This window comes from Danio rerio, chromosome 9 (genome assembly GCF_049306965.1).
Source record: "Danio rerio strain Tuebingen ecotype United States chromosome 9, GRCz12tu, whole genome shotgun sequence".
Classification (NCBI taxonomy): Eukaryota; Metazoa; Chordata; class Actinopteri; order Cypriniformes; family Danionidae; genus Danio; species Danio rerio.
The window spans coordinates 20,316,351-20,604,708 of NC_133184.1; the positions used below are offsets into that span (position 1 = coordinate 20,316,351).

Below are 288,358 nucleotides of genomic sequence, written 5' to 3' on the forward strand. Positions count from 1 at the left end.
ATTCAAAATGGACTATGTTATATTTGCTAGCGCACATTCTTATTCTTCAGGTGAATAATTAATCTACTGAAAAAAAAGTTATTTCTGGTAATCTTCAATCAAAGTTCAATCCTTTGCTTCTGCGTTTGGAGTGGTCCTTCTGTTGACGTGAGTTTGACAGCCACAATATTCTTAACCAACAGCCCTGTACTGTAAGTCTGCTATGAGGGAGTGATGCACAAAAAGAAAGCTCCGCCCCCTACTCAGTATTCAGCTTTTATCCATGTAATATAGATCGGCTATGAAGCGTGCGATTGTATCATTTATAATTAAGAGTGCTGGTGAATTGGATATAAAAAAGACGGAATGGAGAAGTAATTTAATTTAAAAAAATAACAATGTCAATGCGTTATAGCGTAAATAAACTTCATAACGCAAAAACAACATTGCTTGCGCATATTAATAATTGACTGTTGAAATTCAACATTTTTAACCCAACTGGTTGAGTTCTTAAATAAATAACCCAATAAAGCTTAAAAATAATCCAACATAGCACCAAGTATTTAACCCAACTAGTTAAGTTATTAATAAATAAACCAATAAAGGTTAAAAATAATAATTTAATATCATATCAAATATTTTTAACTCAACCATTTGGTTAAATAAATAACTCAACATTTTTTTTGGTGTTGGAAATACATCAACATACTAAAATAAAAGTCTCTGCAACTTCTGGTTCACGTGGACTTGGTTGACAAAGTTTGGAGCTTGATAGCTATTGGATGTTTAAGGTCAGCAAAAACTAGCTAGTCGTCCCCAAATCAAATTATTTTTGCAACATGGCAATGTCAGAACACTAATAGTCATGTTTATATTGATTTTTTCATTTATTTTTTTTCGTCTTATTCTATTGTTGTCAGTGGTCACCTGAGTGGAATGAACCGCCAACTATTTATATATTTTAAACAGCGGGAGCCTTTTTTTAGCCATTACCAGTAAATTCATGCTTAAAGCAATCTTTAATTCAACACTTCGTTATGACCATCTTGAAACAGCCAGAGTCATCTTGAACCTGCAAATAACCATATTGGACAAACGGCTTGGACAAGCTAGTGACCATCTTGTATCAACTAATGGTCCTTCTGTGACAGATCTTATCTTGAACTGTTATTAACCTGCTCGGAAAAGTTAGGGACCATCTTGCACCAGCTAATGACAATTCTGAAACAGCTTACGTTGTCAGGTTGGAACCAGCTATGACCATTCTGGAACTGCTCAGACCAATGGAGCCAGCTTGCATCTTGTAATATTAAGTAAAGTTTATTTATAAACTAATTTTATGAGGATCATGTGCTTAAGATTGATCACGGCTGGACCTGCATTAGCTAACAAATAATTCCCCAACTATCAATTCACCTAAGTCTCTAAAAATAATCATAGTCTTCATACCGTCTTCATCTTGAAGAGTCCCCTCGTCCTCCCAAATTCCTCCCACTATTTTCCTAGATTGGGTGGCTGGGTGGCCCAGTGATTAGCACTGTTGCCTCACAGCAAAAACGTCACTGGTTTCTGTCCTTCCCGGGCCAATTGGCGTTTCTGTGCAGAGTTTGCATGTGTTCGCATGGGTTTCCCCTGGGTCCCCCGGTTTCCTCCCACAAAGACATGAATCGTAAGTAAACTAACTAAACAAAATTGGCACCATAGTCAAGTTCCAAGCAGAAGTATTTTTTCTCATGAAGCAATTTGTTATTAGCCACAAATAAGTGAGGAAGTTCTTGAGATCTACCAGAGCTCAATCTCCTCTCTCGCCATGCAAACAGGAGGAAGCCCAAGGGTTAAGGATCTTTTGAGCTCAGGGCTCTCTCCTGGAACAGCATGCCAAACAAGCTCATAATCAATCATCAGCTACGTGTGAACTTTTGAAATGAAAATTCTGAAATGTTTATGTCTAGTTTAGGTCAGCCAGTGATATTGAACCAGCTAATAAGCCTTGGATTTTTCAGCCACCCTGCTGAAAAAAAAGCATGCTGGTTAGGTAAGTTTTGATGCTGATTTAATGGTTTAAGCTTTTTGGTTCTTGCTTCTTTGCTGGTCATGTGTTGGTTCTTGTCTCGCATAAAAACACAACTATTTTAAATTTTGTTCTTATGAATATGAATATGATTTCATTCATGTACTTTTTTTTAAAGGAGGTGTACCTCCAAACACCACCACTAACCCTTAATTGGAACAAGTAAATCATACTAAAATGTACAAATGAGATTAAATAAATTAATGTGAATTAGTTACTCAATTTACTAAATCAAAAAGTTATGAATTACTGTGAGATTGTTTTGTTCTTGCTGGATCTTTGCTGGTCAAATAATAATAACACTTGACCAGCAACCCAGCAGACACTCAGCGTCATCAGACATGAACATCAGGTTAGATTTAGTTCGCCAGCATCTTGACGTCCTATAATGCCGTTGATATTTGGTTGATTTTATGTTGTGTTGAAAAGTGATCAAAATCCAACGTTAAATCAACATCTTAAACCAATGACGTATTGACATCAAATACGGACATTTATTCATCAGGTATGGCAACCAAATTCCAATGTATGATAGACGTCATATTGGTAATGTTTACGCAACGGCTAGCCGTAACATCATTACATTGGTTGCTTTTAGGTTGCATTGGAAAGTGATCAAATGCAACAACTGTCTGAAGTTAGACATTGATGTCAGCCTTATGTTGGGTTCTGACACTAACCCGATTTTTATTTCCAAACAAAATGCAACGTCCCACAACGTTTGAGTACAACTTTAATCATGATGACATCCTGTGCCTCCTGGGAAAAACCAGGTTAAACAGCATCAAAACATACCTTCCCAGCATATATGTCTGGTTTTTCCATCAGGGCAGCAAGTGCCCATTGCCAATTTTAAGTTAATGACAAGACTGGATGAGCTAATAAACAACTAGATGGAATTACAATGTTCCAAAACAACTACTTCTGTGAGCCGGATTTCCCAACAGGGAATAACATGTTTACTTTGGTAATACTAATTAATTATTTCATTAATATTTGAAGTGATTTTCTATATTTAATATTAGCCATCAGAAAGCCACAAATCTAATCTAAAATCCCTTTGTGACTAAAAACATAAAGGAAAAATAAAAACACAGGCAGTTTAATGGAGCATGGTGATGAAGCTGAGCTAAATAGGGAGCGCGTCCCTCCAGACGTTGTCAGGCTACATGGAGGCGCACTTCCGTCCCGCATAATTCGGTTTAGGGGAGCAGGTGCAGGAAAAAGGACTCAAGCATAACCTCAGTTAAAGCAATAGATTTGATTCACAGTAGCGATTAATTCATACACACACACGCGGAGTCGGAAGATGGTAGCAAAACAAAGAATCCGAATGGCAAACGAGAAGCACAGCAAAAACATCACTCAGAGGGGGAACGTGGCGAAGACCCTGGTAAGACTGCTGTCTGTCGTCTTAATGATGATCTTAGGTTTGCGTTTCTGAATAGATTTCGGTTTTAGGTGCATAATTAGGGGTTTCAGCTCATTTTAAGGTCATCGCCGGTTTGTTGTTTTATTTATAACATCATATGAGGCGAGTGTAAGTGTAATTATTCAGCCAATTGTTTTACTATCGGGACGATCTTAAATGAGGCTTAATTCGCACGGACTGTAAACACGCTATTGTTTTGCATGATCACAATCTGCCCGATAAGCTGTTCGAGTGATGTAAACCAGATTTAGGTAACGTTGACGCCTATGTTGTTGCCATGGTCACGGTTGTAGGAACTGATGACAGACGCTCATAACTAATCTGACCACTGCTGACCCTCCCTTGTAAAGGTGCGGTTTAACTGGGTCACAACATCTGTCATAGGCGTCTATCAACTCATTCTGACCAGATATGACAGGCTGTAATTGTGTTTGTTTGGCACTATAAGCATGTGATGTGGCAATTGGGGTAAATGCATGATTAGGATCCTGTGATGAAGCATGTTAATTTGTACATGTTTTTAATAGAATCAATGTGTAATATGTGAGTAAAAGTCTATATGGGCAATTTTATGATAGAGTCACGGGGCATTTGACTAGAAATAAACTGCTTTTGCTGCAATTTAAAATATCATGTTTCAGCATATTTGAGTACAGCCCATTTTGACAATAAATACTTTTTTCCATTTCTCAGTGAATATAGGCAATGTATTTTCGTGCATTTAAACAAAACAGATATATTTATTAAAATAATATTTAGTCACCAAACATAATTAGAAAACTTAAGATAAAACAATTAAATGCAAACATTGCAATATGGCGAGGCAGTGGCGCAGTTGGCGTTTCTGTGTGGAGTTTGCATGTTCTCCCTGCCTTCGCGTGGGTTTCCTCCGGGTGCTCCGGTTTCCCCCACAGTCCAAAGACATGTGTTACAGGTGAATTGGGTAGGCTAAATTGTCTGTAGTGTATGAGTGTGTGTGTGGATGTTTCCCAGAGATGGGTTGCGGCTGGAAGGGAATCCACTGCGTAAAAACTTGCTGGATAAGTTGGCGGTTCATTCTGCTGTGGTGACCCCGGATTAATAAAGGGACTAAGCCGACAAGAAAATGAATGAATGAATGACATTGCTATATATATATATATATATATATATATATATATATTGCAATGTCATTCATTCATTCGTTTTACAATCTACAAAAATTACAAAAAAATTCCATTAATTTTTTTTTTTTTTTTGGCTTCTCTTGATTTTTCCTCTTTAAATTTATATTTATTATTTTATATAACATAAATTTGGGTGTACTGGTTTTTGGACCGTTATTATAAGTTATTTTGTTGGATAAGCTCCAGATATGACTTCAGTATTGACTAATCTAATGTATATGCACAAATATAATATTGTATAGCTTCCTATTAAAATATGAATTTAAAAGAGAGATTTGTGAGGGGTGTACTTATATATGCTGACCACTGTGTGTGTGTGTGTGTGTGTGTGTGTGTGTGTGTGTGTGTATGTATGTATATATATATATATATATATATATATATATATATATATATATATATATATATATATATATATATATATATATATATATACACACACTCACACAGTTTTTTGTTACAGCTTTATTCCAAAATGGATTAAATTCATTTATTTCCTTAAAAATCTACACACAATAGCTCATAATGTCAATGTGGAAAAGATTTTTTGAAATTGTTGCAAATTTATAAAAACAAAAAAAAAAAAAACACTGAAAAATCACATGTACAGAAGTATTCACGGCCTTTGCTCAATACTTTGTTGATGCAATTACAATTACAGCCTCAAGTCTTTTTGAATATGATGCCATAAGCTTGGCACACCTGTCTTTGGGAATTTTTGCCCATTCCTCTTTGAAGTACCTCTCAAGCTCTATCAGGTTGGATGTGAGGCGACGGTGTACAACACATTTTTTTTTCAGATTTCTCCAGAGATGTTCAATAGGATTTAGGTCTGGACTCTGGCTTGGCCACTCAAGGGCATTTACTGAGTTGTTGTGGAGCCACTTCATTGATATTTTGGTGGTTTGCTTTGGGTCATTGTCCTGCTGGAAGATGAAATGTAATGCCTGGCATTCACTCCAAAGTAAAATTTTACTCTCATCAGACTAGAAAATTTAGTTTCTTGTGGTCTGAGAGTCCTTCAGATGCTTTTTGGCAAATTCAAGGTGGGGAGTGACTTCCGTCTGGCCAATCTACCATACAGGCCTGATTGGTGGATTGCTGCACAGATGGTTGTCCTTCTGTAAGATTCTCCTCTCTTTACAGAAGAACGCTGGATCTCAGACAGAGTAACCATCGAGTTATTGATCACCTCCCTGACTCAGCCCCTTCTTCCCCAATCACTCAGCTTAGATGGCCGACCAGCTCTAGGAAGAGTCCAGGTGGTTCCAAACATCTTCCACTTACGGATGATGGAGGCCACTGTGCTCATTGGAACTTTCAAAGCAGCAGACATATTTTTGTAACCTTCCCCAGCCTTGTGTCTCGAGACAATCCTGTCTTGGAGGTATACCGACAATTCCTTTGTCTTCATGCTTGGTTTGTGCTTTGACATGCACTGTCAACTTTGGGACCTTATATAGACAGGTGTCTGCCTTTTCAAATCATGTCAAATCAACTGAATTTACCGCAGATGAACTTCAGTTAAGCTGCTGAAACATCTCAAGAATGATCAGAGGAAACAGAATGTACCTGAGCTCAACTTAGAGAGCACGCCAAAGGCTGTGAATACTTCTGTACATGTGATTTTTCAGGTGGCGAGGCAGTAGCGCAGTAGGTAGTGCTGTCGCCTCACAGCAAAAAGGTCGCTGGTTCGAACTTCGGCTCAGTTGGTGTTTCTATGAGGAGTTTGCATGTTCTCCCTGCCTTCGTGTGGGTTTCCTCCGGGTGCTCCGGTTTCCCCACAGTCCAAATAGATGCGGTACAGGTGAATTGGGTGAGGTTAATTGTCTGTAGTGTACGAGTGTGTGTGTGAATGTGTGTGGATGTTTCCCAGAGATGGGTTGCGGCTGGAAGGGCATCTGCTGCGTAAAAACTTGCTGGATAAGTTGGCGGTTCATTCCGCTGTGGCGATTCCGGATTAATAAAGAGACTAACTAAGCCGACAAAAAATGAATGATTTTTCAGGTTTTTTATTTTTAATAAATTTGCAACAATTTCAAAAAATCATTTTCCACATTGTCATTATGGGGTATTGTGTGTAGAATTTTGAGGAAATAAATTTGTTTAATCCATTTTGGAATAAGACTGTAAAAAATGTGGAAAAATTGAAGCGCTATGAATACTTTCCAGATGCACTGTATTATATTCAAACAGACATGTATATACTAACAAACAAACAAACACATATTTACATAAAATTATTTGTACACAATGAGTTAGGATTTGCATTATGGGATCTTGATTTCTGCTCTATTTTGTTGTAGTTTGAAATTATACATTTATTTATTTGGTCATATAAAGTAAGCTTTAAAAAATGTTTTTTTGTGTATTTTTTAGATATATATTTAATCATGAAATATATCGTTTTTTTTTTCTATTACTAATTACTAAATACATCAGTAAAAGTCACTGTTTTAAAGTTATTTTTTTGAATACTGAACAATTGAACAATGAAAGTGGTCAGGACACAGATCAAGCAATTTGTACTATATAGAAGAAAAATAAGCACTAATGTGATATTGATACTGCTTATCATATGATATGAATACGAGACAAACAGGGGCATTCATGTCTTGATACATTGACTTTTATTGCATATTACTCAACCGTGTTCAGCATAAATATGAAATGTAATATAGGTATGTAGGGTCATTCACATAACACATCGACTCCACAGCCCTCATACATATACAAAGTGCACAACAATGATTTAGTGTACAGACAAACACAACAGTCTCAAAAAGTCTTCAGGTGTTTGTTTCCCTTTTGTTACTGTGACAATAATGTGTCCTGTGGAAACATTTACTCTAGATATTGTGCTGTTTATGAAATATATATTCTGTTGACGAGACACTTTCACCCTCACCATTTCAGCGACCGCAGGAGGAGAAGTATCCGGTAGGGCCGTGGCTTTTGGCACTCTTTGTATTTGTCGTTTGCGGCTCAGGTTTGTCATTTTTTTACATTTCTATTTCAACCAATAAGCTTTTTTAGCCTGAGTAATAATAACCCTCTGAATATGCATTTCAGCCATCTTTCAGATAATTCAGAGCATCCGCATGGGAATGTGAGTCGCGGAGTGTCCCCCACTCACCCTGCCCTGCATCTGAATGAGATTTTTCGGGAGTGGCTGAACACCATCCGCTGGAGGTCTGAAAGACGGACGTCCGTTTCGTGGGTCAGAGGCTTGTATGCTGAGCTGGATCTAGTGTACAAAAACTACATGACATTGTCACACATGTTTACAGTGTCCCTGGATGAAGGGAACGTGCGCTTTTTTCTACACAACCATTGTTGTTGACACGTCTGTATCATTTTTACCCTCATATTTATTTGTGATTGATGATCGCCGTGATCTATTTCTCTATCGAACCGTGTTTACGTGAGGCTTTTTCAAATAAACGTCAAACACATTTGGATAATGCCTGGTGTGTTTTGGTTTTTTGACACTTATTTTGGTTAATGTTAAGTTATGGTTCAACCCAAAAATGAAGATTCTGTCGCTATTTACTCACTTGTTCCAAACCTGTACGAGTTTCTTCTGTTGAGCAAGATATTTTGAAGAGCCAACATAACATAAAGTTTGTCGAAGTATGAAGTGCGTTGTTAGAGCAGCCGACTGTAGTATTGGTAACCTAGCAACAAGGCATCTGCCAGTATAAATTTTTCTTGTTATGATTAAAAGCTTTGATCACAGTGTCTTTAATGGTGCAGAAGGTTTCATCGACATGATGTGGTGAATACTTACAAACATACAGTATAACACTGCTGCTAGCGAATAAAGATTTATTTCAATTTGGCAAGCTGTAGTCAATATGGCCCAGTCGAAATTGATTAACAATGGTCTACAGCCAGTCAGAATGCAAAACACAATGCATTAATCAGGATGCAGAACACAATGCGCTGTAGAAATAAAGCATGTCACATTGCACGAAAAATTGTGAAAATGCAAGGCCGCGAAAAGTGAACCACTTAATAGTGAGAGACCACTGTATATGGTATTATTACGATGTTGATATAAGCTGCATAAAAAATTACTTTAGCAAGTTAAATAGCTAAAAATGGTGTATTGCTTTATTGTATATACGTTTAGAGTAAATAAATGCTTTAAACTAAAATATAAAAGGATGATAAAGAACTATATGTTACACTTTACAAAAAGGTATCATTAGTAAATGTTGGTTAATGCATTCAAATATACATATGTATATAAAGTAAAATATGAATAATGGATATTAGTTATTAACTGTTTAATTCTGTTACGATTATGACTTTCTTAATGTGTTTTAGCCAATAGCTAAGAACTTAACGTACGCTAACATTGATAAATGCTTTTCTGAGTTTTTATTATATTTACTTTAGTCACTGATAAGTAGTCACTGAATTTTCAATGATGTAGAGTACACCAGATTATGGCAAAAATGTTTGGCAAAAATAATTTGGCTATTCAGTTTTTAAGCATTTTCCACACAATTGTAACAGCAATTCATAACTTTTTGAAATGATGGCTAATTTCGTATCAATTCGTACAATCTCATTCATATAATTTCGCATGATTTGCTTATCCCCTAGTGAAGGTTAGATATAGGGATGGGGTTTGGTGCCATACGTTTCGTATGACTAAACTCGTACAAATTCATACGAATTAAGACTGGTTTGTACTTCTGCATCGAGCGATTGCCGTGACCCACAGTGCATTTATACTTCCACATGCAGTTTTCTGTTGCTCTGCAATAACACTTCCGAAATGCTAGTTGGCAATAGGTTATGTTATGTTCCTCTATATCAAGTTTCTTGATGTTTTCTGAATGCTACCTTAATGTACAAGCAGCTAAAACTTGCTCATTTAGACACGGAAACTAGCAGACATGCAACAACTTTAATCATAAGGTGAACACGAAACAAAAATTTCCATCTGGAGGTCCTTTACGGTGCTTGACGCTTGTAAACAATTGCTCCATTGGGCTTACGGCTCTCAGCACCGCTCACACGTATCACAGCTACCAACCCAACCAGTCACAGAGCTTGTATTACGCATCATTCCGACGTGTACATTTTTTGAGAGGTGCGCGTCAGCCACGGCAAGGGCTATGCGACTGCGCAAAGGCTACACGCGCGCTTGATGCACAAGTATGAATCAGCCTTTAGACACTAAACTAATTACTAAAAGACATAATAGTTACGTTTTCTCTTGAGATTAGACTGTGATGAACAAGCACTAATACAACAATCTGAATATTCCTAAAAAGGCACTTTAAACATTTAAAAAAATTAATAATCATTCACGCTATTAAAAAGCGTCAACAATATCAATATTGTGCATGTTCGTTAACATGTTATACGGAATTATTGACCATCGACATATCTACTAATGATCAAAAGTAAACATCTTCTACACTAAAAAAATCTGTTAATTAACAGTTTCCGTATTTTGTGTTTTCTGCCTATTTTCTCATAATATGACTCAAAAGCATAAATAATAAAAACATGAATCACAAAATATGGAAAACTTAATTTATGGATATTTTTAGTGTAGGGTCTACTAGTAATCAACAGTAAAAAAGGTCTGTAAGTATAATGGAGACAGCGGATTAGTCACGCGGGTATAATGCTAGCTACATGAGTTCGTTTTTTCAACAGTTGTGCACGGTTTATGAGCGGACTAGAGAGTACATGTTCATAGTTTTCAAGTCAAGCTTCTGTTTGTGTCAAACTATAGTCAGCTATTTTACCATAGCGTTGATCAACTGCTAACGGTTTCCATCACTCTTCAAAAAATCGTCTTTTGTGCTCAACAGAAAAGAGAAGCTCAAACAGGTTTGGAAGCACTTGAATGAAAGTCAGATTTCATTTTTGAACTATCGCTTTAATATTTTATTGTCTTTTTCCAAAGTGAACATTCATGAATGTTGCAATAGATTATGTAACAGAATGTCATTTAAAATTAACAGACAACACAGTGTACAGACAATCCCACTGGAGCTGGAGGATGATGATGACAATCTCTGAGTTTTGATCCTTTTTCCTTTAACATCTGAGGTCTTCTATCTAGCTTTGTGGACCTTAAAATCCACATGAAATCATAATTGACAGTATTTATTCTAGTTGTGCATGCTGGGTTGTCTGGCACAGATAATTGTTTTATCCCTAACAGAGGAAAAAAAAAGTTTTAGTAATCCTTTGGCAAATCTGACCATTTGCTTCCGCTCTGGAATGGCAGTCCTCCTCTGAAGATATCATTTTGACAAATTGGGTAAGATATTCTTAGCCATGCCCCTCCAAGTTGGACCCGCTGCACCCTGTGGTGGACATCCAGCCCTGCACACATCCAAGTGCCACATCAGACATTATAAAGCGCATGCTTAACAGTGAGGGTTGGGTTTAGGGGTGGAGTAGGTGTAGACGTTAACAACTGATGGTTGGATTTAGGGTAGGTGTAGACCTTAACAACTGTGATGGTTGGGTTTAGGATTGGGGTAGTTGTAGATGTTAATAACTGTGAGGCCTGTGTTTAGCAGTGGAGTAGGTGTAGATGTTAATAACTGATGGTAGGGTTTAGGGTAGGTGTAGGTGTAGACATTAATAACTGTGATGGTTGGGTTTAGGATTGGGGTAGGTGTAGACGTTAATAACTGAGGGTTGGGTTTAGCGGTAGAGTTGGTGTAGACGTTAATTGTGAAGGTTGGGTTAAACGGTGGAGTGAGTGTAGAGGTTAATAACTGATGGTTGGGTTTAGGGTAGGTGTAGGTGTAGACGTTAACTGTGAGGGTTGGGTTTAGGAATGGGGTAGGTGTAGACGTTAATAACTGAGGGTGGGTTTTAGCAGTGGAGTAGGTGTAGATGTTAATACCTGATGGTTGGGTTTAGGATTGGAGTAGGTGTAGACGTTAATTGTGAGGGCTGGGTTTAGCGGTGGAGTAGGTTTAGATGTTAATAACTGTGATAGTTGGATTTGAGGTTGGGGAAGGTGTAGACATTACTAACTGTGATAGTTGGGTTTAGGGTTGGGGAAGGTGTAGACATTAATAACTATGATGGTTGGGTTTAGGATTGGGGTGTGTGTAGACGTTAATAACTGTGAAGTTTGGGTTTAGCGGTGGAGTAGGTGTAGATGTTAATAACTGTAAGGGTTGGGTTTGAGGTAGGGGAAGGATTAAATACACCTGATCAAACTAATAGAGTCCTTCAGGTTTGTTTGAAACATGCAGGTAAGCATGTGCTAGTTTGACCCCCGGTGTAGAAATTAAAATTTAGAATTGGGGTAGGTGTAGACATCAATAACTGTAATGGTTGGGTTCAAGGTTGGGGTAGGTGTAGGTGTAGACAGTATAACTGTGTGGGATAGGTGTAGGGTTGGGGTAGGTGTAGATGTTAATAACGGACGTTAACTGACTAGGTGTAGACAATAACTGAAGTTAACTGACTAGGTGTAGGCAATAGCCCCTTTCACACATACAGGCCTTTCCGGAAAATTACCGCCAATTTTCCGGAAAGGTATTTATGTGTGAACAGGCCCTTTTTGAAAATACCTTTAAATTCGTTCTGGCTATTTTCCGGAAAGAGAAGTTCTAACATTACCGTTAATTTGCCAGAATGCTGCTGTGTGAACGCAGAAGGAAGATTGCCGGAAGAAGCGCGTGCATGTCTAGAACGTGCTAATGTGAGACGTCTGCTTTAGCCAATCAGAACAGTCAGACGCATTCACATCCGCTCAGTTTAGAGAATAAAAGCCTTTGAATATTTTTCCAGACATTTAGCTGCTAGAAATTAGTCAGATAACTTTTATATGTTCATCTCAATGCCAACCGTGCAAATAATTATCGATAAGATGATAAACCATTGTTTGTTTACCTTCAAGCGTTGCAAGTGCCCATGAAACAGCCCATGAGCGCCAGCATACACACATGTACATCTCGACATGCGAAATTGTTTCTCTATATGTTTTCATTGAAGTTGTTCACAATACTGATCCATCCACAGAGTTTGTGATGTAGTCAAATGTTTACAAATACAAGCGCAGCAGTTTAGATGTCATTTCTGGTTAATGATGTCGGAATTTACAGGTATTTTTGAATAGATGTGTCAATGCTATTTTCCGGAAAAATTCCGTAACGTCCTCACCTGTGTGAACAGAGCTTTTTTAAATTTACCAGTAAAGTCGTTCCGGAAATTTTCAATATATATACCGGTATCGCTGTGTGAAAGGGGCTAAAAACTGACTTTAAATGACTAAGTGTAGACAATAATAACTGATGGGGTAGGTGTAGGGTTGGGGTAGGTGGATGGGCATATAACTGATGTTACCTGATTAAGTGTAGATGATAATAACTGAGGGGTTGGTGTGGGTTGAGGTAGGTGTAGACGTTAATGACTAAGGGGTAGGTGCTAGGTTGGAGTAGGTGTAGACGTTATTAACGGAAGAGTAGGTGTAGGGTTTCAGTAGGTGTAGACGTTAATAACTGAGGGGTAGGTGTAGGGTTGGGATAGGTGTAGACGTTAATAACTGAGGGTTGAAGTAGGTGTAGATGATAATAACGAAGGGGTAGGTGTACGGTTTGGGTAGGTGTAGACGTTAATTGACAAGGTGTAGACATTAATAACTGAGGGGTAGGTGTAGCGTTGGGGTAGGTGGTGATCAGGCATATGCACACATAGGGCACAACCTGTGCAGTGCGCGACAATACCGCTGATCAGAACACGCGCGACAACAACACCACCCAACCCCCTAACGTCTGTTACAGCGTCAGCAGCACGTGAGCAGAGCGTGAGCAGCGCGTGTTTTTTTGACGTTAATGTTAACAGTTAACAGTCTAGAGCTTTCATATCACATAGAGCAGCAGCGCGTCAGCGCGAGGCGTGAGCATCGCTGAAGCAGCAGTGCAGCGATAGTTTCGACTCTGGGTCTATTTTTGACGCGCTGCTCACACTCAATTAAAGTGACAGTGCATTGATAATGACCAAAAAACAATAAATAACAGTAAAAAGTAGCAATTGTACCCAATAAATGCGTTAATAATGTCAACTGATTTATATATAGTCAATCAAATGAACTTAAACGATTAAAAACAGCAACAAACATTTATTTAGGCCCGAACTACAAAACCAAATGTAAAACTATTTTATTATCAGTTTTGCTTAAGTTGCACGCTAGTGTTTCAGGAGAGGGGAAATAGAATATTTTGAGAAGTTGTAGTCCATAGCAAAGTGTATTGTGGGTAGTGTAGTTCGACACGCATGCTGGATTATGTGAACTCGCTGTGTGCTGTGCAGCTCAAGCAGAGGAAGAAAGTTTTAATCGGCTTTGTTTTATGTTCACTTAAGTTATTCCTACTGGGAGCTGTTTGCACTGTGAACCTGACAACACTAAAATAAGTAAAAGAAGGGCATACATTAATTACTTTCGTCCGTCTCATCCTCTGCACAAGCATGAATTAACGAGCTGTAATTCTGCCGCTGGACATCACTGAAGCGGAGAAAGTAATACTAGTTTTATCATGTATAAATATCATTATAACTATATTGTATAATAATTATTATTACTAGGCCCAAAGCAACCTGACAATCAAAAACCAAATGACATGTTATCACAGGCGATTGTCTTCTGAGTGTAGACACTCCTCATAGAGCTTAAGAAGCATATAGTACTATTTGATTTTTAAAATTTGAAAAATAAACATTTGCAGGTTAAAGAAACAGCATAGGAGGAAGTTGCCGTGGGCCTTGGTGCAGATGAAAAGTTTAAAAAGTGTATTTGTATATTAGAGAGACATAGGTAACTACATAGAATAGACAGAGATCGATTGATCTCTGCAGCAGCTGCCGAAGAGCTGCGCGCTGCTGACGCAGCTGGTGTGAAAGGCAAACGCCTGTGTGCTGCTTCTGCTCGACATACGCGATGCGCACGCTCTGCTCACGCACTGCTTTCGCTTGCGGTGTAAAACAGGCGTAAGCCCGAAACTGAAAGAGAGACGTGAGTTTTAAGGGACTGTTTCATATGGACATATTAATCAATTTTACTGTTCAATGAACGCAAACTGCCATAGTTTAAGAAATACTCAAACCCCTCACTGCACGGCAGCTGTGCACCTTCAGCAAATCTCCTCATCCCTGCAGCACGAAAGCTTTATGATTGTTTATGAGCGTCAAAATTGGCGGATCAGTTTGGCTAAATATCTGACTGCGTCACCGCATCTCTAAGGACTGATGGCGAAATATTTGACTACATGTAACTGCATATCAAACGACTGAACCGATATAACTAGAGAAGTCTCCACTGTGCTGAGCAAGAGTGCTTACTGAACAGCACAGCATCAATGACGTAAGCGTGCCGAGGCCCGATTGTAATGCGAGTGCGGGCCATCGGTGGAGACGGGAGGGGGGACAAGCGTGCTTTGGCCCGGTTCGAGACAACTGTACATAGTGTGAGTATGGCCTGAGTGCAAATAGCGCACCTCGTTGGAATAAGCTAGTCGAGTGCTTCTCGCCATCGCCGTTTCATCAACAGAGAAAAGGAAAGAGCACTACTGACAGCAGAGTGAGCGAGTGGCCATCGATCATGAACTCTGTTTGAATCCAGCATCTGACGAACAAGATTTTCTTTTTCCCCACTACATACATCAGATTGGACATACATACCTATTTGTATAAATCTCAACGATTTGGAACAACCTGACGGTGAGGAAATGAGGAGAAAATGTTTGTTTTTTGTTGAACTATCCTTTTAAATTTTTAAGTTAGTGTTTTTACTTTATCGGTAACAGCTCTATATAGTTTCTTACTTTAGTGATTTTGAAGTTGAATTAATAGAAGACATTTCTCAGACAGTAAACGTGGATCCTTTAGATCAGTGGTTCTCAAACGCGGGCCTCTTAGTGGTACTCGAGGAATACTGAATAATGGAGAAAAAAAAAAAAAAACTTAACCCTTTGACTCAATTACACTGATGTGATCAGCTCGGCTGTTCCCTGAAGCGTACGTTCACATCGGTGTGTTTAGAATGTTTACTTTAGTTCATCACGTTATCAGATATCAGAAAAAGAGGTGCGCGGCCACAGTGCTTGCGGAGCAGATACGTGCTAGAGACGCGCTTTTGCAGAACAGTGCTGTTGTGTTGGCATTTCGGTTTCTGCAAACTCAAGAATCTCCCCATGCTGCATCCTTGGTAAAATAATGACCACAAATGTGTTTTTAAAAAACTTCTGTTCGTAGTTGTGTAAAATATTGTTTTTAATATGTAAAGTTATTTGTGTTGTAAAGCAGCGTGGCTTTCAATTGATTTGTTACCTCAGATTTAGACTAATTTATCTGGATGTGATTCACGGAACACAGAACATAGACTTAAGCAACTTTGCCATGATTGAAGCTTGGAGCTAGAATATGGCCTAATTAAAGTTAGTCCGTGTGCGGTTGAGACAAACTCCAAGATCCACTTAAGATCTCAAATCACGGAAAATTTATGTAAATGGATAAATCACGTATGAATTGGTCAAGCAGTGTATTTATGCATGTATTCGCTCACTTTTCTGACACACGTACTGTAAAAGATGTGCAGTATAAGCAATTTCTAATTTCTAATTTCTAATTTAAATATGTAAATCCAAATCATTTAAAATACAAGTTAAAGTTTCGATTTCAAACATATACAAATCATATCTGTCAACCCTCCCGTTTTTCCTGGGATTCTCCCATATTTTACAGTTCAATCCTGCTATCATCCCATAAAAGTATTTTCCCGTATTTCTCCCGTATTTCCAGTCTTTCTCTATAGGGTGGCAAATAAACATTAAAAAGCCGAGCCTCCTTATACGCAACCCATACCGCTGAACCACCAGGGGCCACCCCTTGATCTTAAATGCGAGTCTGTTCTGTGCTTTCGCTTTGTTGCATGAAAACACTTTAAAATAAATACAAAAACGTTGGGGAGGTTGGATGGGGGGGTCCCTTATTATGGTGGGCATCCCTTACTTTTACATCCCAATGTTGACAAGTATGATACAAATATGTCATGCGTATATGCAACACATATTGGGCAATTTATAAAAAATAGTTTATATATGAATATGATGACATATAGCCTATGTTTATGAGGTCCAAGCAACATTTCCAGGCTTTGATAAATAGGCTACTATTTGTAAATACTTTACATTTACAAGTATAGCAAATGTACCAGTTTTCTTTTTACTTTAGGAACAGTAGCCTTCCATTTTTGTTGAACTTTTAAAAGTACATTTTAAACATTTACTTTTTATTTATTTATTTTTTACTTATAAACAGTACAGTGTTAATGTTCAAACAATTTATAATGTTTAAAGTGGCTGACAATAATGAATATTCTTATTAATAGGAATTAATCTGCCTAGTCATTATGGTGGTTCTTGGAGAGACAAATTTTTTTTCTGAGGTGGTACTTGATGAAAACAGTTTAAGAACCACTGCTTTAGATGAAATGGTCTCAGATACTATTGGTTTATTTTGTCTAAACTGCAACACTGATGATTAGGGCTGGGTGATATGGCAAAAATGATATTAATAATTAATAATTATATTCCATATTGAACAATAACAATATATATTTTGATATAAGTTGTTAATTCTTGCAGAGTAAAAAAGTAACCCAACAATGACTAAAGTCCATTAAATAGCATAACACATTTTCAAATTTTCAGTGGTTAAAAATTTTGTTTATCTCTAATATCAACACACTTTTAGATTCCCATTGTTGTACATTTCTGTTGTGTGATTGGCTCTTAGATCAATATAGAGGGGAAAAAAATCAAGAGCTTATCATGGTTACTGACAAATTTTATCGCAATTTGATATATCGATTATCTGCCCAGCCCTACTGACCAAAGCAAAAAAGATCCAAAAAAAAAAAAGACTTTTAAAAACGTCCTAAAAATTGGTCTTGATCAGTAGATTCATGAGAACTTTGATGAAAGGTTTTAATTCATTAGTCGATAATCAGCTTCATTAATATCTTAAGCAATTAAATTGATTTAGATATCATCTGAAACACGGCTGCACACTATAAACAATTCTTATTTCAATACCAGCATATGAACCATTACTAGCATCTCAGCGATATATGATGAATGAAATTTATTATATGTGCCAAGCAATCCAAATATTTCTAGTCAGATGAAGGCTTATATTGGCTAGACTGGTTCAAAGGTAAACCTACAGCTTAAAAGGAAAGAGTTGTATAATAATAATAATAATAATAATAATAATAATAATAATAATGCTGGGATTAGAGATAAGAGGAAAAATAGCTGTTTTCTATCCAAAAAAAGAAAAAGAAAATGTGAATAAAACAAATATTGCTTTAAATGTTGGCAAATAAAAGAAAATCATCACTTCCTGATAAAAACGCGCAAAATATCAAAAGGAAATATGGAATTTTCTGCAGTAGAAGCCACTGTGAGCCTTTTTTTCTTATGTAATAAATTACTTCCGCCTCAGATGACGAAACACAATGAACGCACAGTGGCTTTAGGAGGCGAGAGATGCTCAGCAATTCTGGAGTTGCAATGCGGTCAGTAAGCTGGTTTGTCCGTTAATGCCATCCCATTGCACCCATTTTGTATCTCTTTAAACAAAATCACATGTACTAACAAACATTTAGAAAGTGATGTAATATTTTCGGAAATTACCATCACAATATATATAACCATGCCACATATAGATAGCCAGAAAGTCTTGCATGTTTTATGAATTGTTAAAATATTGGTGTCTGTGATGCAGCAAGTCAAGAGACTGATGTGCACACCAATCAAATTCACTTTAATGTGTGATAGGACTAAAAAGGGGTCCTAAGCAAATATTTTCTCAATTCAAATGAGCAGCGGCTTGCACCTGGAAACAGAATTTCACACATCACGACTTAACAAGTGGAATGACAACAGATAATAATAATCATAATATCAGCAAAGATACATTCACAGTGTTTTAAAGACTAAATGTTTGCTCCTTGACACTTTTTAAATCCTGAGATGGATTCAATCAGACTAGAAAATTAATATGACCTGTTTATTTTAGTACAGGGGTCACCAATCCTGGTCCTGGAGGGCCGGTGTCCCTGCAGGGTTTAGCTCCAACTTGCCTCAACACACCTGCCTGGATGTTTCAAGTATACCTAATAAGACCTTGATTAGCTTGTTCAGGTGTGTTTAATTAGGGTTGGAGCTAAAATCTGCAGGACACCGGCCCCCCAGGAACAAGTTTGGTGACCACTGTTTTAGTATGATCATTTTTTTTTAAACTAGCATTTTTCTAGTCAAATGGTAAATCAAAATGAATATTAAAATAGCAAAACGTACACAACGTTGCATAATTTCGAATTATTGTGCAGCCAAGCTGAATAAACAACCACAAATCAAGATAAATAAACATCATATTTTTAGGAAAAGTGTACAAACACAAACCCTAACTAGCACACCTACGATTCATTCAACCAGAACAAACGAAATACCCATCGTGGTCACGCAAGCGAAAGTATCTGAAGGATCGTTCTCAGCAGCTTTCACAAACATGACTTTATTGAGAGTTGTGAATTTCAACTGGCAAGTGCAATTACAGTATATTACAACTTATCTCCTGGTTCGAGAACATGCACAGAACATAAGCATACAAGTTGTACACAATGCAAATCCATGTCAGCTATATGATAGTCAAGAGAGTAACTGTAAGTGAGAAGATTGAGCCAGAATACTTCACTGTCCAAACTGAAAACAGAAATCACATGGGCGTAATACTTCAAAAAAATCATCTCAAGTGACCAAAAAGTAGTGTACAGTAGGTGTTAGAGGAGTAGTTCTTCCATTTATCAGATAAATATTGTAAGACTGATCCTGCTTAACAGCGTTTAAAAAAAAAAGATTGACGTCTCCTGGATAAGCAAACTGCCTCGCCATCCCTTAAATCTGTACAACCTATATAGTGTCTCTGTAATCGCTTCGCATGATATCGCTATTTTACAAAATACTTACACTAATCATACAATAATATACAGCCTGTCCACCTCGCAATACGTCATTCTCACCGCAGAGAACGAGTGAGGATTATACGCGTCACGCCTCCTCGTTTTCTTCATTTGAAAAAAGTATCATGATTACACCAACGGAAGTCCTCAAAGCGTCTGCCTTCCCCATGCCAGCTGGGGCACAGATTGACAGATCTTTCAATTTCATCACATTCGTCACCATAAAAGTGCTTGCTTTAATAGAAGCTCGCCGTCTAAAAAAGACCGCAGTCAGCATTGTACACTACAAAGGGAAGGGAGACATGGAAAAACAGCCTTGAGTGAAAACCAACACGACTTTAGACACAGGCACAGTGATTCTTAATATCGCTTCCTCCGATTGTTCGCTTCCACAAATCACATTCCGTGGATTTTGGCAATGTCCCACCTCGGGCCAACAGGGATTGTCATTGGTGCGTAAATCACCTCGGTTTGTCAAGTTTTGAAAGGTGTGCAAAATTCGTCAGTCTAACAATGTGAGTGAGGCGTGTTTGTTCATACGCTTCAGAGCAGCTCGTGGTTCCTCGTGGGGTGCTACGCCGATGGGCCAGAGTTTTGTGCTGCGAGCTGGGCCGATGGGGTGGGCGGCTGCTGCGCTCCCTGAGCGGACGACGGAGGCGACGAACCGCTCTGCACCTGCGCCTGAAACTGTGCCAGCTGCTCCGGGCTGGCCAGGTTCTTCAGCAGGTTGTTTTCCTGCTCCAGCTGAGAATTCCTCTCGAGCAGTTCTTTAATCTGTTCCTTCAGCACCTCCACCTCCTCCCGAACAGCGTACATCAGGTGACTCTTCACCAGATCCTGAAAGCGCATCACAAACGGTTATTTTTCACAGCTTTGTTTATTTTATTAATCTCTGTATTGGATTATTTTATGACATAGTCACACATCAATACTGAGAATATAGCAGAAAAGCTGGACCCTACTCTTTACCCACAAGCCCTCCCTCCCTTGGTTTATGGCACTGCTTGGCGTCACCAAACTGACAAAATGGCCGTCCCACATCGCGTCAGTCCAATGAGAGGCCGAGATATTTATAACTACGTGTAAAAGCTTTGAGGTTTGCCTAGCAACAGTAACAAGGTGCACAGATCGCGTGAGTGGAGGCGAAACCCCAGGCAAGTCAGCAAACAAACACTAAAGATTTCTTATCTGCTAAATAACTGAAACTAAGCGATGACTGCAGGGAATTATCTTCAAACTGTGCACCGTTTAATGTAATGTAGGCCGTCACGATGACAGAGCGTTTGATAATGATTACATAATTCATTTCAGTGACACTGATGCAACTCGACAGCCTGCTTACGGCATGTAAACAACATATATGCTCAAATATGCAGTATTTGAGGAGAAAAGTAGGATGACTTACCATGGCTTGTTCAATTTTGTTGTCTATGGCCACAACACTGGCACCCGAAGAGCTGTAGAGGAAAAGGGGATAATCGTTAACGTTACTCGACTGCTCTAACACAACAGCAGTGATACATTAACAGATACTATGGCAACGGTAACACAAAATTACCATAAACACATACAATGTCGATGATCGTCGTTTCAAGATTATATAATATTACACTTAATGTTTTTCTTAAGAAATCTTTCTATTCTACCTATTTTGCGTATTTAGAGAGATCTATACATTCAGATGAGCTTTCAGCATCATCTTTCACTGACTGAGAGCAGGCTTACAGCTTAATGTTGTTACCACAGCACACACGCACATACACAAACACACACACAAAATGACAATAATGAAACTCAGCTAAAACGAAAGCAACCCGAATTCGCCAAAAACACCAAGTAGGTCGGAATTTTTCCCTTCATTTTCGCCGTTCGTGTTTTGCACTGGCTCACGCAGCACATAATAAGCTTTAGCCTTTGTCACGAAAATATCAAATCTGCCATATTTTGTTTTACCTATTGTCGAGCTTGACGGACGAGGTCTCGGTCCCCAACAACGACGAGAGGAAAGATATTGAGAAATTTCTAAGCTGACAAACACCAAGATCCATCGCCACGGAATAGCATGGAGAATTCATGCTATTGCGTCCATGTAAAATCGAGCAGGAAAGCGAACGCGTGTCCTTCCTTACAGCCTTTTGAGCATTACATCCTTTGTGTGCCGCGACCCTCCAGCAGAAAAGCTCGCTTTATCAAGAGACCGTACATCCAGTGCCGCAGCACAAAGAAACTCCAAGGTCAGCTCATCTCTGCGCTGGTGAATATCTGCAGCCTGCGCTATTTGCATAATTTATTTCACACCAGCGCTGCTCGGCGCGCTATTGGCGGAGAGCGAGCGCTATTTGGCTAATTTATGCAGCGACTCCCCCATTTGGGGCTCTTCCGACTGGCTCCGGATAATTTATTCAGACGAGCCTTGCCTTATAAAGACGATCCGGTTGGAGCGGGTTGATGTTATTCCATAAAAAAGTCTCAAGGCACCAGCAGCTCTTAACAGCACAACTTTATTACTCAGCATCTATAATTCACCGCTGAATCCAGGCAGAAATATTAATTGCTTTTTCGTGATGCCATGTTACTGCACCAGCCTCATGGAGAAAAATTTGAACCATTATTTGGCCAAAAATGTTTAGTTTTATTGAATACACGGTTAAAAACACCTGATGAGGAAAGCCTCAGCTCTGAGCAGTGTTTACATGTCGCCACATGTTGGCGAAAGGTGGAACTGCAGGATCAGTTCAGACCTACACAGATGCCAAGACCTCCAAATATAAAACCTTTCCTCATAAAAACCCCATAGCTTTCATTAACCCCATTATATATCAATTAATGTTAAAAGTCCCCATGAAATTAAATGCAAGGGTTTGTTATCTGTTAGTATCAATATGTTGATATTGAGTAATGTATAATCTAATGTGATCCAAAAGAGCGACAAAATTTGTATTAAGGTACAAACTTTAACATCTTTGGGTTAGTCACTTCCGGCAACGAATTTACGATTTTTCTGACATCACCTCATGCTTTATTACTACATATTACATTCACATAAAAATTCAGAGAAAATGCCTGATTTTTGAATTTAGGTGAAATATAAGTTTAACCCTTTACGTGTTTAGTAAAATCATTTGAAGTATTCAAATTATTTTGCACAAACAAGACACTTTTACTATTTATATACAGAAAATCTGGCATGTTATAATTCACACCAAGCATGTTTACCAGGTTTTCCTATTAAATCCAAATACAGAGTCTATGGTTTGACAATAATGGTAACACTGTAAATACATTTCAATAAGGTAGTGTAAGTTAATATATTCACTAACATTAGTACAGTGTAGTTCAACATATAATAGTTTATAATTAAAATCCCAAGTTTTGGTTGTCAACATTGACAAGCAGAACTATCAAAGAAAGTATGCTTTCATTAACTAAACTAGACAACACATTTACTACAGTATATATTCATCTTTGTTAATGCTAGTAAATACATTATCTGACTAATGGAAGCTTGTTGTAATTGGAGTTGTTGTGAAAATATGGTTAATAATTAATATTGTGATTGTTTCCTTGTGATTTGAAGGAAAGTGGTAATGTTCAATGATTTCAAATAACATTTAATTACTGTTTTGGGGTTCATCGAGATTCTATAATCACCAAATTATTATTATTTTTTTTTTTGGTATTAAAACTACAGTTACACTCCCAGTCATAATTTTGCTCACACAAAAAAATAAGAAAGTTTTGTTTCTTAAAAAAATGGTTGTTTACACATCTACTAGTTGAGCTCCAGGGTTATGACGGAAAGCTCAAAGCACCTCCAGCAATGTTTAGATGAAGCTCAGTCCCCTATGCTTTAGGTGCAGCTAACTAATCTCGTGTGAGCGTTAATTAAAGTGTTTAACTCCACATCAGCGTGCTTCATATTATCTGAACATGCGCATATGCTTGGCTTGCAGAGCTCAGAATCAAACCCCTGGATTCACGACGAGTAACACAGCAAAGAAACGGATATATCTTCAATTTGAAGCTTTTATCTGTATAAGTCGTAACAAGCATGATGTGAAGTTCATTCCAAGGATGTAACGTGTATATGCACCCCTTTCATACAAATCGACTGCAAGCTCACACTCAGATCTGCCTCCTTAAATCCACAATATATACACACACACACACACACACACACACACACACACACACACACACACACACACACACACACACACACACACACACACACACACACACACACACACACAATTTTTTGAATGCATTATTTAAACAAAAACTTTTTATGTTTATTTTTTTTATTATTATCATCATTTTGGCATTATGATGCATGTTAAGCGGATGCATATAACATTTTAGTGCATGTTAAAGATGACTTTGTGGTTCAGCAATGCATGTTAAATTTCATTTGTGTCAGTGTTGACCACATAATTTTATTAAATATCATAACTCCAAATGAAAATAAAAAAACGTTCAATTTCCGGTATAAATGAAAGATTTCCTCTGGTGATGTGTGCTGGATTTGTTCAATCATTTAGGCAGCTTTAGTGCGCCCCTTTCATACAAATCAACTGCAAGCTCACATTCTGATCTGTCACCTCAAATCCACAACTGATGGATGGAACTAAATCTCTCTCTCACTTTTTTCCTTTCCATAATCCGTTTCACAGGGACTTACGGCACAACATGGAAATGCTCCATCACTACTTCCATCACAAAGCAGTATTTACAAACATAAACTAATACATGAATCGAGGGAAAATGAAAATCTACAACCACCTTCACCACTACAGAATTTAATACCACAATATGAGGATATAAATTTAAATTTCAAACCACAAACCCTGATGACACCTTTCTGTAATAAACTCTATGACAGTATGTTGCACTATAATAAGCAGGATAATATACAAAGTAAATAACCAGACAAACATGATCTCAGCATTATGCATGTAACAGTAAAAAAAAATGTATATGTTAACAGTATACTAATAATATACCTGTTTATATTTTTCAAAACAACTAACCAGCAAGGTTTAGAAAAATATGAATCTCTAAATGTGTTTTATATTATAAATCAGAGAAATAAACATGTCATGATGCGAGTTTACAGTAAACATCATTTGTAGAAATTCTGTGAATTAAAGTGTACAACACAAAATAAAGTATACTAAACAAAAGGATAAGTGTTGCTCACTATAGAATAAAAATTATGTATTTTATTTAACATTTATGCATTTCAGGCTGATTTAAACTTCTGTGTCAAGTGCATGATCCGGCCTAGCTGACACGCACCTCTCAAAAAAAGATGCATAGTGCAAGCTCTGTGATTGGTTGGATTGGTAGCAGCGACAAGTGTTGAAGGTGCTGAGAGCTTTGAGCCCGATGGAGTGAGTGTTTACAAGTGTTGAGTCCCGTGAAGGAGCTCCAGATGGAAACTTTTTTTTTCGTGTTTACCTTATGATTAAAGTTGCACATTCACGCAATCCCGCCTCTGAATGAGCGAGTTTTAGCCACTTGTACATTAAGGTAGGGTTTAAAAAAGCAAAACACAGAGGAACATAAAAACATACCGCCAACACGCATTTCGGAAGTGTTGTTGCAGCACGCAGAAGTATAAATGCACGAGTACGCACAAATCTTGCACCATGGGTCTCGGCGATCACGATGCAGAAGTATAAATTAGCCTTTATGAGATAAAAAGCCTAGTTATGGATGTGACAGATGTAAAATTGACACTTGTGTGTCTTTGGTAAATTAAATTAAAAAGTTGACAAACACTGTTTTTCGTGTTTTTACACTATTGTGAAATTCAAGCCTACACAACTGACTTGGAAAGGGTTTCACTATTTTCATGCTATGTTTTAAATTTGCTCGAAATATTAATTTGGGCTAAAAATGACAAAAACAAATTGTTTAGTTGAATAAAAAAAATCTTAAAATTAATTATTTTAGTAGTAATGATGCAAAAATATGATTATGTATTAGAGCTGCACAATATTGGAAAAATCTGACATTGAGATACGTTTCTCTTGGATATATATCGCCATATGAATACAATAGCGTATATGCACAGCTAGTGTATTTGAGCTAGTGATAAACTTCCAGTAAAAGCTTAATGTGACTTCTTTCAATGTCATAAGGTTCCCTTTACAGCATCGATGTAGTAATTTAATTACAATTACTTCTGTTAAATAGACTTAAGCATTCATTTAGTTGTTCGAGTGCAAATTGAGATGAAAGACAGCGTCTGGATCAGTAGGTAGTAGAAAATACTGGGGTAAAATAAACTGTCATATTTTAAAGACATGGCGGGGGAAAATGGAGTTTAATGCAGTGCTTCTTGTCTGGTCTGAGACCCACTTTGTATTAATCAACCAGGCAGTGAAGATCACTGAGTTTTGAAGAAATCCGACCTTAAATGTGGCTTCACCGGAAGCGATGAGACTGGCTGGCTGTAATTAAGTCCATTTGCCTATACCCCATTTTACCAGTAAAAAAAAATCATTGATTTAGATTAATCAGGGTGATTTTGTAAGGGTGTGGATCATGTATAAAAAAAATAAACAAATAGCAAGCAAATATTATCATAATAGAGAAATGCAAAAAGTTAAATCCACAGTGCTTTATGGTTTTCCATCGAGTCAAACAGTATTCAGGTACTGAAATTGAATAATGAAATATAAAATAACACTATATAGCCTTCATTGTAATAGTTCAATAAAATGATTCTTCAAAAAAAGTTACAAATGTTCTTTTTATGCCTAAACGCTTTGAACTCGCTTGAAATATCTTTAAGACACATGCATATGAGAATCTTTCACTCTGTTATGGTTATTCTTTGCAATGACTGCACAAATCACATGTTTTCTTAACTGTTGAGCTGATCAACTACAGTCCAAACTCAATATTGCATATCCTGCGATGTCACTATTGCCGACACACACATTGTGATGCTGAAATTATATACCGTGCATCGTGTGTGCAATATCAACTTGTATATAAAGATGTGGATATTACACTGTACAGAGTTTCAACACCTTTGTCTTGAGTCACGAATGTGGTTGCTTGGCTTCCACATAATTTCAGTCCTGTTGTAAAGGTGTGTATCCACGTTGATGGAAAGCTGTAATAATAAATGTGGTGAAACACCCTGTTGGTAAGCTTGGAGGAATGCTTCATAAGACTCACAGCATCACCTCCAGACAAATGACTACTAGACAATCCTTGGTTCTTCAGAAAGCTTTCTCAAGAGCCCGCCAAGCAAGACACAACCTTTCAAATACACCAGTGTTGAAATCAAGTGCACACTTGCGTCCCTGTAAAAATAGATCACTTATCCTAATTAAGTGCTGCGGCAGCACACCAAATCGAGCCCAAACGTAAGCAGCTCAGGATGCTGTTAGCTGTTCCCGGCTCTTTGACTGGAAGTGGATTTAAGCAATTACGGAGTCCAAATATACCCCTGCTGTCCATGACCTGCCCTCACACTACCACCATTGAGAGCCGTTAACTAAACACAACCTACTTATTCATTGACGTATTCTTGCGCCAATCTCACTCCTGAAGCCATCACAAACTCAGGAGTGGTTGCATAATAAACATCAAGAAACCAATCTCAGCTTCGGTCTAGAAAGCTTGGTGTGAAGATGAACAGGAAAATGAGTATATCTAACGTCTTATTTGGCGTTTAGCTCAAAACTAGAGAAATGCACTACAGATGGTTTTATTATTTTCCCCTATTTTCTTTTTCTTTCCCCATTCAAATTGTTCTGGATTCATTGTGCATTCTGGACCTGGCTTTGAATTGTTAAAATTATTGTTAGTAATTCATTTTAAAAGTAAAAATCCAATTAAAGGGATGAAATTTTACTCACTATTTATATACCCTTGAGCGTTTTTAAACCTTTATGCTTTTCGTTTTTTTATGTTGAACACAAAAGATGATATTTTGAAGAAAACTACAAGCCTTTAACCACTGACTTCCACAATTGGAACAAAAAATATTATGGAGGTTATAATGGTTACAGGTTTTCAGCTTTTGTCAAAATATCATCCATTGTGATTGACAAACATAGGAAAGTCTGTGAATAGTAAGTGAATAAATGATGACAAAATTTTCGTTTTTGGGTGAACTATCACCAAGTTCTTCACTAAAGATATTATTACAAACATGCTGTCACAAAAATAAATGGTTATAATCAACTTCAGCAAGAGCTGAATGACTGGACATTGAGACCATTGTTCAGAATATTCAGAGAATGGCTTTCTTTAAAACTACGCATGTGTATTTAAAACTCCTGGGAAAATCTATAGTGTATATGACCTTATGTAATGACCACTTTATGACCTAACATTTGTATCTGCCAATATGATTTGCAGAGGTGACTATAAAGGAATAACTAAGAATCAAAACTGAGTGAACTATGAATTAGGTTTTTTTATGTTCAGTTTAAGTTGAACGTTTTGAATTACAATTATTACATAATGATGTAGTACATCTGCCACCATTTATCCCATTTTAACCAAACATTTTTTTTATGAAGTCTTTTGAATTATTCCTAACAGAGTATAAAATGGGGTGAACTGAAGCAGAGTAGTATGGGAAACAGGATTTCATCACTGCCTTATAGAGAGATAAGTAGACGTCATTCATTTACATACGTGGAACAGTCATTTTGTGGTTTAAAATTCAATGTACGACACTACTTTTGATTTATTAATCAAAACACATGACATTACAACTAATTTAGTTTCGATGGCCAGAATCACAGGGCCCAAGCCAACTTAAGATTAATTCCCACGGAATCCACCCACTAATAATAAACATACACTAAGCAATTGGATGCTGCTTTGGACATCCAAATGACATCCAACATAGGTCAAATGACATCTGAAAGTAAAAATAATAAAATACTGGAGACATCTGACATTTAACACAATCTAGAAGTAAACCACCAAATATTATTAGGATCTAAAACACTCTCTAAAATCAAAACATACTTCGATTCCATCAAATTTCTGGCATAACGAATAGGCCATACATGAGTTCCTCATTAAATTGAGCAAATTACTCTGGCACACATATGATGCTCAGAGGAACAAAGACCCCCTGAGACTCACCAACAAACAGAGCCATGCAATTCATACATAACGTCCAATGCACGTTTCAATCATCCCACATTTAGCGCCTCTACCCAATTAAGTTTATTGGAACCACAGCCTTAAAAATGGAAGATCAGGCAGTGTATCAAACACTTTACCTTTTCAAATGCTGCTCTAACTCCCAGAACAATAGCTTCATGGCCATTTCGTCTCGGCCGTGAACTCGGAGGACTGTTTCTCTCATTGAGGAGGCAATCAGAGGGTCATCCAAAAAAAAAAAGAAAAAAAAAAAAGAAAAAACAGAACTGGCTTCCTCGCACGTCTCAAACACACACACGTGCACATGCACAAAGAGGCATGGCCACAGATTCTCTCCTTTTATCCTCTCCAGCAGATGCTAAAGCAGCACAAGGCCTTGTAAATGCTCCCGTTGGTCTCCACTCTGCAGCCTTTGTGCATCTTACGAGGAGATTCGTGAACGATAGAGTGAAAACAAGAGTAGGGCAAGCTGTGATGTCACGTCATTGACAGGGTCACGTGACTGTTACATAAACCAGAGATTAAAATATTCCCAATGATCGCCTCTCGCATGCATCCGTGCGCTCGGGCAGCCTGCCGCTCTTACAACTCTTCAACGGCTATCCAAACCCGATGTTTTTTCTTTTCCTCCCTTTCCCGACACAGAAGCGTGTATTTCTCCCCTGTGGAGAGAAGAGACGGGCCCCTGCACTTGAGCCAGGACTTATCTTGTCACTTCTCATCAGTATCGTAGCCTAAACGCAGGCTTACAGTGTGCGCGGCTGGTGAAACACGCACACACGCCTCTCTCGCTTAGGCTGCTTGCGGTAAATACAACAATATGGATCTCCACAATGGTGAGGGATTTTACCTGTTCAAACAACACTCGGCGAGAGCTCTGAATGGCACTGGGAGGCTCCTGTACTTAAATGTGCTTTTGTGGGCTGATCACAACACAGCCGTTGAACTTTGACTTCAACTTGACTGACAAAAGCTTTGAGATGATGATTTGAACAATTTTGTGTCTAGCAAGATGGTTTAGTGCCGCCACATTACACCATGAATAAAACAGCAGCTAAGCAGGCCTGTGGCTATTATTACATAATACGCAGATCACATAGTGGACAATCCTGATCATTGTGCTGATTAAATAATTCATCTAAAATATTTCAATTTAACTGATATTTAAGAACCCTTTCATATTAGAAGAAAATTAATAGGTTGAAAAAAAAAATGCTATGACATACAGGCATGTTTGTTTTTCTGGTGCACTCCACATGACCTCAAAGCAGGCGTTTTAAATACAGTTCACTTGAAGTCCACAACGCAGCTCGCATTAAGACAATTCATTACACACATGAATGAACAGGTTTCACAAGATTTGTAGCCATTTTTAAGCATTGTTAATTGACTTAACGGTGGTCATCTAAAAGTAGTTATTGTCAAACATTTAAATTTGTTGTTAAAAATTATAATTATGCAAAACAAATGGTTAATAACAATATGAATTTAATACATCTTTACCATCAATTAATTGTTATACATGACCCTGGAACACAAAACCATAAGTATAGTCATAAGTAGTGTTGGGGGAAACGCATTAGAAGTCACGTGAGTTAACAAGTAAAGTAGCGCATTATTTTTCAAAATTAAGTAATAATATTCGAGCTACTTTTTGGTTTAGTTAATTAACGTAATCATGTTGAAATCACTCAATGAGAGATTTTTGTCATTATTTGAACGCATGAAAGAAAAAGAAAAGATTCAGTGTTTCCTTTAGGATTTTTTCCAGCTGTGGTGGCAGGACTTTTACCCAGATCTACCAACTACCCATGGCGTTATTTCAATGACAAAAGTCGTGGGCGCAGTATTAAAAGTCGAGACTGCATTTATGTAATACAAACATGTGAAACTCTTTGCTTGTGCGCTGATTTCCTGTTCGTGCACAAAACTTCTTGCACACCCTCAAATATATGCTGCCCAAGTGCAGATTTTCTTGTGTGCTCTCAAATAAACACTGCTAAAGTGTGGTTTAGTGCATTTGTGTACTGAGTATGTCTACAAAATTTATTTGATTGGCTAGGAATATTTATAAATGTCTCCAATAGACCTACAGAGTGGCATTAATGCATCCTGAAGTAAAGTAAAATGGCTATAAACTCTAGCAAGATAAAGTCGTTGTATACAGAGCCATAGACCTTTTTCTTTAAAATATAATTAAGGAAACCTTGTTCATCTTAACTGTAAGCTACGTCATGTTTGCTCATGTTAGCCTCACGCGTCACACACCTGTCAGTCAGTCAGTCAGTCTGTAAGCATGTCACCTTAAAGGGTTAAACAAATACACCTACACAGCACTACTATGATTACAGAAAAGTTGTTATAATTCACTCATGTTTTGGTGCGATTATAACCCGCTATATTAAAAAAAATACTGAATGATTTGAATGAGAAGCTGTAATGTAGCTGTGGTGGGATGAATTTTGTTGTGGCGCCCCGCCATGGAAGAATGAATGAAGTGGAAACCATGGGATTATAGTCTCAATGGACAGTGATTTTACTTAAGACAGATACTACAAAAGTAGCAAACGCACTGCTTTACACTTTCAATAATCTGTACTGTATGTACAGATGTAGAGCTCTGGAGTCAGGAAGTTGTCAGATAGCATTGTCTTTAAATATGATATATGTGTTTTTTTAAATATAATTGAAGGTTAAACGGTGTGTTGTTAATTGCAGAGCTCCTCTATTTAAAAAAAAGAAAGAAAAAAAGTTCTGAAAAAGATCAAGCCTCAGCCAGGTAATAATAAGTAATGCAACATAACTAAAAAGTGCTGTAACACAACTACTTACTTTTTTAGGTAGTAACTCGATATTGTAATGTATTAGGTATGTAACAATTTACATCGAGTCGGTTGAAAATGAAATCAAATGTGACGATTCAAATCAATACAAATGTGGAATGAATCTGAATAAATAAGCTTTCCATTGCGGTTCACTTAACTGTACATCAGCCACTTTATTATCATTTATAATAATTTGTATATCTGGGAAACAAAAAAACAAACAAAAAAAAAAACTAAATACTGAGAAAAATTGGCTATAAAGTTGTTTAAATTAAGTTCTTAGCAATGCATATTATTACCAACAAATGATAAGCTTTGACATATTTACAGTAAGAAATGTACCGAATCTTTTTATGAAACACGATCTTAACCTAATATTACAAAGAATTTTGACATCAAAGAACATTTATTTATATGAACTAGGGCGGCACGGTATTGAAAAAATCTAATATTGGAATGTTTTTCTTTTTTCTTTCTGCAATATATATTATGAAACGATCACAAATTCACCAAATGGCTTGCAAAGCTCTATTTGGTAAAAAAAAAAATGGTACAGAAATTCAATGATCAAATGTAAAATAGCACTACATAGCATCTTCATTGTATAAATAAAGGTACAAATGGTACAATTCATTGTGCCTGAATGCTTTAAATTCTCTTGATGTGCTCATACAGTGACAGCCCTTAAAACATGTGAATGATAAACATTTGCTCCAAAATGGTAAAAATCTCCAATGACTCCATGTTCTGACCTGTGGCTAATATAATCCCAAATCAACACTGCAGACCCTGCAATGTGACTATTGCGGATGCACACTAGGCATGGGACAATAACCGGTTTCAAGGTTTAGTGCTGTTTAAAAAAGTCAAGAACATTTTCTGTTATATCGTTCCTAAGGTACATGTAAAGTTTTTTAATGTGTTTTTTTATCTTTTGTAAAAAAAAAATAAAAAAAGCCTGTTTTTGCAACTAACATAGTCAATGATTTAAAAAAAAATTAGCCTAACATCTATACTGTTCCAAAATATTATAAATATATTGTTCAATGTGAAAAAAAGTTTTTTTTTTTTTCTAAGACATTTAAAAAGAACTTACTTTAGAGCAGTAATCACAATCCAAGGTTATCAAATCATTAGCAACTTATGTCAATGCCAAAACGATATAATGTGCAGCCCTAATATGAACAAGATTGGTTTCGTGATCCAGGGTCACATTTAGGCCATACTCACACTATGTACAGTTGCCTCGAACCGGGCCAAAGCACGCTTGTCCCCCCTCCCGTCTCCCCCGACGGCCCGCACTCACACCACAATCGGGCCTCAGCACGCTTACGTCATTGCTGCTGCGCTGTTCAGTGAAAAGCGCTCTCACTCAGAAGCACAGTGGAGATTTCTCTAGTTATATCGTTTCAGTCGTTTGATATGCAGTCAAATATTTTGCCAAACAGTCCTTAGGGATGCGGTGACACGCAGTCAGATATTTCGCCACACAGATCCGCCACTTTTGGTGCTTATAAACAGTCATAAAGCTCTCGTGCTGCAGGAATGAGGAGGTCTGCTGAAGGTGCACAGCTGTCGTGCAGTTAAGGGGTTTGCGTCTTTAATAAACTATGGCAGTTTGCGTTCACTGAACAGTATGAATGATTAATTAATCCATATGAAACAGTCCCTTAAAAGTCACGTCTCGCTTTCAGTTTCGGGTTTTGGCGTGTTTTGCACTCACATTACAAACGTACCGTGTCAAAGCCCAAGTGAACCGCGCTCAGGCTCACCTCTTCCAACCGGGCCAGGGCCGGCCAAGTGAACCGTGCTTAAGCCCAATTCAGCGCACTTACACTTCTCAAACGATCTGGGAAATGGGCCTGGGCACGGTACGGATGGCATAGTGTGAGTAGGCCCTTAGTCCTTAAAACAGTAATACCTTACTAGTAGTATCTATCAAAGTTCCTACAAAATTAGTCAAGGCTGGCCATTAGTAAAGAAACAAATATTTACAAAGCTTTGAACAAAATAATACAACTTGTGCCTTCAGTTCCTCTGTAAATAAATGACTACCTGTGTGTGAAAGGTATACTAATCTGACGCTTGTGCGGCAAGTGACATAAGCGTCCATTAACTAAGCCACAACTTACATAATCGTGACAGCCCTAGTCTGTGAACTAGCCTGACCCAATATTTACATGCAAAACAGAAGAACGTGATTTGAATAAGAGCCTAGAGAGTTTTATAGAGAGACGGGTCAGTAATGGAGATGTTTAAACAGCTGTGCAGGATCTGCTGCTATGGATGAAGACTGCTGTTTCAGAAGCCTTGCAGTCCGTGGCTCCTGAGACTCGCCAGTGTCTTCAGTGACACAAAATATATAGAAAGGTTACAGGTTTCAAATAGCGTATTTTGCACAGGCAGAACTGTCCCTAGGCAACTGGCCACCCGCAGCGTCCGTGCAGATGCCATTCTCCACATAGTCTTCAACCTGACCCTAGTTACAATTCGGCCTTAGTTACAATAGTGCAACACAATGACATCTGAATTTATGTATACCCTTATACATTTTTTATACATAAATAAAAATATTAGTAACACTTAAGTTAAAGTCAAGTTAGGGCTTACTGCATGACAATTGTTAATAAATTAACAGTTTATTAGCATTTATAAAAGTGTCTTTTATAAGATATTTTTTAACATCTTATGCTATATCGCTAATTCTACCCAATACCTAAACTCAACTACTACCTTACTAACTTTTAATAAGCAGGTCCAGACAGAATCTTTGGACATTTTTTGCTGTCTATGCAAAGAATTTTGTTTAAAAATATATAATATATATATATATATATATATATATATATATATATATATATATATATATATATATATATATATATACATACATATATATATATATATAAAATATATATTTAAAAAATCTGCGGTTTTAAGCCAAATGATTTTGAGAGCATCAAATTTAAAAACTTAATCCATTTAAAAATAATAATAATAATTAAAAAAGTTTTTTAACTTCAATATTTGAAAATCCAATTAGTCTCTTAAATAGTTTATCTACTAAAAAGACAGAAAAGATGACTTTACAAACTGTATTGTATATTAATCATATGAACAAATCATTCAATAGTAATACTGAAATAATTAAAAACCTCAATTAATATAAATTTATGCACATTTACAATGGGGAAATCTATTTACATTGGGAAATCCTAAAATATTCTTGTAATCCCAGGCTAAAATCGGTGATCTTTGATTGTTGGTTTGACATGTTCATCAACAGCAGCTTATTAGTTGTTGTGGTCATTTTTTCCAGCTATATATATATATATATATATATATATATATATATATATATATATATATATATATATATATATATATATATATATATATATACACACAATATGAACATCAATTTTGAAAATGCACATCATTTTTCAACCGAGTAAGATAAACTTTTTATGCGATAAGAATTATGCGAAGATTAGGTGAAACAAATTTGGCAGAAAATGGCAGGTTTTTTTTGTGAACGATGGCGTCCGAACATTTGTAAATGTTAAATACAAGAAATAAGTGACAACCATGCTTGATAAAAAAAAAAAAAAAAACGCCCAAGAAGTGCGAGTAGAAAATGATTCTAAAAGGATATGCCAAAACCATGGACCGGTAGATGACATGGCTGTGCAGTAGGGTTGCCACAACACTGGAATTCAAAACAAATAACTACTGATATCAAGAATGTCAATTTCCCGCGATCATTTGAGCACTTTCTTAAACCCAGCTGATTTGCTATCGTCTTCACGTTTGACAGAAATGACTGTGATTGGCCATGAAGGTCATCAGTTCACCAAACTCCCCACTGTTTACTGAGTGTAGCCACAGATACAGGACATTGGAACATTTTAAAAGGCGCGATTCATCAGCAGATCATTCATATTGCAGCTTATAGACAAACTAGCTGATTGACGTGACTTTGAAATGCTCCAGTTGCGTTGTTCAATGTTCAAAGACGCAAATAAGCTATTTTAAAAGAAAAGGACCTTCTCATATCACATTATTATTAATTGTTTATGTTTGGTGTGAGGAATTATTTAGAATGCGGGTAAGTGAAAGTGTCACTGATGGCAACTTAATTAATTAATAAATTTGCTAAAACTAACAAGTTAACTCAATACCTTCATGTTGCCTCAACACAAATTTTGTGGATCGTGTGGAAGTGGAACCCAAAAATTTTAGTGTTGTTTGTCTGCGTTTGGTCTTTATTGTGGTTCAGTATGACATTATGATAACTAAGTTCTTACAGAATGACATAGGGATCATGTTCATGTAGTCTCACAGGCTCTAAGCATTTAGGATGGTTTGTTAATAGCATGAACTGGGACTTAAAAGTATTACCAAAGTCTTTATTATCTACGAGCGTCGGAAATGGCATGAAACTGTGCTCCAGCAGGAAGATCAGTGAGATCACATTGTGGGAATTTTTAACATGAACAAATGAAGGCTACCTTGCCACTTTGCATGAGAGAAAGTGCCATTTTGCCAATTGGGCTGACAGCAGCAGGTTGCACAACAGAGCTTCATCCTGTATTCTCCAGCTCAAACTCTGACAGTGCAGCGCGCACAGAATAGACTGGACAACCTCAGCAAGTTTTGTTCCATGAGCAAGAAAAGAAGCTTGTGTGAGAACTGCCTCAGCGAGCATGCTGTATTTATTTACTGCTCACACGCCAACTTCACACGCCAACACTTCAGGATGAACTGACCTTTGAAAGTGCACCTTTGAAAAATGTTACACTTCACTCATGACAACATCATTTTGTATAGACGGAAATAGCCATAAGAGTTGATTGCTCTCGCTGATTGCATCTTATAAGAAGTTTTGCTAGTCCGTGTCTTCTAATTCACATACTATTCAATGTCATTTTGTAGTATAAATAGTCAAGGTACTGCAGACACTGAAAGTACACTTTAAAATGCACAGGTGATGCATTTCATTAACAAAAATAAATATTGGACACCAGACTTAATGTTTCAAGACTAATCAGTCATAGGCTATGTGCATACATGTGCATTTAACATAAGAATGATCCATCCATACTGGGGTTTCAGGAAAGATATTGGTCCACACTACACAACTAAAAGCACATCACATGAAGCACCAATGTAAAATGCATGTGCAGCATGGGCTTTTAAAAGTTCCATTCCAAGTCCAACAACTTCATTGATACACATGTCCCAAGTCTAAAACTTATGGTCCAAGACCAGCATTGATGTAGGCTTTATGCTACTTTAAATCAGATTTGCTTCAGAATCCTCTAATTCAAGCTTATCTCTTCTGCATATTGACAACTGCTATATTATAAAATGTAGTTTAAGTGGACAACGGCTGCTAAAAAAGTCAGCAAAGCTCCCAGTGTTGTGTACATGTTACTGTTTATACAGCTGTGGATGCTGCTCTATTATTGCCGCGTTCTGCTAGTGTAATGGTCATATTACTGAGGCTTGAAGAATCAAGGATACGCAAATGTAAAGGAGTGAATAAAGTGATAAAGAAAAATGCAATCTCAATAATCATCTTCCATATTGAACGATAACGATATTTATTTCGATTTAAATTGAAAAATGCATCCAAATTTAAGAGTACCCCAACAATGACATAAATTTTATCGTGATTCAATTTGATATAGTTTATCGGCCCAGCCCTATTTCAACCAATCCATCCATCCATCTAAAGTAATGAATACTTGATACCTGTCTATCTATCTGTCTGTCCGTCCATCTATCTATCTGTCTGTCTATCTGTCTGTCAGTCTATAGATTGATATGAACACTAATGAATACTTTACAATCATCAATCCATCCGTCTGTCTGTCCATCCAATGATAACGATATTAAAATGATAAGAATATATATTTTTATATAAATTATTACACTTCCATATTTAAAAGAGTACCCCAACAATGACTAAAGCCACAAAAATTAGAGGATCAATAAAATGGCTGACACTTTTGACTGAAAATTACATCTCTAATATCAACACACTTTTAGATTAGATATAGATTTAGATTCCAATTGTTGCACATTTCTGCTGTGATATTGGCTCTTGGAACAAAATAGAGTAAAAAAAAAAAAAAAAAAAAAGTCCAGAGGGTAAACATTTTGAAGGAATTAGGGCACTGGGATGAACCCTTCTAAATGTAACACAGTGTTAGATGTAAAATTTTATTTCAGTTTTTGTCCAAAAGAAGTTTTGATTCGTGAAAGTAGAGCTGGCTACTGAAACCCACTGTACCTACTCTACATGACCTGCAAGCTGGTCTTTAACATACAAAGTAACTGCTGTTGATATTAGTACCATAACTGTACAAAGTGTATATAACCGTAACTTACCCTTTAGAGGTAAATAATAGTAGTTCTGTAAGGTGGCTTGGGTTTCGTGAATTTGTCATGTAAATATGTAGTTTTGCGTTTACTTAACAGTTTTTCTAAATATTTTTTGTCAATAAAAGAGTCATTCGTTATTGCAAACAAATTGCCTTGAGTAGCCGTGTTTCCACTGTCGCACCTAAAGTTGAATGCGGATTTTGGATAGCTGCTGTGACACAAGCGTAACGGTATAGGCTAGCCTATATTTTACTTAACAATTTCCTTTACTTAATATAACCTAATAACATGCAATACCCTTCCATTAATCTCTTAAATAAGAGGCAATTACCTATTAGGTTTTATAAAGCCTAGGGAAAAAAAAATATGTTTAATGTCAGTATGTAGGCTGAATGTGTGATGATGACATTCAACTCAACTGGAAAATTCTTTGCTTTTTGGGGACCCTTTAGACTTAAATCCTGCTCAATCCAAACCCAGCATTCCTCATAAGAACCGATTGGCAGTGGCACACTAACTTTTAGTACTTTAATGACCCCGTATGTATGCTAGGTGACATTATAACTACCTATAAGATGTGTATATTTAGAGACAATGTTCTTTGTTTGTTCTGTTATACTTCATCTTTAAAATACAATGAAAAAATAAATGATATCCAACCCTAGTCAACAATAGTCAATGAAGGCCAGGCGTTACCTTACCAAACTTTGTGTTTAAAATGAAAACGTACTAGTGTGAACACCACCTAAAAAATTTATGCTGCACAGTGCGCAGCATAAGTGCAAGAGCATGGTGTATCATTTGGGACACAGCGACAGGTTCGTGAGCAGAGCGGTTTTATTTTCTGCAGAGAATGGGGTGTCTTCAGCATTTAGAGAAGTGTGAATGGTCGCTGTGTGGCTTCTTTGCACATCTGAGGTTATGTAACTGTGCTAGTAGTGTGCACGCAGGTATAAGTAATAGGGAATGAAACCTGGAATTAGCTGGATTAGCCAAAAGCAAAACAGCCATGGAAAAGACCCAGGACGAGTCATTGAAGCGGTTTCCACAACAGAAAGCATCAAGGCCTCCGGCAAGAATAGTAGAAGTCTTCTTGCCTTGCCGCTGTTATACGCACCAAATCTTTACGGGTCCGCCCACTCCCTTTGTCTGGAAGCACTGTAGGCTTTATGTAAAGTGACAGACGAGGCACTGTCGAGACGTTAGACTCTGGGAATTCAGGCACCCATTTTATTTAGCATTGTGTGAACCTTTTAGGCCCTTTGCACGCAATATATTAAAGCATTAATGGATTCACTTTTTTTTTTTTTTTTTAAGCGAACACTTCAGAAACAGGACACTGAAGACCGCTGGAGACAAACAGTCATTGACGGTGTGTTTAAGCTCTAGTTGGTTGGGGCTGATGGAGTGAGACAATAGCTAGGATGTAGGCAAATTGAGGGGGGATCGAAGAGGGGGGGTTGGCTGTTTACATAGTACACGATGTTCTTGATGCAGACGACCAGTCAAGCACGAGTATTACTTCCACTCGAGCTCCTAAGGCGATTTGTGGACTTTTTTTCGGTATGTTTGCAGACACTGTCAAGACGTGGCACTACTATGTTGGACCGAAACCATAAATGAAAACTTAAGTGTGTCCAAGTTGGTCAGCGTAACACTTTTACGGTTGTCAAAAGCAAGCAATTAAAACAGAAGAGAAAAAAAATGGAAGAAAACTAATAGCTTATAAAATCTAGCATATTGTCAGCTGTAGTTGTGCAATATGATAACGTTGTATGAACAAAAAAGATTTTTGTTTCATATTATGTTTTATCCCTTATTTTGTGGCGTCACAAAGCACATTAAGGTAATATATCTTTAGAAATTGTATGAGAAAAATATGTCATGACATTGAGGATGCAGACAGAAACATGAATAACAAGATCGTGAGGAAGTTGCAATCTTGAAAATTGAAAAAATGTTTAAGCTTTGCATTTTATTTAGTGATTTTTTTTATTTCTATGATGGACACGGAAGTGTTATACTTTAATATTTGATTAAATTAACATTTTATTCAAACATTTGTCCTGAAGTTCTAAATAAAATAACAAATATGCTGATCCCATATGACATAAAAAAGTCCTTTATTTAATGCTATTATTTAATACTATACACACATACACACACACAAACTTGAAGTCATAATTATTAGCCCTCCTTTGAACTTTATTTATTTTTATTTATTTATTTTTTTTTAAATATTTCCCAAATGATGTTTAACAGAGCAAGGAACTTTTCACAGTATATGTCTGATCATATTTTTTTCTTCTGGAGAAAGTTTCGGCTAGAATAAAAGCAGGTTTTAATAAAAAAAAAAAAAAAATTAAGCAAAATTATTAGCCCCTTTAAGCTGCATTTTTTCGCTAGTTTACAAAACAAATCATTGTTATACAATAACTTGCCTAATTACCCTAACCTGCCTAGTTAACCTAAATAACCAAGTTAAGCCTTTAAATGTCACTTTAAGCTGTGTGGAAGTGTCTTGAAAAGTAGTCAAATATTTTTTATTGTCATCAAGATCAAATAAATCAGTTATTAGAAATGGGGGGAAGGATCAATGGGGCTAATAATTCAGAGGGTTTAACAACTAAATAATTAGTTTAATAATAAACAGTATTAGGGCTGTAGCTATATATAATTTCAGCTTTAATATCGCAATGTAATCGTTCGCAATAGTCAGCCATCACAGAACATGCAATGTTGAGTTTGCATTATAATTTATTGATTGAATTTACAAAAATACTTTTATCATATGAGAATTGTCATATCGTCCTGTCCTGTTTCCAGCCCTAATCTGAGCGGCTTCAATTTTTATATCCAAAATAAACTAAGGTAAAACAGAATTAAGTAGCACCTCATTCTTTTACAGGGTATTTGATTTTCAATTCTTACTTAAATGTAAAATCACACTATGCATAATTAAAGCAATGTAGCAAAATAAAAGCACATTAAATAAATGAAATACATTTTGAAGCTTCAACAAATAAAAAAGCTCCCAACTTTTAATAGAGTGTTGAAGCTCCTATGAACATTGTTTGGTCTGAACCAGTGAGATGTTGCACAGCATGCAGATAAATCAGTGAGGCTGATGCTTATCTAATTTAAACCGCAACATGAACAATGTGATAATAATCCGGAATAGAAGTATCTCATTCTATCTTATTGCGCCTAAAAAGGAAGAGGCATCTCCCCAATTGACTGCACTTGGGAAAAGAGCATTCCTACTGCAACTCTATAGGACAGGTAGTGTGTGAACAGCACGAGACAGAAAGCACACGGTTCTCAGGTGAAGCAGGGTTCATGTTCACAGCCTGAGATAAAGGCTGCCCTCAGCTCAGGAATACTTTTGTTAAAAAAGTCAATCATTCCAGTTTTATGAGCAGCTCTACCCCAAACAAATAACAACAAGCAAAAGTTTTTAAAAACAAAAAGTTTGATTTTCTTAACCAGATTGTATAGATTTTTTTTTTTAAATACAAAGCTTAGGTAAATTTAATTTCAGATCCTTCACTGACACATTTGCACAAGGCCACAGTCTGCAGAATATGCATCATAGATGCTGAGTTTACACCAAAAGCAAAAGTTAAGTATCCAGGTAAGTAGATTACATTCAAAGTCAAGGCAACAACACAAATTTAGGTGAATTTCTGCCACGAATTACGTGGAATGTGTAATGCATTTGCAACAAACACAAACTAAATTCGCCTCAGTGCATTTTCCGATTGAAATTCAGTGCGAATTGAACATCATTCGATATGATAAAATTAACCTCAAGTGGAACATTAGCTTGAAGTAAAAAAAACAGCCTGCGAGTAGGCTAGAGCTAGTGATGCATTGCTCTGTGTTGGGTGTGAACCCAGCATTAGGCCCATTCCAGTGTTCGCATTGGTTGAGATTAGAGGCTGCACAATATTGGAAAATTCTGATATTGCAATATTTTATTTTTCTGTGATAAATATTGCAATATGAATACAGTTTCTGAAGAGAGTTTGAATACCACTATTTGGCATGCATGTTTTGGGAAGTCTAACACTTTTCAGGAAGAGAAATTTAATAACAACAATGCAAAAAAAAAAGTTTTTTACTTTGTTTTGTCTCATTTCTAGTCCGAATATAAAAACTTTTTAGACCAAGTAAAAGTATTGTTTATATTTAAACGTCAGAAGAAATAGGTAAAAATTAAGAGATTTTTTTGCTTGTTTTAAGGAAAGTATCTGCCAGCAGGGTCAGTGAAATAATCTTGTTTTGTCTTTGAAAGGTAGATATTGGGAAGAGAAACAAGACAAAAAAATTGAGTAAGAATTTATTTATTTATTTTTTTTGCAAAAAAATCTCATGTAAATGCAATGATTAAATACAATTTTGTATTCAATCAAAATAGTATTCAATTCAATGCTTCTGGTCAACTATAATTCAGACTGGACATTGCATATCTTAGCAATGTGCCTACTGCGAATGCACAAATTGCAATATATTGTGCAGCCCTAGTTGAAATGCGTGATGTCCATCCAAAGCCAGCGTTCCACCCCTCATGTGACCCCATTGTTTGTCTGTGCGAGTATTCAGTCAGTGAGCAATAAACTTTGAAATAAAAAAATAATAATAAAAACCTGCATTAAAAAATGATAAAATAATTGTTTGCTTTTATTCAGTAATAACGTGTTATTTTGCCCAGCCCTAATCTTTACTAATACTAAAAATGGTTGCATGCAAAGATGTAACATTTGTAGGTTTTCCACACCGTAAGGTGCACCGGATTATAAGGTGCATGCTAAAACATACGATCACAAAAGCAAAACAGTTTAGTTTAAAAGTTTAGTTGAAGTTTATTTTAGCGAGACCATTCAATGTATGATGCCAACAGTCGGTCAACAGATGTTTTACACTGTATGACATTTAGTGAGGAAAACTTTATTATTATCTTTTGTTTGGGATTTCTTAACCTGAAATAATATAACATTTCTTTGTGTCTTTGAGCCATAAAATTTTAATTCAATTATGCAAAAATGTACACAATGTCAAGACAAATAAATACCTAACGCAATAGGGCCAACATGAAGAAGTGTATTTGTATACAACTATAAAGTGCATTAATACAACCCCTCTCACACTCTCTAGTCATTAATATGCGCTCCAATCATTAAAAAATGCCAACGTTATGCCCACTAATCCCAAATATTTCCATGTTAGACACCTAGGGAAATGTTTATGTAAATGTGTGAACAACACTGGGGCCACACAGTGAATTTGCCCAATAATTTACGTCTCTTTTTTTTCTCTCTCTTTCTCTGAACTGCTCTGCCTGTTTTTCCAGATTCACTGAGCCGAGACCCCCGCCTGCTCCCTCTCTCCATCTGTCATGTCAGCCTGTGTGTGACGAGCACTCCTCTCTCTCTGTTCTGCCCTAATTCTGAGAAGAATATATACGCTCGGCAGCAACCGGCAGAATCCAGTTTGCTTATGGAAAAGAGCCCGCAATGAGAGCGAGCCGTCCAGGGCAATGAAATGGGAAGGGTTCCAAGCCCTTCCTCCCATTCTGAGCGCTTAAAAACATCAAGCGCATCTCTGCAGTCGTGTGCTGGCCTGTGTGAGCCATCGCACCTGCATCAGCACTGGAGCTGCTCTATACGCTTGGCAAAAACACAAGCGTGACTCATGATATGGTGACGCTGAGTAAGCAAACATACTGTCTTTCAGCCTCAGTGACATTTCGAAATGATGGCTCCCAATTATTATTAAACATTTTCAGTAAATGTTTAAGTTTTTTTTTTTTGCATTTTATCTGCAAATTGGTCCTTTGGTAGGTTTTAAAAGTTGAATGCATCATGTTAAGCTGTGAGCCTCAGGCTGCTTCTTAACTAACAACTAAGCGTGAGAGCGGCATGGAGTTATCATCAAATTGTGCAAGTAAAAATGTTTCAAATTTAAAGAAATATGGCTAGACAATCACAGTACGGTATTCCAATCTGCAGTGCAAAGAGTAAATTTTGTAATTATTCCATATATTTACAACAAACAAGCATATGTTTTAATACATTAATAATGGCGGTTTTTTTTTTTTTTTTTTAATATTGCAATTCGTTATAATATCATCAATCGGCACAGCCCTATTTGAAGGAATATCTTATTAGGCATTAACTAAGAAATGACATCACTCAAGATTAATAAAAGCTTTGTAGTTTTCATCATTGTATGTGCATTGCCATAGAAATACACAAACAACATGCCACAACAAATTAGCAGCTCATGCTTTAATATTTAACGTAGATTTGTTTGCACTTTAATATTTTGTTTACACTTTATCTGAACTATATACAGATTTTCATGATGTTACACTTTGTGTTATGTTATTGTAACCCAGGTTACTAGTGGGTAGTACACAGCAATAGACCAAATAGAAATACCCTTATAAATATAAGAAAGAAAAAAAAAACATTGGCAGAATACTCATTTAAATAATATATATAAAATTATTTATTTATATAACTAATTTATAATAGTGTATTGTACAGCATCCAAGGAAATAGCGCTTTGGAATGACATAATCGTGCTTTCCGCTATAGCAGCAGATCAACTTTACAAACAAAGTACAAATGAAATAAAAATTGAAATAAAACATTCACTTAAAACATTTCAAATGTCTCAAAAGTCCAGTACAGGTGATGAACATTCAAAATGATTCCTTTGCAAAACAACTAGATTTCAAATTCAGTTCCAGAAATCCAGGATGTTGAACTTGTGAGTGTGTTGTAAATTTATACTCCCATGACGCTGAATAAGTTTTACTTTAATGCTGTTTTGTTTGCATTTTACCATTTTGTTTACACTTTATCAGAACTATGTTCATAATTTCATGATGTTACACTGTGTCATGCTAAAATTTTCACTGTTTACAATGACAGGAATTGTCAGCTCACCTTCTTGGCGTGTTTCTAATTGCACTTTAACCCCAAGATGGAAATTCTTTGTGTGAAACATTGGGGCAGCCCAGCCCTATTTCATCATAAGTTAAGTTTAACTAATCATAACTATAGGAGCATTTTTGCAAAGTGTTGTCATACAATAGCCCTATGAACAGTCACAGAATTTTCAATCAATATTTCAGCATGTAGTAGACCTGATTAAGGCGAGTTTCACGACCATGTAATCTGCCCCCCAACACATGGAAATGTTTGAACTATTAGGATCAATTTAGCCACTAATGTTATCAATGTCACTGCAAATACAGTGTGAATACTCTTAGGAGCCGATCACACCGAACAAGCTTTTTGCGTTGAGGCGCATTTTTTGAATGATTTACTAATGGCTGTGAGAGTTTTGTGTGCTGCTTATGCAACCTGTGCGGCTCGCATTTTAACCACCTGCTGCGCCTTGTGTTTTTGCTGTTGTGCGCTCGCAGTTGAAAAAAGCAGAAAAAGCATGTTACATCAGTCACGTCTTTTTCTTTCTTCAATCAAATGAAAGCAGAGGCGGTTTCCGTTAAGGTGACAGCAGTGTTTGTGTTGTCACGACAACAACGGAGACTTGTGAAGCTGGAGAGATTTGTGGTTGCTGTTTTGAGTTATCCGGTGCTGTATGATTTCACATATCTTGAATATTACAATATTATTAAATATTAAAATTATACCAATATCAACAGAAACACTTCTGCACAATACTCGGCCACTTAAAAAGCTATCTAAAAAAGTAAATATTTACCAACATCATCTCAAAGTGTCCAATACAAATATTGTGCATTTTATTTATCATAATATACTGAATTATGAATATATCCAGCATAAATAGATACAAAAATGTACCTCTATAAGATACAAATTAGAAAAAAAGAAATAAGACAAACACAAGTATTGCATAGCTGTTACACCGTATCACACCGCTCAGACCGAGTGCTCATGTGGGTGATGCAAGTTTAAGCTCTGCTAGTGTCATCTCCCTCTCTCCCTCTCCACTCTGCAGCTCCATAACTTCTGTCCTCTCTATACGGTTCCCATAAATCACAAAAATGTCAAAAATCTTTCAGTTAAAACAAGTAAATGGCAAAACAGCTGTGTTGAATCGTCTCAATCATCTAAACCCACACAGACAAATATCCTGTATGTAATTCAGTTATCAAACATCTGCAGTGGAATGCAGTGCGTGAGTAGGAGTGGAGGCTCTCCATCCCTGCGGACACTACAGGAATCTTTCTCTCTCTCCTGTAACCCCCTTTCTCCATTCAGGCGGAAGAGAACCTGAGGGAGCCTCGAGCCTGGCCTGTCCTCATTGCGCGTTACATAACCGCTGGTTCATCGGGCGAGGGGAGCCCCACTCACACTAATCACTGAGCGGGGAAAAAGCGCCTCTGCTCCCTCTGCCAGTCCTCTTCCTTTGTGCCTACTTGTTTAGACAGGAAGGGGGCACAGGCGCAGGGCAAATGGACACACACCGCCTCCTTCCGAAGAGCTGGCACTGCAACAGACGTGTGCTGTGTGCCGGAGAGCAGAGGAGAGGAAATAAACCATCAAAGAATGAAGTTTCAGCCACTGACCTAGAATCGGTTAGCAGACCTAAGCATAGTTATTTTCAATAATCGTGCTTGTTTTGAAATGTATTTAAATTAGGGATTTTACCTTTATACTAGCACTCCAAAACAAAACATGTTTTATTTTGCAGTGCTGTACAAGCATCTAATATGGGTTCATTCTAGCAGGTGACATATTTAAAGCAAAATATTGGACATGCAGCGTATTGACCTTATTCTTGAACGCGGAAGCATGCTCGTTTTGGCGATTGATGTATAACTTCCGATTTAGATTCCTATGAGTGAAATGACTAAGAATAATAAGTGGCAGAAAACGATCAAACGACTTGCTCAGTAAACAAGTGTGTCTATGACTCTACAGACAAAGCAGAATAATATAATAAGAAAATATGAGTTTGCAACATTAAGCAGCGTAACAAGCTGTTTTTAACGTCTAAAAATCAACGGAAGTGAATGAGGCCGGAGGTCTCGACTCATTCAAATGGCTGTGCCCACTCGTACACAAAGAATAAGGTCAATAATATGCCTTGGTCTCCTTCTAAAACGTATTAATTAATTTGGTTTTGTTTACTACATGATGACAGGGTTAGGTGTAGGACTGCACGATATTGGAAAAAAACAGACATTGCTATATTTTCTTTTCTGCGATATACATATACATATATGCGATATAAATTAGTATACAATACTAATATAAGTATTGTATATCAATATAAGTATTGGTATACAACACTTATATTGAATATAATTGGACGAAAGATGATCTAAATATGTCTACTTGTAAAGAATTACAAATCTGCATTAAACAGCATAGATGAATACAATAGAAAACAGATTTTTAAAAAATGTTGTGTTTTATTGTTTTCTGTAGTCTAAGAACATAAATTCAACGTAATCAAATATATTATCTTCATTGTATAAATAATTTAATACAATTTAGTGATTGTTAAATTAAATTTCTTTGTTTAAATTCACTTGATTACCCCCTAATCCTAATGAGTAGTGTGAACTAAATCCATTTGAGTGAACGGAGCAAAACTAACTCATTTCATTAGATAAAGTTGACGCACATTGTGATATTGATGCTAAAACGATATATTGTGCCATCGTAGTTAAGTGCATTATTTATTTCTTTATTTATTTAATATTTAAGTTAATGTTGTGACCCATTTAGACCTGATTTTGAAACAATTGAATCACTAAAATATTTAATTTTAAACATTAAAAGAAGCAGTAAAACATTTTTAATGGAAGCAAGCACATCTGAGCTTTTGATTTAGTTTGAACATTTAGCATGTGAACAATAGCCTAACATCAGATGCTCTTTAAAATACTCACTTTATAGGGATTACATTATAGAGATTTAGGAGAAACAAAAACCCAGGGTATTATTAAAGCCCCTTCTTGTGGGTTTTAAAGACGAATTAAAGCTTTGAGGGTGAACAAATAATATAAGAAAATATACTGTGTGAACCAGTTCTTTTAAACTAGAACTACAGAGGCAGTCATTTTAAACATATCATATTCACCCATACAAGGTGATTCAAAAAGAAAATCTGTATTTGATCAAAGAAACATGATGGAACCTTGGGTAATTAATCAATGTAAAGAGTACTTAAAGTTAGTTTGTTTTTTTCAGTAGAAAACAAGTGCATAGATGTTTAATGTCGCCCCTCCAGACACTTGAGAGACATTAGCCTGAAAGTTGTGGTATTCTTTTTAAATCACCCTGTATAACTATAATATCCTGACTTTCTCTAAATGTGCATACACATTCCTTCTAGCATTGCTATTTTATTACAATTACAAAACACAAAATATATAGTTACAAAGTGAGATACACACCTTAGAATGTTTGAATTACCAAAAAGATTGTATTTTTACAGTAATGACTTTATAAAATATGATGACAGAATTCTGAAGCCAATTCTGAAATCTCAAAAAAGATTTGAATGTAAATATGACGATATGACATCTTATATGAGAATGGTTATGAGCACTATGGCCATTCTAGAAGTTCTGGTAGTTCCAGTGTTGAAAATGTCGCAGAAAACAGCAGTACAGGACTGACAAAGTATCACCAGAGAAAACACTCCAGTCCATACCTGATGATGTCCGAGTCACATCAGACATTAGTTGCAAAGTATATGCAATAAAGTATTTGCACTAGACGGCTGCGTCCTAACTATTACAATGCCCTAACATGTTGCAATTTCTACATTTTCAATGAAAATAAAATCTGAAAATCCCAAATAAATTCTGAAAACCTTAATAAATGTCTACAGATCATAAACTGAAGGTGTTTTTGCTTCAAGCTTTAATGAATACACTACTCCACTGTGGTTTAAACTGTCACGGATGAGTTTTGTTTAGGGTTAAAAGGGTTAGGAATTTTTAAATATTAAATGTTTTATTTTAATCAATTGAATAAAGTAAATATATTAATTTCAAGTTCTGTTTTCCACGATATGAGCATATAATTACATATATTTGCCATTTCCAACCAGTTTTTATATGTAAATAAAAAATAAATAAATGAAAATGGTTATACATGAGGAAGAAGAAAAACAACACCTTAAATTTTAAAGAAAACATCCTGCAAAGACAAATCGTCTTGTTTGTGTCATGCTTGCATAATTCACGGTCCGAATATGAATAGACTAATCAAGATTTCAGTGCTGAAGTTTAGAGACACTCTCAGAGTTTCCCTCTGTGGAGTTAAGAGACATTTATCAGCAATCACATTAGGAGACTGCTGATCTGGCAGACAGGCTGTCATTCTTGGTATTTATGATTTAGAGCATGTCTGCTCTCTGAAAGGAGCCGGCTTCATTACTCTGTGCTCCAATAATGACAAGCGGAGCTCAGTCGAGCGACACGGCTAATGCTTAACATTTTACTACTGGGAATTCGGTTTAGCTCTCACGCTAGCGATGCCACGCAAACTGCGTCAGTTAATGAAGGCGACCTTCAACCCGAACACGATGAACCATGCCGTTTTAAGAAGAGTCTTTTAAAGCCGTTGTGTGTGTGGTGACTTCTTAACCCCGGCAATGTGTTGTGTAGCGCTCCATCCTGGCTATATTTACCCTGCTCCCTCCATCTCGTTAAACGTTCACTCGCAGAAACCAATATCCCAGATTACTGGCAGTCAACGTCACGCGTAAATCCATGACGCCCACGTCTTGGCTGTAATAGGAGTTAATCTCAGGGTGCTGTTTTGGCTGTGTGATTGTACATTGTCAAATCAAGTCTGTCCACATCTCTCTGCAATTTGAAATCTGATATGTTTTGAAAAGTCAAGCTGGAAGTAAAACTGCAGAATATATCACTTCAGCACTGTCATCACCATATCCAATAGTCACATTGTAGGATGTGTATGTTGAGTTGGGGTTGTAGTTAAACGGGCATCAACAGGGAATTTTTTTTTCTTTGAAAGTTTATCTGTAATTGACTTTGTTTTTTGAGTTTCAAACACAGTTTCATACACTTTTTTTCCAAAATTTAAATAAAGCACTTTTGAAGTACATTCCAGGTGTTTTTTCAAAAGTTTCTAGCACTTAACAAGTGAAGCTGACACATACTTCATCACATTATATTACAAGCTAATTACATGAGTTTATTAACAAGATTTTATGACTCCGTAACAGGAAAAAAATCATGAATCTTTTGCTTAGAATATTTTAGTAAAATCCAAATATAGGCAATTTTTCTTCTAGTAAATAGTACACTTCTGAAAGACAAGCAAATTTGACTTGTGACTCAAATTAGGCCTGCATGATATTGGAAAAAAATTACAGATTATTATATTTTATTATATATATTGCGATATGAATACAATTTCACTAGAGTTGAAAAACTGTTTGGAAATAATTCATCATTTTAGATGTTCTTCTGTAGGCGAGTGAATAAAATATAATAAACAAGCATAGATAAATTCAATAAAAAAATAGGCTAATTAAATAAACAACTTTTTTTGTTCATTTTACAAATCTGGAAAAATAATTATTTTAGGTATTTTCTACAAACAATAAACATTGGAGGATTTTTAAAATATTATTTATAAAGTATTTAGATACAATGATTTTAATCAAATCATGCAAACAGAGCCATTTTGGCATTTTTGCTTTACAAACAGATAACATGTAAAATTGCACATAAACAATGCGTTCTATGACCTCAAACAAATGTTATATAAATGCACGATATATTGTGCAGCCCCAACTCAAAGTAATATCTACACAATTAATGGAGTACTTGATTTCTTTTTTTTTTTTTTTTTGTGCTTCATGTAAAACTTCCATCCTCGATCCACCTCTTAATTCTTTAACCTTGAAAAGTTTAGTGTATTCTTGGGTTAGATTTACATGTTGACGTTAGCTAGCCATGTCAATTCACATTATAGGCTTGCAATTTAAAAGGTTTCATTTTCACATAAATAAATCTAAAAAGTGTTTTCAGTGTTTTTAATGTCATCGAACATGGATGTTTATCACTGTTGAAATGGTTTACATACTCCAGTGTTCAATCATCATCCAAAAGCAAATATATTCTTAAATTGTATTATTACCTATAGTTAGGGCTGGGCGATTTTTTTTAATAATTCGAATTTACGTTTTGACGACGATTTAATTTTATATTAAATCAAGATATCTCAATTTTTAATATATATATATATATATATATATATATATATATATATATAAGCGCCGCGCAGCGCCATAGAATTTAGAATTCTAAACAGGTTTAGAACACACACCGGCGCCGCCCAGCCGCCGTGTCGCGCCGCTTCTGGTGTGCGACCTGCTTGACTGTCTGTTAAAGCGTGAAGTCATGTAGGATTTTGCTTGTTGCATTGGTCTGAGTCACGTCTGGATTGTCAAGACATATTCCCTCATCAAGTCAATAAACTCGATCTCAACATGTAAGAAGGACGTAAAAACCTGCCATTTGAAAAATCGCGCCGATTTGAACACGAGCAGTAGTGAGCAGCAGCTCAGCTGCTGTAGCAATGAAAATGAAAGTACCCGCCACCATGACGTCATTTAGCGGACCTAGTTGAAAACCAGACAGATCAGCCAGCATAATACAGAGAGTGGTGCAAAGCGCATGAAATGATCAATATTTAAAAGGGGTAAAAAGAAAAATAGATTAAATATATTATTTTATATTAGACACACATCTGGTGCTTTTATTTGCTCCTGCTATATGTCCACAACTTCACACACTGGGTTAAATTAGGCTTTACAGTTTCCATGTTCAGTCCTTTACTTTCACTGATTCTTTTTAAGAAAAAAGGCAGCAGCATTACAACCTGTCATTCAATCAGAAGAAGACAAAGTCAAAGCCGAGCTGATAGCCAATCTTTCCTAGGCTCAGCAAAACTTGCAAAAAAAAACCCTCTGTATTCCTGCAACTGCAATATTTACACAAATATTTTTTATTCAAATCTTATGCAACGTTATTTAACTCGTGAATTTGTTTTACATTTCTTTACACCTTGTTGACCAATTTGGCATGGCATGGCTATTAAAAATACAATGTTCCTTAACCAGATGGTTTTTTAAGTCATGTATAAAGAGAATGTTACTTCAGTCATGTAGTTGTAATGTTTTAAGTTGACTAGTTACACAATAAAAATAATAATAAATTCGAAATCGTGAATCGGTCAAACTTTATAAAAAAAAAATCTAGATTTTTTTTTTTTTTTTTTTTTGCCAAATCACCCAGCCCTACCTATAGTAATTCGAATTTCTAAATCTAAGCACTTTTCAATCCTTAAAAACACTAGATTAAACCTCAAAATCAAAACACTTACCTTTAAACCTTTGCTCTACTGTATTTATTTATACATGAAATTGATTCCACTCCACTAAAAAATAAAAAATCCCAATAATTAAACATATATAAATAAACACTCACACACACACACACACACACACACACACACACACACACACACACACACACACACACACACACACACATATGTATATTTATTGTAAATGACAATGTATTTTAATTTTTGGATGAATCTCCAAAATATATTACTCCAAATATATACAACATAATCTAAATTTGTGCTACAGAAAGCCAAAATACTGCAATGTTGTTTCCCCAACATACTGCAGCCCATAGCTGGAAGTAAGTAGTAATGCATGTTTTGAGGACAAAAACATGCTAGCTGGAGAAAGAAAGAGACGGTGATATGGAGGGGGGAGTGCCAGAGCCCAGCCGGTTATAACCGGTCCTCCTGACTCGGAGGAGCTCATGGTCCCTATAGTACAGTTACAAAAAGACAGCTGGGTTTTCCTGTTCAAATCTATCCCTCAGTTTTCTATTCATCTTTGTCATTCGCACCCAGCTCTAGTGGCTTCATTTCATGACTACAAGGTCTCAAAGGCCAAACAAAGGTCATACAAATAGCAGTGCATAGATGATGACAGCAACACTAAAGCTAAAGCCAACAAACAAAAGAACAAAGGCGCTTCAGAGCCTGAATGATGGTATAATGCAGCATGACAGTGGAAATGTATCAAGCGATAGAGATTTTGATGCATCGTTTACAAAAGAATATGCTTGTGTGGATATTTGGAGGCAAACACTTTACGTAATTTGCATGTGAGGGCGATGAAAAAAAAACAAGGTAGTATTTGTGCAACATTAAGTGTTGACAAGAGATGTCGCAACTAATGTTGTTAATATGATAATATTGTCAACATTGCGCAGATGATATTTTTCACTGCGGCTCATCCAGTTAGTCTTTGGAAACGGGAACTGTTGTGCAATAATTTTATTACAGTTTTGTTTTTGACTTGAGTATTACACAATGGATTTGTTGTATATGCACTGATGCCACACTTAATCAGAAAAAAATTAACTCCACTTTATTCTTATTGTAAACAGAAATAAACATTCTAATATCCAGTCAGGAAAAAACATCTGCAGAGGTGTTCTGAAATACACTGAAATGGGAAGATTTTTTTTGACAGAGTGTAAAAAAATATGGTAAAATAAATCATTATCAAGAAAAAGCAGTCCATGATCATTGGAAACACTTCCCTCTGCTTTGATTACGGAATGTATAATACATTGCTCCAGGTACGTTTCATTGCACGTTTGAGGTGATAAATTTACTAGAGGGCGCTGTTTACATGTTTGCCAATCTGTAATGCGTTACTTGAGGTATATTTTGTTGCCTTTCAGACACATTTCTATCTTGTACACATTCCACTAGAAGGCAGCGCATGTCATACAGATCACCTAGCGAACCACTGACCTAAACCCAACCAATAGTGTTTTCAAAAGCAAACGCAAGAAGAAAAAAGCACACCTCAAAAATGTAGTGGTTTTAAGATCCTGTAAATACCATTAGTGTGAGAAAGAACAGAAGTTGGTGTCGTCATCCCACTTTAAACTGTTTTGTATTAGTGACTACTAGGGATGTAACGGTATCAGAATTTCACGGTACGGTAATACCTCGGTATGAATGTCACGGTACGGTATTTATTGAATCATTTACAGGAAAAAACAAAACTTATGAAAATACTCCAAAAAAGTGCCAAAAGTGTCAATGACATACAAATTAGTCATCTATCTGTAAGCTTTGAAACAGGAACTTCAATTTTAATAACAAAAAATTATTAAACCATGTAAAAAAAAAGTTTCAATTTAGTATTGTTGAAAACTCATCACAATCAACATTTAATCACACTCAGCCCATCTACCCAGATGAGAGCTCTGCTAGTCGGACTTCTCATCAAGCATCTCCCGCTGAATCTAATCTCACTATATTTATTAAACGGGATATTTCATTTATCTTGTTGTCTTTATCTAACGACATATTCCCTGACTTTGGGCATTGGAATCTATTACTTGTTCTCAGGTAACGTGTTTTGGCTGAGCGCAAAGATAAGTTAATGATTAATGTAACCACGTACATTCTGTATATTGACTGATCGCTTGCCTTTATTTCCTATAATGTATAAACTTATTGTATGTTACACTTTTAAAATGGCCATTATCGATTCTTAAAACTGATACTCAGCAAAAGAGAGGGTGTGTTTCGTATTTTCACTGAAATTGAAAGGAGGCAGTTGTTATCGGCTCCGTTTTGTTATAAATGTCCACACAGTGAAGATGACGCTCATATATGCAGCACGGCGCCTCAACATGTCTGCTGTCTAAGTTGCTAATATTAAAATGAAAATAGGCAGTTCCTTAAATCATGTTTACATTTTATTGTTGAGAAAGTGAAACAACGAAGCCAGGGTGATGTGAATTAAGTTATAAAGTACACTGTTCCCTTTGAAGATTTACCCGTGTCCTCGGTATAGTCTGCTTTTCCATATCAAACTGAGAAGAAGAGACTGCAGCCTTGATCAAACTTGCGAAGTCTGAACTTACACGGAAAGAATGCAGCACTGAACTGTGCGTGTTAGGCTACTTAATATTCAGGAAAAGCCCCAATCAGAGGCGAACGTCTGCAGCCCCGCCTCCGTTTTCAGACGTCTCCGTTTTCCATCATCCACAATGAGACGGAGCAGCAGCGTTTCAGAATGAAAACAACCTCTCCTGCGTTTTCGAAACGCTCCGTTTTCGGCGCTCGAGAACTCCGGCGTAGTGTGGACGGTTGGCGTAACCGTAGCAAAACTTATGTAAACGGGGCCTTAGAGTTTTCCAGCTCTTTTCATCCCCGCTTCTAGCAGCACACTCCATTTCCGCATTACTGGATCTGTAGCGACAACAGACCGCAAGGGATGATGGTCAAGCATGGGCTGATGGGAACAGTAGTTTTCGTTACCTCCCGTTCGCTTCAATCGCCTGAGCAAATTTTCTCAGAAGACCTATAGTTTTACCGAGTCATGCGACTTCGGTAATATCGAAAAAAATTAATATTGCGGTATGACGGTATTTACAATACCGTTACATCCCTAGTGACTACAGATTGAGTAAATAAAACGTAAATTAAAACAAAGTTTTGTTGTAATTACAATGTTATTTTCTCACTTGAACACATTTTAAAAAACTGATTGAATTGTTATTGCTGTTGATGAAAGTGTTTGTTTTAATGCTAAAATTGGTATCAATATAAAAAAAAAGCAAAAAGCAAGAACTTATAGTAGGGCTGCGCAATTAATTAAAATTAAATTAAGATTAACTAGTTAAATTAAAGAACAGACACAAGATATCAAAGAGAGCAGAGGTTTTAACTACTTTTATTAATTTATTGATCGTGACTAATAAACACACAACTATGGAATCGTTTAATTCAAAAACTCGACTGAAGTTATGAGGTTATATAGAATTAAATATGTTATTAAATGTAGTATTTCAGATATGATTTCATATCAGAAGCAACACAGATCCATATAATCACTGATGCAACAAATGAAACAGGTGTCAAAATCGCATAATGATTCACTTCGCTAATTAAACGTCTGCTATTTATTTAAATCTAAGTTTGTGTCAGTGAACTATAGTACTGTGTAGTAAACTCTGCTCCATCTAAAAGATTTACAGTAAACAACAGTCAGATTTATTCAAAAATTGGCTTGAAAATCACCTTTGATTAATTGTGCAGCCCAACTAACAACCTAGTTTTACATTTATTCTGTAAAAAAAAAAGTCGGAAAAGATGTGGAAAGCAATGAATACATGCTCCAATAATGGTAAAATAAAAAATAAATTTACAGTATGCATACTAGGGTTGGGTTGATAGACGATGCCATCCTCCATCACCGATGGCCAATAGACAAAACAATGCTGTACCAGCATAGCCGATCTTAGGCCCCGCCCCCATCGCAAACCCACTCGCGTAAAAAAAATACTTACTTGGGCCCTGTTTACACTAATACATCTTATTATAAAATAGCCTTTTAGAATGAAAACGATCCACACCGTGTTTTACCTAGCATTTCTGAACAGCCCTCCGTCCGCTGAATCATGTGAAAAAGTCTATATTCTGTGCGTTCATCATGGTTGAATAAATGAATGAATACTAGAAACTCAGACCGCTAAAATATTAGAGGGAATGTGGAAAAACATAAAAAAAATTAACGTTTATTACTTTATTAATTAAATTTATGAATATAAATATTTTTTTTGTTTAAATATAGACATTTTCTGATTTAAAAAATAACCAAATAAACTACTATTTCTCACCTCGCACACATGAACCTGCTTGGACAACACTGGAATACGTCACATACGGTCTAGTTGCAGGAGTTTGCAATATTTTAAGGATCTGCAGCTCAAAAAGGGTCCGAATTTTCCACATACGGAGATGATCGGAACTCCACGCAGCCCCCGCACTTATCTCAATTGGAAATGAATGACTTCCGGTCTGTCGCTTGTCGTTTGTTGTGTGCAGTGGAAAGGAGGCTTAATGTATACCACATAATATAGTGGAACATTTTTTCTAGAATGAGCTAAAAATCCTTTTTGCTTAAACTGCATTGCATGTATATTGTGTTACCTAGTTATGTCAAACCCAATGCACTCTGCCCCTCAAAAACTGAAACTAATTATGGCTAAACAGCAAGTTTGTATGCCAAAAATCCAATAAGCATGCAGTATGGGCGGTAGTTCTAGGAACTCTAGTCTAGTGAGGTGTCTCTACAAGGAAGATGCTTTCCCTGAAGACAACCCTGGAATGAATGGCACATGACTTCGAGGAACGGATCCAGGCAGGTACACACTAGTAAAACACAGATAAAGTCGGCAGTAAAAATGGTTCATACAGTAAAAGCAGCATGAAGAGCTGACGCTGTTTTGCAGGAGTAACCTTTCACTTTGTAATTCAACTCTCACAAACATCTACATGAGCTAAAGCTGGAAGAAAGGAGCTCTAAAACGACAATTGAGATGACCTTAGAGATGTAATAGGGCAGATGTTATTTTATCCATGTGATTATGTGAAGAATAGTTCATTTCAATGGACTTTCCAAATGGCACTGACGTATAACCCCCCCAAAACAAGTAGAGATTTGTCTTTGGGTAAAAGAACACGTCATTAGTAATTTCACCCAAATAATGTTTTGTTCGAGACAAATGTAGGTGTATTTGTACAACAGAAGAAAGTGTGTAGCTCACTCAATTTCCCATTAAGAAATTAATGAGCCTGTCATCGATGAGTAAACAAGTGCTCCTACAGCACAGCATGAGGTCAAATCAAGACAACGAAACGCTGGAAAACAAGCGCACTTTTTCATACACATATGACATCAGCTGAGCTTTATCCAAACTATACATCAAATGTGACAGTCAGACAAAAAAGTGAGAAGACCACAGAAAGCCTGATGGCTCTTTTTAGTCTCACCTGATTTATTGATATGAATCTGACTTGCTAAAATCTATGATTCTTCTAGAAGAGTGTCAATTCATATTTCTTTTACAAAAGCTGTATATCATGAATCACTCATGCTTTTGTTTCCTGATGCATCCTCTATATATCTGCTATCCCCTGACATACAGAAAAGGAAACAAATAGTTTAAGAAAAGACTCTGCAGCACTAATTTAACAAATGTTGGGTTTTCAAGATCTTGCAGGCCTAGCAAGACATGTGTATAGATAGATTGTATATCATTACATCAGTTTGGATGGTCACATTTGCCCTCTAGTGTTCACTTGGAGTAACTGCAAAAAACAAGTCGACGAGGGGAACTTCCTAGAGGGGTCTAAAAGTGAATTAAAATTATAATAATATGGCTGATAGTAGTACCAACAACAAAAATAAATCAATAAAAAGTGTAATAAAGAAAACTAAGAATCAAATGAGACATACAATGAAATGTGAATCTTAAAAAAAACAACAACAAAAAATAATAATATTTTTATTTGGTCATCTCACTTTAACTATTAAACAGCAGTTATGAGTTAAAAAATCTATTTGTTTATTCATATACGTTAAACAATGTGCCTGAGATATATTAATATCACATGATGTCATCAACGTCTCTTGCATATAATATAAAAAAGACCACAATTGTCAAATATAATTTACACATATTTAAAAATAAAAAACATCCAAACATATGCCTCTAAAAATATAATTACTAGTCATTTATTGCATCTAGAAAGTAAGCCAACAAGCAATATTGTTATTAACCTGCAAGTAATAAACATCACTGTCACTTGATTTTGGTAAATTTCTTTTTTGGAATGAACGAAATCTGGTCCAAAAAGACAATATTATTCTAATAAATAAGTACAGAGTTAAAACAAATCATAAATTACCCGAAACAACCAACCAACAAACAAACAAACTTAATATAAATAGAGAGGGTTTTTAAAAAGTGAAGCAAAAGGCTTTGTGCTTTTCTCAGTCGGATTAAAAAGATTGGCCTCTAAACAAGCTGACCTAGAATACAAAGTAGACCAAGTACATTAAAAGTTTAGGATAAAAACTATTGTACTATGACTAATCTATAGCTGACATCTGGGTCATGTTGGATTTATATGTCTAGGTGTTATGTTAATATATTTTAAACTGTTAAAACATCCATTTTGATCATTTTTTTCTAAACTATTATATTTCGATTTGCTTTTGCCAAATTGCAACAACAATAAAATGTCTTGAAAGACATTTTATCAGCATTTATTTTTCTTTCTTATAGGTTGGCTTAACATTAGATTGTTATTTTAAAGTTAAACTGAAGTTATTGTTTTAAGTCATCACTAGATGGTGCCATAATACACAACATGCCTCGCTTGAGCCCTTTAAGGCTTCTCTGGCACAGCACTCTTCATCAGCATCAGCTGTTAAACATCAGTGACTAAAGCTTACAATATGCAGGGTGTTGTCCTGCTCCTTCAAATGCAGCTAGAACCGTATACACTGCAAAAGATGCAGGGTTTTATACAATTCATGTCAACACAAATCGGTTAACTGATTCGTTTTTTTTTTTTGTTTTACTAATTTAAGTGAATCAAACATAAAACAATTAAGTTGTTCCCACCAAAAATCTTAAGAATTGTGACGTTTCGGCACATTGTTTGAAAATGAACATTTTTTTTTTTTTTTTTGGTTTTATATACACAATTTGTACAAGCATGCAGCAAACATATTTATTTTAATTGCACATTTGACAAGAGCTGACAATTTAATCTGACAAGAGTTGGACTTATAGGCTAGTTTGTAGAATCCAGCCTAGCCTTTAGACATTAAGGTATACTTCAAACAAAGTATAGCCTATTTAGGACTTTATACACTGAAGAGACATAGTTAAAATTAGGTTTTCACAGTCAAGTTAATTATGAAAACCTATGATACACATTAAAAAAAGACAAGCAATACACTTGCTTTAATGTCTAATTTAACAATAATTAGCAATAAAATCAAACAATAAAATAAATCCAAGCGTAAATTATTTAAATACCATCACTAGAGGATGAGATGGATTGATTTTAGGCCTTCACATAATATTGTTTTATCATCAATATCCCAATGTGTGCATCAGCAATAGTCACATTGCAGGATTAAATTATTTGTTAATGATTAAAAAGATAAAGACATTAAATATCATTATTATTATTATTTTTAAATCAGTTATACAATGATGACCTTGTTATTTTATGCGTTTCATTTCCTCACCTGCACTGTTAGATTCTCCAGAATACCATAAAGCACAGTTTATTTAACTTTTATCTTTGCTCCTTTGCATTTAAATATGCTCGTAATTTATTATAATTTATGCAAACATACTGCATAGAATAAAATTTGATCATCCCAGTCGACCTAAACAAATGAATTCTTTCCAAAAAGAGCTATTGAATGTATATGGTGAAATTACATTCATAAATTGCGGAAAATAATATATATATATATATATATATATATATATATATATATATATATATAGCAGTGTCAGATTTTTCCAATACTGTACAGCCCGGGGGGCTAAAGCAGCAAGTAGGTGGGAGTAAGTCCATCTCGAGAGTATCAGCTTACTAAGAATTATATTTAAGACCTTTTTAGTACCAAAGAGAATGAAATTTAAGACCCATTGTATAGTTAATTTTATTTTAGCATATTTTTTATAGTACCAGATTTGCAAAAAAGCAAAATACCACTAATCAATTACTATTATTTATGGAGCTGACTAATAATAATTGGGATGCAAGAGAATCACCCGTCAGCCTGGTTATATGCAAAAAATCCTCCTGATTTCGGTCCCCGGTCAGTTAATTAATGCATAGTTCTTTTTTTGCTAATATACAGTTTATTAGAGTGAAATCTCCACAAAATTTGTTTGCGTAAGCGAAATCCCCACGAGCGTTTACTTTATTTGGTTCCGCCTCTTTTGTTCCAGGTACAAAATAGACAGAGAAAAAAAGAAACAAAATTCTTCATGGGGTCGGTTCAATAGCATTTTTAACACCTTTGAAATGCAGATGCAAGACATAAGACTAATCAAGGCTTTTAAGTTTTCATCAAGCAGGGAATGACTTCAAGGACTTTCAAGATGTGTTTGACATGTTTAACACAAAATGAGTGACATGCCTCCACAACAGTTATCATATCACAGTTGAGTATACAAATATTGTGTTATTGAGTTTATCATCATAATATACAGTGTTATGCATGTATTATACAACTTTTCTGTCATTAATTGAAACACTGAAGGTGCCGATTCTCATTTTGAAATCACAACTTGGAAATATTCCAGTAAACATTAAAAGTGTATTAATTAAAAGTGAAAAATAGGGCTGAAACAATCAGTTTGGCTTACAAAAAAAAATTCAATTAATTTTCTTGTTGAGTAGTTGTCGATCATGTTACCTAATGCAAGGGCTTGCAATGTCATGATTTGACCACTATGGTTAATTAAAAGATTGAGATAAGTGATTTGAAAAAGAAAACGGAAACCAGGGTACAACTGCATTGTGTGTTGTCGTTTTTATATAAATAGTGTAAAAACAAACAAACTAATAAAACATTTTGCCGTTGCAAAATTCTCACCAAAAAAAGAAACAAGAAAAAAGAAAAAAAGCAAGACAGAAAATATACAGCTGATCAAACCGGTAAAAACGGATCACTACAAGATACTTGAATCCTGATGGGATCTTTTATTGCACCACTGCTAAATAAACTAAAAGACAAATAAGAATTTCAATTAGAATTTAAATTAAAATTCAATCGATAACAAAAAACAGATAAAAAAAAGAATGAAGCATTTAATAAAGAATAAACTTTAATAAAAAAATATAATTAAATAAACACACTGAAAATTTTTTATAAGAATAACTTTAAACTTTTAAGGTAACTGGTCGCGAAGAATTTATATGGGTTGAATTTAAACAAATGAAATGTAGTATGTTCAACTTAATTTGTTTAAACAGGCCATATAAACCAGTTATCTTAAAAACATTAACGGAGTAAATCAATGAGTCATTTTATTTAGTGCAGTTGTACACTATAAAAAAAAAATGAGCTAGCTTGTTAGTTTTTACAAATTTAAGTGGATTGAACATAATTAAGTTACTCAAGAGTCGTGTTGTTCGAGTTCATATGAACAAACAGCAAACAGTTTGAGTATCCCCAAACCATCTTTTTTTGCTTCTCTGTTTCCTCTATGTAATCTAAACCTGCTTAGCTTTGACATTGTGCAAAATGGCCATCAGAGGGCAATATAATCCACCATTGTAAAAGCAAACACTCGTTCATCTCAGTGTTGCCACATCCCCAAACTGAGACGCTGCTGACCTCTCCTGCCAAAACTCTCATCCATCAAAAGCCAAAATCATTGTGTCCAGCATTTCCAATAAAGCCTCACTCTCCTCTATTACATAAACCGAGGGAGTGGCAGCTCTCAAAAGGGTTCATTCCAGGTAATGAGAAACAACCAACCTCAAAACAAACAAAGCTCCTACGTTTGGGTTCGGCTGCAAAACAAACCCCAAAAAAGCAGAAGAAACCCAGGAAGGCTTTTAATCAGAATGCTGCATTTTTTGATTAAGTTCATGTGACCTTGGTGTGATACAACGACGCTCTGATAAAACTTCTTTCATGACCTCAGCATTGAAAGATATGAGTCAGTCTCTGTCATACGAGAACTATGCGGTCTGCCAAGTGACTAGTGAGCACATTTAAAGGGATACAGCTCACTTAAATAAAAGTATAGCGTCATTTTTTCATCCTCATAAGTAACGCTTTTACAACATGAAACATCTGGACCTCATTGACTATTACTGTGTGGGACAAGACATGTCAAAATATATATTGTATTCATCTGATTCAAGACTTAAGGGGCCTATGTCCTATGACCTATTATGCAAAAATCAATTTTAGAAGTGGTTTTAAAAGCCCCTACTTCGCATTAAAAAGTGTTTGTTTTTATTTTGGGGGTTTTAAACAACAGGCTGATATGCATGCAAGGTCAAAAACCCTTTCATTGTCTTATAATATGCATTTATTTTGACCTAATTATACCAATGACTTGACATGATTTGATCAGCAATTCATTTTTTTCCAAACCCCTCCTTAGCGCGATGCTAATCTGTGCTGATTGGTGCGATTACCTAGTCAGAGGTGATTGGTTGACTGCATTCAGCGTAAGACAGAGAGAAAAGGCCACCATGGATTATCAGTAGGGCCAGACGGAATCTGCAGACGTTTTTTGCTATTTCTGCGGAGTGATTTAGGTAAAAATCTGCGAATTTCTGCGGAATTATTTTGGGAGTATCCAGCGGAGTATCATAACTAAAACCTTAATATATTAAATAAAAAGTAATAAATTACTGAATAAAAACTGAATGAAATCAGATTTACACATTTGCTCAAGTAAATAAACAGAATTAATGATGGGCTAAAAATCTGCAGAAATCTGCGGAATTCTGCGGAAAATCTGTGGAAAATCTGCGGAATTCTGCACGCGCAGATTCCGTGTGGGCCTACTTATCAGCATTGTTGAAGTAGTCAGAGTGCAGAGTGTATGTGTGAGCCCAAGCAGGAGTGCAATGCAGTTAAACAGCAGCATATTACTCTACTCTTAATCATAAGTAAAAACAATGACACACATTCAGTATTAATCCACACAGTGGCAAAAGCTAAACTATTTTGAAACTTGACCACCGCATGTGTGTAAAAACAGCTGATTGAGGCCAAAGCAACGACAAACGGCAAAGGACAGCGAGCTCACAAACGCATTTAAATCTGTAAAGAAAGCGATATACATCGCGTTTTTAACATGGTTTTCGATTGCGATATATAAATATAAAGAGTTAACCAGATACTGTTCAAGCCATGGGGAGTGATTACAAGTAACAAAAAACAATTAAATACATATTTTGCAAGTTAGAAAAAAAAAAACAAGGAGACAACCTTATTAATCAAGCTTGTGAAATGGAGGAAGATACTGGTCCATAAACTGTGTACTAATAGCGTTTCTGTCAAGCTTTGACGAAGTCCCATACATCAGGTCTTTTTTAATCCTTCTTTCAACAAACGACCAACAAATTCCCGAGTTACAGGGTAGATTATTGCATTAATCACCAGAACGTTCACTTATTAATGTTGAATCATCTTCAGTCATGATCAGTTTCCCACATGCTACTGTCTGAAGGGAAAGGCACGTTCACGTTTTACCGGATCTGGCACTTCATCTTTGGTACTGTTCCGTGTTGATGTCGATACATCAGACAAAGGATTCAGATGAACAACAAATCATTTAAATGACTTAGAGTCAACTCTTTATAAAAAAAAATCTATATTTAAACAAGGTGTACTTAGGGATTTAAACATCAGCTGGAGGATTTTGTTCACCTAAATGTCCTTTAAAAAAAAAAAAATTATAAACACAGTTGTTTAGCAACAGTGTGTGAATAGATCCAACCTCTAATGGTATAAAAAATTAGTTCTTTTTTTATAATCACACTTCATAAAGACAACCGGCAGAAACTCTTCGATTAACATTCTGCCATTGTACACGTCATGGGAAAGGTAAAGTCCCGCACATCAGTGACGATGTCTTTTTCATTAGCATAGTCAGCCCTGAGTGACAAGCAGACATTACATTACATAGCTTTCACCATACCTGCCAAAATAGTCACCAAAATGGCACGATTTGGATCAAAGACTAAAAGGGGCCGTTTCAAAGAATTACAAAAACAATATGTGGGGTATTTTTAGCTGAAACTCCACATACACTCTCTATGGACACCAGAGACTTTTTACATCTTGAAAAAGGAGCATAATAAGTGCCCTTTAAAAGTTTAAAACAACATGAGGCTGAAAAACATATTATGTTTATTTTTTGGGCAAGCATCCGGTGTGCATTATCACCTATTTTTGCTGAAGCTTTCCAAACAAATAATCAGCGTTTCCAGGTGTCGAAATTAATTCCCAAGCAAATCTAGCTCTGTTAATGAACTAAATACCCACATGACCTAATAAAACTGCTTAAAATCAAGCATTAACACCGCAGAATGTATAAAATAGAATTCAATTAATGTAATATATAGGATTTATTAAACATACACATAACCAATACTCTTAGGAGTTAGCACTCGTTTTAAACAACTATTTATTTCACCATCACACAAATCCTATAGATTTATTCCAATAATAAAATATAATGTTTATAAAAAATTATAAAATAAAACAAGTATTAAAGTATTCAAATGAATGATAAATGCATCTTTTAGGGGTAGAAAATTACTCTGATTACAGCCAGAACTGAACATGAGCAGCTTAAAGTCAAAACCAGGCACAAACAACAAATATATAAAGATCTATTTAGAGTTGAAGTAGCTTGACCTGGGCACCACTGTGGCCTGAAAGAGCCAGACTGTCACATCTAGTCCTCATTAGCACGCTTATGCAATACTGTCTGTCCAGGAGCCACAGTCTGTGTGTGCGAGTCTCGACCACAGGCTCTCCTGCAGATGCTAAAGGCACAGGAGGTAGACCAGGACACACGCTTAACCAACAGAAACTTTCTATTTAAAGCCTTACGCACTCCAGGCTAAATATTTGAGGCAAGAAAATGTCATTTCTATGAACTCTGCAGAGAGTTTAAATATTATTCAAACACTTGATTCATTTAGATAATCAGATAACTAATAATTCTTTCAATATAAACTTAGCATATCCGCACTTTTAAAGCACATTTTAGTATAAATATTTACATTTCAAATCCAGAATGATCGTTCTTTTACTTACTAGCCTAAATCACATTTCTTACTTCACACTCCAATTCTTTGTTTTGCAAATTGGACTTGGAATACATTGTACTGGCCATAGTAAATGTGCACCCTGACAATCATATTTACAGGAGTTTTTTGGGGGCACAAATGAGAGTTTAGAGCTTCATATGATTATAGTTTAACCAATAAAATGACTTGGATTGATTTGTTCCGAAGATGACCTAGGTTCTGGAAGGTTTGGAATGACATGAGGGTGAAACTAATGCTTAGTTATGGCATTGCACATCAAGTTCATATTGAATTGTTTCTTTCCAATATTGTACTGCCCTACTTGGGTTATACATAGAAATAATGTTAGGCTACACTGGCAAATCATGTACAGTTGAAATCAGAATTATTAGCCCTTCATTTTATTATTGTTTCTTTTTTAAATTTTTCTCAAATTTTGTTTAACAGAGCAAGGAAATTTTAACAGTATGTCTGATAATATTTTTTTCTCCTGGAAAAAGTCTTACTTGTTTTATTTAGGCTAGAATAAAAGCAGTTTTACATTTTTAAAAACTATTTTAAGGAAAAAATTATTTGCCCCTTTAGGCAATTTTTTTTTCCATAGTCTACAGAACAAACCATCGTTATAAAATAACTTGCCTAATTACCTTAACCTGCCTAGTTAACTTAATTAACCTAGTTGAGCCTTTAAATGTCACTTTAAGCTGTATAGAAGTGTCTTGAAAAACATCTAGTAAAATATTATTTTATGTCATCATGGCAAAGATAAAATAAATCAGTTATTAGAAATGAGTTATTAAAGCTATTATATTTAGAAATGTGTTGAAAAAAATCTTCTCTCCGTTACACGGAAATTGGGGGAAAAATAAACAGGGGGGCTAATAATTTAGGGGGCTAATAATTCTGACTTTCAGCTTTATTGGTGCACAAAAGTGTTCTTGCAGCTTCTTACAGTAACATTTGAATAATTTAAGTCACATAGAATGTTTTACATTGTTTTTGGTTCCATTTTCTGCACTTTTTTTCACAACAGTCACTCCCTATAGAGGGTCAGAGATCTTTCGAATTGAATTGAAAATATTCTTATTTGTGTTCTGAAGATGAAGGAAGGTCTCAGGGTATTGGAATTTAGATTCTCAGGGTAACTAACCCCTTTAACTTGCAGTACGTTTGAGCTCTTATACTTTTCACATTCTACAGACATTCCTTAATGTTAGCACTGGCCAAAGAATATTCATGATTTAGATGTATTCAAAATAAAAGTTTGCGTGTGTATTATGTTTTTTATGTAAATGTGATAAACAGAACTACTTGTTACGGAGACATCTATATTTATATATAATTAGTATCATTAACCCACACATTTAATTTCTAAATGTAAATAAAAATTTTCTTATATTTATGAAAGTTTTTATAACACATTATAAATATACACAGTACATACACTTAAATTATGTCAAAACAAAAAGTGCTCTTGCATCTTTGTATGATAACCGTTGAATCATTGAAGTCACATGGAATGTTTTGACAAAATTATTAGTCCTATTTTCTGCACTCTGAACATTTTACAACTGTCGCTATCTATAGAGGACATCCCGAATTTGATTGAAAATATTTTTAATTGTGTTCTGAAAATGAACGAAGGTCTCAAGGTATTGGAATTTAGCTTTTTGGGGGTAACTAACTCCTCTAACTTGCAGTGCTCTCTTAAATTCTCTTAAATGCTTTCTCAGCTTTATTGTATACTGTAACTATTTTGTTGTTATTGCAATATTAAAATTGGTCTATTGATTATTTTCTGGCACAAATGTTGAGCATTTTTGTGACTTGCATATTGTAGAACAGTTAATGACGCTACTACTGTTCACAAACTACGGTGGCACCGTCACTATTTTTTTTGTTAGAGAATCGCGGTGCAAACGAAGTACCGGTAAACCGCGCAAGCCTAAGTGCTAAGTGGTTCGATCCCAGCTCAGACCAGGTTGGGTGCAGTAAGACCAGTGGGTTACACATGGGGGCTCGTCAAAATTGGAAGTGAGGTTTAGGGGTTGAGTGTAATGGGGTCCAGCTAGCAAAGTGCTATGTAGGTAATCCTCATTCCTCTGACCTCTAAAGATGCTCTTCTGACAGACAGTAGAGGCCATAGTCTTTAGCCTCCTTGTTAGAGCAACCGACTCCCATGGAAAAAAAAAAAAAAAAAGTTAAAATAAAAAATATCTCTAACAGTATGTTGCATATGGTTTATACGCAGCTAAAAATAACGGCAGAACAGATACGTAGATGAAAACTAAAACCTATATAAGTGTCCAGCACAGTAAAGCATTGACAGCTGAGGACATGGTGATTCATCAGAACAGCCACAGGGGTCGATCAGTCAGTAGGGCCAAAAGCCATCAACACAGTCATTAAAACATCCACCGGCACCTTCTATGCTGACTTGCAAGACTGTGGGCTTAAATCACAAGCCTGCTCCCATCATGAACCACCAATGGGGAAGGAGCTGACGGTTTTGCATAAAAGCTCATGATATGAGCTTGTTTAATGGTACAGGGAAGAACTGGACAGTTCTGTCTATTGTCATTGAGTGCTGCTTGTGGCACACATACACTCGAGTGAGGAAACACAAGTGAGAGAAATGTGAGAGCAGACCCCATCACGTGTGTGCGTCCGACTCACTCTCTCTTATTCACACACGCTCTCGCATTACTCAATGAAAGGCCTGTGTGTGTGGGCTTAAAGGAAAGTTCTCCATCAATACTGCATGGCTGTCACTGGATCCATGGCCTTCAGTGTGTTCATGCTCCTCTGAGAAGGCCCGACACACTTGAGAGTGTGTGTGGCCTGTAAACAAAATAACTTGAGGCTATAAACCCAATTCATGTCCAATTGCACATTAATTTGTAGATTTAGGGCTGCTGGAGAACGTCTTTATGTGGAATTATTGTCTTTAAAAAACGATAAACAAATAAGCAAAAAAAATAAAAAATTCTGCACAACTGTAATATGGTGTAAAAGATTTACACGATCTGACAAAAGTCTTGACGTCCATTCCAGTTGTAAGAGCAACACATTATAACTTGACTTCTAGTTGATCATTTGGAAAAGTGGCAGAAGGTAGATTTTTCTGCATCTCAGTCTTTTTCTTGTATAAAGAATTATAAACTTGTGTCTCAGAAGACGATGTCAACACTCAATGAAAACCACACGGCTTTTTAAATGTGCATACTGGAATTTATTCGGTAACAGTGTATCGCAGTTTATGCATATTTTGTATTGTATCACTATTAAACTCATATTAAAATCAATTTATGCCACTGATACTAGAAAAGTATATTAACTATTATTATCAAAAATAGCCGGTTCGGTACAAAAACGGTACTGAAATAAAAAAATTCCTGCAAAACATTTGATCACCATTGAAAGTGGCCTAAAACACAATACTGTAGAGTTGCTAGAAGCTACAATTACTTTGCAACTACCAGTATTTAGTAAGGATGCTCAACTGTTTCTATAGATTTTATTAGGGATAGAAACAACGGATCAATTAATTAATTAATTTAAAATATTCCTTTTAAATCAGCACCTTTTTGATGGTCAATTAAACATGGGCGTCATTGAGGTGTTCAGTTTCGAGGTACACGTGATTTCCATGCAGACCACGTAGAGCAGGATTGGTGGGAGATTTTAAGTGGGCACGCATGAGTTTAATAATAATTAAATGACATAATCCTTTACCAAATCACAAAAATATGGCGCAAATATTGGTTTTCCATAGTGGCTGAGAGCTCAAATGCACTGCAAGTTAAGCAAAAAAAAATGCTAATAGAAAAACACAACACACACAAAATACACAATACTGTCATCCAGGTGACAATGTGCCACTTGTGCATGCATGTTGCATCACTAATGTTATGGACGAATCAATTAATTGATTGGTCATTTAAATAACGACTGATTTTGAGATTTTGTGGAAACTGACATCCCTATTGGTGACATTTTTATCCAAAACAGGCAGCAATTACTCAATCACCGAAAACTAGACAATAAGTCAATATGGTAATTATCGAAACAGGCCTTGACTAGATCAGATTAGACTAGACCAAGGCTTCATTTGAAGTAGGGTTTGTCAACAGCAATAATATTAAATGTCTATCGTTGATGTATAGGCTACATTGCTATATATAATATGTATTCATATAGACAAATGACGGGGAAAAATAAAAAGTAGGACATACTTCATGCTTTATAAAAAAAAAAGAATAAAAAAAAAAAGGTTGCAATAAGCTGTTGGTGGGAAAAGTCAACAATGTATTTATGCCAACAGAAAAGCCAGAAATCTCTCTAGACAGAATGCTTAACTGAATTAGTTTATCTTTGCTCTCGAATGGTCAAATACGTTCACAATTATGTAAAGATGTCATGTAGACAGACGGTTATGTCTTAAGTAACCATAAACAGATGGGAAAAACATTGTTGTCAGTTCATTAGATCCATTACACAAACATTTACATGCCAATGAAATGTTTAACTCGCATTAAAAAAATAAACAAAATCTAACCCCTGATTTTAATGAACAGACTTTGTTGTGTCTTCAATATTAATCTTATTTATTTTGATACATCTGATAATAAAGTTTAAAAAGTATATATATATATATATATATATATATATATATATATATATATATATATATATATATATATATATATATAATCTGAAATGAATGCATAGCAAATTACAAACAATATTATTTAGCAAAGATGATACATTAAAAAAAAAAAAAATATATATATATATATATATATATATATATATATATATATATATATATATATATATATATATATATATATATATTATGTATCATCTTTGCTAAATAATATTGTTTGTAATTTGCTATGCATTCATTTCAGATTGACCCTCATTCTGTTGCACACCATTCTATCTGAGCAGAAGTCAATCTTAAACAAGATCTACACACAAGAAAAGTGATGTTTTACACTATTTACTCTACTATTCACAGTGATTACACACAGCCTACCTGATCCACCAGGACACATACTCTCACAGCAGCTATTTCAGTCCATTTCAGCACTGAGGGCTTCAAATACAGTGCAATTTAACCAGTAATTCAAAGCATCAGCTTCACCAAAGCCTAGATGATAACCACAGCCATTAAGAGCTTTAGAAGCAAATAGTCAACAAAAAACCATGATGACAGATTCCAATATAAAGAGTAATCTCTGCATCAGCTCCACCATGTGTGGTGCTGCAGACAACAAAACACCTGTCAACAGTAGAGCAACTGGATAAGACACTGTTAATTATCTGTCAACGAACATTTTTTGGTTTATTTACACTTTTGATTTGCATTATACGTTGATTTTTGGTATTGAAAATGCTCTGTAGCGTGGCCTTTATTGACATTTTGAAAGTTTGAAACAATATATTGTATAAAAGAAATAAAATAAAAATAAATTACTCCTTAAAATAACAGAAAAAGGCACAGGCGGTTTATTACCAGGTATTTCTATCATAATTTACAACACCAACCGAGACAATATACCACTATAGGCCATAAAAAAATAAAAATTCAATAGAAGTCACCTTTTCTAGCTTTTCAACATCAAAAGTTGTTGGATTAAAGATCAAGACCCCATAATGCAATTCAAAATCATAAATAAAATGAAAGTACAAAATAAAACATTTTAGAATATTACAGGGCTCGAAATTGCGACCATTTTGGTCGCATATGCGCCCGAAAATTAATCTATGCGACCTCATAATATATTTGGGCGCATTAGTGCGACTGCTGATAATAGTTGTAGTGCGACCTGTCTTGATTTTTTGTAAAAACATGCTGAATCGCTCTTCACTGCCGCTATATTGGTTCATATTAGCTGTCAATCACTCAAGGTATTCCGCTGTCAGATGACAGGGAAGGAGCTTTTATGACCACGGTAAATGCAAACGGCAGAAGAGTAAAACCTTAAAGCACACAGGTTTGCAAACCCCACCTAAAATTGAGGTGCAGATGAGAGCGATTATGACACGTCACGTGGTGAATAATGATCCGCCAGCTGAGATCAATCGAGTACGCGCTTCATGGAGTAGGCGCCCGAATCTCCATGCGTTGCATTCACTGCGTGTTCAGCGCAAATGTCCGCTAAAAGTCAAATCTAATACTGTACATATCATTGCCAAAGAAGCTCGCCTTTACTAAATTTACACTGAAACTGCGTCTCATAACAAACAGCGGTATTCCGCCGGTGGTCATTGCAAGAATCGTGCGCTGCCTGCTCATAAATTGGGTCGGCTGACTCGCCAGCTTTTCCACTAACACAGAAACATGAAGATCAGCTCAGACTGAACCTTTAAATTGACACAAACTGAAACCAAAACTTCTAAAGAGTGATAGAAGTGAGACTTTACTTTCTTTCTTTTGTCTATTCTTTTTTGAGGTGTATATTATTTTTATTTTTTTATTTATTTACTGATGACTGCTTTGCAGCTTTCATCATTGAATTGAATGATTTATTATAATCTTTTGTTTGTTTTGGAGCAGAAATATTATTTATTAAATTGACATGCATATAAAAACAGCAGTACAAAATAAATATTTCTTACTGCAATGCTTCATTTTTTTTTGATGCAAACTATACAATTATTTTTCATAAAGTAACAGACTTTTTATAGCAGATAACCTACATTCATGCACATTCAAGGCAGTATCATAATGAGAAATGTAATTCATTCTTACTATTATTGTCATTTTCATCATCATTAATATTCTATAATTATTAGACATTCATTTTGGAATTATTGCACACAAATATCAATGTCTTCGCAGCATTAGTTAGATCGTTTTTTCTGGTTTTTGTCAGTCCTATTGACGTTGTTTTAAAATACAATAAATCCCTTAAAAAACAATTTGCAGCGGTGCTCAATCATTTTTGGTGGATGCTCCTTAATTTTTTCTGATGCTCCTAAATTTATTTTGGTGCTCCTAAATATTTGAAGTTGGGAGCACCGGTGCTACCAAGTAAAAAAGTTAATTTCGAGCCCTGTATTAGATATTCATATTCTATGAACATTACCAGGCAACCTTCTCTATTTGCAAATAATGAAAGAATTAATAAATTAATGGATGAATGAATGAATAAATGAGCAAATTGATAAATTATTTAAAAAATAATAAAGAAAAACTAACTCAAGCCTTAAGTAGAAGCAAGAGCGTCATGGACTTTAAAAGGATAGTTCACCCAAAAATGAAAATTCTGCCCTTATTTACTCACCCTCAGCTTTCTTTTTTAGTCCTGTATAAATTAGTTTGATCTGCTTAACACAAGGGAAAATATCTGGAAGAATGTCAGTACCCAAACAGATCTCAGCACTCATTTACCGCTACAGATTTTTTTTCCAACTATGACAGTAAATGTGTGTCGAGATCTGTTTGCTTGCTGATTGTCTTCCAAATATTGTCCTTTATGTTAAAAAAATGCATACAGAATAAAAACCTGAGAGTGAGCAAATGGGGCAGAAGTATGTCTTTGGCTCGTCTTTGTGTATTCGTGCTCAAAATCTGTTGTAGACACAGTGAATGTCGGATTAACGCTGTACAAGACTCCTTCAGAAGTCTGCGTTTGTGTCTGGTCTAATAAAGGCTGTGTACACAGCGCTTCAGGTTTGCAGTATGTGAAAAGGCAGGATTCTTGATGCATGTGGGTGGGTTGCCTGAGGGGACGTGGCTCTAATTTACGAGAGCCAAACCCAGCGCAGTCAGAGAGCTCCTGGCGCTTCACTGCCAAACAAGTTAAGACACAAAACCCCTGTCATCCGGGGCCATCAGAGAGGAAGGAGATGGTTGCAATGTCAGCATGTGCAGATTGTAGAACACTGTCCTGCCACCTTACTGTAAAAATTAGGAGCTATGAAAAAACTTTTTTCTTTTTTAAATTCTGTTTTATTATTTACTAAATGACACTTCTTTTTTTTTTTTTGGGGGGGGTTGTTTAAAGGCGTTTTGTTTTTATTATTTTTATAGACCTTTTTCTTGAATGCTGCATGGAGGGTGCCATAGCGACCAGCGTATTCCGTAAGAATGTTTAGAACTTCCGTTTACAGCATTTACAATAGTTAATTTGCAATCTGAAAATAGGTTTCAGTAGCGTTTTGAGTAAGGGTGTCACGATCCTCCAAATCCTCGATTCGATTACATTTTCAATTCTAAAGGCACGATTCGATTCATTTTCGATTATGAATAACTAATTAATTAATGACAAATTAATTATTTGTAGCCTACCGTTTAAACTACCTGACCTGGATGGTCTTTGTTTAACCCATAAACAAATCATACAGTAAATGAATAAAGGCAACATACACACATAATTACCACCTGTCAATCACTTTTTCTGCGGAACTCGTGAATAGGCAGTGATCTGTGGCGTTATAATGGCGTCGGTAAAAAAGATGCACAACCAACAGGAACCAGCCAACAGTATCAGACAGTGTAAACAAGGCCTGAGTGTTTACTTTTCATGAGTGGATTTGCAACGGGGGCAGGCGGAGGATCGCTATGCCGTTGTTGTCTATCGGTCGAACCGTACGTAATAACGTACATAGCAGAGCTTGCAAAACTGTGTTTTTTTTGTCGACAACACGAACGTTGTCAACATAACTCACTGGAAATCCAAAATGCTTACAAACCGGCGACTTCATTGAAAGAGGAGAGGATTTAAGTTCTGTCGACGGGTCTCCTGCTTCTGCAGTTTAACAAGCACTTCAACAAGCCTGTTATTTTCCCGCTTGGCAAGCCAAGCTGACGTCACATGGGGGCGTGGCAGCATCGACGATTCAATTTTTGGATTCGATAATCGAAATTGAGCATAAATTTCAATCGATATTGATTAAAAATCGAAATCGTGACACCCCTAGTTTTGAGTGGATTGCGGAGTATTTTTGTGACACACAACTTTGAAAGGTGTGTTAAAGCCGTTATAATCTGTTAGATGTGGTTTAAGCGCAAGAGAAAAACGTTCTCTTAGCTCATGTTTCTCACACACACACACACACACACACACACACACACACACACACACACACACACACACACACACACACACACACACACACACACACACACACACACACACACACAAACTCCACTGCATTATAGAGCAACCAGATTACTGGCATGAAACAGGTATCCAAGTCTACATGCAATTTAAAAAATTTACAATAAAAGTCCATTACTGACACTCTGCTGGCTGATTTGCATGTTGATGCTAAAGTCTGGTTTATACTTCTGTGTCAAGTCATCGGTATGCCTTGCGCGTTGCTGTAACAACACTTTCGAAACGATGTGGCAGTGAGGCGTTTATGTGCCTGTGTGTCGAGTTTCTTCACTGGTGTTTTTTTTTTTTTTTTTCTGAATGCTTCTTTAAATGTACAAGTGGTTCAAACTTGCTCATTTTGAGGCAGGAACCGGCGGAAGCGCAACAACTTTAATCATAGGGTAAACACAAAACAAAACTTTCCATCTAAAGTTCCTTCATGGGACTCAACACTTGTAAACACTCGCTCCAACGGACTTGCTCTCGGTCCCACCCACACTCGTTAGCGCTACCAAGCAGACCAATCACAGAGCTTGCGCTACACGTTGTTGCGACAAGTAGTTACATTTTTTGAGACGTGCTTGTCAGCAAAGCCGCAGAAGTATAAATCAGCCTTAATTAGGAGCCGTTTCATTGACTTAGTTTGTGTTGTGTAGTATTTACTAGGGTATGTGTTTTTCTGTCATTTCAAAACGCCACTTTATTTTCACTTTGTGACCCTTAATCAATGTGTTAGTGGGACAGTACAGGCTGTGTGTGTGTGTGTGTGTGTGTGTGTGTGTGTGTGTGTGTGTGTGTGTCCACCATTTTGGTGAATTACATTTGTTTGGGCTGGTTATGTTTAAAAGAAAAAGAGAATGCTGACTTTAGTGATAATAACAAGTCTCCATTCAAACGGCACAAGATTCCGTCTGACAACGAGGGGAAAATGCCTCACAGCAGTTGTTTTCCATCCCATTGGATCACATTTTTTTTTTTAAATGACTAGTACAGGAGGTGGTGCTAATCGACATCAGTATTAGTTCAAAGATGTTAAAAGCAAATAAAATAGATTAATACTACAGTTTCAAAGCTGTCCAAATGTGACTGTTTATGCACATCAGCTGCCGACCGGAAGTTCTTAAAAGTTCAAGAAAACCGAGTACTTTTTTTTGAGACGTTAACAGATTTGTGTGTTGAGCATCAGTTAAGACAATGTTAGCACATGTTAGCTTTAATTGTGGAGAAAACTGGATAATTTTAAGCTTTTGTCAGCTAATTTCAGCTTACGGGTTTAAAAATATTTTTGGGGCAGGATCAAAATCAGCGACGTCGCACAAACTGCATGTGCAAAGATGACACGTTGTGTTTTCATTGTTCATATCAGAGTTTTTCTTATTCTATGAGAAGAGCCTGCTTCTTAATTATTCATCACTACATGTGCTTTCCGAAACCAAGAAACAGACCTGCCAGTGCCGAGCTGTGAGATCCTACCTTGATGACTAAATGAGACCACGTCCACGGACCCATGGCACACATTATTTAGTCGTTCATGAAAGGTCGGATATGTTTGTTTCCGTGTTCCATGTTTTTCCCCGCAATGCTGTCAGGGCCAATACAGCAAAGCTGTAAGTGTCCAGCAAGCATTTTCGCCTGGAGACCAGTACAAGAATTGGAGAATGGTGGACGTTGTCTTTTATCAGGAGTTCGTTCACATTTAGACACATCGCTGTGCTGCTGTATTTGCCTAAATCATATAGATTACCAGCAGGGCTAATGGTTAAAATAGACAGGGCAAGAGACCTGCTGCACTGAGTCTGCATTCAGACCTATGATTCAGACCCGAGGATTGAGGGAAAAGTCCTCATTTAGTGTTTATATGAACACAATTATCTTTAAAATGATATAAATTGTGGTTGTGTATGAAATTACGAATAACAAATTTAGCATGGCATTAAATTACTGTTTATTTCTTTGCATTTTAAGTTTATAAACTATAAAATCATAGGTCTCCTCACGGTTTTGTGTCTCCTTTTGTGAGCTAACTGACAGTTGTTCGCTCCCCTCCTTCTTGCCCTTTGCTCGCGGAGCTCCATGCCCATTATGATGCATCTTTTGAAAATATTCTGAGGTAGACCTGAACCAAAAGTGGGGGGTGTCATGGCCATTTAACATTCTCCTTGCGCATACACGCAAAGCATAATGGGCAATTTTACGTTCTAGGAAAAAGTTCTATATGTCAAGCCTCTCTTAGACTGCTGTTGAAAATGAGCAAGTCTGCTATTTAAACAAATGCATATGGTTTGTCCAGGGTAATCGTGATTTCCATGTCAATCAAATCAAATGAATTCAATGAGAAATCAAAAAAAATGTCAGTTTATTTTACTAGAGCACATTGTTATTCTTTAAGTGAAGAATTAATCTGTTAATACACTGAAAAAGGGGGTTGTTTTTAATCAAAGTTTAAACACTTTCTTCTGTGTTTAGAGTGACGGTCCTTCTCCATTTCAGTCACAATATTCTTAAGCACATCCCCTCGCAAAAAAGCCCCACCCCCTACTCAATATTCCATTTCAATTCAAAGTCTTAGCAGCTATTCAGCCACAAGTAGCTTTTGATACACATATTTAAAATGTATTTTAGTAATCTAAAAGCATGTCTATTTAATTGAAATAATTTAGCAACTATATATAAAAGATTTAACACAATTGAAATTAAGAACCCTATAGAATGGAGCTCAAAAATCTCAAATTAAACCAAACCAAAAACTATTTATTTAAAATTTTAATAAAATTTAACAAAAAACTTTTATTTTGACAAGCTGTTCTGGAGATGCTGAGTTTCCATGTGTGCATGATATGACAGGATTTTTTTTAATAAAACAGTCACTTCATCAGCATTTTGCTGTTTATGACTTGTCAACCAGCACTTTGACCAGTAAACCAACTTGCACAACAGGTTTGTAAAAGCAGCGCAGAATGTGTAGACCTCAAAACTAAATGGTTTCTTTCAGTTTGAAACTCAGAAAAAGCACTTCATGTCACAATTTGATAAGTTGTACAGAACTACTTCTTAATTATTCATTTACTAATGTTTTACAATCATACATCCATTTTTATTTCTTTTTTGAGAGGATCCCACAATCCGCTCCATGTTTTCTGCATTTTCAGACATCAAAGAATCATATTTAGTAACATAGGTGAAATCAAAAAGTAAAACGAAATTCACAATATGTATTGGCTATTATACAGTATATCAGAAATACTAAAAGATAATCTGAGACACGATTTATAAACGATTTCCAGTCCAAAATTAATCAAAAAGTCAAAAGATTACAATATAATGCTAACATGTATGCAATTAACAAACTTTAAGTCGCCTAAAAGAAGCTCCACACAATTCTGATTTTGACCAATCATATTTCTTTCACCTAGAACAGAACTGAAAAAAAAAAACATCCACAATAGCTTCCCTAATTTGTTTAAGGATCCTGAAAAGTCTTTATTTGAGACTTGTTTTACTAACACAGATGGCCCGAGGGCCCATGGGACAGTGCAGCAGGAGTAGGAGCTTGTCTGAGAACACAAGCGCATGGTTATGGTTTCCAACAATGTCACTGCCCACTGACTACCCTGCCATATCCAAGACTGGTTGCACACTGAAGCCAAGCAGAGTTGAGCATGGTTAGCACCTGGATGATAGATCACATGAGAAAACTCAGAAAGCAGGGGGTGCTCAACCTGGGGTCAGTGTGAGTTCTAATGCCACAGTATAGTGAAGGGGACACTATAATGTCAGTGAGCACTGTCTTTAGGATGAGACGTAAATCAAAGTCATGACTCTCTGTGATAGTATTGCCTGAGGCAGCAAGTAAATATAAATATTGAAACACTACTGACTCCTGATGTTGAGAGAAAATTGTACTCAAATTAAACAGAAAAGCAATACTGTACAATTACAAAGTATTTTTAACTTGGTATCTGAATTTGACAGTGTTGCCAAGAACGCTAATACCTCAAACATAAACAGCAATAAGATGACCGTGTTTTTTGACTGGCATTGCTTGTGTGTGAGCATGTATGTTTGCCAAAATGTTGCGCTGAATGCTAAAAAGATTAAAGCCAAGAACCCGGCATGTTTGGTAGCATTCAGGAAAATAACTGTCTATATCTGCATATATCCATCATCTATATATAGAGCTGGGTGATATGGCCAAAAACATATTCCTGATAAAACTTTCAAAAAGCACTGATATTGATAATTTTAATACATTTTTAATGTTAAGGAGTTTAAAAAAAGATGTTGACTCCTGAGAGAAAGCTGCAGATATATAATTAGGGTTTATCACTATCATTAGATTACTCATCATTAGATCATTAGAACAGGACAAGCATTTGCCACAATATCCCCGATAGGCATTATGGTTGTCACGATACTGGAATTCGATAGCGATTGGTACTGGAATTTGAATAACCGCGCTCAATAGAAATGACTGTGAATGGCTATTAAGGTCATCAGTTCACCAAACTCACTGCTGTTAACTAAGTGTTTCAAAGTCATGTCATTAAGCTGGTTTGTCTATAAGCTGACATAAAAGCTATCCGCTGATGAATCGTGCCTTTAAAATGCTCCATCAGTGTTGTTGCTGAATTTTAGCGTGGTTTCATCAAATTAACACTGGAACTACCAGAATTCTATAACTACTAGAATGGCCATAACAGCTTTTCTGATCATTGTCATAATTAACATCATATTACATCACATTTACATTCAAAAGTCTGAGACATTAGAATTAAATGTTGAACCTCTATCATATTATTTCATGGAGTAATTAGATTAAAATACAATATTTTTAATAAAACGGTCTATAAATGTTTGAGTTACCCGTTACTCCAGCAAACTGAAGAGCAAGGTTTTTTCACGGCACTGAGTATGTTGTTTTAAAGGACATGTTTAAAGTAAAGTTATGTTTCTGCTATCAGAAAGTTATGATTTTGTTAGCAGGAAGTTGCTAAGGAACAGAGGCACACATATTTAAAGGCAAAGAAATAAGCTGCAGATGCTGAAATGCATGTTGTCAACTATGGTAATTCTAGATAGAAATTTTAGAACTTCTTTTGCGTTTTGTCATTTTAGTAAAATAAAGTAGGAAATGAATTTACATATTTAGGAAAAATCAGGGTGTCATAGATATATAGTTTTTAATTTAAGGTTATTCAATTACAAAACCCAGTTCTAATATTAAACTAGTGTTGTGGTTTGTTTCAGAAAGAAGCAATCCCTAAGCACAAGTTCTATTGAGATCAGTAAGAGACAGTCAATTAATTCCTTTTTTTGGGACTGAAGTGCAAAATTGAAGTGTTGTTTGCATCCAAATTTGTTTTTAAAAACACTCTTTTTTTAATAATATGTGTTAATAACTGTACTGCTTTACCAACATTTTGCCAATTACCTCTAGAGCTGAGCGATAATGATTGAGTCCCAAAAACAGACATGTCCTTAAAGATCCCTGGATGAGAAAGTGACCAAGAAGCCTCTGTAGGGATCTGTTCTTTATTCATACTTCCTTGAAAACAACCATGACAGAGCACAGCGCTACATTCTGCCCGGCGCCAAACTAAGGCTAAGCATAAATTTGCATGCATTCCACAGCTAATCCGCAAACGACTAAGCAAACAATAATTGTAATGTCCTTTCAATCAGATTTCCAGCATAAAGAAGCGTGGCATGGTTTTAAAGCGAGAACTCGTAGCCCTTTGCTGAATGGTAGTCGTTTCTCCAGAGCCAGCGAGAGTGATGAAGACACAATTGGCTGTAGATGGGCTATGATGTGGCGGGGGGGTTTGGGCAACCGGTTGCTATAGCAGCTCAGTGGCAGCTCAGACGAGAGAGCCGACCGGTGCAAAGGACAGAGATGGGCAAGTGAACGGGGGTCTGCTCTAAACAGAAAGAGCGAGATGGCCGGCGGCCAGGCGACACTGGCAGTGTGGCTGAAACAATGACTCAGTGCTAATGGCTCACAGCGGCATGCTGTATGCTAAATACAGAGGGCGGCACTCATTCAGCCTCCTCACATAAGAGAAGGGTATTACTCTGGCCAAAGTGTCAGGAGAAGGACGGTAAATTGCACCATCACCAAATCAAACTTTACCTTCGGAGAGGTTCAAATCAAATTGAGAATACTTAATAGCCCCTTTCACACAATAGCGGTAAATTCTGACATCATTAACCAGAAATGAGCTCTAAACGGCTGCGCTTGTATTTGTAAACATTTGACTACATTACAAACTTTGTGGATGGATAAGTATTGTAAACAACTTTGATGAAATCATATAGAGAAACACTTTCGCACGTCAAGATGTACATAATGTGTGTGTGTGCTGGCGCTCACTCCTTCACGGGCACACGCGACAAGTCAAGCAACTGAAGGAAGCAGAGCTTGAAGGTAAACAAACAACGGCTTATCATTAGCATCTTATCGATAATTATTTACACAGTTGTCATTAGAAAGAAACAAATAAACATTGTCTGACTTACAACTAGCAGCTAAATGTGTGTGGAAAAAAAATTCAAAGGCTTTTATTTTCATAAACCGTGCGGACGTGAATGCCCCTGACTGTTCTGATTGGCTAAAGTTGACGTCTCACATCAGCACGTTCTAGACGTGCACGCGCTCTATGCGGCAATCTTCCGTCTACGAACAAATTTATCTGTATTTTCAAAAAGGTCCTGTTCACACATACGGACCTTTCCGGAAAATTGCTGGTAATTTTCCGGAAAGGTCCATATGTGTAAATGGGGCTAATAAGACATAGGGCTGAATAATGACATTTTTTGTTGTTTTTGAAATAGTTTGTTGTTTATTTTTGATCATGATTCACTTTGACTGTACATAAATTTGGCCAAATATGGGAATTTGTTATATATAAATAAACTCAATTAATACTGTAAAGTTACTCAGGGAATATTGCCATTTCATACATTACAAAAGTGTTACATAATAATAATTAGTAACAAATAAAACCTAATGCGCATCGATCCAATGCAATTATTTTAAAATAAACATTAAAAGACAAGTTATAAACTTTAATGCTACAATTAAGCATCTACACCAATATATTTTAAATAACTTAAATCGTGCCAGTTATAAAAACTCGTTTGTGTTGCGGATTTACTCAAACATATTAAACACTAAAGATGGTTGAGATTAAAAGGAAAGTTCACCCAAAAATTTAAATTTACATATTATTTACTCACCCTTAAGAGGTTCTAAAGCAGTATGAGTTATTTTTTTTTAACATTAAATAAGATATTTTGAGAAAAAAAGCTGGAAACCAGCAACTATTGACTTCCACAGTGGGAAAAATAAATCCTTTATTGTTTTCTCAAATATATCTTCTTTTGTGTTCAACAGAAGATAAAGGTTTGGAACAAGTAAAGAGTGAGTAAATGCTGAAGGCATTTTCAGTTTTAGGTGAATTATAACCGAGTAAAAGCATAATATGTATGGTGCATTTATTAGCAAGATGCTTCTCTCAGGAGTTAATTGCTAGCTTTTGAGCTATGCTTACAGAATTACTTTTTTCCTAAGCATAAGATTACAAAAATGTCAAGTATCGTCATGTACGTTCATTTTACACTGGTATTTTATTTTCAACAGTAGTAGAGTGAAAAAAAACTGAGATAAGTTCAACTTTGCCAAGGCAGCTACAGCAATGGGTTTCTCTGCAATAAGAGCCAAAACAGCCTAGTTTGAATTTCTTCAATTCTAAATAACTTGGAAATGAGTTTAATTTTCAAGTATCATCACCAGGAACTCAGATATGAAGCAACCCAGCCAACAACAACAACATCAACCACTGAGTTCAACTAAATCAACAACTAGATGACAGTAGACCCCATAATTGCATTTTTATTCATTGTGTAAAGGGTCGTGAAACCCTCCTTTTTTCAGTAGTAGCCTATCTCAATTACTAGTTTGTTTGTCTCCTACTCATCTATTTTTAACTCTTTAACTACACCACCAAGAAAAAAAAAGTTTGGATTGCATTTCTCAACTCCTAATGTTGCTACTTAACACTCAATAGATTTTTTTCAACATCACATAATTTCTAAGACATCAGCCTCTACCAAATGGTTTGACAGTTGGTTTATGGTAAAAGCACCAGACTTAATACATATACTATAATAAATCAAAAATATGAAGTGTAAGACTAATTTAATTTATTTATAAAAAAAAAAAAATTAAAAACTATAACTATATAAACTATAGAGGGGCAGTCAAAAGGTTAATGCAACTTAAACGAGTTTGGAAAGTTTATTAGTGCATGGTCTTACAGCTTGACTTAATTGTTCAGAAGCTGATCTTCTCATAGGATGAGAAACTCACAGTTTCCTAATGCCTAGTTCACACTAGAGGATTTTAAGTTCTCATATAAAACTCTTTACTGTCACAACAGATTTACATTTAAAGCTATTATTGAGATATTAAAATTAAGCTTTGAATGTCTGGCATCATATTTAATGACACCATTACCCTAAAAATATAATCTTTTTTTGGTAATACAGCCTATAAATATGTAGTTAAGATACTAAAACACTTAAAGGTCTTGGCTTTCATTTTCATTTTCAAACAGGAGCTATTTCACAGCACATAATATGCTGTTTTGAAAGATATCTGAAGTAAATTGATGTTTTTGCCATCAGAAAGTTTTGTTTATGTTAGCAGGAAGTTGCTAGGCAAGAAAATGCACACATATTTAAAGTCACAGTGAAAAGTATCAGACATGCATGCAGTCATTTTGACCAATATGGTAATTTAAGGCAGAAATGCTCAGTTCTTTACTGTTTTGTAATAAAAATAATAACAATGTCAGAAAGAAATACACTGATAGTTAGAAAACGGCAGGGTGTTATAAATGTTAGTTTTATTTCAAAGAGTTATACAATTACAAAAATTAAAAACTCTCTGTGTATCTATCCACTGGAACCTTGCAGATGAGTGATTAATCCGCTGATAAATCAGTTGATTTGACGATGTTTTTAAATGCTTTCTCCAAAGCTTGAAACGCTGTCAGTGATGTCATCAGCACACAAGCAGCCAATAGTGTTCAGCTTTTTCTGACGACTCCTCCCTCAAAATTTCATTGGCTGTGGTTTGGTAGCTTGAATGAGCTGATGGGGAATGAGTTGTTGTCAAATCATGTAGTGTGTGACCCCCCTATTGTGGAGCATTCACAGAGTGTTGATTAGTGTGAACACCACAGAGATTAAAAGACACAAAGTCAAGTCATGTAGTGTGAACGGCACAGCGATCTGCTGATGTTTAAAATCCTGTAGTGTGAACTAGGCTTAACTCGCAACCAAACGCTACCAAAACACATGAAAAAAGGTATATTTTTGATGTTGAGTTTGAGTCGTAACCATCTGTTACAGCGACACACGAAATTTCTATTTTAGAACGAGATTCCATTCCCATGACCCGCAAAAAAAAAAAAACAACAGCATAAACTACCATGACAAAATCTCCTCAGTTACTGATTATGTGCAACATTCGGTGTAAAACGCTACCAATGTGAGTTTGAATGCTATTTTCCGTGACATTTATTTTCATACTACAATAAGACAGTTCACCTTAGATCTTGAAAATAAATAGCTAGCAAAATCAGTTGGCTTAATGCAAACCAAATTGCTGGTTGTGTCGGATGTTGGCATGGGACGATAACCGTTTAAGGTATACCATGGTTTAAAAAGTCAAGGTTTTAAAACAGTCAGACCTTTCCTAAGGTGTAAGTATTTATTTATTTGTTAGAAACAAAAAAAACATTGTTTTTGAAACAAAGACAGCACAAGCCTGACATGTTTACTCTTCCAAAATATTTAAAATGTTTCTCAAAATAAAATATATTGTGTTGAAAACACTAAAAAAAAAATTTTAGTTTTTTTTTTTATCCAGGCATTTAAAAGGAACATATCTTAAAGCAGTAATCACAATACCGTAAAACCGTGATATTTTTATTCAAGGTTATCATACCGCCAGAATATAACAGCCCATGCCTAGTCGAATGAAGTTAGTTAATGATCAAAAAAAAGGCACCTCGTCGTAGAACTCAACAAAACTGCTACATTAACAAAAATGACGGCACTTAAAATTTATTTCAAACCAGGAAGACGAAAATAGGGGATAAAAGCTCAAAATTAGTGAGTTATTCCCTACAATTAAAGTGAACAAGTGCTAATGTTGACTTCATTGATGAGTAACCCACTTAAAAATACTATACATAAAAAAAGTGTAAGGTTCCCTGACCTTTTAAAGTGGAGATGGAACACAGATGTAAAAGTTTCAGGATACAAACAATAAAAACAAAAACAAAATAGTTGTTTTTTTTATCAAAATGAAGACAAATGAAGAATGTAACTATTTTCAACAAGCCTAATAAAAAACATTGGTGAACGACAAGCAAATGTGGGATGATCAAGACTCAGGTGGCTGTGGATTGCAGAGATTATTAATTTATGTGCAAGCACAAGCTGTTTGCTTGTTATCTGGCATTAGGAGTTCAGAATTGTGCAGAGGTGAGAACTTGACTGGCAGATAATCTGTGGCACACATGGCGTTTGCAGCAGGGATGAGGAGGAAGTGGAGATAAGACACTGCACAGATGGAGCAATCCCTCAGGGAGCAAACAAGGTGCATGGTGGGTAAAATTTCCAGCTGTCAAAGATGATCAACGGTTCACTTGACAGGCCATTAATACAGTCATGTTAAGCAATAAAACGCAACCAAATAACTGTCAGCTGAAAAGACAGCTCCGCATTTATCAGAGAGGAATAAATCCTATTTGAATCAGACATTGTCCAATTAAAAAGAGCCGAGGAAACTTGTGTTGTGCAGCGGCCGCCATGTTTTCCACAGTGACCTCATTTCACTCCGTCCAGGCTGGTGATACAAGAAGAGGAAATCTCATTGTACATGTTTAACAGAGCAAGAGTGCGGCATGGGCACTTGCTCAAGGCTGCACGCGAGATTTCCTGCCCGCACTGAAAAAAACCACAGCGAGAGGCAGCTTTCCAAACTCTGCTGACTCACGTGCCGACTGCTCTTAGAAAGCCAAAATAGGAATGGATCAAACTGTCTACAGGCTGTAGCTCAGGCATAAATAAACCACCAGGGCTGGGGTGCGCTTTCATTTCACAGCAGATATCTGGGTTTCTATTAATCAGGTGACACAGGCTTGACCTATAACTAAAAAACAAACAAGCTTCACATTTATCATTACTTTTCACATTAAAAGAGCACTGAAGATTGGAAAACTAAATGCATCACAATTAGGGTTGGATGATGTTCCAACCACGTAATATTACATAAAAAGTCACCTTGTATCCTGATAATGGTACATATCACGTTATAGTAGAATTTCTGTAAATTTAGTTTCATGTATACTGACTACATGTAAAAGACTATTTATTTTTTTACATTTTTTGGTATGTACTTAGAAATTTACTCTGTCATGTGAATAAATTTCTTATTTATTTAGAACTTTAGAGCAAACGATTGATTAAAAATGTAGAAATATAAAATAAATATTCATAAAAAAATAAAATAAAATAAAATGTAAAAAAAATAAAGAAATCACTTAATAAAATGCTAAATATAAACACTGCAGCTTTCTCATGATGTTGTTATTTGAGTTTACGTTTGCAAGGCAAATATTTGATTAGAAATGTGGAAATATAAAACAAAAATATTAATAAAATAGGTGGGCAGCACAATGGCCTCACAGCAAGAAGGTCGCTGGTTCGAGCCTCGGCTGGGCCAGTTGGCATTTCTGTGTGGAGTTTGCATGTTCTCCTCGTGTTCGTGTGGGTTTTATCCATGCTTGTGTTGAAAAATTTTGGGGCAAAAAAATAAACAGGACTAAAAATTCTGATTTTAATTGTGTGTGTGTGTGTGTGTGTGTGTGTGTGTGTGTGTGTGTGTGTGTGTGTGTGTGTCTTTGTGTATTTTATATATAATATATATTATATATTCGTATTTATATATATTCGTATCTATACCCATCTATCAATTTATTCATCCATCCATCCATTTATCATCCATCCATCTAGATCAATTTCTATCCATCTCTATCCATATCTATTCATCCATCCATATCTACACATATATATATATATATATATATATATATATATATATATATATATATATATATATATATATATATATATATATATATATATCTTCATCCATCTCTATCTATCGATCTATCCATATCTAACCATCCATCCATCTATCCATCCATATATCAATCCATCTATATAATTTATCTATCTATCTATCCATTCATCTAACTGTAAATCCATCTATCCATCCATCTATATATCTGTCTATCCAACCATCCATACATCCATCTATATATGCATCCATCCATCTCTATCTATCAATATATCCATTTCTATATACCCATAACTATATATCCATCCATACATCGCTATCTATCAATCCATATGGCCATCCATCTATATATCCATCCATATATATCCATCCAACCATCCATCCATCCATCCATCCATCAATCCATCAATCCATGTCTCGCTAGCGCTAAATAAAACGTAAACACTAAAGACTGCTTTCACTATTGTTTATGTTTCTGTCTGCATCCTCAATGGTATATACTATATTACACTAAAATACATTTTGAAAAGCATTACAATGTATTCTGAGACACCACAAAAATTACAGAGCATAATATGAAAGAACAGACTTTTATATTGTCCATACAATAAAACAAAAATGGCTTTTAAATCATTGTTTATTAATTTAGTTTATTTCAGAATAATTTCTGATAACAACAAAAAGCAAACAAACACACAAAAAAGCCTGTGGCATGATTATGCAAATGCCTCATGCATGCAAAAACACAGATCTGCTCAAGAGAAGAATAAAATGATATTCATCCCTGGGGATTTCTGAATGTAAACGGCTAATTCCTCTCATGGCTGAACAAACATTATTAAAGCAATGAAAATAAAATTAGGGAGGCCATGCACCGCAATCATTGTACACGGCAGATCAAAGAAGGGTGTTAATTGTCCACTAAAACAAGACAATGCAACAGCCAGGAGGTTGTTTTGCTTGGTCTCCATTCTGCTGTTCAGAGAGCACTTAAATAGAGCTGGCTAAATGGGCCAGATGAAAATATCCACTTGGCAAATATGCTTTTTAAGTAATAAAATGTGTTGCTACGCCCTGGCCATTCACTTTATGCTTTGTTGTAGAGGCTTTAAAAATAATGAAATGTTTACATGTGAATGTGTTGCGTAGCAGCCGACTGTCCAGATGAGATTTTGCCTGGGCAAATGAACACAGCCGAACTGGATAAAGAAACATTGCACAGTTTTAGCTAGGGATGCACTGATATGGTATTTTTTGAAAGATAACTCTTTAATTTTTTTTTGCCATTTCAGCGCACGATTTTGTAATAAAAATAAATAAATAAAAATCTGTGGAATTATTCAGAATGATTTTTAAAGTGTGAGAGATGAAAAAGATTTTTATCTAATTATGATTCTGAAAATAGCAAAATAGCATGGTCAACTATCGCATGAAAAAAATATTAAAAAGCGCAACCTAACATACAAATTAAAATTAAACAATTAGAACCAGCTGCTTGGCAAACTAAGAATTTTTTGGCAGACAACTCTTTAGAGTCAGACTCTAGAAAGAATCTGATGGCTTTTTTGTTGCAATTTTGGTGCACAATTTTGTAGAAAAAAAAAAGTAAGAACAAACAAAAAACAGTGGATTTGTACGAAATTATTTTAAAATTGTAGGAGAAGATGGTTTATTAATTTCTTTGTTTATTATTCTGTCAAAAAAGCATCATCAACTAATGCATTGAATAAAAAAATAAATACAATCAAAATCCTAAAAGAACCAGTTACTTGGTAAACATTATGCAGTTTTAGCTAGGGATACCCCAACAGGGCATTTTTTGAGAAATAACTCTATAGATTCAGACTCCAGAAAGAGTCTGCTGAATTTCTTGTAATTTCGGCGCACAGTTTTGTAGAAAAAAATGAATAAATAAAAATCTGTGCATTTGTACGAAATGTTTTAAAAGTTTAGGAGATGGAGAATTATTATAATTTTTTTTTGTTATTCTATGTTAAAACAGCACAATGTATTAAATTAAAAAAAAAAAACAACAAACAAAAATACAATCAAAATACAATTAGAATCAGTTACTTGGTAAACAAACATTACAGTTTTAGCTAGGGATGCACTAATATGGCATTTTTTGACAGAATCTTTTTTGCCATTTCCTCTATTTGTACAAAATGATTTTAAAAGTTTAGGTATTCTTTATCAAAATAGCATCTGCCAACTAACGCATAAAATTAAAACTTAAAAATAACAAAACAAAAAATACATTCAAAATCCAAGTTGTTGTTTGGTAAACAAAGCTACAACTGTCTCTCATATAATATATATTTACAAATAGTATTGTACATAATTTATTAAAACATTTGCATTTTATTCAATAATGTTACTGAAATTTAGATAAAAACTGAATGAATATTTACACACATTTGCAAAAGTAAATAAACACACTGTAAAGAAATCGATTTGTGTTGGGACAACATGAAGGAATTAAGTTATTAGTTTTTATTTAAGTAGACTGAAGATAAAACAATTACGTTGTCACTAAAAAACTCAGCTCATTTTAAATGAGTAGTTTGAACAAACCTGATTTTGTTTTAATAATAATAACATCAATAATAATAATAATTCCTTACATTTTTATAGCGTTTTTCTAGACACCCAAAGCGCTTTACATATTGGGGGGAATCTCCTCATCCACCACCAGTGTGCAGCATCCACCTGGATAACAAGACGGCAGCTATATTGCGCCAGACCACACACCACACACCAGCTGATTGGTAAGACAGAGTGATAAAGCCAATTATGATATGGGGATGCTTAGGAGGCTATGAAGGACAAAGGCCAGTGGGCAAATTTGGCCAGGAGGCCGGGGTTAAACTCTTACTCTTTTCGAAGGACATTCTGGGATTTTTCACGACCACAGAGAGTCAGGACCTCAGTTTAACATCTCATCCGAAAGACAGTGCTCACTGACCAGTATAGAGTTCTCTTCACTGTACTGGGGCGGTAGGAACCCACACAGACCACAGGTTGATATAGGGGCAAGAGCTGCTGGTTTTAAAACCTTAACTGATCTCTAAACTTAATATTAACCAGCTATTCATTTATATGCTTTCATTTCTATATATTTTGTATATACAATAATTTACTGACTGACGAAAAAAAAATCTGTATACATACAGCAACCAAACAACCTAACATTAACCAAAATAAAAACACAGCTAAAATAATAAAAAAGTGGCAGGTAGAAAGAATTTGAAATCATTAAAATAGGGGATATAATAATATAATTTATCAGCAAGATATTGGCCTTATTTTGTTATCCAACCAATAATAATTACATAAAAAAAAGCATTTATCAACCAATATCGATACAGTCGTATATATCGGCCATCCTTAGCTTTAGCAAATGCAATTATGCCGTTTTTAACGTGAGATTTATTTTAAACTTTAATATTTAATAAAACAATATCTGTCAGGCGATTGTAAGCAGCAGCAAAGCATTTGTTATCACCTACAGAAACAATATGAAAGTTTAGCAGATTTGAAACCTAAAAAGAGTCGAGGTAAGCGCAAATGCCTGTTGTCAATGTGTTTGAGAAACCAGTTCAGCTGAGCTCATGAGGTCTCTGCCCCTATTAGCTTTCAGTCCCTAAAGTACTTTGCTGTGCTTTTCTGCTCTCAGGTTTGGAAAGACAGGTTCTAATCCAAATGACATCATCCTAAAAGAGAGAGAGACATGTGTACAAAGAGTCTCGTCTTTAAAAAAAAAAAAAAAATCCTTCAAAAGTACAGGATCTGTTCTTGGATTACATCAGCAGAGTGACCCTTCTGATGCCGGGTAATAATATGGCAAAAAAACACATTAAAGGGAAAGCTGGCCTTAAGATTTAAATTGACATTTACATTATACCCAATGAGTGATTTCAACCCATATTATTATTACCTATCCTTGAAAAAAAAAAATGTCTTGTTTATTAAAAAAAGAGAGAGAAATGCTTTAAATAATCAAGCAAGCAAGTAAATAAGTACAAATAAAATAAGTAAACTATTAAAATAATAACAAAACAAGCAAAAAAATAAATAAAGTCAATTTTAAATAAGAAAAAAATAAATAAAATAAGCAGGAAATGAAAAGTAAAAAAATAAATACATACAAATAATACAACAGTCAAAATAATGTAAGCAATAAATAAAAAATATATAAATAAAACAAACATAAAAATAAAATAAGGAGGAAAAGAAAATGTAAAACATTAAATAAGTAAAAATAAAGTAAAAAAATAAAAGTAAAATAAAAAAAATTTTAAAATGTAAAAAATTTAAGCAAAAATTCTAATAAATTAAATAAGCAAAAGAAAATAAGTAAAACAAAAATAAGTACAAAAATTAAAGTAAAAAAGTAAAAATAAAAAGTACAATGAATAAATGATTTTAAAATAATAATAATAATCAAAAACAAAATAATGGCAAAAATAGTAAAACAAACGAGTAAAAGTAAAATAAGTAAAAACTTTAATAAAATAATTTAAAAAGCTAGTAGTTAACAAAATAAGTACAAATATTAAAAAATATAAATATGTTAATGGTTTAGGCTCTGCACTCCAAATCTCCTGCTTCAAGTTCAGCCCCGTTATCTGCTCTGGCCCGATCAGGCCGAGTGAAAGCATTTCCTCTTCTCTCCCATTCCACAGGGTCATTAATTGGAGAGATAATCTACTTGATCTCTACACAATGAGTGATTCATTGAGACTCTCATGTGTAGCTTTTATCACTGCCAAGAGCAGATTACAATGAAGAAAAAAGAAAAAGTAAACGGAAGCGTATAATTTTATATACGAGGCTGCTAGTCAACACTGTGAGCTAAGAACAGTATATAAAAAAAACAAATAATTTGCACTGACTTAATCTGTTATTGAGCAAGAGCAATAATAGGAAAATACATGATCTCATCCTGTGTAAGTGGCATTACAGCAAAACAGCAGCAGCTGACAGCGTTTCACAACAGAGAAATCAAACTAAACAGGTTAATATCAAATTGTTTTCTCATTGAGCTTTTTTATCGGTTTTATTTTCAAATGGTCACCTCTCCTGCAGGTAGTCCTTCATCCAAACACAATCAAACCAAATATAAAACCAGTCAATATGGACAGCAAGGATATGCACAACACGACTAGAAGGCCATAAAATCCCCATAAGACAACTAACAGAGGAAGATGGACATCAACAGATGTGCAACTCTGCCACACGATCACGACCCAACTCAAAAAGGACAGTGTCAAGCTGCTAATAATTACATTCAAGAGAAAAACATAACAACTGATTACTTAAATATATATTTATATAGAGTGTCAATCTTTTGCCTTAAGATTAAATTGACTTTAAATTAGAAAAAAAAAAAAAAAATGTTTTAACTGTACCTGTTGTAACTTCTAACTGTTAAATTGATTTAGTTTTAATTAAGGTTGTCTTGATACTGGGATTCAGTACCGAGCAGTACTGAAGTTTTAAAATAGTCCATTTCCAGGAAATATTTGAACGCTGTTAAGCACATTTTTAAACACATGAACACAATGGCCAACCAGCAGTGAAGGTCATCAGTTCACCTGACTTACTGCTGTTTACTGAGTCACAAAGCGAAGTTTCAAAGTCACATCAATCAGCTGGTTTGTCTATAAGCTGGCATGCAAACGATCCGCCGATGAATTGCAGCTTTAAAACACTCTCTGTATCTGTGTTTACACTTGGTAAACAGCTGTGATTTTGGTGAACTGATGATCTTCATGGCCAATCACAGTCATTTCTGTTGAGCACATGAACACGATGGCAAATCAGTGGTGTTCAACAGCAAATATTAGCGAAAAACGGGCGTTTTTAAATTCCAGTATCGATTGGTTCTGAATTCCAGTATCATAACAACATAATCATTTAATAATTATGTATAGTGCTGCACATTTACTTGATTAAGGCAACAGATTTACTCCCTTTTACCTTTAAGTAAAGTCAAATAATTGTTTTAAAATAAATGGTGTTACTCCCTTTCATTAACTAAAGTCAACTAATCACTTTTTTACACTTAAAAAGATCGTTCACACTGTAAATAAACAAACTCAACTTAAAATTAAGGCAACTTGCAGCACAGCTTTTTTTAGTTGATTCAACTTAAAAAAAAGTCAACTACAGTATTTTGGTTGAAAGATGAATCAATTCAAAAAAGCTGTGCAAGCAAGTTGCCTTACAACTTTAAGTAGAGTTTTTTTTTTTTTTACAGAGCACCCAAAAATTAACTTCTGTCATCATTTACTCTTCATTTGTTCCAATTAGGGCCATGCAATTAATTGAAATCGAATCGCAATCACGATTTGCTAATGGCAAGATGCAGCAATATGAAATATATATATTATTTTATTTCCCCCTCCCAGAGCAAATGCGTGCTGCCATCTGTGTGTGTCTTATTAGGCAAACGAGTGAGCACACTTTCGTTCTGCCCAATCAGAAATGTACAACCGAACTATGCGGAACAATAAGAAACTAATTTTAATGGCATATTATATAGATGTAACAATTACTTTATCATATCTGTGAACACATTTGAACTTTCTCAGAAAGATACATGAGCTATCAAAAGGGCAGTGTCATTTCAGAAGTTCAGAAAGGGACCACATTGATACTTTAAACATACATATTAGTTCCTAAAGAGTACTAAAGTGTATTTTTAAAAAGGTAACTTGACCCTTCAGACGAAGGCTGTTTAATTAACAAAGTCTATAATAGGAGTGACTGAATCCTTCATTCAAACAGAACTTTTAGAAAAACATTTAACTTAACATTTAACTTAACATTTAAATGAGACATCTTTTTTTATGGACTACAGCAATTGTTAGCAGAATCTAGAATAAATTATGCTATTTTGCTGTTGTTTTTTCATTGTGCTATAATTTAAGAAAATGTATTATATTCATAATTGATTATGGTACTGTCTGCATTCGTTCTGAAAGCCATGAGAAACTAAACATACACTGAGCATAACTAGAAGTCAACCAACGCTTTTTGGCCAACAATAAGTGATGATTCACAATTTATAAGACCATCAAATGCACCAAGACAGATCCAATAACCTCAGACACTCTATGGTTGAGCATAGAGCGGCACAAAATATCATTTCAGCATCGATATCACAATGTGCACATCTACAAGTCACATCGGAGGAAGTGTAAAGTTGAGTTTATATGTTGGGATTATAGTTTACCAGAAGCCACAGCTCAGAACACAGAAGATTTTTAGAAGAGTCACTAAAGAGTTTAACCATATTGAAGTAAAAATGTGTAATTTGCTTGTGTTTTAAGGCCAGTGACTGTGTAAGTGTTCAGGCACAAGAGTTTAAGGGTGCTTTCACACCTGTAGATCGATTCTTTAGTTCCAAAACAGGGATTAAAATAGTTATAATGCTGCACTTTGCTGTGTGAAAGAGAACCGCACCAAGAACTAGGCATGGGACGACAACGGTGTTCAAGGTATGCCGCAGTTTGGAAAAGTCAAGGTTTTAAAACAATAAAAATTTTCTGCTATATCGTTCCTAAGGTACAAGTAAGATTTTTTTATTTACATTTTTTTTTTGATTTTAAGGATAACAGTATCTCTAGCAGAAAATATATCAAAAGATGCCATTTTAAATTGTAAAAAGAAAATCTGTGTTTTTGAAACCTATAAAGACAGCAGAAGTCAATGATCAATTCACATGATTTAGTCTGACATGTTTACTGCTCTAAAACATTTTAAATAAATTAAATGTAATATAAATTAAAATATATTGTGTACAAAGGGGGAAAAAATAGTTTTTTACTCAGACATTTAAAAATAATTTATTTTAGAGCAGTAATCTCAATACTGTGATACTGGGAAACCGTGATATTTATGTCCAAGCTCATCATAGCGTCAGAATCTTATACCGGCCCATGCCTACCAAAAACAAAGTTTCTAAACTGACCAAAAGAGCTAATACAAGTTACGTGCAAGAAAACTCTCCCCACATTGGTCAAAGTTTAAGGGTTTATTTTGCAGAGTCTCGCTCAGCTGTCATGCGTCCTGACGATGAGCAGTAAGACATTATAAGCGAAAAGCTGAGCTTTAATTTTGAATGGTGACACCCACAGACATCGTCACCAAATATAAATCAGAGAGGTAAGACTTCATACATAACCGTTAGCTAGAATTATGCAAAATAAGCTTTACATTATGGGGAGAAATAACAGATAAACCAAGACTGCTGTTCGGTCAATTTTGATTACTGATAAACAGCTCTCCATAATAATTCAGTCGCATTTAACAGCATGGTTCATTAGTTTGTTGAATCTTTTTCACACTGCAATCGATCCGCTTCAGAGTTTGTTTCAATCGAGCCGAGACCACCTCATTCAGGCAATCTCAGACCGATTTCTTTGGCATGGATCCGAGCACGATTGCTGGATTCACATCTGCCAAACGAATCATGCAAACTGGTGGAAACACGCAAGATTCCGAAACAAAAGTCCAGGTATGAAAGTATTGAGGCACATGAAATCCTATCGTTTGTAACTTTAATAAAGATGTATTTATTAAATATTTTGTACAGTGAATACTATACAGTCTTATTTCACATTTGATTATTCAATTTAAGTAACTGAATACTGTGATAAAGAAAATGTCACTTCGTCTAGAATAATGCAGAATAATCCCAGACTCAATAATCAGTCTAAATTAATGAATTCTTTCCAGCTATCAATTAAAACGGTATATTGCAGCAAAACAAAGTATCATGCAGCCATAGCTGAGCAGACAGACAACATTTTAGAGACTATAAAAAAAGACGATAAAAATCTTCAAGTAAAATCATGACTAACACCTGAGAGAAACAAGCAGTGCCACATTAATGCACGCAGTGTGACAAATCTGTTTCATTAAGGAGTGTTAGATTACAGAGTAACTCTGTCATCTCTAGGACATCTGTTAGACAAGCTCCGTCAAGCACAGAAAACTTTACTTTTGATCGACTCATAAACAAAGTGCGCATCAGCATGCTGCATGACTATGAACAGCTTTAGATAAATGCAAACATATGTCACACTGTCTTAGTTACCAGAAGTATGTTTGACAGTGTGTATATATTCATTCCAACCTGCATGACTAGCTATGACATTATAATTAGAGCTTGCCTTGTTGGTAAAATATTAGGCCTTGCAATGAAATGCAAAAGAAATGTACACGATTGAAGCTTACTACAGCTTTTGACTTTTTAAAAGGCTCTGAAAAACTATTGATGAAGTGAGAAAATATTTACAGGTATTTTAATCAGCTGAGGTTGAATAAAAAGCTAACATTGCTGTATGTCTGCACTAAACGTAGACATCTTAAGAGTTTAAACAGACACAGATCTTTTGAGTGTAACTGCTACAGCTTTCAGCAAACACGTCAGAAGTAATAATCATTCAAAGAAAGCATCTGCTGCAAGCTCAATAATATCCAGGATTAAAATCCAAAATTTAAGTCCAAGCAACTTCATCTTGATTGTCACCTTAATTCTAGTGCTCATAAAATCATAAGATTCAGTTTTAGCTGACACACATTTACATTTAGACAGTTAACTATCTAGGGCTGCACAATACTAGAAATAAACTAACTTGGGCTGCACAATATAGGAAACATTTTGCATTGCAATACATTTATTCTCTCTGCGATATATATTGCGATAGAAATAAAAATTCACCAGATGACTTGAATAGCTCTATAAGTAAAGTCATCAATTTAGATTGATTGGGATGATTTTGTAGGGGAGAAAAATTTAAATATACCTTATGTAATTTATTATATATGAATGATAAACAAACTAGAGTCAGAAATAAACACAAATGGAGCTAATGTTAAAGTGAAAAATAGTGCTGGTTTTCTGGGGAGAGTCTAACAGCATTCGGGAACAGAAATTGAATAATCAAAGGTAAAATAATATTGCATAGTCTTTATTACATGAATTTATTCATTAATTTTCTTTTCGGCTTAGTCCCTTTATTAATCCGGGGTCGCCGCAGCGAAATGAACCCCCAACTTATCCAGCACATGTTTTATGCTGCGGATGCCCTTCCAGCTGCAACCCATCACTGGGAAACACCCATCCACACTCATTTTCATCATATAAATTATTCAACACAATTAATCTTCATTAAACTTCTTTATGCACTATTAAAAATCTCTTCAATGCCACAAGCCTTAAAAAGAGAAGCAGAAGATAAGCCTTCACTCTATTATTGTTAAATTCTGCAGTGTCAAATTGTGCAGCTCTAAAACTGACATTGTGATATTTCATTTCTCTGCGATATAAATAGAATTTTTCACTGGATGATTCAAACAGCTATTTGGAAATAATTCAGAACCTTACATTGACTAAGGCCCCGTTTACACTAATGCGTTTTTGTTTTAAAACGCATAAGTTTTGCTACGGTTACGCCATCCGTCCACACTACGCCGGAGTTCTCGAGCGCCGAAAACGGAGCGTTTTAAAAACGCTGAAGACCGTTTTCATTCTGAAACGCTGCTGCTCCGTCTTAGTGTGGATGAGGAAAAACGGAGACATCTGAAAACGGAGGCGGGACTGCTGAGATTTACTACCTGATTGGGGCTTTTGTGTCATTGCCTTCGTCACTGTATCCTTCCCATAATCGTCAAGCCTCATCACATGACTATAACACATGGCTTTAAGCGGAAGACAGTACTGTAAACAACAACATGGGCACAAAAATAGGAACGTTGTTTGCACTATTGTCTGTTTTAGGCGCCATTGTGCAGTTATTCATTTGTTACGTTTAGTAACAACTCGACATTGTCGTCTGTCCACAAAAATACCTCTCTTGCTTTCTTTGCCATCACGTTTAATGTTCAAGCGGCATTTGTTGACTAACAATAACCAAATGCCGAGCGAGACGCATGATTTCTGTTTATACTAGAAAGCGCATGCCTAGAGTGCGCGAATGATCACGTGATATAAGTTTTGGGTGGTGTGGTGTGGACGGAGATATGTCCAGAGACGCTAGGTAAAACGGTAAAGTGGACGCGGATCGTTATTGATCTAAAACGCTGTTTTAAAACTAAAACGCACTAGTGTAAACGGGGCCTAAGATGATTTTGTCGGAAAGCATATCTACATAACAGGGCTGCACAATATATCAGTGTTGAAGGTAATGATTAATTAAATATCTCATTACTTCATCGTAAATGGAGTAAGTTCACAGTACTCATATAGATTAGTTTAACTCGATTGATTTGTAGCAATCGGTTTCCTCAAATGCTTTAAGTTGCCTTAACTTATTGAATTTTAAAGTGTATGTAAAATGCATTTGGCATTCAAGTTTGCTTTGAACTTGAAAGAGAGCGAGAAAAAGATTTTACCCTGTCAGCGTGTGCACATGGCTCCTGAATAGCAAAAAAGTAAGCTAAATAGTAGATTTTTTTTCCAACAGTCTTTCTTATTTTAACCAATTTAAAAAAAAAAAAGTGTAAAATAATCTCATAAATAAAATTATTGTTAAAAATTTAATTATGTTTTGTTTGTCACTCATTAAATATTTATTTGATGTGGGTAAAAGGTGTGTTTCAATCCGGTGACCAGCGCAAGTATATTTCAAACCTGTGGGAAGCACTGTATACAATTAATGTTTAAGCTACAAATAACTACCTGATTTACTGTCACAAGCCTGAAAAACACACACAAATAAAAACTCACTCTAAGTTTAAACTTTGCATTGACTCCACTGTAGTGTCTGGTCAACTATAATCCCAGTTCAACATTGCACATCCTGCAGTGTGAATATTGCAGAGTCACATGTTGCAAAATCTATGCTGAAACAATATATTGTACAGGCCAACTTTCTAGAATGAAAAAGTCCCTATCAGTAACACCCACACACACACACACACACACACACACACACACACACACACACACACACACACACACACACACACACACATCCGACTAGCATTAAAAAAAAGTCTGAGGCTGTGAGGTAAACAAAAGACTACAGGCTCAACTTCCTGTCTCAATAGGAAATGTCAAGTTCATAAATACTGCACTATCAAGTGATTTCATGTGTGCCTTTTTCCCCCCAAGCAGACCGAAATTCTTGTTAGGTGAAAGCATAATCTTTCTGTCTGTAATACCAAAGATACAGTCTAGCAGTCTACAGTTTTAGGTTACAAAAAAAGCTATGCTTGCGATTTTAGCTATGCTGTGGAAAGCCATCGCCCTGCTGTGATATTCACTGCACACTACAATTTGTTGATAGCAGTTGATTAAAGCATAATGCTGATCACCATGCTGAGCTGCATGTGTGATTTTTTTAATAAAGCTGAAATAATTACAAACTAAATTGAACTGAAATAAGCAATGCAATTAAAAAAAACAAGCAGTGGAACTTACCCATCCTCCTCTCCATCAACAGGTAAACTCTTCAGCAGGCTGGCCGAGGCGGATAAGGCATTGACTCCACTGCTTCCCTCTGGACCACGAGAGGTACCGGTTTGGGAGGCACTTTCACCACCGGCTGGCTTGGTTTGTGCGAGCAGAGCCTGGTGCTGTAACAGAAGTAGCTGGGCATCCTCCAGCGGCATCACCGAGGGCCGGGTGCTAACAGCAGGTTGCGGCCCAGTCTCCTTTGAGCCGTTCTGAAACAAACTGGACTGGGGATCACTTTGAATGTTAGGAGGCACGCTTGATGAGGTCACGGCTGGGACGAACTGGGTGCCACGGGCTTGACTGCCGAGCTGTGACTGCTGCTGCTGCTCCATGGAGGGTTGTGAGGTGAGCTGCTGGCCTGGTGTCTGCTGTATAAGAGTGGTGCCAGTGGACTGCACCAGCTGCGGCACAACCTGGACCATCTGCGGGGCGGGTGTCTGTTGTGGCTGCAGGAGCCCTTGCGGAAGTGGCTGAGCAGTAGGGGGCTGCGAGGAGGGTGTGATCATCTGACCATTACCAGCGAGAGCCACAGGAGGGATGGAGGCGGACAGGTGGGGCAGAGTTTTTGTTGACCCAGGTGGCACAGTGCTCAGGATCTGCTTGGATTGGGAGAAGTCAGATGGCAGGCTGCCTCCCTGGCTTAAGGGGTTAACATGTGTTGGTGCTACCTGGGCTGGTGCAGCTGGCTGCTGTGCGGGCGGATAGCCCATCTGCTGCTGGGTCACCACAGGCAGAGCTTGAGCAGGAGGGGATTGGGCTGCTTGGGCATATGTCAGTTTGGGCATATGAGAGGGTAGAGGTGCAGACGATTGAACAATCGTGGTCTGCAATCCTCCGATAGATGCAGGCGGTTGCTGCTGAATGTTTGCTGTTGCCGGCATCGGAGCTGCTGCATTCGTTTTAAGATGCACTTGAACTAAGTCTTGGGGTTGCATCTGAGACATGGGCTGCTGGAAGGTCTGCTTCACAGTAGAGGGGCCGCCCGTTTCACCGCTGCCCAGACTTTCAGTGTAATGGCTAGCTGAGCTGCTGACAGAGCTCCCGCTGACTGTGTCTCGGTCCTGTCCCGCCACACTTTCAGGCACACACTGACGGATACTTTCCACTGTTCGGGTGCTAGGGGCATTTTCAGAGGATGCCACATTTGGGGCTTCCTTATCATAGTACTCTGTACAAGTCCATCTACCCTTCTTAAAAGGCTCAGAGGTAGAGTCCAATTTGACCACTCTGAAACGTGAACTGGTGGAGGCAGGAGTAGGCACTTGGGCCTGCTGAGGCTGAGCGCTCATCACTGGGACAGAGGGTGCAGGCATTGCATGCTGCCCCATGACAGCTGGCCCCATTTGCCCTCCACCTGTTGACGCAACACTACCGGAAACCGTGGCAGCAGCGGTGATGCCCATGCCGATTATTCCACTGGGAACGTGGGTCAAGTTTGGGGTTTGGTTACTAATACTATTCAAAGCAGAGGAGTAGTTTACACTGCTACTATTGGTAGTCTTGCCACCCACAACAGGCACACTGGCAGAGTTTAACACGGAAACATTATTAGTTAAAGTATTACCAGTACTAATCGTGGCACCTGAAGTCACAGAAATCACTCCAGTTCCAGAGGCGAGAGTAGCCAAAGGCTGTCCGATGGCACTAGTTGTGCCAACAGAGGCATTCTCAATCAATCCCACCACATTTGAAGGCATTTTCTGGCCTGTGCTAGCCGAACTTGAGGTCACCACAGATGTGACCGGGGCACCCAAAGGTACCCCAATCAGTGTCCCTCCAGCAGGATGGGTTTTTCCAGAGGAAACAGGATTATGATGGTGATGATGGTGGTGGTGGTGATGGTGGTGGTGAACAGTTCCGTTAACCATGGTGCCATGCAGGTGTGCTTGGGTTATAATGGGTGGCTGGTTGGGTGACAGGGCACCAGGGGTCTCCGCCTCATGAAAATTATTCAGCGTCTCCTCAGAGGAGCTTCTTTCAGGACCTCCTGAATTGTTGGCCCGTGGAAGAGACACATCCATGATTTCAGAGGATGACAAGTCCTCTGTGTGGGACTCATCCAGGTCGTCACAACTCTCTGTGTCTTCTGTAATGCTGTTGTTGGTGCTCACAGATGTCTGCGCCGGGGTGACGCTGGTGATCTGGAAGCCACTCTTCTTCTTCATCTGTGCAACTGCAGTGGGCAACGTTTGGGGTAACATGGGTGTCTGCAAGGGGATACTCAGGCTATGCGGAGGGTTCTGGGGCCCGAGCGAGGACGCAGTCTGCGTTTGAGACTGAATCAGCACTGGTGGGGAATATTCATCCGCCAGCATCAAGTTGTTGCTATTAAGGCTGGTGCTTGCTGAAGTTGTCAATGTAGAGGAACCACCTACTGTGCTGCTGCTGTTCTCCCGTCTGGGTAAACTCATGGGGTAAACCATTTTTCGGGCGCTGCCGGAGTCTCCGGATCGTTCGTGGTGATTCATTGCTGGAGTATAGTCTCTGACAAAGTTATAAACGCAGCTCAAGAGAACAAGCTCTTTTGGGAAAGCAACTTCAAGCCGTTCGAGTAATTTCCACATAAAACCAACACGTTCTTCTAACTGCCACAATAATTCCACTTGAGGTGTATTTAAATGTCCACCATGAGGAGCAGGCTAATGCCAATGCTAAGTTAACAGTCGCTAGCGAGCTAGCCGACACGGATTCGCTTCGGCTGTTGTTTTCAAAGGTATATCCTCACTAAATCACTCAGCACACCATATCGGTGAAGTTTAAGCGTGCAGGAGTCGACACAGACGGCCGAGGCGATTAATATCCAACCTTATAACGACACGGTTTCTCCCCATCACAGTTCAAACTGCCAGGCGCATTTTCAATTGTTGTATCGCAGTCACCAGAGCACGAAATCACACGAAACTAAGTCCTCCAGCCGGCGTCAGATGACAGAGAGAAAGCGAGCAACTCAGCGCTGTCCTGCTTTATTCCATCCCGTGCTTTCTTTTGTTTTATTCCTGTGTTAGCGCAATGTCTCTCTCCCACTCTGCTCCTATTCACCAGCTGCCTCCTTGTAATGTAGCCTGTGCTAGTGCTATGAGCCTGTGACGAGTCCCCGAAAAGGGGAGGAGAGCGCGATAACATGGCGACCGCGCATGGCAGTTCACGTCCACCCGGCCAGACATAAAGCCCAGAGAGTCTGGCGAGGATGGGCGGAGGCGAGGAGGGAGGGGGGTTTCCAGGAGACGGTCGACGAAGAGTTCCGAAGAGGCCCGAGTGGAGCCGAGTGCGACCAACTGTGTTGGTTGAGGGGTGTTTCTTATTATAGCCTTCGGTAACTGTGGCAGCAAACACTCAGAATAACATCTTTTGTCCGCCGTGGTTATTATTATTTGACATTGAAGGAGAGACGAAAAAGGCAGGGCATAGATTTCTGGTTCCCAGTTTTAAATGTATAAAATTTTATATTTATAAAAATCGACTTCAGATTTAATTTTGAACATAAATTAATTATAAAATATAACCTACTACAGATTAAACATATGAACGATTAAGCAAAACGCTATTTTAAGTTAGCTGCTATTGTGTGTGTTGGCCTATACAGGCCAGCTACATCAACAAGATGCAAACAGACCTTGTGACAACAATGTTGTCAACATAGTCCAGAGATTTGTTCTGTTTTTACAAAACAACTCGTCTGAAAGAGAACCCAGATATTTCCACAGACAGAAAAGAGCAACCAAACACATCTGCACTGACACAGTTTTTTTTTTTCACACAATCTGATTGTTGCTGTTTGGGGAGCAGAGAACTAAAGTTCTAGGTGCAGCAGACACAAAAAAAAAACATTCAGCTGTTTTACTTTAACATGAATAATATCCAAAATGTGAACTCAAAATATATGCTTTGTTTCAGACAAGCTACACTATAATACAACAGGAATTTATTACATGTGTGCTGATCCAACTATATTTAGCTTTCAGCTGTGATTGTGAGAATACCATCTTTGTTGTCTGGAACAAGTTTCGCATTATAAACCTCAGATATTTATACCCACACTGATTATTTATACATTCTACCAGAAACTTATACAATCTGTCTCTGAAATAAAAAGATAAATGCAGTGAATAAAAACTTCTTCATCCCAACAATTTCTAAAATGGATTGATAGTGGATTTTTGTGAGTTGTTCAGGAAAGGAATTTGTCTGACAAATCATTTGGTTCTTAGATTTTTGTTCTCAGATTTTTTTATTTTTGTTTACAAACCCAGTCATTGTGTCATATGTGAAAATGTAATAGAATATGTGAAAATTTAATATATAATACATTTTCTAAATGACAATATTCTTATTTGTAATTCTGAAAACACCTTATCAGAGTACTATTTTTTCTTCTACAACACAAATGAACATTTAACACAAACGGACCTACTAATGGCAAATCCAGAGAACAGATAATGATTTTAAAGACTCTTGTTAATTTTTTGAGCATCTATGTGTAAAAATGCTTGTTATATGTAAAAATATTCTGTTTTGTGGGCTAAGCTCAGGCCCACAGCAAGCCTGGTGAAAGTGGTGGTTCTCAAAAAGTGAACCTTTTTATAGTTGTACATCTACATTTTCTTTCCCAGAGGTGAGTTGCAGCTGAAAGGGCATCCGCTGCGTAAAAACTTGCTGGATAAGTTGGCGGTTAATTCCGCTGTGGCGACTCCGGATTAATAAAGGGACTAAGCTGACAAGAAAATGAATGAATAAATGAATCTACATTTTCTATTTAATTATGAGATTTAAATACATTTTAAGCATTCATTTAGCTGGATTGGCTAGTCGGATTAGCTTGAAATATGAAAAAAATACTTATTTTTTAAAATACAAATTTATTACATTTATATATCATTATGGAAAAAATAATCTGTTTTAAATTAAAAACAAGCCTATTGTCATTTATTTGGCAAAATATAAATAACAAACTGTTCAGCACATTTAACGTTCCTCTTTAAAAAATTTGACCATTTGAATAATAATAATAATAATAATAATAATAATAATAATAATAATAATAATAATAATAATAATAATAATAATAATGATAATAATAACAACAATAATATAGAGCTTCACAATGTTTCTAGTCTCTCTTGTAAAACATGTAATTTGATGGGTTTTTCGATAGGTTATTTTCACTATTTATGATGGCATATGAGTAAAAATAGGACAAATGAGCTAATGTATGAAAAAAAATTCTGGACCTTTGTCAGTGAGGGATGGGTCTTTGAACGACCTGAAGCCCCTCTCTGGCTATGGTCCTGTGGCTAATAGTATGCAGATCTCATAAACAGACAGCTCTCAAAATGACAGGGCACCAAATGTCTTACACATATCTTGTGAATTATTACATCAAACTGGCAATTTTTGAGTTGCTTTTATAAAGAACTGACAACATGCGCCTAAATGTAAAATGACCCAAGTGCAGTGATCATGTATACATTTTATATATATATATATATATATATATATATATATATATATATATATATATATATATATATATATATATATATATATATATATATATATATATATATATATATATGTGTGTATACATGATCACTGCACTTGGGTCATTTTACATTTAGGCGCATATATATATATATATATAAAACAGATTAAAATGATAGTTCATAAAAAATGAAAATTCGGTCATCATTTACTCACCCTTTACTTGTTTCAAATCAGTTTGAGTTTCATTCTTCTTTCTTTAAAATAGGATATTTTGAAGAAAGCTGGAAACCTGTAACCATTTACTTCCATAGTATTTATTTTACCCACTATTGACCGATTTTCAGCTTTCTTCAAAATATCTTATTTTGTGTTCAACAGTAGAAAGAAACTCAGGTCTGAAACCTGTTAAGCGTAAGTAAATAGTAATTGTCCATTTTTATGTGAACTACCCCTTTAAGTATGAAGAAATGTGGTCCCAAAATGAGCATGTGCCCTGATGTCCAGACCAAGCAGACAGGCTATGCCCGTCCATACAAATTTGAGAGGGAGAGAGCCAGCGAGAGCTGATTGCAATGTAAGCGTCTGGTGCTGTCAGCAGCTTTAAATCACACTGGCACTCCACAACAAAAAACACAGAGAGCTATTGTGCTCGTGGACAATAATGGTCAATTTATACACAGGAGTCTGCTTTCATTTTGTAAACACTTATTAAAACGGGTATCTTTGGTGATATGGTGAAAAAAAATAGAGATCCTGTATGAGAATTGCCATTGTTCTGTGTAATTTAACTCCGAAATGAAAGCTTATCCCTCTGGAGTATATGCCAGTGTTGGGAAAGGGTGACCGAGGTTTACTTTACCAAGCCTGCTGATCGTTTCAGTACAACTTTAGTAGTTTGGGTGGTAGAAAATGGCCCATTTTAAATGACACTGTGTAAGATTAAAAAAACAAAACAATGTAATGCATGTTTTGTACTGAATTGAGTGGTTATAAATACGAGAGTTGACCGCAAACCAAAAAGAGTATTTTATGTGCCCAAAGAAGGTTTTTTAAAAATTAATAAAAATATTTTTTTATTAAATCATATGAATGTAAACTTCAATATTTAAAAGGTATTTTCTCCCCATACCCTCATCTGAAGAAGCTTTGCTTACTTACTTTTACCTTTGGCTTACTTAGGTAAGCTTCAAAAGACAATAAATATTCAATAATATTATTGATTTTACTGTACGGATGTATCGATGAGGACAAAACTGGAACTAAATTGATTTGGATAATGACACTATTGTCTTCTGTTAAGATGGCTTAGAATTTGTTTTAAAATGTTGAACTTTACAACAATGAGTATATGTTTACATAGACACCAATACTCCGATTTGAATACAATTAAGACAATACTCTGATTAAGAGTCTACCATGTATACAGGGATGTTTGATGTCCTTAATCCAACTATTAAAATCATTCATTTATTCATTTTCTTGTTGGCTTAGTCCCTTTATTAATCCGGGGTCGCCACAGCGGAATGAACCGCCAACTTATCCAGCAAGTTTTTACGCAGCGGATGCCCTTTCGGCCGCAACATCCACACACACATTTACACACACATTCATACACTACAGACAATTTAGCCTGCCCAATTCACCTGTACCACATGTCTTTGGACTGTGGGGGAAACCGGAGCACCCGGAGGAAACCCACGCGAACGCAGGAGAACATGCTAACTCCACACAGAAACACCAACTGAGCCGAGGCTCGAACCAGCGACCCAGAGACCTTCTTGCTGTGAGGCAACAGCACTACCTACTGCGCCACTGCTTTGCCCCTATTAAAATCAAATTAAACAAAATTAAATTAAGGCTAAGGAGTATGTATGTAAAGAATTTTAGTCAGATTAGGGTAATCACAAATCGCTGTTCACATGGTACACTCTTAATCAGAGTATTGTCTTAATCATATTAAAATTGAAATTACAATTACTATATTGAGGTACTTTTCACTTTATTTTGCGACAGGATGCATACACGGCAGTTGTCAGGCATTTGACGATAAACAAATAAGAATGATGTCAATCAAGAGAACACAGTTTTGGTACGAGCGGGAAATGATGATATGCTCTCATCCAGTACCTCTGAGTTTGTCGCAAGGGCTTGAATAAAAAGTTAATGAAGGAAATGGCAGAGGTGCTTGAGATTTTGTATCCACTGTCATATGTCATATGCAAACTGCAAAAATATAAACTGCTGAAGTTATAAACAAAATGGCCAAAATCACATATGGTACCATGACGAACACAGACTATTGATGCGTGAAACACCGGAGCGTTGAATGGTGACGTAATTGAACTATGTACTATAACATGTAAACTGGGAACATGAAAGGAACATTCAAAAACTAACTCATGTAAACACCTTAATCCTATTTTTGTCTTTCAGATTAAGGCGTATAATTAGATTACTAATCTCCATATAAGCATTTGACTGTTATTGAAATGAACTGAATCAACATGGACCAAAACCATTAGGTGGATATTATACTATGTTGTCTTTTGTAGAGCTGCTTTTGAAATGGACAAACTTTGCAGCATAGACACTTTCAGTAAACTGAATTAAATTTAAACTGACTTCAGCTGAAAAAAACAACATTTTCTGTAAAGTGCTGCTTGAGGGTGAACTGAAATGATTTTATACTTGACTGTAACATAGTTGAACCAAACTAAATCAACACTAAACTATTAATTAAAGGGATAGTTCAACAAAAAAAATTAAATGTACTCTTAAGTTTCCATAGGTTTTCAATAAGTAACCCTTAAAAGTTTAAAGTGAAAATTGTCAATAATAACTCACTGAATTTTCATTGCAAACCTCAGAGACCTTTAATGAATATTTTTGTTATGTGAATCTGAGACTCCCTCGTCCTCCGTAGACAGCAATGAGACCTGAAATATACAAAAAAATATCCTCAAAACAGACCATATGCCTTCAGTGGTTCAATTGAAATATTATTAAGCTAGAATACTTTTTTGGGCATAAAACAAAAATAACAACTGTATTCAATGGTTTAATCTCCTCAGTGTCAGTATATTAACTTTTACAAGCACATTTGCAAGCACTGTGCAATGTGTGCAAAATACTGACACTGAGGAGATCAAACTGTTGAATAAAGTCACATAAAAGTAGCTTGATTAAACCACTGAATACATAATTGACTTTTTTGAGACCAACACTGGATGAGCTAACCCTTCAAGTGTTTACAACCTGTTGAACACACAAAGGAAGATATTTTAAGGAATGTTGGAAACCCCAGTGTAAAATAACTCTTGCTGCCTTACATTTTTAGTTGAATCAAATTAACTCATCTAGTCATCCTGCCTGATCTCACGAGGAAACGTAAGTATTTAACGTATTGTCAGTTAAGTGGCTAATTCATGCGAATTCATACGAGTTCAGTCGTACGAAAATGAACAATTTTAAAAAGGAGGCATGGCACCTTACCCCACCCCTAACCTCAACCGTCAATGGGTGATGAGCAAATCGTACAAAATTGCACAAATTAAATCGTATGAATACATATGAATTAGCCACTAAATCAAAAAGTTACGATTTGCCGTGAGACTGCATTGTCATCTCAACTTTAATAAAGCTGAATAAAAATATTAAGTTAAACTTTGCATAACTTAAGCAGTTTAGTTAAAACCCGATTAGCTTATTAAAATAAGTTAAAGCAATATAAAAATGTTTGTTTTCTTGACTTTTTGTCATTCTATTAAATATATCAAGTTTCAAAGCAATTGGGATTTATAATTTTTTTTTAAAATCATTTTTTGAATAATGGCCCCATTATTATCTGTATTAGTCCAATTCATCAAATTAGTTTTGAAATGAACAAATTTTGCTACATCGACAGTTTCAGTTAACCGAATTCAGTTCACTTTAAGCTGAATAATGACAGTATTGCCTTCTGTGGGACTTTGTTACAGCTGAATTGAAGTTGTTTGTCAATTTCAAATGAATTTAATAATTTACTGATTTGATTTAAGCTGAATACTATTTCATTCTGTTGAGTTGATCTATAGCTAATGTAACTTGACTATAAAATATTTTTTCTCTAATGCTGACAAATAGCCTATCAAACTGGACTAAATTATCATTAAAACACAATAAGCTAAAAAAGATGGTAATTGTCTTCTGTACAGAGCTCCTTCATTAATTTTCTTTTCTGCTTAGTCCCTTTATAAATCTGGGGTCGCCACAGCGGAATGAACCGCCAACTTATTCAGCATATGTTTTACGCAGCGGATGCCATTCCAGCTGCAACATAATCCTGGGAAACACCCATACACTCTCATTCACTCACACATACACTATAGACAATTTATTTTTTATTTTTTTAGCTCACCCAATTCACCTGTACCACCGTGAATGAGAGGAGAACATGCAAACTCCACAGAGAAATGCTAACTGACCCAGCCGAGGCTCAAACCAGCGACCTTCTTGCTGTGAGGCAACAGAAGTACCTACTGCGCCACTGCGTCACTGTATAGAGCTCCTTTACACCTAAAAATTGAATGTTTATTGCTGAAGAGTTGCACATTAACATTTGTTTGAAAGAATCTGCATTGTGCACTGAAGTAACACTGTACTAAATATATACGGTAAAACTTATTTACTTTAAAAGCTGTGCAGTGTCAAATTCTAAATAAAGAACTAAAAAAATAAACTAAATAAAATAATCTATAGTATAAATAAAATAATATAATAAAATAGAATGAATGGCAGCAGGTAATCAGTAACTTTACTGTAAATCATTTACAGCAAAAATACTGTATTTACAATTACAGATTATCTTGCTCTATACTGGATGTATTTACAGTATTGTATATATTTCCTTTAAAATATTAGTAAATTTTACAATGCACCTTCAAAATACAGTAACATACTCTATAACTGTCCTACAGTAAAATAGTTCCTATTACAGTTAAACACTGTATAGCTTACAAAATTCATTAACAGCATGAGTTATTAAACTGAAAACTCAGCAAAGAATAAAAACATTGTTGACATACTCAACCATGTATAAACCACTAAAGAAGTCATTAACACTTGGCTTGTTTTGACTGGTGTTTTAATAAATGAAACCACTCATGGGGCACCTAAAGGGTCAGCAAACAAAACTGCAGTATATGAGTAAGAGGAAATTCTTTGCTGACTTATTGACAGTCAGGCGTGATAAGCCCATTCATCTCTGCTTTTCAGTGTTCATCATTAATCCTGGACACTTCTGGACTCTATATGAGGAAATGTTTTAAATAGAAGTAGAAAGCATCTTATACACACAAAATCATCAACAGTACAGTTGATAGAGGCCAAGAAATCTGGAAGCATAAGCAAACTTAAAAAAGGACAATTATGAAAATGATCATTGAGGAATTGCACCCCCCCCCCCCTTAAAATTAAAATATACTTATTATTTACTCTCAGCTGGGTATAAAACTTAAGGACTTCCTTTCTGCTGTTTAACAATAAAAGGAGTTATTTCAACAGAATCTCATGACAATTAGTAACATTTTGATTTAGTGGCTAATTCGTATGATTTCTGATGATCAAATTTGAACAATTTAGTACGAGTTGCTCATCCCCCAATGACGGTTGGGTTTAGGGGTGGGGTTAGGTACCACGCCTCCTTTTTAAAATTGTACAATTTTGTACGGCTGAAGTCGTACTGAATTAGCCACTAAACTGGCAAAATATAAAATACTCACGTTTTCTCGTGAGATCAGGCTGGTTATTTTGAAGAAAGCTGGAAACCTGTAACCATCGACATCCATAGTAGGAAAAACAAATGTAAGTCAATGGTTACAAGTTTCTAGCATTCTACAAAATATCTTCTATTGAATCTAACAAAAGAAAGAAACTAGTTTGGAAGATGTGAAAGATATGAAGTGTAAATAAACGATGACAGATTTTTCATTTTTGTGTGAACTGTCCCTTTAAGGGCATGGAAAGTTACTGATAAATATTCAGCGCACTCAAGCAGGTTTTGCAAGTTTACAGACTTGAGCCAGTTTATTTATAGGACACGTGAACAGGCAAGGCAAGTGATGGATTAGAGGTATTAAATGACATTATCCCTCTTTTTTTGCTTGAAACCTGATAAATTCCGCTCCTGTACTCTGAGGCCTTTTTTTAAGAGGATATTCAAACATATTTTTTTCTGTACTATTTATTCACGTTTTCTAAATCAAAACCTTGCTTGTGCAACATCTTAAAATGTTGAGTCTGCAATCTTTAATATGCATGAATAAATTATACTCATTCTGGTTTCCTGTACTCGTGTGATGATGATGATATCCTTGACAGTGGCAGCATAGGACGGCCTTCCCTTCATTTCAGCACTATCTAATAAATGAATAATCTTCACAAAACTACTTGGTTAGAAAAGGCTTAAATTCACACGAAATATGAACATGTGGTGAAAGAAAAGCATTTTACCTTTGACAGATGATTTTTGTGTAAATTACGTGACAATTTGAACCAGATAAAATATGTGACAAAAGTGTTTGATAGAGCTTTGGATGAGATTTAAAGCTTCTCTTTATAGTTTAGTTTTATTTTATGGATTGATATGAAGTAGAGCTGTCAAACGAGTAATGGTAAATAATAAAGTTTGCATTTACATAATTACGCATGTATACTGTGTGTATATTTACGTAAAAATGTACACAGCCTGACAAAAGTCTTGTTGTTGATCCCAGTTCTAAGAGCAACAAATAATAACTTGACTTTTATCATTTGGATAAGTGGCAGAAGGTAGATTTTTCTGATGAATAATGTTGAACTGCATCCCAATTATCACAAATACAGCAGAAGACCTATTGGAACCCACATGGACTCAAGAATCTCATAGAAATATTATATATATTCAGTATGGGGGGCGTGTCGGAGATCTACAGAGTGGATGGCAACATTAACAGCCTGAGGTATCAAGACATTTGTGCTGCCCATTACATTACAAACCAAAGGAAAGGGCAAATTCTTCAGCAGGATAGCACTCCTCATACTTCAGCCTCCACATCAAAGTTCCTGAAAGCAAAGAAGGTCAAGGTGCTCCAGGATTGGCCAGCCCAGACACCAGACATGAACATTATTGAGCGTGTCTGGGGTAAGTTAGAGGAGGTCGAATCCAAAGAATCTTGATGAACTCTGGCAGTCCTGCAAAAATGCTTTCTTTGCATTCCAGATGACTTTATTAATAAGATATTTGAGTCATTGCAGAGATGTGGGGATGCAGTCTTTAGGGCTCATGGGGGTCATAGACAATATTAATTCTTTTTCCTCCATGACTTTATACTGTACATCATTTCTGTGGAGTGACAAGATTTTTGTTTCAGTCAGACCTTACTGTTGCTACATCCTATTTTATTTTGGTAAAATAAGCATAATCTAGAGGCCTTTGTCTTTCATGTAAGCCTTTTCTGATACCAAATAATCAATTAGAAGTCGTTATTAAAACTTCCTAAAACTTGGATAGGCAACACAACTTCTGTCAGGTCATATATAAATATATATAGTTTTTCAATATTAACTTTTATTTTGAATCGTGAGTAATCATTTGACAGCACTAATTTGAATTAATAATTTTATCTTACACTCTCAAATGTTGTCACAGTTAAAAATGTACTCTTTTTGTTCTTTTTGCATACTAATATGTACACTTTAGAACTTGTAGTACCTTCAAGAGACCGCTATGGACCCTTTAAGTATGTGTGGAAGCTTCGTACACATGATAAATTCAAGAGATATTATAATGTGAATGTTTTCAAGAGATATTGTCTTGATATTTCTGATATTGAAGTAATATCAAGTCATGATCAGGGTAGGGAAAATACATTAAAATGTCTTTTAAAATAAAATACCAATTACCTTAATTCTGAGCGCATCAAAATTTACTTGCAAAATACAGCAGCCACACCACTTTTCAAAATGAAATACTGTATTTTTGTGTTTTAAAAATACAAATAAATTGACATTTCTTTGCAAATCTTCCATTAATAGGATATGACTCTTTTCCTAATCTTTTGTCATTACACTGAAGTAAACAATGATCGATAGCAACAGCTTATCTCTGTCCAAATCATGCAAATCCATATAAGATCAAATATTCACATGTGATCTCCCAGAAAATTAGTTTTAAAGTAACCAGCAGATTAGTTTGCCAATGATGCATAATTGTGTCCTAATTTAGTTCAACTTACACAAGGGCCATCAAACACTGTCGCAGAGACACAGTTTATTGATAAGAATAAAAGTGATGGCTCCTAAACTTACAGCAACTAACTAATTGATCAATAAATATAAATAAATATAAAATATATTCTAATGCAGTCAGACTTCTTATGCAAACAAAAATCTCACTGGATTACTATTAATAGTAAAGAGGAACTGCAAAATCTGAGAGCAAAATTTCCATCCATACTCTAAATGATTTTGCCAAGTAGCCTGCAATGCGATCCTGGATTGACATGTTGATCCTGGAACTTCATTTTCGCTCAAAAACAAAATGCTTATTCCCTATCCCTAAGCCCAATAATAACTGTAATTTATTCCCAAAATCAGAGGGGAATCAGTGTAACCAGGGATGTGACATTGACAACAGGGGTGCGGATCCAAATCCAGGTTTATTAGAATGGTCAGGCAAGCAATGGCCAAGCAATGGAGCAAACAGATGTCTACAGGCAATCCAGAATCATAGTCAATATAACAGACAGATGGTCGCAAGGCAAGGATCAAAAACACAGCAAAGCAAGACAAAGGAAAATGCATTGTAATGTCACTTAACAGATAACAAGACTCAGCAACAACTGTGTGTTTGAGAGGTGTATATATAGTCTGTGTAATCAGTCCAAAAGCAGCTTCAGCTGTGAGTTTCTAATCAATGGTGACTTGGAGCAGGTGAGTGTTGTGTGTGTTGCATGACTGGGATCTGTATTCCATAAACTGGCAGATTTATAGTTGGTGTGACTGAATATTCTCCAGCAATCTCTGGTGGTTAGATCGCTGGTGATCATGACAAACAGAGAGGAATAATAGTTGGATACCAATCATGTAGAAGTCCATAAACCTCATTGTAAGCCTGAACATCACATAAACTGTAAACGTATCTCTTAAATCTGATTGGCTGATTGGAATGTTGTGCTAGCGTAATCCAGGAACATGTCCTATTTGGTGAAATCAGGTTGGCGTAATCCAAACACTATCTTCAATATAAATCAATTTTCTGTTCTGATCTTTAGCATATATCCAAACTACTGAGAAAGCAAGAAAGCTAGACTCCTTACAAAGTATTTTACAGTATTTTAAAACTGGTGTAACCCACCAGTCCTACTGCACCCTATCCTGTCTGAGCTGCTATCAAACCAACGATTTTTGTATGAGAGTTGCTTGCTCTAACAAGGAGGCTAAAGACCATGGCCTCTAGCGTCTGTTGCTACCTTTAGAGGTCACAGGAGTGAGTTTTACCTGCATAGCACTTTATACTATATTTAAGATATTTTCGTAGTCACTCATGTAGCCGTTCTCTCTTCTGGCTAAGACCTTTTAGCCATTCCCAGAACTCGTCTTAAGACTAAAGGTGACCATGCCTTCTGAGTTGTGGCCCCAGGGTTCTGAAACTCTCTCCCTATAGCACTGAGTACTCTAGGATCAGTTGAACTTTTTAAAAAGCATTATACACATTTTTTTGGTCAAGCTTTTAATTAACAGTATTAGTTTTTCTGTACTTGGATTTTTTCTTCTTTTTAACATGTTTATATGGTTAATATGTAAAGCACTTCGTGACTTAATGTCTGTGAGAGGTGATATATAAATAAACCTTTACTTCACTAGCTGGGCTGTTACACTCACCCCCCTAAACCTTACTCCTATCCCGGACGAGCCCCCACATGTAACTCATCGGTCCTACTACAACCAACCAGGCCTGAGCCTGTATTAACCCGAGCATTCTTTGCATAGGAGTCGCTTGCCCTAACAAGGAGGCTAAAGACCATGGCCTCTATTGTCTCTTGCTGGAGCACCTTTAGAAGTCAGAGGAGTGAGAGGGGAAGCATGAGCTCTCGCTCCTTCTCCTGTAAGCTGTTTTAATGCGTACACCAACTCCACCCCTACTCCCCTACCCCCAGTGACATCATTTGTAGAAGAAGTGCAAAAAAGGTGGAGCTCAAGCTCAAGCTCCCCCTCGCTGGAGCTCAGCTCGCCCAAATGGCTCTGCAGCGAGCACCACTTGGAGGTTTACCTGCATAGCACTTCACTAGCTGGCCTGTTTTACACTAGAAAAATTCAAAACAATAAAATATCTTGATACTAAATGCTTCACTTTCATCAATCATATCAAACACAAAATACAAAAAGGATATTTTGTGTTTAAAATACATTTTTGATGTTTCATATATACTATTCCTTGTTACCATACACTTCACTTGAAAGTTGAGAACAAACTTTTAAAGGCTTTAAACAAAAGAGTCAAACAGCTTCATCTAGTGGCGGCTTCAGGACATTTCAAAACAGCTTATTGGAAAGTAATTGAATTTAGAAGAATTCTACTTATAGACGAGGGTTTTCATTTACAATGTGAATGAATATCACATGTATATAATATGTGATGCTTTGATAGGTTGTTGAGGAGGGCATCACCGAAAAAAATGATTCATTGGATCTAAATTGTTTTCAGGTAAGTGGTTGCAAATCTGGACTTAATTTATACAAACAAATCAAGTTGAACTAGTTGTTTAAATTAAGCCCATAAATGTATGCAACACTATTGCAAAAAACATTTTTTGTTTAGATCACATTTGCGTCCTTGTGTAGGCCATTGAGAATTATACAACATAGAGTTAATTTAATTTCACTATAAAATACATCAATTAGCTAGAGCTAATTAGTGTTTTCTATAGTGTAATACACTATATAATAGCTAAAAACCGTTGTTTGGAAATCTTTAGGCCTAATAAAACTGTAAATAATGTCAGCTAGGACATTCTACAACAGAAATATATTTGTTCTCTTTCCAGACAGGATACTGCACTAGAAAAACCCTTTATGTTTACATCTTTACAATTAAAAAAAAAAACAATATGTTATCTAAATTGCTCTTTTGATTAATCAGAGTAGTCGTGTTCTAATCAAATTCACTTCAAATATTATAAGTCTGAAGAGTTTTTGATTGCTAATAGTGAATCAATAGTGAATTTGTTATCTTCTCATTGCCACAAGATGGCGGTACGTAGATATATAAACTCTCGGCTATTAGGCATGTTTATAAGCTAATGTTCACATTCAGAGCAATTTGCCTTTCAATAATCTAAGGTACAAACTGTAGTTCAGTAAAACCATTTCAGTAAACGTCCTTCAGTTATGTCAGATAAAGGACACGACGTCGATTTAACCAGAGCCAAACAAAACACGGGAGTCTGGCTGGTGAAGGTTGGTGATTATCTGTCAGAATAATTTAAGAACATTTAAGAAACTCTGTTTGGGCACAAAACTCTGACTTAAATGATAGAAGGTAGAGCAGAATGACAAAACTAAATTATAATTTGATTTAATCCCTTTTCTTATTAGCTAAAAGTTGTTTGGAAATCTGTAATATCCCCAAAACGGTGTAAATTAATGTCAGCTGCGACATTCTAGTACAGAAATCTCAGTTATTCTGTGCATAGTCAGGAATATTAATTGCACTTGTGAAACTCGTTATGTTTACATCTATTAATTTGAAACCAAAACAGTATGTTATTTGAACAATTATGCTCTTTTGAGTCATCAAAGTAGCAATCATTGTGTTTTAATTAGTGTAAAATTCCAAAGAGCAGATTCCCACAGCTGTGTACAGAGAAAAGGGTCTTTATTTTGAGGTCAGTACAGATTTGTCTGTCATTTAAAATACAACAATGTATTCATAACAAATATATGATGTAAATTACATAAAACAAAGAAAATTACAAATAAATAGAAATCAAAAATTAAGAATTGTGTTGTTTGAACTCATTTTATATTAGTAGAACAAACAACATTTTTTGAGTGTATAAAATACATAATAAAAGTGGTGGTCCTCTGAAGTTGTGCCACTGGTGTTACCGTTTAACAAAAATGGGATTATTTTGAAATAAAAATCACTCTGTTGACCTAACGTGACTTCCTCCTTCTTATTCTTTTAGGATTAAACGAAGAAAAGCTCATTGTAACTCCACTGGCATTTCTCAGTTATCAGACATTTGTCATATCTCATGATTTCATATGATGCTTTTAGTTGGAGTCACTGATGAACTCTTTAATTATTAGGAAACAGTAAAAAAACTACAATATAAATAGATTACTTATTCAGTGACTATACCATGATTTTGAACAAGTGGCTATATACCTTTTGTAAAATGCATTTTTTATAAAAATTGTCATGTGTTACAGTCACTGGTGTTATTTTTCTTCTGGGTAACAACACCACTAAAGACCATTTCTCACTGATGATTCATTTGTGTTACTGTGTTTTTCACCGTCACATTTATAAAAATGTGTCAAGATATGTAATAATTAAAAAAAATATTAATTTAACATGTATTGAATTCTGCTTCACTCAAGATTCACTCAATTATTGTATCGTTTATAAATATTTCTTGTTAGATTTTCATTGTTATAGCAAATATATGGTTGTGGAAATGAACTAAAATCATAACAAACCAGATAAAAAAATACCTAAATATATAGTATTTTATTCTGTTTCTCTCAAAACCCTTGTTCCCTGTAATGCACTAAATGAACTGAGACTCATCATAGCTTACATATTGTTCTAATTTTCTATTGTTGATTGAGCTTCTACTACCATATTATTTCTTTTTTGTTGATTTTGATTGCTTCCATTGTGTGATTTCTCTGCTGAGTTCTATTTTTTCCCTATAAAAAACTAAAAAATCTGACATAGCATTCAAACTATCTCTGACTTTACATAAATGCATGTATATATTTATTTGTTTTTGCTGCTATCAACTTTTTTTTCTGTGTTTTATAACAGTATTCGGTATGGTCAGTATATTGAGCTGCCAAATAGATTACTTTAACAGGTATAATAACCCAAAAACACTCAGTGTATTGCTTTATTGTATATACTTGTTTAGAGAGAGAGAGAGAGAAAAAAAGTTTTTATAGGTTACACTGCAATAAAGTCTCATTCTAAATGTTAATAGATTAAAAAAATCATTATAGTTCTATGTTAAAGTTATTTTTAGTAAACAATGAATTTTATTAGTTGTTACCTTCATTTATTTAAATGATTAAGTTAATCTTACATTTAAGATTACATTTTATACATATTCAACAGGAACTGTCAAGTTGACTTATTTTTTTGGCAATAATATAATCAAATAGACTATTAATTACAAATTTCATTTACTTAATAATTTGAGTGTCTAAATAGTTAGAATTTTTGTGTCATAGGCCAGACTATTGTGAAAATGTTAATGTTTAAAATAAGTTATCTTCAGGCATTTGTGATGTGATGAACATCCACTGCCAATATAACAATCTAAATATGAAAATAAATTTTAATATATATTTATTATAATTTAATATATATTTTTAAAGAAATTTGTTATTAAAAAATATTTATTATTATTATTATTTACACTCAAGACATTCGCTGTAACTACTTATTTGAAATGCGCTGAAACAACACAATTCTTAAGGTTTTTTTTGCAACAACCCAATTGTTTTATGTTCGATCCAGTTAAACAGACCTGAAACTTGCCTTTAGTACTTATTCATTGTTGCTCTTAGTTGTGTAAATTGCTTCCTTGTCCTCATTTGTAAGTCGCTTTGGATAAAAGCGTCTGGTAATGACTAAATGTAAATGTAAATGTAAATGTTAAACTTGTAAAAACAAATAAGTTAACTTATCTTAATTTTTGCTTAACATTTTCCCGTGTTCACTGCACTGAATTAACTAGAAATTCAAATACTTTGCATATTTTTGTTATATTTGTTTTGATTAGTATAAAATTTTCTTTATAACTCGCTTTGTATAAAGTGTCTGCCAAATGATTCATGTAAATGTCACCCCACATCATTCTGTTCTACACACACACACACACACACACACACACACACACACACACACACACACACACACACACACACATATATATATAAATATACACAAACTTTACTGGTCAAAAATGGGGTCAGTAGGATTTTTAAATGTTTTAAAATAAGCTTCTCCTGCTCACCAAAGCTGCATTTATTTGATCAAAAATACAGTTTAAATTGGGAAATTGGGAAATGTTATTGCACTATAAAATAACTGTTCAAAAGCAGTTTATGATTTAATTTAGTAATTTATTCCATTGATTTAAATATGAATTTTCAGCTTTATTACTCCTTTTTTTCAGAGTCACTTAATCCATCAGAAATCACTGTAATATTAATTATTATTACTATTAATGATAATAATAATTAAAAAAATTGACCGGAGTAATAATTAAATTTGAAATTATATACAATATGCCGCCTTGATGACCTTAATCATTGACTTAAAAAAAAATGACGCTAAACTTTATGAATGTATGTGTATATATATATGTGTGTGTGTGTGTGTGTGTGTGTGTGTGTGTGTGTGTGTGTATGTGTATATTATGTGTGTGTGTGTGTGTGTGTGTGTGTGTGTGTGTGTGTATATCTTTTTTTTTGCAAATGATAGATAGATAGATAGATAGATAGATAGATAGATAGATAGATAGATAGATAGGTAATTGTAATTATTATTATTGTTTAAATATAGTTCATATTAATAGCAGTACATTGTAACTTTCCACTTTAATTCGTCTAGAAATGCATTTTAAAGGGACAGGGCTGATAGTGATTAGATTAACAGCGAAGGCTGAATCCAAGTTGAAATCCAGTTGTATCCCTGACAACCATAGCAACACTCTATAAACCAACTTAGTAACTGCACAGCAATGCCATGGCAACCTCACATTAAACGGATCATCATGGTGCCAAGTTACACTCGCTTCATCTGCTTCAGCTGATGTAAACATACTGTATTGTAATTGTGGAGTTATTCAGGCACTCAGTTTTTTTTATTCTGTTTCAAATTACTTATTTAAAATGAGTTGAAACAACACAATTCCACATTTTTTGGATGACTTAATTGTTTTATGTTCAATTCACTTAATATTGTAAAAATCTGAAATGACGATTTATGTTGGTACAACATGAAGGAATTGTGTGGAACCCTGCCTTTTTTTAGACATATGCTGATATTCATTAGTACAGTATACTGTGATAATAAACATATTGATATTGTTAGCACTTATAGTTAAAATAGTTAATAATTATTCAAACTAAACACTAAAGTGTCTTTCAATAATGTTCAGACTGTTGTGTTGGTAGTGCATTATTAATAGGTGATTTAGTTTCCAAGTCTATAAACTAATTTCTTGTTAATTTTTTCATACTAGGTTCCCAAATATCTCTCTCAGCAATGGGCAAAAGCATCTGGGCGAGGAGAAGTAGGCAAGCTTAAAATTGGGAAGTATGGCCTATTTTAAAACCTCAGTTGAAACGGACATTTAATTAAATTTAAATTTTTTTTTTGCCTGAAATTATTGCACTTAAGCATGTTTTACTTTTCCAGAGCTCAAGGGAAGACTGTGGTAAGTATTTTTTTTATTAATATTAAAAAATATATGAGACTGAACCGCTTTGGTAGCAAGACATTTTTATGCATGATATCAAGCAATTGAAATGTATAGGAATAGTGTAAGTATTTGGGTTATGTAGGCTGTAAAGGAGGTGGCTTAAATAAAGAGTTGTTGAAAAGAAAAGCGTTTTATGTTTAAAAACTGAAATCGCTGACCTCAATTGAAATAAATGAAGATCTATATATCGGTTTTCCTTTAATGGGCTATTGGTTGAATTCACATTTAAAGGAACACTTCAGTTTTTATTTTAATAAATCATATTTTACAGGTCTCCTACTGCTGAACAATTGAGTTTTATCATTTTTAAAAAAGTTAACCAATCTCAAGGTCTTGGAGGAGCACTTTTAGCTTAGCTTAGCATAATATATTTAATCGGATTAGACCATTAGCTTCTTGCTCAAAAAATAAATAAATAAATAAATAAATAAAAGTTTCTTATTTAAAAATGGACTCTTCTGTAGTTAAATCATAAGAGCGATGCAAAATGAAAAGTGTCTAAATTCTAAGTAGACATCTGACTCAGACCAGCTGAATGGATTTATAAATGGTAAGACTCAACTGTTTTACTCTAAGGGCTTTTAAAATGAGCCTATTTCCAAAAGGTGGAGAATTCCTTTAATATCCTTTAATATTAAAGTTAGGTCTTGAATTAACATGTAAAAACAAACTATTGTTACTATTATATTAACTGCTATTCTATTGTGTATTTCTGATGCTTTTAATCATTGAATTTGTCATTCATTCGCTCATTCATTTTCTTTTTGGCTTAGTCCCTTATCCATGCCAACCAATCCAGCATAGGTTTTATGTAGTAGATGCCCTTCCAGCTGCAACCCATAACTGGGAAACACACACACACTCATTTGCACATACATTACGGTCAGTTTTAGCATACTCAATTCACCTATACCACTTCTTTGGAAACCAGAGCACCCGAAGGAAACCCACGTGAACACGGAGAACATGCAAACTCCACACAGAAATGCCAACTGACTCAGCCGAGGCTCAAACCAGCAACCTTCTTGTTGGGAGGCAAACGTGCTACCCACTGTGCAACCCTGTTTTAGTTATGTTCTGGTGATCTGCAGTATGATTTTAAACAATCCATCACTCAAAAAAAAGATTTTCAGCACTATTCAACACATTTCTTGATTTTTTTTTTGGAGCACAACTTAATTGTTATGTTTAATCCACTTAAACTAATCCACTAAACTACCTGACAAAAGTCTTGTTGTCGATTCCAGTTGTATGAGCAACAAATAATAACTTGATTGCTTGTAAAACATTTGGAAAAGTGGCAGAAGGTAGAATTTTACTATGAATCAACTGCATCCCAATCATCACAAATACTGCAGAAGACCTATTGAAACCCGCATGAACCCAAGACTCTCGTAGAAATCAATCAGGTTTGGTAAAGGAAAAATCATGATTTGGAGTTACATTCAGTATGGGGGCATTTGAAAGATCTGCAGAGTGGATGGCAACATCAACAGCCTGAGGTATCAAGATATTTGTGCTGCCCGTTACATTACAAACCACAGGAGAGGGCAAATTCTTCAGCAGGTTAGCACTCATTCTCATACTTCAGCCTTCACATCAAAGATCCTGATAGCAAAGAAAGTCAAAGTGCTCCAGGATTGGCCAGCCCAATCATCAGACATGAACATTATTGAACATGTCTGGAGTAAGATGGAGGTATTAAAGATAAATCCAAAGAATCTTGATGAACACTGGGAGTCTTGCAAGAATGCTTTCTTTGCCATTTCAGATGACTTTATTAATAAGTTATTGAAGTCATTGCAGAGATGTATGGATGCAGTCTTCCAAGCTCATGGGAGTCATAGACAATATTCATTCTTTTTCCACTGCACCATGAATTTATGTCTAATTAAAGTGAGAACTTACTGCCCAAATAAATAATTAAAAATCAAGGCATAATCATATTTTATTTTGGTAAAATAAGCGTCATCTAGAGGCCTTTGCCTTTCATATAAGCTACTTTTGATACAAAATGATCAACCAGAACTCAAATTATTATTCGTTGTTCCTAAGACTTGGATAGGACATAAGACTTTTGTCAGGTTGCGTGTTTTTAATAATTGAACATTGGCTAATTAATGATGACATCAACATAATTGGGGATTTGAAATGAGACTTCAGGAGGGATTGATACATACTGAGAAAGTCAAAATCTTTTAGTCAGTTTTCTGGTGAATGAAAACAAACAAGACTTTTCTTCCTGAATTCATCTTTGTAAATACATGTGCTGCTGAAAGGAATTGGTTTTCTTTATATCATATATTAAAATGTCACCGTGGATTTGCATAATTATTATGATCTGACTCTGGGTTGGAGAGCTGAGAATGTTTGACGCATCTTTGTTTGTGTAGACTCTGACGGATTGTTTCCTTAGGTGTCTTTCAATCTGAACGAGGAGCTGACAGTTGTTGATTGCTCCGGGGAGAAGATTTCCTCCGTTCGCTCCCCTAGAGAACATCCATTCACCATGCAGACGGTGGGAGGGCAGACCCTCGCTGTCTTTACAGAGAGTTCAGGTGAGTGTAAACAATACTTTCTACAGTGGTAGAAAGAGTACCATTACTTACCTAAAACTGTAGTGTAAGTAGAGTAAAGTATCTATTGAAAATATTACTCCAAGTGCATGTAAAAAATAGTCCTTTTAAAAGTAGTGAGTTGTGAGTGAAAAAGGCTGATGCATTAACATGCAATTTGTGCGTGTGTGAAAACGTAATATTCTGTAGTGCATTTATTATTGTTTAAAGCCATTTCAGTCATCATATGATAGATATCCATCAGCTTCTTATCAGTAAAGTGCAGCCTATAAATAATATCTCGGCCATTGTGTGTTAAGATTTGTGATTTCTGTGTCTTGAGGATGTTCTGTTTGATGCCATTTGATCGAACGGGAATCACAGGACTGATTATTCTACATTAGCCAATCACCATAGACAAAAATAAAGTAGTGACTAGAAGGGAAAATAGTGGAGTAAAAGTACAGATACAGCTCTAAAAAAAGGAATCATGGTACCAATCAGCATTAAAGGGATAGTGTATAGTATCTTAGTTCATAGTAGTCTGAAAATTCTGTCGTGATTTACTCACACTGCTCTTGTCACAAACCTCTTTGATTTTCTTTTTCCTTTTAAACATAAAGATTTTGAAGAACATTGGAATCTGGCAGCCTTAAAGGGCGCCTATGATGAAAATCAACTTTTGTAAGCTGTTTGGACAGAAGTGTGTGTAGGCATAGTGTGTCCACAGTCATATTGGAGTGATATAACCCATCAAGCCGTGTATTAACATGTCATTGTAGTAACGCGTATAATCATATCAAAAAATAAATCAGGTTTATTTTGTACATTAACATAACGTATGTCCAAACAGCAGTGTGTCTTAACATGTATCCTGTCACATTTGCCTTGCAAAAACAGTGCAAAGCTAAATTTGTGTTTTGCGCATGTGCACTTTATATCGACATTGTTTGTGACTCGTCGTTGCAAAAAGACTTGAATTATGTTCACAAAAATTACATTAGTTGGGAAAGTTCTTACTGTAGTAAGGGAGGTCTGCTTCATCATTGTCTGTCACTGTGATGTTTATCTAAATAAAGGCTATGGCTCTGACACGCACGTTGGAATGGTGGGCAGGGAGAACGAGAACATTAAAGGCACAGGCAACAAAAACAGGTACAATGTCCTAACAGCTCAAATTTCCCAGATATATAAAGATATAATACATAATATGAGGAGTATTTTGAGCTGAAAATTTACAGACACATTCTGGATACACAAAAAACAAAAATCTTGAAAAATGGGTAAAATATGTGCCCTTTAAGAGCTTCACAGTATTTTGTCTTACACACTCCGAAGTAAAGGTACAAAATCTGACAACAAATTTTTTTGTTCCTTACAGGTGCTTAAAGGTATATTAATATCTAAAAAGTACTTCAAGAGTTCACACTTAGCTGTTGATTTACAAAGCTTATTTGGCATGCTGTCCCGGGAGAGAGCCCCGAGCTCAAGGGCTCCTCGAGCCCGGGGCTTCCTCCCGTTGGCAGAGCAAGAAGGGAGCCCGAGCTCGGTGGATCTCAGAACTCCCCTGCCGCTGTAGCTAAGGGAACGTAAGGAATTAGACAAGCTTGATTGTTATGTATGTTGAATGTCTTTGGATGGTGGGAGGAAACCGGAGAACCCGGGGAAAACCCACGCGGACACGGGAAGGACATACAAACTCCCCACAGAAACACTCACCGGTCCTATAGAACTAGGACCGGCAGTATTCTTGCTGTGTGGTTCACAGTGCTAACCACTGGACCGCCGTGCCGCCCAATCGTAGGTAAAGGAGGAGAATAGGGGAGGAGGGGGGTTTCTTCCAAACGAAGATAAAGTGAACTGAAAACTGAGGCTATTTATGGTGCCTTAGGGCTCATATGATTGGAAGATTAGTGATTAGCAAATACGAGACTGGACGTGATAAATCATAAGCACGTGATCCTCTCGAAATTAGTGCATGAATAAACTTTACTAATGCGTGCCTCTGAGTACTTTATAGATACAAAAGTGAACCTGAAACGTACCAAAGTGAATCTTAAAGGTACAACATGTTCCTCTGTATGTTATAAATGTTTACTTTTTAAAAAGGTATCGCCCCAGTGACCGATTTTGTACCTTTAGTTTTGAGTGTGCAGTATGGAAGTTAATGGTTACTGATTTCCAACATTCTTCAGAATATCTTCTTTTGTGTACAACAGAATAAAGAAACTCAGTGAGTAGTGAGTAAATTTTATGAGTTTTATGAAATATTAACATATAATTAAAAGTTGTAGCCAATTTCTCATTTATACAAAGTAAGCAAGCAATAGTTAATAGAAATAAATGCTATTTGGCTATTTTGAAATGTATCACTGTTAGCCAATAACTGTGCCTGCTTGGCTGGTTAACTGAAGAAATCATTCCATTTAGTGACGGTTCCAAAATGAAAAGCCAGCCTTGCAGATTGGCCGTTTTAAAATATTTGTTATATTTGTTTTTGGTGTAAAACACATTTTTTTTCTATAATAATGCAGTTTGCATAATTAAGTTTGTTTTGTATGGGTCAAAGACAAAAAGTGGGTTTCAACTCTCAACTCTCAAAGAATAAAAGGTGTATCAGCATCAAGTTTAATTATTATTCTTACTATTTATTATTATTTTTTATTTAGCTACTTTTTGTGTAGAATGAGTCCTCTATATATTTATATTTTATTCCTGAGTGTAGGATCATGTCCATCATACATTTCCCTCGTGATTTGCAGATGCCAGCCACTAAAATGTTATTTACCCATTTTCATAAAAGCATAGTTCACCTAAAAATGAAAATTTCCTCACTAGAGATTTAAAAAAAGCAAGACCTGTAACCATTGACATCCATAATAGGAAAAACAAATACTATAGAAGTCAATAGTTACAGGTTTCTAGCTTTCTTTAAAATATCTTATTTTGTGTTCAACAGAATAAAGAAACTTTTAAAGGTTTGGAACACACAAAGAGTGAGTAAAAATGACAGAATTTTCACAATCTGGGTGAGCTATGCCTGTAAGGTGTAGGCTAAGTTCCATATTTGAGTTTTTTTAACTGAAAGTAACTTGCAGTGAGATATCTTCAAATACATCAGTGCCATTGTTTGGTCTCTAAATGCACAGCAGTAATTGTTCTAAGGTATTTGTTTTTATAATAGCAGCTTTAATGGCCTAATTTGTCTAAGATTCTAATCCTGGATTAAATCCTGTTCATGAGATCACAAGAGGGTGGAGCTATACATGCCTACTGGATGTGTCAGCATAGCGGCAGTTCAAAACTTTAATTGGCTGGATGGCTGCTTCTCACTTAAGGCTCTCTATGCCAATGAGGAAGAGATTGTCACTAATGGGCGGGTGTTTCCCCCTCTGATGACTTGTACAAAGATACAATGTCAATCAAAGTGTTTCTGCAAGCTTGTTTTTCTGAAGTGCAATTTATAAAACATAAAATTAATACATTTTTACTCTTATAAGGCTGGCTATTTTCACACACTGTTGACGCATAACTGTGTTTAAAGGTTCACGAAACACCAAAACACTTTTTTTTAAAAATGTTGACAGTCATATATGTGTCCCACATTGGTAAAACACTATTAGGACACATATATTTAGCTAACAAGTTAAATTGGTTGTTTTTGCATGTTTGGAATAAATTTGTTCTTCTGGTTTAAAAAGAAATTTGAACACAAAGTCACAGCAATGAGATCCTCATGTAAATTCCAGCATGAAGACTGGATGTCTTTACTGGCAGGTGTCAACTCAAGTGACGTCATTGAGTTTTTAGCACATCTGATCATTAATTAATGTGAAAAACTTTTTCGAACCAATCAGAACGCTCTATTGTGAATGAGATGCAACTTCATTAATATGCATGATATAGCTATAAAGACTGTTTTTACCTGTTACAATGTTCAGGTGGCAGGGAGACACCACGTTGTGTTGCCAACCGTAATTAAAAGTGGAAGTAGAAGAATTGTTCAGAAACATTGGTCGTCAGTGTTAAATGTGCCACAACAATGGTTTTGTTTCCAGTTCCCCGCTATGAGAGCGCAGCTTGTGTGTGGATTACAGTGGTCTGCTAACATGCAACAAAAATGTTTGTGAGAAACATTTTTACCCGAGAGCTTTTCACATCTGGAAATGGTGAAGTCCGGATTTGCACGCTTATCTTCTTTTAAAAAAGACACAGTTCCAGTTGATGTTGAAAGTCTTGTCTCTACAGATTTGGTGATCAAAGTTCTTTGTTTATGTTTATTCAGATGGTAAAGTTAGTTAGTAGGGGTGTGAACCTACACTGGTCTCAAGGTTCGGTTTGGTTACGATTATCTTTCCATTGATTCGGTTCAGTTCGATATCTCAGTGCATCACATTGACAATGCTTTCCATACATAACTAGATTTTTTCTTCACAACACAATAATGAGAGCTCCCTCATCCTCCAGAGGCAGCAATGGCCCGTATCCAGTGAAGAAAGGTACCAAAAATGTCAACATAACATACTGTTTTTCCGTGGCTCAATTGGAATATTATCAAGCTACGAGAGTACATTTGTGATAAATAAATAAAAAATAACTCAAACTAAACTTTAACTAAAAAAATTACTCAACTTGCATCAGTCAAACTGACTAAAATATTAAGTTAAACTTTGAATAACTTTAAATTTAGTTGAAACCTGATTAACATACTAAATAAGTTAAAGCAACATAAAAATATTTGTTGTCTTGACTTTTTGTCATTACATTTTTTTTTAAAGTGCAGTTTCTGATGTATACCACAGATGAGTTCCTCTGTTTAAAAGAAAGCACATGTGCATCTGCATTTGTATTTCAGCAGTGCGACCAAAGGTGGAAAGTATAAAGAGCACAGCTGTTTTTTTTTTTTTTTATTTATTTAAATATTGGAAATTGTAATCATTTACTTCCATAGTATTTTTTTTTTCCTTCTATGGAAAGTCTATGGTCACTTTCTTCAAATATTCTACAAAATACCTTCGTTTGTCTTCAACAGAAATGAGAAACTGGTTGAGGTTTGGAACCATTTGATGAGTAATTTACTGTAATTTTTAGGTGAATGATCTCTTTTAACAGATAAGATACAGTTGTTGCCAATTTGTCATTCATACACAGTACACCAGTAATTAAACTAGTCAAAGTAATTATATGATATTTGGCTATTTTGAAAATGTATCACTGCTAGCCAATAACTGTGCCTGCTTGGCTGGTTAACTGAAGAAATCATTCCATCTAGTGGCAGTTCCAAAATGTAAAGCCAGCCTTGCAGATTGGAAAATATTTGTTTTATTTTTTAATTTGTGTGTGAAACACATTTTTTACAGCACATTTTCTTACATAATTATACAGCATTTTTTTTTAACTTATTTTTGCCATAATTAAGTTTGTCGTGAATGGGTCAAAAACAAAAGGGTGTTTGAAAGGGCACCTATGATGAAAATCAACTTTTGTAAACCGTGTGGGTATAATGTGTCCACTGTCATATTGGAGTGATAGAAACACAAGTCTCTTTTTTTATACTTTAAAATAAGATCCATAACCCATTAATTTTCAGGCCCACCGCAATGTCACGTAGGAGTGCTGTTTTTCCACCACACAAATTGATTAACAGGTGCTATGTCTCCAAAATAACATGTATAGATATGTCCACAGAACATTTAGTTTGTAAAGAAACTGGGATTAAAATATGTGTTCCAACTCTCTGGGATTTTATGTTTCATAAGTTTAAAGCATTTTTAAAACAGGACATGTTTGTAATAAAAAGAAAAAAATCGATATGTAATTCTTAAATGCTACAATTGCCATGGCCGCATGGTGTCAGTAAACAAGCGTGTGTGTGTGCCGCAAATGGCATTTGTGTGAGACTCATCATTTCAGAAAGGCTTGAATATACTCCATCACAGATATATCAAATAAACTGACTTGGTATTTTTGACTAGTGACCTGTATTTTGAGTTCTCTCTATCACTCTGCTGTTTATCTGATGTATGGCATGATAAGCAGACACACACGTGCAAACGGTGGGTGGGGAGAAGCAGCTCATTTGCACGTACACTCGGAAACCAAAATGGGCAGATTCTTGGGTCTATAATTGATTATCTGATGGGTATTTTGAGCTCAAACTTTACAGACACATTCTGGAGATACCAAAGGCGTATCTTACATCTTGTAAAAAAGATAAAATATTTTCATTCATCATTCATTTATCTTCTGTCGCTTTTCCGGGGCCGGGTCGCAGGGGCAGCAGTCTTAGGAGAGAACCCCAGACTTCTCTCTCCCCAGACATTTCCTCCAGCTCCTCCGGGGGGATCCTGAGGCATTTCCAGGCCAGCCGAGAGAAATAGTCCCTCCAGCGTGTCCTGGGTCTTCCCCGAGGCCTCCTCCCAATGGGACATGCCTGGAACACCTCCCTAGGTAGGCATCCAGGAGGCATCCGAAACAGATGCCCGAGCCATCTCAGCTGAAGTCTCTCGATGTGGAGGAGCAGCGACTCTACTCCGAGCTCCTCCCGGGTGTCAGAGCTCCTCACCCTATCCATAAGAGTGCGCCCTGCCACCCTTTGAAGGAAACTCATTTCGGCCACTTGTATCAGAGATCTTGTCCTCTCAGTAATGGCCCAAAGCTCATGACCATAGGTGAGAGTAGGAACGTAGATTGACCGGTAAATCGAGAGCTTTGCCTTTCAGCTCAGCTCCTTATTCACCACAACGGACTGGTACATCCGCCGCAGTACTACTGCCACTGCACCAATCCGCCTGTCAATCTCACGTTCCATCCTTCCCTCACTCATGAACAAAACCCAGAGATACCTAAACTCCTCCACCTGGGGTAAGGACTTTCCTCCAACCTGGAAATGGCAAACCACCTTTTTTTCCAGTGGGGCACCATGGCCTCGGACTTGGAGGTGCTGATTCTCATCCCAGCCGCGTCACGCTTGGCACCAAACCGCCCCAGTGAATGCTGAAGGTCCATGTTCGATGAAGCCAACAGAACAACATCGTCTGCGAATAACAGAGATAAAATCCTGTGGTCCCCGAAAAGGACCCCCTCCAGCCCAAGGCTGCCCCTTGAAATTCTGTCCATAAAAATGATGAATAGAATTGGTGACAAGGGGCAGCCCTGCCAAAGTCAAACATGCACTGGAAACATATCTGACTTATTGCCAGCAATGTGAACCAGACTCCTACTCTGTTCATACAGGGACGAGACGGCCCTCAACAGATCGCCACTGACCCCATACTCCCCGAGCACCCTCAACAGAATGCCACGAGGGACACGATCAAATGCCTTCTCCAAGTCCACAAAACACATGTGGACTGGTTGAGCATACTCCCATGAACACTTGAGCACCCTGGTGAGGGTATAGAGCTGGTCCAGTGTACCACGGCCTGGACGAAAACCGCATTGTTCCTCCTGGATCCTAGGTTCAACCATTGGCCAGATCCTCCTCTCCAGTACGCTGGCATAGACTTTCCCCGCGAGGCTTAGGAGTGTGATTTCCCCCATTATAGTTGGAGCACACCCTCCGGTCCCCCTTCTTTAAAATGGGAACCACCACCCCAGTTGCTCAGTCCAGAGGTACTGTCCCCGACCTCCATGCGATGTTGTACAGACGTGTCGGCCACGACAGCCCCACACCATCCAGAGACCTAAGATACACTGGGTGAATCTCATCCACCCCCACTGCTTTGTCACTGCGGAGCTTAGAGATAAAATAGGTGCCCTTTAAAGATTTAAAACATAAAGGAATATATGGCATTTATTTGAATTATTATTTAAAATGTTGATTAAAGGTTTTGTTTTATGTGTGCGCAAAAATATTGTATAACTCCATAAATTCAGATTAAGATTATTTTATTTAAAATAGATACTTTTTTTCTCCATTTTTGAACAACCATTGCTGTCTATTTGTCTTAGATTTTTTTTTTTATTAATTACATTTTTTAATTTAGATTTTTAGATTTAATCTAAAATGGCATATGCTGTGTTCTGAAGTTGAAGGAAAGTATAAAGGGTGTGGAATGACATTAGGGTGAGTAATAACAATTTAAATTATTGTGTGAACTAACATGAAGCCCAAAAGGGTTACTAAAGCCTGCTCTGTTACAGCAAATAGAAGTTAGTAGTTGAGATCTAAACAGTTGGATTACAAAAATCACTTTAAATGTAATATTTTGTTAATATTACATGATTGTTGATAATTTGGTGGCACTGTGGCTCAGTGGTTAGCACTGTGACCTCACAGCAAGAAGGTTTCTGCTTAGAGTCCAGGCTGGGCCTGTTGGCATTTCTATGTGTAGCTTGCATGCTCTCCCCATGTTTGTACAGTCCACAGACATGCATATGTGAATTAGATGGACTAAACTGGCAGTAGTGAATGTGAGAGTGTATGGGTGTTTCCTAGTACTGGGTTGTGACTGGAAGGGCATCCACTGTGTAAAACACTCACTGGCTACTTTATTGGGTGCACCTTACGAGTTGAACTAATTTTGCCCTCATAACTGCCTTATTGCTTTGTGGCATAGATTCAACAAGGTACTGGAAATATTCCTCAGAGATTTTGGTTTATATTGACATGATAGCATCATGCAGTTTCTGCAGATTCGTCACTGCACATTGATGATGTGAACCTCTCGTTTCACCACTTCGCAAAGGTGCTCTGGTGGATAGAGGTCTGGTGACTGTGGAGGTCATTTGAGTACAGTAATCTCATTGTCTTGTTTAAAAAACCAGTCTGAGATGATTCGTGTTTTATGGCAAGGTGTGTCATCCTGCTGAAGGTAGCCATCAGAATACCTCTGTTGTAACAAGTGGTTGAGTTACTGTTGCCTTTCTATCATCTAGAACCATTCTGGCCAATCTCCTCTGACCTCTGGCAACAACAAGGCATTTGCACCCAGAGAACTGTCGCTGGATATTTTTCTCTTTTTCTGACCATTATCTGTAAACCCTACAGATGACCCTAGTTTCTGAAATACTCAGAACAACCCGTTTAGCACCAACAACCATTCCACGTTCAAAGTCACTTAAATCACCTTTCTTCACCATTCTGATGCTCAGTCTGAACTGCAGCAGATCATCTTGACCATGTCTACATGCCTAATGCATTGAGTTGCTGCCATGTGATTGGCTGATTAGAAACTTTGCATGAACGAGCAGTTGGACAGGTGTACCTAAAAAAGTGGCCAGTGATTGTATGCTGGAATAGTTGGTGGTACATTTCACTGTGGCGACCCCTTATAAATAAAGAATGAAGGCAAAGGAAAATGAATAAATAAATGTTCAAAACTTTTATATACAATAACATTTTAAATGTAAAAAAATCAAACACATTTTTTTTAATTATAAAAAATTAACAAAAACATTGAGCAAATACATAAAACCTGAGGTAAGAGTTCTTAATAAACCACTAAAGTAACTGTTTCCAGCATTAATAATAATGTTTTCAGCATCAAATCAACATATTAGATTGGTTTCTGAAGTATCACTTCACAATTCAGCTTGCTATTACATTGAAAATGGCATTTTAAACTGTAACTGTGTCACAAATGATTGTTTTCTTTTATTTATCGGCCACTCCGTCATGCTGTTGGTGATTTTAATTCATTTTCAACAAAAACAGATTGCTTGTCCCTGAAACCAACGTAGGCTGAAAAACTTGAGGACTTCAAGGACCATTGTCCTACTTTACTTCAGCAAGATGAAAGATAGATCTTTAATAAATGATTGCGCTGAAGATCGCAGCATTACAACGCAGCTGAAAATAATTGCAGCCTTACGGAGAATCGCACAAGGCTAAGTGTGGCATTGCAATCATTGTGTTGTGCGCTTTTGTTCACTTATGAATATATTTTTTTCCTCAGTTGTCTGCTTAGCGCGCACAAGCCCCAGGTATTGATTAAGCGGTTGCTTAGCAACAGGTTGGCCACAGAAGTTGGCCATGAATAGAGGCTCTACTTGTACAGTTAAAAGCTTTTTCTGGGGGTGGAAGGGTAACAGTGTCTTTTTCTCAGTAAGTTATGAATTGAAATGGTTCAGGGTATGAAAAGCTCTCTATTGGCTAATGAATAGCACAAACGCTTCTCTTTGGTATTGGTTCTTTTTCGGTAGCGAAGAGGGCTGTTTGAGGGATGGAGGTCATGCTTCATTGTGTAATCAGGGAGCAGCAAGTTTTTGTGTTTTCTGTCATGGAGGCCAAAACAAAACCTCCGCATGTGGGGATGTGCACGTTGAGTAATTGCTTTATCTGTTTGTCTTAATGAACTTTATGACCTATGATGTTCATGCCGGACACATCTGTCCTTGGCTCTAAGATCGAAGATGCTCATAACCTTGTGTTCTGCTCAGAAATTGGCTTAAAGCACTTGTTAAATGTCTATTTATATCCAACCTCTCATTTTTTCTTTGCAGAGAATGGTCCATGTTCTTTTGTTCTCTGTATTAACAAATCTTTAAAATTTACGGTAAAAAAACTGGCAGAATTTTACTGTTTTACACTTTACACTGTTTTACACGTTGTTTAAAAAAGAAGAACCTAAGAGTAAACCTTAAAGTAACTACAGTATTTCATTCATTTATAGTGTTATACATTAATGGTTGTGCCCAACTGAGCCTGGTTTCTCTCGGGGTTATTTTTTTTCCCACTTTCCTTGATTGGTAAAGTTTGTTCCTCGCCACTGTCAGCACTGGCTTGCTTCGTTTTGGGACTTGTGGAGCTGCACATCGATGGATTTTTTTCTTCAGTGTTTGGACTTTCAGCCGTGAAAATTAAACCACACTGAACTGAACTGTACTAAACTGAACTTCAACTCTGAAAACTGGGAGAAGGTTCTGGATGCAGACCTGGTGCAGTGCAATCTGAGCTGCATCCAATGCTTCTTAAAGCGCTCACCTGACCCCACCCCGACCCTACCCGTCACAATCATGTCACTCAATTGAGTGCGTTGTGTCTGACATTGCATCGCTGATTGATGCAATCTCAGCTTGCATCATAAAGGCTGCATCCAGATACTCTGAAAACTGGACTGACACAGTTTCAATTTACTATTATCGTCTGTCAAGCAGATTTGACATAATCTACATTGTAAAAGTGCTATAAAAATGAATGTTTTAAAGTACTAACATCTACTTGTCATACTTTTGTTACATCCACAAAAACAACTATAAGCATGTGGAGATGAGATAGTCAGGATGAACCAATGCTCATTGCAGAAAATTTTCCCTCAAGCAAAACAAACAAATAAAAAGATACAAATATATAGAAAGCATTCAGTGTCATCAATACAACTAAGGCTACAGTTACACTGCATGGTTAAAGTGACTTAATTCTGATTTCTTTCTCCCATTTGGCACAGATCGGATAGGACCCATGTACGCGTAAGCAAGAAAAAATCACATGGATTCCGATTTACTCAAATCAGATTTAGGCCTTGTTCATATGTGGAAATGTATTCAATATGAATCACATGTGTGCCATTGTGTCTGCAGTGTAAGCAGGTAGATTGGATTTTAACATGACAATGCGAGCCGCGCATCATTAAAAACCATAGCGAATGACGTCAACTCTGACGTTTTCATTTCAGAACAGACTTCAGCAGAGTCTAAAACCTTAAAGAGCACATAGTTTATCCATTTTTCATGATTTAATTAGGGACCGAGCACCGAAACGGTGCGTAGGCCCTATTGGAATTGCTCTGTTTATTAGGGACCGAGCACCGAACGGTGCAAGGCCCTATTGGAATTGCTCCGTTTCTTATTATTCTTCTTCTTCCGCGGAATGAATCGCGGTTTTGAGGGGCTAAACATGCCCGAAAACTCACGAAACTTCGCACACGCCTCAGAAGTGGCGAAAATTTACGTTTGTTATGGGTCTCGGAAAGGGGTGTGGCAAAATGACTCGACAGCGCCACCTAGAAAAATTAAACGGACGAGCCCCCGATCCACGAATCACGCACATGCACGAAAATTGGCACACACCTCAAACATGCCAAAACATACGAAAAAGTCTCTTGGAGCCATATCTCAAACCCAACAGGAAGTCTGATATTTTTGACTTCCTGCGGCGAAAAAGGGGTGTTTTTGCCATTTCCAGGCGTTGTATTTTAACGAACTCCTCCTAGAGATTTTATCCGATCGACACCAAAATTGGGTTTTGTCATCTAAAGGCCTTGGCGATGTTAAATTGCGAAGCTTTAGAGTTTTCATCGATGGCCGTGTCCGTGGCGGCCTCGCAAACTTTGACGATTCGCCACGAAACAGGAAGTCGTTATAACTCAGGCATGCATTATCCGATCTGCCTCAAAATTCACACATTTGATAAGAGTCCTGACCTGAACACGTTTATATGCTGATATCCAGATACAGTTATAGCGCCACCTGCTGGCCACAGGAAATGACAGGATTTACAGTGTAACAAACTCCTCCCACAAATTTTATCGTATCAGCACCAAATTTGGGTGGTATCATCTGAAAGCTCTAGCGATGATATATTGTGAAGATCTAGAGTTTTCGCAGAGGGGCGTGTCCGTGGCGGCATGACAAACCTCAACGCTTCGCCATGGAACAGGAAGTCCTTATAACTCAACCACACAATGTCAGCTCTGCCTGAAACTTCACAAGGTTGATAAAAGTCCTCCCCTGAACACATCTTCATAACAATATTGAAGTGGGCGTGGCTAAATGACTCGACAGCGCCACCTACCAAACTTAATCGGACGAGCCCCCGATATACGAATCGCGCACATACACGAAAATTGGCACACACCTCAAACACGCCAAAACATACGAAAAAGTCTCTTGGAGCCATATCTCAAACCCAACAGGAAGTCGGTTATTTTTAACTTCCTGTGGCGAAAAAGTGGCATTTTTGCCATTTCCAGGCGTTGTATTTTATCGAACTCCTCCTAGGGATTTTATCTGATCAACACCAAAATTGGGTTTTGTCATCTAAAGGCCTTGGCGATGTTAAATTGCGAAGCTTTAGAGTTTTCATCGATGGGCGTGTCCGTGGCGGCCTTGCAAACTTTGACGATTCGCCACAAAACAGGAAGTCATTATAACTCAGGCATGCAATATCAGATCTGCCTCAAAATTCACACATTTGATAAGAGTCCTGACCTGAATACGTTTATATGCTGATATCCAGATAGAGTTATAGTGCCACCTGCTGGCCACAGGAAATGACATGTATTACATTGTAATATACTCCTTCCGCAAACTTTATTATATCAGCACCAAATTTGAGTGATGTTATTTGAAAACTCTAGCGATGATATATTGTAAAGATTTAGAGATTTTGCAGAGGGGCTTGTCCGTGGCGTCATGACAAACCTCAACGCTTCGCCATGGAACAGGAAATGCTTATAACTCAACCACACAAAGTCCGATCTGCCTGAAACTTCACAAGGTTGATCATATTCCTCTCCTGAACACATCCACATAACAATATTGAGTCTGTCACAGCGCCACCTGCTGGCAGAAGGTAGTTTGGCTTATAACTCAGCCACACGATCTCTGATCTGCCTGAAACTTCACATGGTTGATTAAATTCTCTCCTAAAGACATCTACATTGCAATATCGAGTCACAGTCATAGCGCCACCTGCTGGCAGAAGATAGTTTGGCTTATAACTCAGCCACACAAAGTCTGACCAGCCTGAAAATTTACATGGTTGATTAAAATCCTCTCCTGAAGACATCTACATGCCAATATCGAGTCACAGTCATAGCGCCACCTGCTGACAAGAGGAAAATTGGCATAAATGTGTGATTTTTCTCAGGTTCTTTATATAAATCGGCTTAAATTAATATTGTTCCCTGCTCTCTGTCATCCTGAGGTCACCGGGAGGCGGTGAGCCCGGGTGCGAGGTCCCTATCATCGCTGCTTGCAGCTTTAATTATTATTAGGGACCGAGCACCGAAACGGTGCGTAGGCCCTATTGGAATTGCTCCGTTTATTAGGGACCGAGCACCGAACGGTGCAAGGCCCTATTGGAATTGCTCCGTTTATTAGGGACCGAGCACCGAACGGTGCAAGGCCCTATTGGAATTGCTCCGTTTATTATTATTATTATTATTATTATTATTCTTTTCCGGAATGAATCGCGATTTTGAGGGGCTAAACATGCCCGAAAACTCACGGAACTTTGCACACGCCTCAGAAGTGGCGAAAATTTACGTTTATTATGGGTCTCGGAAGTGGGCGTGGCAAAATGACTCGACAGCGCCACCTAGAAAAATTAAACGGACGAGCCCCCGATCTACGAATCACGCACATGCACGAAAATTGGCACACACCTCAAACACACCAAAACATACGAAAAAGTCTCTTGGAGCCATATCTCAAACCCAACAGGAAGTCGGATATTTTTTACTTCCCGCGGCAAAAAAGTGGCGTTTTTTCCATTTCCAGGCGTTGTATTTTAACGAACTCCTCCTAGGGATTTTATCCGATCGACACCAAAATTGGGTTTTGTCATCTTAAAGCCTTGGCGATGTTAAATTGCGAAGCTTTAGAGTTTTCGTCGATGGGCGTGTCGGTGGCGGCCTCGCAAAGTTTGACGATTCGCCACAAAACAGGAAGTCGTTATAACTCAGACATGCATTATCCGATCTGCCTCAAAATTCACACGTTTAATAACAGTCCTGACCTGAACACGTTTACATGCCAATATCCAGATACAGTTACAGCGCCACCTGCTGGCCACAGGAAATGACATGTTTTACAAAGTAACAAACTCCTCCCACAAATTTTATAGTATCAGCACCAAAATTGGGTAGTGTTATCTAAAAGCTCTAGTGATGATATATTGTGAAGATCTAGAGTTTTCGGAGAGGGGCGTGTCCATGGCGGCATGACAAACCTCAATGTTTCGCCATTGACCTGGAAGGCTTCATAACTCAACCCCACAATGTCTGATCAGCCTGAAACTTCACATGGTTGGTAAAAGTCTTCTCCTGAACACATCCACATAACAATATTGAAGTGGGCGTGGCAAATCAACTCGACAGCGCCACCTAAAAAAATTAATTGAATGAGCCCCTGATATACGAATCACGCACATGCACGAAAATTGGCACACACCTCAAACATGCCAAAACATACGAAAAAGTCTCTTGGTGCCATATCTCAAACTCAACAGGAAGTCGGATATTTTTAACTTCCTGCTGAAAAAAAGTGGCGTTTTTGCCATTTCCAGACGTTGTATTTTAACGAACTCCTCCTAGGGATTTTATCCGATCAACACCAAAATTTGGTTTTGTCATCTAAAGGCCTTGGCGATGTTAAATTGCGAAGCTTTAGAGTTTTCGCAGAGGGGTGTGTCAGTGGTGGCATGACAAACCTCAACGCTTCGCCATTGACCAGGAAGTCCTTATAACTCAACCACACAATGTCCGATCTGCCTGAAACTTCACATGGTTGATAAAAGTCCTCTTCTGAACACATCTACATAACAATATTGAGTCAGTCATAGCGCCACCTGCTGGCAACCAGAAGTTTGGCTGATAACTCAGCCACACAATGTTTGACCTGCCTGAAAATTCACATGGTTGAATAAAATCCTCTCCTGAAGACATCTACAAGCCAATATCAAGTCACAGTCATAGCGCCACCTGCTGACAATAGGAAGTTACTTATAACTCAGGCAAGCAATGTTCGATCTGCCTGAAAAATTACATGGTTGATAAAATTTATCTCCTAAAGACATCTACATGCCAATATTGACACACAGTCCAAGCGCAACCTGCTGACAGGAGGAAGTTTGGCTAAAATCTGTGATTTTCTCAGGTTTTTTAAATATATATTGGCTTAAATTAATATTGTTCGCTGTTCTCTGTCATCCTGAGAACACCGGGCGGCGGTGAGCCCGGGTGCGAGGTCCCTATCATCGCTGCTTGCAGCTTTAATTATTATTATTATTCTTCTCTCCAATGAATCGCGTTTTTGAGGGGCTAAACATGCCCGAAAACTCACGCAACTTTGCACACGCCTCAGAAGTGGCGAAAATTTACGTTTTTTATGTGCTTCGGAAGTGGGCGTGGCAAAATGACTCGACAGCGCCACCTAGAAAAATTAAACGGACGAGCCCCCGATCCACGAATCACGCACATGCACGAAAATTGGCACACACCTCAAACATGCCAAAACATACGAAAAAGTCTCTTGGAGCCATATCTCAAACCCAACAGGAAGTTGGATATTTTTGACTTCCTGCAGCGAAAAAGTGGCGTTTTTGCCATTTCCAGGCGTTGTATTTTAACGAACTCCTCCTAGGGATTTTATCCGATCGACACCAAAATTGGCTTTTGTCATCTAAAGGCCTTGGCGATGTTAAATTGCGAAGCTTTAGAGTTTTCGTCGATGGGCGTGTCCGTGGCGGCCTCGCAAAGTTTGACGATTCGCCACAAAACAGGAAGTCGTTATAACTCAGGCATGCATTATCAGATCTGCCTCAAAATTCACACGTTTGATAAGCGTCCTGACCTGAACACGTTTACATGCCAATATCCAGATACAGTTACAGCGCCACCTGCTGGCCACAGGAAATGACAAGTTTTACAGAGTAACAAACTGCTCCCACAAATTTTATCGCATCAGCACCAAAATTGGGTAGTGTTATCTAAAAGCTCTAGCGATGATATATTGTGAAGATCTAGAGTTTTCGGAGAGGGGCGTGTCCGTGGCGGCATTACAAACCTCAACGTTTCGCCATTGACCAGGAAGGCTTTATAACTCAACCACACAATGTCCGATCTGCCTGAAACTTCACATGGTTGATAAAAGTCCTCTCCTGAACACATCCACATAACAATATTGAAGTGGGCGTGGCAAATAGACTCGACAGCGCCACCTACCAAAATTAATCGGACGAGCCCCTGATATACGTATCACACACATAAACGAAAATTGGCACACACCTCAAACATGCCAAAACATACGAAAAAGTCTCTTGGAGCCATATCTCAAACTCAACAGGAAGTCAGATATTTTTAACTTCCTGCTGTAAAAAAGTGCGTTTTTGCCATTTCCAGGCGTAGTATTTTAACGAACTCCTCCTAGGGATTTTATCCGATAAACACCAAAATTTGGTTTTGTCATCTAAAGGCCTTGACGATGTTAAATTGCGAAGATCTAGAGTTTTCGGTGAGGGGCGTGTCCGTGGCGGCATGACAAACCTCAACGCTTCGCCATTGACCAGGAAGTCCTTATAACTCAACCACACAATGTCCGATCTGCCTGAAACTTCACATTGTTGATGAAAGTCCTCTCCTAAACACATCCACATAACAATATTGAGTCAGTTATAGCGCCACCTGCTGGCAACCGGAAGTTTGGCTTATAACTCAGCCACACAATGTTTGACCTGCCTGAAAATTCACATGGTTTATTAAAATCCGCTCCTGAAGACATCTACAAGCCAATAATGAGTCACAGTCATAGCGCCACCTGCTGGCAATAGGAAGTTACTTATAACTCAGCCAAACAATGTTCGATCCGCCTGAAAAATTACATGGTTGAAAAAATTTATCTCCTGAAGGCATCTACATGCCAATATTGACTCACAGTCTTAGCACAACCTGCTGACAGGAGGAAGTTTGGCATAAATCTGTGATTTTCTCAGGTTTTTTACATATACATTGGCTTAAATTAATATTGTTCGCTGTTCTCTGTCATCCTGAGGCCACCGGTCGGCGGTGAGCCCGGGTGCGAGGTCCCTATCATCGCTGCTTGCAGCTTTAATTAGGGACCGAGCACCGAAACGGTGCGTAGGCCCTATTGGAATTGCTCCGTTTATTATTAGGGACCGAGCACCGAACGGTGCAAGGCCCTATTGGAATTGCTCCGTTTATTATTATTATTCTTTTCCGGAATGAATCGCGATTTTGAGGGCCTTACCATGCCCGAAAACTCACGAAACTTTGCACACACCTCAGAAGTGGCGAAAATTTACGTTTGTTTTGGGTTTTGGAAATGGGCGTGGCAAAATGACTCGACAGCGCCACCTAGAAAAATTAACCGGACAAGCCCCCGATCCACGAATCACGCACATGCAAGAAAATCGACACACACCTCAAACATGCCAAAACATACGAAAAAGTCTCTTGGAGCCATATCTCAAACCCAACAGGAAGTCGGATATTTTTAACTTCCTGCGGCGAAAAAGTGGCGTTTTTGCCATTTCCAGGCGTTGTATTTTAACGAACTCCTCCTAGGGATTTTATCCGATCGACACCAAAATTGGGTTTTGTCATCTAAAGGCCTTGGCGATGTTAAATTGCGAAGATTTAGAGTTTTCGTTGATGGGCGTGTCCATGGCGGCCTCGCAAACTTTGACGATTCGCCACAAAACAGGAAGTCGTTATAACTCAGGCATGCATTATCCGATCTGCCTCAAAATTTGCACGTTTGATAAGAGTCCTGACCTGAACAAGTTTACATGCCGATATCCAGATACAGTTATAGCGCCACCTACTGGCCACAGGAAATGACATGTTTTACACTGTAACAAACTCCTCCTACAAATTTTTTCGTATCAGCACCAAATTTGGGTTGTGTTATCTGAAAGCTCTAGCGATGATATAATGTGAAGATCTAGAGTTTTCGGAGAGGGGCGTGTCTGTGGTGGCATGACAAACCTCAACGCTTCGCCATGGAACAGGAAGTCCTTATAACTCAACCACACAAAGTCCGATCTGCCTGAAACTTCACATAGTTGATAAAAGTCCTCTCCTGAACACATCCCCATAACAATATTGAAGTGGGCGTGGCAAAATGACTCAACAGCGCCACCTATAATAATTAAACGGACGAGCCCCTGATCTACGAATCACACACATGCACGAAAATTGACACACACCTCAAACACGCCAAAACATACAAAAAAGTCTCTTGGAGCCATATCTCAAACCCAACAGGAAGTCGGTTATTTTTAACTTCCTGCGGCAAATAAGTGGCATTTTTGCCATTTCCAGGCGTTGTATCTTAACGAACTCCTCCTAGGGATTTTATCCGATCGACACCAAAATTGGGTTTTGTCATCAAAAGGCCTTGGCGATGTTAAATTGCGAAGCTTTAGAGTTTTTGTCGATGGGCGTGTCTGTGGCGGCCTCGCAAACTTTGATGATTCGCCACAAAACCGGAAGCCATTATATCTCAGGCATGCATTATCCAATCTGCCTCAAAATTCACATGTTTAATAAGAGTCCATACCAGAACACGTTTACATGCCAATATCCAGATACAGTTATAGCGCCACCTGCTGGCCACAGGAAATTACATGATTTACGGAGTAACAAACTCCTCCCACAAATTTTATCGTATCAGCACCAAAACTGGGTGGTGTTATCTGAAAGTTCTAGCGATGATATATTGTAAAGATCTAGAGTTTTCACCGAGGGGCGTGTCTGTGGCGGCATGACAAACCTCAACGCTTCGCCATGGAACAGAAAGTCCTTATATCTCAACCACACAATGTCCGACCTGCCTGAAACTTCACATGGTTGATATAAGTCCTCTCCTGAACACATCTACATAATAATATTGATTCTGTCATAGTGCCACCTGCTGGCAGATAGTAGTTTGGCTTACAAATCAGCCCCACAATGTCTGATCTGCCTGAAACTTTACATGGTTGTTTAAAATCCTCTCCTGAACACATGTACATAATGATATTGAGTCTGTCATAGCGCCACCTGCTGGCAACAGAAAGTTTGGCTTATAACTCAGCCACACAATGTCTGAACTGCTTGAAACTTCACATGTTTGATTAAATTCCTCTCCTGAACACATTTACATGCCAATATTGAGTCTGTCATAGCGCCGCCTGCTGGCAGAAGGTAGTTTGGCTTACAACTCAGCCCCACAATGTCTGATCAGCCTGAAACTTCACATGGTTTAGTAAAATCCTCTCCTGAACACATCTACATGCCAATATTGAGACACAGTCATAGCGCCACCTGCTGACAGGAGAAAGTTAGGCATAAATCTGTGATTTTCTCTGGTTCTTTTTATATATCGGCTTAAGTTATTATTGTTCGCTGTTCTTTGTCATTCGGAGGCCACCGGCGGCAGTGAGCCCGGGTGCGAGGTCCCTATCATCGCTGCTTGCAGCTTTAATTTATTAGGGACCGAGCACCAAAACGGTGCGTAGGCCCTATTGGAATTGCTCTGTTTATTATTATTAGGGACCGAGCACCGAAACGGTGCGTAGGCCCTATTGGAATTGCTCCGTTTTTTATTATTATTATTATTAGGGACCGAGCACCGAAACGGTGCGTAGGCCCTATTGGAATTGCTCTGTTTATTAGGGACCGAGCACCGAAACGGTGCGTAGGCCCTATTGGAATTGCTCCGTTTATTATTATTCTTCTTCTTCTTCTTCCGCGGAATGAATCGCGGTTTTGAGGGGCTAAACATGCCCGAAAACTCACGCAACTTTGCACACGCCTCAGAAGTGGCGAAAATTTACGTTTATTATGGGCTTCGGAAGTGGGCGTGGCAAAATGACTCGACAGCGCCACCTAGAAAAATTAAACGGACGAGCCCCCGATCCACGAATCACGCACATGCACGAAAATTGGCACACACCTCTAACATGCCAAAACATACGAAAAAGCCTCTTGGAGCCATATCTCAAACCCAACAGGAAGTCGGATATTTTTAACTTCCTGCGGCGAAAAAGTGGCGTTTTTGCCATTTCCAGGCGTTGTATTTTAACGAACTCCTCCTAGGGATTTTATCCGGTCGACACCAAAATTGGGTTTTGTCAGCTAAAGGCCTTGGCGATGTTAAATTGCGAAGCTTTAGAGTTTTCATCGATGGGCGTGTCCGTGGCGGCCTCGCAAACTTTGCCGATTCGCCACAAAAGAGGAAGTCGTTATAACTCAGGCATGCATTATCCGATCTGCCTCAAAATTCACACGCTTGATAAGCGTCCTGACCAGAACACGTTTACATGCCAATATCCAGATACGGTTATAGCGCCACCTGCTGGCCACAGGAAATGACATGATTTACGGAGTTACAAACTCCTCCCACAAATTTTATCGTATCAACACCAAAATTGAGTGCTGTTATCTGAAAGCTCTAGCGATGATATATTGTGAAGATCTAGAGTTTTCGCAGAGGGGCGTGTCCGTGGCGGCATGACAAACCTCAACGCTTCGCCATGGAACAAGAAGTCCTTATAACTCAACCACACAATGTGCGAACAGCCTGAAACTTCACATGGTTGATAAAAGTCCTCTCCTGAACACATCCACATAACAATAATGAAGTGGGCGTGGCAAAATGACTCGACAGCGCCACCTATAAAATTTAAACGGACGAGCCCCTGATTTACGAATCACGCACATGCACGAAAATTGACACACACCTCAAACATGCCAAAACATACGAAAAAGTCTCTTGGAGCCATATCTCAAACCCAACAGGAAGTCGGATATTTTTAACTTCCTGCGCCAAATAAGTGGCATTTTTGCCATTTCCAGGCGTTGTATTTTAACGAACTCCTCCTAGGGATTTTATCCGATCGACACCAAAATTAGGTTTTGTCATCTAAAGGCCTTGGCGATGTTAAATTGCGAAGCTTTAGAGTTTTCATTGATGGGCGTGTCCTTGGCGGCCTCGCAAACTTTGATTTGCCACAAAACAGGAAGTCGTTATAACTCAGGCATGCATTATTCGATCTGCCTCAAAATTCACACGCTTAATAAGAGTCCTGACCTGAACACGTTTACATGCCAATATCCAGAAACAGTTATAGCGCCACCTGCTGGCCACAGGAAATGATATGTTTTACGGAGTAACAAACTCCTTCCACAAATTTTATCGTATCAGCACCAAAATTGGGTAGTGTTATCTGAAAGCTCTAGCGATGATATATTGTGAAGATCTAGAGTTTTCAGAGAGGGGCGTGTCCGTGGCGGCATGACAAACCTCACTGCTTCGCCATGGAACAGGAAGTCCTTATAACTCGACCATACAATGTCCGATCAGCCTGAAACTTCACATGGTTGATAAAAGTCCACTCCTGAACACATCCACATAACAATATTGAGTCAGTTATAACGCCACCTGCTGGCAGAGGGTAGTTTGGCTTATAACTCAGCCACACAATGTCCCATGTGCCTGAAACTTCACACGGTTGATAAGATTCCTCTCCGGAAGACATCTACATGCCAATTGTGAGTCAAAGTTATAGCGCCACCTGCTGACAGGAGGAAGTTTGGCATAAATGTGTGATTTTCTTAGATTTTTAAAAATATATTGGCTTAAATTATTATTGTTCGCTGTTCTCTGTCAATTGTAAGGCCACCGGGCGGCGGTGAGCCCGGGTGCGAGGTCCCTATCATCGCTGCTTGCAGCTTTAATTATTCTTCTTCTTCTTCTTCTTCTTCTTCTTCTTCCGCGGAATGAATCGCGGTTTTGAGGGGCTAAACATGCCCGAAAACTCACGCAACTTTGCACACGCCTCAGAAGTGGCGAAAATTTACGTTTGTTATGGGCTTCGGAAGTGGGCGTGGCAAAATGACTCGACAGCGCCACCTAGAAAAATTAAACGGATGAGCCCCCGATATACGAATCACGCACATGCACGAAAATTGGCACACACCTCAAACATGCCAAAACATACGAAAAAGTCTCTTGGAGCCATATCTCAAACCCAACAGGAAGTCGGATATTTTTGACTTCCTGCGGCGAAAAAGTGGCGTTTTTGCCATTTCCAGGCGTTGTATTTTAACGAACTCCTCCTAGGGATTTTATCTGATCAACACCAAAATTGGGTTTTATCATCTAAAGGACTTGGCGATGTTAAATTGCGAAGCTTTAGAGTTTTCGTCGATGGGTGTGTCCGTGGCGGCCTCGCAAACTTTGATGATTCGCCACAAAACAGGAAGTCATTATAACTCATGCATACATCACCCGATCTGCCTCAAAATTTACACGTTTAATAAGAGTCCTGACCTGAACATGTTTACATGCCAATATCCAGATATAGTTATAGCGCCACCTGCTGGCCACAGGAAATGACATGTTTTACACTGAACCAAACTAACTCCCACAAATTTTATCGTATCAGCACCAAATTTGAGTGGTGTTATCTGAAAGCTCTAGCGATGATATATTGGGAAGATTTAGAGTTTTTGCAGAGGGGCGTGTCCATGGCGGCATGACAAGGCTCAACGCTTCGCCATGGAACAGGAAGTCCTTATAACTCAACCACACAATGTCCGATCTGCCTGAAACTTCACATGATTGATAAAAGTCCTCTCCTGAACACATCCCCATAACAATATTGAAGTGGGCGTGGCAAAATGACTCCACAGCGCCACCTACAAAAATTAAACGGACGAGCCCCAGAGCTACGAATCATGCACATGCACGAAAATTGGCACACACCTTAAACATGCCAAAACATACGAAAAAGTCTCTTGGAGCCATATCTCAAACCCAACAGGAAGTCAGATATTATTAATTTCCTTCGGCGAAAAAGTGGCGTTTTTGCCATTTCCAGGAGTTGTATTTTAACAAACTCCTCCTAGGGATTTTATCCAATCGACACCAAAATTGGGTTTTGTCATCTAAAGGCCTTGTCGATGTTAAATTGCGAAGCTTTAGAGTTTATATCGATGGGCGTGTCCGTGGCGGCCTCGCAAACTTTGATGATTCGCCACAAAACAGGAACTTATTATAACTCAGGCATGCATTATCCGATCTGCCTCAAAATTCACAACTCTGATAACATTCCTGACCTGAACATGTTTACATGCCGATGTCCAGATACAGTAATAGCGCCACCTGCTGGCCACAGGAAATGACATGTTTTACACTGTAACAAACTCCTACAAACTTTATCGTATCAGCACCAAATTTGAGGGGTGTCATTTCAAAGCTCTAGCGATGATATATTGTGAAGATCTAGAGTTTTCGCAGAGGGGCGTGTCCGTGGCGGCATGACAAACCTCAACGCTTCGCCATTGAACAGGAAGTCGTTATAACTCAACCACACAATGTCTGATCTGCCTGAAACTTCACATGGTTGGTAAATGTCCTCTCATGAACACGATTACATACCAATATTGAGTCAGTCATAGCGCCACCTGCTGTCAGAAGGTAGTTTGTTTTATAACTCAGCCACACAATGTCCGATCCACCTGAAACTTCACATGGTTGATTAAATTCCTCTCCTGAAGACTTCAACATTGCAATATTGAATCACAGTCATAGCGCCACCTACTGGCAACATGAAATTACTTTAAACTCAGCCAAACAATGTTTGATCTGCCTGAAAATTCACATGGTTGATAAGATTCCTCTCCTGAACAGATCCACATGTCAATAATCAGTCTGTCATAGCACCACCTGCTGGCAAAAGGTAGTTTGGCTTATAACTCAGCCACACAATGCCTGATCTGTCTGAAACTTCACATGATTGTTAAGATTCCTGCATTGAAGGCATCTACATACCAATATTGAGTCACAGTCATAGCGCCACCTGCTGACAGGAGGAAGTTTGGCATAAATCTGTGATTTTCTGAGGTTTTTTATATATAACGGCTTAAAATATTATTGTTCGCTGTTTTCTGTCATACTGAGGCCACCGGGCGGCGGTGAGCCCGGGTGCGAGGTCCCTATCATCGCTGCTTGCAGCTTTAATTAGGGACCGAGCACCGAACGGTGCAAGGCCCTATTGGAATTGCTCCGTTTATTATTATTCTTCTTCTTCTTCCGCGGAATGAATCGCGGTTTTGAGGGGCTAAACATGCCCGAAAACTCACGCAACTTTGCACACGCCTCAGAAGTGGCGAAAATTTACGTTTGTTATGGGTCACGGAAGTGGGCGTGGCAAAATGACTCGACAGCGCCACCTAGAAAAATTAAACGGACGAGCCCCCGATATATGAATCACGCACATGCACGAAAATCAGCACACACCTCAAACATGCCAAAACATACGAAAAAGTCTCTTGGAGCCACATCGCAAACCCAACAGGAAGTCTGATATTTTTAACTTCCTGCGGCGAAAAAGTGGCGTTTTTGCTATTTCCAGGCGTTGTATTTTAACGAACTCCTCCTAGGGATTTTATCCGATCGGCACCAAAATTAGGTTTTGTCTTCTAAAGGCCTTGGCGATGTTAAATTGCGAAGCTTTAGAGTTTTCGTCGATGGGCGTGTCCCTGGCGGCCTTGCAAACTTTGACGATTCGCCACAAAACAGGAAGTCGTTATAACTCGAGCATGCATTATCCGATCTGCCTCAAAATTTACACGCTTGATAAGAGTCCTGACCTGAACACGTTTACATGCCAATATCCAGACACAGTTATAGCGCCACCTGCTGGCCACAGGAAATGACATGATTTACGGAGTAACAAACTCCTCCCACAATTTTTATCGTATCAACACCAAAATTGGGTGGTGTTATCTGAAAGCTCTAGCAATGATATATTGTGAAGATCTAGAGTTTTCGCAGAGGGGCGTGTCCGTGGCGGCATGACAAACCTCAACGCTTCGCCATGGAACAGAAAGTCCTTATAACTCAACCACACAATGTCCGATCTGCCTGAAACTTCACATGGTTAATCAAATTCCTCTCCTGAACATATCCCAATAACAATATTGAAGTGGGCGTGGCAAACCGACTCGATAGCGCCACCTAGAAAAATTAAACGGACGAGCCCCCGATCCACGAATGACGCACATGCACGGAAATTGGCACACACCTCAAACACGCCAAAACATACGAAAAAGTCTCTTGAAGCCATATCTCAAACCCAACAGGAAGTCGGATATTTTTAATTTCCTGCTGCAAATAAGTGGCGTTTTTGGTATTTTCAGGCATTGTATTTTAATGAACTCCTCCTAGGGATTTTATCCGATCAACACCAAAATGAGGTTTTGTCTTCTAAAGGCCTTGTCGATGTGAAATTGCGAAGCTCTAGAGTTTTTGTCGATGGGCGTGTCCGTGGCGGCCTCACAAACTTTAATGACTCGCCACAAAACAGGAAGTCGTTATAACTCAGGCATGCATTATCCGATCTGCCTTAAAATTCACACGTTTGATAAGAGTCCTGACCTGAACACGTTTACATGCCAATATTCAGATACAGATATAGCACCACCTGCTGGCCACAGGAAATGACATGTTTTATAGTGTAACAAACTCCTCCCACAAATTTTATCATATCAGCACCAAATTTGGGTTGTGTTATCTGAAAGCTCTAGCGATGATATATTGTGAAGATCTAGAGTTTTTGCAGAGGGGCGTGTCTGTGGTGGCATGACAAACCTCAACGCTTCGCCATGGAACAGGAAGTCCTTATAACTCAACCACACAATGTCTGATCTGCCTGAATCTTCACATGGTTGATAAAAGTCCTCTCCTGAACACATCCCCATAACAATATTGAGTCAGTCTTAGCGCCACCTAGTGACGGAAGGAATTTTGGCTTGTAACTCAACCACACAATGTCCGATCAACGTGAAACCTAACATGGTGGATAAAAGTCCTCTTCTGAACACATCTACATAACAATATTGAGTCTGTCATATCGCCACCTGCTGGAAGAAGGTAGTTTTGCTTATAACTCAGCCCCACAATGTCTAATCTGCCTAAAATTTCACATGGTTGATTAAATTCCTCTTCTGAAGACATCAACATACCAACATTAAGACAGTCAAAGCGCCACCTGCTGGCAACAGGAAGTTTGGCTTATAACTCAGCCAAACAAAGTCCGACCTGCCTGAAAATTCACATGGTTGATAAGATTCCTCTCCTGAAGACAGCTACATACCAATCTTGAGTCACAGTCATAGCGCCACCTGCTGACAGGAGGAAGTTTGGCATAAATCTATGATTTTCTCGGCTTCTTTATATATATCGGCTTAAAATATTATTGTTTGCTGTTCTCTGTCATCCTGAGGCCACAGGGCGGCGGTGAGCCCGGGTGCGAGGTCCCTATCATCGCTGCTTGCAGCTTTAATTCTTCTTCTTCTTCTTCTTCTTCTTCTTCTTCTTCCGCGGAATGAATCGCGGTTTTGAGGGGCTAAACATGCCCGAAAACTCACGAAACTTTGCACACGCCTCAGAAGTGGCGAAAATTTACGTTTATTATGGGCTTCGGAAGTGGGCGTGGCAAAATGACTCGACAGCGCCACCTAGAAAAATTAAACGGACGAGCCCCCGATCCACGAATCACGCACATGCTCGAAAATTGGCACACACCTCAAACATGCCAAAACATACGAAAAAGTCTCTTGGAGCCATATCTCAAACCCAACAGGAAGTCAGATATTTTTAACTTCCTGCGGCGAAAAAGTGGCGTTTTTGCCATTTCCAGGCGTTGTATTTTAACGAACTCCTCCTAGGGATTTTATCCGATCGACACCAAAATTGGGGTTTGTCATCTAAAGGCCTTGGCGATGTTAAATTGCGAAGCTTTAGAGTTTTCATCGATGGGCGTGTCCGTGGCGGCCTCGCAAACTTTGACGATTCGCCACAAAAGAGGAAGTCGTTATAACTCAGGCATGCATTATCAGATCTGCCTCAAAATTCACACGCTTGATAAGCGTCCTGACCTGAACACGTTTACATGCCGATATCCAGATACAGTTACAGCGCCACCTGCTGGCCACAGGAAATGACATGATTTACGGAGTTATAAACTCCTCTCACAAATTTTATCGTATCAACACCAAAATTGAGTGGTGTTATCTGAAAGCTCTAGCGATGTTATATTGTGAAGATCTAGAGTTTTCGCAGAGGGGCGTGTCCGTGGCGGTATGACAAACCTCAACGCTTCGCCATGGAACAGGAAGTCCTTATAACTCAACCACACAATGTCCGATCTGCCTGAAACTTCACATGGTTGATAAACGTCATCTCTTGAACACATCCACATAACAATATTGAAGTGGGCGTGGCAAAATGACTCGACAGCGCCACCTAGAAAAATTAAACGGACGAGCCCCCGATCTACGAATCATGCACATGCACAAAAATTGGCACACACCTCAAACATGGCAAAACATACGAAAAAGTCTCTTGGAACCATATCTCAAACCCAACAGGAAGTCGAATATTTTTAACTTCCTGTGGCGAAAAAGTGGCTTTTTTGCCATTTCCAGGCGTTGTATTTTAACGAACTCCTCCTAGGGATTTTATCCGATCAACACCAAAATTGGGTTTTATCATCTAAAGGCCTTGGCGATGTTAAATTGCGAAGCTTTAGAGTTTTTGTCGATGGGCGTGTCCGTGGCGGCCACGCAAACTTTGATGATTCGCCACAAAACCGGACGTCATTATAACTCAGGCATGCATTATCAGATCTGCCTCAAAATTCACACGTTTAATAAGAGTCTAGACCAGAACACATTTACATGCCAATATCCAGATACAGCTATAACGCCACCTGCTGGCCACAGGAAATTACATGATTTACAGAGTAATAAACTCCTCCCACAAATTTTTTTCGTATCAGCACTAAATTTGGTTGGTTGTTATCTGAAAGCTCAAGCGATGATATATATTGTGAAGATCTAGAGTTTTTGCGGAGGGGCGTGTATGTGGTGGCATGACAAACCTCAACGCTTCGCCATGAAACAGGAAGTCCTTATACCTCAACCACACAATGTCCGATCTGCCTGAAACTTCACATGGTTGATTAAATTCTTCTCTTGAACATATCCCCATACCTATATTGAGTCACAGTCATAGCGCCACCTGCTGACAGAAGGAATTTTACCTTATAACTTAACCACACAATGTCTGATCTGCCTGAAACTACACATGGTTGATTAAATTCCTCTTCTGAAGACATTTAAAAGCCAATATTGAATCTGTCATAGTGCCACCTGCTGGCAGAATGTAGTTTGGCTTATAACTCAGCCACACAATGTCTGATCTGCCTGAAACTTCAAATGGTTGATTAAATTCCTCTCCTGAACACATCCACATAACATAATTGAGTCAGTCATAGCGCCACCTGCTGGCAGAAGGTAGTTTGGCTTATAACTCAGCCACACAATGTCCGATCTGCCTGAAAAATCACACGGTTGATAAGACTCTTCTACTGAAGGCATCTACATAAAAATCTTTAGTCACAATTATAGCGCCACCTGCTGACAGGAGGAAGTTCGGCATAAATCTGTGATTTTCTCTGGTTATTTATATATATCGGCTTAAATTAATGTTGTTCGCTGTTCTCTGTCATCCTGAGGCCACCGGGCGGCGGTGAGCCCGGGTGCGAGGTCCCTATCATCGCTGCTTGCAGCTTTAATTCTTCTTCTTCTTCTTCTTCTTCTTCTTCTTCCGCGGAATGAATCGCGGTTTTGAGGGGCTAAACATGCCCGAAAACTCACGAAACTTTGCACACGCCTCAGAAGTGGCGAAAATTTACGTTTGTTAGGGGCTTCGGAAGTGGGCGTGGCAAAATGACTCGACAGCGCCACCTAGAAAAATTAAACGGACGAGCCCCCGATATACGAATCACGCACATGCATGAAAATTGGCACACACCTCAAACATGCCAAAACATACGAAAAAGTCTCTTGGAGCCATATCTCAAACCCAACAGGAAGTCGGATATTTTTAACTTCCTGCGGCGAAAAAGTGGCGTTTTTGCCATTTCCAGGCGTTGTATTTTAACGAACTCCTCCTAGGGATTTTATCCGATCGACACCAAAATTGGGTTTTGTCATCTAAAGGCCTTGGCGATGTTAAATTGCGAAGCTTTAGAGTTTTCATCGATGGGCGTGTCCGTGGCGGCCTCGCAAACTTTGACGATTCGCCACAAAAGAGGAAGTCGTTATAACTCAGGCATGCATTACCCGATCTGCCTCAAAATCCACACGCTTGATAAGCGTCCTGACCTGAACACGTTTACATGCCAATATCCAGACACAGTTACAGCGCCACCTGCTGGCCACAGGAAATGACATGATTTACGGAGTAACAAACTCCTCCCACAAATTTTATCGTATCAGCACCAAATTTGAGTGGTGTTATCTGAAAGCTCTAGCAATGATATATTGTAGAGATCTAGAGTTTTCGCAGAGGGGTGTGTCCGTGGCGGTATGACAAACCTCAACGCTTCGCCATGGATCAGGAAGTCCTTATAACACAACCACACAATGTCCGATCTGCCTGAAACTTCACATGGTTGATAAACGTCATCTCTTGAACACATCCACATAACAATATTGAAGTGGGCGTGGCAAAATGACTCGACAGCGCCACCTAGAAAAATTAAACGGACGAGCCCCCGATCTACGAATCACGCACATGCACAAAAATTGGCACACACCTCAAACATGGCAAAACATACGAAAAAGTCTCTTGGAGCCATATCTCAAACCCAACAGGAAGTCGAATATTTTTAACTTCCTATGGCGAGAAAGTGGCGCTTTTGCCATTTTCAGGTGTTGTATTTTAACAAACTCCTCCTAGGGATTTTATCTGATAAACACCAAAATTGGGTTTTGTCATCTTAAAGCCTTGGTGATGTTAAATTGCGAAGCTTTAGAGTTTTCATCGATGGGCGTGTCCGTGGCGGCCTCGCAAACTTTGATGATTCGCCACAAAACAGGAAGTCTTTATAACTCTGGCATGCAATATTTGATCTGCTTCAAAATTCACACATTTAATAACAGTCCTGACCTGATCAGGTTTACATGCCGATATCCAGTTACAAATATAGCGCCACCTGCTGGCCACAGGAAATGACATGTTTGACACTGTAACAAACTCCTCCCACAAACTTTCCCGTATCAGCACCAAAATAGAGTGGTGTCATCTGAAAGCTCTAGCGATGATATATTGTGAAGATCTAGAGTTTTTACAGAGGGGCGTGTCCGTGGCGGCATGACAAACCTCAACACTTCGCCGTGGAACAGGAAGTCCTTATATCTCAACCACACAAAGTCAGATCAGCCTAAAACTTCACATGGCTCATAAAAGTCCTCTTCTGAACATATCCCCAAAACAGTAATGAGTCAGTCATAACGCCACCTGCTGGCAGAAGGTAGATAGGCTTATAACTCAGCCAAACAACATCCGATCTGCCTGAAACTTCACATGGTTGATTAAATTCCATTACTGAAGGCATCTACATGCCAATCTTAAGTCACAGTTATAGCGCCACCTGCTGGCAGATGGTAGTTTGCATTATAACTCAACCACACAAAGTCCGATCTGCCTGAAAGTTCACATGGTTGATAAAAGTCCTCTCCTGAACACATCTACATAACAACATTGAGTCTGTCGTAGCGCCACCTGCTGACAAAAGGCAGTTTGGCTTATAACTCAGCTAAACAATGTTCGATCTGCCTGAAACTTCACATGGTTGATAAGATTACTCTCCTGGTGACATCTACATGCCAATCTTGAGTCAGAGTCATAGCGCCACCTGCTGAGAGGAGGAGGTTTGGCATAAATCGGTGATTTTCTCCGATTTTTTTAAACATATCGGCTTAAATTATTACTGTTCGCTGTTCTCTGTCATCCTGAGGCCACCGGGTGGCGGTGAGCCCGGGTGCGAGGTCCCTATCATCGCTGCTTGCAGCTTTAATATTAATATTATGGTTCTTCTTAGTTGCCAGTTTAGGTTCAGTTCAAAACACAGTTCAGATTTTTTACTATAATTTGTTATAATTTGTCATTTTGGGGGCGTGTACACAGTTCGCTTTTTAGGGGTGTGTTGCTTCACATGAAGTTTCGGCTTCCCACCCAACGTAACAAGGGGCGGAGCCAAGAGCTCCCCTGCCCTGTGTTTGGCAACAGACAGGCAGACAGAGAGAAGCAAGATGAGTGAGAGGACCAGCATTCAGCCGTACATGTACGACTCTGACACAGACCAAGCAGAAAGTACAAAATCATTCGTGTCTTTGTACAGTTTTACAGCTAACTGTGTGCTAGTTTAAAGTTTCAAGCTTGTACACTGAGACTAATAACCACGCACACTGAATTAACTTTGACTGAGGCACCATATGCGCCACTCAGAGCCGCGACACAGCACACCAGACATGCACATTCGCATGTTATTAGGGACCGAGCACCGAAACGGTGCGTAGGCCCTATTGGAATTGCTCCGTTTATTCTTCTTCTTCTTCTTCTTCTTCTTCTTCTTCTTCTTCTTCTTCTTCTTCTTCTTCTTCCGCGGAATGAATCGCGGTTTTGAGGGGCTAAACATGCCCGAAAACTCACGCAACTTTGCACACGCCTCAGAAGTGGCGAAAATTTACGTTTGTTATGGGCTTCGGAAGTGGGCGTGGCAAAATGACTCGACAGCGCCACCTAGAAAAATTAAACGGACGAGCCCCCGATCCACGAATCACGCACATGCACGAAAACTAGCACACATCTCAAACATGCCAAAACATACGAAAAAGTCTCTTGGAGCCATATCTCAAACCCAACAGGAAGTCGGATATTTTTAACTTCCTGCGGCGAAAAAGTGGCGTTTCCAGGCGTTGTATTTTAACGAACTCCTCCTAGGGATTTTATCCGATCGACACCAAAATTGGGTTTTGTCATCTAAAGGCCTTGGCGATGTTAAATTGCGAAGCTTTAGAGTTTTCATCAATGGGCGTGTCCGTGGCGGCCACGCAAACTTTGACGATTCGCCACAAAACAGGAAGTCTTTATAACTCTGGCATGCAATATTCGATCTGCCTCAAAATTCACACATTTAATAACAGTCCTGACCTGATCAGGTTTACGTGCCGATATCCAGTTACAGTTATAGCGCCACCTGCTGGCCACAGGAAATGACATGTTTGACACTGTAACAAACTCCTCCCACAAACTTTCCCGTATCAGCACCAAAATAGAGTGGTGTCATCTGAAAGCTCTAGCGATGATATATTGTAAAGATCTAGAGTTTTTGCAGAGGAGCGTGTCTGTGGTGGCATGACAAACCTCATGGCTTCGCCATGGAACAGGAATTTCTTATAACTCAACCACACAATGTCTGATCTGCCTGAAACTTCACATGATTGATAAAAGTCCTCTCCTGAACACATCTACATAACAATACTGAGTCAGTCATAGCGCCACCTGCTGGCAGAATGTAGTTTGTCTTAAAACACAATCTCCACACAATCTCTGATCTGCCTGAAACTTCACATGGTTGATAAAAGTCCGCTCCTGAACACATCCACATAACAATATTGAGTCAGTCATAACGTCACCTGCTGGCAGAAGGTAGTTTGGCTTATAAGTCAGCCACACAATGTCCCATGTGCCTGAAACTTCACATGGTTGATAAGATTCCTCTCCGGAAGACATCTACATGCCAATCTTAAGTCACAGTTATAGCGCTACCTGCTGACAGGAGGAAGTTTGGCATAAATCTGTGATTTTCTTAGATTTTTTTTAATATATCGGCTTAAATTATTATTGTTCGCTGTTCTCTGTCATCGTAAGGTCACCGGGCGGCGGTGAGCCCGGGTGCGAGGTCCCTTTCATCGCTGCTTGCAGCTTTAATTTAAAATGAAACCATTCAGATGGAGCTCTGAGGCGCGGCAGAAACATGAATTGTCCTGAATCCTGGCTAGGCGCCACGGACAGCCGCCGACTTGAAGCGCCATTGTGTGTATCCTGATAGAATCCTATGTTTAGAATTCTAAAATGCATGGCGCTGCGCGTCGCCGAGTGGCGCTTCTGGTGTGCAACCTGCTGGCAAGTTTGTTATTTTATTTCCAATGGAGCGACACTCACATGAGGCAAAGGCACTCGCACTTTCCAGCTGCACCTAGTTAAGATCACACTCACAGGGAGCTTCTGTGACCTCGAGAAATGCAAATGGCTGAAGTTTAGGGTTGATGCAATGAAAAGTACACTAGTTTGCAAACCTACCGACAAACAAACTAAGTTACAAACTATAATTTCGATTAGAGCGATCATGTGGTGAAAGCTGATCTTGTGTTATGCCAAATGAGCCTTGCATCTAAAAATAGGGCAATGGTGTTCCTCTAGTGACATCGCTTTGACTCACACGCTGAAAATGGTTGACAAGAAATGACAAACTAAGGATTAGGTGACACGTGCCTGTCAATCAATACTGGTGTGCGGGGGGATCGCACTCCTACGTCAAGTTGCGGTCAATCTGAAAACCACTCCAATTCGTCCACCGTCTTTATGTTGTTAAATTGAAAAAAAGGACTGTGTGTTTATATGACCCCAGTATGACGGTCTATACACTATACTTGCACACATGTCTGTCCAAAAAGCTTGAAAAGTAGATTTTTCACCAAAGGTGCACTTTAAATCTCATACACAAGGACTAAAAAAGCTTTTATATCGTCATATAGCACACATATCTGAGTATGTTAACGAGAGAGAGAGAGAGAGAGAGAGAGAGTGTACCTTCCGCCACGTAACCAATTTAAATAATATAAAACTGTGGCGTATGACACATGCATAAATCACAGCATGGACATTACATTAAGCCATAGATTGAAAGAAGATGGCCAAATGAAAACCTTTCTGTCTTAAACTATAGTAAAACAACTTGTCAAAAAGAAAGAAAAAAAATGAAACCCTGCGAACATCTTGAATACGGTAACGGAGAAAAAGGTGCTCTTTAATTATCAGGTGTAAGTCAGCGCCCACTTTTTTTTTTTCCTAGTCATTGTGCCTATGCCGTGTGCTGTGTAAATGCAGTCAATCCGAAACGAGTCACTTTTAAAAGATGATGTAAGCAGGTCAGCAAAAAAAAAAAAAAAAATCAGATACAGTCACATAATCAGATTTGATTATCAAGATCTGCAGTTTAAAAGCAGCCTAATAAACAGTGTTGGCAGCAGGGCTTAATTTGTGTCGGAATATGCCGGATCCGAAAATCTGATCCGGCTTCTCATTTTACTGATCCTCCTCCTCAACTGCCCTCCTCCCCCATCTGCTGTTCACGTTCACTTTCTTCCGCGACTCCCAAACACATTACATTACACATTGCTTTAAGCATTCGAAAACATTATCCAAAATCATTATCCTTAACAGTGTGTAGTTAATTGCAGAGCTCCTCTAATAAAAAGAAGGAAGGAAAAAAAACCTGCAAGTTCTGGAAGTGATTGAGCCTTTGCCATAAGAAAAAGTAACAAAAAAGTATCATAACAAATTACTTTCGATAAAAAGTAACTAAACTGGTTACTTTTTTGGGGAGTAACTCAATATTGTAGTGCACTACTTTCAAAAGTATCTTTCCCCAACACTGCTAACAAACACCATCATGGTAACAAACAAAAAGTAATGCAATAAACATTATTTGTCAAAATTAGATGCAACAAAAAACAAGAAAGTACATAACCGTTTTGGAAAAATCTAAATATGACCACAGTAGTGTCAACAAAAAAGCATACAGTTGAAGTCAGAATTATTAGCCCCCTTCAATTTTTTTCTTCTTTTTAAAATATTTTCCAAATGATGTTTAACAGAGCAAGGAAATTTTCACAGTATGTCTGATAATATTTTTTCTTTTGGTTAAAGTCATTTGTTTTATTTCGGCTAGAATAAAAGTAGTTATTATTTTTAAAACCATTTTAAGAACAAAATTATTTGCCCCTTTAAGCTATATTTTTTCTCGATAATCTACAAAACAAACCACTGCCATAAAATAACTTGCCTAATTACCCTAACCTGCCTAGTTACCCTAATTAACCTAGTAAAGCCTTTAAATGTCACTTTAAGCTGTATAGAAGTGTCTTGAAACATATCTAGTAAAATATTATTTACTGTCATCATGGCAAAGATAAAATAAATCAGTTATTAGAAATGAGTTCTTAAAACTATTATGTTTAGAAATGTGTTGAAAATCTTTTCTCTCTGTTAAACAGAAATTAAGGAAAAAAGCGATCTAATAATTCAGGGGGGCTAATAATTCTGACTTCAACTGTATAAACTGAAGTGTCTTGCATGGAATTGTGGGAAAGACATTAATTCACTGTATATATTAAGGATACATAATTTTAACCAGGTTAAAATTTTTTATTGTTGCATTTTTTCAGTATTTTACTGTTTAAATCATGTCCATTTTGACAGTGTTGCTGTCATAAAGCAGCAGTGAATGGAACAGGTGCTGTGAAGCATTGTGGAGCTACTGAGACTTTGATAAGCTGTCAGGGTAGAAGGTTTTTTCATATGTATTAAGTCCTTGACGATGACAGGTTGGAGAGGCAGCTTGACTTGATTGACTTGGGCACTTAAAGCCTGTTGCTATGTGGCTTGAAGTTAGACTGGAAGAGTTGGACACTTATGTGCACGTGTGCTGAAAGATGTTTTTTTGTGCACGCTATAGTGCAGATGTACATCTGTGGCTTGAAATAGAGGTGTCGCACTCACAAAAGAGTCACGTGACTGGAAATCAAGGCTATATGTGGGGGGTTGAGAAGGTAATTTATTTCTTGACATGTAAATATTCTGTATGTACGTTCAGATGGCAACATAGTGACATAAACAACATGTTTTTAAAGGTCCGGTGAAGTGCTTTTAAATGGGCATTTTATATTCGTTGTTTGACATCATCTAAACTGAAACATAAAAGCAGGTCGGGACATAGTACTTCTCCTTTTAAAAAACAGCCAATAGTGTTTTGTTTTTTCACACCTCTGACAGGGAGATTGGTTGAGATCCAGTGTGTCAGATGAAAAGCTAATGCAAAGCTTCTTGAAGGGGGCAGGACATGATCGATTCTAAAGAGCATTTGATTGGTCTAGAAATTTGATGAAAATCTAAAGTTTTAAATTCACATGACCTTTAATATTAGTAAAAAGTCAATGGCTTAGTTTGAGGTGATGCCAAAAAGATTGGTGATTCATTTAGGCAGAAGGGAGTCTGCTGAGTGTTTATATCTTCTAAATGTGAATTCTGTCACTGTTTTGAAGCACACTTATCCTTAAGACAAGGAAGATCTAAAAAACTTTATTTTAAATTCACATGACCTTTAATATTAGTAAAAAGTCAATGGCTTAGCTTGGCCTGAAATAATGGGAAAAGACTAGGACTGGGCGATAATAAAATTCGACATTCAGAACCTATAATCGATCAAATTTTTCCAGGACGATTTTTTCAATTACTTTCCCTATGTGTCACGTGACCCCGCTCTGCTAAAAGCTGAGGCTGATTTCTACTTTTACAGCTACTTTGCAGCCACATCTGATCTTTGTTCAAGTAGGTAGATGGACTCATTCATGAGCCTTACTTTATACTCCATTAACGATGACTGGAAGCTGCGCCAGAAATGTCTTTAGACGGCATAATAAACTTGTCAGTGAACTATGGTCAAAAAATAAAATAAAATAATTGTTTATTAATCATAATCAAGTTAAAATGTTCAATTAATTAAGATTTTATTTTTAGGCCAAATCACCCAGCCCTAAAAGAGACCATTTCCATGTTATTATCAGTTGTTTGGATTTGCCATGAATAGGTGCGTGTTTTGAGTAAAACATTTATACACACAGTGTAAACCCCAAAAAGTTAAGGTAACTCAAACCGTTAGAGCAAACTAATTGCAACAAACAATTTAAGTTCAAAAACTAATCCTAATGAGTACTGTGACCCAATTAATTTGAGTAAATGAAGCAGTTTGTGCACAGTAAAACCCAATAAGTTAAGGCAACTCAAACCATTTGAGGAAACCGATTGCAACAAACCATTTCAGTTAAACGAAACTAAACAAGTAATGTGAATTTACTGTGGGTTTCCCCCACAGTCCAAAGACATTTGGTATAGGTGAATTGAGTAAACAAAATTTGTCCGTTATGTATGAGTGTGGGAATTAGTGTGTATAGGTTTCCCAGTACTGGGTTGCAGCTGGAAGGGCATCCATTGTGTAAAACATATGCTGGAATGATGGTTTATTCCGCTGTGGCGACCCCTGATAAATAAGGGACTAAACCAAAGGAAAATTAATACATCTTTATTTTGATGGATTACTTTTTGTTTACTTTTTCTTATTGTGTGAGTTGTGCTTTCTATCAGTCAATCAGTCAGTCAGTACATTTTTTTTATTGATAGATTGAAATGTGTTGTGTTTGAGAAAATTATTTGTTTCCTGTGAAGTAATGATAATGAATATGTTGTCATTTAAGAGTTTTTTTTTATTATGAAATTTTAAACAAACATGTCATGTTAATTGACATCTTATACTCCTTTTTAGACAAAGCAAAACACCTGTTTAAACTTCAGAAACACTGATTTTCATTTACAACAATTGAAAACATTTGTAACTTCTTCTGGGCAAAATGCTCCAAAAGACAATATTTTTTAATTTAAATTTTAAGGAAATGTTATTTTAATAATTACTATTAAATGTTATCTGCAAATTACTTAAAAAATTATAGTTATAAAATAATTTAACCATAAAATGATTTACTGAACTGCATAATATAGATCTAATGATCAAGTAAATTCAAAGAATTTTGAATTATATGGTCTCTTAATATACTGCCAAAAAAATAAAGGGAACACTTGGAGTTGGATTGCATTGTTTAAGTGTTCCTGTTATTTATTTTTTTTATCTCCCTTGCCCCCCATTATTGAAGGTCTGAAAACGTGGGATATTTTGTATGGAACCATTGTAATATTTAGCAAAGTGGTCTTTTAATTTTCAAAAAACTTGCTTTGATTTGTTCCATTCGTGCTTTTCTCTTACAGATGGCCTTGACTATTGCCCATTTCACGTTGTTCTAGCAAGGCGGTTTGCCTCTATTCAAGTTCGCACTCTGAAAAGTACATTAGCAGAGACCGGATTCTTCACTCTCGCTACATTCTCAGAGAAATTGGTCTCTTAAGGGCATATGAGTCCTCGAAGTCACATGTTCGCCTGACCATTAATTTCGATCAAATTGAGAGGCAGCCATTAGTCATGCCTCCTTGGGAGCACATGATGAGAGAATCTTTGGCTTCTTTTTTGTTATGTAGGAGTCTCGTTTGCCTGGCAACAATTGGACGTGAGACTTATCCATGAATATTTTAGCTGTTAATGGCTTTCTACCATTTGAAATAAATGCTTCTGCTTACCAGCACCCCCCCGCAGGTTTCCAGTCTCCTGCTGGCAGCGGTTTAGAAACGTATCAGCCAGTGACGGCGGCTAATAAGCCCTGCCGTGTCTCATCAAATATGAATGACTGATATCTGCAATTAAAAAGGACTCTGTTTTGATGTCCACACGACAAGAGATTGAAGGTGCTTCTTTATTCCTCCCCATGTCAGAAATGAATCATTTTAGTGGGAGATTGCATGACAGATTTGATGGAAACAGATGGATACTAGTGTGTGGAGATGTCGGCTAATCCAAAGTGAGTCTAACCATATGTCTGCCTTTGCCTTTCTATGAAACAGCCGATTTAGACTGTAACTGAATTTAGCTGCTTGTCAAGAAGAGCTGTTTTTCAGAATTAGTCAGCGCACTGAATGTTTTGTTTGCTTGCAGAATTCACAGGGTGATGGATCTATTTTGAACTGATATTTTTTCCCACGGAGTTCTTGGCTCTGACTAACAGCAACTTGTAGGACTTTTCATCAATTTTCTTTGATTGACAGGTTTTGGAGCTTGTCTTCTTCTGAAGTGAATCAGATTGTTTATGAATCAGCACGCACATGCATGCTAAAATATCTGCGTTGGATGTATGTATGCCATGTGCTCTAAAAAAAAACACGATCAAACCCATTTAAATTTGGATCAATGCTGGAGGAAATTTAATTTTTAGGTCACATTTTGCTGCATAATATTGCAAACATTCAATTTAGGACACAGTATCGCTCTTACAAGCAGACCTCACTGCACATAATAAAAAAATTTAATAAATAAATAAATGTAGCTCTATTTATACAGCCCACTGTCATTTCTCAGCATACACTCCACAGTTCACAGACAGTGTAGATCGTCAACAGTGTTTCGAATAACTTACAATGCAGCTTTATTGTGCGAGAACATTCACAGACTCAAAAGATTACAACCTGTTGATCACTACATGTGTTCACATTACCAGAAATCACAAAACTTGCTCACAAATGTAAAGACCATCACACTCAGCCTTTAGATTTCACAGTTCTCTGCAATCATATCAAGTACAAACCGTGGATCTTCCTGTAAAGACAATTGTAAACAGATGACGACTACATACACAAACCAAACAAAGCCCCACAGTACAGTACAGTCTCTCTCCTTTCTCTCTTGGTCCGTTGGAGTGTGTCACGTAGAAGCAGGTTAGCAGAGTAATCCAGAACAGGTTTTCGGTAGAGGACGCTGGTGTTGGTTGACGCGAGATGGTTTTCAGCGGGTCATGTGTTTAGTGGTGACAGTTCCTCTAGTGGGGTCACTTGACAAAATGCAGAGCCTCGCACTGGACCACTGATCCTCGACTGCTGTCCAGGCTGGTGATCAGACGAAAGCCTCCCTTGAGAGCCAGCATCACCGTCTCCAGCTTCAGACACTCTAGTGTACACAAAAACGTGCTGTCCTGCTTCAGCACAAGCCGAGAGCCCTGCTCCGACTTGATGAAATGTCGAAACTGGATGATGTTGGATGACACTTCGAACTCCTCTGGAAAGCCGTCCAGGCGACTCTTCGAGATCTGTACCAGCCGGTTCTTGACCTTCTCGATGAAGGTGTTGTCGCTGCAGTAGACTCTCAGACCCTGTGAGCGCTCGTGGCTGTCCGTCACCTCCAGGAAGGCAGGTTCGCGCTGTGTGGCCTGCTGCTGCTCCCAGTCCTGCAGGGCTTGGGCTAGTTCGCTCAAGCGGTAGAAGTTGGCTTCTCTGCGGAGAAGTTCGGTTTCCTTGAAGTCTTCGGGCAGCACTAACTCGCCCAAGCGCAAGAAGTTTAATATGTGACGGAAGATAGGGCCGTCCCGGTCAATGAAAGTGTTGCCCATGGAGTCCACGTGCAGCACTGGCTTTTTCCCAGTCACCATTTCTTCCAGCAGGGAGCCGGGGTGTTTGGCAAGGGTGTGCCTCTGGGCTGCGTACAGGTACCCCCCCACGTTGATGGTGATGGTGCCAGAGGAGGGTTTCTTAAAGCTCTTGCTGGGCTGCAGCAGGTCCGGATTGATCTGTCTCAGTTCGCTCTCCATCCTTCTGAGGTTCCATTCCATTCCGTTCCTCACACCCAGCCTGGTGGAGTGTGTGGGGAGCGTGCGCGTGAGCGGACGCCTGGACAAATAGGAGCGCAGCTGAGCGGCGCTGGCATGGAGCGCAGGAGCAGTGTGCGCTGCCAACGCTGTCTGAGCCTTTCACAGCCACGCAAACACATATATGTGTGTGCGCATACACTCGCGCGGTGGGAGGAGGGGTGTTAAGGGTGGGCTCTACTGCGTCAGTGCTGTGGGCTCGGAAAGAGCGAGAGCTTTGCTCACTGCCCTCCGCACTAAAGGCTGAATTTAATCACCTTTCCACTTCAGCTCCTCTCTGGCTCTGGCTCGGCAATTAGCGTCGCTGCCCTGTGATGAAAGGAGTCCTCGGTTGGGTGGCGGCACGTGAACTCACCGAGAGGGCCAAATCACAGGGATCCCACATAATGAACTGCCTCCAATGAAAGTGCGAGAGGAGCGAGATGTTAATGCTTTCACGTCTATCGTGTTAAGTCGTTGCTGTGTGATGTGCCGACAACTGGCAGCTTTATCGTCAAACGAGAGACGTATCCAGTACAGTGTAGGTGTAGTTATGTAAATGATTTGTTTGTCTTCATATCAAAAGAGATGAATGCATTGAAGGTTTCTCTCTTTCTTTCAGAGGCTGGGTTTTTGCTTTAAGGTAATCGCCATGACCCAGTTATCGGTGGAGCCTTTGATAAGAAAGCCTGTGTCTTGACTGGAAGCCATGGGGGCTGAACCCGTAATTGGCCCCAAGCTGTCTTTAAGGGTGTTGTACATCTAACAAAGGAGTGCAGGGCTGTGTCAATGTATAAACCACCCAGGGATGAGAACCCAAAATCAATATCCTTATATATAATCCCGTCTTAACATGAGTTTTCAGTAGCAAAGATCCCAAGCTCTCGTCTGTCTGAGAGAAGACATGCCCTTAAACTGCAGCAGCATCAGTGTGACTTTTTTTTTTTTTTTGATGTCCCCGACTAATGACAGCCTGTCAATCATTACAGAATGACGACACCGCTATTGTAGCCCAAGGATAGGAAGATGGACTTTTCTGAGACGAAATTTGTGCCATGTACGTCATTAGCATCTGAGACAGGGTGGAGGCTAAATCATTATCCGAGTGCTGGTGTCAGTTTGAGCTTTACATATTTATTAGATATCTTAAATTGGATTTTAACAAAGGCTTGTCATGTATTTCAAAATGTAACATCATTTACATTTTACACAAAATTCGCCACCTTTTTTTTGATGAACCTCCATTGAAAAGCTGGCATTTTGGTTTATTAAATCACTTTTACCTGCTATGCCAATTGTTTTGGTCAAATTGTTACAGCTAACAATGTTTTAAGAAAGAAAACTGTTAAATTACCGAAGCAAATTACTTCATTACCTTGTTTTTTACAATATATTGCAACACTAAAAGTCGTTAGAGCAGAGATCAAGGTCCACAATGGAGTCTAAAGTGTAAAAAAGATATGTTGTTTATTTAAGCTCTCACAACCTTTAATCCAGGTATATTGATTATTTTAAGTTGAACAAATATCACCATACTTACCACATTAATTGCATTTACTGTATTAAGAGTTTTAAACATAGTTTTTGCAAAAGGTGTTTGAATATGTATACATAAAGTGTTGTCTGATTAAATATGCACTAATTTACATATAGTTCCAGAACAGAAACATGAATATTTGATGAAGTCAAGTTTAAATATTGTTGAATGCTTTTGACATGTTTAAATGTTGTTGACATTGAAAGGTTTTACTTTTGTTAGCTCCATAAATCAGAAAATACTGTCAACAGCCAAACTACTGCCAAAAAGCACCATGTTTTTACAAGATATCTTTATAAAAATCTTCAAAAATAGATATGCATTGCCATTAACACTTTTAGGATCAAACATAATGTGATAAAATGTACATTTATAACTATATTTTGGATGCTTTTACCAACAATTCTGAAAGAAGCCATAAAACAACAATGTCTTTCTCTAATGTCTCACCTTAAAAAATGGAGCATCATTCATATTTAGTTTTAGCCATGTTATGATGTCACAAATAGCACATCCATGTAAGCCCTGGCATCACTGGCACACATTTTGCTTCGCTTTTTTAAACTATGCCACCCATGCACATAGCCATCTGATTACAGATGCAGTGACAGTTCATTATGGTCATATATGACTGATTATAGTTGTTATAGACGATGGCTTGGTCATGGTTTAATCATCATGTGATTACTGGGTTTATTCATCTGCATTTGAATTGCAAACCGGGTTTAACTATGCCAGAGAAATAGTGGGTGGCTGACCTGCTTTTTCTCATCTATCTTTTTGTTTTAATTAGTGCACTTGTTTGTTTCAATTTGAAGAGGACCAAATTGATTTCAATTCATTGGTGGCTGATTGGTACAAGCAAGAGCACTTGGATAAGAGATATTCTAGTTAATTTGTGCAGAAGAACATGACGTCTTGAGAAGCACATGAACAAAGTGTAGCATATGTTGTTTTTGGTGGCTAGATTAATAATCAAATATGCATATTTATCAAACCACACTGGGCAAAAGGATGTTTGGATACTGAAATCATCATTACAGTACAAAATAGGAAAAAAGAGTGGTATTTTGAAGGATAGTTAAAACTAAAGTAAAATAAAAGGGGTATATGATTGTAAATTGAACATTTGTTCCCACAATTTATTCATTGATGGCTTTGATTTGACAGTTTGTTAAAATCATGACAACGTGGTACAAACTCTTTTTTTCTTTTTTTAGTTAAATCATGATTGTTAGTATGACCAATATTTAATCACTTCAGCAAAGTTTGGTATATCTTATTATTAATATTTTAGATAAATATAGTAATTTGTGTGCTTTACAAATATTTACAATACTGTATGTTCATTTACTAAATGCCCCAAAAAACATGACACATTTGTGTTTAAATCAATAGCACAACTTAATGATGTGAATAAAGTGCAACTATTTTTAAATAGCTTTTATTTCCATAATTCAAATACAGCGGCAACATTGCATATATCATTTTGAATAAAAGTATTTAGAAATTCTGTGAATTATTTTTTAATGAGGCAAAGAAAATACAAATTAATCTGTCAGAAAATAGCAGTTAGTACATGGAGCAATAAAATAAAGACAATTTTTGGTTAAATTACTGAACTACTGGTACCAGAAACAGGTTCAAGAAACTATCAATGCAGGAAGAACAACCTTCATGCCACATTTTCTGTACGGTATGGTACAGGTCGGTATGGTTCACCTTTAATAGGTTTGCAAAGGGTACCCAAAAAGTGGTACGGTACAGTTTGCTTTTAGGTACCTTTTGACAGTCGAAACCGCCATAAAAGCGTACCAAGCTGAACCATAACGTATACTGTACTATACCACTCAGTGGAAACGGGCTATTACTAGGGTGTTTAGAGTTGTTGTCTTGTTGAAATAGCAATTTTAGAAGCATTTTCTAATCAATGTAGATCAACAGTCTCTTCTACTGTTCTGAAAAATTTAAACTGATATTTGGAAAATGATAAATAGGTCTAAACTCCACAATAAGACAAGCATCCCCATCTAATGATTTTTGAATCATCATGCTTCAGTTTTTACAGTGAAATGAGACTTCACTGTTTTAACACTTTAACTTTACATTTTGACTTTCATTATTCCATATTTTTCTTTGAGTCATTGTTTTCCTTGGCAAATTTTAACAGACTCTGCACATGCTTTTTATTTATTTTATTTTTTCAACAATGGTGCTCTATGGGGTCTTCTTGGTTACAGCTGTGCTTCCATCAAAACTCTTCTGACTAGATCTTCTTTGATCTTTCTGGAGGCGATGATTGACTGGATCTTTGCCATTCAGGCTATTCTGTAATGCATTTTAACTGTAGTTGCTTGTTTTATTCTGATTGTTTCAGGTTTTTGGATGCCATTTAAAGCATTTAAGCATTTCAAATGAGGCTTAAATTAGTTAGTGACATATTCTAGACATATTCATGTTCAATGATCAACTGAAAGGCTCATCTATTTGTTCTTCATCTGCTGTCTGAGGGTTACAGTCACTTTAGGATGGCTCACCACCTTGAGTCAAAGAACAGACAGACATTAAATAGAGATTCCACCAAATGCCAGATAAGCACCAATAACTGAGAACTTAGAAATTGTTTTCTAAATTTAAAGCATTTGATTATTTAAAATCAGGCTAATGAGTTTGTGACATTATAAAAAAAAAAACATATTCTAAACTAGTGTTTCTCAACCATGTTCCTGGAGGACCACCAACTATGCATGTTTTGTTGTTTGATCAACTGAAAGGCTCATCCAATTGTTCTTCATCTGCTGTCGAAGGGTTTCAGTCACTTTAGGATGGCTCACCACTTTGAAAAGTCTCTGAAAATAGAGATTAAATCGAGATTACCACCAAATGTCAAATAAACACTATTAGCTGTGAGGAATCAGAGTGTTTTTGAAATTTGATGAGTGCTTTTTTTACATTTCTCATTTAAGTCTTTTCACATACTGTGTTTGGCATTACACTTAATGAAATATGCTTAGGATCACTTCGAAAAGGACTAAGCTTGAAATTGAGGCAAATTATTGTTTGTTTTCCAGTGCATGCAGTGACATTATATGGGAAGTCATGAAGATCTTATAGAAGATCTTATAATAATTTATAAAAAAAAATAAAATAAAAAAAAAGTTGGCACCAAGATATATATATATTTTTTTTTTGTTGCACACACAAACAAAAATCTTCTGCAAGGAGATCTGTTTCCAGCACCTGTATTGAAATGAAATAGGCAATATCACAACTATGATGAGAAAAAACAAGGTACACTTGAGCATTTTTATGGTAACCTCGTGTGACCATATTTTAAAGTTTTCTTTGAAACCAAGGACTAGATACCAGCATTCACTTTTCAAATGAATTGCACTAGCGGAGCAATTTTATTAGAATTGGTTTTAATCAAACCAAACTTGACAAGTCTGAACAATTCCAGAACTGAATACTAAATACTATATTTTAAAATGCTGGGTTGTTGTAGTCCAATGTTGGGTCAAATATGGACAAACCCCACACTTGGGTTAAAAAGTGTAATTTAAATTGTATTGACAAAATTAACCCCATGTTGGTTTATGACAATCCAGTGGTGCATCATCATTCACTTTAACCAGTGAAGTACTCTGTCTGTTGCTTTTCAACTGAACCATCGTTCAACATGCCTTCGATGTTTATACATCTTCTCTGTTTGTTTGTTTTTCTATCGCAGTCTTAACAGCTGAATTTCCATAAGTATGAATTTTGCTTTTATGTTGTTGTCATGGAAACATTCTGATTCAAAATAAAGAGCCAGACACATACAGTATGGCTGTTGCAAGTGGGCACATTTGAGACCATATTGACCTGTGCCTTTAAGAACACTGACATCACATAATCTCTCGGACGAACTAAACACTCACTTTTGAATGATATTCACCCTAACATTGACCTTGAGACCTGCTAATATAAATGATTTTATATATCCAATACAATGAAATTCATGCAACTTGAGTTTAGATATGTTTGTACTATTGTGCATTTGTTTGCATGCTGTTTTCAGACACTAAACTATCAAGTGCACAGTATTTCAAGGCACATGTGGAAATGGAGCCAGCAGAGGTAGAGCGAGGAGAAATTGTGCCACAGACGCCTCTGAGGCATGCGATTATTATTATTTTACTAGCAGATCTCGTCCCAAAAATATCTCCCCCATCTCCCTGAGAGTCCTTTAAAATGATTACAACTGTTATTGTGCTTTGGCCAGTCTTCTCAGTGTTCTGGTGCTTCACAAATCTCTGTGTCGAAGCCGATACTCCATTAGAATGTCGTTCTTAATATAAAAACTTTAATTGAAAAGCATACATCAAAGGTCCCATGTAATGAAAATTTAAGTATAGCCAGGCGTAGCTGAACAATAAAAATTCAGTAAAGAAAAATGACATACTTTGAGCCTCAAACACATTTTTTCCTTTTTTTTTTTTTTTTTTTTTTAGCCAGCCATCTATTCACAGCCACCACAGTGTAAAATGCAGGATATACGGATTAGAAATGTATTTAGGCAACAAACACATGCACACTGTTGAATGCAAGTGTTTAATGCACATCAATTTTCAAGACTGAAAGAATGCTAATAAAACTCATCTTTTTATGCAGAGGTTAATATTAATTCCTACCTGTGTTTCCATATACATTAAAGCTTTGAAATACAACTGCAAACACATCGCTGTCTGTTCCATTTAGCGAGTATAAATATGAATTAACCTATATTTCATCCTCAACACAAACCCGGAGCAAACCAGGTTGCTTATATTAGATATTACATTCACTCCATGCATCTAGCCAAAAGGTTTACTCTCACGTCAGTTAAAAAAGATTTAACTCAGTTTGATAAAATATTATTTTGACAAATGAGATATGATATATATATATATATATATATATATATATATATATATATATATATATATATATATATATATATATATAAGAAAGATTCCTAAAATTAAATTGCCAGTGTCAGAACAGAGCACAATAATATTCATGACCCTTCGAAATATGGTCAAACTCAAGATTCTTAGGGATATTTTATAAAGGTACTAAACAAGTATATAAACTCGTTTCTGGAGAATATTTAAACATACCAAAGCCACATACAAACTACATAGATATCACAGAACATTATTTATTTAATGCAGAATATGGCACCTTTAACTGCACTTTGACTGTATGCAGTGTTGAATGTTGGGCAGTAGCGTTGCTACAAGTAGTGGCTACTAGCTTAAGTACATTTCTCAGTAGCATGGCGGTATTGTCACTACTTTCAAAATTAAAAGCTTTTCAGTAGTGAAGCTATTTTAAGTACAGTAGCGTCCACACAAGCTACATTTACCGATCATGGATTCATGGAGCTGTGAGGCCGATGTCTAGTGTGAATGACGATTTCTTCTTCTTCACATTTCTTCACAACAAATGTTATGGTGTGTTACTGCCACATTTCCCCCAGTCAAAACAAGAAACTTGCTTGAAGGAAAGATAACTGAGAGAAAGAAGTTATTTCTGAAGCAGGATTCACTCGTGACCATCGAGAAGTACATGTTAAGATGCAAGGATTCGGATGCTGTGCTTTTGTTAAAGCTGATTTGATCTTTAAATGTCTATTGTTACTTGAGTTATACAAAAGCACTATACAAATAAACTTGAATTGATTAGTTACTAATGCTGACCCCCTAGTTTTTTGCAATTCTGCGATCGCTGAATCCAACACAAAATCAACAAAGTCGCTAATTTTTGTGATCCAGCAAAATTTTTATTTAAACACAAAATAATCACAAAAAAGTGTAAATACTAGGGATTTTTAACACGGTTTTTGGTTCGGTTCAGTTCTCATGGCTTGACACATGTTTTTTTAAATGTTTTTATTCTATAGGCAATAGGAACGGTAAGAGGTTAAGGAGAAAAAAATAAAAGCGATTTATTGCAATACTTATTTTGTTTTACTTAAAAGCCAAGAAAAGTACACTAGTTCATAGTGTATTGTATAAAAAAATTAACACTGAAATCTCACAACTGCTGTCAGTCCATGTACAAACTGGCGAACACAAATTCCTACATTTTGAAAATAAACATACATTATTACCTTTATTACCTTTTCTGCTATTCTGCCTTTAGACAGTGATATTGCTGGGTGATGGCGCTGCAGATGTGCAGTCATGGAAAACAACGCTTGCACACAGTAATCTTTTGTTCACCGTTTTTTTCTTTTATTGGCATTTTCCAGCAAATTTGAAATGTCCTCGCACCGCATATTTGAAAGACAACGTTGCTTCTTCGTACTGTTGCCTCACTTCGCCAGTGCTTCCTTGTACTGTTGCTTCAGCCTTACTTCACCGCCACTTGCCATGTTAAAGTGTGGAATGATGGTTAAGCGCCCCTTATCTTTAGAGCATAGTGATGGGATGGATTGGATGGCATTATACTTACCGGCAAATCAGAAATGTCCTCGCACCGCAGATTTGAAGACGGTGTCGCTTCCTTGTACTGTTGCCTCACTTCGCCGGCGCTTCTTTGTACGGTTGCCTCAGCCTCACTTCACCGCCACTTGCCATGTTAAAGTGTGGAATGATGGTTAAGCGCCCCCTATCTTTAGAGCATAGTGATTAGATATTTACTCGCAGGGAGGAGTTTCCTCATCTCAGCTCATAAATTATTTAAACGCAAAACCGAGAAAACCGCAATTCACAAGCACGTATTGAACCATGGATGTCGTACCAAACGGTTTAATATTATGTTAAGAACCATGACATCCCTAGTAAATACTCTCATTAAAGATCAAATTCCAAACCATATAATCAAATTATGGCGACGCAGTGGTGCAGTGGGCAGCACGTTTGCCTCACAGCAAGAAGGTCGCTGGTTCGATCCTCGACTCAGTTGGCGTTTCTGTGTGGAGTTTGCATGTTCTTCCTGCGTTCGCGTGGGTTTCCTCCGGGTGCTCCGGTTTCCCCCACAGTCCAAAGACATGCGGTACAGGGGAATTGGGTAGGCTAAATTGTCCGTAGTGTATGAGTGTGTGTGTATGTGTGGATGTTTCCCAGAGATGGGTTGCGGCTGGAAGGGCATCCGCTGCATAAAAACTTGATGGATAAGTTGGCGGTTCATTCCGCTGTGGCGACTCCAGATTAATAAAGGGACTAAGCCGACAAGAAAATGAATGAATGAATAAATAATCAAATTATATTTATTTCAGTTTGCAATTAATAGTTTTACATGACGCAGAGCATGAGATATATTTGAATGTCTCAATGTCGTCTCACCTGCACCCTCACAATCATTACATTACATTATATGAAAGGGGGTGAGGAGGGGTGGTGAGAGGGGTTACAGCAATACGTGTTTTAGGTGCATTCAGGTAGGGGAAACCCTAACGCATTCTCTGAGTGAGGTACATGTCAGATGCCCCGTTGAGTGATATCTGAAAGAGACAAAGAGTAAGTTCATGCATACAAATAAGAGTTACAATCTTCCATAGGCTTAATCCCCACCATTATAGATCTGTTTTAGATCTGGTCTAAAAGATTGTCTGAAATATTTCCATTTACTCTAAATTACTATAACATTTTAAATGTGTAACACATCTATTGACACATCCACTGGGTTTAAGTTGCTTCGACTTAAAAATGAAAATGACAAAAATAGCTTAGATGTAGCTAAGCTTTTGCGAAGTAGCTTTTAGTGTAGTTAAGCTACATTCTAATTAGAGTAGCTAATAGATTAGCTCACTACATTTGTCATGTAGCTTGCTCAACGCTGACTGCATGTGATGCTAGATTCATTTCACATTCAACAGGCGCCGGGTGAGCAACAAGTTTAAGAGATCTTGAGGCATTGAAAAGGCTCGCTTCTCTGCTTCTGTATGCTGATGAAGAGACGTGGGGATTGAAGCTCTGCCTGCGGGTGGGTGTGCGAGTGGAGGTAGAGAGGCTGTGTCCTGCTGAGGGCTCAGGATGTTATTGCTCTCGTCTCTAAGGAAGTCAAACTAGTGGGATCTTGTGAGGAGGTGGAAGACCGACCCCCGTAACCTCGCTATCATCTCGGCATCGGATCTGCAGCCCACCATCGGTTTGAGCAACTCGTGCCACCCCCAAACACAGTTCCATTCCATTCAGAGCCAACATTCATGTGTGGAAATACTTATGTAATGTTATTGGCCTCATAAGATTGCGCAAGTCACGTGATGTTCAGGGAGGGGCTGAGCAGAGGAGATGCGAACCTTGAGGTCTCGGTGTGCCCTGACCCCTCTTCATAGCCTCTGGGTAATTGCGAGGAAAATGGATGCTTTGTTGAAGTTGTGAAACACAAGTGGGCGTTTTTATGGAGTTACTCCAACAAGTGCTCTGATGCTCATCTGGCAATAATTGCCAATAATTGTGCGCATTAGTGCTGCTCTGATGGATTTTGTGAGGGAAATATTTCTGCCCTTTTAAAAGGCCTCAGGGACAATAACCACAAGGTAGTGCAGGCACCGCTGTACAATTAATACAATCAATAGAAGCATTAGGCGGACTTCAAATGAACGCAGCGCAACACAATGCCATTCCACTGGAGGGAGACTCATTGGGCTTTGATTCAAATCATCGTCATTCATGACTAGTTGACCACATCGTTTTTACATATAAAAGTCAAACACTTCAGAATAGCGCCATAAAAACCACCTGGTTGAATCACAGTATTCCAATTGTCACTTTTAAAAGAGGGGTTTTGTGCCAACGCTTTATTAGAGAGTGCTTGCTGTTGAAGTATGCTAATGCTTTAGCGCAAAGCCATTAATTGTCCTCGCAAAAGTTTTAATTAGATTCGCTTTGGTCTTTTGTACGAGAGCTTGACACATTGTGAGTAACAAAGAAAAGGGGTAATTCGTTAAAATACAAGTATCACTGATTCACCGTATGGGTAATTGATGAGATAAAATGCATTTTATTCTTGGCGTGAGTCAGCCCTTTATGTGAGAATGTGATGCATGACGTTGTTTAGTGTTATAAAAAGCATTAATAGAGAAAAACAAGATTTACTCAGCGGATGTGTAAATGCCTATAAAATTAAACTAAATTCAGCGTGAACTGTGGATGATACATGGCGATTATATGACCTCCTATTGTAGAAAAATACATCCGGATGTTTCCAATGGCCCGTTTCCACTGAGTGGTTCAGTACGGTATGGTACGGGTCAGTACGGGTCACCTTTATCAGGCCTGCGTTTCCACTGCCAAAAGGGTACCAATGGTAAAGCTTCAGTCGACATCATTCTCACTCAAGGAAATTTCAATGTAAAGCTGTACGGGTCGTTCATACATCATATGAGTAGTACTTCTTACAAAACAGATGTAAATACTTGTGTTTAAATGTTTATTTCTAACCTTTCTATAAACATGATTATATCTGCAGATCAATGTCTGCAATTATATAAAATAAATAAATAAATCCAACATATATAAACACATAAAGACCCTTAAAGTGTTTGATATGTTACCAATTACAGAAAAACTACACACAACATACATTTAGTCCTTATTTGGGTTCAAAAACAACACGTAACATATAGCCCAGTCAGTGCAAACCGCTCATCTGCATCTTTAATCTTCACCAGCACATGCAAACTCTGTTAGAGAGTAATTCTGTCATTCATAATAGTCCAAAAGGTGATTATAATAGTTAAACATGGCAGTTTGTTCATGTTTAGGTTGCTGAAAGAATCCTTTGCTCCTTTGTTTTTTCGGCTTTTCCTTTGTTTTGTCATGCGTCACTCTCTTGTTTGTCTGTTTCTGAAAGGATTGGATGTCAGAAGCACTTCAATAATCATGCGCAGGATATTATCATCAGCTCAAGAAATTTGTTATTGCGAATATAGATATAGACATGAGCTCCCTCTCTCTCTTTAGCTTGAAGGTATAGGGCTAAAGGGAAGGGGTAAATATCTCTTTGGACAGATTTTTCAGGACCACACATGGTGGTTTCAATTGTGGTCCAGAAAAATCATTGTTTTATATACCTTCGTTTTATATACCTTCCCTATACCTTCAAGCTAAAGAGAATTGGGATACCCCTACCTCTTCACAGGAAGACGCAAAACAAGGGGTAGGGATAAAGGGAAGGGCTAGAACTGTGATTGGGCCTTAGTCGATATCTGACTTTTGTATATTGTAGTGGTACATTTATATCATATTAATCTGGTAGTATTTGTTGACCAGCCACAACGGATTGATACACCCGGAAGTAAGGAGATTCACAAATTTGTATTTTTTTTTTGTCATTACTAAGAATTTTTGGAACAAACAAGCATATGTTTTAATATATTCATAAATGTGTTCATGTTTTACCGTCATGCTTTAAAAAAAAAAGCTAAAATAATAACCTGTAAATTTCGCGATCTGTAATCTATATTAATAACTCCCACAACATTTTGACACTCGAATACCCTGTCAGTAATGTCTAGTGCAGGGGTGTCCAAAGTCGGTCCTTGAGGGCCGGTGTTCTGCTGACTTTAGCTCCAACTTGCTTCAAGACACCTGCCTGAAAGTTTCTAGTATACCAAGTAAGAGCTCTATTAGTTGGTTCTTATGTTTTTGAATAGGGTTGGAGCTTAAGTCTCCAGGACACCGGCCCTTCAGAACTGAGTGTGGACACCCCTGGTCTAGTGGCTGGGAATGTTTTTTTTTTTTTCTTACAGTGTCTGCTATAATGTTAATGTTGTTTTTATTTGTTTACATAGATGAGTTTAAATGTGTAAATTTGTGTAAATGCACAGTATAGTTACATTCTTATTGCCACACTATCATAATAATAACATAATATATGCCTTCAGTGATTTCCTGAAGATAAATACCAAAAAAATAACACAACTAGAATAACTAAAGCAGTCGCAATCGTCTAATCTCATATAAAGCTGGAGATCGCGATGACATATGTTGACGTGTGCAAGTGCTGTAGTGCTGTCCCAATTCTGAAGGGTAAATTATAAAGCCCTTCCACTTCACCCTCGGTTTTAAAGAGCCCATATTATACATGAAATAGGGTCATATCTTGGTTGTAAGAGTCTCCAACAACAGTCTAATATGCATGCAAGGTCAAAAAACACTTTCATGGTCTTATAATCTGCATTTATTTTTACCTAATTATCCCAGCGACTCCTGTATGAATCGTCCAGTGATTCATTTGTTCCCAAACCCCTACTTAGCGCGGAGCTAATCTGCGCTGATTGGACCGATGACAGTCTGTCGCGATTGGTCGACTGCCTTCAGTCAGAGAGGGAAATGGCCAATAGCTAATCAGCAATTTAAAAAGTAATCACAGTTCATACACGCTCGATAGTGTAGGCGTGGATTTTAGCTGCCACACTATGGCGAGTGGATAGTGCCACGGATAACCGAACGAAGGAGACAGTCGTGTACTCGCCATACCACACACACACAAAAACACACACACACCTCCGGATGACAACGCTCCCGCTTCCGCCCGCACCCGCCAGGTTTTAGCCTGAGAACCGTTTTCTCCCCGCCGCGCCCGGTCCCGCTAGAGCGGAGAACACAACCAAAAATCACCCAGTATACAGTCCAGACAGCCAAGCTGTCTGTATAAACACATACACACAGCACAAAGCTCGTTCGTTCGTTCGCTCTCTCTCTTTCTCTCTCTCTCGCTCTCTCTCATACGCTCTCTCATACCAAGCAGACTCTCTCTTTCTAATTCACATAGCAATATCCGTGATATTGCTAGACAGCCCGCTCCCGTCCCAAATTAAACCCGTTACCGACCGCTCCCGCGATTTATTCGGAAATTTATTCCCGCGGCTGTCCCCGCGCCAGATTTCTGCGGCGCGGGAATAAATTTCCGAATAAATCGCGGGAGCAGAACTCTAGCACGGAGCTCCATAAACAAACAGCACGCGTCGCGTTTTTAACGTGACTTTGCACGCGATAAGATAAAATATCCAGTTAACCTGATACAGTACACGCGGTTACAAGTAACAAATCACAACTAAATACATTTGCAAGCTAGAGTCAACGAGGCAACAACTTTAACCGCACGTACTTACACTTGAGAAATGGAAGAAACCCATCCTGACGTCCATCAGTTACTCTTTACTGATCCTTCCTTTAACAAACTCAGATGAAGTATTCTTTGTAGCATGTAGCTTCCAGAAGTTTCCAACTGCTTGGTTATAATGCTGAGGTTTCATCTTTGGGTAGAGACTCAATATATCCATCTGCAGTGTGACTTCAATCAACCGGCATGTTTGTGTGTGTGTGTGTGTGTTTGTGGGTGTGTGTGTGTCTGGGTTTCTGCGTCAGAGGGCGGGGCCTCAGGTTTGAAATCTCCCGGGTTTGCGCGTGCACGTGAATAACTTGGTTTCGTTCGTACGTCATGGCGAAACACCTAATGAATCGTGATCAAGGCGACTCGTTTGAAGCACTATGAGTCGACTCTTTTATAGATGAATCAACAGTTTTAAACACTGTATTCTTACAGATTTAAGCCTTAGCTGGATACTTCACTTCACTTAGAGCTGTGTTACACACTACATGGAGGGGAATTTTCAAAAACCCATAATATGGGCCAAGGGGAAGGGGTAGGGGTACAAAAATAGAATTGGCCTTAATCACTAACCTGTTTTTTAATGATTTGATCTACTGTAGTTTAACTGGGGTAAATTTACGCTGAGTTTTTCTCCCCGAAGGACTTTGCAAGGATATTGCATGGCTATCAGCCAATCAGATTCAAAAACCAAACAGAACTGTTGTATTTAAACAGTATGCATGGGCATTGCTGTGTAATGTAAAAAAAATAAGAAAAATTAATATGGTTTACAGTTCTGTAGATGATGATGATGATGACAATGATAAAAAGGTTCAAGAACAGTTTAAATCTTAATTTTCGCTATTAACTAGTGGCTTATAACCTACTTATAATTGAGATATTGGCTATTTTTTAGTATTTATGAAGTACATGTTGATGAATCATCTTATTCTTTGTCCCTAATCCTACCTAATACCTAAACCTAACAATATCTATTAATAAGCAGCAAATTCTGACATTATTGAACAAAAAGTCATAGTTAAGATATTAATAGCAAGAATTGCACTTTAAAATAAAGTGTGACCAATAATTTTGAGTGTAAACTGTCCCTTTGTTTAAATGATTGTGTAATGCGTCATCCAATGAGTCACTGTGTATAAACATAACTGTACAATGTTATAAAAGGAATTATTTGTCAGAAATGAATATCAGAGTGATAACCAACTAATTCTGGAGTGAATAGTCACGCTCTCTTTTGTATTAATGTGTGTAATGCATGACACATGGTTTATAAGCATGGCTGTGTAATGTTAAAAAATAAACAACTTATAAAAAAAAAAGCAGCAGCATTTACTTATACTATGTATGACCAATAATAAAAGAGAAAACATCTGTGTTTTTCAGACAAGATAGCTCTCGAAGGAATGGTTGTGCAGCGAGCTGAATGCAGACCTGCAGTCAGCGAGAGCTACATGAAATTAAAAAAGTAAGTCAATGTTTGATTGCAAAACAATGCGTCTGATTAGACCATCTGCAAGTGTCCTTTTTTTCCCAGGCTGCAGATCGAAGAATCCACCAAACCTCTTCGTTTTTCCCAGAGGCTTGAGAAAGCCATCACAACCAATTACAAACCTGTGTCCAACCACAGTCATAATGTAAGTACACTGTTAAAAACTTCCTGCAGAATTTACAGTAACTTACTGGCAGCAGTTTGCCAAACTACTGTATTTACATTCACAGCACCATTGATCTTGCTGAATATGCTTTATATTGCTGGTATATGTATATCTGTACTGTAAAATATACACATATTTTCACAATGCAACTTTAAAATACAGTAACATACTATGTAACTGTCCTACAGTAAAGTGCATTTCATATTACAGTTACAGACTGTGTAATTTACGTGTGACATTAAGTGTGATATTATAACATGGCCGAATGATCATTATGGTTTGCTTTTGCTTCTATTCAGTTGGAATATGAAAAGAGAAAGAAAGAGGAAGGCAAGCGTGCACGAGCTGACAAGCAGAAGGTTCTGGAAATGCTCTTCTCTGCCTTCGAGAAGCACCAGTTCTACAACATCAGAGACCTGGTGGACATCACTAAGCAACCGGTGGTGAGTTGTTCAGCTCAAGGCGATTAAACTTACAAACACTGCGCTGGATGAACCCAGAGCTTGTGCTTCCTCTTGTGGAAAAGAGTAGGCCTACACTTGAGCTACTTTTAAAATGGTTATGTGCTTAAAAGGACAGTTCACCCTCCCAAAAAGAGTGAATTTACTCACCCTCCAGTGGTTGCAAACCTGTATGAGTTTCTTTGTTTTGTTGAACAAAAAAATATTTTGTGTTCAACAGAATATAGAAACTTGTACATTTTTGGAACCACTTGAAGGTGAGTAAATTGTAAGTAAACCATCTTTTTTAAATTTGTATTCTTCAAAATACAAATTGAGATATTTTAGTTGAAATGCGAGAGCTCACTCATCCTCCATTGGTCCTGACTCCAGAAAGGTACCTAATGACCCATGCTTACTGAGTGGTACGGCAAGGTATGGTTCGGTGCGCTTTTATGGCTGTTTTCACTGTCAAAAGGTACCAAAAAGCAAACCATACCATACCACTTTTTGGGTACCCTTTCAAAAGGGTACCCAGCCCAACAAAAGGGTACCAAAAGGCAGAGCAAAATGTGCAGCTGAACAATATTTGTTTTACAGAGATACGTCACTAGCTCATGCACAAGCCAAGAGAATGAAAACAAAGGAATTGCCATTTTTAAATACAAACCCAATACATTGCATCGTAGTAATAGATACATATAATAATGAGCTTGTTGATCCAAGCTTAAACCCATCTTGACGTCGTTTTGATGAACAGCCACAAAGCCAAGAAAAAAAGCAAAATATACCCTGTCATTGTTTAAAAGGCAGTCTAAAGTGCAAGCGGTTTCACTTTTTTTGAGAGAGCTCGCATCCGCGTCTATATTTGAAATAACAAACTTCTTGAGCTCATATTAATAACATGCTCATGATTATTGATGTGCTTCTGACATCAGATCCTTTCAGAAAAAGTAGAAGTAGAAAAGAGAAGCCGAAAAAAAGGAGCAAAAGATTCTTTCAGCAACCTAAAACATGAACAAACTGAAATGTTTAACTATTATCATTACCTTTTGGACTTTAATGAACTCGGAATGACAGAATCACTTTCTAACTGAGCCTATATATGCTGGTGAAGATTAAAGATGAGAGGTTTTTCTATAATTAGTAACATATCAAAGACTGTAAGGGTCTGTATTTGTTCATATATGTTGGATTTATTTATTTATTTTATATAATTGCAGACATTGATCTGCAGTTATAATCATGTTCATAGAAAGGTTTGTAATAAACATTTATACACGCATATTTATGTGTATAAAGCATCTGTTTTGTTAGAAGTGCTTCTCATATAATATGTGAATGACCTGTACAGCTTTACATTGACATTTCCTCTAGCGAGAATAAAGAGATTGAAACTTTGACATACACCACGCTCATCATTGGTACCCTTTTTGGCAGTGAAAATGCAAGTCTGATAAAGGTGACCCATACTGTACCGTGCTGTACCATTCAGTGGAATTGGGCCATTAGTGCAGACTCATAACAGCCCAAATGCCTTTATTTCACAGTGCTTGTAAATGTGTGCAATATACTGTACTGACACTGGGGGAAAATTTTGATGAATAAAGTTGTGCAAATATTCTCATAGCTTCATAATATTCAGGCTGAACCACTGAATATGATGGATTGACAATGTCTTTTGGTTACTTTCTTGACTTTGATCTAGTCTACGAATGTCGAGGGAGACCAACAGGCACACAACGTCATACGATGTTAATATAAGGTTAGATTTAGGTCGTGATGTCAGTTGACCAAAATTCAATGATATTTTGATGTCCAATAACAATATTAATTGGAAAGTGACCAAAATCCAACATCTGTCCGACAGTGGACTCTGACGTTGGATTAAAACATCAACCTGATTTTCATTGATCGCATTTTGTGATCCGAAGATGAACAAAGGTCTTAGGTTTTAGTAAATTATAACATAATTTAAGATGCCGCAGTAGGTAGTGCTGTCACCTCATAGCAGGAAGGTTGCTGATTCGAGCCTTAGCTGGGCCAGTTGGCGTTTCTGCATGTTCCCCCTGTGTTCGTGTGCGTTTCCTCCGGGATGTTCCGGTTTCCCCCACAGTCCAATGACATGTGGTACAGGTGAATTGGGTAGGCTCAATTGTTCGCAGTGTATGAGTGGGAAGGAGTGTGTATGGATGTTTCCCAGAGATGGGTTGCAGCTGGAAGGGTATCTGCTGCATAAAACATGTGCTGGATAAGTTGGCGGTTCATTCCGCTGTGGCGACCCCAGATTAATAAAGGGACTAAGTTGAAAAGAAAATGAATGAATGAATGAATAACAGAATTGAATTTTTCCTTTAATTTCCTCTATTTGAGTGTCTTTCAATAATACGTTTTGTTTTATATTCTTTGAAAATTATGCTTTAGGTCACGGTTATTCAATTACAAATTCAGTTGGGCCAGATTTTCAAACCAAGAAGTTTAGCTGGGCCAGTCATTTTAGCGGCTTTGTAATGACAAATTTTTAAACCAACACAAATTTATTGAAAAACATAAGGTTTTATTTGTTGTTTCCTTTTTAATTTTAGTCAGTTTGTAGAGCAAAAGGTGCATACAAAAAATAGCTGAATCAACAGAACCTGAGGTAGCCCCTATTTTTTCCACTTACAAAATAAAAAAAACTGACCCAGGCTACATATCTGACCTATCTGATCACAAAGTGCAAAAAACAAAATAGTGCACAGTAGTTGGCTATTAGAAATAACATTGTTTCCTTTTGAAACTAAATAAACAACTTGCACAGATTTGACCCAGGAACATCTCAAAGTGCATAAAATAAAAAAGTGCACTGTATTCAACTATAACAACATTCCACATTATATTAATGTATTGTAGGCTAGTTACCCTGCTGATTTATTGGGAGAAGGGGCATTTTTTGTTTTGAACGAGAGCAGTGACTTTTGGCTCATAAGTTTTCAATGCAATTCGAAGGCATTGGTGGAGTGTATGGTCAGTCAGGGAGCAATGAGAGTTGCTTTTTATGGAGTTTGTGTGCGAAAAACTCACATGTATACGTTGATCCAAACATAATGAGCATGATGATCGCTACTTTCCTAATGTTAGGGAACTGATGTGCGTTGACACCAGTCCAAAACATTGCAGGCCAGTTCGTGGAAAGCTCCTGTGCCATAGTTACAGATGACTGCATGACAACAAGTTTGAGTGTGAATTTCCCGTCGTCAATGGAAGTGACCAGTTTCTAAGCTCTGACGTATAAGTCCCCTTCTCTACTGAAACAGTGAAAGTTTCTGACAAAAACGGCCAACTCTGTGGGCAGATCAAGTTCATCCAGTCAACCAGCAAAGTTATTTTTAACATAGCAATGAAATCTGTCATCACATCTGTGAAATAAACAAGTATTTGTCAGTCCAGGCAGAGTTAAGCTTATGGTTTTCATTGGCAATTTTACGTTTCAGTGTTGAGAAAAAGCATAATAATAGTGAGTAACCTAAGCTACTACCGGCACGCTCTGCATTGTTTGTGTGTTGCAGGCTATGTCGTTACGTAGGAATTAGCATTTTTGGCATACATATATATATATATATATATATATATATATATATATATATATATATATATATATATATATATATATATATATATATATATATATATATATATATATATATATATATAAATATATATATATAAATAACAATTTATGAAAAAAAAATTATATATATATATATATATATATATATATATATATATATATATATATATATATATATATATATATATATATATATAAATTTACTATCTGTGGGTGGAAGCTGGGCCCCTCGGAGGCTGTATCTGGGCCACATGTGGCCAGCGTTCCGCTAATTGAATAGCCCTGCTTTATATGTGTATATGTATGTATATATATATATATATATATGTATATATATATATATATATATATATATATATATATATATATATATATATATATATATATATATATATATATATATATATATATATATATATATGTATATATATATATATATATATATATATATATATAAAGAAAACTTCACAGAATCTTCACACTTTACAAATATCAAAGCATGTACTTAAACACATTCATAGAAAAGTACTCTATTGGTTATGATTTTATTCCAATACTATTCACTGACTAGCTATTTTACCAGTTCACTTACACCAGTTCAACTGATTTTAAACACAAATATCTAATCAGTCAGTCCATTTAGCAGCAATGCGATGAATTTTAGGCACGTAAAAGTGGTCAAGATAATTTACTGAGGTTGGAAACGAGCATCAGAATGGGAGGGAAAAAAAGGTTATTTTAAATGGCATAGTTGTTGGTGGCAGATGGACTGGTCTGAATATTTGCAGAAACTGCTGGTCTACTGGGAGTTTCACACACAACCATCTCTAGAGTGGTAAGAAAAATAGAAACTGTGAGCAGCTGTTCTGTGGGTGAAAATGCTTTGATTATGCCAAAGGACAGAGGGGAATGGCCAAACTGCTATGGACAGATAAAAAACAACAGTAAGGCTGTGTTTATACTAGTGAATTCTCTTTTTTTTTTCCAAATGCATTTTAGAATCCAGACTAGTTTTTACTGTTTCAGACAAATCCATCCTACATACAATACCTGACAAAAGTATTGTCTTCGATTCCAATTGTAAGAGCAAAAAAAAAAAAAAAAAAAATCTTGACTTCTAGTTGATCATTTGGAAAAGTGGCAGAAGGTAGATTTTTCAGATGAATCATCTGTTGAACTGCATCCCAATCATCACAAATACTGTAGAAGACCTAATAAACCCACATGGACTCAAGAATCTCTCAGAAATCAGTCAAGTGTGGAGAAGGAAAAATCATGGTTTGGTATTAAGAGGGTGTGCGAAAGATCTGCAGAGTGGATGGCAACATTCACAGCCTGAGGTATCGAGACATTTGTACTACCCATTACATTACAAACCACAGCAGAGGGCAAATTCTTCAGCAGAACAGCGCTCCTTCTCATACTTCAGCCTTCACATCAAAGTTCCTGAAAGCAAAGAAGGTCAAGGTGCTCCAGGATTGGCCAGCCCAGTCACCAGATATGAACATTAGCTATTATTGATGAATTCAAAGAATCCCGTTTAACTCCTGCAAGAACATTTTCTTTGCCATTTCAGATGACTTTATTAATAAGTTATTTGAGTCATTGCAAGCTCATGGAAGTCATTCACAATATTGATTCTTTTTCCTCTGCATCACGACTTTATATTCTATAGTGTACATTACTTCTGTTCAGTGACAAGTCAGATCTTACTGTCTTAATTAAATCATTAAAAATCAAGGCATGATCATATTTTATTGCGGTAAAATAAATGTACTCTAGAGGTCTTTGTCTTTCATATAAAGCCATTTCTGATACCAAATGATCAACTAGAGGTCAAGTTGATATTTGTTGTTCCTAAAACTTAGATAGGCAACAAGTACCTTTTGTCAGGTAGTGTAGACTAAGGGTGTACTTACACTATGTACAGTTGCCTTGAACCGGGCCAAAGCAAGCTTGTGCCCCCTCTCGTCTCCCTGAGTGCCCGTACTCACATTACATTCGGGCCTGGGCACGCTTATCTCATCGATGCTGCGCTGTTCAGTTAGCGATTTCGCTCAGTGCAGTGGAGATTTCTTTAGCTATATCGCTCTAGTTGTTTGGGATGCAGTGACATGCAGTCAAATATTTCGCCAATCGAAAAGCCACTTTTGACGTCATAAACAATCATAAAGTCCTCATGCTGCAGGAATTAGGAGGTTTGCTGAAGGTGTGCAGATGTTGTGCAGTGAGGGGTTTTAGTCTTTAATAAACTACGACAGTGTGCATTTACTGAACAGAAAGAATTATGATTAATAAATCCACATGAAACAGTCCCTTAAAAGTCACATCTCGCTTTCAGTTTCGGGCTTTGGCACATTTTGCACTCGCGCACACAAGCCCGCACCAAAGCCCAAGTGAACCGCGCTGAACCGATTCAGAGCACTCACACTTCTCAAACAATCCGGGAAATGGGCCTGGGCACGGTTCGGATAGCATAGTGTGTGTAGGCCCTAAAATGCATGATACCGTTTACACTCTCTAGGCATGCACTTATATTGTTTATTCACACTATACATGCCACCTAGCAGTTGCATCAAACCAGTCTGAAGTGGAGTTAAAGCTAACTAAAATGGAGTTTTGCATTTTCAAAATGCTACATTTTGCTGGTCAAATAATATGGGATGTGTAGAGTGGATGCCATAACAAAATGTATGCATTTTTAAATGAAAATGCACTAGTCTTGTGTAAATGGCACCTAAGCTGCAACTCAGCATTTCTGAACAACCCTGAAGCAGGTGAGCTACAGCAGCAGACATGCACAGCACTGGAACTTTTGTCAGCTAACAACAGGAAAATGACTACAATTCACAGACTTGCCAAAACTGGGCAATAGTGAAACAAAAAAAGGTTGGCTTATGGAACCAGTCTTAACATATTTTAGGAATTTCTGTAAAAGGCATAAAACCATGGATACAATAGCTCTTTAGCCTATAGCAGGGTATTGTTGCTTATCGTATCCATCCCTTTAAGACTGCAGTACACTCATCTTGCAATGACTACTTTCAATTGAATAACCATCTAAAATTGGTTTCTTTAACATGCAACATGAAAATAGCTAGGTTTCCATCCTTACATGAAGTGATTCTTTTCAAAGTTTACAAAATAATCTAATAAAAAAAAGTCCTGAATGCAAACAAGGTGTGTTTCCATTAAGTTGTTAGAGAGGCTGACTGTAGTTTTGTTAACCTAGTAACCAACAGTAAAGAAGGCAAGCATAATGGAGATGGCTGATTAATCACATGGGTGTGATGTTTGATACATTTTATTCAGTTTATTTAGCAAATGTGCTTCCATTTCCCATTTTTCACATAAACCCTTTTTCCAGTCCAAAACCAGATTTTAGTCTAACAGAGCAGCTTTAGGATATGCTGGAATGTGAGATTTGTAGGCTATCATGGATGTGCAGTCAGCAAATCTGCAGCAGCTTCATGATGCTATTGTGTCTCATTAGCCAGAATCTCAGAGAATTTTTTCCACCTTCTTGTCGAATCTATAATGAGAAGAATTAATGTGGTTCTGAAGGCAAAATGGGGTCCAACCTGGTACTAGCAAAGATCTGCAAGTAGGTTTTAAAGGGATGGTCCACCCAAAACTGAAAATTCCATCAGCATTTCCTCAGCCTTTGCTTGTTCAAAAATGATTTGACTTTCTTTCTTCTGTTGAACACAAAGGAAGACGTTTTGAAGAAAGCTGTAAACTTGTAACCATTGACTTTTGTAGTATTTGTTTTTTCCTACTATAGAAGACAATAGACACCAGTTTTCAGCTGTCTTCAAAATATCTTCGATTTGGTTATAGGGTAGATAGGATAAAAATAAAGATAGGATTGGAACCCTGAGAGTGAAAGTACATATAGAGTATATTTAGATTTTTGGGTGAACTATCCCTTTAAATCAAACATTTGTTTTCAGGAATCTTCAATGAAATGACTTTTTCATGATTGAAATCTTCCCATTTGCTTTTCTTTTGTGTAAGTAATCGTATTTGAATTGAGATTCAAACCAAGAAACAATGAATCACAAATATCCTACATGGACTTGGTGTTGATTATATTACCATAGACAAGTGAGCTCTTGAAGAGCCTATGAATAATTGCCACTTGACTACAGTCTCTGTCTCCTTGGAGGATTGAAGAAAAATAAATGCGATCTGAAGTCCAGATGAGTCATATCTAAAAGAAACTGAAATTGTTCCTTCTCACAGCGGTCTTGCCATTTAGCAGATAGATTAGCTAATGCTACGGTGAGGCTAAATAAAGAATTTGGTACTTCCATAAAGTCTGAGCAAGTTATAGCATAGGCCCTGTTTCCAATCCTGTTCTTATTAAAGGATTAACTCAGCCAAAATGAAAATTCTGTAATCATTAACTCACCCTTCAATTGTTCCAAACCTGTTTAACTTTCTTACTTTTGTCAAACACAAAAGAAGATTTTTAGAATGCTGGAAATCTCTAACCATTGTATTTATTTTTTGTACTACAGAAGTCAATGGTTATCATCTTTCTTCAAAAGATCTTCTTTTGTGAATAAAGAAACTTCTAAACAACTTGAGGGTCAATAAATTTCATAGTAAATTTTTGTGTGAACTATAAATTTAAGATGTCTTTTTGTTAATTTGTTGACAAGTTCATGGCACTAAATACATGTGTAAATGGGTTTTTAAATGTTTTGTGCTTGTGGACTTACAAGCAGTTCCAGATGTTGTCGAAAACTAATTTGAATATGGATTACTTTTGTCCAGCAAACACTCATGTGGTTTTCTGTGCAAACAAAAATGCATTTAAAAAACCTTGAAAGATACCTGCTTTCTACCTACTGACTTAGCATTAAAACAGTACTGGATGAGTTAAAGTGTACTAGCCACACGTTTAAATGTAACCTTTTAAAATCATAAGTTAAGCGTTACGAAATAATTTCAAGAGGATCACGTGATTGAACACAGCTGGTCTCACATTAACAATCATCAATAAACCTATCAGACGTTTCCAACCTACATAAATAGCCCTTTTTTCGACCTCTCTTATCTTTGTTTTTGTAGAATCTCCCCATCCACCCCATCTCACCCTTTTCTTCTTATACCAGGGGGAGCTCTCGAGACCTACCTGATCTCGGACCCCCTTCTATACTAAATGTATCTCCGAGCTCAGGGTACTCTCCCAGGACAGCATGCCAAACCTTTAGTAAATATCTAGCATTAGCTTCAAAATTTGGTTTGAAGTCAAGACATTAACAAAAGTGATCTTAATTCCAACACAAACCAACAGAGAAGTTTCAACAGAAGCTCAGTAACATTCAATCTTTTTCCTAGAGACTGTTTAGACTACCATGTCACTGATGAGAAGATCAACTCTATGCTGACTGAAATCATCAAATGGCCTTAAACAGTTACTAAATGCACTTAAGAATGTTTCATTTTCAAATACATGCACATATGTTTGTGCTTTACGAGCTTGGTTTGCACTGCCAACTGAGTTGTAGTTTGTTGGTCAGGGTTCAAATGGCATTTTAAGTGTTAACATGTTTTCACAGCTAGATTTTTGCCAATTAGGTTATACAGATTTTCCTCCGCATGTATACACATCAATCTTAAGCTGCATTTTTAATTTGCAGGGTGTACGTTGGATTAAGGTTCACAGCATAATACACACTACTCATTATTTATGAGCAGACATGGGTCGGTATAGGATTCTAGCAGTATAAAAACATTGGATAAAAATATCACTAAAGTGTGCATCCAATGGATGCTGTGTACTATCCCATGATGCACAGTGAGAGAATTAATGAATGGGAGTAAAGCAGGTATGTCATGTGATGATAACAAAATGGCATCTGTAGTACATCCAAGTTCCATTCATACTTCTCATGTTCATATTGTGTAGAGCGTATTTTTCTTGGTCGAGTAGTAAATTCAAATTCAACTGCAGTACCTACTGAGTAGTAGGCAATTTCAGACACAGCCAATATGTTTTATTTTAAAAAACATTTGTAAATATTTTGGAACATTAAACATATATGGATATATCATCTCCTGGAGATACTGTTGTGCTTTTTAAAAAAAAATATAAAACCTTACATATACCTTAGGAACGGTATAGCCAGCCTGATCTCACGAGAAAACATAAGTATTTTAAGTTTTGGCAGTTTAGTGGCTAATTTGTACAAATTCGTACGAGTTCAGTCGTAAGAAAAAATTTAAGATTTTAAAAAGTAGGCGTGGCACCTAACCCCACCCCTAAACCCAACCGTCATTGGGGGATACGCAAATCGAACTAAATGTACAAATTAGATCGTACAATTTTGTACAAATTAGCCACTAAATGAAAAAGTTACGAATTGCCGTGAGATTGTGTTGGTATAGCAGAAAATATTGGTGGTTTTAAAACCTTAAATTTTTCCAAAACCACGGTATACCTTGAAAACGGTTATCATCCCATGCCTATGAGTATTTTTATAAGGGCCAAATTTTTGTCATACCTTAAGTAATATTGAGCTCATATACTTTTACTCTACTTGCAGTAAATGTAATGATACTTTTACATGATTTAGATTTATTTATTTTTTTTTTTTTTCAGTATTCTTCCCACCACTACCAGTACAGTCAGTTTCTTTAGTGTTACTCACTGCAGCAGCTGTTTGCTTTGCTTTGGCTTTATAGGCCACTGTATAAGGAATTATTTTTGGGTATGTCACATTTTACTTTATTTGTTACTTATAGCATCCTGCACCCACTAGTATTTTTTTTTTTTTTTGATATTGTGCAAACTTATTCATGAATTTTGGAATATTGCATCAAAAGTGCATACATATTATAGTTATTCCAGAACTGTGGGTACATTTTATGCATTAATTTGAACTGCAAACATATACAACAAATGTATCATTTACAGCTAACCAAATAAATTATTAATGTAAAATATATTAAATACAATGCTTACATCTGATAGCGAACATTTGATTCGATTACTGGTGTTTAACTTATTAATTGAAAAAAATATATACTTTTGCTGCTTGTTTAAACTACTTATTTAAAATGAGTTGAAACAACACAATTCTTAAAGTTTTTTGGGGGACAACTTAATTGTTTAATGTTCATTTCACTTAAATTAGAAAAACGATTAAGTTAACCTAATCGATTTGTGTTGGGACAACATGATGGAATTGTGTGGTACCCAGCATTGTTTACAGTCATTTAAAACCATAACAGTTAACAACAATCATTTTCCACCATTTTGTGCTTTATTTTAAGATGCTAAGCTCAAACCAGACACCACATGGCAGTCTAAAACAAAATTGTATGTATACTTTTTTCATAGAATTGCTTTTTTTGAATGTTAATAAGAGTTTCACAGAAATCTAAATAATATTTGACATAATTAACCTTCTATTGGTATATTCTAAAATTTTTGCCCTAATTAATGAAAAAAGAATAATGTCATATATCAATGCCTTCTAGAGTTTCACTTAAAGCAAGTCTATGAGCACTTTAAATTTTGTCATAAAATGAATGCAAAGACATTTCATTCATCCCTTTTCTTGTCAGCTTAGTTCCTTTATTAACCCGGGGTCGCCACAGCGGAATCAACTTATCCAGCACATTTTTATGCAGCAGATGCCCTTCCAGCCGCAACCCCATCGCAAAGACATTTGTCACTTGTTTTTTTTTTATGCATTGTATCGTTGTTCTGGAGTGATTCAAGTTCATATGGCTTTTCCAAGGTTAATATGAGTGGTAATTTGCACCTTAAGGAAATTATTTGTTATTTTGATAGCCAAAACAAATCGTTAGAAGCCTCTATGAACTTTCTTATACTTGCTGGGAAATACTTTTTTTATACTTTTTTGTGTGAAATAGATTTAATTTAATGAAATCTCTTAGATTAATTGATAATAAGAAATTTGCTTCTTTCTTAAGTAAATATGATGAGATCTATCATGCTACTTAAATTTTTGTGAAAAAAAAAACATTTTTTTTTTACTTGCATCATTATTTGTTTATGTACTTTATCCCACTTTGCTTTTTCCCCTTATTCAGTTTATTTAATGTGAACTGTTCCCTTTTACTGTATTCTAAGTTGTATTGCACAGTTAACCAGAAAAACCAGAGGTGACCAGAGTGAAGAACTCAATGTCTGAATAAAAAAGTTTTAAGCTAATATTTTATGACGAAATATCCCATTTTTATTTTATTATTTATGACACACAAACGTTATTTTTTAGAGATACAAATTGTTATTATTCAAAATAATTTCATTAATGTTTTCAAAAAATTATAGATTTATCTTGAGAGAACCTCAAAGAAATGAGGAAAGGAGTCCAATGTGGACAAAATAGGATCATCCTAATACCAGATATTTTGTCCTCGTTCTTTGTTCCTGCAGATTTATCTGAAGGAGATTCTTCGTGAAATTGGAGTATATAATTCCAGAGGGCCTCATAAGAGCACATGGGAACTAAAGCCAGAGTATCGGCACTATCAGGAGGGACAAGAGGAGGAGAAAGAGGCAGAGAAAATGGAGTAATCCCATGTAAAAACTTGTGTTGTGTTTAGTTTATTGCAACTGTTGTTTCTTTCATACCAGATTTGTATTAGTTCCTTGTTCTTTTCCAATGATGTCAGTATATATATATGAAACAGAATTGTTTTTCTTGAGTTATATAACCTAAGTGTTTCTTTAAGAGCATTATGAAATGAATACTGTAATTTGCATATGACTCTTGTATTCCTTGAGTTGAGTGCACTTGTGTTGTGGTCCACAGGAGCATATTAATAACATTAATGAAAATGCAAACACCCTTTGGAGATTTATTTCTCCTTCGGTTTAATAGTTTATATAACTCCTGTCAGTAACAATTCCGATGCTGCGCAATTTAACAGATGGGCAGATATAATTATACAGAAGAGACATATCACACAATACCGCATCCAGGTCACACTAGAGTTGTTAGAAGAAAAAAATATATTTTATTAAGTTGAAGCCTATTTTAGGACCATTAGATTTTCAGTATTATTGGAAAATTCATTAACATAATGCCTTTTAGCTTTTCTGCAATTAGCATTATTTTTTCTCAATAGTGTTTACTCATGACGCTAATTTGTTTCAATTTAAATAAGCACTGAGGCAACACACAAAATACTTTGTATTTAAGATCTTGAGGGTTGAATTAATATTGAGCATTTATGGATAAATAATTGTATGATCGCAAAATCTTTGGAGTCAAATATTACTTACCAGGTTTCCAATATATTTTGTCACCCTCTAATACATAATTTTAAAATACAAACCTAATGTATAGACAAAACAAAACACAGTGTTATTGGAAAGAGAATGTTAAAAGATGCTACACTATTAAAAAATTCAGGTTTTATTTTCCCCCATTTATTTATGCTTTTAAATAGGATTACGAGACCTTAATCTTTCTTTGAACAATATTTAATCTTGAAAAGTTCAAAAAAGTTACTTCTATTAAGATTTTTAGTTGCTTAAAGTGCTATATTCAGGGTTGGTGTTGTATATTACAGTACAAAATCCTTGTAATAAACTGCCAGTACATTTTCTGTTATTTTAGACGTATTTCTCTCTATATTATTTCTTATATATTATTTTAAACTATTAAAATGTCAATAAAAGTCACTTTGTTAAACTGCAGAGTTGAATTTTCAACTTCAAAAGTCAACAGATTAACGTCCCACAATTCACAACTGTAAATAAATGGAAAATCACAAAGTACCCAAAACGGAAATGAACAGGTATTAGGTTCCCTATTAATGATAATAATAAATGAATTAATGGTATTTTACAGTTTAAACTAATATGTTCCATATAATATATATTTTCAATGTGTATTTTTTGTTTTAGCGGTTAATCCTGATTTAAGTGTCAGATGATCCTTCAGAAATTGATTTGTTCAAGAACATTGCTGATTATTTTACCAATTACTAATCAATATAGCAAACAAACAATGGTATCACTTAAGATTTCATTAGGATTTTTTTAACAAATTAATGCTAATGGATACTTCTCAGGCATGGATTGGCTAATTGGGAGTACCGGGCGAATTCCCGGTGGGCCGGTCCGTTTTTTGGCCGCGAGGGCCGGTGTCCCTAGCTGCTTGCACTCTCAGCAGTCGCACTTTTTTCATTTATTTATTTACTTGACCATAGCCTTTACTCTTTTTATTCAGTATTTTGCCGCAGCTCCACTCTTTTTATTTATTTTCTCGCAGTCCTGTGAGCAAAATGCAGCCTGCAGGTTAATGATAACAACGGCACCTTAGCGATTACAAGAATTTGAATAATTAATATGAATGAATATTACACCTGCTCAATGAAAATCAGATGATTCACTACAATAATAAATCTGACATAACCTGATCAGAAATCTAAAAATGGGAGAAAAAGTTTAAGCCATAAATAGAAAGTAACACTGTGGTAAAGTCTTGCAGGTAACAATGCAATACTTTTTATTCCGAAGGCAGCAGCATTATACCGCCATTGTGGTCCAGTGGTAAGCACCACCGACCCAAGTTCAAACCTCACCTAAATTATATATATATATATTTTTTTTTTTTTTTTTTTATTTTTTTGTGTTAAGACATAATACTGTATGGGTTACTTATGTACGTGTACATATTTTATTTTTATTGTGACCACCTTTACAAAGGACTGGATTTGTATTAAGAATTTAGCACAGAATAGGCTGTTTAATCAAATATTGCAGGAAGGGACATTGTGATGTTTTAAAGCAGGGGTCACCAAACTTGTTCCTGGAGGGCCGGTCCCCTACAGCTTTTAGCTCCAACTCTAATCAAACACACCTGAACAAGCTAATCAAGTTACTAGGTATACTTGAAACATCCAGGCAGGTGTGTTGAGGCAAGTTGGAGCTAAAGCCTGCAGGGAAACCGGCCCTCCAGGACCGAAATTGGTGACCCGTTTTAAGTAGTGTTGCAGATTTAGCTACACTTTAATGTTCTCATATTTATGAAAACATTTTAAGTTCTAAAGCAGCTGTTTTCTTAAAAAAAAAACATGATAGTGTCATTAGAAAATAAATTGGAAATGACATTGTTTTACTTTAGTCAGTCGTGAACTGAGGTGGGCCGGTATGAGGCTTGAAATGCCAGGGCTAAAAAGGAGTCTCACTGTGTGGCCCTGTAACTTCTCTACCATTGACAATCAGTTTTAATCACATTCGCTTCTTATAATAAAAAATTCAATTGATTTATAACTAGTGACAATTTAAAAAGTATAAATGACTTCTCCATTTCAATACATTTTACAATGTTTTTCATCAGTGTCCCATGAGGTCACAGAAATTGATAATCTGATTTGTTTAAGAACATTAATCTACCATTTACTGATCAACATGCAAACAGGGTTTCATAAAGTGAAACTTAAGACTTTAAGACCTTTTTCAGAACATAATGAAATTTTAGACTTCTACAGTCACACACACACACACACACACATATATATATATATATATATATATATATATATATATATATATATATATATACATTCATATGTATATATATATATATATATATATATATATATATATATATAAATAAATAAAATGGTTTTTAGCAACAGTTTGTCTCAATGCAAGAAAACTAGCGGTCTACACCATTTTTTAAAATGTTTTTTCTTTTAAATGACAAGTTTACCATTGTTATAAGTACATTTGTTGCAGAAGCAATTACATAATCAAAAATATGCTTTTGTTGAATTTTGGTCCAAATTGATGGAGTAGAACATCTTTAACATAATACAATTCTGTTATGAAAACTTGTTTCATGTTTATATAAAAATGTCTACTCTACTACTAATAGTTTTTGTATTAATAATAATGTTAAATATTAAATTGCTATTATCACGAGTAACTGTAATTGTTTTACGTTTTCTTTCCCTGATTTTATTAAGATGGATTGTTGGTAGATTGGATGGATATCAGCTCCATTGGGTAGCTTTACGTGGCCAGAGGAATATTAAGACCGGTTTAAAATGATTTAAGACACACAACACAATACTGCACTTAATTTAGGACTAAGGCCTAAAATTGTGTTTCTGAAATTAAAGACATTAAGTCGTTTAAGACCCTGCAGATACCCTGAAACAGTGCCACTTTTAGGTTTTATTAAGCTTATTTGAACTAATACAACATTATAAAATGTATCCTTTTCCCCCTACTTTATAAATGTCAGTCTCAGAGAAAAAAAACAACAACCACAACTTAACAGTGTTCATAAAATGGCTTCATAAATGCATATAAACATTACCCAGATGCAATTAAACTGCAGGCATTAAACATTATTAATTGGGGAATAAAAGAAAAACCTACAAAACTGCAGCATTCATGGTTCGGGTGCTCTGGTGGATATTTATTATGTAATAGAAAAATAAATCATAGTAGAGAGCATTAGATGACAACATTAATGCACGATTACACACCAAAAACCACACATGTACATTTGTGTTCATCTGGGCTTTCTCTCCCAGCTCGCTCTCAAGTGTGAAAGTCATGTGTGGTAGGTGCTGTAGGTGTGAATCTTATTCCATCACCACCTTCATACTATTTTTTTTTTTTTTTCTCCAGCATTTCGGCCCTCCACTGTTATCATCAGATAGCTGGATCAGCCCATGCCATCTGGATTTATGGTTTACAGCCTGCAGAAAAAACGGAGAGAAAAATCGGTCAAAAATAGAGTCTTCAGACCTTAGAGCTTACAAACCTACATGAAAACATGTGCTCAGGTAATACATGCGATTATGTACTTTCACTGGTCGTGACCTCAGCAATTTTTAGTCATCATTGCACATCAGCTTGACATTCACTTGTTGCTAAACTATTTGCAATAAATGCACATTTAAGATAGTCGCAAGCATCATACCTTACAATCCTTTACGATACATTATTATTTTCTGCTTTGTGTGCCACAGCTTGTATTCATCCAGGATTTAATGCTATAAACCAAAGGAGATAAAAACAGCATTAATCTCATTCACCAACATGTAAACCGATAGGTATAATATCAACCATAAATGCATATTCATGAGGCAGAAGGGCTCTTGACATAGCGAGCACTCATATGCTAATGCAGTACCTGATGGACAGGTAACAGCCGCCTTCTGAATGTTAAACGCACTCTCATTTAATGGGCATCTTTCCTATGCTCTCCACAGATGTACAGACCCCGCAGAGAGCAACCGGCCCACGTCCACACTCCTGTGGCACATCTGAGGAAGAGGAGGGTCAATTAGTCGTCATTACTCGATATACATTTAATGCTCATAACGGTCAAAAACTAGCATAAATGTTAGTAGAGCAACACTTCAACTAGGTCAGGGGTTCCCAAATTGTGCCAGTGACCCCCAATATCCTGAGGTGGTTATAAATATATAAACCTTGCATACAACGGCCAACACATACCAAAAGGCCCAAGTTTATTCATGACTTAAATGAGGAACACCACTCGGAGACCATCCTCCATGTTCAGTTGTGGCCTGTATTTATTTTTAATGTACACGAGAGCCATAAAGGTGTCAAAATCAATGTGCGGTCTTTTTAATATAATGTAGTCACACCAGGGGTCACAAAACAAATGTAAAGGCTGAGAGCTTATTATTTGCACATTGTTGTTATTTTATGTAACTAGTAACTACTATTTATTTATTTTTTTTACTTCTGTAGGTTACGAATAAAATATGACAATTCTAATAGGTTAATACAAAGAATTGATTTTTGAAAATTACAAATCTACGGTGTATTTTTCCTGCTGCAACCCCTTCTTTGGGAACCAGGTCAGTCTAGGTCAGTGTAATACATTTAAAACATGTGCAAGTAATAAAAAGGGAGTTCATTGGAATACAAGCTTCATTGGAAATTACACGGACAATGCAGTAGTATTTACTATACTAAAAACTTATACCAAGTACAAAACATGGTATATTACTAAATTACTTTAAAAGAAAAAAAAAAAGTCATTAATTATGTTAATAAGGAACTAATAACATTACACTTAGCTCATAACATTATAAATTAGCCAAATAATTCAGAGACAAACATAACTGCATGCGAGGCTTGTAATGCACCTTTTTTTGGGGGGCAAATGAATTTGCCCTAAATATTACCCCAATTACAGTACTAAATACTATTAAAAAGGAGAAAGTATTTGAATGTGTTTAACGGTCATTTTATTTTAGCTTATACAATGTATATTTGCTTGAATTGAGGTAAAGTTGGTTTTATACTTGCATGTTCAGGCTATAATTCAATATAATTTCAGAAATGTTTTCACTGCTTTTAGCCACCAAAACAAAACATTGTTTAAAATAATAATAATAAAAAAAAACTGCACAAATGTTGTTTAAGCCACAATTGCAATTTCAGACAGACTATTCAAAGTAGAGTGTTGAGTTCTTACTGTTAAAAATAAACAAACGTGTGAAATTAAATTTAACGTTACCTCAATTTTGCACAAACACAAATGTTTGATAACTATTTTGTAAAACAGCTCCGTGTTAGAAACTTAGGGTATCAACATTTGCATGATCAAAATAATATAACTTTTTTGTTATCAATATTTATGGGCAGTTTTTATGTTGAATTACTAAACGTTAACGTTAGCTGAAACAGAACCGTATTATAAGAAATGCTAAAAAAAATCTTCTGTTAACCATGAGGTAAAGACAAAGTAAACCTGTACATCTGACCAAGCCAAATATATTTTTATCAAGTCGTTTTTAATGGTTCATGATGTTCGTGGCATGGTGGTGGTGAACACGTGTTAGGCCACCACAAACCCTGCACAATGTAACATTAACAATCTATAGGTCAACTCTAAATCTACATGCGTCTAAAATCATTTAAGTTTAGATTACCTTGTATGCTGTCTTGATATATCATTGTATTGTACTGTAATTTGGTCAGTGATCTCATAAGTTTGTCTCTGCTGCAGGGATTGCGTCTGTTTCTTCAAGCTATTCTTCGAGAAAGGCTGAGACTCACTCTGCTCGGGTTTAAAAGCAGCAGGAAACGCATCACGCAACACTCTCCGCCCATCCAGTGGGCACGCGCGCCCTCTACAGGAGACAAACAACACACACTAAACTAGAGAATCTGAAGTCCTCAGGTAATTATTAATAGATTACAAGTGAATTCCGTTCAAATTTACATATATTAGTGAGATCTAAAATACCCAAGGAAAACTACATAATATTAATAAACAATTTTTGCCTCTTCCAGTGAAAAAACACCAGCCTAAAAACTGACCAGGCTATCAACATGATTTCCCATCCTGTTTAACTGATTTTAGAGAGGGTTGACAACTTTATTTGGCTGGTAAGCTGTGAGAGCTGGTGTGAGACCAGCTAAACCATACGAACACAAGCCTCATTCAAATGCTCAATTGTACCAAACACATACATGCTGCAAAACTATTTTCATTCAACAATCCAACCTTCTGGCTGTAAGAAACACTTAAAAAGAAAAAGAAAGAACACTGTAGTCAATAACAACTGTTTTTACAGATCAGCAGAGAAACAAATATGGTATCACACAAATCTGAGGAAAATTATATGGAATCAGCATGTACTTTGCAGTTTTAAAACAAACAACTGTATCTGATTGCAACTATCTGCAGTTTAAAAAAAAAGCTTATAGTGAGGTGTTGAACCGAGCTGATTGACATTACTCATGGCTCGAACACGAGAGATGTCAGTTGAAACAAAGGAGAAGTTTGTCAAACTTTTCAAAGGTAAATATTCACTGAATGTTGCAAAAGATGTTAGTTGTTTGCAGTTAGTTGTGTCTATATCTGGACTAAAATCAAATGGGAAGGTTGTAGAAGTGAAGAATACTGGTAGACCAAGGAAGACGTCAAAGCATCAAAAAGCAATATGCATTCAAAACAGAAAATGCACAACAAAGCAAATGAGGAACAAATGGGCAGAAAGTGAAAAAAGTGTGACCGGACTGTAAGAAATCACCTGAAAGAACTGGGATTTACATAAAGAATAACCATCAGTAACATGTAAACAGAAAAGAACAAGGTTCCAGTGGGCTAAAGAAAGGCAATCTTGGACTGCGGATGACTGGATGGGAGTGATATTCAGTAATGAATCACAAATCTGCATTGGGCAGGGTGATGATGCTGGAACTTTTGTCAGGTGCCATTCCAATGAAATTTATGACAACTGCCTGAAGAAAACATGCAAATTTCCTCAATCATTAGTGATATGGGGTTGTACCGTATGTCAGGTGAGATGACAGTCACTGCATCCTTTATAAATGCACAAGTTCATATTAAGATTTTGGACACTTTTCTTATTCCATCAATTGAAAGGATGGTTGGTGATGAAGACATACTTTTTAGGTTGATAATGCATCGTGCCATAAGGCAAAATCTGTGAAAACTTTCCTACAGGAAAGACATAAAATGTCAATGGGATGACCTGCAAATAGTCTAGACCTCAATCCAACTGAATATCTGTAGTGGAAATTAAAGAAAATAGTCCATAAGGATCCAACTTGCAAAGCTGATCTAGCAACTGCAATAAGATAAAGTTGGAGACAGATTGATGAAATACTGTTTAATCCACGCCTCAGTTAATTCAATAAGTAAAAAGTCAGAGGGGGTGCAACAAAGCACTAGTGGTGTTTTTATTTGGTGATTCCATATCATTTTCCTCAGATTTGTGTGATTCCATATTTTTTTTCCTATGTTTGATATGTTAAAACAGTTGTTATTGACTACAGTGTTCTTTCTTTTTAGTGTTTTGTATACAGCCAGAAGGTTGGATTGTTGACTGAAAATAGTTTTGTGGCATGTATGTGTTTGTTTGTTTTGTCTACACAATTAAAGATTTTAATTAACAGAGTGGTGATTCTATACTTTTTGCCAGGGGTTGATGGTTTTAAACTGCCTAGCTAATATGGTCATGCTGGTTTTGACTTGATTGTACCTGGTCTCAACTTGCCTGCCTGCAACCAACTAAAAATGTTAAGAAAGCAAGCAAACAAACGAAAAAACTGCTATAAAACCATGACTAGATTGACTATATGACCTGTTTTCCAGCAGGGTCATCATGAAGAAGCCACATCAGTTCACTGAAGGAAATTATTTCATTAAACCCTTTTCACATTTCCAGTTTTCTTGGCAGTGGAAGTCATCATAGTTGGGTGAACTTAGAGAGCAGTCAATAGGGTTTTTTCTACGTTCCAATTTACTAAAATAACCTTTCAATTATTATATATTTTTTTTGTAACTTGTTACAAACATGATATATAGTAGCTTTATGTGTTTTAAAAAATCTAAGTATTAAAAACTTTTAAGGATTTTAGAAGCTGATAACTGATAAATGCGTAATCACCATCTTGTGAAAAGGGTCCAGTAACGAGAAAATCTATGTCGCGAGGGATGACAAATGTTGATATTCCCTATATATATTTTTTTTACTTTGAATCTTTCATACTTTGACACTATAAGCTAAAAAAAAGCTTATTTTAACTTTGCTGCACATCATTTGCATATTTAGGAGCTCGTTCTGCCACACAGTACAGCCAATTGTGACTTTTTAGGTTTAGGATTTTTTTAGTTTTTCTGAGAACTGAGTGACATAACCCGGTTTTAGTGATATTTAAGACAGCAGGAAAAAGTCAGAACATCAGTCGTCAGAATTGACACAGTATAGACACATTAGAAGTGGCTATTTCCTTTTCGGTGACAGATACAAACTTTGTTGTGATTAACTGACCAAGAAATATTTATTTAAAAAAAAAACGATATAGTTTTAGTAATAATTTGGATCAGTTTTCATTATTATATACTACTATAATTTTGTTGTGCTTTTGTTGTTAACATTTTATTTTACAACAGTGTTTATTATAAATACAATGTTTATATAATAGTATCTTTTTCCTTTACTCCAGTTATCTTAATATTATGTGAATATAAAAATATAGCTTTTTTTGTATTTTTACATGTTGTATTAAATGTATGGATTGATTGATTTATTGCAGATTATATTTATTGCAAGTAACACAAATTATTTTAATTGATTAGATTTTTATGGACATTTTGTGGTTGAGGTTGACCTGATAGCTAGAAAGGATGTTGTGATGAACTCCAGCAGGAATCATATCATTCCCAATATAGATGGCTGAGTAAACTTCACTTGGCATTGCTGAATGTTCTATCTTGTGTTTGTTAAAACCTCTCTAAGTCTGTGTTTGTTTGTGCTCGATCTGTTCACAGAGGCCTGTGCTGTGGGGAAGAACGAAAACCCTCTCTTTTCTCCTCAGAATAAATCTTTGTCCTTAATTTCATCCTTATCATATCCAGTGCTGCTGTGTTTGATCTGCTTTGATCCTATTTCAGAGTCATTCTGAGGTAAGAAACCACATCAGATCACACAAGAAAGTTATTTAGATTGATAATATAATATATCTAGCTGTTAATCTCATACATGTTCATACTTTAATGTGTTCTAAGCTAAAAAAATTGGATTAAACCATTAGCATCTCACTCTAAAAATTATATTTTCCTATTTAAGGTTAACTTTTGTAAATTGGAAAATGAAAAGGTGCTATTTAAGTTGATATATAGGAACTATACTTTTGTATTTTTTAAGGAAGATGCCCAGGATGCTAATGGTCAAATAAGTTTACAACAACTTTATTTATTTTTTCTTTTATTTTAACTCTTAAAACACATGTTAGTGTGTATCGTTTACATATTTCATTTTTTTCAAAACAGCAATGATTGCATACTACTATACCATTTAAACCTGATATTTAAAAAAATTACCAAAAGTGTACCAAAGCCTGACCGTTCAGAAGAACAGTAAGTTTGTTTATTCAGTTTGAAAAGTCTGTTGAGGTTGAGTAGGAAGAAGTAAATCTAAACCAAGTGTGCCCAATAAAGGTTGCCAAGCTTTCAAATTAATAGGAAATTTATAACAGATAAACATAAGCTGGCTAAAATAATGAACATATAGAAAAGTGTGTAAATATTTTGAAATATAATATAATATAATATAATATAATATAATATAATATAATATAATATAATATAATTAATATAATATAATATAATATAGTATAATATAATATAATAGAAATAATATAATATAATTAATATAACATAATAGAGCTAAACTGAACTGAACTTAAACAACAAAAACTGAACTACACTGTTCCAGTTACTATGACCATTTATGTGAAGCTGCTTTGACACAATCTACATTGTAAAAGCGCTAAACAAATAAAGCTGAATATAATATAATATACTATAATATAATAATTTAATATAATATAATATAATATAATATAATATAATATAATATAATATAATATAATATAATATAATATAATATAATATAATAAACACACTTCATACACTGGTACATAAGACATACAAATACTTTAATGAATAACAATACACATCACGTCTTTGATTCTCTAACACACACGAAGTTTATGGATAAAGTTTGGCTTCTTAAATTCAAGGATTTGTGATTCAGCTTAGTAGTCCTGCTTCTGCTTTTATCACCAGCAGGTGGTGCTCTTCAACAAGCCTTAAAGATATAGTTAACCCAAACATTTAAATTCTGTCATCATTTACTCAACTTCTTTTTTCTGTTGGACACAAGAGAAGATATTTTGAAAAATGCTGAAAACCTGTGACCACTGACATACATATTATATTTGTTTTTGGTTAAAGGTTTTTGTCTTTCTCTAAAATATCTTCATTAGTGATTAATAAAAATAAGGAAAATCATAAAGCTTTGGAACAACTTGATGATTAGTAAATAACGAGTAAATAATTTTTTGGGTGAACTATCCCGTTAAGTTCAGGGTTGCCAAGTACTCGGTTTTCATGTTTTTTCTCTTCTTTTACATTATGATTTTGCTTTATTGCATAAATGACATTTACATTGTTGTGTTAAAAATATTGTAGTCTATCAAATATATCATTCTAGCATTGATTAAAACTGTATTAGTAGTATGTTGAAAGTACACATTTAAAAGATGCAGGCCAGGAGCACAACTGTTCAGGAGAGACTGTGTGACTGTTGTTTCATTTGAAAAATAGTTGAGTTGACAGTACTCTCCAGGTTTGTTGCAGAAATATACTATATAGACGATAACCTATTTTTGAATAGACTATAACCTATTTATGAAACATTATATTTGTAAATACCAAAACACAGTTGTTTTCAAAAAATAAAAACAGTGTATAATGTATTTAGTGATGTACATACCATAGTTATGTTGTTTATGTATGGGCACGTTTTGGCATTATAAGGCTGGTTTCATTTTCTAGTTTTGTTGCTAAAAGCTGGCAACCCTGCGTGCAATCATTAAAATACACTTAATCACTCAAGGAAAGACTGTTTTACATACACCTATAAAACCACAGCTCTCATTGCACTAATGCGGATCTTCAACCAACCATCCCTGCAATACAGAAACAATTTATAAACTAGAATAAACACAATCTAATTTAATGCTGGAAACTGTGCTTAGGGGGCTTTCAGAGCACAGACAGATGATTAATGCTGCTGCCTTTTTTGTCTAATTAGTGTCTGGGCAAAATTAAGCCATTTGTAACCGATTTCATTTTCCCTCAGGATAAAGATAAAGTAAACGGACTCTATTTGGGTTAAAATACAACTCTTTTGTTGTTGTTGCGGCTGTTTAAAGCTATATGTTTTGTGCTTGGGAACATATTAAAGCACAAATAACAGCAGGCCTACTTCTCTACACTATGCACTGATAGCCAGATGATGGCAGTAGTAGGCTACAATACGTTACTAAATTACACACTCGTATGAACAATATAATTTCTGTAATTAATCCAATCTAAAAGTGACACGATCTCTTATCGCCCAATATAAATGAGTAGGTATACACTGAAAAAATTGGATTTACTGAAAAATATTAAGGTAAGTGGTTCCAAACAATTTATATGGGTTGAATTTCAACAAATTAAGTTCAACATTACTTTTGTTTTTTTTTACACCATAACATATTTCCAAGGAAAAATAACAACAAAAACAGCTTGCTGAATGATATAAGATGCTATAAATCTGTAACTAATACAATGAAATGAATAAATATCTTGGTGCAAATGAATAAATATCTTGGTGCAAAAATGTGTACACCCCAATGAATATGTTAGGAATGTGAATATGTTATTGTTAAATAAAAATGTAAAATGAAATTGTAACTCATAAATTAATATAATAAATACATTAATATTAAATAAAAAAGAAAGCCATGTGACTAATTAAAAGTATAGTTGACTTTTTGTAGGTTGTTCAATTATTTATTTATTATTATTATTTTTTTTACTTACTTATTTATTTATTTTTTGCAACAACCCCCTTAATTTTTTTCTCATCCTCATTCATTCATTTTCCTTTGGCTTACTCTCCTTATTAATCAGGGGTCACCCCAGGGGAATGAACCGCCAACTTATCCAGCATATGTTTTAAACAGTGGATACCCTTCCAGCTGCAGCTCAGTACAAGGAAACATACTGTAATCAGTTATTTTGTGTTTTATTTTCAGCAGCTGGGGTGTCTGGAATTTAATTTTTTTACATTTCTGTTAAATTACAGAAATTTACCGTAAAATTACAATTAAGAAAATTTCTGTAGTTTAACATCCTTATTTTACTAATAAATTTATGTAATTTAACATCTGGATTTTATGGTGAATATCTGTAATTAAATGTCCGTTATTTTACGATAAATTTCTGTATTTTAACCTCTGTATTTTACTGTACATTTCTGTCATTTAACGTCCGTTATTTCTAAGTAAATTTCTGTAATTTAATGTCCATTATTTTATGGTGAATTTCTGTTATTTAATATCCATTATTTTATGTTACATTTTTGTCAGTTAACGTCCATTATTTTACTGTTAACTTCTGTCATTTAAAGGCCATTATTTTACTTTTTTCCCAGCACTCCAGCTGCTGAAAAAGAAACATGAAATAACAGATTTTTTACATTACACTACGGCACATTTACTTTATTGAATTTACCTTTACAGCGTGTCTTTGGACTTTGTAGGAAACCGGAGCACCTGGAGGAAACCCACGCCAACACTGGGAGAACATGCCAACTCCTCACAGAAATGCCTGCAAACCCAGCCGGGGCTCGAACTAGTGACTAGTGACCTTCTTGCTGTCAGTGTGTGTATATATATATATATATATATATATATATATATATATATATATATATATATATATATATATATATATATATATATATATAGTGTGTGTGTGTGTGTGTTTGTGTGTGTGAGAGAGAGAGAGAGAGAGAGAGAGAGAGAGAGTGTATATATTAAATGTGATCTAGCATACAGTTAACCTGTTTTTTTATTTTATTTTATTTTTTTTAGTATTCAGTGTATTTTGTTTTCACTCATAATTGATTTGCAATGCCATACAGTGGTGATTGGTGATTTTATAAAAGCAAACTCTTTATATGTGCCAATAGTTTGATGCCACCTCACTGTACGTCCACTTGAGAGATAACAAGAAAAAGCAATCAAAATCTCAAATTACCAACAACTTCCCGTGTTTCAGCTGACTGTCCAATTATCTGGCGCCCCATGATACAACAGTCAGTGACTCAATTAAAATAAAACTGCTGAAAAACCGCTGTCCCTCAATCAGTGTTGTGGGTTTGTGTGTCCTCAGAGATATGCTGGATATGCAAATGAGTTTCAGCGCATCACAAATGCCCAGCGCAATTAAACTCCTCAAAGTGTGGATATGATGAGACTGATTCATCAAAATGAGCTTCTTTACAGTTTTTATCCAGAGAAAAGTGACCTTTAATCTCCTTCAGTGGTGATATCCTGCTGAAAACTCAAGCATGCTCACTTGCTGACTGAAGAAATTTGGGGGAAAATTAAAGTTTTTAAATATTAAAGCTTTTGGAGATTTACTTTGGCCATGCGGATGGTGCCAGGTTATATTTATGGCAGTAATTTTACCGTGTTTAATTGGAATATGAATATTTTAATGTGCAGTTTATGCCCTTCAGCTGTGAGGGACTCGAAAAATGTGATTTTAATCATAGAATTATAAAGTGCCCTTAGAAAAGCAGAAGTGGTGGGCTTTACAAATCTTTCTGGATTTAATGAGGGGGATTTCATTTTCCACAGTACAGATCTATCTATCTTCTTCAGATCTATCTATCTATCTATCTATCCGTCCGTCCGTTCGTCTGTCCAGCCATTCATTTATCATCCATCCGTCCGTCCCTCCATCCATCCATCCATCCATCCATCCATCCATCCATCCATCCATCCATCCATCCATCCATCCATCCATCCATCCATCCATCCATCCATCCATCTATCTATCCATCCATCCATCCAAAGCCATCACATATTTTAATTAAATATTTGACTGATTTCAAACTACTGCTTGCCTTTATGTAAGTCTTGTTAAAAATATTATCAATATATATATATATATATATATATATATATATATATATATATATATATATATATATATATATATATATATATATTTTTTTTTTTTTTTTTTTTTTTAAGCGTACGTTAATCATCATTTACTGTTCCATGATCCATTAGAAATCATTGTAATATTATGATTACCTGCTATCCTTGTTGAAATCGATTTATTATTGGTGCTCAATCTCTAGAATGTTATTATTTACAGTACACTTTTTTACTGTCACTTTTTAACAGCAAACTTTAAAGAAGTATTTAGTGTTTTATTTAACGTTTTTTTCCATTGGTTTGACTCATTTCTTGAAACAGAAATTACATTCTCAAAATTTTAAGATCATTTGGCAAAACCTACAGTTAGCACAACACTATAGCTCACTTGCACAAGCTCATACCTTTCCCAAAACAGTTCACTTATGTGTCAAAACTTAATTTCCTTCTCATTTAAATAGTCAGTGCCCCCAAAATACTTTGTCCCTTTAGCATCGTGTAAGCACTGCAAGTCAAAATGTTTAGATGTTTTGTCATTATGTCAAAGGACCACTAAAATATCCCTCATGTGCACCTTACAGTCTTAGCCCAGTCCTTCATTGACAATGGTTACTGTACTGTTTTTGTCTAGCTAACAGAACACAATTGTGTATAAAACTGGAAAAAGAAATAGGATTTTAGGGTAAGAGTAACCTCCATGGTTTGACATCACACACTGCACATTTACACATACCAAGGAAATGGTAACTCCTTTTTTTATGGTAATGATCAACCACATACAGTTACCTCCATAAATCAGAGCAAAAATAATAAATAGCTGTAATAAATTGTTCTCAAATGTTCAAAGGATTCAGCTACTGTATGGTATTCATGGTATTATGATCTTGACTAATTTTGACAATTGAACAGACTATTGTGCATGTAATATATACAATGAAATGACGCTGACACATTTTTGAGAGAACAACCATTAGACTGAAAATTGACAATCAGTTTAGATCAACAAGATCTATTCATTTAAAAAATTGTGCTAAATGTATTCTATCTGTACTTAATCATTTGCAAAGATGTACTTAGACATTTGCAACTTGATTTAATGAATGAGAAATTCAATTCTGTTGTGAACAATTGCCAAGTGGTTTGGAGGTTTGTGCATGTTGTTTTGAGAATGTAATTTCTGTTTCAAGAAATGAGCCAAACCAATGGAGAAAAACTGTAATGGTACTTTTTTATATTTATGCAACATAAATGTTTAATTCATTAATAATAATTACAAATATTTCTTAACTACAAAAAAAAAAAAAAAAAACTTAAAAGACTGGAGTAAACTTGAATTTAGTTTTGATTTTGAGTTTGGGTAAAGAGAATTCTAGTATTCTGGAAAGACCAGCTTCTCTGGTCAGTCTGTCCGTAGGTTTAAGTCACTTGACCTCGTAAAAAGAGATTAGATAACTTTACTTTAAAAGGAAGTGACTAAACCAATTGCTTTTAAAGTGATTAGTTGATTTTATTTTGAACATTTGAGAAAATCTGTTCCTTTTAAAGTGATTAGTTGACTTTACTTTTGAAAAAGTGAGAAAACATGTTGTCTTTAAAGTGATTGGTTGACTTTTCTTACTAAAGTGAGTAAATTTGTTGCCATACAATTATTCAGTAAATGAACTATGTGCATAATTATAAGAATTAAGTTAAGTCAACTTTACAGTTTCAAGTTACAATGGGTATACTCACTTTTTTTATGTAAAGTCAACCAATAACTTTTTTACAGTGTAGAACGGCTCACCATATTATAAAATCAGTGGCCTAGAGTTTGTCAGACAATTAAAGATATTACAACCAGGAGTCAGATAAACCCAACAACTGAAAAATCTTCAGTCTTTTTTAATCTTTTTCAAATTTGCCTTTTTTATGTAATTCAACTCATGAAATTTAGGCTCAAGTCCCCCGGAGTTGAACAGTTTCTTGGTTATTAATAACACTACTCAGCCACATAACAGCCACATTGATCTAGGAAATAGCAACATTTCATTTTTCGTCTGTCTTGATCCACTTCATATATACAGAAGTGCCAAGCTTTAAATAGGAAAATAGAATTTTCTGAGCAGGATGCTAGTGGTCTAATCTAATTCAATGATTTATGCTAAGCTAAAGGCAGATTTATACTTCTGCGTCAAGTGCACGGGTGTGGTCTGGTGCAGCCTTTGCACGTTAGCATAGCCTTCGCCGTGGCTGACGCTGACACGCACCTCTTACAAAAATCTAACGACATGTCGCAACAATGCGTAGCGCAAGCTCTGTGATTGCTCAACCTGGTAGCTGTGACGAGTGTGGCCGGTGCTGAAAGCTGCAAGCCCGATGGAGTGAGTGTTTTCAAGTGCTGAGTCCCGTGAAGCAGCTTCAGATTTCGTTTGACTTGTGTTTACCATGTAATTAAAGTTGTTGCTCGACAGACGGTTCCTGCCTCTGAATGAGTGAGTTTTAGCTACTTGTACATTAAGGTAGCATTTAGAAAAAACTAAACACCCATGAAGAAACACGACACAGAAGAACATAAAAACCTACTGCCAGCTAGCATTTTGGAAGAGTTAATGCAGAGCAACACAAACAGCACCAGTCTGATCTCACAAGAAAACGTAAGTATTTTACGTTTTGCCAGTTTAGTGGCTAATTCGTACGAGTTCAGTCGTACGAAAATTGCACGATTTTAAAAACAGGGTAACCCCACCCCTAAACCCAACCGTCATTGGGGAATGAGCAAATCATACCAAATAGTAAGAATTAGATCGTCCGAATTCATACTAAAGTGAGATTGTGTTGACAGCACACAGAAGTATAAATGCACGACTACATGAAAGGCAGGCGGCATTGGTCATGCTGACCACTAGACACAGCAGTATAAACCAACCTTAAAGGGGTGATCCAGAGTGAATTTTTAAGGCTTGGTTGAGTTTATAAGATGCAAAGCAATGTGTGCTCATGCTTCACTTGTAGAAAATCACATAATTTTTTCATAGATCATACTTTAATAATATACAGCTACTCAGCTAACATGAAAACGACTGTCATATATCCTTAAGCCTGTCCTCAAGAGGTTCTGATTGGTCAGCTAACATAATAGTAGCGCCATGTCTCTACTAGCATATGCTTTGCCTCTGCTGCGTAATTACTGTCAGTCAATATAACTGTAATTGACCTTTCTCAAATGCTAGCTATATATTTTTTATAGTTTCTGTAACATAATTTAAATGATATTGTAAGCAATTTTCTCTTTGTTTTGTGTCCTTTGGAAGCCCAAATACAGAAACAGAAGAAGCTTTGTGGAAAAGCAGCATTTGGATGGCATTTTAGCTTTCTCTGCTATAACAACGCCCCTTCGCTGCGTGGGGTGTATCAGCCTGATCTCACAAGGAAACGTAACTATTTTACGTTTTGTCAGTTTAGTGGCTAATTCATATATACAAATTCTTACGAGTTCAGTCGTTCAGAAATGCACAATTTTAAAAATGAGGTGTGGCACTGAACCCCACCCCTAACCCCAACCATCATTGGGTGATGAGCAAATCGTACAAAATTGTACGAATTAGATCGTACAAATTCATACAAATTAGCCACTAAAACAAAAAGTTACGAATTGCCGTGAGATTGCGTTGGGTGTTTGCGTGTAACCTAAAGGGTTTATGACATCATTAACATGGATGTATGTTCGTTCACTGTAGACTTTAACAAGCTAAATCTGTTAAAGCCAATGTCTCACCCCCTAAACTGAGTGTCTTACATTCAAAGATGTTGTTTATGTTCACACAGCTACATTACACATCATAGTAATGAATATCATAGATATGTATATCACATCATAGATATGTAATATCATAGTGGACCACCCCTTTAAGCTAAAAGTACTCCATACCTAATGTAAAAAAAAAATAAAAAATGGGAAAATTTATCTCCTTAACTCTGCGGAATTTCTAAAATGAGCCTATTTAAAAAAAAAAAAAAGTGGAGTGTTCCTTTAAAAAAACTGTTCTTTTATTACTGTTGGAAACTCTTAAAATATGACTAACCTATTGAAATCTAGGAAACTCTAATCTGGTTCTCCATATACACACAAAAGTGCAATATAGTGTCCGCAAACATTCTGAACCCAATTGCATCCATAAACATCATCATAGCATCAGTGCACCGGGGACTTTGGTCTCTCTCATCTGCTGGTCTTGACATAACTCGTATTGTTTTAATTCCTCAATGGTTAAGTCATATAGAGAATCAGGGTAGTCTGGGGCCGCAGTGCCTTTTTTGGGAATGTCATGTGGGAGCGCTGATGCCGTTTTGCCTGAAAATAAAGCTGGAGCTGTCTGGAAGTTGTGGAATGTGTGTCCGGCTTGAGGCCAGCACTGTGTTTGGAGACTCTGGGCTCTCAGGGACACCCAGACGGGACAGACGGATGGGAGGCAGGTACTGCTGAGCTTCATCTTCCATGCACACCTACGCAGACATGAGAAGAATGCGATACAAAAAAAGCACACGCTTCTAAGAATAGTTTTCATTACTGTTGATTCACCCATTGGTGAATCGAATGGCTTAAGTCCATCATTTGCTGACAGCTCTTTTTCTGCTGAAGGGAGGACTCTGCTGCTGCCGCTGATGCTCAAGTTTTAGGGTCGCTGGTCTGCGATGCCCCTTGGCAATGTGTCAGCGTTGATGGAGACACTGTTTTCAGCCTCTCCCACTTGAATCTAGAGGGGATCATTCTCTCAGAAATGAAAATGTCACATCCTTTGCTCCCTCTCGTGTTGTTTCAAATTGGACTTTTCTTTTTTTTTATCTTGGAAACATTAAAAAAAGATATTTTGAAGAATGTTTGTATTTTTGTCCGTATCATAAGAAGCCAGTGCAGGTTCAAAACAAAACAATTTTAATCACAAAACAAAATGGCCTTTTTAATAAGTTGTTAAGTCAGTAAAGTTCAAAACAAAAGAAACAAACAAAAGATGTTTTAAACAAAACAAGTGAACAGCATAAGTTGTGAGGTTCAAACAAACAAACAAACAAACAAACAAACAAACAAACAAACAAACAAACAAACAAACAAACAAACATAAGTTGGTGAGGTTCTAAACAAAAGAAGAGAGGAGAACAAATGTCTTTTTATAAGTCAATGAAGTTCAAAACAAAAGAAAGAAACAAACGTTTTTATTAAGTAATTTAGGTTCAAAACAAACATAAGTAGGTAAATTCAAAACAAAAGAAACAAAAGGTAAGAAGTCAGTTATAGGCTCAAAACTAAACAAACAAATAAACATAAGTCGGTGAGATTCAAAACATTCATTCAGTCATTCATTTTGACATTGATTTTGTCATTTCATTTTGAGCTTATGTTTTAAGATTTAAAAACAAAAGAAACAAAGGGTTTATAAGTTGGTTGGACTTAAAACAAAAGAAGTGAACAAACTTAAGTTGCAAGTAAAAAAAAAATCTAAACAAAACAAGCAAACAAAAATAAGTCAATGAAGTTAAAAACAAAAGACACAAGCAAACAATCATTTTAATTAGGTCATTTAGGCTCAAAACAAGCAAACAAACACAAACAAAGGTTAGAAGTCAGTTATAGGCTCAAAACAATACAAGTGAACACGTTTTAAGATTCTCAAGCAAACAAAAATAGTGAGGTGCAAAGTTGGGAAAATTTAAAACAAAATTTTGAATCAAAACAAAAAACATGCAAACAGACATAACTAGTGATATTTAAAAAAAAAAGAAAGTTTTTAATATGTCAGTTAAGCTCAATACAAAAGAATTGAAAAAAAAAACATAAGTTGTAAGGTTTAAAACAAAACAAAAATCAAACAAAACAAGCAAACAGACATAAGACGGTGAGGTTCTAAACAGGAAAAGAAACAAAAAATGCATTGTTCAACACAATTCATTATTTCGTCCCAACACAATTCAATTAAGTTAACTTAACAAATTTAATTTGAACATAACACAATTAGGTTGTCACAAAAAATCTTAAGAATTGTACTGTTTCAACTCATTTTAAATAAGTATTTTGAACAAGCAAAAGGTTTATTTAGGTTCATAAGAAAACATAAGAACAAATATCAAAACAAAACAAACAAATGTCTTTTTTAATAAATCAGTTGCGCTCAAATCAAAACAAGTGAACAAACATAAGTTGTAAGGTTTAAGTAAAATCTAAACAAAAATAAAAAAAACAAAGCAAACAAATGTCTTTTTAATAGATCTGTGATGTTCAAATTAAAGAAAAAAGGAGCAGACAAACAGCTGTGTTTTTTAACAAATAGGTGAGCTTTACTTTAATGAAACAAACAAACAAATGTATTCAATAAATCAGTTAGGCTCAAAAACAAAGCTATTGAATAAAGAAGTTATGAGGTTATAAGGTGAAAACTAATCAAAACAAGCAAACAAACAAATGTTTTTAACAAAGACTCTAGGATAAACAAGACATGTTACTTGTTTTGAAAGGGGAAAAGTGTAACTGTCAATATGATGTATGAAGCCCTGCCTTCTATACTGGAGCCAATCAGCGATCACTATATGGTGAATAAAGCCCGCCTTCTAGTACGGAGCCATTCAGCGAGTGCTATATAAAAAGGGGCTCTGACCAGACATGAGTTTCTGCAGATTTTGTGTGATACGAACATTTAGAAATAAAACTAATGAACTGCTGTTGTTTAAGTTTATTGGTTATTCATTTATAATATGAAATGTAATTGTAAGCTTGGCATGTAATTTCAAGGAATTTGATGTTTCCCCATTCAAACAGATTGCTCGAGCATACTACCCGAGAGGTGATTCAAAGATGGCCACCAAGTGAAATGATTTGCCCTTCAGGGACTTCCTTTTTAATAAGTCAGTGAGGTTCAAAACTAAACAACTATATTGAACTTCTTGACGTAAAAATAAAATGAACAACAACTCAGTGTGTTTCAAAATAAAAATAAAAAAAAAAAACTATTTACTTAATTAAAAATCTAAAATAAAGCTATTTAAATTTCCAAAAGTAAAACAGAAATTTAAAGTCCCATAAAAGTAGTCCATATTTATATGCAGATTTTTTGACTAATTACCTTTATAATATGCTATCTATAAATATGCAACAATGATTTAAAAACTTGATGTATAAATGTTTGCTGCTAAAGCTTTGACAGCATAATTACAGCCCAGAGAGCTCAAGAACTGTTGTCTTAACATTATTGTTAACTGAACGCACACGATACTTTAACCAACGAGAGCTGGACTGTTCCACAGAAGAAACAAATGAACACAATGAAAAAACCCACATGAACTATAACTAGCACCTCACTTTATCTCTGCTCTTCTTCAGGCCTCGTCTTTAAAGACGGTTTCACATCGCTCCATTAAGCGCTTCTCATGTTCTACAGCAAATAAAATCACCCATGCAGAAACAGACAACTCTGCCATACAAGCCAAATCCCAGGAGGACAATAACAGTTAATTCCTTTCATTATTTTATTCCCATTGCAGGGGGTTATAAATTTAGCAAAGTCGTCTTGAAACTGTTCCAGAAAGTCCCAGGGCAGCCCTAAGGTTTAATGGAGCGTGTATGCTCTTATCTTGGTGAGGGCCATTCAGTTACTGGAGGAGGAACATTAACACACAATCATCTCCATAGTGTATCTGAAGGGATGTGATGTCAAGGTGATCACAGGCTCCGGGTGTCTGTATCGGGTGTTAAAAAAACTGCACCGCACCAATAAATGGATCCCAGCAAAGAAATAAATGCTTTGTTCCAAATGTTACAAAAAAGCTTTCCCTTATAAAACAACATGAGCTTTTTGGGTGTACAATCCCTCACAAGTGTAAAAAGATGATTTAATATTTAATAATATTTGTCCACACCCATTTTGTAAATAATCATACTATAGCTATATTTTTTTTTTATCTACACTGTAAATATTTTACATGTTTTTAATAAATTTTAATACATTTTTGGCCGGAATTAAACAAAATAAAAATGACGGCAGTTAAATTACAGAAATATTCTTAAATTTAAATTTCTGGTAAATTACTGTAATTTACCATTTGTTCTTTTTTAGTAAAAGTCTGTAAATTTACAGCCACTTTATTACATTTTTTTTCCGGCAATCCCGGAAAAAAAACCCTATAAAGTAACAGATTTGTTTTACAGTGTAGGTGGTCCAGAGATTTGTACAAGACTGGTTTTGTACGGGGAAAAGCCAAGAGCTAGGTTAGAACAACATAAAAAAGTCTAATATTTAATGAACAGTTTGATTGACAGCATTGGATGGAGACAAAATTATTCAGAGGAAGCAGATCGAACATATTATATAATTTTTTTTTTGTTTGCTTAAAACATTGCTTGGAATGAGGCGTAAAACCAACACGATCTCACGGCAATTCAGTCATTTTCTTTTCGGATTAGTCCCTTTAATCCCTGGTCGCCACAGGAGAATGAACCACCAACTTATCCAGCACGTGTTTCACACAGCAGATGCCCTTCCAGCTGCAACCCATCTCTGGCAAACATCCATGCACACTCATACACTACGGACTATTTAGCCTACCCAATTCACCTGTGCCACATGTCTTTGGACTGTGGGGAAAACCGAAGCACCCAGAGAAAACCCACGCGAACGCAGGGAGAACATGCAAACTTCTCACAGAAATGCCAACTGACCCTGCCAAGGCTCGAACCAGCGACCTTTTTGCCGTGACGTGATAGTGCTACCCATTAGGCCACCATGACGCCCCCCACAGGGACATACTTAAACATACTGTATTTGTGAAGCAGAATTTCACAAAAAGAAACAAAAAAGTAATGTAAAATAAAGGTAAAAACTAATTGTTGCAGTCCACTTTTTTCTTACATTTGCTTTAAAACGGTTTAGAAAGGGTTTAGGTCAGTGGTTTCCTAGGCAATCTGTACTACAATCATCTACTTCTCGTAGACATATTTCTTCAGGGAAGGTTGGAAACCTCTTGGGAACCTCCTAATGACAACTACTTGTGGCAGAAAGCTATGGTTTCATAGTAGAGTAACCAAAGGAAGCACCAAAAATGTGTATGTCACAATGAAACAAATTGTACCCTAAGTGATGTTTTTCAGACTCATCTGAAACATGCAATGAAATGTACCTGTTGCAACATATTTTACATGTTGAAAAAATGTAGGCTGAGGCACATCTTTTTAAGAGAGGTTTGGGTGGCTGGAACTTGAGCTACAAGTGGGCTACAAACCTCCTGTAACTTTTGATTGATTGATATAATGTCTTGTATATGACTCACTGTTCATACCCTAAACCTAACCCTTGCAGTAAAGAAAAGATTGTAATTATTGTTGTAAAGTGGCACAATAAATAGCACTATATTGATGAGTATATACTCTGTAGCCTTAACCCAACCTACTACAGAAAAAGCCTTCCCACTCAGAGCTCTCCCAACCTACGATAGTTGTAGTGTGTTCATGCCACTTGCAGGTCGCCCGGCCAAAGTGATATATACTGTACTTGGGCCTCTTGGACCATGAGTCAAACATGCATACCAAAATTCATTAACTGATGGTTGCGGTGATGCTTTATGAGATCAAAGACACAAGTGGCACCTTGGACAAAGATGCTACATGCCAAATTTCAAGTGAATTGGATTAATGGTTGTGGATTCACAGACTTTTTTTGTGTTATTTTTCCCAAGGTTTTTTAATGGTTACTTCAGGCTGAGCTTATAATGAGTTTGGTGAAGATTTCTCATTCTGGCCAAGGCTAATGGGTATTTTAGGAAAAACTTGCTGCCCACGTTTCTTTAAGTATTTAAGTACACTTAACACTTTTATTTCATTATCATTTTTATATTTATTTCAATGATTTTAAAGTATACCACAAGTATGTTTTTATTACAATTGAGTACAAGTTTTCACAAGAAGTGGAAGGCAGTTTATTCTGATCAGATGAGCCACAGTTAAAGATGCCATTAAACAGCCAATAAACAAACATAAGTGAGTGCACATTCTGTATTAAAGGGTGAGTTCACACAAAATGAAACCTTTGTTTTTACTCACTCTTATGTTGTATAAATCCAGTGAGACTTTTATTCATCTTCAGAACACAAATGAAAATGTTTTAGATGAGATCCAAAAGCTCTCTGATTCATAGACAACAACAACTCGAGGGATTTAAGGTCTAGAAAAAACCCAAAACCTTGTAAAAACACTCCATGTGACTTCAGTGATTCAGCTGTTATTGTTTAAAAATCCAAGAACACTTTTGTGCCACAAAACTACTTTGTTTGGCTGTGTCTCCTGCGTCTCATCATGCAAGTTACTTGGCAACCTAAACTTGTGTTTTACTAAACATGTTTTACTAAAGGGCTTTTTAAAAATCCTTAATAACATTACGCTTAAAAACAGATTTCTGTGGTAAAATACTGCAAGAAGCAGATTTCTACATCCATTGATTTTTTATTTTTTTTTTATCTGCCAAGCAGTTATATCACATTATATGCTTGCAGTGCCCAGTTGTTCAGAGTGCTCTTAAAAGCATGAAACAGACCTATATTTCCCCTGTCTGCAGTCTTTGACATCATAACTAAGAATAGTTTCTAATAAACCAGACACTGCTTGAATTTTCAGTCACGTTGAGCAGGAGGACAAAACAACAGTTCAGAAATGTGAATTTTCCATCTGTTTCCGACAGGAATATTTAGATCACTTCTGAAAAGAAGAAAGACAAATAAAAGTTTTGGCTACCTCAGATCCATATACAACACCTGCTAAAATATTATAATACATAATATAATATTATAATACTAAAACAAAAAACAAGAATTTGGTCTTTCAATATCACTTCCCTAATTTATGAAAGTGCATGAACAAACACCCAATATCTGGGTCTTGCAAGAGCACTTATAGCTTAGCTTAGCTTAGCATAGCATAAATTATTGAAACAGATTGGACCATTAGCATCTAGATCAAAAAACGAGTTTTAACAAGTTTCATTTTAAAAGCTTGACTCTTCTGAATTTACATCCTGTAAGGCCAACATTTAAAACCTTCGTAACAAATCAAATAAAAAAATAAAGGGACTAAGCCGGAAAAAAATGAATGGATGAATATATTTAGTGATTTTTTTGGGCTCTATTTTGATAATCCATGTGCAAAGTGCAAAGCGCAGGGCGGAAATGCATTCAGGGCATTTCAGAATCCACTTTTGCTAATATAGGGACGGAAAAGTCCACTTTGCGTCGTGGCACATGGTCTAAAAGGATTGAGCTTATTTTCTTAATGAGTAATAGGTGTGTTTTGAGAATGAACCAATCAGAGTCTCATCTCCCATTCCCTATAGGAGCCAGTTGCGTCGCGCCATAGCGCATTTGCTATTTACATGGCAGACTTTGTAAGCGGAAAAACTGAGCTAGCAAGAAAACAGTTAAACAGAGCATCTGCAGTGCGAGAATGAGAGATAAGGCGTTTCATTATCTACTTTCACTTTCCCTCTCGTGAATAGGGAAACCTTGTACACACAGACAACAATTAGCCTATAAATATTTAATATTGTTTGTTAAGTGCAAAGATTTGTTTCAAAACTATTTCAGTTCTAATTTCTAGCAAATGAATAAATGAACAATAATAATGAAGTGTGGTAAAAAAACTGAGTTATATATCCAAATACACATGCTGTGTATTTGAATTCTTTTTCATAAAGATATTTGCGTATTGCTCTACATCAGGGGTGGCCAACCCTGTTCCTGGAGAGCCACCATCCTGCAGTTTTCAGTTGCCACCCATATCAAACACACCTGAACCAATTAATTAGGACCTGAACACCACGTGATAATTAACAGGCAGGTGTGTTTGATATTGGTTGCCAACTGAAATCTGCAGGATGGTGGCTCTCCAGGAACAGGGTTTGCCACCCCTGCTCTACATCTTCTGTGCATTAAGCAGTGTGTAAGCGAGGCGCATAACTAACGTGCTCTGCGCTGGACAATAGACCGGCTTTGTTCTGGTCTATTGAAAAATCTATTATAGTTTCTCAAAATAGCAACGCTCCAGCAATGCGCCTTAACACGCCTTCCTTTTTAGACCAGAATGCCTATGGGCGCACATATGAGCACAAATGCCTTTGCTATTTAAACAGCGTGGTGCAAAACATCAAAACGACTCTTGCGCCAAGCTGAAACTAGCAACAATTGCGTCTCGCCTTACGCCACATTGTGCCGGGTATATGATAGGGCCCTTTGTCTTGAAATTATTATCGACATGAACTGCTGATTCACTAGTATCATTTAAACAACAATTAAAAACTCATCTCTTCCACAATCACCTGATTGTGATAGAAATAATTTTGAGACAAATCTTTGCGCTTAACAAACAAAATTTATTATTTATAGGCTTATTGATGTCTGTGCGTAAGGTTTCCCTATCCACGAGAGTGAAAGCGAAAGAAGAGAATGAGGAGGCTCATCTCTCATTCTCATGCTGCAGATGCTGTTTAACTGTTTTCTTGCTAGTGAAGCGTCAGTTTTTCCACTTACAAAGTCCACCATGTAAATAGCAAATCAGTCTGGCGCGACGCAACAGACTCTTAAAGTGAATGGGGGATGAGAGTCTGATTGGTTTATTCTCAAAACACACCTATAACTCATTAAGAAAATAAACTCAACCCTTTTAGACCATGCGCCAGGGCGCAAAGCAGATTTTTCCGTCCCTATATTAGCAAAAGTGGATTCTGACACGCTCTGAATGCGTTTGCGCCCTGCGCTCTGCACTTTGCGCATGGATCGTCAAAATAGAGCCCTTAATGTGTATTGCCACCCTTCAGAGAAAGACTAAAAATACGGAAGAAATACAGGAAAATACCTTTACGGGATCATAGCGGGATAGAACAGTAAAATACGGGAGAATCCCAGGAAAAAGGGGAGGGTTGACAGGTATGTAAACCGTGTCCAACTAGTGTGTTTACACTGAATAACAATAGAAAAGTGTTCTGTTAACATCAACATGAACAGTTTAAAAACAGGAGTTAAGGATGAGTAATGGTGATGTGCCAGTCCAAGTAAAGTCATGACATAATTATACTTTAATAGAGTACATGTTGGTAACATTTCACAGGTTATGTAACTTAAATGTTAATCAATACATTAATTAACAGCATGTAATTAGGGTAGCCATTATTTACACATGAACTTGTGAATCATGTTGTAGTTAAAGTTAGTTCATCATGATTAGCACATGCCTTTCCTTATCATTAGTTCATAATAATGTAATGTTTAGCATATTAACACATCATTATTTATGTATTGTTACTGTAAGGTGTTACCAAGATTCCTACAGAAATGCTATCATCAATACACAGGCTTAATAGATTATGACAATATTGGTTAACAACTCGTTTAATGCAAAAAGTATCTACAATGATAAATGTTTTAATTAGGTTTCCCCTGTTCAAAAGCAGGAACATGGCAGCTTTATGAAGTCTTTGATGTTCATTATCTGTCACATCTGTACCATATGTCAGAGAGCATGTGCGAAGGAGACATAAACACACTAAATAAGAGCAGATTCGGGTTTACAGCTGCGCAATCCAGAAGATCAAACAATAAGCAGATCAACACGCTGGCAAAAGGCTTGCACTCCAGCAGCTGGAGGTGTTCATTTGCCAGGCTTGAGCTTGATTGTGTGCTTTTGAAAAAACACTTGTTGGCATTTTACGTGCACACTGTCAATTATCCATCGACATTGTCGCCAATTTATGAATTTCACTCTCAACCGTATTATAAAAAGTAAATAAACCCATTGCATTGTAAGTGACTAGTTGAATTTACTTAAAAAAGTAAGCATGTTGTAACTTAGACATTGTTAGTTGATTTACTTTTGTATTAATAATTTAGTTTGATTTAAATAAATTAATTTAATTTTTGTATAATTATGCACATAGTTCATTTAGTCACAGAAGGGAAACTTAGACCAGAACCGAGTGAGTTTTTTTTGCAAATATGATGTAAAGAGGATAGATGGTAAACAGGTAAAGTCTTTTAACTTGCCGATGATGAGCAACTAGGATGGTCTGAACTGGAGACTGATGGATGACACAGATGACGACAGGACACGTACACACAACCATGAGGGAACCAACCAACATAGGCTGAAAACTTATCCCTCTATACCCAGTGGCGTAGCGCAAAATGCGGAGGCCCCGCTGCAGGGATCATCGACGGGGCCCTCAGTTGAAGAGCCAGAGATATACACATATACACATATATCTATGATCGGGAGTTTTCCTGGAAGTTAGTATGCAATTTATGAAAATTATTATTATGAAAATTATGATTTTACATCACTTTTCTACATTGATGGATCAGTGATCACACGGGCATTCCTCACAAAAAGCTTGTGTTTGTGTGTACAGAAATGTACTATCCACCCTCCCTGTTAAATTTGATATATTTTGTGTCCTGAAACACACCTCCTCTCCTGCTTTCACTTCTTATACTGACGGAGGGAGGGATTTGTTTGTGAATGAATCTCCGTTTTGAACGACTCGTTCACTAGCCGACAATAATACAAGTTTCTGGCAGCGCAGCATCTCGTTGTCAATTCTTTTGCATTGTTTGCTGATTTTTTTCAACAAAACTAGCATAAGCCGAGTGTTTAGTGCGAGTTGGTGCTGCTTTGCCTTATGATGAATGCAGTAAGTGACTGTTATCATCAATAACGCTACCTGTTTAGCAAAAATTTCAGAACATATAAAAACGTAAAAAACTTAATCTTACCTACACTGTTAACCCTTACTGTAGATTATGCAGTAAATAACTGTAAAATAGCCAGTGTTTAGCTGTAATGAAAAGAAACAGTATTTTACTGTAAAAGGAGCAGGATTTGTATGAAATTCTTTAGTGCAAATGATAAATTACAGTAATTTACTTTACGTACACATTACAGGTAGTAACTGTGACAATAAATGGCAAATTACTGTTCAACCATTACTGCCCCATCTACTCTAATGCTTTATGTTGCTAATTATCGAGACGTACATTTTAAAGGCAGAAAACAATGATTCAGGCATCACCAGACACTCCCACAGGCTGTCTTATTCTTAACAAAAAAGTTTTAGAAGTTTTAGTTTTCAGAAATTGCTGGCCCTTTAAGGGAGCCAGGTGTTTGATTTGTTTACTGCTGAGTGTGCTCTATTCTCTGTCTATCAATCCAGATGTAGTCTAATATGTTTTAGGCTTTAAATAAGAATCTACAATAAGTAAGTAAAATGTGTTCAAATTAATTTTGAGGGTTTCTAAAATAGGGCTGTTTTTTTAAGTTATATTGTTGTTATCTTGAACTGTGTTCTTGAAAGCTACATTGTTAGCTAGTTAGCCTCTCCTCATATAACTTCTTACATTACTTTTGTTTAAGTATATTTATTTATTGGATATTGTATATTGTCATAATGTACAGATGCTAACAGTTTCATGTATCTTTCTGGCAAATAAGCAGATTTTATGCACATAAAAACCATTAAATTCTATCACCTTAGTAAGGTAACATGTGCACAGAAATCATCACAGGGAATCACAAAAATGTGATACACATAACCATCCACACACAAAAGCTCCACTGTCAGGTCCCAGGTTGTGAGTTTTTTGCTAAGTATTTTTCAGAACTGTGTTTCCACCTATGAATTTATATTAGAAACAATAAAGAAATTCGTTGTCATGAGATTTTTAAAATAAATAAATAATAATTATTGTTGCCAGTGTTCTACTGTAAAAAAGCCTGGTAAGGTCTAACAGTGTATGAAATGTTCTGCGTTTGTGCTGTTTTCTTTGTTTGCTTGTTACTACACTCGTAGACAGCGCTAAAGTCCTGCATCTTCACGTAATAACACTGTCTTGACTAGTGCGGTTGAATGACACTTGTCCTGGGAGCACTGTATCAATGTGGTGGCGCTATTGATGCATGCTCAGGGTCCCTATGCGATATCTAGTGTATATATCTATGTCACAAATTGAGGAGCGGGGAAAGGAGGCGGGGTGGAGCGACAACGTGGGGAATCCTTCACAAACTGAGGAGCGATCACAAACCGAAAGCGGCGAGAGCGTCTAAGTAGCCAGAACTCATTCATTTTTTTAACGAGAACCAGCGGCGAGAAACAGCGGCGCGTCTTCATTGGCTATGACGCGGTTCGGCGGCAAGCAATCAGAATGAAGTAGTCCACCGCTTGAGAGGAGTTCAGAGAACACAGACCTGTGAACTTTGGTTCCGACCACAGTTGTTCCCAAGAGTTTGATTATTGCGGTTCCTGGAATTTCAATTATTGAAAATCGCGACGACGTGGGGCCCCCTAATCACGCGGGGCCCGTCCGCCACGCCACTGTCTATACCAGGGGTGTCAAACTCAATTCCTGGAGGGCCGAAGCCCTGCACAGTTTAGTTCCAACCCTGCTCCAACACACTTACCTATAGGTTTCAAACAAGCCTGAAGGACTCAATTAGTTTGGTCAGGTGTGTTTAATTAGGGTTGGAACTAAACTGTGCAGAGCTGCGGCCCTTTTGGAACTGAGTTTGACACCTGTGCTCTATACGTTTCTGAAAATGGCAAATTATGTTGGGTCAATCTGCGTTTTTAAAAACACTATTGGTTGGGTCATTCGGTCAGTCGACAGCAGCCTCTGGTGGATTTGTGAAAACAAAAACTGCAAAAAAACGTACCTCCTGGACGTATTTGGCACACTCTAAAAATGTGTACAGTGGAACGTTTTCAGGATGAGCCTACTTTGGAACCAACACTAGGAGAGATGGAGACACTGTGGGTATACTTGGAACAGACAACCTAAGTAAACTATCTCAAACAAGAATTGACTAACAGTAAGAGTACATCCTTCTCGTATGCGATAAGGCCGGACATTGAGTGAGGGAGCATGCAGGTATTTATAGTCTGGAGTGATGAGTGAGGAATGATGATCAGTATTCAGGTGACGGGGAACTTTCTGGTTGCAGTGAACGGGGTGAATCAAATGACTGTGAATGTGGAGGACCTGGCCCGGCTGTGACACCTTTACAGTTGAAGGTAGAATTATTAGCCCCCCTGTTTATTTTTTCCACAAATTCTGTTTAACGGAGAGATTTTTTTAAACACATTTCTAAACATAAGAGTTTTAATAACTCATTTCTAATAACTGATTTATTTTCTTTACCATGATGACAGTAAATAATATTTTACTAGATATATCTCAAAATGCTAGTATTCAGTTTAAAGTGTAATTTAAAGCTCAACTATGGTAATTAGATGAGTTAGGGTGTACTCACACTATGTACAGTTGCCTTTGACGCTCATAAACAATCATAAACTCCTTGTGCTGCAGGAATTAGGAGGTTTGCTGAAGGTGCAGCAGTCGTGCAGTGAGGGGATTGGGTCTTTATTAATCTACGACAGTTTGCATTCATTGAACAGTAAGAATGATTAATAAATCCACCTCTTCCAACCGGGCCAGAGCAGGTCAAGTGAACCGTTCCTGAGCCCATTCAGAGCACTCACACTTCTCAAACAATCCAGGAAACGGGCCTGGACACAGTTCGGATAGCATAGTGTGAGTGCGCCCTTAGAGTAATTAGGCAAGTCATTGTATACAGACAGTGGTTTTGTTCTGTAACAATCAAAAAAATATTGCTTAAGGGGCCTAATAATTTTGACATTAAATTGGTATTTAAAAAAATCAAAACTGCTTTTATTCTAGCCGAAATAAATCCAATAAGAGTTTCTCCAGAAGAAAAAAAATTATCGGAAATACTGTTAAAAATTCCTTGCACTGTTATACATCAATTGAGAAAATTTTAAAAAAGAAAACAAAAATCACAGGAGGGGGAATAATTCTGACTTCAATTGTACGTAAAATTGTTAAGGTAACATGTTTACTCACTTATTAGGATAAAGTCAACTAATTGTTTTATAATTAATGGGTTTTCTCACTTATTTTAAGTAAAGTCAACTAATCATTTTTTACAGTGTACGCAGGATCTCATTAGTTTCTAATTTAGGGAAGATGTTGCATTTTGCTCCAAGGGACAGAAGACATCATCCTTCTAGCTGAAAAAAAAACAAAACCTTCATTTGGGTGTCATATAAAGGCAGGAGTCCTGGAACAAGACGGAGAATGTTGTTTTAATAAAAATTGAGTTTTCTGTTGCATAGCCCAATTTCATTGCCATGTGTTTCTCAAAAGGGTTCAGAATGCTATGATTTCTGCTCAGTTGGCAAAGCTTCAGCTTGCACAGTGTGGCTCCTCACAAGGTTACTAGAGCCGGTGTGTTCACTGTACACTTAAAAAAACCTGCTTTTGCTGCACTGTAAAAAATGCAGGGTTCCACACAATTCATTTATGTCTCAACACAAATCGATTAAGTTAACTTAACACTTTTAACTAAGTTATGTGGACTGAACATTAAACAATTAAGTTGTCCCAATGAAATCTCAAGACTTGTGCTGTTTCAACTCATTTTAAATAAGTAGTTTGAACAAGTAAAAACAACAACAACCAAATTCTTAAGATTTTTTCAGACAATTTGTTTAATGTTTAATCCACACGTTACGCTAACTTAATCAATTTGTTTTGGGACAACATGAAGGAATTGTGTGGAACCCTGCATTTTCTTACATTAACACTCAGAAAATTATGTTCACTGTTTTCTCAAACTACTTATTTAAAATGAGCTGAAACAACACAATTACTAAGTTTTTTTTTTTTGGGGGGGGCAACTTAATTGCTTTATGTTCAATTTACTTAAAATTTACTTAATTTAAAATTTTACATTTTGTTTTTGAAAGTAATAGTGTCGATTTTTGTTTGTTTAGGTTTTTTTTTTTTTTTTTTTTTAACTCTCAATGTCTTATTGCCTTGAATTGTATGAATCACCAAGCTGTACATCAAGGTTTCAAATAAAACTGTAGAATTTTTTAATTTTTTTTAAATTGTTAGCACAGCATTCAGCTGTGAGTGTTTGCAATCAAACAGGAACCATTGTGTGCGCAGTGCATGCTATGAATTGTAGTCCATTTGGTGGCAGTATCGCTGGTGACTGTAACAATAACATAAAACACGTACGTATATAATTAAATTGTTAATTTAAATGTAAATACCTAGTGATTAACCCACCCTTAAACCTACCCACACTCAAAAAATGATATTTACTGTTTGTTTAATTTACTTATTTAAAACAAGCTGAAACAACAGAACTTAATTGTTTTATGTTCAATCCATTTCAATTTGAAAAAAAAAACAACTAGTAAGTAAACTTAACTCTTTCATGCTGTCCCAAGACAAATCACCTGCAATAAACCCAGCATTTTTTTACAGTGCAGACCACTAAACCTGTCCATAACCTTATCCATATCCCACCTCAATAATGAATCATTATATAATTAATGAATATTGCTCAGTAGCTAACTTAACTTTTACATTGTAACAAAGACACCATAAAATAAATTGTATCCTATTTTCTTCCCTGCAAAAATCTGCACTGACACCAAAGTTATGTTTTTGTTTTTTTAATCTATATTCTGAAGGTTTCTATAATGGGATTTGTCATTTACAATTTTGTTGCAAAAACAAAGAAAAGAGTTTGTTTTGCAATTTACAAAAAAAAAAAAAAAAAAAAAGCATATTTAATGAATTAATGGCTTGTTTGCATATATAAAGTACATTCAGAAAACTTGTATAAAAAATCCTCTCTGTGATCAGTCAACTGTACTGTAAACCTATAAAAATACTCAAGATATAAAGTTAATATAACTTGACTACTTAAAATACTAAGTTTTGGCATCAAAACTTTAACAGGTGTGTTTAACTTACTCATTGGGCAGCAACAACTTTTAAATAATACTTTAAGTAAATGATTGGTTGTGCTTGAAATTCTGCCCTGACAACCATGCTGAATGGTTGATAGATGTAATGACACAAGGTGGTCATTTTGCTTGTGATGTTGAATTTTGCTGAAGCGCAGCAGGACAGAGGCATACCTGAACCCATCTGATGAAAGAGAAAAGTTAAATTAGTAAGTAGTTATTTAAATGCTTATGTAAATTTTTCTTAATTGATAAACATGCAGCGGCGACATGGTGACGCTGTGGGTAGTGCTGTTACTTCACAACAAGAAGGTTACTGGTTTGAACCCGGTTGGGTCAGTTGGAATTTTTGAGTGGAGTTGGCATGTTTTCCCCGTGTTCACGTGGATTTCCTCCTGAGTGTTGGGCTAACAACTCACCTCGTAAAATTGTAAATAGGCTATCAACTTCAATATAAACGGCTCTGGGAGTAAGTAAAGAATATATAAGATGGAAAATCTTATTAAAAAGTTTAGTCTATTAGCCATTTTTAATGATCTGTACTTAAACATTTAAGTTATCTGTAATTAAACATTTAAATTAATTCAATGATGAGACCACATTTGGTCGACTCAATTAATTAGGTTGTCGATTTCCCATTACTCAAACAAACTGAACTTTCCTCAAATCATTCGAGTAGTCGGTAACATTTTATTTTGATGGCCCATTTGAGTATTAGTAGACTGTCTGCTTAATATCTGTTGATACTGCTCCTTCAAAAGACAATTAACTAAGAAACTTTGCAAGTGCATGTCAACTTAAACTACCAGTTATAATCAAATAAGAATTAGTTGGCATGCAGATGCAATGTCACTTAAATTCAATAAACTGACCATCAAAATAGAGTGTGACTGAGTAGTCTCAACTTATTAGGGTTTTCAGTGTGGCAATATATATGCTTTCCTTGTTAACAAGTTAACAATTTAATCTACGTAAATCATTCTCCAATATAGTCTTGCCTTGAGGATTTTGTAAATTGTTTTTGTCTATTTAAGTTACTATAATTTTTAAACGAGATTTTATATAATAATTTAAAGGGCACACAGTTTACCCCTTTTTTATGATTAAATATTAATATTATGGTTCTTCTGAATGTGCCAGTTTGGGTTCAGTTCAAAACACAGTTCAGAGTTTTTTATTATAATTAGTTAAAAAGTGTTATTTTGGGGGCGTAACATGCAAATTAGTTCTGGCTTCCTGTCCAATGTAACAAGGGGGCGGAGGCAAGAGCTCCACTGCTCTGTGTTTGGCAACAGACAGGCAGACAGAGAGAAGCAACATGAGTGAGAGGACCAGCATTCAACCGTACATGTACACAGACCAAGCAGAGAGTACAAAATTTAGTTTTTGTATAGTTTTACAGCCAACTGTGTGCTAGTTTAAAGTGCTGAGCTTGTTCACCGAGACTAATAACCACGCGCACTGAATTAACTTTGACTGAGACACCTCATGCACCGCTTAGAGCCGCGACACGGCACACCAGACACGCAAATTCGGATGTTATTTAAAATGAAACTATTCAGATGGCGCTCTGTGGCGCAGCAGAAACTAGAATGTCGCTTCTGTTGTGCGACCTGCAAGCAAGTTTGTTATTTTATTTCCAATGGAGAGACCTGCACGTGAGGCAACACGCTTGCACTTTCCAGCTGCTCCTAGTTAAGATCACAGGGAGCTTCTGTGACCGTGAGACATCCAAACGGCTGAAGTTTAAGGTAGATGAAATGAAAAGTACATGTTTGCCTACAGACAAACTAAGTTAAAATAATTTTCATGTGGTGAATGTTGATCTTGTGTTAAGCCCAATGAACCTTACATCTAAAAATATAGCAATGGTGCTCCTTTAGTGACATCGCTTTGACTCACTCGGTGAAAATGGCGGACGTGAAACAACAAACTGAGGATATGGTGACATGTGCCTTGTCAATCAATATTGGTGGGCGGGAGGACCACACTCCTACGTCAAGTTGCGGTCGATCTGAAAACCGCTTCAATTGGTCCACCATTTTTATTTTGTTAAATTGAAAAAAAAAAAATGGGTGTGTTTATATCACCCTAATATAACGGTCTATACACTATGCCTACACACATGTCCATCCAAACAGCTTGAAAAGTAGATTTTTCACCATAGGTTCCCTTTAAATGTCTTAATAAGGAAAAGTGTTTCCTTAAATCCGTTAGTGGACTCAATTTTATTGTAATTCTATTTTTAAGTGAAATGTAAAAGTAATATTTTGGTTTAAATATCCTACTTTTTCCACAATATACTAATAATCCACAGTTTGTGTGTGTGTGTGTGTGTGTGTGTGTGTGCGTGCGTGCGTGCGTGCATGTGTGTGTGTGTGCGTGCGTGCGTGTGTGGGTATGTGCATGTGAGTGTGTTTATCCCAGACTTCCATGTATGTGCGTAATCAAACGCACTCAAAAAGACATGAGATGGAAACTCAATTAGCCTTGCTCCTTGTGGTTGCACTGGGACTCTTCTTCTAATCAGAAATGTCTAGAGATTATTTTAAAAAGAACACTGAAGTGTTTTCTGCTGCTTCCCAGTGCTGTGCTTCATTTTAGTAGACTGCTATTAACCATTCCTACCTTTTGTTACACATCCTATTTTTCCCGATCAGAAGCTGTGGGTCATCAATGTATGAACATCTGTAGATTAGCTAAGAGTCCCTGAGTTACAAACAATTCATCCAGAGATGTTCTAAAGCAGTGGTTCTCAAACTTTTTTCATCAAGTACCACCTCAGAAAAACATTGTCTCTCCAAGTACCAACATAATGAGCAGTATTGAAATACAGTAGCATAGTAGTAGTAGTAGTAGTAGTAGATTAATTTCTATTATTAAGAATATGTATTATTGTCAGCCATTTTAAACATTATAAACAGCCTGAATGTTAACACTGTACTGTGCTTATCTGTAAACAAACAAACAAAAAACAAACAAACAAACAAACAAACAAACAAACAAACAACTAAAAACGTCAACATTTAAATTAAAATTTGCTTTTAAAAGTTAAAAATAGTAGGTTAATGTTCTTAAAAAGTCAAAAGAAAAGTGCTGTACTTAAATAAAAAGTATTAACATATAGTAGCCAATTCATCAACTCCTGAAAATGTTGCCTGGACCTCAGAAATATAGGCAATATGTCAATAATAAATATTTTTTTTATGTCTTATTCATATATAAATAATTTTTGATCAATTTTAAAATATATGTAGCATGTGCATATGACATATTTAACATCTCCGCGTACCACTAGTGGTACACCTACCACAGTTTGAGAACCAGTGTTCTAAAGCAATTATTATTAATGAACCTTCGGGGCTACTTGTAAAGATTGCTATTGCTTTGTTAAACCAGTAAAGCAGAAATTATGACATTTTTAAATATTAACATGCTATTAAAATAATCGGTCAACTGCACAGTGGGCAATAGAGTAATTAACAACAATTATGACAAAACCAGTCAAGGAGTCAATTATTTGAAACTAAGATACAGTTGAAGTCAGAATTATTAGCCCCCTTCAAATTATTTTCTTCTTTTTTAAAATATTTTTCAAACAATGTTTAATAGAGCAAGGACATTTTGTGTCTGTGTGTCTAATAATATTTTTTTTCTTCTGGAGAAAATCTTATTTGTTTTATTTAAGCTAGAATAAAATCAGTTTTACATTTTTTAAACACCCTTTTAGGGGTATTTTTTTCTTGATAGTCTACAGAACAAACCACTGTTATACAATAACTTGCCTAATTACCCTAACCTGCCTAGTTAACCTAAGTAACCTAGTTAACCCTTTAAATGTCACTTTAAGCTGTATAGAAGTGTCTTTAAAAATATCTAGTAAAATTGTATTTACTGTCATCATGGCAAAGATAAAACAAATCCTTTATTAGAAATGAGTTATTAAAATTATTATGTTTAGAAATTTGTTGAAAAATCTCTCTGTTAAACAGAAATTGAAAAAAAAAATAAACAAGTGGTCTAATAATTCAACTTTTTAAAAGTATTTAAAAAAAAGTGTTAAAAAAAAAGTGTTTAAAAAAAAAAAAATATATATATATATATATATAGGACATTGTATAATACATAATGACATTGTATAATTTATAATGTGATTAATAATTGTACTTTCATACTTTGGTACTGTTTAATTTTTCATTACCAAATTAAGTAGTGCATTGTTGGTGGTTTAAGATCATTCAGAGTGAGCTGAAAACTGCATTCGCGTTAATAAAGCATTTCCTAACATACAGAATAATCATTACTATATGCATATATGAATGTTGATTTAAATAGTTTATTAATTATTTATTAACTCATTCTGAATGCTCTTAAAAATGACCGACTACTTTTAAATACAACCCACATAGCAAAAATTCTGTGGCCCACACAATTATGATTTTGTTTGGGCCACATTTATGGTACAAGACTGGAGCAAGTTTGGTCTCTAGACAAGGGCCAAACATGGACCATATGTGGGCCAAGTCTCAGCCAAGTTACTAACTCAAAACTCATATGCTACGTTCACACTGCGAGGCTTAGTGCTCAAATCAGATTTTTTTGAATGGCTGTTCACACTGCTCTTATAAGCGGGCCAATATTAGATTTGCAATGTGAACAGATAATAGTCCTAAACTGACCCGCATGCGCAGAAGTACATTACAGAGAGCACAAAAAGTCTAATTATGCACACGTGTATACTGTATGAAGTAAGCACGTTGTCAGATCATGCTTATATAAATATTACCCTTTTCACAGACAACCGTGGTGTATATTATGAACTGTATAGGGCTGTCCTGCTACTACTAATGTGTATTTCGGCATTTGAGACCTAAAATAAGTCTTTTGTGATTGAAAACACTGATCATTTGTTATTGAATGACAACTGCGGTGCGTGGCGCTCTGACCACTGGTGTAGTGAACTCATCAAGGGTTAGCAGCCGCAGACTGAACTGTGAAGGCGGAGTTGGTTTATGTCTGTTTGCAGAGTTACTTAATTTTACTTCATTATAAACAGCAGACACGTGCAAAAGGCGAGCACCTGCGCTTTTTTCTCTCAGAGAGAAAGTTCCCCGTCCTTTGCACACGGATCTTCTATATGCAACACCCACAACACTCTTCGGCTTCGCGATTACCCGTGCCTCAACCGTTAACCAGATTGGTTAACAAGCACCAGTTTTGCCTTTTTCAAAATGACAAACCAACTTTCTGTGGTAAAGTAATCGCCCTGCGTGCTGTTCTACTGTGCTGCTGAGGAGTAGAGGATGTTTGCAGCACAGAATGATGACACATGTTGCTCTAAGATTATGTAAAAGTCACATGAAATCCGACATAACCGTTCACACTGCGGTTGCATTGCAAAACATCAGATCTGTGCTGATTTAAGACTTTGAAAATGGCACAGGTCTGACCTGAAAAGATCAGATTCCATGCGGTTTGGGGCGTTCACACTGTCATCACCTGAGTCACATAAGGGGGAAAAAATCACAAATCATATTTTGGTGTGTCACGACTGCATTGAAATTGATAAACCCATGTGGCATTGCACTTTAGACGTGCTATGGGCAGGCTTTTTCTTGAAACAACCTGATTCAAAAATAATTTCAATGTATTTTAACTTATAGGTCAAACTTACGTGGCCCACACATCAAATTTTAACATCTGGGTCAAATACCATATTTGACATCTGTTCAAAGATCTGTATACCACCTAAAAGATGGGCCTTGTTTGGCCCACATGCTGTAGGCCAGGGCCCAAAGAATGCCTGCTGTGCCAGCTTTATGCCAAATCTTGGCCAGAATTCTTTGCTACCTGGAAAATGGTTTGTATATGATGCACTTAACATAGTATTTCTAGACTGCTTATTAGTGTCTTACAATGTAGTTAACGCTTAACAAATGATAAATGAACTATTTGCTAATGCTTGGTAAAAGATTTAGAGAACAGGTGTCAAACTCAGTTCCTAGAGGACCACAGCTCTGCACAGTTGAGCTCCAATTCTAATTAAACACACCTGATCAAACTGATTGAGTCATTCAGACTTGTTTGAAACCTACAGGTAAGTGTGTTGAAGCAGAGTTGGGACTAAACTGTGCAGAATAGCAGCCCTTCGCGAACTGAGTTTGACACCCCTGATTTAGACTGTGTATAGTTATTTTAAAGTGTTAAAACTCAATCTTCTAATGATTTTTGTCACAAAAGTTCCTTTTCACACATTAAGGCCCAGTTTCGCAAACAATGCTTAGATTAAGCCAGGACTAGGCCTTCGAAAATTTAAGCTATTTAAGTCACATTTATAAAATGACCTAAGAAAAATATATTACTGGTGTGCACCTGGAGACAAAAAAAAAAAAAAAAAAAGACACCGATGTATTTTAAGACATCTTCCTGCAAGTTAATTTGAGTTGAGACAGCTCAAACATGCAATTTAATCTTGACTAGCCTTAAACCTTGTTTGTGAAACCAGTGGTAAATGTATTTTTGCCTATTGAAAGAAAAGTAAAGACTTAATTTGTGATTCAGGGTCTCATTTCTTAAATTCATATTTTTGTCTTCAAAGAAGAAGTGTATGAGGACACCCTCTTCTAAATCTGATTTAGCTCAAAATTTGACTTGTTTTATTTTATGTGTGTGTTTTAGGCCTGGAATGGCAGCATGCTGGCCAATGTTTTACAGTACAATTGAATGTGCGAATGAGGTCATCAGCAAGAGCTGGCATTCTCTGCTAGTCCTTCAGCCTCCGCAGTAGCAGGCAACACAATATACACCCTCACAAAAAGCAGCGCGAGACAGAAAGGAGAAGGAATTCTCCATAAGCCTTGAGCACAGAGGAAGGCATGATAGAGAATGCCGGCTATGCGGAGCATTCACAACAATGTGTAGTGTCGCTGGCCGGGCCCCACAAAAGCGCTGTTCTCTCAGCTGTCAAAGACGCCATTGTGGCACGAGTCGAACACAACCAACCCGCCAAGAGTCTTTATCACTCCCGCATTCCTCTCATACTGCCCCCTGATGCACAAGAGAGCGCATTCCCCTCCATTCACCCTGTCCTTGAGTTGGGCGATCTCTCTTGGTCCTTCTTTATTATACACCTCCCTCCAGCTGTCCTGGAAGAAACGGGACAGAGGCTGCCGAAAAAGCTTGGGTGTCACAAAAAAAAGGGTACCTGAGGAGGGTCTCTCTCAACAACTTCCACGACGGTTGATGTGTCCTGAAGGGATGACGCCTCCCGGGGCACGGTGTCAGTCAAGCGTGGGAAGCATCAGTCGACGTGCGCACGCCACCCGAAAGCCGCACAGCAGCTAAGATTGTAATCTCTTTGAGGAAAAAGTGGGATAACAAGGGCTTTAGCCTGCTTATCCCGCTCATGCTTCAAAAGCAAGGATGTGTCGCTCAGCAGAGAGAAGCTCCTAACAGGATAAGACATCTCAATCCTTCGGTGGAAGTGATACAAATTGGGAGATAATTCCATTGTCCTGTATTCGCCCGGGTATTGTCTTGCTATCCCGCTTTAGCCCTCGACAGCAACAGGGTTGCTCTTTCTGAGTCCTGGCAGGTTTGCTTGTTTAGTGCTTGGCCTACCTGCCGAGAGGCTGTTTCTTGCTTGCCTGGCCTGCTGGGTTGGGGTAGGGTCTGGATCAGATCCCCCGCCGGGCTTGTCTTAGTGTGAGCGACAGGAGCCCCGGTCCCACTCCGCACACACCCACCTCACCAACTCAACTTCCTCTTGGCTTCCTAGAGCAACTGATTGACACTTGTTTAAGAGCTCGGGCTTCACCGAGACATTTGACATATGTGAAGTGCCTCCTTCCTGTCACGTCCTCCCTCCCCTGGTCCTCCTGGCTGTGTTAATGGGCGCAGGTGGCAGAATGGGTTATGAAGATGAATGTGTTTAAACATCAGTTGAGGGTCTTCAGGGTTGTGTGACATTATGTCTGACTAGAATACTGAGACCACTGATGCCAAAGGTGTCTATGATCTGCTTAGAGCTTTTTGGGAAATGCAGAACTGGAATGTATTTATTTCCATTTTTATGTATTTAACATATTCAGGTAGTTTGTTTCCAATGAGTCCTGAGATGTCCAAAGCCCAGAAAAGCATGCAAATCATTGTCAAAACACTGCTTGTGACTTCAGTGACTCAACTGTAATTATACAAAGCCCCAAGAACACTGAGTGTCATATACAGGAAAAACTACTTTGTTTGTCAATGCTTTCTTATGCTCATTTGGTCATCAGGGTGCATGTTTAATACAGGTTGTACCATGCATTAACATTAGAGACACATAAGTGTCATATTGTAAGCACGCTCCAAACAAAGTTATTGTTACTGCTTTTGGCTTGCAAAAAGTGTTGTGTTGTTCTTCATTTGATTACAATTGAACAATACGAAAGTCACACCAAATGTTGTAACTGTGTTTTTGGTTCCTTTTCTGGACTTTAAATAATCCATTTAGTCTCACGACCCATGTTGTCTATAGCAGATAAGGAAGAACGACATGAGGGTAATTAATAATATACTTTTAATTATGCAGTTATTTTAATTTTCATTATCAAAAGTTAGTGAAAAGTTTTGGTCAATGGGACCAAAGTAGAGAACTATTGGTACTCTTCCTAGCACAGTAATCTGTTAACAGTAATAGCAGTCGAAATGCATACAGGATCAGGGTTTTACTAATCTTCGATATGATGAGTTGGTTCAATGGTTTTAACCTGTAAATGTGTAATTCCTGCAGTAATCAAAAACAATGTTGGAACGCTGGAGCTTATAACAAGGAACTAGAAAATCATCCTAGAATGATGTATTAAATAAAACGGAAAACAAAATGACAGTTAAATTTGAACCCTGTTTGAGTGATCCACCAACTGAGAAGACATTTTCATTTTTAAAAACATGAGTTTTATTGTGGTCATCTTTGATGTGGAAACATTGAGCTTTTTGAAAATGCAGAAGACCCCTTTTTAGTTTGAAAAAGTTATTATTTATTTTCATTTTATTTTATTAAAGTTATTCATTATTTTAGTGTAGACCAACTGAAACAGTTTTGAAAATGAAGGCCACTTTGAATCAATCCTCAATTTTTCTCTGACTGTTCTTCTGGACTATGTGCATCATTCCTTGATTTGTTAACCTCTCTCATATAAACATTATGCAATATGCACATCCCCAGTTGGCATGCTTCTTGCATTATTGCATTATGTATTTTATGCTATATAGTGTGGATTAAGATCCTTTTTTCTGAAAGGTAGTAAAAATGAAAATTGGAGTACAATTGGAAATTACCATTTTAAAATGAAATAGCACAAGTGTAAATGCAGACTGAGAATCACTGGCACAGTATGTAGTGATTATGTTGCTTTTTCTTATATTTATGTTTATCTGCATGGACAAACAGCAGGCTACATACACTCTTTAGAAATAAAGGTACAAAGACTGTGACCAGGGCAGTACTTTTACCAAAAGGTGCACCTCTGTGTCTAAGAGGTTAACAATGGTACCTTAAAGATACACTTTGTGAACCTGATAGGTACAAAAAAAAAAAAAAAAACGTGCGGAAAAAGTTCTACAATCTGAAATACTGTTATGGCTTATTCTTTTCTTCTACGTAAATCTGCTTTGACACAATTCACATTGTAAAAAGTGCTATAGAAAAAAAGATGACTTGACATCCACTTGACATGCAGTACATGCAACGCATTATTAAGCTGCAAAGCTGAATTGTTAAAGGCCGGTCCAGTCGATTAGCCTAATTGGGGACATGAAAAGATTTTGACGGATCACTTCCTGCATGAACCTTAGCGTCTGATCTAACTCAGTTAGCCAACAATGGCTGTGTTTGTAGGGATAGGGTGGAGTGTGGGACCACTGTGGGAGTGCATTGGCAGTTTGTAGATTTAGTCTGATTTGCATCGACAGGGGGCCGCCAGAAACCAGCAGGTCAATGACAAGGGCCCAACACCCACTCAAAACAGCATTAACACCGAAAAGGTACAGTATCTTAACCTCATTTGTTTTAAAATAGCTATAGTCATTATAGTTCCTCAAGTTTTTCATATTCAAAGTAAGTACAAGTAGATTTTATGGTATTCTGACAGAATTATTCATTTATTCATTTTCTTGTCGACTTAGTCCCTTTATTAATCCGGGGTCGCCACAGCGGAATGAACCACCAACTTATCTAGCAAGTTTTGACGCAGCGGATACCCTTCCAGCCACAACCCATCCACACACACATACACATACTCATACACTACAGACAATTTAGGCCCCGTTTACACTAGTACGTTTTAGTTTTAAAACGGCGTTTTAGAATGAAAACGATCCGCGTCCACACTCGCGTTTTACCCAGCGTTTCTGAACTGCTCTCCGTCCACACCAAAACGCTGAAAACGCACATCACGTGACCACACAGACGCTCTCGGGCAAGCGCTGCAGCCCATCTACCCAGATGAGAGCTCTGCTAGTCGGACTTCTCATCAAGCATCTCCCGCTGGATCTAATCTCACTATGTTTATTAAACGGGATATTTCATTCATCTTGTTGTCTTTATCTAACGACATATTCCCCTACTTTGGTCATTGGAATCTATTACTTGTTCTCAGGTAACGTGTTTTGGCTGAGCGCAAAGATAAGTTAATGATTAATGTAACCACGTACATTCTGTATATTGACTTATCGCTTGCCTTTATTTCCTATAATGTATAAACTTATTGTATGTTATACTTTTAAAATGGCCATTATCGATTCTTAAAACTGATACTCAGCAAAAGAGAGGGGATGTTTCGTATTTTCACTGAAATTGAAAGGAGGCAGTTGTTATCGGCTCCGTTTTGTTATAAATATCCAGACAGTGAAGATGACGCTCATCTTATACAGCACGGCGCCTCAACATGTCTGCTGTCTAAGTTGCTAATATTAAAATGAAAATAGGCAGTTCCTTAAATCATGTTTACATTTTATTGTTGAGAAAGTGAAACAACGAAGCCAGGGTGATGTGAATGAAGTTATAAAATACACTGTTCCCTTTGAAGATTTACCCGTGTCCTCGGTATAGTCTGCTTTTCCATATCAAACTGAGAAGAAGAGACTGCAGCCTTGATCAAACTTGCGAAGTCTGAACTTACACGGAGAAGATGCAGGACTGAACTGTGTGTTAGGCTACTTAATATTCAGGAAAAGCCCCAATCAGAGAGGCGAACGTCTGCAGCCCCGCCTCCGTTTTCAGATGTCTCCGTTTTTCATCATCCACACTGAGACGGAGCAGCAGCGTTTCAAAATGAAAACGGCCTCTCCAGCGTTTTCGAAACACTCCGTTTTCGGCGCTCGAGAACTCCGGCGTAGTGTGGACGGTTGGCGTAACCGTAGCAAAACTTATGCGTTTTCAAACTAAAACGCATTAGTGTAAACGGGGCCTTAGCCTACCCAAGTCACCTGTACCGCATGTCTTTGGACTGTGGGGGAAAGCACCCAGAGGAAACCCACCTGAACGCTGGGAGAACATGCAAACTCTACACAGAAACACCAACTAAGGCGAGGCTTGAACCAGCGACCTTCTTGCTGTGAAGCGACAGCACTACCTACTGCGCCACTGCTCTGTCCGGAATTACGATGGCATAATTATTTTTAGATGTGATGACATAATATCTTACATTTTGCCGCTGGCCATCATTAGTGTTGACTGAACTCTCATGTTGGTATCACTTTATTTTGAAGGTCCCTATTACACATTTTTTTATCAGAGGTGTATATGGCTGCATTGCGTCTTTAAAACAAATGCTACGGGGCAGTATGACACTGTTCCTTTTCACAATTAGCAGCTGACCGCTTACCTCCTTGTGAACAGCAAAAAATAAAACAATAATTTACAAAAGTAAATAACAGGATGAAAATGTGGTAAAATCAGGCTGCTGTGAGGTTGAGTTTAGGGAAAAGGGTGGGCAGGTCAATCAGTGTTTTTGAAAACACTATCGGTTGGGTTTAGGTATGGAGGAGGGTTGGTCAGTCAATTGGTCATTCAGTCAGTCGACAGCGGTGGATTTATGTGAGAACAGCAGGCACGGATGTCACTTGCGAGACAAATTTGAGATCTGAAAAAGCATAAACAGCCTTTGGTGGATTCGCAAAAACAAAAACTGTAAAAAGTAGCTCTTTGGACATGTTTGGTGCTCTCCAGAAATGTATATATTTTGGTACGTTTTGAGAATGAGCCAGGGTTGGGAAAATTAGTTGTCATGTACCAGCAATGTAACTTAAAATCAATAAATGTTGAAGGGACCATCAAAATAACAATTTTCCTCAATATTCATTGTAGTGATATTTGAGCAGTGTTTAGCATTATAACTCGATCAACAGGTAAAGCAATGCAGGTCATTACAGTCCGAATGAAATATACGTTCCACTGAGCTTCATTTATTTGTTATGCTGCTTGTAGTTTAAAGCTGCAGTAATCCAGCGCGGCCTGGCCAATAGTCTCGGCCTCTTTCCCTCTGAAGTCTTAAGGAAGCAAGTGATGAATGAGCGGGCTGCATATTACAGTCTAATGATGAATGACCGGGCAACTCTGGCGGGTGAGCTCTTCCTCCTTACCTGCGTTGAGTCATTGCATGAGTTTGGTTTATGTGAGTGAGAGTCTAGTCAAAGTCAATGCAGCATTCCTCTGGCTTCCACATACCTCAGTGCTGCTCAGCCACAACCTCTAAGTGAATTCAGATGCCTGTCTGGCATTGCTGTCTGTATTTCAAGTACGTTCCTACATTTTACATGTACACTTAAAGTCAGAATTATTAGCCCCCTGTATATTTTTGGCCCAATTTCTGTTTAATGGAAATTATTTTTCAACACAATTCTAAAAATTGTTTTAAGAACTCATTTCTAATAACTGATTTATTTTATCTTTGCCATGATGACAGTGGGGCGAAGCAGTGGCCGCTGGCTGCTGGCCACTGGCCATCGCTGGTAGGTAGTGCTGTTGCCTCACAGCAAGAAAGTTTGCATATTCTCCCTGCGTTTGCGTGGGTTTCCTCCGGGTGCTCCGGTTTACCCCACAGTCCAAAGACATGGGGTACAGGTGAATTGGGTAGGCTAAATTGTCCGTAGTGTATGAATGTGTGTGTGAATTTGTGTGTGTGGACGTTTCCCAGAGATGCGTAAAATCTTGCTGGATAAGTTGGTGGTTCATTCCGCTGTGGTGACCCGGGATTAATAAAGGGACTAAGCTGACAAGAAAATGAATGAATGATGAATGATGACAGTACATAATATTTTACTAGATATTTTTCAAGAAACTAGGTTTCAGCTTATAGTGACATTTAAGGTTAATTAGGTTAACTAACCTTATTTAAGGAAGTGATGCACTCAATTTGTCCAAGTGTGCTTTCGATTGTTAATAGTGGTTTGTCTACTGGTATTGTTCCTAATAGTTTTAAACATGCTGTTATTCATGCTATCTTACTAAAGAAAGTGAATCTTGAGGGCTTAGACATGAAAAATGTTCACCCTATTTCTAAATTGCCTTTTATGTCAAAGATTTTAGAAAAGATTTTGTCTGTACAGCTGAATGAGCTCCTGGCTACTAATAATAATTTTGACAAGTTTCAACAGCTGGTCATAGCACAGAGTCTGCTCTATTGATGGTTTCGAACAATATTTTGTTGGAGGTTTTTTTAGGTAGCCTTGTTGTTCTTCTACTGTTGGATCTCATTGCAGCTTTTGATACAGTGGATCATGACATTCTCACGGATTGGCTTGGAGAACACACTGGGTCTAGCCTTGGATTGGTTCTCCTTATATCTGAAGGATAGAACTATCTCAGTCAGTTTAGGCAACTTCTCTTCATCTGTCATTTAATTAATGTGTGAGGTTCCACAGGGCTCAATATTGGGTCCTGTTTTGTTTTCCCTGTACTTACTTCCGTTGGGAAACTTTTTTGAAAAGCATGGCATACCATCTATATGCTGATGACTCTCAAATCTACTTCCCTATAAAATCTGGGGATCAATCCTCCCTTCAGACTTTGTTTAATTGTTTTGATGATGTGAAGTGTTGGTTAGCAAATAACTTTGAAAAAAAAACTAAAGTTTGAATTCATAGTTTTTGGTCAAAAAGGTTCGGATTCTAATGGCAATCTGTCATTGCTTCCTGGAAAAATACGGGAGCACCCGAAGGAAACCCAAGTGAATGCAGGGAGAACATGCAAACTCCACACCATTCCTGTCAACAGTAGGGAAGTGAAAATAAGGGATATGCCCACCATAATAAGGGATTCCCCGACCCCCCCCGACCCCACCCGACCCCCCCCCCCAAAATTTTTTTTTTACTAAAAATGCTAATTTGGAGCTGTTTCATTGTAAATAAACTGGTAAATGGTCAGTACTATGTTTTTTTATTATTATTATTTACAAAATAAAAAATAAATGCTATTCATTCATTCATTTTCTTGTCGGCTTAGTCCCTTTATTAATCCAGGGTCGCCACAGCGAATAAACCACCAACTTATCCAGCAAGTTTTTACGCAGCGGATGGCCTTCCAGCCGCAACCCATCTCTGGGAAACATTCACACACACACTCACACACTACGGACAATTTAGCCTACCCAATTCACCTGTACCGCATGTCTTTGGACTGTGGGGGAAACCGGAGCACCCGGAGGAAACCCACGCAAAGTAAACGTGAAGCTATATAAAATTTATAGCTAATATAATAAAATAGAACATGCAAACTCTACACAGAAGCACCAACTGAGCCAAGGTTCGAACCAGCGACCCAGTGACCTTCTTGCTGTGAGGCAACAGCACTACCTACTGCTCCACTGCCTTACCATAAATGCTATACATTAGCAGCACATTAACAAAGAGTTCAGCTTAATACAATTTATAGCTAATATAATGAAATAGAATTAAGCTATCAAATCTCCTTTACCATTTCTTATCTGTATAACTTACACATTCAGATTTAAAAGCAACTGATGAATCTGTAATTTATTTAGATTTTTTGTTTTTGTTTGATTAAATTAAGTAATAGGTGTCACTTCAAAAATGTACACATCTAGCATTATAATGAAAGCGTTCCTTAGTCAGGCTTTCTTTTGCCGCACTACTGTAACAGATATTTGATTGTCAGCATACAATGTATGCAAGGCTGGTTCATTCATTACACTCAGTTTATGTCAATCTTATTAAATAAATGATCTTTTTTTTGCGCAACCAAAATGGTGCCCCTCTCTTAGCTGTTTTAAGCAATCAACCAATATGATTATTGCTTTGTTAATTGATATACTTGATATAGGTCGGAATAAATCAGTGAGTTTCTTAAAATTGCTCAGTTAACAGGCTAATTTTGGTTGCTGTATAAATAATGTACAAATATTAATAAGCTGTTTTAAACACTCAACCAATAGCCATTATCGCTTTGTCACTTGATACCTTGTTGCTTGATATCAATTATTGGCTAATACATCAGTGCATTTCTAAAAAAGCACTTACAATTGTCAGGCTAATTTTGGCCACTGTCTATGAATATCATTCATATCTCGACAGCTGCTACTGTGGCAAATATTTGATTGTCAGTATATTATTGATCTCATTAATCAGCTGTTTTTAACAATCAAACGATAACGATTATCACATTGTCGCTTGATACCGATTATTGGCTAATACATCAGTGCATTCCAAAAATGCGCTCACAATTGTCAGGCTAGATTTGGACCCTGTCAACACTATCATTCATATCTCACCAGCCACAGTGACAGTTGTTTTTCCTTTTTAGCCAGCTATGTAATTGTCTCTTGTAAGTAGATTTTAAAGACGTGGTGGTGTTGTGAATTTACATTCCCCTGAGTTTGTTTACTTTGCTGCATTGGTTGTTGAGGGCCGGTTCGGGCCCTGGAGAACACAGTGATCTCATTGTGAGCATGAGAAGCTTGTGGCCCGGCACTCTGATTGAAAAGCACAACGTGCCAAACAGATGTAGGGGCTGCACTCTCTTGCTGAGCCCACTCTGCCCGTTGCCAAGCGCCTGAACCCTAGAAACAGGTGGAGGGTGCCTACTAATCTCTTATTAAAGTGGAGAAATATTTTAGCTATGCATATGCTCCGCTCTGTTATTCTAGCCCTTGGCTGAGCGCTGCCTTTCATTACCTAACAGGGCTCATGCTTTGCTCACAAACAGCGAAGCGCCTCTGGCTAAGAAGGGAAACAGTCCAGAGAGAAAGTCACGCAGTCCTTCTCTCATGGTAAAGCATGCTCCCATGTAAAATTGGTCACTTGAAAAAGTCATTTTTTTCCCATCACAGCTCACACATCAATAACACATAATTCAGAGAATAGCAAACACTAGGCTATCTGATTAGTTGTGTGGTGTAAAACAAGGAAATGCCTCTTATAGTGGCCTTCGATTCAGAAGTATTTTTCTCAATATTCACCCCATGCAATGGATAAAAACAACCAGCTAAAAGTTGTAACGACATCACTTTTTTTAAACTAAAAGATGAATGTACAAGTCTGTAAACAATAATGATTTAATGGAAGAAAGAACCATAAATATAAGACAATGGATGCCTTGTTAGTTGATGTTTCTAACCCACCATTAAACATTTAAGAGTAAACTGTGGACATCTATAATCAGTTTTACACATGTATGAATGTATAGTGTCTTATTTGCATGCATGCAGCAGTTTATTAAAGGGACAGTTCACCCAAAAATGAAAATTTCCTCACCATTTAGGTAATACTTAGGTGGTTCTAATTGCGTTCTTCTGTTGAACACAAAACCAAATCTTCTGAGGAATGTTGGCCATTGACATCCATGGTAAGAACGAAACATCCTTGGCAAAAAATAAATAAAGGCTATTTTTCCTTCCAACATCATTTAAAACATTTTTTATGTGTTCAACTGAAGAACAGAAGAAACTCAAACAGGTTTGGAACAAGTAAAGGATGAGTAAATGATGAGAGAATTTTCCATTTTGGGTGAACTATCCCTTTGTTCAGTTTGAAGGGTTAAAGGTGGAAATGGTTATGAAACATGAACAGAACCATTTTACTGAAAGAATTAAAAGTGGGCATAATTAGAAACATCTGAAACAAACTTAATAAATATGGAGGTTAAATATATTTAGTAGTAGTAGGTTAAATGTGGGCAGCACAGTGACTCAATGTTTAGCACTGTTGCCTCAAAGCAAGAAGGTCACTGGTTTGCACTGGTTCAAGTGACAATGGACTAATTAATGTTGCTTCCTTTGTTCACCATTAAACTACTTCATCTTTTAAGTTGGCGACACGATGACAGTCGTTAGCACTGCCGCCTCACAACAATTAGGTCGCTGGCTGGGTCAGTTGGCATTTCTGTGTGGAGTTTGCATGTTCTCTTAATGTTGGCGTGGGTTTCCTCTGGGTGCTACAGTTTCCCTCACAGTCCAAAGACATGCAGTACAGGTTAATTAAATAAAATAATTGGCTGTACTGTATGTGTGTGTACAGTATGTGAGTGTATGGGTGTTTCCCAGTGCTGGGTTGCAGCTAGAATGGCATCCACAGTTGTGGTCAGATTTTTCCTCTGATGAAGTTCTGGCAGTGTCAGAGGATGTCAGACACTTTCCTGCAGTGTGACAACAGCTGCGATGACGAGCGTCAATCCAAGAACCAATAGGAGGTCCAAATTTAATGGCACATCCATGAGACTATTCAAACGAGCGCGGGGAAATGTCAAAACAGTTTTTTTCTTCCTGGTTTTGTTATTTGAGACACGCCGTGTGCAAATCTGACGCTACAGATTGTTTACGTTTGCTGTGAGGAATCATTTCAGAATGTGGGACAGTGAAAGTGTCCTGGGTGAAAGATGTCAAACTCTGGGGACGTTTTCTTTCAGGTTTTCTTTCGTGTTTTATGTTCATCTTCACTGTCGTTCAGTCTATGACAGCTGAGATCTTACAGTGTGCCATGGGAGCTATGTTTGTGTAGTCTGACATGCTACAATCGTTGAGGATTAAAAAAATAAATAAATAAAATAAAATATTTTGCATAGTGTGAGCCGGCCTTAAGTTGTGAACTCTTCATTGAAATGATCATGTCAATTTGTAACTACATATCACTGGCAGTGTGAATAGGACTTAAGATTTTGTATGTAGCCATTAATTTCCGCATTGCTACTGAGTGTGGGTTGGACTGGCTCAGCTGTGGAGTGAAGATAGAGTGATTGAGGAGATAAACCTGTTGAAGAACAAGCTCCTCATTGTTGTATGCTGACTTTCACCTGCTCAATTCATCCTTCAGCAGAGCAGAGGGAATTTAGAGAAGAGCAAAGGAAATAGACGTGCCAGTCTACAAACAGGAGTATTCCCACTAATGAATCTCTTCCTCTCATCAAATGACTCCGGGATTAGCACCACTAATGAAAATGTTTGGTCTGCAGCTCTGGGGAGGAAAGAGGAGTCCCTCTCTTAAAGCTTATAAGCGCTGACCATGTCCAGACAACAAGACTAGAGTCTGTATCCAAATTAGACACCGCAGGCCTATCGACTGGCTTTTGGTGGCGGGAACAGGAATGTTTATAGATGGAAGATTTCTCAGGAGGAGACTTTGTGTTGGACCCTGGAGCCCTCCTCGGATTTCCAACATAGCATTCACACTTGTGACAAGGATAAGATAGATGGGGTTTGGAATAACATCTTCGACCCTGGGCAGGAATTCTTAAATCTGCGTAGAATGAGACTGCTAGAAATAAATGTTTTCAGCGAAAGACTGATTCACCAAGCATCTCCAGAGCAAGATTTATGATGCATTGTTTGGTGGGTTAAAGGTCATTAGGATTCATTTGGTGGGTGATGAAAACAATAAAAAAAATCTAAAACGTTATGTTTGTCCTATAAGAGATACCAGAGATTGACTAACAAAAGCATACTGTAGTTTTTAGAAGTCAAAGTTTTAGTAACACATTATTTTGATGCTCCTTTTGAGTATTAGTAGACTGTCGGCTTAATATCTGTAGATACTGCTCCTGCAACAGAAATTTAAGAAACTTTGCAAGTGCATGTCAACTTACACTAACCCTAACCCCAACCCCAACCTAACAGTCTACTTATAATATAAAAAGAATTAGTTGGCATGCAGATGCAATGTGACATAAAATCAACAAACTGACCATCAAAATAAAGTGTGACCAAAGTTTTCTCTATTTGTTAGTGTTGGGAGTGGTTTAGCTACTAGCTTAGCTACATTTTCTCAGTAGTGTGACAGTAGCTCAGCTGCATTTTCTAGCAAGTACACAAAAAGGTGACATGTGCTCTTTGCACAAACTACTTATTTAAAATGAGTTGAAATACCACAATTCCCAAGTTCTTTTTTGGAAACAACTTTAAATGCTTTTTGTTCGACCCACCTAAATTTGTAAAAATTAATGTTAACTTATTTCCTACATGTTCCATCAACAGAAATCAATTTTTTACAGTATAGCAGCATGGTTTGACAACAGTTACATTCCATTTAGCAAACTTGTAATAGTCTGAAGCAAAACAGCACTGCTTCACATACCAGTGTTGTGGGTAACACATTACGTAATAATTTTACTTTTCCATAGTAACAAGTAATATGACGCATTACTATTTAAAAAAATTAAGTAATATTGTATAACTGTAACGCGAGTTACTTTTTACCATGCTTAATTGGGTTTAAAAATCATATTGTGGAATAAAAATGAACTTAGTCAGGCTGAATCACACACTCAATGAAAGAGTGTGCTGCGAGGGAACAGACAGTCGGCTCGCACTCATCATCATCAGGTCTCTTTTTTCATAGCAGATAAACAGTGTACTGTTTTAGTAACTGAATATCTAAGGATATTGGAATCAAAGGGAGTATCTGGTATATTAAAACTTACTGAAGATGCAAACCGTTTCACAACAACTCTGTTCCATTTAATGCACTGATTCTTATGGTGACTTAGAAGATACAGTAAAAACAAATGATTCATTCACGAAACACTCATCATCACTACAGATGGTCAGAATGGCAGGCAGAGGACTTACATTTTTGCAATGGATTGTTGTTGTTTTGAACTCAACGAAGCAAAAAAGAGTTAAGTGTAGATTATGTGTAAGGCAAGGCAAGTTTATTTATATAGCACATTTCATACACAGTGGCAATTCAAAGTGCTTTACATAAACAGGAATAAACAAGACAAGTTTAAGAACATAAAATGCAGACAATAAAAAAAGTATTAAAAACAGATAAAAACAAATTAAAATGAGTTAAAATAGATTATAAAAGAATGAAAAAAAAAAAACGAAAAACATAATAGTGCAATCTGTCGGACGTAGCACAGTGCTCATTCAGTAAAGGCACAGCTAAACAGATGTGTTTTCAGTCTTGATTTGAATGTGCCTAATGTTGGAGCACATCTGATCATTTCTGGAAGCTGATTCCAGCAGCGGGGGGCATAGTGGCTGAAGGCAGATTCACCCTGCTTTGACTGAACTCTTGGAATTTCTAGTTTATATGATCCTAAAGATCTGAGTGTTCTGTTGGGTTTGTATTCAGTCAGCATATCTGTAATGTATTGAGGTCCTTGGCCATTTAGTGATTTATAGACAAGTAATAATAAGTAAAACTCTTGTCAACTGCAAGAAACACGACATGGAAAATCCCAAAAAATCTGGATGGGAAGCATTACACCCACAACCCATATTCAGCTAAACAACAACTGATTGACATCAGTTCATGTTGTCCAAGTAAAACAATTAAGTTGACTAAACAAACGAAAAAAAAAAGGTTATTGCTGTTATTGTTAAGGTGCAGCAACTTACTTCTGTAAAAGCACCTAGGTTTGGTAATATTTTTTCTTTTTTGTGAAATGATTTACATACTTGTTGAGGCAATGTGCTATTTTGATTTAAAAATGTTTTTATCGTCTTACTGTTCAGTTCGTTATTAAACATTTTAAAGCTTTAAAATCTGTTTTTGCCTTAATAAATTAATTCTTGTCAATACTCTTATGCCTTATTGCAATCGTAATCTCAAAAGACAGTGAATTTACAATTCACCAATAATAATGGCAAATTATGTTGATATTTGGTTGATTTTAGGTTGTGTTGGAAAATGACCAAAATCCCACGTCTGATAGATGTCATAGTGGTAATGTCCACACAACGTCAAGGTGTAACATAATTAGACGTTGATGTTCGATTGATTTTAGGTTGGACGTTGGACATTGACGTCGGCCTGACGTTGGGTTCTGACATCAACCAGAATTTTATTTCCAAATAAAATCCAACGTGGGTACGTTGGAGTACATAGGTGTCTATCGTGTTGACGTCCTGTGCCTGTAGGGAATGTATTAAAAACATACGCTGTCATGACTAATTTTTCATATATATTGTTACAGTGTAGCTACTTTTGAATTCGCCATAAAACAGAAGTTAATATCGTCTTTTTCCCCCAATTATGAAAAACAATAAATTAAAACGGTCCTGAAATTAGAAAAAAAAAAAAGATTTTACCAAACTCGTCAAACTGACATTATGCGTAGGGTTATGACTGGGAAGACTGGGAAGGGTCTGGTTGCACACTGGATGCAGATGCAAGCTGAGCTGCATGCAATGCTTTTATTGCGCACACCTAACCCTACCCCTCAGTGACATCACTAACTCCATTGAGATTACTTGTCTAAGACTCTGTCTCTCAGCTTCCATAAGCAAGTCAGCAACTGTCATTCTAGAACAGAAGCAGTTAGTTAGATTTTTATTTAAGATTACCAAAACAAACTTTTTTTCTGTGCAATAACTTGATTAATTGTTCACCTTATGACTGCACATTACACATTGTAAATTTAAATTTGATGCTTTCTTTTAGACTTTAAAGATGCACATTTGCCCAACTGACATTTATCCAAGGTATGGTGGATTTTTATCTGCTCATGGATTCCATCGAAATCAAACCCCCGACCCTGGCATTGTTAGCACTGTGTTCTTCAGTCTGAGCTACAAAAAAATGCATTGCACGGATTGCTTTGTGAATTTATTACATACTGTAGTACAAGATTAGCAAAGAGCCTAGTCTTCTAGACCATATTTGATACAAAAAAAAAAAAAAACATTCAGTGTGTTTGTTTCACTTGCAGTTTATTAAGAACTGTTCCATTCCGAGAATTAAACAAAAGGTGGAAAATGGCTACGATAGTAGAGATGAGTGGAAAATATGAAATGAACCATTTAAATATGGGGTATGTATTCCAGCCATCATTTGAGACAAACTTAAAAATCTAAGATGAAGTAGTGTAATAGTGAACAAAGGGAGCAACATTAAATTTTCAATGGTCTGTTGAAATCCTTCATTCTGATTGGCTAGAGCAGGGGTTCTCAATCTTGTTCCTGGAAGTCTGGTGTCCTGCAGATCCAACCCTGATCAGACACTCCTGGGCTAGCTAATCAAGCTCTAGGCTTTCTAGAAACGTCCGTGCAGGTGTGTTGAGGCAAGTTGGAGCTAAAATCTGCTGGACACCGGACCTTCATGACTGAGTTTGAGAACCTGTGGGCTAGAGGGCGTGCATTATATTCATTAAGAAGCACAGGCGGTTCCAATCAGTTTTGATCACAGTTCAAAATAAATACACCTTCCCCAAACATTAGTAACAACTGCTAGTGACAGTCAAAGAACATATAGCTGCACATTATTTGCTTATACATATTGGTTATTTGCCTCTACTTTAAAATCCTTTAACATGCAGCAAGCCGTTGATTATCTCTAATAAAATATTTATCAACAAAACACACCATCCAACTCAACAATGCATTGTGTTTACAGTGGTTATTTATGTCTCCATAAATTATGCAACTACCTCTGTTTCCTTTCAGGTATTTGTAAACGGCTGTGCAGTCCAACAGTATAAAATAACATGACATTTTCAACATATTTTCACGTCTTTTGGCATCTTTAATTTCATGTCATTGGGCATCAAATTATAAAAAATAATATCAATAACAAAGTCCCTTTAAGACAAGTCATTTCACTTGGCGGCCATCTTTGAAACGTCTCTCAGCCAGCATGCTTGGGCATTCTGCTTGAATGGGAAAACATCAAATTCTCCAAACTTGCTTCCCAGGCTTAAGAATAACCTTTATATTAGGAATCACCAATAAAATGAATCATCAACTGTCTGTTTAGTTTCATTTCTAAATGTTCAAATCACACAAAAGCTGCTTGGCTGCTGTACTAGAAGACAGGGCTTTATTTGCCATATTGAACAGTACGTTTTTCCCCATTCAAAACTATACAAGTAAAACATCTTGTGTTATCTACAGTGTTTGTCAATAACCAATGCTATCTCACTGTAATTTGTTCATTTTTAAATTATTGGCTAATATGTGTACAAATGTACAATGTCATTTGTACAATTTAATACAATTTTCTCACTCTCCAAAGACGACTGAGTTTAGGGGTGAGGTTTGGTGCCACGCCATATGACTGAACTAAACTGACAAAACGTAAAATAGTTACTTTCCTCACGAGATCAGATAACAGTATCGATAAGATACCGTATCAATAAGTGGTATTAAAATTAGTATCAATATCAGTAAATTCTAAATGATACCAAACCCTACTCTTAAGATTGAAAATCTTGGTAAAAATAAGTGGACTGTCATGTTGTGCTGATTGCATTATAATGTTCTGCTCTTCTAGTGGTTCCTGAGAGAGTGATACTGAAAGTGAAAGTCTGAAATGTTCTGACACTGACAGAACTTAATTTGAGTGAAGATTCAATCACTATTATTCCTTATGAACTGTTGGAGATGTTTTCATTCACTCTGGGCTGACTTTGAGTTTTAATTTGGCCATAACGTTTTCTGTTTCAGCAAGCAAAATGATTTTTGGTGACAAAACTTATTTTGACACATATTTTGAGAAAATACCTTGATTTAAAAAAAAAAGAAAAAAAAAAAAAACCTGCAAAACACTCAGAGCAAACTCTGTTAATCAACCTCAATCCTGATCAAAACTTGCTCTAAAATTGTTTAGAAAGTTAAAGGATTTTAACTCTTTAATTGTCAATTTTATAAAAAATGTCAGTGATTTGGTGAAAAAAAACACACACAAAATTACACATTTTCAATATAAAAAGTAATTGTGGACTGGATAACTTTTTTTTTTAACATGTTGAAACCTTTGATGCATTATTATTTTTTATTATTCCTTTTCTTTTTTCTCCCAAATTTACTCTTGGTGGCTGTTTTTGCTCCATTAACTTACTTTATAACCACGCTTTTTTATTAAAAAACCATGGCATCCTATAATCATGCATTTTTGATTGTTGATGGTTTTCCCTGTTGGGAAAAGATACAATTTTTAATTTTTACTGTTGATTATCAGTAGGCACCATTAACCCTTTAGATAGGCCTGTGCAAATAAAGCTTAGTTTCTGAATTGTATATGGAGTATAACTGCAAATTAAAGTGTTTGTGTGTGTGTGTAAGTGTGCGTGTGCGAGCTCGTGCGTGTGTGTGTGTGTGTGTGTGTGTGTGTGTGTGTGTGTGAGAGAGAGAGAGAGTGACCTTTACACACCCCAATGTGTCTGAGAAAATCTAAATATGCATCTCATTTCTACAAAAAGTAAACAAAAACAAAGACTGTGTACTTATGCACCATGAACAAATGTGCTTATAATGGAAGTCAATGGGCAAAAACAGCCATCAACAGTAAATTAGAGAGAAAAAAGAAAATCTAACAATGCATCAAAGCCAGTGTTGGTACTAATCTTTCACATGTCCAAGACTGTGATAAAAAGGAAAAAAGTAAAGTCCACAATTACTTTTTATATTGAAAATAAGTGTGTGTGTGTGTGTGTGTGTGTGTGTGTGTTTTTCACCAAATCAGTTGCATCATTTGTGAACTTGGCAATTGAAGAGAGTCCTGTAATTTTCTAAACAGATTAGTAATTTTTCATTAGGACTGAGGTTGATTACAGGTTAATGCAAAACTATTTGAAAAAAAATTATCTGATGCATTATACAGCAGTTTACAGTTTTGCTTGATTGCTTTGATGCAGCCGTCTACTGAAACTCCACATTTGCAAAACAGTTAACACACAGGCCTAAACAGCGGCACTCATGGTCAAAATGGCACATTTTGCTTGCAAAACGCACATACCATGTCAAAACATTTAAAGTATGCAACAAAAGATCGTTTTACCTGGAACCTAGTGGAACCTAGTTTCTTTAACCAGTTAAAACCAAACAAGAAAAATTGAGTGGAGGTTTTATCCCAAACAAAACAGTAAATTTGAACAGTGCACAAGGGTTATTTGGTTATGTGGACATGTCAAACCAACAATCAAAGACTAAATATTTTAGCCTAGAATTACAGGAATCATTTAGGATTTCCAAAATGTATCTCTAATGACCAAATCATGGCCGAAATCACACAGTGTGAGCAGGACTTTAGGAAGTGTCCTAAAGGAAGGGGGTGAGAATAGTGGTGTGTCCTGGGGAGAATGCAGAATGAGGGAAGGGAACTTGTCTGAAACCTGATTCCTCCTTCAGTCTCCCTCATACTCTCCATTTCATTTCACTCTTCTCTTGTCCAAGTTGGGTCACAGCTGTCAGGTCTGAGAGTTCATTAATTATTGAGTGTTCCGCTAAATGTTGCTGGTTTGCGTTCTTGACGCACTCTGATTGGTCAGACTATACTTGAGGTAAAACTAATTATCGTACTAGATTATAAAACATTAATTTCCTCATCTGTCTTCGAACATCCTAGAGATAGAACTGGGGGTCAGGATGGTCTCTTCCTTTTGGTTGGTTAAGATTTAAAAAATTAGATTGGGTACAAGAGTATGAGTAACTACATAAGAGCTCATTTGAGATTTATATCTAGTGTGTGCTACTCTATAACTGAAAATAGTCTAAAATCTGGGTATAAAAAATGACTGGTCATAAAACGACAAACTGCATGCTCTGATTGCTCTGATCATGTCAAATCACACTGATGTCATACATTTGGCTAAAACTTATATGCAGGCTGTACTATGATGAAACACTTTCAATAATAAACTATAAGTATGAACTAAGACAATGTTATCAACATGTACTTTAATGACAAATTGATCAAGATGAAATATAGTTTGCTAACAGATACGACATTCAAACAAAATCAATGCTGCTATAAATCAACAACAGTTTCTTATTTAGTGAATTGTCAGATACCGGTAAGCTCCATTTTTATGTGTCAATGTATCATTTTTACCTACAATTTTGTGTTTAAAGAGATATTTCTTTCTTTATTTCTTAAAATAAAAATCTACTATTTACTCATCCTCAAGCGTTTCTAAACATTTCAGAGTTTCTATTTTTTTTTTTTTGAGCACAAAGGAAGATATTTTGAAGAATGTTGGAAACTGATAGTCACTGGCATAGTAGGAACAAAAAGATACTACGGAGGTCAATGTCTGCCAGTTTCTAATAGCTTCAAAGTAGGGCTGGAACAATAAACTATTATATTGAATCAAGATAAAATTTACGACAACAACAATGATAACTCTGCACTTTTTTTTTTTACTCCATATTGATCTATGAGCCAATCACACAGCAGAACTGTGCAAAAACGGGAATCTAGAAGTGTGTTGAGTTTACAGATGTACCGAATTTTTGCAATTTCCAAATTCCATTTAATAGACCTTCTAATTTTTGTGGCTTCAGTGATTGTTTGGGTACTCTTTCAAATCTGGAAGCATCAACATCTTATATCGAAAATATACATTGTCCAATATGGAAAATAATTATCAAGATTGCATTTTTGCCATTTCGCCCTATTTCCAAGTATCTCCTTTTGTGTTGAACAGAGGAAAGAAACTCAAACAGGTTGGGATCAAGTAAAGAATGAATTAATGATGACAAATGTTCATTTTTGGGTGGACTATCCCTTTAAAAAATGTTAGTGAAATTCTAACAGACGTCCAATCAATATAGTGCAAAACTAGATGGACTAGATTAGACGAACTTCACATTTTGTAGTTGTTCATTCCTGTCTATTGAACGACCGCTCCCGTGATTTATTTGGAAATTTATTCCCGCGCCGCAGAAATCTGGTCGGGAATGCAGACCTCTAACCTGAACAAGCTAATCAAGGCCTTACTAGGTATACTTGAAACATTTAGGCAGGTGTGTTGAAGCAAGTTGGAGCTAAACCCTGCAGGGACACCGGCCCCGACAGATTGGGGACCCCTGGTCTAATCTGATTCAATGATTTATGCTAAGCTAAGCTAAAAGTGCTTCTGCCAAAACGTGACTGACTGACTGCATTAAAAAATGGTAAAACTCAACTTTTTAACTCTAGGGTAGTTAAAATAGCTAAAATAAGTGTATTATAAGTCTAAAATACCCCCACCCCCCAAAAAAAGTGGACTGTTCTTTTAACATCTCGAGTACATAACATAGTCTATAATTCATGCATTCCAACACATCATTTAAATGCAGTATGGATGAATCGTTTTCATATCATTTTAGAATTTACAATAATGTGTGGCCGCTCTCTAGTTTTAAATATTTGATAGCATCATTAGGCGTTTATTGCCCAGTGTGAAATAGGGAGGAAAGTGAGCTGTCATTAAGTGCGAGGTATGCACTCTCATTACGGCGTGGGTGGGCATTCGCTCTGCAGGTGGACCTAACGCAATTGTTGATGGGATGTTTCTAAAGGCTGATTTTAAACACTCATCAGTGTGGACTTAAAGCCGTGTATTAGTTCTGTGTTTCACTTTGATTTACTGCCACACCAGCTGCCATCGCTTCCGCAGACCACATGTTCACACCACTAATTTAACAGCACTCTGCAAATACGCATTTTTCGGCAAGTACAAGCTGTGTGTGTGTGTGTGTGTGTGTGGATATAAACAATCCTGCTTTAGCCTGGTTGCATTCTAGAAAAAACTTTATAGAAGCATGCTACATAATAAAAGTATAGTTCTTTTTACATTAGAGGTTTATGTCAGAAGTTTCAGTCTACTTTTTAGGTTTTTCTCAAACTCACACTGACAGAAAGGTATATTTGGCATGACATTGTATTATACTTGTATTGTTGTCTTATTTAATGAATTGTTAAAATTAAAATAATCTGAGTATACTTGTCTTGCAGTTAGGTTCAGTCTTTTGAAAGGAATAAAGCTGCACTAAAAATAATAAATAATAAACAAAGCAAGGGGCAGCGCGGTGGCACAGTGGACAGCACCCTCGCCTCACAGCAAGCAGGTCACTGGTTCGAGTCCCAGCTGGCTCAACTGGCATTTCTGTGTGGAGTTTGCTTATCCTTCCTGTGTTTGCGTGGGTTTCCTCCAGGTGCTCAGGTTTCCCCCACAATTCAAAAGACATGCTCTATAGGTGAAATGGGTAAACAAACTTGTCCGTAGTGTATGTGTGAATGAGTGTGTTTGGGTGTTTCCTAGTGATGGGTTGCATGCTGGAATGGCATCCGTTGCATAAAACATATGCTGGATAAGTTAGGGGTTCCTCCTGGTGTGGCGACCCCAGATTAGTAAAGGGACTAAGCTGAAAAGAAATGAATAAAAAGTAAGCAAGATATGTAAAAAAAAAAAAAAAAAAAAGGAAAAAAGAAAATGGCTGATTTTATTAACAGCTCTTCCAAGGTTTGGCATGTATTTTTGCATGTATTTCCTGTATTCATGTGGGTTTCCGGGTGCTCCGGTTTCCCCCACAGTCCAACAGCATGTGCTATAGGTGAATTGAATAAGTTAAATTGGCCATAGTGTATGTGGGTGAAAGAGCAATCAGGTGAGAGCACAAACTCACAACCTTGACAGCAACATCTGCTGAATAAGTTGGCAGTTCACTCCACTGTGGCGACCTCTGATTTCTTTTTTGATCCCTGATGGTTTTTCAATTATTTTTTTGTTTTGTTTTAGTACGGTTTAACCTTATTTTTTGTACTGATTAAAAGTTTGGAATAATAGAGGTTTTTAAATATATTTAATGGGAATAAGGCTGCACTTTGTTTTTATTTTTTATTTTTTTACAATTTTTACAAACCATTTTTTTGGTAAATATTTTGAAATGTAAATCATTATTTTAAAAACAAATATATTTTTCAGATTTATATTTTAATTGCTGCTATATTCCAAAGTTTTCACTGTACTGTTAAACGAATGCTTGGTGATTGGTAAACATAAATTTAGCTTTTTATTATTATTATCATTATTATTATTATTATTATTCATCATCATCAATAATAATAATAATAATAATAATAATAATAATAATAATAATTATTATTATTATTATTATCGATATTGAAATCTATTTTGGTGCTAAATATTTTTCAAATAGCTGGGATCATTTTTCATAAATTAATGTAGATTGTTATTGTGAAATCTTTTCTTTCACTTTAGACCAATTCAATTCTTCTTAAAAAAAAGTGTTGTTTTATAAAAACTTCAGAATGATATTGAATCATGTTTTTGAAAAAAATATATAAACCTCTGTCATAATAATCTGTATACAGCACTCTCATTTTTGACTTTAATTATTATGACTGACGTTTCTTGATGATCAGCATGTTAGAATGATTTTAAACGATCATGTAATACTAAACCCCGAAGAAACCTTGATGGCAAAACATAATAAAAAAATCATGTAAAAAAAAAAACAATATAAATGATATTACTTGAATATACCGGTCCATTGAATATGGTAATATAAAATGTTCATATTTTAAAGACATGGCGGGGAAACTGTAATTTAATGCAGTGCTCCTTGTACAATATGAGACCCACTTTATATTGAATATCACTTAACCATTGGAGATTTCTGATTTTTTTAAGAAAACAGACCTTTAACGTTCAGATTTTGTATTGGCATGCAGTTCATTGGAAGCCTTTGAACCAGGTTACTGACAAAGTCATTCCGCATACACCCTATTGACATCTAAAATTGGTGTTAAAAAAAAAAAAAAAAAAAAAAAAGTCAAATATTTTTGTTAGATGTCAATTAGATGCCATTTGGACATCAAGGTAGTTTACATGTATTATAGGGATATAAAATCCAATGTAAATTTGTAATTAATGTCACGGTCACACAATGAGGACAAGGAAGGTTCTCTTTTCATCAATTTATTCAAAAAAAATCAGTGGATTAATAAACAGGAAAAGCAGGTAAGTGGTAGTCTTTGAGCAGTTGGATAGTTGTTTACATTGTAAACAAGGAGCTTCAATCAAACATAGAGTATAAAGTCACTTCCCCTAATGATAGCTTTGTTCTTCCACAGGTTTGGGAGAAACATCCACAGGAGAAACATTTATTGGAGAGGGGAAACATCCACGGAAGAAGGCGAGTCAGGGAGAAGGTAGGATGAACCATCTGACATCGATTCAAGCCACTGACTGACTGAAATCGCTGGGGTTATATGGGGATCCGGTGATTAAAGGAACAGGTGCAGGCGATTGGCGAGGGGGAACGGTGATTTGGAGAGTGGAAACGAGACATGGGTGTGACAATTAAAGCATTCAGATAAATTAAACTTTTCTTATATTATAATACTTTTTTGTCATTATTTTGATGATCAAAATTGCATCAATGCAAGGTTTTGACATCAATTTTATGTCATTATGTTTGGGAGTAGTGATATTAAATATTTCACAGAAAAAAAAACTTTCAAAATGTATTTAAATAAAATAAAAAAAAACCTGTTAGAATATTTCACAATTTTACAGCTTTTACTGTACATTTAATCACACAAATGAATGCTTGGTGATTTTTCAATAACAAGAACAAATTCTACACTGTAAAAATATCTGTAAATTACCGTTTTTCCAAAAGTTTATTAATATTTTTTATTAATTATATTAATTCATTTATTTTCCTTCGGCCTTGTTCTTTAATTTATCAGGGGTCACCACAGCAGAATGAACCGCCAACTTATCCAACATGTTTTTCATAGCGTGTGCCCTTCCAGTTGCAACCCAGTACTGGGAAACACCCATACACTCTCACATTCACACAAATACATTACAGCGAATTTAGTTTATTGAATTCACCTGTACTGCATGTCTTCGGACTTTGGGGGGAACCTGAGTACCCGGAGGAAACCCACACGATCATGGGGAAACATGCAAACTCCACGCAGAAATGCCAACTGAGCCATCTAGGGCTCGAATCAGCAACCTTCTTGCTTTGAGGTGACAGTGCTATCCACTTAGCCACAATGCCGCATTAATATTATTGAATATTACTATTATAAATATTAGTATGTTATTAGTATGATTATTGTGTCTTATACATTATATTGATTCAAACCACTAAAATCTCAATAAAAGTACTTTGTTAAACTGTAGAGTTGAATTTTGAACATCAAAGTCGACAGAGCAGAGGTCAAAATCTCATAATGCAATTCACAACCGTAAAACACTAAAGACGGAAATGGTTAATTTAAAGATATTTTTCACAGTATAGTAATGTCAAAATATTCGGATTTCAGAATTAGATATTCTCCAAAGTAATATATTGCAAATCCCAACATGTTTATGAACATGTTTGTCTCTCAGTTGACCGCCGAGTGGTCAGGTGGCACTAAAACCAAGCAAGCGCTTCAATCTGAGGCCATAAGCGCTTTAATTTGAGTGCCACGCTCCATTTAATTCAACTTAGCAGAGTGTTGACATGGAGCGCCTGTAGAAAACGGCCCCTGCCCCTAACATCCAAACACAGCCAGAGGGAAGCATTTTATCTCGCACGAGGAGAGTAAATTACTCAAAACGTATCCGTCAGATTGAGGGAGTTATTGGCATGTGGAGGTTCGAGATTTGATCATATTTGGTTAAAGCGCTCTTTATGACTGCCATATGCTCCTGAAGCTGCAGGCCGGTCAAACAGGGATGCCTGTATTTAGGCAGTTTCACATCTCCTGGCAGCTGGCATTGTGTTGCTGATTGTTAGACTAATCATCAGCTCAATTACGCAGGAATGTGCCAGAGAGACCAGGAAGAAAAGCCCTGTTTTGACAGCTCAGCACTGCAGGGGCGAGAAGTCAAGCCTCTGCATATACTGGGATATTTAACACTGTGCTTTTCATACAAGTTTTTTCTAGAAATGAGCGCAGATATAATTAGCTTTACCCTGATTTAACACTTTGACCCTTTAATCTGTCTGTATGCTCAATTATTTCAGTAGAGGTTCATGAGAAAAAGCACATCTTGTAAACAGAGATATGGGGAAAAAAGTCATCTGCATTAAAATCCACAGATGTATCGCCACTTGAATATATATGGCCAATCATAGAGCAAAGAAAAAATTATGAATTGAATGAAATGAAAATGTTTGGAATTAGGTTTATTTTTCTGGATTTGACACATTGACCGATTAATCTGTCTGTTTGCTCAACATAATTAAGTAGAGGCTGATTTGTAAAGTGACTTTTTTTTTTTTTTTTTTTTTTAGAACAGAGACATTGAAATATAAAAACTTCATCTGCAAATAGATGTTGCATCGCCATTCAAAGAACATGTATTTTTACAAATTTGACACTTTGACCATTTAATCTGTCTGTTTGCTAAACATATTTTAGTATTTTTATGTAAAAATGACTTTTTTCAAAAGAAAAAAAAAAGCTTTAAATGGAAAAATTATTATATTTATACTTTTTGCGTAATGAAAATGTCTGTTTTTTTAAGATATTTTAGTAACACTTTACAAGAAGTTTCATTAGTTAATGAATTTACTAACATCAACTAATCATGAACAACACATTTACATTTTTTAATCATAATTGAACAATTACTAATGCATTATTAACATTCAAGCCCATGCTTGTAAACATTAGTTAATGCACCATGAGTTAACATGAACTAACAATGAACTACTGTATTTTCATTAACTAACGTTAACTAACATAAACAAATACAGTAGTAAATGTATTGTTCATTGTTTGTTCATCTTAGTAAATGCATTATTTACATTAAATAATGAACCTTATTGCGAAGTGTAACCGATATTTTTTAGGTTGATGTGTAAAAAGGCCTTTTTTGGACAACAGACATAAGGAAAATAAAGTCATCTGCAATTAGAATAAAAAATGATATTGCAAACCAAAGAGCAAAGGTAAATTGATGAAATTTTTAGTTTGTGTAAAGAAAATGTCTCTTTAATATATATATATATATATATATATATATATATATATATATATATATATATATATATATATATATATATATATATATATATATATATATATATATATATATATATATATTCAGAACAGATGTCTGTTTGCTCAACATATTTCAGTAAAGGTTAATGTGAAAAAGCACATCTTGTGAACAGAGATATGAGGGAAAATGTCATTTGCAATAAGATCCACCAGCCTGATCTCATGAGAAAACATATTTTACGTTATGGCAGTTTAGTGGCTAATTCGTACGAATTTGTACGAGTTTAGTCGTACGACATAGTACAATTTTAAAAAGGAAGCGTGGCACCTAACCCCACCCCTAAACCCAACCGTCATTGGGGGAAGAGCAAATCGAACAAAATTGTACGAATAAGATCGTACAAATTCGTACGAATTAGACATTAAATGAAAAAGTTACGAATTGCCTTGAGATTGTGTTAGATCCACAGATGTATCACCAATTGAAAATACAGTTAGGTCCATAAATACTCAGAAATTGACACAATTCTAACATTTTTGGCTCTATACACCAACACAATTGATTTGAAAGGAACTGAACAAGATGTACTTTAACTGTAGAGTGTCAGCTTTAATGTGGTATTTACATCTAAATCGGGTAAACAATTTGAGATTTACAATAGTTTGCATATGTGCCTCCCACTTGTTAAGGGTCCAAAAGTAATTGACAATTGACATATAGGGCCCATATCTACACCTGGCACAATGTGGCGCAAGGCGCGGCACAATACTTGTTTGCTAGTTTCAGCTTGGCGCAAGAGTCATTTTGAGGCGTTACGCCACGCTTTTTAAATAGCAAATGCATTTGCGCTCATATGTGCGCCCATAGGCATTCTGGTCTAAAAAGGAAGGCGTTCTGAGGCGCATTGCTGGCGTGTTGCTATTTTGAGAAACTATAATAGATTGTTCATTACACCAAAACAAACCCGTTCTAAACTCCGGCGCAGAGTTGCGCCTCGCTTACACACTGCTTAATACACACAAGATGTAGAGCAATACGCAAATATCTTTACATATGAAAAAAATTAAATATTAAGGATATATATAGGATATAATAAGGATATATATATAGGATATAAATATAAAGGATTAAAATATTACAAACATATTATTTTCTAGCCTACATAAATATGAAAAATCACTGCTTTTATGCCTTCTTCATCTCGGGAGGCTTTTTCAGTTCATTCATAACAATTTGCTTTTGTATAATGTTATTATTATTAGCAGTATTATTTTATTATATCCAAATTTATAATTGTTTTATTAAAAACAAGCTTAGATTTGCCCACCAGCAGGTTTTAGACCATATGGGGCACAGCATGCATTTTAGGATATATCTCAGGTTTTTCACCACACTTCATTATTATTGTTTATTTATTCGTTTGCTGGAAATTAGAAATTAATTTAGAAATAGTTTTTAAACAAATATTTGTGCTTAACAAACGAAAGCAGTTATTTATAGGCTAATTGTTGTCTGTGCTTAAAGGTTTCCCTATCCACGAGAGTGAAAGTGAAAGTAGATCATTTATCTCTGATTCTCCCACGGTAGATGCTCTGTTTAACTGTTTTCTGTTAAAAAAAATAAACAAACAAACTGCTAACTATTAACTGTTTGCTAGTGAAATGTTCAGTTTTTCCACTTAAACTTACTTTACGTCATGTAAATAGCGAATGCGCTTATGGCGCGACGCAAGGCTCTTAAAGGGAATGGGAGATGAGACTCTGATTGGTTTATTCTCAAAACACACCTATAACTCATTAATAAAATAAGCAAATAAACTCAACCCTTTTAGACCATGCGCCACCGCGCAAAGCGGATTTTCCCGTCCTTAAATTAGCAAATATGGATTCTGACACGCCTTAAATGCATTTGTACCCTGTGCTTTCCGTTTTGCGCATGGACCATCAAAATAGAGCCCCGAAGCTGTTCCATGGCCAGGTATGTGTTAATCCCTCATTATCCCAATTACAACGTGCAGATATAAGGTCCAGAGTTCATTTCAACTGTCAACTCTAAGATAAAATCTAAAGAGCTTTCACTATCAGTCAAGCAATTCATCGTTATACTGATTAAACAAAACAAACCCACCAGAGAGGAAGCAAAAACTTCAGGCATGGCCAAAACAACTGTTTGGAACATTCTTAAAAATAATGAACACATCAGTGATCTCAGCAACACCAAAACAACTGTGGTGGACGACTAAAGAATTCTTTCCCCGGGGATGAAAACACCCTTCAAAACAGTTGGACAGATCAAGAACACTCTCCAGGAGGTAGGTGTATTTGTGTCAGAGTCAACAATTAAGAGAAGACTACACCAGAGTGAATACAAAGGGTTCACCACAAGATGTAAACCATTGGTGAGCCTCAAAAACAGGAAGGCCAGATTAGAGTTTAAAAAAGCCTTCACAGTGCTGGAAAAACATCCTATGCACAAATGAGATCAAGATCAACCAGCGTGATGGGAAGAGAAGACTATGAAGAACAACAGGAACTGTGAAGCATGGTGGTAGTAGTGACATAGAGTGGGCATGTATGTCTGTCAATGGAACTGGTTTTCCTGTATTTATTGATGATGTGACTGCTGACAAAAGCAGCAGGATGAATTCTGAAGTGTTTCAGGCAATATTTTCTGCTCATATTAAGCCGAATACTTCAGAGCTGGACAATGACCCAAAAGCATACTGCAAACGCAACCAAAGATTTTGGAAGGGAAAGAAGTGGAATGTTATGCAATGGGCAAGTCACCTGACCTGATTCCAATTGTGCATGTATTTCACTTGCTGAAGACAAAACTGAAGGGAAAATGCCCCAAGAAAAAGCAGGAACTGAAGACAGTTGCTGTAGAGGTGTGACAGAATGAAACCCAGCGCCTGGTGATGTCTATGTGTTCCAGGCCTTAGGCTGTAATTGACTGCAAAGGATTTGCAATCAAGTATTAAAGTTATTATTATTAGTGAAGATTTGATTTAATATTACTATTCTGTCCAGTTACTTTTAGACCCTTAACAAGTGGGAGGCACATACAGTATGCGAACGGTTGTAATTCCTACAGTGTTTACCTGCTTTGGATGTAAATACTCTCAAATAAATTCATTTCGTTTCAAATCCATGTTGGTGTATAGAGGCAAAAATGTTAAAATTATGTCAATGTCCAAATATTTATAGAACTAACGGTATATGGCCAAACAATAAGCAAAGGAAAAATTATGAATTTTATGCTTTGTGTAAGAAAATACCTGGAATTAGGTTTATTTTTCAGAATTTTACACTTTGACCGATTATTCTGTCTGTTTGCTCAACATATTTTAGTAGGGGCCAGTGGCGGTTCTAAGAGGGGGCCAGGGGGGGCCGATGCCCCTGTGTCAACAAGCTTGGCCCCCCCTCTGGCCCCCCTAAACTTGGACGCGTATTTTTGTGTCTAAACGCCACGGAGAAGTGAGATCAGCCATCGGTGGCGTGTGCTCTCTGTGTCTCGCGCACTCGCTCTGTCTGCTTTTGCGCGCTTTCGCTCTGTCAGTTACGGTGCTGCACGCATCATTTTCCCGCATTCGTCAGAAGTTAACCCCCGAATTGACACAGGTAATAAGATTCAACTTCAGTCATGTTCATGTTGTGAAAAACTATCAAAATGTCCACTGGTATTAGACTTCTGTTTTCAATAGCGATTTTAACACTTTTAACAGAGGAAGTCCTCGGCTATGTAGAGGCTATTATTAATCATATTAATCATATCTATTATGAAGTTAAAAAGTTTTACGTTTGGAAATGCAGTTATGAAAACAGGCAGCAAGCTGGAGAACAGATGAAACACAGTGATCCAGTTTAGTTTTCAGTCACTCTCGTGTAAAAGTCATATTCAACTCGTTTAGTTTTGCCTTCATTCGTTTTTTGATTTCAGTCGTGACATAAAGCACGAATCTTTAACACATGATTTATTTACAACACATTCTTAAACATAATAGTTTAACTTACTAATTTCTAATAACTACTTTTTTATCTTTCCCATGGTGACAGTCAGTGCATAATATTTTACTAGTTAATTAGCAAGATCGTTGTATTCAGATTAAAGTACCTTTAAGTATTCCATAGTCTTTGATTCAGATTAAAGTGTAATTTAAAGACTTCACTAGGCTATGTTAACTAGGAAAGTTGGAATAATTTATCAAGTTATTGTTTAACTGGTTTGTTGTACAGACAATCAAAAAATACACAGTAAATATTTCTTCAAAGGAGGCTAATAACACTGATTAAATTTTTTTTTTTTTTTTATTCAAGAAATAAACTGTAAGAAAAAAAGACTTATTATGACTCCAGAAGAATGATTTGTGTTTAAAGGTTTAAAAGGAGTTTGCATGTTCTCCGCGTGTTGGCGTGGGTTTTCTCTTGGTGCTCCGGTATCCCCCACCAGTCCAAAAACATGTGGTATAGGTAAATTGGGTAAGCAAAATTGTCTGTGGTGTATGGGTGTTTCCCTGTGATGGGTTGCAGCTGGAAGGGCATCTGCTGCCTAAAACATGCTGGATAAGTGGGCGGCCCCAGATTAATAAAGGGACTAAGCCGAAAAGAAAGTGAATGTTTATGAAGACTGCAGAGTGATGCATAAAATAATGACTTTAAATAATTAAGTAGTTTGAGTAGTTTGTGATGTATGTTAAAGTGTGCCCCCTAAAAGTACAAGTGCCCCCAACAAACAAAAACAAAAATCATTAAAATCATACTTTGTGAATGAAAATGTCTCTAGTCTGGAATAGCATTTGACACTTTAACCATTTAATCTGTCTATTTGCTCAACATATTCAGTAGAGGCTGATATAAAAAAAAATCACAAATTGATTTGGCACAAATTTTACAAAACATGTAAAAAAGTTGTATATTTTTTTCTGGATTTTACATTTTGACCCTTTAATCTGTCTGTCTGCCTGTTTTAAGTATTTCAGAAGTTGATCATAAAAAAGAAACGGACAGTGATAAAATAATAATAATAATAATAATAATAATAATAATAATAATAATAATAATAATAATAATAATAATAATTAAATAGGCGACAGAGTGGTGCAGTAGGTAGTGCTGTTGCCTCACAGCAAGAAAGCCACTGGTTCTGGCCTCAGCTGGTTTAGTTGGCATTTCTGTGTGGAGTTTGTATGTTCTCCCTGCATTTGCATGGTTGTCCTCCGGATGCTGCGGTTTACCCCACAAGTCCAAAGACATGCGCTATAGGTAAATTGGAAAAGCTAAAATTGTCCGTTGTGTATGTGTGTGAATGACAGTGTATGGGTGTTTCCCTGTGATGGGTTGCAGCTGGAAGGGCATCCACTGCATAAAACATGTGCTGGATAAGTTGGCGGTTCATTCCGCTGTGGCAACCCCAGTTTAATAAAGGGACTAAGCCGAAAAGAAAATGAATGGATGATTAAATCAAAAACTTAATCTGCCAGTTAAGTGATGCACAAATGTATTGGCCGGTTGGTTAAAAACAGCCAATTAACATAGTGGAATATACACTGCCAATCAAAAGAGCAAGGGGGAAAGGATTAAACTTGTACTTTTATGTAAAGAAGATGTCTCTAGTCGGAAATGAAATTTATAAATTTTTTTTTCAAATTTGACACTTTGACTGTTTAATCTGTCTGCTTGCTCAAAATAATTTAGTATAGGAAGTTTTATGATTAAAAGGTCATGATAGCATACGATTTTATGCAACTGTTAACATATTTTAGTTAATCAGGTTTCAACTTTAATCTTTAAGTGATACGCATTTTAACTTGATGTCTTAAGTTTGTTGTAGTGATGTGTTGAAAAAAGTGTTAAATTTAAAGGGATGGTTCACTCAAAATGAGATTTAAACAACCTCAAGTGGTTTCAAACCTTTTGTTGAATTCTTTTTTTCTATTAAACACAAAATAAAATATTTTGAAGAATGATGAAAACTTGTAACCATTGAACTTCCATAGTAGGAGAAACTAATACTATGGAAGTCAAACATTACAGGTTTCCAGCTTTCTTCAAAATGTCTTTTGTGCTCAACAAAAGAAAAAACTCACAAAGGTTTGAAAAAATTAAAGGATGAGTAATCGATGACAGTATTTTCATTTTTGGGTAAATTGTCCCTTTAACTAACGTTACTAATGGGACATTATTCATCTTAAATTAATCTTCAGAAGTAAGTGAATGAGCATTTTAATGTAAGATATGTTTTCTGTTTTTTCACAGAGAACATATTGAGACCCCGACCATTGACTTGTGTCCTCTGTAGTGGACATTGTGTTTCATGAATTTTCTTAGAATTTTTTGAGCTGCTCTGTCAAGTTCTGTTGTACTATTTAAAGGAAATCCTGGGCTTTCTAGTGATATGTCATTTGATTGGCTGGCATGCTAGGAACCACTACTTACACTGCATCCAAAATGGGCGACATACAAAAAAAGCACATTTTATGGAAAGAAGAGAGGTACGTACATTTTTTTAAAAATATTATTATAAACTATATATTTGTTAAAGTGTCAGGAACAATACATTTAGCTTGCAAAGCTGTTAACTTGTTTGTGTTTCAAAATATCATCCTTTTTTAAATGTCCACTTTAGTGGACACCAGGACCATCTACATGCAATTAATGACTGCATGTTGTGGGACGCAGAACTGAAGCAGAAAGGATTCATTGTAAGATAGATGAGGGAGACTTGGATTTAGAGTTTGACAATCAGACAATTAAAGAATTAGAGACAGTTAGATAATGACAATCAGTTTTAAATAGCTTTAAAGTTAAATTTGTTTTGGATTAACATCACTTTTTTTTGTCTCTCTGTCTATCTTTAACACTAAGCTGTTTTAGGAATTTTAATACAAAAGGAAAAAGTGGCTTTTGTTTAGTTTTTGTTACATTATTATTGAATTAATATCCCTTTACAGCCATATCCTGTACAGTTTTGTTGTCTGAGTGGCAGTCGTATCGAAGTAAAATGGTCCTGTGGTCCACTACAGTGGACATGCCGTAAAATTAAAAATAAAAACAATTTTTTTTACTCTATTTTTTTTAACCCAAAGGATGTAGGAAATCACAGAAAAAGAAAGAAAAAAACATTTTTCTTTAGGTGTTAGGAGGATATATTGTTCTTAATTTTAAAATTACTTAAGGCGACCACTTAAGAGGAGTAAAAGATAACAGAATATTATTTTCACTGTTTACTTATATAAAATGAAACCAAATTCCACTTAAGTTTAGTTGCTGTCCCCTTTTTAAAGATTAATAATGGAAAACAATTCAAATGATAATCAAGTTTACAATTTAATATTTTCCTCATACAATTTTCCAATTCTTTAAACAGTTTTAGATGGATTTGAATCTTGTTTAACCAAAAATAAATGTAAAAAAAATTTAAAGGGTAGCACTTTAGCTTAGGTCACAATTCATGGTATTAACAAACCATGAACTAACACTACTAGCTTAATAAACCACCAAGTAGCTGTTTATTAATAAATAATAATAGTAATAAATAAATGATAAATAATAAAAAAAAAAATTGGGTTTAGGTTTTGGGTACAATTATGAATGCAAAGTAAGATCATCCATAACTATTAATGAACAGTTACTATATTAATAATAGGCAGGTAATAAGCCAGTTGTTAATAGCATGAATTGTGACCTAACCTGATGCGTCATCAAGATATCTTAATGTACAGTGTGTTTTCTATGAGGTTTTCGCTATTTCATTTATTTGTCTGAAGAGTTTATACGGTACATGATTCAGTGATTCTATACAGCAAAGCAGCATCATGTGGAACAATAAAACATCTTTCCGAGATACCTGCAGTTTTTGTTGAATATTAATTAATAAACAAAACTGAAAAAAAATGTATCTTGTAAGTACAGTACAGTTGTGTTAACAGCCTCTCTGACAGCTCGATCAATTAATGCTCCAAAAGAATCCTAATAAAATATGACTCATAAGCGAAATCTGGCATTTTTCAGGCTCCTGCGGTGAACTGGCGTATCTGAGCAGGCTTTCACGAAGAGAGCTTTTGTCTGACAAACAGTCGAGCCATTCATTTGATCTGACTGACTGTAAATGGACTGTTTGAGCTGATTGGCGGATTCTGAACTGTAATGAAAAGAATTTATTCATGGACTCACTCCAGCACTTGGACGCAGAACTTACAAGAGGAAAGGCCCTTTAAATATTTGACTGTTTAAGAGTGCCTTTGGACTGTAATTAGATTAATTTAGACATAGAATCAGTCAGTTAGTCGTAATAATTGAATCAAGCGCTACAAATGTTATGTATGTCAGCTACATTTAGTGACCCCTTGAAGTTTTTGGATATCAAAGACAAAAATTAGGTTTTCAAGCGTTAAAACATCAAAATGTCCTATTTTCTGTACAATAATAATGGTTATTTTCCTCCATGATTTACTGTAGACACACTATAATGTCAACCAGTGCATCAATAAATTATAAGCCTTGTCAAATGCATGTTTTTTACTTGATCATGAGCTTTCCTTTAAAGCACATGTAGCAAATTTGGTTAGCAAATGGAGAAATAAGCTTGGGTTTTACTATCAAAATGGATCCTGCTTTACTCTTAAAGGGCACCTATGGTGAAATATCTACTTTTCAAGTTGTTCTGACAGACATGTCGGTAGGTATAGTGTATAGACCGTCATATTTGGGTGACATAAACACACACAGTCCTGTTTTTCAATTTAACAGCATAAAAACGGTGGACCAATTGTAGCGTTTTTTTTGAGCGACCGCAACTTTGACCTAGGAGTGTGGTCCCCTCGCCCACAAATATTGATTGACAGCCGCACGTCACGATCATATCCTCAGTTTGTTGTTTCACGTCCGCCATTTTCAGCGTGAGAGTCAAAGCGATGTCACTAGAGGAACACCCAGCTCTATTTTTTAGATGTAAGGCTCATTGGGCTCAACACAAGATCAACATTCACCACATGATCGCTCTAATAGGAATTATTGTTTGTAATTTTAGGTAGGTTTGTACAAACATGCAAACATGTACTTTTCATTGCATCTACCTTAAACTTCAGTCGTTTGCATTTCTCGCGGTCACAGAAGCTCCCTGTGATCTTAACTAGGTGCAGCTGAAAACTGCGAGCGCATTGCTTCACGTGAGTGTCGCTCCTTTGGAAATAAAACAACAAACTTGCCTGCAGGTCGCACACCAGAAGCGACACTTATGTTTCTGCCGCGCCACAGAGCGCCATCTGAATAGTTTCATTTTAAATAACATCCGAATGTACGTGTCTGGTGTGCCGTGTCGTGGCTCCGAGCGGATGCGGTGCCTCAGTCAAAGTTAGTTCAGTGTACATGGTTATTAGTCTTGGTGTACAAGCTCGGAACTTTAAACTAGCACACAGTTGGCTGTAAAATTATACAAAGACACAAATGATTTTGAACTCTCTGCTTGGTCTGTGTCCAAGTCGTACATGTACGGCTGAATGCTGGTCCTCTCACTTATGTTGCTTCTCTCTGTCTGCCTGTCTGTTGCCAAACACAAAGTGGGGGAACTCTTGGCTTCACCCCTTGTTACATTGGGTGGGAAGTAGAAAATAATTTTCATGTGAAGCAGCACACCCCTAAAACAGCGACTTGTGTACACGCCGCCAAATTAACAGTTTTTAACACATTATTATAAAAAATCTGAACTGTGTTTTGAACTGAACCTAAACTGGCAACTCAGAAGAACCATAACATTAATATTAAATCATAAAAAAGGGGTAAACTATGTGCTCTTTAAAGCTTATAAACATTTGGTGTCTGCAACATTTTTACAATTACTTGACTGTGGTGATGTTACATATGTGAATGCCTCAACCAAATGTCTTCAGCGCATAAACTTTATCATAGAATCTAAGAATGTACATTCACTGGAGGATTCTGTTCTGCAATGCTCTTCTTGGTCCGTCGCTTTTTTATACCTAATGTATGTTCCCTTCTTCACAGATCAAAAAGCCACTATGCCCTATGTTCAAGTGAAATTTATTATTGGTTTGTTCCCTAGGTTTGAACTCAAATAGTGAAGTGAGCTTTTAGTCATGCCTCGTCCTGGAAAACTCTTCAGTCTAAAGTCAAAATGTCTGAGCTCCTCATTTTGCTCGATCCTTTATAGCACATAATAGCAGTCCATTTTTCAATGTATGTGTTTTTAGTATATTGTAATGTGGCTGAATAAGCAAACTATATATATATAAATGCAACAAAAGCGTATGCTTCGCGTTGTTGTGTCAGAATCCTTGTGAAATACAGTAATACTTTAGGACGCTTAGTTTAAGCAAATTTGATGAACGTGATCATGCGTGTTGAATCTGAGGGGAGTCGCTCCAGTATGGAAGGCCGTTGGGGCCAAAACGACTGCAGCGCAATGTGTGTGTGTCTGTGTCAGGCCCGTTGAGGGGTGTCAGGGGTGGAGTGAGCAACATATCTGAGTAGGGGCGAGAGGGGTGTGCAATGTATTTAACGACCGGTTTGCAAGAAATTATCATTCATTTGCAGGCATTTGGGAGTCTATGTGCACTTGCGGGATACTCCTAGTCTTAGCAACTGGATGAATGTAAAGGAGGATTAAGCAAAATTGTTTTTACTCTTTAACTAATGTTCTCAATTGACAGCAATAAAACTTTACAATGAGTGCAACAGTTTGTATTCTATAGTTTATTATTATAATTTTTCATTTTTCATATCTGCAATTGCTGTATTTTGGCATTTCTTTTGCAGTCCACTTAGAATCCAACATGGAAATCAATGTTCCCCTTTGGTTGGGGAACTTCAGTGCTATACAGTGGATTTGATTTTAAAATCCACGTATGGGAGGTTTTGGTTTAGAAGCCGCTTGTCTGAAAGAGTATTGAACGGGCCAATGAATGCAATAAATTGGCAGCGTAAGCTTGCACAGGTGTACTTCATTGCCAATTATCCCAGCATATAAGCACACCTGGAGCGAGCAAACGCCATCCTTTTCGCTTCAGAGACTTTCTGATCGAGTCGATGAGGGTTCCTCCTGCTGTGATTCAGCAATTCAGAGCGAACGAGAGCATTCTCCCGGTCCAGAGTGTGTACACGCAGCGGCAGACGGTCGAGCTGTGTTTCTCCCTTGCCTGGCATTCTTTGGGTCCGGTCCTCCAGAGTGGTGCGTATAAAGTTGCAACTTCACAAAGAGAGCAACACAGTCGTGCAGCACGTCCTTTTCAGGACGGCGCTCCGACTGTGCGTTTCTGGATGCGGTGGTTTCCTGTCCTCGGATGATGGGCATGGGCACTGTGTTACATGCTCCAGCATGTTAATACGCTGCTCGCGGGCAGTTCATGTCGTCATTGCGATGCCATGACTATTGCGCAGTAAAGATCGCGGCTAGCCTTTACAAAAGGGCAAACCACCCCAGTTCTCCCCTGCTCTGCAGCGGGCACTCGGGCAGATCTGAGGGTTCAGCGAGAGATAATCTGTCACCCACGGGTCCACAGAGCGATCCATCCAAGCTTCGGGCGGGGGAAGCGATCCGTCTAACAGATGGTAGCCCTTACGCTCGATGACACCGGAGACCAGACGTCCACCGCGGCATCGGAGGGTGGGCTTTCATTGACCGATGATGATCCAGACCCGCTCGCCCCCTCCGGGCAGGTGAGCGCTGTCAAAACAGATCCTGAAACGGACAAGTTAGCCGTGCTTTCCTGGGCTGCTTCGGCCGTGGGTTGGAGATGGTTTATCCCCCAGCTCCGCGGCCGGACCGACTAGAGGGGCGTCCCCTTTTTCCCGGAGGTGCACAGTAGGCTCACGCGGTCTTGAAGGGCACTTTTTTTTGCTCGTGCTGCGTGTCCCTTCACCCTCACCACTCTTGAAGGTGGAACGGCCAGGGGGTATGTGGCGATTCCTCAGGTTGAGTGCGCGATGGCGGTTAATCCGCGCGGCGCATCTTCTTGGCGGAGTCCGCCTCGTCTTCCATCCAAAGCCTGTAAGTTATCTGCCTCCCTCGGAGCTAGAGCTTCCAAGGCTGCTGGCCAGGCTGCTTCCGCCTTGCATGCGATAGCCACCTACCAGCGCTACCAAGCGCAGGTGCTGGCCGAGCTGCACGAGGGTGGGTCCAACCCAGACTTATGAGCTTCGCACCGCCGCCGACTAAGCTCTTCGGACTACTAAGTCCTTTGCGTGTGCGTTGGGGAGGACGATGTCCACACTAGTGATCCAAGAGCGCCACCCCCAGCTGATATGCGCGAAGTCGACAAAGTCTGCTTTCTTGACTTCCCCATATCCCAAGCTGGCATGTCCGTCTGTGAATTCACCCAGGAATTCGAGGTGGTGAGAGAGTAGTCTGATGGGTAATGTCTTATCGGCGGGTCCGTAAGCCCGCTCCGCCCGCCGTGCCATCCATACCTGCTCCTCACCAAAGGCGCCCGCCTACGAGAGCTGCAATGCCCCCGCACACGCCTCTGGCGAAGCGAGCGCGTCGAGCACCTCGGAAGCAGGCAGCCCCCCCTGCCCAGAACGCCGCTAAGTCCGGCAACGGACCGCGAAGCGTCCCTGGGACAGGCCATCTGGAGAAGAGGCGTAACACATGCTGGTCAGGACGGACAGTACGGCGGCGGCGGCGTGTGTCAACCGTATGGGGGGTGTCCGTTCTAGCCGCATGTCTCGGCTCGCCCGCCGTCTGCTCCTCTAGAGTCATCCGCGGCTGAAATCGCTGCACGCCATCAATATTCAGGCAAGCTCAACCGTGCAGCCGATGCGCTCTCACGGCAGCCTTACCTCCTGGAGAATGGAGACTCCACCTCGAGTCTGTTCAGCTGATATGGGCGCGATTCGGGGAAGCCCAGATCGAACTGTTGCTTCCTCCGAGAGCTGGCCTCGGGGTATGCGCAAGTGCGCGTTTCCCCCGGTGAGCCTGCTCGCGCAGTTGCTATGCATGGTCGGGGAGGACGAGGAACAGGTTGCTGGTTGCGCCCCTCTGGCTCAACCGGACCTGGATGTCAGAGCTCTCCCTCCTCGCGATAGCCCTCCCCTGGCAGTTCCCTTCGAGAGAGCACCTACTTTCTCAGGGACAGGGCACCATCTGGCACCATCTGGCACAATCGCCGATCTTTGGAGGTCCTTAGACGCAAGGAAGACTTAGGTAACCTCCGATTGCGGTGGCTAATACAGTAACTCGGGCTAGAGCCCCCTCCCCGGGCGCGCCTATGCCCTGAAGTGGAGTCTATTCACTGAATGGTGCGTCTCTCGCTGAGAAGACCCCCGTAATTTGCCAGATGATCGTTGCGCTTTCTTTACGCCGAGAGAAGCTGGAGAGCAGCCTGTCGCCCTCCACTCTCAAGTTTACGTGGCTGCCATCTCCGCTCTCATGATGCGGTGGCTGGCAGCACCGTTGGAACGCATAACCTCATCATTCGGTTCCTCAGGGGCGCTAAGCGAATTAATCCACCCCGCCCCCTCTCATGCCCTCTTAGGATCTCGCCCTCGTTACACGAGCCGCATCAGATCTCTTCGATCCTGGAGTTAGTATCTTTCTGTCCCTGAAGACAGCTCTGCTGGTCGCGTTGATATCAATTAGAGTGTCGGGGACCCGGAGGCATTTTTTCGGTCAGTGATTCGTGCCAGTAATTAGGCTGGCTTTCTCTCACATCCTGAGACCCCGCCCGCGATATGTGCCCAAGGTTCCTACCACTCCGTTTTAATACCAGGTAGTGAGCCTGCAAGCGCTGCCCCCGGAGGAGGCAGACCCAGCCCTTTCTTTATTGTCCAGTTTGCGTCTTGCATATTTTCCGGACCGCACTCAGAGTTTAGATCATCTGAGCAGCTCTTCGTCTGTTATGGTGGTCGGCAGCAGGGAAGTGCCGTATCAAAATTGAGTTTCCCACTGGATTGTGGATGCCATTCTCTCGCTTATCAGAGCTGAGGTGAGCCGCGTCCCCCGAGAGTGCGTGCGCACTCCACTCGGAGCTTCACATCCTCTCGGGCGCGGGTAGGGTGTTGAGGCACGCTTGCTGCACCATTCTCCCTAACATGGAGGTACGTGCACCTTTTTATCTGTCAGTAAAGTTCCCCGTCAGGTGAGCCCTGCGGATTCCTCCGTGGCCCCCAGCACTGACTCAGCGGAGGAGTCACCTGCTGGCCCACTACGGAAGTGCTATACTCCGTCGCCATAATGACTGTCCCTTAGCTGTTAGAAAGTCTCTTCATCTTAAAAGAATGACGTTTGCTCGCTCCAGGTGTGCTTATATGCTGGGATAATTGGCAATGAAGCACACCTGTGCAAGCTTACGCTGCCAATTCATTGCATTCATTGGCCCGTTCTATACTCTTTCAGACAAGCGGCTTCTGAACCGAAACCACCCATACGTAAAATCAAATTCACTGTATAGCACTTCCGTTCCCCTCCTCGGGGAACGAAGGGTTACTTCTGTAACCTCTAACGTTTTCATTATTGGCATTGATTGTTTTGAAATTGAAATGTCATTAACATGCCTGTGTTTTAATTTCTGTAATAAATATGGCTGTCAAGCCAGGATCTTGATGGTTTATTGTGGGTATGTTGTTTACATGAAGAATTCTGTGTTACAAGTTAAACAAAAATTCTATTAAACAATAATATTTTGAATTTAAATGTTTTTTGTCTTGCGTTTACATTAGTTTAACATTTAAATAGCCAAAATTACAAGTTTCAGTATTTTAAATGCAACTAATCACGCACATATATATATATATATATATATATATATATATATATATATATATATATATATATATATATATATATATATTCATTCATTCATTCATTTTCTTGTCGTCTTAGTCCTTTTATTAATCTGGGGTCGCCACAGCAGAATGAACCGCCAACTTATCCAGCAAGTTTTTAAGCAGCGGATGGCCTTCCAGTCTCAACCCATCTCTGGGAAACATCCACACAAACATACTCACACACACTCATAGACTACGGACAACTTAGCCTACACAATTCACCTGTGTCTTTGGAGTGTGGGGGAAACCGGAGCACCCGGAGGAAACCCACGCGAAGGCAGGGAGAACATGCAAACTCCACACAGAAAAGCCAACTGAATCGAGGTTCGACTCAGCGACCCAGCAACCTTCTTGCTGTGAGATGACAGCACTACCTAACTTTCATTACTTTAACATGTCCAGCTTCAAGCAACTGCTTTACCTACTTTGCTGTGTGACGCAGTTGATTGTCCTGCATGAAAATTGCTGGTTGTTTGAGTGATGAACATATTGATGGAGCTTCTGATAAACATTTCCATTCACTATCTATGAAGCTTTATAAGAGGCCAAACTCTGAAAACCCCAAACCATGACATCTCACCTCTGCCTTTCACTGACTTTCACACAGACTTTGGGTTCAGTCTGTCTTCATTATGATGATGATTTTACTTTTTTTTCAAATCTGAAACAAATAAAAAAAAGTCTTGCTTTCAGTACTAAAGTGAACTATGAATCAGTTTTCTGTCCACACAACATGCTTTATAGTTGATTCAGTTTTTCTGCCAAAGGTTTGGTCATTGCAGGGCTTTTAATTCAACACAGAGACACTATGTCAAGAGCTCATTTATAAAATGACATATGCACATTGGCAGAGATGTCCGTATGCAATTATGCGGAGGAAACCCAAACGAACACAGGGGAAACATGCAAACAACAAACAAACAGGCCGGCAAGAAGTTCACTGGTTGAGGCTCAAACCAGTGAACTTCTTGCTGTGAGGTGATTGTGCTATCTACTGCACCACCATGCTGCTCCTAATCATTACTAAATAAATTCAAATTTATTCTGATGTACATTCAATTTTAAGAAGGTTTCTACTCGTTTTTTTTTTTTTTTCTTGCAGTACTGATTCTCTACATTATCTTGTCCTCCATTCTTTTTGTGGATGACCAGGCTTTTAGAAGACTTGAATGAATTAATGATATTTTACATACAGTATGCAATATTTTAGAAAAGAGTATTCAATATTTTAGAGGTTTTTAAACCACAATATAGACAAAAGTGTAATATTAATATTTACAGTATATGATATACTGTAAATATTATAGGATTTATAGCTCTTTGTTAATGAATGCTACATCATGCAGTACTATAGTATTAACTGTAGTGGGTGTGATTTTGCCAAGTAGGATGCGGTCCTGGATTAACATCTATGTTCGTATCCTAATGGAAATTTTATTCCATACCTAAACCCTAACCCTAAACTTAACCCTAAATGTAAATTATTCCCTAAATTAGAGGGGATTAATAATTAAATAACAAAGGTGTAAAAACATATAACCCTAACTCTTTTGCATTGTAGTATAATATACCCTATAGTTGCAAATAAACTCCTGTTTCACACAGCCGCCATTTAAAAAAAAACAAAAGCGAGGATGCGCTAGGATTCTAGGAAGAAACCCAGAAGTATAGGATCAGCACTGTAAACATTGCAATAACATGCTGTGGATTAAAACCTCCAGCTGTTGCTGCGATTTCAAGGTAAAGATATGATGAAAAAATCCCTTTACCACAATCTCTTGAAGAGTAATAAGCTTGAGTGTCCTCCTATAGGCTTCAGTTCAACATTACCCCTGCTTCAGCCTATCAACCAAAATTCAGTATCGTGCCAAGTCTAATATACAATAGTGTCAAATGTAGTCTATATAGTGTCTAATATAGTCTATATATATCAATAAAGAATCAGTTCTTTAACTTGAGTTTAATAAATGGCATCTAAAACTAATGCCATTTTGACTTAGCTGGAAATGATATTCCTTTTTATTTCCATTACCCATTCAGAACGGACCTTCTAGTCACTTGGAAAGTGATTAAATTTTCACAAATTGTCACTTTCTCTTCGCTGGTTAGATATACAGCCAGGTACACAACAATATGTGGATGCCGTTCCTGTGTGACTGTAGGCAATACTTCTGGGTTTCTTCCTACCTCGCTTTTGAAATGGCAATTGCATGAAATCAGTTTTTTTTGGTTATATTACTTTAGTTGTTGAGTTACCATAGCAACTGTATAATTACCGCAACTGATTATTTTAAGTATAGGATACAAAAGTCTACAGTATTTTTCTATGAATTACTATAGTATTTTTTCATGTGCGTTTATTCATGTGGTTAACCTGCTGTCAGAGGGGTTTAGACACTTTTAAAACTTGTGAAATCTGCAAGGTTAGACAACACTTAACGATTTTTGTAAATTTACACAGTATTTAAGTGTAATATAAACAGTGTTTTACCGTACGAGAGTCATGTTAATGTATTTTAAAGTTGCATTGTGAAAGTTACTGACATACACTTTTGTAAATACATATACAGCAAGATCAATGGTGATATAAATGTAAATTTACAGTTTTCTTCATGTTCAAACTAGTGTCCTTTACATCACATTTCAAATTAGCCTGATTGATTTGACAGCCAGTTAGTGTTACAAAACTGTTTGCTTTCGTGTTGATTGTTTTCCCCCCCAAGTAAAAGCCAGTTTGTGATTACATTTGACTCTGTGTGAGCTGTGAGGTTTGGAAGAGGTTTGTGGCATCTCTTTAGGGGTGTCATGGAGAGCTGGCAGGAATTAGCATAGGAGTTACCATTCTAATGTGAAGGGCTGGTTTGCTTTGCTTCAGCAGGGGCTCCGTGTCTCCAGCGGACGTTTCCTGAAGGAGGAGCAGAGCCTGTGGAGCAGCTTATGAACACAAATACATAAGATGATCACAGACGGAAAAACTGCTGACTGTTTTTAGTTTTTAGAATAAATAATTTCTTGGTCCAATTTAGGATTTTTTAATTAATTGGGGTAGTTCACCCAAATAAAAAAGCTAGTCATCATTTACTCACCTTTCACTTGATTCAAACCTTTATGAGTTTCTTTTTTCTATTGAACACAAAAGAAGGTATTTTGAATAAAGGTGGAAAACTAGAACAATTGACTTCTATTACATTTGTTTTTCATACTGTGGAAAGGCAATGGTTACTGGTTTTCAGCTTTCTTCACAATATCTTCTTTTGTCTTAAACAGAAGAAAGAAAAACATGCATAGGTTTGAAACAAGTAAAGGGTAAATGATGACAGAATTTGCATTTTTGGGTGAACTATCCCTTTAATATGTAAAAATTATGTGATTCACAACTTTTTTTTCATTTTTAAAATAATTTGAATTTTTATTTTTATTGTCAGATCAGTTCATATAAAAAACATGGAAAAACAAATATTATTTAAATCTATATAAATATGTAACAAATCAATGTTTTGCATCTGCTTTTTTCATTTATTTTTTTAGTTCATATATATCTAAGTTTGGCTGGAAGGGCATTTGCTGCGTAAAAACTTGCTGGATAAGTTGGCGTTTCATTCTGCTGTGGCAACCCCTGATAAATAAAAGCACTAAGCCGAAATAATTCATATTGATAAAAATGCCTTTAATGTTGTCCCAAATTCATTATTGCTAATCAGAAATTACGTTTTGATATATTTTTTGTAGGAAATGTCTTTATGTTTTTTTTTTTTTTTTTTTGTACAATAGAAAAAAAGCTGTAGTTTTGACTCATAATATTTTTAGGATATTTTCACAAAAAAACCTATGCAACAAGACTGGTTGTGTTTTTATTTGTTTATATCTATTTTAATCTTAATCTCTATTTTAATCTATTTTAATCACATTAATGTATTAACTCATATAATAGATATATTTGTTTCCCAAATAAACATGTATTCCAGGTTTGGATTCTGCATCACATTTAAAAAAAAAGTTGAAGCTGTAAAGCGTTTACCACTTAGTAATGTTTCCATTCGTTTTCACAACACTTATGTTTAAGGACTGAAGACTCCAAGTGGTGATTTGTTTCATGGGTATTTTTGTCCCATTCTTCATAAAAACAAGTCTTAAGGTGGACATAAGTACGAAGTCTTTATCTGCGCTTTTTCTACCACACATTCTCTATTGGAGACAGGTAGGACTGCAGGCAGCCTGTATCTTCTTCCTCCACATTCAGGACTTTGTAATGGTTAATTAATGTGCCATTGCAGAATCGTAAGTTACCCCTGCCAAGGGCACTGGCACAACCTCATACCATGACAGACCCTGGCTTTTATACTTGTTGCTGGTTTTAGTCTGGATGATCCCCCTTAAAAAAATTAAATAATAAAAAAGTGTCTGAAATACTGATTCATCTGACCACAGTACATGTTTCCAATGTATGATTGTCCAGTCAACCGTGCTTCTTGACACTGTTAAAATAGGGCTTCCTTTTGTCACAGTACAGTTTTTACTGGCATTTGTGGATGTAACTATGTATTGGGGTAATTGACAAGAGTTTGCCAAAGTAGTCCTGAGCCCATGTGGTGATATCGCTTATAGATAAATGATGATTTCTGAGTCAATGTCGCCTGTGGGATTGGAGATCATGGTTGCTCAGCTTAGGTTTGCGCTCTTGTCTTTTATACTCTGAAATTCCTTCAGATTTCTTCAATTATCATCTTTTAATTATGTTATGCACTGTTAAAGGTGAAATATTCAATTGTTTTTAAACATTTAAATAATTGTCTCATGTATCTTGGCAAACTGGTGATTCTCAGCCCATCTTTGCTCCTAAAGAACTTGACCTTTCTTGGATGCTGCTTTTGTACCAAATCAAAATGAGTCACCTGTTGACACCACCAGTTTCAAATCACATCAATATTTAACCCATTTATCTAATTATTAGACCTAAGCTTCTTTTGTCCCAACTTTTTTGGAACGTGTTGCAGGTCACAGGAATAAGAAAGGATTTAAACTTACAAATGAAATTAAGTTGACCAGACCAAACATGAAATATTTTATGTTTATTTTGTCTTGTATTAAAAAAGTAATAAAAGTTCTTTAACTCAGTAATACTCAAAGGTTTTTCCAATGAGTATTTTAATAAGTGCCCTATAAAGGGTTCAACAGACCAGTGAAAATGTTGCAGGTAAATAAAACGCAGCACTTATATAGCAATAAGAAATATATGTTCATCCTGAAATTAGTAACCGAATGGTAATAGGCTGCTTGGAAGAACATGCAGAGCTAAACACTCATCAGACATCATAAACACCACTAACATCAGTCCCAGTAATGATCTTATGTTATGTTTTTGGAGCGGTGCCACACACTGACCCATCTCTTCATGTGATTTTTTTGCCATTCGTGCCAGTCTTCAGGCAAGTGGATGAATGTTTTTATCCCTCATTTATCTGCTGCTTTGAGTCTGTTAGGAGCCCTTGAGGAGCTTGCTTCTGATCTCTGAACTATATAATGAAGTACAGCAATTAGCAGAGCAGAGGGCCAATGTGCACAGCTTATTCATCCACTACAGCGAGAGAACAGCCGTTTTTTTCCTTGCCGTCATTTATTCACTTTAATGGTCAGCATTGAGGAACCTGGATGAAGCAGGGTTAAACAAAATCTTGTTAGACAGCGTTGCAGAAGCAAGCTCTGCTGTGGAAGATAAATTCATATTTTTGATTGAAATATTTCTGTTTTTGTGAGAGCAATACAGTACATTCCATTTAGAAGATACCGTCTTTTACCTTAAGGAAAGTTCTGAAGCAACAAATATGAATTACGTGAGCCACCAAAATATGTCATTTCTTAAAGAAACTGATCATAAATGAACACTCATTCCTGCTTGTTCAAACTACTTATTTAAAATGAGTTGAAACAACACAATTCTTAATTTTTGGGGAGACAACTTAATTGTTTCATGTTCAATCCACTTAAATAAAAAAAAAAAAAACTTAACTGATTTGTGTTGGGACAACATCAAGGAGCTGAGTGGAACCCAGCGTTTTATCACAGTGAACATACAGTAGCTGTGCATTTTTATAAAAATTACAACCCACGCTTATTCTAAAAACGTACAACTATATACATTTTTGGAGAGTGCCAAATGCTCCCCAGGAGATACATTTATTGCAGCTTTTGTTTCCACAACAGGCTGCTGTGTACACAGAACTCAAATTTCTCTCATGAGTGCCTGTCTGCATCCGTTCTTCTTGCGTAAATCCACCAGAGGCTGCTGTTGACTGATTAACTGACTGACCGATCAACTGACCCACCCTCCTCCCTCCCACAACCCAATTAATATTTTCAAAAGCCCCGATCGACCCCCCACCCTCTTACCTAAACCTAACCAACAGTTTTAAAAAGCAATCCACAAAACAAAAGCCCTTGTCTGATTTTACCACATTCTCACCCTGTTATTTACTTGTTTATTTTATTTTTTATTTTTTTGGCTTTTGTTTTTGTTTTACCTGTTTTCTGGAATCGTTCTTTGCCAGACTCCCATCCCCGTCATTGTGGTCAACTCCTCTCTGTGTCTCAAGTCCATCAACGTACATGGTGAGCTAACTTCACAAACTGGTAAAAGTGGGAAAATCGTTGATATGGAGGTAAGCGGTCAGTTGATAAGCGTGAAAAGGAACACCGTCATACTGCCTCGTATCGTTGGTTTTAAAGACAAAATGCAGCCATAAATACTTCTGGCTACATAATTCGCCATCTCAAGAAATGTATGTAAGGTATCATTTTCAGAATGAAACATAACAATTTCAAGTTACAACAGGTTTAGTCATTACATTAAATAAAGTTAACTTTTGGCATTTCAATTTATTAAAGTAAGTAATTATTTTTCACATTTTGGATGACACTCCAATGTCTCTTTAGCTTAAATGCTACACTATTGATGAACCCTCCGACATCCATTGTCATAAGTTCTGAAATGACTTAGTCACTTAATAAGCATGTGCTTGATAATATTTGCATTTTTGGCAGTCTGTCTCGGTGTCCTGACATTTTATCTTACCCATTATATTATGCTACCAACACTGTATTTGAATGGTTCTAAGTTTGGGGATAGGTTAGGGCGATATTATAGCTTTGTATAAAACTACTCCATATAAAAATTTACACTTGTCACCCTAATGTGCTACTTACTTTCTGAATGGGAGGTAGGACAATCTGTCAAGGTAGGACAAATGGACAGAACACCGAGAGACAATCCTGAGCTCAGAGATAATTGAGTCCAGGGCTCCTGCCTGGTGGATGAGCATGTAAGGGGTGCGAGACCAGGTAGTTCTCAAGAGCTCCCCCTGGTAAAGGAGGAAAGGGGGAGATGGGTTTGATGGGGGGATTATTAAAACCGAAGATAAAGGAGTAATTCTAGACAGGATATTTATCGTGAGTTTAAAATAATGGTTTTGCTAATGATTACAGATGACAGACCAGCCAGGATTAATCATATCACGCGCTCCTCTCAAAAGTAGTTTGTGAAACTTCACTTCATGGAAACACCACACTGTAAAACATTTAATGACAAAAAGTCCACATCATTTTTTTTTTATGTTGCTTGAACTTATTTTAACAAGTTAATCAGGTTTCACCTCATTTTTAAATTTTAACTTCATATTTTTTGTCAGTTTGATTAATGTTAGTCGAGATGATTACATTTGATTCAACTAAAAAAATTAAGGCAGCAAAAAATTTGAGCATCTTTACTTATTGATTTTTTTTTCAACTTTTAGAAAACAAGAACACTCTCTGTAATAGAAACCTGCAGCACCAGCTGACTACAAATGCAGATTTAATATACAATTAATTGCTCTTAAAGGGACAGTTCGCCTGAAAATCTGAAAAACTGAAAATCACTTCATTTTTAACCTCAATCGGTTCTGAATCATTATGAGTTTCTTTCTTTTCATTTAAACACAAAAGAAGATATTTTGAAGAATGCTGATAACCATTGACATTGATGGATGATGAGTTACCAACATTCTTCAAAATATCTTATTCTGTGTTCAGTAGAAGGAGGAATAAGACAATTGATAATTTTTATATCTTTAAGTTATTTATACGCACAACAGTCTTTCTAGTGGTTGTTATATTTGTACTGCTTAAAGTTCAGATGTTTAAAAAAAAGTTAACTAATATATATAATATATTAAGCTGACTCTTTTTTTAAGTATAAAGTAAAACTTTGAAATATAAATTGTCAACACATTCAATCCAGATGTTAGCAAAAATATTAATATTAATTCAAAATTTGAGCTTGTCATAACTAATTGGCAGAATTTTTTTATAGAGTGAGCATGAGCATTATCTGTCATAGAAACCTACACTGTAAAACCCGATATGTTAAGTAACTCAAACTGTTTGAGGAAACCGAAAACTGATGTTTTTTAAATTGAGTCATATACACATATATTATTTGTGTTCATATCGTCAAACGTTTAGAGTATTAATAGTAGCAAAAGTTTTATCAAATCGATATGAGTTCAGTTAACAGAATGAATTGTCCAAACAATTACATATTGTAGCTACTCAAATTGTTTGTTATTGCTTCTAGCATTGAGCTAACACAAATTAATTAATTCCTAACTCATTTGGTGTAAGTTCTGCTTAATATAATCTGTTTATGAGTTACCATAACTCCTTTACATTAAGTCAAAGGTCTCTATTTTGACGATTCATGCGCAAAGTGCAAAGAGCATGGCGCAAATGCATTAGGGGCGTGTCAGAATCCACTTTTGGTAATATAAGGACTGAAGAGGGTTGAGTTTATTTTCTTAATGAGTTATAGGTGTGTTTTGAGAATAAACCAATCAGAGTCTCATCTTCCATTCCCTTTAAGAGTCAGTTGCATTGCGCCATAAGCGCATTTGCTATGTACATGACGACTTTGTAAGTAGAAAAACTGAACGCTTCACTAGCAAGAAAACAGTTAAACAGAGCATCTGCAGCACGAGAATGAGAGATAAGGCCACTAATTATCTACTTTCACTTTTGCTCTCGTGGATAGGGAAAACTTGTACGCTCAAACATCAATTAGCCAATAAATAATTAATTTTGTTTGTTAAGCGCAACGATTTGTTTCAAAACTATTTCTAAATGCAGTTCTAATTTCCAGCAAACGAACAAATGAACGATAATAACGAAGTGAGTTAAAAAAACGGAGTAATATCCTAATTCACATGCTGTGCCCTATATGGTCTGAAACCTGCAGGTGGGCAAATCTATGCTAATTTTTAATAAAACTAAATATAAATATGGATATGATAAATAATACTGCTAGTAATAATAAGATTATACAATATCAAATTGTCATAAATGAACTGAAAAAGCCCCCCGAGATGAAAAAGGCATGAAAGTATGGTTTTTATATTTATATAGGCTAGAAAATAATGTTTTGTAATATTTTAATCCTTTATATTTATATCCTATACATATACTTATTATATCCTTTATATATCCTTAATATTTTAATTATTTTTCATATGTAAAGATATTTGCGTATTGCTCTACATCTTTGGTGTATTAAGCAGTGTGTAAGTGAGGCGCACAACTAACGCACTCTGCGCTGGACAATAGACCAGCTTTGTTCTGGTCTATTGAAAAGTCTATTATAATTTCTCAAAATAGCAACGTGCCAGCAATGCACCTCATCAGCCCTCCCTTTTAGAACAGAACGCCTATGGGTGCACATATGAACGCAAATGCATTTGCTTTTTAAACAGCGTGGTGCAAAACATCCAAATGACTCTTGCGCCAAGCTGAAACTAGCAAACAACAATTGCGTCTCGCCTTGCGCCACATGGCGCAGTTTACAAACTTTTTTAAAAGTTAAAGTAACTTAATACAATTAGTGATGTACACTGTTAGGTTTTACAGTACAGGTGACTACAAATGCACATTTAATACAATCAAGTGTACTTAAAAAGACACCAAAAACTGAAAATCAATTCACCACATTGTAAATAAAAAATGCTGGGTTCCACACAATTCCTTCATGTTGTCCCAAGGTCGCTGGTTTAAGCCCCGGCTGGGTCAGGTGGCATTTCTGTGTGAAGTTTGCATGTTCTCCCCGTGTTGGCATGGATTTCCTCTAGGTGCTCTGGTTTTCCCCACAGTCCAAAGACATGTGCTATAGGTGAATTGAATAAACTAAATTGGCCGTAGTGTATGTGTGTGAATGCAAAAGTGTATGGGTGTTTCCCAGTGTTAAGTTGCGGCTGGAAGGGCATCTGCTGCGTAAAACAAATGCTGGATAAGTTGACGGATGACTACACTGTGGCGACCCCAGAATAATAAAGGGACTAAGCCGAAAACAAAATGAATGAATGAAGATATTTTGAAGAATGCTGATAACACTTGACATCCACACTATAAGTGAAGTTTTTAAACTAATTTCGAGAGGAGCACGTGATATAATTGACAGCAGCTGGCCACCTATCTACACTCATTAGTTAGCCAATCAGATCTATCCTAACCCACTATAAGTAGCCTAGCTAGACATTACTCCCTTATCTTCGTTTTCCGAAGAAACAAACGACAGGTCCGCTCTAGCTCCTCCAAAAGTTACTCACGGACAAACGGATCCTCCACATCTCCTACTATTCTTCAACTACAATACCACACCACCTTTAATACCATCGTCAGCAACTACAAAAAATGACAAAAACAACAACAACAGCGACGGCGGCTGAGATCACAACAGCATCAGCGCAGCTACATACAAGAAAGAAAGCTCCGGGCTCCCTGAAACACCAGCCCCGTCTTAACAACAACCAGCCCAGCATGAAAGTCAGCTCGAGACCGAGGCTCCAACGAGAGGCCGTAGGCCTATCCACTCCAGCCAGATCACAATGCAATCCCCAGCTCCGCTACGCACCTTCTCCAGCATCATCATGTGTCACTCATATCCAACAACGACTGTCACTGAACTCCTCCAAACTCCTAGACGCCGGGACCATAATTCAAAGCCGCTGCATTAAACCCAAACACTTGCGAATCCACGTCTTCACCGCCACCCCCAGGACATAACACGCTCCTGCCACACCCCCTATCCTAAACAGACATTAAACCCGCAATCTCTCCGCCTCCCCGGAGAATCAAGGAAAGGATTAAAAAGCAATATTGGATTTGGACATATTGCAGCAATCATAATTCTAAACACGGATAAAACCCATCTCCCGGACAATAAAGCAACTCTTGGGAATCCCACCTCACCTCTTCCATCCTGCAGCTCCCGATTCCAGTGCACACTCCAGTCCTCCTCTTTCAGCGATCCTTACCACCTACGCACCCCGCCCCTCTACCTTGCGTATCATTGCTTTTTCCCCCTCTCATTTTTACAAGCTCGCAGCTACTGCTGATTATTTTCTATTATAAAATAGAAATTACTTGTCGACTTTTGTCAATATGTTTATGCTTTTACTGAATTACGTTTGTAACTGACCTAATTTTCTGAATTTCTCATTCCAGGTTTCGTCTACTGAAGCACAGCCGATCTCGGCGCTCCCTTCCCACAACCTCACTAGCCGTCCACCAACACTACACCAGAAATCACAGAGCAATTCCCTGTTAAGCACATCCATACCAGCCCTACTGAAATGGACATTAGAACGTTTCTAAAAACGTCTAATAACGGCTCTTTCATCTCCTCATAATTCTGCCTTTTTCAGCTTTAACAGCATGATTCTACCTGATGAATATGCTTAAATTATCACGTTATAAACCAAGCAATCTCTCTAATCTAGACGGCTGCAGCGCTCGGTTGCAATCAACATTACACCCGCCACCCGATTTCTTTCAATCGGAGGTCACAATTACATTTCGTAGTCCGTTTAACATTCGGATGCAAAAGTAGCCCACACATTTATGCTTAAAAACGATCCGCTGGATTTCGCCAATAACTACGGTGTTTGCACGTAATTCACCTACAAGTTCCCGTTTCTCTCTCCCTAATATCCCCCAGCTAAACTAGTGACCGGTTTTCTAATATTTGCATTCTCATTGCGGAAGAACCTCCGGCTCAAGCACTTCTATAGAATTCTTAAGCATCAATTTGGAGTGATAGAATTTCAAGCATTAATAAGCTACTTGAATAAATCGACAATCAGTCCCCTTTTATATTCTGGAAGAAAAATATCACGCTAAGCATAAACTGCTCTCCATCTAGAACATCAACACACATGCGCATTATCCCGCAGGGATGCCTTTTCGTCACTCACCTATTTCATCTCGCAGCAGCAATCTCCGGAATAGAAGAGAAATGATCTAAATCCGATCTTGGCCGTAACAAACTCTGCCTGAAGGGCGTCGCGCACCAGAGGCGCCGACGGCGCGGTGACGCGACGCACTTACGACAGAGAATAGTAGATTAATGCACACCAGACTCAAGCATTCATACTTTATCAAATAAACTAATCAATTATACAAATAGCGCTCCGCGGCGCGGCAGAATACGAAGTGTCATGAATTGTGGCTGGGCACTACGGACAGCCGCATTGACTTCCTTATTATTTATTTCCTTCCTGTGAAAGTCAATGGTTACAGGTTTTCAGCTTTCTTCAAAATGTTGTCTTTAGCGTTTAACACGGGAGTCACTAACCTCTGAAACTAAGAGCTACTTTCGGGCATCGATTAACGTGGAGGGCTACCAGTTGGATAAACACTTCTCAAATAACAAATTGCTCAATTTACTAATAATTATAATTTAAGTTTTTGGTTATTTTTCAAGAATGAATAATATTCATCCAGGTGTAGTCACTGATCATGTTATGATTCTCTCAAAGTTACCAACAATGATTTAACAGGGTAGGAAATACCCCGTAATTAATATATCAACGTGCAACACTATTTTATTTATCTTTGCAAATATTTACATTTTTAAATGATTACATCTATATTAGAGAAAGCTTACTTGTAAGTGGTGTTATGGTGAGCTATTTTAGAACAGGCCTGTGAGCAACACACGAGAGCCTCGTGAGCTATCTGGTGCCCATCGGTACCATATTTGGTGACTCCTGGTTTAACAGAAATGAAATTCATAAAGGTTCGTAACCATCAGGTAGCGCTTAAAGCATGCGACCTGCTTATGCTTCCTTCCTTAAGCGCTGGAATAGAAGCCATTCATTTATTAGCTATCCAATTTCATCCTCAGTATATCCTTTTTACACAGATGCTGCCCCCTTCGTGGGGTATATTATCGGGGCCGCCAATGCGCTTCTAACGGGCAATACAGTCAATACATTC

At 36.9% G+C, this 288,358-nt stretch overlaps 4 protein-coding genes and 2 long non-coding RNA genes across 9 annotated transcripts; 3 read left to right on the forward strand and 3 right to left on the reverse strand.

The window, feature by feature from the left end:
* The first annotated feature begins 3,176 nt into the window (after positions 1–3,176).
* On the forward strand, positions 3,177–8,108 carry serp2 (stress-associated endoplasmic reticulum protein family member 2). The gene is made up of 3 exons (NM_001302477.1): positions 3,177–3,443; positions 7,565–7,637; positions 7,721–8,108. The coding sequence occupies exons 1-3, from the start codon at positions 3,360–3,362 to the stop codon at positions 7,759–7,761; spliced, it is 198 nt and encodes a 65-aa protein (NP_001289406.1). The 5' UTR covers positions 3,177–3,359; the 3' UTR covers positions 7,762–8,108.
* A 10,956-nt stretch (positions 8,109–19,064) lies between these two features.
* Positions 19,065–102,602, reverse strand: tsc22d1 (TSC22 domain family, member 1). Of its 3 annotated transcripts, none has more exons than NM_001328125.1 (3): positions 99,452–102,602; positions 21,076–21,127; positions 19,065–20,507 (listed from the first exon to the last, which is right to left on the reverse strand). In NM_001328125.1, the coding sequence occupies exons 1-3, from the start codon at positions 102,049–102,051 to the stop codon at positions 20,244–20,246; spliced, it is 2,916 nt and encodes a 971-aa protein (NP_001315054.1). In that variant the 5' UTR covers positions 102,052–102,602; the 3' UTR covers positions 19,065–20,243. The 3 variants fall into 3 exon arrangements, with proteins under 3 accessions (NP_001315054.1, NP_001315055.1, NP_997910.1); NM_001328126.1 differs by lacking the exon at positions 99,452–102,602 and adding an exon at positions 28,937–29,254; NM_212745.2 differs by lacking the exon at positions 99,452–102,602 and adding an exon at positions 21,624–21,934.
* Positions 75,176–81,174, forward strand: LOC141376103 (uncharacterized). 2 transcript variants are annotated; one of them, XR_012385269.1, is made up of 3 exons: positions 75,176–75,621; positions 76,028–76,427; positions 77,577–81,174. It is a non-coding gene; the product is annotated as an uncharacterized lncRNA (long non-coding RNA). The 2 variants fall into 2 exon arrangements; XR_012385268.1 differs by having other exon boundaries at positions 75,176–75,617.
* A 13,676-nt stretch (positions 102,603–116,278) lies between the features above and the next one.
* gtf2f2b (general transcription factor IIF, polypeptide 2b) lies at positions 116,279–192,482 on the forward strand. The gene is given in 8 exon segments (NM_001017832.1): positions 116,279–116,443; positions 120,466–120,539; positions 120,642–120,660; positions 123,122–123,263; positions 179,415–179,496; positions 179,566–179,665; positions 179,986–180,129; positions 192,156–192,482. Coding segments are annotated over 8 exon segments (771 nt in total). The 5' UTR covers positions 116,279–116,374; the 3' UTR covers positions 192,297–192,482.
* On the reverse strand, positions 162,964–164,525 carry kctd4 (potassium channel tetramerization domain containing 4). The gene has a single exon (NM_001002224.2). It carries the CDS (start codon positions 164,387–164,389, stop codon positions 163,613–163,615), a length of 777 nt encoding a protein of 258 aa, NP_001002224.1. The 5' UTR covers positions 164,390–164,525; the 3' UTR covers positions 162,964–163,612.
* A 3,651-nt stretch (positions 192,483–196,133) lies between the features above and the next one.
* On the reverse strand, positions 196,134–198,780 carry si:dkey-239h2.3. The gene is made up of 4 exons (XR_117747.5): positions 198,662–198,780; positions 196,885–197,017; positions 196,672–196,744; positions 196,134–196,447 (listed from the first exon to the last, which is right to left on the reverse strand). It is a non-coding gene; the product is annotated as a si:dkey-239h2.3 (long non-coding RNA).
* Positions 198,781–288,358: the final 89,578 nt, after the last annotated feature.

Excerpts from the sequence above, each read along its gene's own strand:
- serp2 (NM_001302477.1), top strand. The coding sequence starts at position 3,360 with ATGGTAGCAAAACAAAGAATCCGAATGGCAAACGAGAAGCACAGCAAA. Across the intron at positions 3,444-7,564 it reads GGAACGTGGCGAAGACCCTG|CGACCGCAGGAGGAGAAGTA; the intron begins GTAAGACTGCTG and ends TCACCATTTCAG. Across the intron at positions 7,638-7,720 it reads ATTTGTCGTTTGCGGCTCAG|CCATCTTTCAGATAATTCAG; the intron begins GTTTGTCATTTT and ends TATGCATTTCAG.
- tsc22d1 (NM_001328125.1), bottom strand. The coding sequence starts at position 102,051 with ATGTGGAAATTACTCGAACGGCTTGAAGTTGCTTTCCCAAAAGAGCTT. Across the intron at positions 21,128-99,451 it reads GTTGATGGAGAGGAGGATGG|CTCTTCGGGTGCCAGTGTTG; the intron begins GTAAGTTCCACT and ends TTTCCTCTACAG. Across the intron at positions 20,508-21,075 it reads ACAAAATTGAACAAGCCATG|GATCTGGTGAAGAGTCACCT; the intron begins GTAAGTCATCCT and ends ATGCGCTTTCAG.
- kctd4 (NM_001002224.2), bottom strand. The coding sequence starts at position 164,389 with ATGGAATGGAACCTCAGAAGGATGGAGAGCGAACTGAGACAGATCAAT.